General features: G+C 44.4%; 11 protein-coding genes across 19 annotated transcripts in view; 6 read left to right on the forward strand and 5 right to left on the reverse strand.

Moving 5' to 3' along the window:
• Nucleotides 1-41,476: 41,476 nt before the first annotated feature.
• Nucleotides 41,477-54,574, reverse strand: DCK (deoxycytidine kinase). Its single transcript, XM_035103091.2, has 7 exons — nucleotides 52,199-54,574; nucleotides 50,387-50,502; nucleotides 47,026-47,219; nucleotides 45,582-45,729; nucleotides 45,051-45,166; nucleotides 44,593-44,692; nucleotides 41,477-42,793 (listed from the first exon to the last, which is right to left on the reverse strand). Exons 1-7 carry the CDS (start codon nucleotides 52,266-52,268, stop codon nucleotides 42,767-42,769), a joined length of 771 nt encoding a protein of 256 aa, XP_034958982.1. The 5' UTR covers nucleotides 52,269-54,574; the 3' UTR covers nucleotides 41,477-42,766.
• Nucleotides 54,575-54,718: 144 nt separating this feature from the next.
• On the reverse strand, nucleotides 54,719-87,385 carry MOB1B (MOB kinase activator 1B). The gene is made up of 7 exons (XM_035103093.2): nucleotides 87,183-87,385; nucleotides 69,358-69,524; nucleotides 65,116-65,209; nucleotides 62,432-62,565; nucleotides 61,121-61,284; nucleotides 59,808-59,891; nucleotides 54,719-59,086 (listed from the first exon to the last, which is right to left on the reverse strand). The coding sequence occupies exons 1-6, from the start codon at nucleotides 87,194-87,196 to the stop codon at nucleotides 59,814-59,816; spliced, it is 651 nt and encodes a 216-aa protein (XP_034958984.1). The 5' UTR covers nucleotides 87,197-87,385; the 3' UTR covers nucleotides 54,719-59,086; nucleotides 59,808-59,813.
• Nucleotides 87,386-91,492: 4,107 nt separating this feature from the next.
• Nucleotides 91,493-102,970, forward strand: GRSF1 (G-rich RNA sequence binding factor 1). Its single transcript, XM_035103085.2, has 10 exons — nucleotides 91,493-91,946; nucleotides 94,841-94,997; nucleotides 96,176-96,331; nucleotides 96,431-96,574; nucleotides 97,385-97,520; nucleotides 98,315-98,490; nucleotides 98,621-98,742; nucleotides 99,558-99,693; nucleotides 100,549-100,635; nucleotides 101,707-102,970. Exons 1-9 carry the CDS (start codon nucleotides 91,635-91,637, stop codon nucleotides 100,608-100,610), a joined length of 1,401 nt encoding a protein of 466 aa, XP_034958976.1. The 5' UTR covers nucleotides 91,493-91,634; the 3' UTR covers nucleotides 100,611-100,635; nucleotides 101,707-102,970.
• Nucleotides 102,971-103,888: 918 nt separating this feature from the next.
• Nucleotides 103,889-150,907, reverse strand: RUFY3 (RUN and FYVE domain containing 3). Of its 8 annotated transcripts, none has more exons than XM_060278365.1 (19): nucleotides 143,253-144,000; nucleotides 136,018-136,071; nucleotides 128,252-128,425; nucleotides 125,202-125,319; nucleotides 124,613-124,714; nucleotides 122,437-122,560; nucleotides 120,483-120,544; nucleotides 119,199-119,264; nucleotides 119,023-119,092; nucleotides 118,102-118,194; nucleotides 117,522-117,608; nucleotides 116,986-117,153; nucleotides 115,842-115,939; nucleotides 111,325-111,444; nucleotides 109,565-109,688; nucleotides 107,568-107,647; nucleotides 106,590-106,617; nucleotides 105,616-105,690; nucleotides 103,889-105,473 (listed from the first exon to the last, which is right to left on the reverse strand). In XM_060278365.1, the coding sequence occupies exons 1-19, from the start codon at nucleotides 143,428-143,430 to the stop codon at nucleotides 105,330-105,332; spliced, it is 1,965 nt and encodes a 654-aa protein (XP_060134348.1). In that variant the 5' UTR covers nucleotides 143,431-144,000; the 3' UTR covers nucleotides 103,889-105,329. The 8 variants fall into 8 exon arrangements, 7 of the variants coding, with proteins under 7 accessions (XP_060134348.1, XP_060134351.1, XP_060134347.1 ...); XM_060278368.1 differs by lacking the exon at nucleotides 143,253-144,000 and adding an exon at nucleotides 136,792-141,338; XM_060278364.1 differs by lacking the exons at nucleotides 136,018-136,071; nucleotides 143,253-144,000 and adding an exon at nucleotides 150,431-150,906.
• A 1,554-nt stretch (nucleotides 150,908-152,461) lies between these two features.
• UTP3 (UTP3 small subunit processome component) lies at nucleotides 152,462-155,967 on the reverse strand. The gene has a single exon (XM_035103127.2). The coding sequence runs from the start codon at nucleotides 155,626-155,628 to the stop codon at nucleotides 154,153-154,155; it is 1,476 nt and encodes a 491-aa protein (XP_034959018.2). The 5' UTR covers nucleotides 155,629-155,967; the 3' UTR covers nucleotides 152,462-154,152.
• Nucleotides 155,968-163,957: 7,990 nt separating this feature from the next.
• JCHAIN (joining chain of multimeric IgA and IgM) lies at nucleotides 163,958-176,480 on the forward strand. Its single transcript, XM_060278362.1, has 4 exons — nucleotides 163,958-164,207; nucleotides 165,757-165,892; nucleotides 168,053-168,133; nucleotides 175,459-176,480. Exons 1-4 carry the CDS (start codon nucleotides 164,144-164,146, stop codon nucleotides 175,661-175,663), a joined length of 486 nt encoding a protein of 161 aa, XP_060134345.1. The 5' UTR covers nucleotides 163,958-164,143; the 3' UTR covers nucleotides 175,664-176,480.
• A 2,251-nt stretch (nucleotides 176,481-178,731) lies between these two features.
• On the reverse strand, nucleotides 178,732-191,759 carry LOC118079079 (protein FAM47E-like). 2 transcript variants are annotated; one of them, XM_035103118.2, is made up of 8 exons: nucleotides 191,604-191,759; nucleotides 190,984-191,365; nucleotides 186,628-186,791; nucleotides 184,623-184,773; nucleotides 181,917-182,114; nucleotides 181,536-181,679; nucleotides 179,918-179,995; nucleotides 178,732-178,912 (listed from the first exon to the last, which is right to left on the reverse strand). In XM_035103118.2, the coding sequence occupies exons 2-8, from the start codon at nucleotides 191,350-191,352 to the stop codon at nucleotides 178,838-178,840; spliced, it is 1,179 nt and encodes a 392-aa protein (XP_034959009.2). In that variant the 5' UTR covers nucleotides 191,353-191,365; nucleotides 191,604-191,759; the 3' UTR covers nucleotides 178,732-178,837. The 2 variants fall into 2 exon arrangements, with proteins under 2 accessions (XP_034959009.2, XP_060134346.1); XM_060278363.1 differs by lacking the exon at nucleotides 178,732-178,912 and having other exon boundaries at nucleotides 179,067-179,995.
• A 10,284-nt stretch (nucleotides 191,760-202,043) lies between these two features.
• Nucleotides 202,044-205,787, forward strand: CXCL11 (C-X-C motif chemokine ligand 11). The gene is made up of 4 exons (XM_035103102.2): nucleotides 202,044-202,142; nucleotides 203,305-203,437; nucleotides 205,194-205,266; nucleotides 205,413-205,787. Exons 1-4 carry the CDS (start codon nucleotides 202,082-202,084, stop codon nucleotides 205,434-205,436), a joined length of 291 nt encoding a protein of 96 aa, XP_034958993.1. The 5' UTR covers nucleotides 202,044-202,081; the 3' UTR covers nucleotides 205,437-205,787.
• Nucleotides 205,788-215,080: 9,293 nt separating this feature from the next.
• SDAD1 (SDA1 domain containing 1) lies at nucleotides 215,081-249,144 on the forward strand. Its single transcript, XM_035103080.2, has 22 exons — nucleotides 215,081-215,245; nucleotides 215,657-215,761; nucleotides 216,004-216,102; nucleotides 217,027-217,137; nucleotides 220,516-220,587; nucleotides 220,685-220,785; nucleotides 220,905-220,962; nucleotides 222,185-222,259; nucleotides 223,165-223,266; nucleotides 226,452-226,521; nucleotides 227,200-227,303; nucleotides 228,389-228,446; nucleotides 229,743-229,801; nucleotides 231,053-231,129; nucleotides 231,779-231,876; nucleotides 232,243-232,319; nucleotides 233,432-233,561; nucleotides 235,087-235,184; nucleotides 235,511-235,701; nucleotides 236,345-236,429; nucleotides 246,480-246,641; nucleotides 248,192-249,144. The coding sequence occupies exons 1-22, from the start codon at nucleotides 215,156-215,158 to the stop codon at nucleotides 248,240-248,242; spliced, it is 2,073 nt and encodes a 690-aa protein (XP_034958971.2). The 5' UTR covers nucleotides 215,081-215,155; the 3' UTR covers nucleotides 248,243-249,144.
• A 4,717-nt stretch (nucleotides 249,145-253,861) lies between these two features.
• On the forward strand, nucleotides 253,862-271,793 carry NAAA (N-acylethanolamine acid amidase). Its single transcript, XM_035103123.2, has 11 exons — nucleotides 253,862-254,163; nucleotides 255,229-255,393; nucleotides 256,629-256,755; nucleotides 262,364-262,454; nucleotides 262,847-262,923; nucleotides 264,638-264,810; nucleotides 267,713-267,775; nucleotides 268,322-268,388; nucleotides 269,005-269,033; nucleotides 269,486-269,567; nucleotides 270,603-271,793. The coding sequence occupies exons 1-10, from the start codon at nucleotides 253,925-253,927 to the stop codon at nucleotides 269,559-269,561; spliced, it is 1,107 nt and encodes a 368-aa protein (XP_034959014.2). The 5' UTR covers nucleotides 253,862-253,924; the 3' UTR covers nucleotides 269,562-269,567; nucleotides 270,603-271,793.
• A 2,153-nt stretch (nucleotides 271,794-273,946) lies between these two features.
• The window catches only part of LOC118079082 (N-acylethanolamine-hydrolyzing acid amidase-like), a 17,848-nt gene continuing 6,411 nt past the window's right edge, over nucleotides 273,947-285,383 (forward strand). The window contains exons 1-9 of the mRNA XM_060279121.1: nucleotides 273,947-274,176; nucleotides 276,213-276,377; nucleotides 277,847-277,973; nucleotides 278,691-278,781; nucleotides 280,400-280,476; nucleotides 281,957-282,129; nucleotides 283,020-283,082; nucleotides 283,419-283,485; nucleotides 284,975-285,003. Coding sequence (XP_060135104.1) covers nucleotides 273,947-274,176; nucleotides 276,213-276,377; nucleotides 277,847-277,973; nucleotides 278,691-278,781; nucleotides 280,400-280,476; nucleotides 281,957-282,129; nucleotides 283,020-283,082; nucleotides 283,419-283,485; nucleotides 284,975-285,003 — 1,022 coding nt within the window. The remainder of the gene's footprint in view (nucleotides 274,177-276,212; nucleotides 276,378-277,846; nucleotides 277,974-278,690; nucleotides 278,782-280,399; nucleotides 280,477-281,956; nucleotides 282,130-283,019; nucleotides 283,083-283,418; nucleotides 283,486-284,974; nucleotides 285,004-285,383) is intronic.

The raw sequence follows: 285,383 nt of genomic DNA on the forward strand, positions 1-285,383 counted from the left end.
TTGCCGCCCCGGGTGTCACTACGGCTCGCTACGCCACTGACCCCGCTGTGTGGGAATCCCTTGCAGACGACCGCAGTGCCTGGAGACAGACAGTGAGGTTGCACATCCATAGCAGTGACCAGACGAGGAATGGACCCTGGGAGGAGCACAGAGAGAAATGCCATGGTGCACCTGCAGCAGCAAAACCAGACACCTTCATCTGCCCCCGCTGCAACAAGTCTTTCCTGTTTCGGTCTCTACTCTCCCACTGGTATCCGCTATCCACTGACATGTTACCAGAAGCAAGAGGATTTCTCCCTTCCATATATACAACTACCTCCGTGGTAACCGCCACCAGGCAGGCAGGCAATGTCTGAATGTGCACGTGAATGTTTAAATGTGCAGCTTAACCCCAAATGCATCCTAGGGACCCCACATCATCAGATGCGTGACATACTATCCTTAGTTGGCAAACGATATAGATCTAAAACCAACTCAAGAATCTTTGAGCATGCAGAGTGGGGATCATAAAAATATTGTTGCAGAGATAAACAGCCCTCCCCCCATGGCTGAACTTTTCTCCTAAAATGGCTGCCCAAACTTGGACCTCTCCGCCCATGTCCTAAAGCAAAAAATTGCACAACATCTTTAAAAGACGTGCCTGAGAATTAATAATTATTACATTGCCGTAGTCCAAAATCAACTGGACTGAATACAAAACCTGGGCATCGTGCATGGAGGTCCTGGGCTGCCAAGACAACAAGACACACACACACACACCCGCGGCCTCGCTGATGTGGTCCAAAGGAACGCAGAGCAAGACATTTGGCACCAGCTTGGCTCCAGGAGTTGCCAGAAGGAGGCGGACAAGATGCCATCCAACCCTCTTAGGGACTCCACTCTGGATTTGTGTAGGGTTTACTCCTTAGCCTATTCTTCTCCTGAAGACATCCTGTAAGACAGTGGAGGTGTAGGGTCAGAGTTTCCCTTCTCCACCTTCTCCCAGGTGGATGAGCCCCATCCCTCCCTCACTTCCTTCTCCACAGCATGTGCAGAAACCGCCCTGTCGCCCGTTGGACCCACTACTGGTCTCATCCGCAGGTGCCTGTCTCTGCATGTAGGTGAAATCCCTAACTCAACAAGGCCTTGAAGCCCATCGGCTACTGTCACCTGGTTTAGCCGGCCAGTCGAAGCCTTTCCTGGGGTGTGGCTGCTGTGGCACGCTGACAGCTTCTAGGAGCTTCTAGTAATAATAATAATTTATAATGATAATTTATTATTTATATCCCGCCCATCTGGCTGGGTTTCCCCAGCCACTCTGGGCGGCTTCCAACCGAATATTAAAAACAGTACAGCATCAAACATTAAAAACTTCCCTAAACAGGGCCGCCTTCAGCTGCCTTCTGAAAGGAGAAGAGTTACTTATTGCCTTGACATCTGCTGGGAGGGCGTTCCACAGGGCGGGTGCCACTACCGAGAAGACCCTCTGTCTGGTTCCCTGTAACCTCGCTTCTCACAGTGAGGGAACCGCCAGAAGGCCCTTGGTGCTGGATCTCAGTGTCCAGGCTGAACGATGTGGGTGGAGACGCGTCCTTCAGGTATACAGGACCGAGGCCATTTAGGGCTTTAAAGGTCAGTACCAACACTTTGAATTGTGCTCGGAAACGTACTGGGAGCCAGTGTAGATCTCTCAGGACCGGTGTTATGTGGTCCCGGAGGCCACTCCCAGTCACTAGTCTAGCTGCCGCATTCTGGATTAATTGCAGGAGCCCCTTGCATTCTGGATTAATTCTAGGAGCTCCTTGTGAGAGTTGAGTGCAGGGTGGGGACCGAAGGTGGACAAATTACCCCAGAAGGAGCACAATATGTCCTCCACCAAAGGTCCTACCCCTCTTCTAACACCCCCACACCCCCACATCCCTTGTAGGACTTAGCATAGACCCCTGCCTGAAGCCCTGGAGATCAACAATACCAGGACCAGAGGTCTGACTCGGTAAAATGCATCTTCCTATGTTCGTATTTTGAACTCTGAAAGGACGCGGGTGACAATCCGTTGGCTAGTGTTGACTTTCCACACGCTTGGGCTATATGGGAGCAATCGGCATGACATGCTGACACCCAGTCAGGAGGATGGTTGCTATCAAAACATCTGCAACTCACGATACATTTCGAAAAGGGAAAAGGTTAGGGAATGCTAACACACCCTTGCGTGCTGCCACAGCGTTGGGATGACGTGCACGCAATTAATTGTGCTTGCGCCGTCCTCATTAAAATAGCTGCAAGGGTGGAACTGAAGTCACAGGAACACCGTTTGGAAGATTTCACACCACGCTTCACGCTGAGGGCTTCTGGCAGTCGGTTGACAAGGCAGCGAAAATGCCAGAGCACAGAGAACGTTCGTTCGTTGTTATCCTCTAGACTACCAGCAAACTCGGTTCCCAGAGTGCTCAGTCCTCATGTAGCCAAAATAACACCACCCCCATGCACAGGATGGAGGTGATCAGCAGCTTGGGAGAACCCCAAAATTTGCAGAAAAGCAACGACAACAACAAAAGCCTTTAGGAAAGCACCCTTCTGTTGCAGGACAGATTCTGTTCTTCATGCAACCTGTTTTGTACCACCATAACTCGGCTCCTGCACTCAGGTGAGCACTCTCCCATCCAACTGTCAATCCAGATTCAGCTGCCCATCAATTTTGGCTCCTGCACATGGAACTGCCCCTTCATGGATCACTGCCTTGTCGCGGCGAAGGGGCTTGAATAACTCCAAGAAACTATGAGCTATGCCATGCAGGGCCACCCAAGATGGACAGGTCAAGGCCAAGAGTTTAGACTAAATGTGATCCACCTGGAGAAGGAACTGGCAACTCACTCCAGTATTTTTGCCATGAAAACTCCATGGACATTAAAAAGGAGAAGCTTTGAGAAGAAATTCCCAAGGCATGCTCAGGTTCATGGGGTCACGGAGAGTCAGACACACAACTAAGATGACTAAACAACAACGACATGGAACTGAGACAGAGGTTCCCTTGTCTGTTGCCTCAGGCAGCAAAAAAAAGCCTCAGACAACCAGCCCTGGCCAACTAAGAGTAGTATCAGGAGAGTCTGGTCCATTCAGGCAAGTGGCGCACTGCCCCAACTGTTCAGTATCGTGATTTAATTTACTGAAATTGGGAGTGTTTGAATTCTGGAATGTTCCCCAGTGGCTTTCATGTGATTGGTTAACTCTGGTCACATGGGAGGTTATTGTATTACATTCTGCATTTTTGTTTTGTGTGTGAGTGACTTGACTGTAATGGCTGTGCATCTCCATGAACGCTGAAGAAGAGGTAGTATTGGATAGCTTTCTCTCTCTCTAAACGCAGTAGAGGAAAGGAGGGCTCATGTTTCTATGTGAATGTATGTGACAGAAAAAAGTGCAGAAGTTGATGTTCTCCCAAAGCTGGAAGGAGAAAGCGGAAACCTCTCAGAAGGAACTGCATGGCCAAGCTGGGTCATGTGCAAAAGGCTGAGTTCAAGTACAATCATACCTCGGGTTGCAAACGCTGCGGGTTACGCGTTTTCGGGTTGCGCTCCGCGCCAAACCCGGAAGTACCGGAATGGGTTACTTCCGGGTTTCGGCGCTTGCGCATGCGCAGAAACACAAAATGATGTCATGCACATGTGCAGAAGCACCAAATCATGTCACGCACGTGCGCAGACACAGCGCTGCAGGTCGTAAACGTGCGGGTTGCAAACGCGCATCCCGCAAGGATCACGTTCGCAACCTGAGGTATGACTGTACTGCAAAGAGAGAAACACACCGTTTGTTTAAGGAAGAAGCTGTAATCTTCAACTAAGAAAAACTAAGCCCATGCTTGGATAAGCATGTGAATGTAAATACTTTGCATATATTCTTCTTTAGATATATGTCCTGCAAGTAAAACCTTTCAAATAATGTAAAAATAGTTTTAATTTCAAGAAAAGAGTCAGTATTGCGCATAGTTTGGCTTCCTAGCTGCAACTTAGCTACTCTGCCAACACCAACAACTTCAGTGTGCCCTCAGCCAGCCCCACCTGCCTGTCCTCAGCCTCTGTGCTCCCCCTTGTAAAACTCAGGAGGCAGCAGAGTCAGAATTAGCCGCTCCTGCCTGTCAGTAACTCTAGCGCCACCTGCTGTCGGGCTCCCCTCCTTCCACCCCACCAGTCCCAATGAGCACCAGCCACCACTGGCTAGTATGGGTGGAGCAATGGGGGAACTGCTGCTTTAGGCATGTGTATGCTTGTCACTTATGCCCAGGTGCCACAAAAAAAGCTCTATGTGACTAAAGAATGACACAGGCAAATGCTTGGGCAGGGGTTTGGTGGAATTAGACTGCTTTCCTAACTGCTCCGTGAAATAGCTTTGCTACTTCTACAGCAGCAGGGGGTGCATTTAACCTGAGGTTCAAGGGTTCACATCAAAACATTGCTAAATAAAGAGTGGGGACGCTACATTGAGAGCACAGGGAGCCACAGCCCAATGAGACAAGCTGCTGTGCTGTCAGGCTTCCTGCTGGTTTTTTTGCCTCCTAAAAATAGGACCCTAAATAATGGGGAAATGGAGTTTGACTTGGGGGCTGGCAAGTCATAGAAAGGAAGGAAGACAAGCCCTATCTATTTGCAGCCAATCTGCACATCGCAGGCACGGCTGCACTGACTCTTATAGCTTCTCTAAATGCATTTGTGCCCCTTCTACCCAAAACAGAGGCCAGATTCTCCCTGAGCAATCGCTCTGCTTTTCCTCCAGGCTCCCTTGCTGGCTTAACCCTGGACATTTGAAAGGTTAATCGTGGCAGAATCAGCCAAGTCATCGCAACAGGATTACGTTTTCATGCTGCTTGTAAAAGGGAAGGGGAGAAGGAAAGGGGGGGCTACTCTCAGCACCTGGTGCGCCCAACGCTTCTCAGCCTTGCCAGTGTAGCTGCCTTTGCTCCTCCCCCCCCCAGGCCCAACCCACACCATGTCCCCCAAAAGAAAGTGCAAGGTGTCCTGAGGTAGCTCCTCTTCCCCCTCAATCTTCTCACTGTTCCCACACCCATGGAGGGAAGGTGAACAGACAGGTGGACAGAAGAGCCAGGAGGCTCTGGAGGTTGGCAGCGGGTCTCCTGCCAAGGTGTGGGCCTTGGCAGGTGCCCGATAATGTCAAACCCTGATGATAATCATGATAACATACCATGTACTCAGTGCATTATAAATGCTCGATGAGCTTCAGGTGCATTCATGGGTTGTCTCAGAACAGCTTAACATAAATCTGTAAGGTAGATCAGTCTGTAAAGTAGATTGTCTCCCTGCTTATTTAACTTATATGCAGAATCCATCATGCGAAAGGCTGGACTAGATGAATCCCAAAACGGAATTAAGATTGCTGGAAGAAATATAAACAACCTCAGATATGCTGATGACACAACCTTGATGGCAGAAAGTGAGGAGGAATTAAAGAACCTTTTAGTGAGGGTGAAAGAGGAGAGCGCAAAATATGGTCTGAAGATCAACATCAAAAAAACTAAGATCATGGCCACTGGTCCAGGGGCATAGGAAGGGAGGGGCGATGGGAGAGCTCCGCCCCAGGCAGTGCAATCCCGGGGGCTGCCCCCCCGCGCTGGGCACCACGCCCCCAGAACGCGTGCCAGCCCCACCCCCACCTGCTCTCTGCCCCTGGTGCCGGAGAATGAAGCTCCACCAGTGCACTGGTCCCATCACCTCCTGGCAAATAGAAGGGGAAGACATGGAGGCAGTGAGAGATTTTACTTTCTTGGGTTCCATGATCACTGCAGATGGTGACAGCAGTCATGAAATTAAAAGACACCTGCTTCTTGGGAGAAAAGCAATGACAAACCTAGACAGCATCTTAAAAAGTAGAGACATCACCTTGCCGACAAAGGTCCGTATAGTTAAAGCTAATGGTTTTCCCAGTAGTGATGTATGGAAGTGAGAGCTGGACCATAAAGAAGGCTGATCGCCGAAGAATGGATGCTTTTGAATTACAGTGGTACCTCTACTTACGAATTTAATGCGTTCCGAACGCACATTTGTAAGTCGAAAAAAATTGTAAGTCGAATCCCATAGGAATGCATTGGGAGAAAATTCGTAAGTAGAAAAAATCCTATCTAAACCGCATCCAAGATGGCGGATGGAGCTCCATTTGTAGGTAGAAACATTCGTAAGTAGAATTATTTGTAAGTAGAGGTACCACTGTATGGTGCTGGAGGAGACTCTTGAGAGTCCCATGGACTGCAAGAAGATCAAACCTATCCATTCTCAAGCACCAAAGCCTGAACTTCCGGAATGGCGCGCTGAAGCCGGTCGAGGCTCTGCTCTCTCTCGCTAACTTTGAAGCAGACCTGACGTCCGAGAGTGCGAAAGACGGGGAGCTTGGCGTGAGTTATCCCCGACCCCAGGGGGGAATCTTGGGGGCCGGTGCCCGCGGTGGCGTGCAGGGGTCTTCTCTAAAATCGCAGAAAGACCCTAGCGCTTGGGGCAGTCCAACCCCTCTCGGCGTCCAACGCCCGAACTCCGGTAAAGAAAGCGCTGAACTCTCCGTAAAGAACAAAGCTGCTAACAGCAAGGCGCCCCCTCCCCAAAAGCAACTAAAAAGCCGATAACATCTAACAAGCCCCCGCATAGTGAAAGTGGGGGGCAGGAGGGAAGCGCCAGAAGTTTCTTAAATTACCGCAAGGCAGAGACTTTTAATAATTGAAAAGGGGGACCGCGACAGAGCACAGAGTACAGACACAGCCTGTCAGTCTAACCGGCAAGAGAAAAATAATAATAATAATAACTTACCCCCATTGAGCGGCACAATCCGGTAAAAAATAGCTGTCTCATGCACTAGAGAAAACGGACAATACCACTTTAATTGCTCCACAGCGCCCGTCCGCCATACTAGGAAGGCTCTAAGTGGAAGAGAAGGTGAAGAGAGAGACGGCAGTAAACAAAGACGGGGCTAAGGAGTAGAGGAACCGATAGAACCAACAGCGACGCGTGTGGTCAAGCTAGACGCCACACCAATACAAATACACCACACCAATACAAATAGATCCTCGCGGATCCTTGCAGACAATCCCCACAGACTATCGCCACCTAGTGGCTAGATTCAACTTGACAGGGGAAAAGGAGAAATCCCTCGAAATTCCTCAAAAGCAATCCTCCAGTAGTAGAGACATTATCATTGGATATCATAAAGCAATCCTCCAGTAGTAGAGACATTATCATTGGATATCATAAATAAGTAAAAATGGTCATGTAAAAAAAACCACAGAGGGGATTCCCAAAATTTCTGGGTGAAACGCCAATATAAGTGGAAAGAAAAGACTTAATTTCAATTAAACTCCTGATGGGCTCTAAAAGAGGACTTGCTGCTAGCGGTGCGAACTCAGCTTTAAATCAACAACGTAGAACATCGTTACTCGAGACCGAAAGCAACATGGAAATGAAAGAACTGGTCTCAGCATTGGAGAGAATGGAAAAAAATCGGAGTGATAAAATCACAAATTTGGACGGGAATATAAAACTAATAGACAGTAAAATGGAAAACATGGGTTCAAAGATAGAAAATAACTCCAAGTTGATCGTTGATCTCTCTGAACAAATTAACCAAATAGCTGGGAAGAATAAAGAAATAGAAGCAGCGGTGCAAGAAGTTAAAACCAAAACACAGAAGCAAGAGGACCAGATGAAAAAAATCCAACAAGACCAGAAAGAAACGAAAAGGCTCCAGGAAAAAAATAAAGAGGAAATTGATAAACTTAAGAGAATCCAGGAAGAAACATACGATGCAATTGCAATTCTGGAAATGAAACAAAAAGAACTTACTCTTCGTGTGAGAGGCGTCAAGGAAGATCACGATGAAGACATATCTTCCAAATTAACGAAAGCTATCGCGAAATGGCTCGATGTGCAGGAGGAAGATTTACTGCTAGATATTGAAAAAATATTTCGAATAAAATCTAATAAAGGCAAAGGAAAAAAGGGCCCAGGGGACTGCCTACTATTTCTTAACTCGATACTATTAAGAGACAAACTGTTATCAAAAGGCAGAACAGATCCACTGCACATTGATGGAGCACCAGTCGAGATAAAGAAAGAGATGCCTACCAGAATCCTGAAAAAGAGGGAGAACTACAGATTCATAACATCGGCGTTATGGAAAAATAACATTAGGTTTAAATGGGAATTCCCGGAAGGGATAACATTTACATATAAAGATAGAAAACGAACTTATAGAACAGTTGAGGAGACTAAAATATTCTGGAGGAAATATTGGGACGAACTAGGTGGGGAGAAACTGCCGGAGGCAAAGGGAGACAGCAAGTAATTTTGTGGGGAATGAAAGTTTTTTAACATTTGTAAGTAAATTTCGTTTTTTTTCTTTTTTTGTCACAAAGGTAGTTCATTTGTTTAAATTTGCTTATATTTTTCTGTATTTGATTTTTGTTCTTTATTCTTTTCTCTTGCTCTTTTTTTTCAATTGCTACTTAGAGAGTAATTTGTCTGACATTGTTTCATTGTTTATTGAGTAATATCTTTTGGGTTTATCTTCCTTTTTATTCCTCCGTAACTATCTTGTCATTATTTGGCAGGTGGACATAGGGAGGTAATAAGAATTTATCATATATTAATAAAGGGCAACCATGTTGAATTGTATCTCTTGGAATATAAACGGTTTGAACAGTAAACATAAGAGGAACAAGACAGAATGTCTACTAAAAAAAAAGAAATGGGACGTCATCTGTATGCAGGAAACGCATATTACACAAAATCACATAAGAGTGTTAAAAAACAGTAGGCTGGGCCTTGAATTCATATCCTCAGGTACTGAAAAGAAAAGAGGGATAGTTATGTATATAAATGGAGTGTTAAAACCAAAATTGTTATTTAAGGATGAGGAGGGTAGAATTTTAGGAGTAGAAACGTATACAAGAGAAGGGAAAATAATAATAGTGGGAATCTATGCCCCTAATGATAAAAAAGATGAATTTTTTAAAAGGGTAGAGGAGGCTTTATGGGACCACATGGGAGAAAATATGATTGTAATGGGAGACCTAAATGGGGTGGTCTCAATAGAGCTGGATAGAACGCATAGAGATAAAGAAACTAAATCAGGTAAACTCCCTCAATCATTTTTTCAATTAGTGGAAAACTATGATCTGCATGATGCATGGAGGTTTAAAAATCCAAATGTTAGAGATATTACTCACTACTCGGATGCCCAGAAATCGGGTGGAAGACTTGATGCAATATGGATTTCAAGGAAATTAACACCATATCTGGAAAAGGCTGAAATACTAAATAAGTCAATCTCTGACCACAACCCCGTAATAATTCAATTAAAATTTAAGAGCAAAACAAAGGGGAGATGGAGGTTAAACGACGAGATATGGAGGGAAGAACAAAGGGTCATCAAGGCTAAGGAGACGCTTAAGGAATTTTTTGAAATAAATGAAAGCCAAGGATCAGATAGGAAAATTATATGGGAAGCAAGCAAGGCTTACATGAGGGGGTTTGGGATACAACAGATGGGCAGGATAAGGAGGGAAAAGCAGAAAAATATTCTGGAAATCAATGAACAAATAAGAGGTAAAGAAAAAGAACTGGTCAAATCCCCAAAAAAATGACGAAATAATACAACAAATCAAAATACTGCAAGCACACTTGATGGATTTGGTTAATAAAGAAGTAGAAAAGAAAATTATCTGGACAAAACAAAAATATTTCGAACAGGCAAACAAACCCGGAAGAATGTTAGCCTGGGCGATAAAAGAAAGACAGGTTAATAAAATAATAAATAATATAATAGAAGAGGGAAAGGAAATTATGGACATCGACCAAATTAAAGATAAATTCGTGAATTACTATAAGAATTTATACAAAGAGGTGGATATTGACAAAAAGGAAGCTGTAAAATATATACTTGATAATAACTTACCTGAAATTAATGATACAGAATATGCAATTTTAAATGCCAATATAGAAAAAGAAGAAATCCAAAGGGCCATCAGGAATTTAAAAGAAGGGAAATCACCGGGCCCAGATGGGATCACGGTGAAGTATTACAAAAAATTGGAAGACGTGATTATACCCAAACTCCAAATTATAATGAATGAAATATTAGATAAGGGAGAATTACCAGAATCCTGGCGGGAAGCTTTTATTACCTTAATTCCCAAAAAAGACGCGGATCCGAAGCTCATAAAAAACTACAGGCCAATCTCTTTATTAAACATAGACTACAAAATCTTTACAAGCATATTATCAAATAGATTAAAAAAAATTTTGAGCAGAATAATAGACAGAGATCAGGCAGGTTTTCTCCCCCAAAGGCAAATAAAAGACAATGTTAGAATAATTATAGATCTTCTGGAATATGCCGATATGAAACCAGGCCTTGAAATCGCGATGTTACTCGTCGATGCTGAAAAGGCATTCGATAGTGTTTCTTGGCCTTTCATGATCAATGTATGCGAAAACCTAAAATTGGGAAATAAAATATTAAACGGAATAAGAGCAATATATAAAGAACAAAAGGCAAAGATAATTATCAATAATGAAATTTCCGGAGGTTTTAATATAGAAAGAGGGACGAGACAAGGGTGTCCCCTGTCTCCTCTATTATTTATTATGGTAATAGAGACACTCCTAATAGCGTTAAGGAAGGATAAAGAGATAAAAGGCATCAACTTGGGCCCAATATGTTATAAGACGAAAGCTTTTGCTGACGACCTAATAATAGCTACAGAAACACCCCAAGAAAGCATCATGAAAGCGCTAACCAAGATGAAAGAATTCAGTAGGGTCTCGGGGTTCAAATTAAACAAAGAAAAATCTAAAATATTAACAAAAAATATGAGTGAGAAAGATAATGAAGATTTAGTAAAGAAAACAGGAATTAAAATAGAAAATAAAGTCAACTATTTGGGAATCTGGATCTCGAACAAGAATACTAATTTACTTAAAGATAATTATCTTAAAAAATGGAAAGAAATCAAAGTTAGCATGACCAAATGGAATAAATTAAGATTGTCAATCTGGGGACGAGTGTCAATGATAAAGATGGTGGTCCTACCAAAAATAATGTTCCTCTTTCAGAATATCCCAATAATTTTGGGACTCAGACACTTTAAAGACTGGCAGAAGGACCTAGCCGATTTCATCTGGCAGGGGAAGAAAGCCAGAATAAAAATGGAAGACCTAATAAAATCAAAGGATAATGGAGGATTGGCGCTCCCAGATTTGAAGAGGTATTATGAAGCAGCCTGTTGGAGCTGGCTTAAAGAATGGATGCTGCTAAAAAACACAGAAACTTTGAACATCGAGGGATGGGACAAGGTTTTCGGGTGGCATGGCTACCTATGGTATGGGAAGGCACAGATACATAAAGGATTTAAAAATCACATCTTGAGGAAAGCCTTGCTCGAGGTGTGGGATAGAACTAAAGAAAAGATTATGAATAAAATACCCGGATGGGTATCCCCAGTAGAGGCAAATGCCGTGCTGAGGTGTAACAAGAAAAAACTGTGGCCGACCTATAGAGAATTGACAGAAAAGAAGGAAGGGACTATCAACCTAAAAAAATATGAGGATCTAAAATCACTAGGGATAAGTTGGCTAGAATTTTTCCAATTGAGGGCTACATATGATAAAGATGTCAAATCACGAGGAATTAATACTCAAACAACTAAATTTGAAAAAGAAATACTATTTAATAACGATAAGATTATAGCCAAAGTTTATAAGCTGTTAGGTGATAAAGAGCAGGAAGAAGAAGAAAAAGGGAAATGGTTAACAAAATGGGAACAAGATTTAGGCTACGGAATACCATATGAGAATTGGAAAAAATTCTGGTCAAAAGATATAAATTTTACTGCTTGTTATACGTTAAGAGAGAATTACATAAAGATGCACTATAGGTGGTATATGGTCCCGGAAAAATTGGCCAAGATAAATAGATCTCTAAGTAATAAATGTTGGAGATGTAACGCAGCCCCCGGCAGCTTGTTTCACATATGGTGGACATGCCCAGTGGTTAAAAATTTTTGGGAAACAATCCATGAGGAAATCATAAAATTACTAAAAATTTCATTTGAAAAAAAAGCAGAAATGTATCTACTAGGCATTTTGAACAACAATATACCGAGCGGAAAAAAAAGTATTTTCTTGTACGCCTCAACGGCTGCAAGATTGTTAATAGCTAGAAACTGGAAGAGTACCAATATTCCATCTAAAGGACAATGGGTTGACAAAGTGTGTGAGTATCTAGAGCTGGCCAAACTAACGGACATAATCCACCAAAAACCAAAAAACAAAGTTAGAAAACAATGGGAATGTTTAAACGAGTATTTGGGGAAATATGGCAAGGGGACAAAAATTCGGTTGTGCTTAGGATGATCTTGTCGGATATGAGAACTGGAACTAGACGGCTTGTAAACTGATTATTTGTTTCAATTATGATATTTATAAAAAGACAGGCTATACATTACGAATGTAACTGTACGAAGAAGCGGTGGAAGCAGGGACTTACCTTATTGGACATTAGGTAACGTCCGTATCTTTTCCTTTTCTTTTTTCTTTCTTTTTCTTTGCTCTTTTGGATTCTGCTTTTTTTCTTTCTTCCTTTTTCTTTCTTTGACTCTTAACTTCTTTGTTAACCTTTCTGATATTAGGTTTAATTCACACAAATGTTATGTTTGTTATCTGTTATTGTTTTTAATCATGTATATCAATAAAGGTTTTTTATACCCTAAAAAAAAAAAACCTATCCATTCTGAAGGAAATCAGCCCTGAGTGCTCACTGGAAGGACGGATCCTGAAGCTGAGGCTCCAATACTTTGGCCACCTCATGAGAAGGGAAGACTCCCTAGAAAAGACCCTGATGTTGGGGAAGATGGAGGGCACAAGGAGAAGGGGACGACAGAGGACGAGATGGTTGGACAGTGTTCTCGAAGCTACCAACATGAGTCTGACCAAACTGCGGGAGGCAGTGCAAGACAGGAGTGCCTGGCGTGCTCTGGTCCATGGGGTCACGAAGAATCGGGCACGACTAAACGACTAAACAACAACAACAGATCAGTTTTGCTACCCTCATGTTTCATGTGTGGGACTGAAACAGACAGATGGTGGGTTCATACCCCTCAACTGTCCCTGGAAAACTGGGGCATTCTGTCTTTTCGCATTAGAGCATGGTGGCCATTTTGGTTTCCGCAATCACGTCTCAAAAAAGGTGCTTTTTTCAGAGATGCGCTCTTGCACAGCCCTGAAAAGATGGCATCCTGATTTTTCACCTCAGCGTGTTGGAGGGTGTGGTGGGTTTCCAGAGGTCATGTTGCTTCTTCCAGAATTTTAGGAGAGCAGGGAGCCCATCTTCCTCTGTATTTGCACTAACTGGCAGCAGCATCTCTGCATGATTTCAGAAGGAAGTTCTTGCCACCCCTTCCTGAAGATGCCAAGGATTGAACTCAGGATCTTCTGCAGTCAAAGCAGATGCTCTGCCCCTGAGCTGTGGCCCTTTTGCAAGGATCAATGTTCCAGCATGATCCCCTTGGTGACCCTCAGACAGACATGCTGCAGGTGTGCTAAGTGTAATGCAATGGGCCCAACCTCAAGGACCCCAGAAGGTCTCTGTACAGTACTCACATATATGCTGCAGCCCTATCCTCAACACAAAACGGGCACATCGGTCCATTTAGGTTTTGCTGTCTCTCGTTTTTTCCCCATTCTCCACATCTCCATGTCAGTTTGCAAATTTTCTTTCTTTCTTTTTTAATGTCTTCATAAAGTTCATCAACATTTTAGTGGTGATTTCTCCTAATATACTCATATGTATATGAAATTTTGCCTTTTCCACGCTTTGCAAAGTGATCCCCCCCTAATATGTCATATAGAGGAGGGAGAAAGGTTGTTTTCTGCTGCTCCAGAGAAGCGGACACGGAACAATGGATTCAAGCTACAAGAAAGAAGATTCCACCTCAACATTAGGAAGAACTTCCTGACAGTAAGAGCTGTTCGACAGTGGAATTTGTCTCCTTCTTTGGAGGTCTTTAAGCAGAGGCTTGACAGGCATATGTCAAGAATGCTTTGATGGTGTTTCCTGCTCGGCAGGGGGTTGGACTGGGTGGCCCTTGTGGTCTCTTCCAACTCTATGATTCTATTCTAATATAATGCATTCGTTGTATGTTATGCATTTGTAAGCACAATATGGCTGTGGCATTTGCATTTTCCATACACGTTATTTGACTGGAGAACAGCATTCCAAATTCGTAGATGTGAAAATTTCGAAGGACGGCTCTGTTCCTGCTCATGCATTGTTTCGGGAAGCGTGAATTAAGTGGGTTCCTCTTTCAATGTGAACTGAACCAAATTTCTCCCCTTTATGCCAGGGAGCCAGCAACATCTCTGCTGGGACATCCCACTGTCTAGGCTACTTTCTATGTATCTTAAGCACCCTTTGCCAACCTCCGCTACGGTTTCTGGCCTTTGGCATCCATTCAGAGGCATTTTTATCTCCCCTTCCACTGCTGTTAGTTCGGTCCCTCAGGTACCGTCTTTCCCACATTTTAAGACACCGTCTTATAACTTTTTTTCCTCAAAAAAACACTGGGTGGCTTATTTTCAGGGAATGTCTTACCGGTATTTTTATTACATCAGGAGCAGTGCCCCTCTTGCTCCCTGTCTCCCTGCGGGGCAGGACTCTTGACTGAAAGAAAATGACGGGCAACAGCCACCACCAAGCTCCATGAGAGGGAGTCTGAGGGAAGGGAGGTGTGTGCATCGCTGGCCCAGCCCTCTCTCCCCGGCCCTGGGATGTTCGTGAGGGAGGGAAGGAGCTCCTCCGAAGGGCTGCTCTCTCTCTCTCCCCTCCCAGGTGGGGACTCACTTAATAGCAATCTGCTACACTGGAGCTTCTTAAATTTAAACCAGTACAGTATAATGGAATCTATCTGTGTGATGCAGTCGTAGCAGTAGCCTATACTAAAGCAAATAAGGATCTCTACCAGCCAGCCAACTGCCCAAGACTTAAGAGCGAAAGTTCCAACAATGTAGCACTTTGTAGCACTGATAGCAAAGAGGCTACCGGCTGAGATACTGCAGAAAACAAAGAAGCCAGCTGAGCAGCAATTAAGATGGTAAATGGTAGCAATTAAGTAGCAATTGAGCCAGCAGAAAGCCGGGTGAGATAATCTGCTGGTCCTAACAACCCGTCTGTGTTTCTCTTACCCACAAAATGTTAACTTTTGTGTAGGGTGTAGGGCAGTGTTTAGCAGCTCCTAAACAGCGAGAAGGGGAAAGTCCTTAATCCCCAAGGCAAGGACTGCGCCACCGGCAGCGATCCCGGTACCGGTACAAATCCTTAAAGGGGAAGCTCTACAGACAAGCAATAGAAAGAAAAAAGAATCCTCACTTTTTAAAAGGCTATTAAAAGGGGGAAAGGTGGGGGGAAGCGAGAGGTGGGCTGTGTGTGTGTGTGTGAGAGAGAGAGAGAGAGGCGGGGGGGGGGGGGAGAGAGAGACGCGCACACAGAGTCTCTCCCTAAAGGGGAAGGCAGCGTCTTCAATCGCCCCTCTTTTTTCCCTCGTGCTTTCATCTTCTCCCCTCCGCAAATGCCACTTTTCTCCTCTTCACCAAGCAAGCAGAGCTCACACAGCCTAGCTAAAAAAAATATATTTTGGAATCCTTTTACAGGTATTTTAAAAAATGCTTACAGAAACGGGAGGGGGAATCACGAGGCTGCAGGAACGGCTCTACGGTGCATTTTTACAAGCTTTTAAAAGAAATACGTGTCTTTGGAGCGACAGTAAAATGGGGAGAGATTTTTATGGGGGGGAGTTGGCTGGCGGGAGGGGGGAAGGGTCTATCACTATGTCTTATTTTCGGGTTATGGCTTATATCGCGCAACTGCTTAGAAATCCTGCTATGTCTTATATTATGGCTACGTCTTAAAAAGGGGGAAACACGGTAATTACTTGCTTTGATCCCCTTGGTAAATTATGCAATGTTTGTTGGCCATTTGATCTCCACTGATTGTGTCGTAGAAACCCTGAGTTGTTTGCAATGGATGTCATGTGAGCCCTCTGCAGTGGACTACATTTAGGCATTGCGCTGAGATCTTGGGTAACATAGGGAGAGATACCTTCGGTTAATAATGCATGCTATCTAGCTTTCTTCATTGTTTTCTTCTTCTTCTTTAAGATTACGGCATTTGAAAGAGGATTGGGAGCAGCGACAATAACAACAGAAAACTCTTTCTGGGCTTCCCATAAGAGTTGAACTTGGTTTCACTTGGTCTGGCTTTGTTATGTGGTTGTGTGGTATATCATTTTATTTTTGGTTTTATTTAAATAGTTTTTATTTGATTTTACAAATTTTTTGACATTCAAAATCACAAATAAAAAAAATTACACAAGATTCTCCCGAATCTCTAGACTTCCCCTCCATGGGTTCTTTAGTTAATCACTCTAATTTTCTGGTTCTCCATTGTATTCAAAGTCTATGTAACATTACCACTGCCTCCTGCAGTTTGGTCAGACTCATGTTCGTAGCTTCAAGAACACTGTCCAACCACCTCGTCCTCTGTCGTCCCCTTCTCCTTGTGCCCTTCATCTTCCCCAAGATCAGGGTCTTTTCCAGGGAGTCTTTTCTTCTCATGAGGTGGCCAAAGTATTGGAGCCTCAGCTTCACGATCTGCCAGAGTTATTTAAGACCTGCTAAAGAGTTCAAATGTTTTCAGTGGTCTCCGTTCTTTGTTGAAATTTTGATCCTCCTGGTTTCTGATTTTCGTGGTCATTTCTGCCGTCTCTGCATACTCCAATAACTTTGTCTGCCATTTTTCTCTGGTATGGACCTTATCGTCTTTCCAACAAGTTGGAAAGGTGTGATTTATCATTTTAAATCATTGTGTGAACTGGCCTGATGGACCAGGCAAGGGGTGAGCCCAGGAGACCCCTTCCAGGGTACAGGAAACACAGCTAATGCCCCAGAATGCCAAATACTGGTGCCGGACCTGACCTGCCCCAGTAGCCAGGTCCCAGGTGGACATAAGCATACTAAGATTGCTATGATGTAGATGAGGGATAAATAACCGGTGAACCACCCTGAGATCTGCAGATGAAGGGTGGTATACAAATCCTATATAATAAATGCAAGTGTCTCTGCGTCCAGTCCCTGTGTCCGTGGGATTGCGCTACTGCGCATGTGCCCCACAGACAGCTGTTGGGACGTGGAGCGCAGAGACGAAGCGTGTTGGCCGGCACGTAAGGGAGCTCAGCCTCTCGGCGTTCGGAGCAGCTCTCGCGAGAGAATCCAGAGGACGCGCGAGATAGCCCCGTGCTCGTGAGCGCGCACGCTCTGTCTCCACGCAGGCGCACTCGCGAGGCCGTTTACTTCTCGCGTGGACTTACTTCTAAGCGGCAACGACCGTTACAAGTGGCGGCGGGTGAGCAATGTCAGCTCTGCGCATGTCCCCGAGGTTGCTAGAGCAACAGGTCTGTTCTAGCACCCGTTAATTTAATGGGCTTCATGATTAGTTTAATAATAATAATACTACTAATAATACTAATACTAATAATAATAATACTCTACATTTGCATGCTTCAGTTCACTTATTTACAAGCTGGCAGAAAACCACCGTTTGCCGGTTCAGACGTAACAACAAACTAAGGTTTGGGCCCTTTATATCATGTTCAGTCATATTGAAGCAATGGTTTGCTATAACATGTAAACAAGTGCTTTTATGTTAAGCAGTAGCTTGCTCTACTACAAGAAACTCATATTTGCCTAAGTCATGTGGGAATATTCCAGAGCAGCGATGAGGAACCTGTGGCTCTGCAGATGTTGAACTACAGTTTCCGCCATTCCTGACCCTTGGCCAAGCTTTCTGAGGTTGGTGGGAGCAAGATTCCAAAACATCTGGAGCATCACAGCTACCACTGATGTAGGTACCATCACCAGAATGCCACCCAACAGGAGGAACACTTCTGCTTCAAGGGCGTACCCACCACGGGGCAAGTTAGGGCAGCTGCCCTACTCTAGAAGCCAGCTGCCCCCCACACAAGGGCGTACCCACCGCAGGGCAAGTGGGCCGCAGGCTGCCCCTCCCTAGAAGCAGGGCTGGTGGGCAGAGGCGGAGCACAGCCCAGCGGAGCGCGAGTTCGCCATTCCCGCCGCGCCGCATCCTCCCTCCAGCTCCCCGGCACGCCCTCAGGCAAGGCCAAGCACGGCGGGGAACCAGGGAGCGCGGCGCAGTGGGCGGGAACGCCGAACTCGTGCTCCGCTGGGCTGGGCTCCGCCTCCGCCCACCAGCCCTGCTTCTAGGGAGGGGCACAGCCTGGCGGAGCGCGAGTTCGCCGTTCCCGCCCACTTTGTGGCCCCTCCCCTTCCGTGCCTTGGCCCCTCCCCTTGCCCCCCCCTAGTTTTGATCCTGGGTACGCCCATGTTCTGCTTCCCTAGTTGTGCATGTAGTCTGAAATAGGGAGGCCGTTTCTGGATTAAAAATTGCCAAGGAAGGCACAAAGCTATTTTAAGGAGCAATATCTACGCTTCAACAAAGTAGCACCTTTCTCTGAGTCAGTCACACATTTGAATATATTCTAATTAGCTGGATCACACCTCAGTGTGATACAGATCATTCTCACTCTCCAAGTGCGATACACCCTCCTTCAGTGTTTCCAAGGTATAGTTTTTTGAGGTGGTAAAATCATCACAGAGTAACTTCCTGCAAATGTTCGTGTATCTGAAGGAGCGCTTGCTCCCACAGAGACCTGCCCAGGTTCCCGCACCCTGCAAAGTTTGTGGAATAATGGGGCGTGAGGAGGCTTTTCTGTGGTGGCCCCCACATTGTAGAATGCCCTCTTCTCCAAGGTGCTGGTGGCCTCATCACTGTAGGCATTTAGTCGCCAACTCAAGATGTGCCTTTTTGCACAGACCTTTGTGGGTGGAGAATGAGATCAGAATATGCCTCCATTGTGTGTGTGTGTGTGTGTGTGTGTGTGTGTGTGTGTGTGTCACATGCATGTAAAGACAGGCTCCAGCACAGGGGTCCCCCAACTTACCCAGCTTTGGGCCAGATACCCGCTGCACCGATTGCGTGGTGGGCCGGAGGGTGGGGAAGCGTGCGGGGGGGGAGCACGCGGCTGTGCATGCCCATGCGCATACGCTGTTTCTGGCACACTTCCGACCTGGAAAGCGCCGGAAATAGCTTGTGCGCATGTGCGGAAGCCTCCTCCGACCCGGAAGTACACCGGAAATGACACTTGCGCATGTGCACAGGCTATTTCCGTCGCTTTTCCGGGTCGGAAGTCAGCAGCAGCAGCACCCCAGTAAGAGCGGGTGGCGGCGGTCCCCGGGGGCTGCATAAAAGAGCCTTGGGGGCCATATTTGGCCCCCGGGCCGTAGTCTGGGGACCCCTGCTCCAGCAGATTGAGCAAATAAGACCAATGGTCCAACTGTCAAGAAGGTGATTTCTGCATGGGTTGTAGAGGGAAGTGAAGGGCAGATGGGGCTTGACAATCTGGAGCCCATCTAGAAGGAAAACTCTGGTCCTAAACCTCTACTGCCTTGCGGGAGAACTTTGGGAAAAGAAAAGGCTAAGGAGTAAACCCTACACAAATCCAGAACGGAATGCCAAACATTGTTGGATGGTGCCTTATAATATTAATAATAATAATTTATTATTTATACCCCGCCCATCTGGCTGGGTTTCCCAGCTACTCTGGGCGGCTTCCAACAAAACATTAAAATACAGCAATCTATTAAACATGAGAAGCTTGCCTAAACAGGGCTGCCTTCAAATGTCTCCTAAAAGTCTGGTAGTTGTTTTTCTCTTTGTGGGAGGGCGTTCCACAGGGCGGGAGCCACTACCAAGAAGGTCCTCTGCCTGGTTGCCTGTAACTTGAGGGAACCGCCAGAAGGCCCTCGGCACTGGACCTCAGTGTCCGGGCAGAATGATGGGGGTGGAGATGCTCCTTCAGGTATACTGGACCGAGGAGGTTTAGGGCTTTAAAGGTCAGCACCAACACTTTGAACTGTGCTTGGAAACGTATCTTCCTCTGCTTTCCTTTGGACCACATCAGCGAGGCTGAGAGGGGGGGGGGTCTTGTTGTCTAAGCAGCTCAGGACCTCCATACACACTGCCTGGGCTTGTGCCCCAAGGAGGTCATTTTGGTGCTGCTAGCACAGCAGTGTGACTTCAACCCCAGAGGCACACTCCGTCGTCTCTTGAGACAAACAGATGCCAACATGCATCAAGCTGTATATACAGTATACAACCACATGGTGAATGAAGGGCAATAAATGCCAATCAATCAATGCTTCTCTTTCTGCTGAAGTTTAGAATCTACAGAAACTTCCGCTCTCAATTAGATTTCCTGATGTTTTAAATGCCAGGTCTCACCACAGGAGAATATCAGGAGAAGGGCCAGCAATGTTGCCCTTTCTACACATGGATGGAGATCCCTTTGTGTGAATAATGCATGAAAAGAGCTGTAGGTTTTTTTGGGGTTTGCTTTGTACTGAGCCTGAAATGAAGAAAAACTCACATTCTAGTAATGAAACATGAAACTAAATCAGAGCACTGGGTGATGGTTATGGCAGAAGTCCTTTTATTGATTGTGACAATAAAATTGTGGACGAAAAGTACTGGCACGCTTTCTCCTCCATGGCAAGCACTGAGTAGCTGATATAAGGACAGGCAAAACCAAACTACAATTCCCAGGAAGGAATATGTCAATGGTCACATGCAGGGGCGTTGCAAGGGGGGTGCTGGACTGCGGTCCACCTCGGGTATCATGCCTGGGGGGTGACAAAATCCCCCCAGGTGGATCAGCATGGCAGCACACCCCTCAGCGGGCCTATTTGTGCTATCAGCGGGCAGATTTTCACAACGATGATTGCGCCAATTGCGAAAATCCACAGTTTTATGTGACCGCTGGTCGGATTTGCACGATTTGCGGGTGTATCTGTTTCACTGCCAACCCTCCCTTTAAAAAGATCAGCAACTCTGGGCAACGTTCCCAAAAATTGTAATGTGGAGGGATGACCAAAAATAATAATAATTGCACCGGGTACCACCTGACCTTGCTACGCTTCTGGTCACATGCACAATACCATCAGAATCAACGTACCTTCAAGTCCAAGCTAGGAAAGTGGTTCTGGACAAGCTTTTTCTGAAAGCTCTCCAAGAAAGCTTGTAAACACTGGGCTAATTCTGAATTTCGTAGGGGGGGTGGGTTCACACATGACTAATCCTAGGTTGGCATCAACTGTTGAAGTGGTTGTATGAATTGTGACATCTCACAGACTCCAGAGTTTGAGAGCAGTTCCAGACCAGCTATTTTCAGGTGAGATTCAATCACATGCCAGCAAAGTCAGGTTGCACAATTATAGTTGATTGGGAGGTCTTGCAAAATAAACTTGCGTCCCCTCCCCCCTGACTTTTTGTGATTAGATAGGGTGGAAGGGGAAAGGCAGCATGGGTTAATATCCTCATCTTCTAACTTCCCTGCAAACAGATCAGAATGAGTGCTCATTCAATAGTCAACATTGTCTAATCTCCCCAGCAAAAAAGAAAAGAAAAGAAAATCAGGATGGATGCTCTATAAACAGGTCCTCAGGAAACAGCCTTAATTGTTGCCAAAACTAGATATTTATTAATAATTCTGGGACCTAACAGGACCAGGACATTGTGAATGGAAACCTCCTTTAAGCTAAGGTTTGGGAAAGTTTTGAGGAGGTAACCAAAGCAACAGCTTGACAAAGTGGGCTGTGTGCCAGAGGATTATATTGGATCCACCTGTTAGGCTCAGAGAAATGCCATTATTGGCATCTGCAATAAATCTCCTTTCTCCGTCCTCTAGTATCATTTCGGTGAGTCACTTTTTTATTTTCGTAAAGGACATTTCATGCTATTGGTCCTGGGAGGACCAGTTTGACACAACAGCAAACAATTAAAAGGGGGAGAAAAAGGAGCTGCGCACCTCAGGGGGAAAAATCAGAAGCCCTCAAAAGAAGAACATACAAGCAATAAAATGTCTCGGTGTCCTAAAATCAGAAGAGTTTGCAGAAGTTCAGTAATCCTGGGAGATGTTACCAAGAAGCAAGACAGCTGGTGATGAAGGAGCCAAGAAGATTTCACTGAGTTGCAAAGCTGGAAAGTGTCCTAACACAGTGTTTCTCAACCTTTTTTGGGCCATGGCACACTTGTTCCGTGAAAAAAATCACGAGGCACACCACCATTAAAAAAGTTAAAAAATTTAACTCTGTGCTGCCCTATATTGACTATAATTATGACTGTAAGAAACACTTGCCAATTGCTGTGTTGGCTGCAATCTCCTGTAATAAGGCTTCACAAGCCGTCCGGCGGCTTAGTGTTGTGTATTGGCGGCCGCCAGGCAGGTTGCACTGAGCTTTGGGAAAGAGGAGGAGAAATATTGCTTTCTGGCGGGACAGTGTTGTTTATTGGCGGCCGCCAGGCACGTGACAATGCAAATCGCCCTTCTCGTCGCCGCACATCGCGGCACACCAGCCAGCGAACAGTGGTTGAGAAACGCTGTCCTAACAGATAATCTAATTCAACACGTGTCCTTGGACGGCACAATCCTGAGTTTCTCACACTTTTTGCACTTGGCCGTCTATATTTATATATACACACATAAGTATTATTTCTTTTAACCTGCCTTCTCATATACTATACATAGAAATATTTGAGGAAATGAACATTGTTAGGCTACTTCCACATGACCTAGAGAAGAGGGGAGCGAACCTTTTCCATCCCCAAGGGCCGCATTGCTTCTTGGCCAACCTTCTCAGGGCCGCATGGCATTAGTGGGCAGGGCCAGGTCCAAAAATTGGGCGTGGCAAGTGACTAAAGGGAGTGGAGCAGCAGATGGGAGAGAACTCAGCCATGCAAGGTCCCATTGGCCCTATACAGTTGAAGCAGGATCATTCCATAGCCATGGTTTCCCCCAAAGAATCCTGGGAACTGTAGTTCATTAAGGGTGCTGAGTTCTTCCCCCCATTCCCCACAAAGAGCTACAATTCCCAGAGTGCCTACCCTCCAACGTTTGGCTGATCCAAATTGGGATGCTCATCATAGATCAATCAATCAATAGATATAGATTTTCAGTTTTATACATTTCAATAATTTTACAATCATCTTAACATTTCAAAACTTGACTTCCCCCTTTCTGCAGTTCCTTACATTTATTTTTAATATTTTCTGCATATCCAAATTAACTTAATTTGTTCATTTATTCATCTACCTTAAATATATACTCTTATAAAACTGCTGGTTATTACAATAATCCTGCCAATGTTCTCATGTGTTTAGAGTTTGTTTGAAAATATTCAACAAACCATTTCCATTCTTTCATAGAAAGTTTGTTACCTTGATTTCTTATTTTTCCAGCAAGTTTTGCCATTTCTGCACATTCCGTAAGTTTTTCTATCCATTCTTCTTTAGCTGGGACTTCTTCTTTCCATTTTTGGGCAAGTATCATTTGTGCCGGGGCGCTCATTTTTTTGGTACTGAGCTCTCACGGGAGCCAGCTAATGCCAGAGCAAAAAACGAGACATTCCGGGATCCAATCAGAAGCCAAAATGTCCTGCTTAAATGGAGATGGTTTAGCAGTATGAGAGTGCTTTAAATGTCAATTCCTTTTCCTGCAGAACTATGGGAACAGTAGCTCTGTGAGGGGAAAGGGGGCATCTGAACAATTTGTGATCTGAAAGCAACAACAGTGAATACAATTTTCTGGATTGATCTCATTTCCAGACATGGGAGGAATAAACAATCACCAGTGATTTCTGCTCCCATTTCCAGTAGAATTTCCCAACATCCCTACTTTACACCAACCAAAACTCTAAAGCAGAGTTGTGGAAACTTTGATGTCCTGAGGGTCGCATTCCCTCGGGCGCAACCTTCTGGGGGTGTGACGGATTGACACGGTTCTGAAATATTTATTCCTACCTGGCTGGGAAAGAGTTAATCCACCTCCAGCCTGACTGACATAACATTCTGGTGGGGGCGGGACTGTTCCCAGTATAAAAGGAGGGAGCAGCTGTTTTGTCAGTTGAGAGGGAGAGGGAGAGGGAGAGGGAGAGGGAAGGTAGGTAGGTAGGTAGGTAGGTAGGTAGGTAGGTAGGTGTGAAGAAGAAAGTTGAGAGGCCAGGATAGTGGGGATCTAGATGAGGTTCAGGAAGGCTCGATGTTAAATGTTTGACAGAGATTACCTACAACTGAAACGTAACTTATAAACACATGAAACGTTAAATAAACAACTATGTTCTAAGGTTAATAAAATTCTTCTCTTTTGTGCCAAGAAGTATCGTCATTATTTTTCCAGCAAGGTACCGGGACTCACAGAAGTGGTAACTCATTAGAGGACAAAACTTACCTCAGGAAAAGAGGCGAAAGTTTGTGGCTTGGAGTAACACTGAGGAGGCTTAGAAAGATAAACTGGGGTGTCAACAAGTTGCCAGCGTGGAAAGGACAAACTTTTGCAGTAGGGGGGAATCAAGCTGAGAGAGAGACCCTTTAGTGGTAGCAGGAGGTTATTCTATCAAACAGCCTAGAGTTTTTCTTTGATACCAGGCCACGTGAGCTGGAAGGAGAGTCTCTTTACTTATAAACCCACAAGAATAAAGGGGTTTATTTGGGGGGTGGGAGAAGAGTGTGTGTGTCTTCACCTCTGGATTCCTGTGTCGCATTTTAGTAATAGAGAGGGGGACATTCGTCTCATAATCTATTGGCAATGTCGGTGAGGGGGTTCATCGCAGGGGGCCACATGCCAGGGGCATGAAGCCAGGGGCAAAAGTTGGCAAGGAAACAAACACGACTCCTGCCTTCATCCAAGAAAGCTCCCTCCCGGCTGTGCAAAAGCCAGAGGTTTAAAACTCCTATCCCCACCTGCTGCCACCATTTCTTCATCCGGACATACAAGAGGCAAGGATGAGCTCCAGCCAGGAAATTCTAAAGAAATTCTCACGTTCCTTGAGAATGAGGCAGAAAAATCGCAGCCAACAACTCCTGAGGCACTGGAGGGAAGATTTTGGGACAGCACCAGGCAAGAGATCCCATTTTCCAGCTGCTGTTAATGCATGTGTCTGAAGTTTGATTAGTCATGTATCAAGTCTTATCTTTGTAGGTGTTTGGGAAGTCCCCTCATGAGGACGACGCTGGTATTTACAAGAGGGAGGAAATGATTGAGTCAGTCTACCAGGCTTGCCAACCTTTTTTCATAGAGACATCCTGCTTCACATGGAATGTGCCTCTGTTTTCCAGATGCAGGGGTACAGGACACCTATTATCCTGGTACTGTACCTGAGGAGTAAGCAAACTTGCTCAGAATCCACTTGTTTTGCATTGCAGTTCAAATTATTGTGAAAATGGTTTAGTCATGCGGGCAGAGGCATCTTTTGCACACCGCAGTTGATGCAACCAGAGTGGGAGTCGGCATGTCAGGTTCCCAGCCAGAGGGCACAGTACAGGGCTGGTGCTTGGAGGAAAGGGATGGTGAGTCAGTCTGAGGCAGAATCTGGATCCAGAAAGATGTCGCCTTCGCGGTTACTAGGCCAAAAGAGGGGCAGCCAAGAAGCAATCCATGAAGTTGTGTGGCCCAGGCCAACAGCAGGCCTACCTCTAGACCAGGCACCCCCAAACTGCGGTCCTCCAGATGTTTTGGCCTACAACTCCCATGATCCCTAGCTAACAGGACCAGTGGTCAGGGATGATGGGAATTGTAGTCCAAAACATCTGGAGGGCCAAAGTTTGGGGGTGCCTGCTCTAAACAACCATTAGGACATCATTTGGTGGGAGATAATAATAATAATAATAATAATAATAATAATAATAATAATAATAATAATAATAATAATAATATAATATTATTTATACCCCACCCATCTGGCCGGGTTCCCCCAGCCACTCTGGGTGGCTTCCAACAAAATATTAAAATACAGAAATCCATCAAACATTAAAAGCTTCCCTAAAAAGGGCTGCCTTCAGATGTCTTCTAAAAGTCTGATAGTTGTTTTTCTCTTTGACCTCTGGTGGGAGGGCATTCCACTACCACTGGTGGGAGGGTGCCACTACCGAGAAGGCCCTCTGCCTGGTTCCTGTAACTTGGCTTCTCGTAGTGAGGGAACCGCAAGAAGGCCCTCGGCGCTGGACCTCAGTGACCGGGCGGAACGATGGGGGTGGAGACGCTCCTTCAGGTATACTGGACCAAGGCCAGTAGATGTAGTTAGATGGAAAAAGTGGCCTCCTTAGGCTGACTTTTCCAATGTGCAGTCTTATCTGACCAGGTGTGCAGACCGGCGCTCACATGTGGTAGAGCCAGGAGGAACAGAAATAAATATGCTGCACATTTAAACTGCTTTGCCTGACCATTGCTTTTCCCAGAGGAACCCTAGAACAGTAAAGATAGGAACAGGAACAGCACAGTGGTAGAGCTTTCCATGCAGGAGTTTCAATACCTGGCATCTCCAGGTGGGTCTTGCAGGGGTGTAGGACCCTGGTGCGGGGGTGCGGTCCGCCCCGTGTGTCATCCCTGAGGCGGTGACAAAATGGCACACCACAGGGGGCAGCACTTACCCCGAGGCCAGGCCTAGCCTGCAGCACACCCGAGCCACGTGTCTCTCCTGGGAGTGACGTGGTGGCTTGGGTCCCTGTGCTGCCCAAAACAGTAGCATGCAGCATGCGTCCACCAGGTGGACTCTGTGCACGGATCACCCGGTCCCCACTGCTCTGGGTGCTGGAGCAGCTAGCTACACCCCTGAGGTCTGGGTGAGACCCCTGTCTGAAATCCTAGAACCATAGAATTGTAGGAGTTGGAAGCTACCCTTAGGATCATCTAGTCTGACCCCCTGTAATGCAGGAATACACAGCTGTCCCACGCAGAGATCGAACCTGCAACCTTGGCTTTATCAGCACCATGCTCTAATCAACTGAGCTACCCAGGCGAGAGCTACTGCCAGTCAGTGCAACCAATGGTCTGAGCCAGTTTAATTTGGCTTCCTGTATTCTTGCCATGAATGTTTGTTATGTCCTGGAGAGCAGCTGCCAGTCAGTGTAGAGGATACCAAGGTAAATGGACCCAAGGGTCTGACTCAGTATAAGGCGTCCTCGTGTGCTCATGGGAAAGGGCCATAGCTCAGTGGCAGAACATCTGGTTGGAGTAAACCTGGAACGAATGAGGAAACCACCTGCCAACATGTGTTCTACAGACCAGCCCCACTTCTTCAATTGGAAGGAAGAGACAATCCAGGTTTGGCAGCCTCTCCTTGCAAACAGAACTCCAACGCTTCAGCTGCTCCGCTTCAGGAATGTTTAATTAAACTGGAAAACCCACAGCTATCAGGAGATGAAAACAATTAATTCTGATCTCCCTCTCTCTGCTAAGTGGGATAAGAAAGAGGCTTCCCAACTGTCTCAACAGCTTGGGTTTTTTTAAAAAAAAAACATTTTAGTCAGTGCAATGCACCTGGAGTCAACAAGCCTAAAGGGTCACACCTGTGTGTGTCTTTGAGCAACAACAGGGCCTGGAAGAAGGAGGCTTTGGGCTTGCATATCTCACCTGGGTATCTGACCTCATCCTATGCTCAAGGAGGCTTATAATAGCCGTGGTTGCATACAGTTTCTGAGCCATCTTCAAAGGCAGCCCCGTGCATAATTCATTGCAGCAACCTAACTTAGGTTAACAGAGCATAGACAACAGAAGTTAGGCTGCCCCTACCCAAAACAAAATAAAAAATTTCCTACCAGTAGCACCTTAGAGACCAACTAAGTTTGTCATTGGTATGAGCTTTCGTGTGCATGCACACTTCTTCAGATACACTGAAAGCTCATACCAATGACAAACTTAGTTAGTCTCTAAGGTGCTACTGGAAGAAATGTTTTTATTTTGTTTCGACTACAGCAGACCAACACGGCTACCTACCTGTAACTGTCCCTACCCAGATATAGGTGTAGCCGGGTCACCCTCCGAAGCTAATATAACCTCCCCACAAACTTTATGCTAACAAAACAGAAAGAACGCCCAGCAAACAGGCCTTCTGGATCCGACCTTTCTTCACTCATCCACAAGCCCCCAAACCTCAGTTGTATCCCCTCCTTGCAAAATCTGCAGTTCAGATTGTAAAAGCTCCTGGAGAGCAAGGACATACCACTCTTTTTCTTTTCTTTTTTTGCCTGTTCTTCTAAAATGCCGTGTTTACTGATGGATGGAACGACAGACAGATAAGTGTAACATGCAAACCAACTCTCAGTCTAACTTGCCTGTCTTTAAAACTAAGGGTACTGGTGACCTACCTCACAGGGTTGTTTTTCATGGATGAGCAAGATTGTTGGTTGCAAAATATCTTGTACATCAAAAGTGAAATGTGACCAGTGAACAGCCATCCCTTCTCTGCCTCTGGAGCACCTGACCACGTGATTTGTACTTCCCAAGAATGGCTCTTTCTTTCCCCAAGATCTGGGCCACCATCCAATGCTGCCGTCTTCCTTTCCTTGTTCTCATGAGGAAGCAACTTCAAACGGCTTCCCATGCAACACCCATAAGCCAGCAAGCCAGAAATCACCGGCGCCACAAGCCAAATTTCCAGCTGTGCCTGAGCACTCCTGCCTAGCTTGTTGCCAAATTACCAGAGTTCACACTCCAGGTGGCTAGAAAAGTAGGCCAACCCAGTAGCACCAACTGACATAAATATTCTTCGTTCTCTGTCTTCATTCATCCACCTAACTTCCCACATTTCTCCCCCTCCATTCACTCCTCTGTGCCCCCGAAAACACAAAGTCACAAGCTCCATTTTCCACCTGTCCCTGCCATTGTAGCACTTTACCTTCTGTTGATATTGTATTTAAACATGCACAAACATTCATGTCGCGCACATCAGGGCTTTCTGTGGTTGTTTTTTCCCTGCCACATGTATCTTCCTCATAGCTGCCAAGTTTTCACTTTTCTCGCGAGGAAGCCTATTCAGCATAAGGGAAAATCCCTGTAAAAAAGGGATAACTTGGCAGCTATGATCTTCCTCTCTCCAGGCTCCGGGAGAAAAAACAACAGCACTGATTGGCTAGCACTGGTCACATCGTTAAAGGCATTCATTTATTCTCTCTCTCTCTCTAACACACACAGAGACACTTTAGAGTACTTTTGCAAGAGTTTCTAAAATGTCTCCTTTTTTAAAGGCTAAATATGCAGGTGACAATCTTTTTTTTTTAAGTGAGTAGCTGGCATGATACATGCACTTTTTTTTTAATCTAAGCAGAGTCGTTCGAAGAATTGTTTATTTATATTCCCACCTTGCAACTTTGTGCCTTGCTAATGTGCTTACAATCTCTCTTGTCTTTGTGCTTTCTCTCACCTGCCTGTTCTTTCCATTTGACTATATTGATTATTTGGGCCTGTTCACAAGTATCACAGAAGCGCAGCAGGCGACGTAGCCCAAGGCGGAGCCACAAAGACGGGCGGCTGTCACGCTTTTAAAGAGAAGCGGCAGGTACTTCCTTCTGATATCCAAGATCCCAATGCAGACTAGAGGAGGGAAGTTCAGGGCTTTCCGCCTTCTGAGCCAGAATGGAAGGCCCATAGCTATCTCAACCATTATGCTCACCCTAAATCTAAAGCATAGGGCTTCCCCCAACAGGGCTGTCTTTATCTGGGGGTGCAAGGGGTGTGGGGCACCCTGTCGCCAAATTCTGGGGGGGAAGCAAATGTATTCTGGGAGGCACAAAATGTATACCTACTGTATACTGGTCCATCTAGATCGGCAGCAGTCAAAAGCAACGGAGCTAAAGTCCCCACCGCCCTCCTCTGTGACTCCGTAGCATCAAATATTCCCGATGAGTCAGGAAACAAAAGCAGTTATTGTTACAGGTGAGCAAATTTTCCTCCCCCCAAGAAGGTCAGCAACTTTGGCTTCCCCCTCCCCAAAAAAGCTCAACAACTTTGAGTTCGCCCCCTAAACATTTGGGGGTGGCTAAACTAAATTGTGGGGCGCTGGGTGGATCTTTGCACCCCGGCAGCGCATATGCTAAAGACGGCCCTGTCCTCCAAAGAACCCCGTGGTCACATAGAATAACAGAATCCTGCAGAGTTGGGAAGGATCTCCAGAGTCACCTAGTCCAATCCCCTGCAATGCAGGAATCACAGATAAAGAATCCCCGGCAGATATTTCTGCCCTGCAGGGGGTTAGACTAGAGGACCCTCGGGGTCCCTTCCAACTCTGCAATTCTATGACCACCCAACCTCTGCTTAAAAAACTCAAACAGAAGTGGGGAAATGGAAATATTTTTTCCTCTCGCACATTATGAAAACTTCAGTTTGTTCCGTGAAATTGATTGGCAGTAGGCAGAGCGTATAAAAGAGGGTTTAAGTGTTTTGAAACCAAACAAGCTGTTCTTTACACATTCTGTATTTCACCCTCTGCTATATGCAATGACCTCTGTTAATAACGGATGTGAGGGACAGGGGATATCGCGAAGTCCCTCCCCTCCTGAGTTCAAGCCCGTCCCCGAGCAAAGGGGAAAGCAGGGAGAGTTCCGATTCCAGTGGGGAAGCAGGAAGTCGTGTCCGAGGCTCAGGCAGGGTAGAGGAGCCAGGGTCCCAGGTGGGACAGGAAGGGGCAAGTAAGGGGGGAAGACCCATCCCCCCAACTCCAGAATTACGCAGGAAGAGGAGGGGCAAGAGGATGGGTCTGCCAAAGCTTTTGTGTTGGAGAAAGACGCGCCAAAAGCCATTAGGAGGTTCTGAAACCGACTGACAACATCGCTCCGTGTAAATAGCAATGACTTGAGCACTGTAAATACGCAGCACCAATAAAAGAATAAAATGCAGAGCTGCGTAGCGTCGTTACTCTGAAGTAGTCCACTCCGGCCACTGTGACAGCAACCTCCTAATCATTTTTGGGCTACTTCGGAGTTGCCGGGATGAGCGTGTCCGAGGCGGAGAAGTGGCGGCAGATCGCTGAGCAAGCCCAGCTAGAACTGCAACAGCTGTCGCTGCAGGCGCAGGGAGAATTGAAGGCAGCTAAAGAGGAGACTAAGAAGGTCCAGGACGACCGGCTACAACTTGCGGAACAGGTGAGAGAGCTCCAGGAAAAAGAGCAGCATTTAAGGGCGGTGGCGGTAGACCTCCAAAACAAGCTGGATGCAGAGAAAAACAAGGCGGGAGGGGCTCCCCAAGTCCAAGTGCTGCCAGGAAGGAGAGCAGGGACCCTTGTAAGCAAGTTCAATGGAGACCCGAAGGAGTTTCAGGGCTTTGAGACTGAGATCGTGTATGCTCTTGAGCTGCACCAGAATGAGTTCCCCGATGATGAGCACAGAGTAGCGTTTATTGTGGAACATCTCACCGGAGCAGCCAGGGAGTGGCTAAGACCATTAATCGCAACCAAGAATCCTTGCATGAAAAATGTCCAACAATTTCTAGAAGGTTTGAGGACGATGTATTCGTCTGATAGTCATTTGGACCAGACTAAGGAGGAACTGCATAATTTACGCCAAGGAAATATGACAGTTCGCGCATATTGGGCGAAATTCACCATGCTGGTGCACAGACTGGGGTGGGTTTTGGATTCGCCTCCCATGCAAGCTGCGTTTTACTTGGGTTTGAGCGAGGAGGTGAAGGATGAACTCTCGAGAGGTCCAAAGCCCAGTACTATGGATCAGCTGAGCAAAGCAGCTCTGGCGGTGGGGGTGAGGCAGGAATCCCGGTGGAACGACAAGCAAGCGACGCGCGCAAAGCGGGCTTGGTTCCCACGGTCGCAGGAGAAGCCACTCCCTCAACAACCCTTTCAAGCCACGCCTGGAGCCAGCCAGGACCAGGAGCCCATGCAGATTGATAGAGCGCGCGCGCGGGCTTTTCAAACCCCAGCGGCGCCAAGACGCAAGGAGGGAAGGGGCGGGAATTGCTTTCTCTGCAACTCACCCCAGCATCTCGTCAGAGACTGCCCACATCGCAGGGAGTGGCAAGGAAAGGCGGGAACGGTGGTGCCCTCCCCCACTGACGCAGCACCACAGCAGGGAAACGGGAAAGCCTGGCTGCAGGAGACAAGGGGCAGCAGCCAGGCACAGTCAGCAGACAACAGCCCCAGCCCGCCCACCCGCACAGAGAGATGCAGAGCCAGCCCACCCCTCCCAGAGCAGGAGTGGTTCTAGAAGTGACGCTAACGCTCCCAAATGGCTATCCCCTGACGGTCCTCGCCTTAATTGACAGTGGGGCGTCCGCCAACTTCTTCTCGAGAAGCTTTGCAGAAGAGCACCAAATCCAGCTTTTGCAGTTGGATTTTCCTCTGCACGTGGCAACCATTGACGGCAGGGAGCTGCTGGGAGGGGCCATCACACATCAAACCCCCCCCATGAGAATGACGGTGGGAAGGCACTCAGAGACACTGGCGTTCAACGTCACCACCATCTCAGACCCCCCCATCGTCTTGGGCATGAGCTGGCTGGCGCGCCACGACCCCTCCATCAGTTGGCACCAGAGGTGCATCACGTTTGGGTCGGACTTTTGTCTGGAACATTGCATGCAGCACCAACCAGGGGAGGGGCCTCCGATAGCCACGGTGGCCACCATGCATATCAAAGGGGGTGAGGCAATACCCAAGCAGTACTGGGACCTGCAGGAGGTCTTCAGCGAAGCGGAGTCCGACCACCTACCCCCGCACAGGCCTTTTGACTGCCAGATCAACCTGGTGCCAGGGGCGACGATACCCCCAGCCAAGCTGTACGCCATGTCAGACCAGGAGCTGGAGGATCTGCGCGCTTTCATCGACAAGAACCTCAAGCGGGGGTTCATAAGGGAAAGCAAGGCAGCAGGGGGCAGCCCGGTCTTCTGGGTGGACAAGAAAGACACGCAACAGCGCCGTCTTGTGGTGGACTTTAGACGGCTGAATTCGGTGACAGAGCCAGTGGCTTTCCCCATGCCCAGAGTGGATGATCTCCTGACAGCGGCACGCAGGGGCAAGATTTTCACCAAGCTGGACCTAAGGGGGGCGTACAACTTGATCAGGATCCGGGAAGGAGATGAATGGAAAACCACGATGTTCACGCCTCTGGGCTCTTTTGAATATCTGGTGATGCCCTTCGGTTTGCAAGGGGGCTCAGCATGCTTCCAGGCCTTCATGCACCACGTCCTGGGGTCCCTCCTCTTCAGGAAATGCTTGGTCTTCCTAGATGACATCCTTATCTACTCGAATGACCCAGTGCAGCACGTGAAAGATGTCAGAGAGGTGTTGCAACGCCTGAAGGAGAACCACCTGTATGTGAAGCTGGAGAAGTGCAAGTTTCACACCAAAGAGGTGGACTTCCTGGGCTACAAGCTGTCAGACAAGGGGCTGGCGATGGACAAGGACAAGGTGCAGGCCATCCTGGACTGGCACAGCCCCAGGACGCGCAAAGATGCCCAACGCCTACTAGGCTTCGCTAACTTCTACAGGAAGTTCATCAAGAACTTCTCTCGCGTTACGGCTCCCATCACGGACTGCCTGAGAGGCAAGCAGAAGTTCAAGTGGACACCAGAGGCGCAAGCAGCGTTCGAAAGCCTCAAGAGAGTGTTCGCCTCAGACCAAAACCTGTTCCATGTGGTGCAGGACGCGCCCCTACGCATTGAGACAGATGCTTCTGAGAAAGCTGTGGGCGCAATTTTGTTGCAACTGGACGCCAACAGGGAGTGGAGACCCTGTGCCTTCTTCTCCAGGAAGCTGACACAGCCTGAACGCAACTACACAGTGTTTGATAGGGAACTTCTTGCGATCTACGCTGCGTTCCAGCACTGGCGACACTTCCTGGTGGGCGCAAAGCACCCCATCCAGGTGTGCACAGACCACAAGAACCTGGAGTTCTGGAGAACTGCCAGGGTGCTCAACCAGCGGCAGATACGGTGGGCAGAGTTCTTCTCGAACTTCAACTTCTCCATCCACTACATCCCGGGGGAGCAGAATGTCAGGGCGGATGCCCTCTCCCGCAAGCCAGAGTACATGGAGGAGGAGGCGCCACCAGCCCCAAGGCACATTTTCCCCCCGTCGGCATGGTCCTGCGGAGCAGCTGTGGTGAGCGAGGCTGAACTCACAGCACTGACGGCAGCGGATGAATTTGCCAACCGCATCTTCAGAGAACTGAGAGGGGGGAGGGAGCAGGCAAAAGACTTTGCAGAACGCAGAGGGCTGCTTTTCTACAAGGGTGCGCTGTACCTACCCACCACCCAGCTTCGACGTACGGTCCTCAAGCAGATGCACGACAACCCTACAGCGGGGCATTTTGGAAGGGACAAAACCGCTCACCTAGTCATGAGACACTTCTGGTGGCCAGGGGTGCGGGAAGATGTTCGAGACTATGTAAGGGGCTGTACCACCTGCCAGCGGGCGAAGGTGGTCAGAGCAGCGCCACCAGGGTTGCTGGAGCCCTTAGCCACACCACACAGGCCGTGGGAAGTGGTGTCCATGGACTTCATCACAGATCTGCCTTCGTCCAGGGGTAAGACTGCAGTGTTGGTGGTGGTGGACCTCATGTCCAAAATGTGTCACTTTATACCGTGTGCCAGGGCAGTCTCGGCAGAAGAGACAGCCAAACTGTTTGTTGATCACATTTTCAGACTGCATGGATTACCTTTAAGGGTTATTTCGGATCGTGGCCGCCAATTTGTTTCCAGGTTCTGGCGGCGGCTCATGAACCTCCTGCAGGTGGAGGTCAGCTTGTCGACGGCTAGACACCCGCAGACCAACGGACAAGCGGAGAGGGTCAACGCCATTCTGCAGCAGTACCTGAGATGCTACGTCAGCCAGCGGCAAACGGACTGGGTGGATCGCTTGCCACTAGCAGAATTTGCCTACAACAATGCAGTGCACGTCTCCACAGGGGTGTCGCCCTTTAAGGCCAATTACGGGCGCGACCTCAGATCTTTCCCAGAGAGGGAGAGGGAGGAGGAGGAGGAGGAGGGCCCACAGGCTGAGGATTGGGCAGAGGAACTGGAGACGGTGCACCAGCAGCTCAGAGAACACTTGGAGAGGGCCAAGGAAGCGTACAAAAAGGGGGCAGATCGCCACAGGCGACAAGGGGAGGTCATCAGGGTGGGGGACAAGGTGTGGTTGTCCTCGGAGGGCCTTCCCACCAGAGGGAGGTGCAAGAAGCTGGCACCCAAATGGCTGGGCCCCTTCACGGTCACGCAACAGGTCAACCCGGTGGCATACAGGCTGGCACTGCCAGAGGACATGAGGGTGCATCCAGTGTTTCATAGATCGCTGCTGTCGCCGTACAGGGAAAGCAGCAGGCTCAGGGACAGCGAACAAACCCCCGAGGGAGGGGGGGAGAGGGAAAACAGGGAGCAACTCAATGAGGCCACGGCCATCCTGGATTCAAGGTGGGGGGTGGGGGGCCTGGAGTACCTCATGGCATGGGAGGATGCTCCACCGTCCCAGAATGAATGGGTTCCCGCCACTCAGATACAGGAGGAATTCTTGGTGGAAGAATTTCACGCCCTCTTTCCCCACAGACCCAAGCCCTGGCACATGGAAAGGGAGGGGGAGGAGGAGGAGGCACGGGAGAACAGCTCACCATGGCGCTGGGAAGCGGAGTTTGAGGAACCAGAGGATGAGGTATGGGTGTCGCCAAGATCCACCCAGTCAGAGGAAGGAGCAGATTGGCAAAACATTTTTACCCCCACCAGCTCAGACGCCACGGACTTTTTGGGATTCCCGTCCTCCCAGGCGGAAGGGGGGGGCTCGCAGGACTGGGGGGAGGTGTTCACACCAACGGGATCGGAGAGCACCGAGTTTTTAGGCTTCCAGTCGTCACCGACACATGGGGGGGGCCTGGGGAGGGGTGAAGGAGAGCTTGGGAGGGGGGTGGATGTGAGGGACAGGGGATATCGCGAAGTCCCTCCCCTCCTGAGTTCAAGCCCGTCCCCGAGCAAAGGGGAAAGCAGGGAGAGTTCCGATTCCAGTGGGGAAGCAGGAAGTCGTGTCCGAGGCTCAGGCAGGGTAGAGGAGCCAGGGTCCCAGGTGGGACAGGAAGGGGCAAGTAAGGGGGGAAGACCCATCCCCCCAACTCCAGAATTACGCAGGAAGAGGAGGGGCAAGAGGATGGGTCTGCCAAAGCTTTTGTGTTGGAGAAAGACGCGCCAAAAGCCATTAGGAGGTTCTGAAACCGACTGACAACATCGCTCCGTGTAAATAGCAATGACTTGAGCACTGTAAATACGCAGCACCAATAAAAGAATAAAATGCAGAGCTGCGTAGCGTCGTTACTCTGAAGTAGTCCACTCCGGCCACTGTGACAACGTGTCTAATTGCTAGGGTGTTGGGGGTTTTTTTTTGTTGCAGTTGTTGCTACCCTGCCGGTATTAGAACCTCAAGCTGTCTTGTTCCGAGCGCAATAGATTCTGCCCTGGAAGACGGTTCTCATGCAGCGATGCCAGGATTTGTATTATCTGTGCATTAATATCTCACCGCAGAGCTGAAACAGCTGGGAGCTAAAGAGAAAACCTTCTGGTGTCAAAAATAGTTCCCAGCCTTTAGAGAACCCTTTGCTTAAGCTGTCGGGGCTTACTTTTCAGTTCATAAAATAATAGTTGCCCATTCAGAAGACAATCAGTTAATGCCTTGGGCTTTGGGGCACAGAGATGGAGCGACCTCTCTTGCCACTTTGTCCAAAGCCATTCAATGGCGCTTCTTCGCTCATGTGAGCATACAGTGACCCCGTGTGGCACAACTGAGCACAATCACAATTGTGCGTCTGAAGCATCTCACGCCTTTCTCATCTCAAGTAGAAGCATGAAAACCGTAGCCAATATCTTAGGGAACTCCACACAGAAGAGCTTTTTCTTGCCAGAGGCCTCAGTGAAAGGAGCATCATTCCAAGGTCAATTATATTCAATGAATCAACCTGCATGGAAATGAGATTTTCAAGGGAGGATTTTTATAATCTGATTTAAACCCAAATAAGTAATCTCTCCTGGCCATGACTTTGAAAGGACTGTCGTTTCTCTGCTGGCAACCAGAAATATAGACACACACAAAATATCTAATTACTACTTTTTTTATGAAACCCTTAGAGATTAGACCCTTAAAAGTCATAGCTGCGTAGGAGGCAAGGCATTATTCTCAAAGGTCCAGGAACATATGTAATATTAATATTGATTTTAAAAAAACTTTTTCTGTTGTCATGACAGCAGAGAAAGGGCAATATCCAACTAACTTGATCCATCAGCGCAAGGGTTTTAACCTGCACAACAGAACTGCCTTCCTCTCCTTTCCGAAATCTGCTCTGGGTTGTTGCTGAAAACCCCAGAACAGGTTTAGCAGGTAGCACAGGGGAGGAAGTTCTCTTATAGTACAAATGGAAATCCTTATGCTGATGGAATGACTTAGATTCTGCCCAAAAACTAATTATGAGCAGCACTACCAAAGTCTCAGGTTTGTATCCAACAGCGACATTGCACCAGCAGAAGCCCTACAATTTGGTTTTCGACAATCCATTCTACCCAATGTAGCCCAAAAACGTTTCTCCTGAGCATTGGGGAAATGGAATACAGTACAGCAAAGAAGGCTACAATTAGTAGGGAAAATTATTGAAACTGGAGGACTCCCAAGAAGAGGGGAGAGGAAAGCAGGCTGAGGGAGCACTCCACAAGGGAGGGTGTTCGAAAAGAGGGGAGGAGCTGCCAGCTCTGCAGGCAAGGGGTGACATAACTGGGCTCCTGAGCCCCCTGCAGAAAGCAAGAAAGCAAGCAAGCAAGCAAGCAAGCAAGCAAGCAAGCAAGCAAGAAAGAAAGAAAGAAAGAAAGAAAGAAAGAAAGGGAGCCATGGACTCAAAAAGGTTGAAAAGCTCTGGATTACAGCATCCATCTGGATCATCATCATCTGGGTGGCTTCCAACCAAATATTAAAAACACAATAAAACATCAGACATTAAAAACTTCCCTAAACAGCCAGTGGGAGATGTAGTCCAAAACATATGGAAGGTACCAGTTGGGCAAGACTGCTGTCGATATATGTAGCGACATCATGATACTGGTTTCTTATCAGCTTGTTCATTCCAAGCACTGAAAAGTACAATCTATTACAACCTCCAAGAACAGGGTAGTTAGATGAAGTTAGGCCAGGCATCCCCAAACTTCAGCCCTCCAGATGTTTTGGACTACAATTCCCATCATCCCTGACCACTGGTCCTCTTAGCTGGGGATCATGGGAGTTGTAGGCAAAAACATCTGGAGGGCCGCAGTTTGGGGATGCCTGAGTTAGGCTATGTTTTTCTCCCAGTATGGATCACTTTGAACTTAGGTTAGATCTCATCTGATACCCACTAACTCACTTGGGACACATTTTCTTCTTTAGCGCTCTTTAAGAACCTGGTTCGCATTTTGCCATCCTAGTTTTTATATCACAATCACGCTTGATAATCTCTTCCCTTGTCTCCAATGATGATATAATGCTGGAACACAAATCTTGAATTCCCTGCTATATAAACATATATTCCCAGCCTTTGCTTCTACTGAGCCAGCTCCTAAACTTCCAGCCTGACCTTTTAGCTTATGACTGCTCTGAAATATTGTGCAAAATGTGCAAGAGACTTGTTTTCTGTCGTGTTTTTGGAAAGAAAAAGAAAAATCCTAGTATCCAGGGACCATTAGATCACCTCTTTATTAAAAAACAACAACAACAACCCTGAAGCTGAAATATAAAATGTGTTACTCGTACTAGATGTATTTTTAGACTCTGTTGATATTTCCAAAATTAAATGAATCAACGTCTCCACTTTCTCTGCTTTGGCACCATCTCTTAAGCAAACTCTTAATAGAAAAGGCGAGGGTGTGAGAAAGCACTCTGCGAACCATTAAGGAATTGCAAGGCTTCGTTTCAGCTATGTTTCGGAAAGAGAAACTGCAACAGAAGCAAGGAAACCATTAAATGACCTTGTACTGTGCATTGGCCAGGTCAAGATCCCATTATGAAGAAGGGGAAGAGAAGCATGAGTCTAACAAAATTCGAGACAACTGTGTGTTTTATTCTTGCCTGTAAGCAGCAAGGAAATACAGGGTTCAATCTTCAATTGCAAGCAGATGGCATCTCGTTTTTCCGTGTTGCCCTTACCTTGGGAAATAGAAGTACAGTGTATTCATAGAATCATAGAGTTGAAAGGGACCCCAACATCTAGTTCAACAACCTACAATGCAAGAATCTCAACTAAAGCATCCATAACAGATGGCCATGTGATCAAATCCCCTATGATTTAGCAAGGGCTGGGGGATCTATCACCCTCCAGATGTTGCCCATCATTATCCCTGAGCGTTGACCATGCTGGATGCAGCTGGTGGGAGCTGAGGAGAGGCCAGCAACATCTGGAAGACCACCCGATTTAATCTCAAGGAGTGCTTTTTTGAGCCTTGACTATAAGACTTCTGTCCACTGTTAGCAGAGGTGCATAAATCTTAGCATTTGGTTTGTAACACCCTGACACAGAACAGTTGCTGCGTTAATTTTGTATATGCAATATTCTCCAGGACAGGCCCAATGTGGTGCCCTCCAGGTGTTTCTTTTTTAATTGAATCTGTAAACCGCCCTTCATCCGGAGATCATAGGGCAGTTCACAACATACAAAACGAGGACATGAAATGCATAATAAAACAAAAAGCAATAAACCCCGCCCCGCAAAAAAACACATTTCAAAGGCCATAGAATGTTAACCAAAGGCTATGTTATAGAGAGACATTTCTGCTTTGCACCTAAAGATGTCATGAAGGTGCCAGGTGGGCCTTCCTGGGGAGAGCATTCCACAAACGGGGAGCCACTGTAGAAAAGGCCTCTGGACCTCTCATGGAAGAGACCCATAAGGAGGGCCTCAGAAGATGATCTCAGGGTCCGAGTAGGTTCATATGGGGAGAGGCGGTCCTTGAGGTTTTGTGGTCCTAAGCTGCTTAAGGCTTTATAGGTCAAAACCAGAACTTTGAATTGTGACCGGAAACTAATTGGCAGCCAGGTCAGTTTGGCCAAGATCAGTGTAAGATGCTCAAGCTGTCTTGGCCCCAGTGAGCAACCTGGCCACCCAATTCTGCACCAGCTGAAGTTTCCGAACCATCTTCAGAGGCAGCTCTGCTTATGATGTGTTGCAGTAATTTAACCTAGAGGTTACCAGAGCATAGACAACAGTAGTAAGGCTATTCCTGTCCAGGTAGGGTCACAGCTGGGCCACCAAAGTTGATCGGAAGCCACCTGAGCAGAGGATCCAGAAGTACCCTCCAAGCCACGTACCTGCTCCTGTAACCCCATCAAGAGCAGGCAACTTTCCAGGCAGTTGCCGACTACTACTCCTGTCATCTGTGACCACTGGTCATGCTGGCTGTGGCTGATGGGAGCTGGAATTCACCAGCCTCTGGAGCATGGGTAGGCAAACTAAGGCCAGGGGGCCAGATCCGTCACATTCACCTTCTAAATCTGGCCCGTGGACAGTCCGGGAATCAGCGTATTTTTACATGAATAGAATGTGTCCTTTTATTTAAAATGAATCTCTGGGTTATGGGGCCTGCCTGGTGTTTTTACATGAGTAGAATGTGTGCTTTAATTTAAAATGCATCTGTGAGTTATTTGTGGGGCACAGGAATTCGTTCATTTCCCCCCTTCAAAATATAGGTCTGAGGGACAGTGGACCTGCCCCCTACTGAAAGAGTTTGCCAATCCCGGAGCATCACTGGTACTCCATAGCGGCTCTAGGAGGAAATGATTTTGCAAAAAGCAGGAAGGCACACAAGAGAATTTGGGGCTGTAAAATTTCAGATTCCATTTTAAAACGCTAAGAGCAATGGTTGCAGATCTATGCTTCTAGCCAATGCCTAGTGAACTCTCAGAAATCAGAGGAGCTCTGAAAGGAAATGACCACCACTGCCCCCCAAGTTCAATTTCTGAATCCGAGGGAGCCCTAGTGGATCTATGGGGGGGGGCTGTAGCCTCTTCTTTGAGCAGCTCCAAGTTTCTGGCTTCGCAAATCACTGAAGCACAAACTGACCAGCTCTCAAAAGCTATTTGGTTGACAATTCTTGCCCCAGGTCTAGCTAAGTAATCCTTATGCAACGGATAGGCTGTGCTTTTAAAGAGGATAAAGTCTGCTGCTTGTAAAGTCGGTTTTAAACTGCTGCCGTGAATGCAAAGAATGTTTATGGGGCATGGGAGTAGGAGGAAGAGAGACTGTTGCTGGAGACCTCTGGCTATTTATGCAGAGAGCAGCTGCAATGCATGTATAAGCAGAGAGACGGACAGAAACGAAAACTGCTGATCTGGTCCCAGCCCCCCTCACTCTACACTGGACTGTGCCAAAACAGAGCGTGCTGAGGTCTAAACACAGAATGTATGGGGTGCGAAGAATGTAGGTTATCCCGGTTATTTCAGATATTTGGGGGTGGGGGTGGGGGTAAGGCTTGCAGTTTAGAGATAAAGGGGAAATGAGCATCAAATCCAGGCTGGAAACATGCGAAGAATTGTGACAAATGACTTAAGTGGCGCAGAACTGAAGGCGCTTCTATATTTATTTCAGCCAAAAGTTTCCAACATTCATCACACAGATCACAGAGCGAACACTGTAGAATCTTCAGATGCTAAAATGACCTTGAGGCCAACTACATCCAGACAGTAATACATTGCATTAAAAATAAATATATATTTCAAGAGGGCTACACAATTGGTTTGATCCTTTGTAACTTTTAATATTTTAAAAAATTCAGTTTTAAGAATAAAAATTCAAGCCATGGTTATTCCAGAGGTTCCCTTCCTGTCGATCCAAAGGGATGCAAAATTCATAAAACATCACACTCCCATTATTAGTGCGTACGAGATTTGTATGTATACATGCCCACTCATTCTCCCCTTCCCTCAAACAGCCCCGATGGGAAAGGGAATGTTTAAAACAAACCACTTTTCGGGGCAATTCAGGAACACAGCAAGGAGTCATTAAATGGCCCCATCCCACCACTACCCCCATAGGAAATAATTCATTTAAAACATTTGAGGAGGGGAGGAATCCTACTGGGCATGTTCTTGCCTCTAGTTTTCTGTATGTAGCGCCTTGGCTTTAAGTAAAGAAGAGGCTGCAGGATTCGGCCATGTTTTCAGTTCAGTGATTCTCTCCCCATCCCTGACCTGGTAGGATTGCTGTGTCTCTCTACAGAAGCAGGCAAAAGCAGTATCTTGGAAAACAGCAGCGGGGCCCAGGGATTGCCTTTAAGAACTGCCTTAATTTCTAGACAAACACACACCTGACTACAACGCTGTTGCTTTTTGCTGGTTTGCATATGGCTTTAAAAAAAAAAAAAGCATCACCTTTTACACACACAAACCGCTTTGGACAAAATGCAGGCCCTATGCCCCCCTTCCTAACCACACATGCATACTAGGTGAGCAGAAACAGTATCCCTTTAGTATAATCCCACTGCTCTTGGAACTTTCCCAATCAACTTGTGGGTGTGCACAAAGAGGTCCCACGTTCACACACAGGTTTCCACGAATTCAGTTCCAGAGAAGTAAATGATTCCGCCTATTTCGTTTATGTCGCAAGCAGAATGTATCTTGCAGGAGTCCCTGAACTCTGATTTGTAATATTAGGTATGGGTCTTCCCAAACACTTCACCTAAGAAAGCCAAATGCAATATAAATCTATAAAAACCAGTCCACTGCAAAGGTTCAACAATGCAACGAAAGCTGGACTCTGCCCTAGGACACCTGAAGCAAAAACCGAATTGGCAACGCAAACTAAGCAATATGAATGCCAGGAATGCTCAAGTTCGGAGTGGTTTCGGGAATGGCTACAAAGTGCTCAGAAATTCTTTGACCTGCAAAGACAAAAGCACAGTATTATTGAAAATTAGTGACCAAGATTTTAAAAAAAGCACTGGTTGCTAGGTTCTGGGAAACGTGGCTTTCATATTACAGAATAACTAACTTGCCACAAGAGTAACACATTTTTTAATTTAAAAAGCTCCTAAAGCAGGCATCCCCAAACTGCGGCCCTCCAGATGTTTTGGCCTACAACTCCCATGATCCCTAGCTAAGAGGACCAGTGGTCAGGGATGATGGGAATTGTAGTCCAAAACATCTGGAGGGTCGAAGTTTGGGGATGCCTGTCCTAAAGGGATTCAGGGTTTGGTTTGATTTTTACCTCAAATAATCACCCCTACCCATCTCTTAGGGGCTGCCAGTAGCTTCTCACTTAAGGGACTGAACGGATTCATGCTGGTTTAGCTTCAGAAGCCCTGAAGCACCGAGTTCTCCCAGGCGACTGAAAACAATGTGAACAGTGGCCAGAAGTACTACAGAAAGCAAACATTAATAAATACCGCAACCATCTCAGATTAAAAACAAGCACTGCATGGCAGCATACAAAGTAACATTAGTGAAGTTTCTGATCACTTTCCCAAATATGGCACACAAAGTCCACACTAACATAGACCATAGCAACGCTCCAAAAAGTGACCAAGAGAGAGGGAAGGGCCTTGTGATTGCACCCGTAAACTTATGAAGAGAGCTGAGCGTTTGCAGCTGCTGTGGATTTATTATATAAAATATTTACATACTGCCTACTCATATAAAATATCAATGCAGCGTGTATGTAACAACATATACAATAAAACATAGAACTCCATAAAAAGAATGCAAAATCATCACTAAAACGACTGGCTAATTAAGAAAGTTTAAACTTTCTTCAATCACCAAAACGAAGTCTGGTCTCTCTTAATTCTTGAGCACTCTTTGGAGAAAAATACAACATTCTGTAAGGCAGAGCAGAACCGTTCAAGTCCTTACTGCAGACCTGTGTTCCTTGGATAGCAAATCTGGAGGTGGAGCAGTTGGGGGTGGAGAGAAAGGAATTGCTCTTTTGATCTATTCTGCATCATTATGACGATGAGAGCAGGGTTATTCAAGTCTTCCTAAATAAACCACCTTAAAGGACTTAAACAAACCACGGTTTAGCTCATGTGAACGTGGCCAAAAACTTTGCACAACAGTGACCAGGGAAGTAACAGAACTTCCTTCAGGCTTTCAGAAACGTGGAAGCAGATTGTGCACTTATATGACTATGAAAATGCAACAATATCTCAAGAGCAGAGCTTTGCAAATTGTGTTAGTCAGCATGTTAGTGTGTCGGCTGCAGTGTGTAGGTGTGTCGCGCGAATGCTCCCTGTACTCCTCTCGTGGCTGGAAAGGGATTAGTTTAACCTCCCGCTTGTTAGTAAAACTGAATTACTGTGTCACGAAATGAAGCATATCTAAATAGTGTGTCACCAACATGAAAAGTTTGGAAAGCTCTGTCTCAGAGAGCTAACCAAAATTAAAAGGTCAACTACTACTTGTAGTGCAAAGGAGAAAAAAGAGAGGAATACACGGAAAACATATCTGAAAACTATTTGCTACAGGCTGGGCATGAAGACTCCAGTGAACCGAGAAAATTCCAGTATTTGCAAGGGCTTCTACATTTACTCTGATGGGTAGGGACCACTCCACATATGCCCCCCTTTGTATGTGTGGACTTTCATCCTCCACCATCAACATATTAAACCACCAGGGCTTTTTAAAATAGTTAGGTGTGGTCGTCCAAGAAGGCAAATGTTAAATACTTTCTGGCGGCTTTTACCTTTTCAATCATATCTTCATGCCTGTCTTTCTTGCCTTTGAAGTCTTCATTTACGTCCAGTGTCAGAACAGGGACATCTTGCAGGTATTCAAAATCCGTTCTGTAAAGAAAACTGAACATCTGAATTGGGAAACTGAAGACATGAAGAGGGCAAAGGGAGTTAATTGCAAAAATACGTTTGTTTCTTGAAGTTTGCAGCACAACCCTACGCGTGTTTCTCCGAAGTAAGTCCTGGCAAAGGATCTTACTTCTGGGAAAGTGTGCACAGGATTGCAGCCTTTGCTGTTGCATTTCCAATCGTGGGAGCTGCCCAGGCTGAGAATTCTTCAGTGTCTTATAAATTAGGGCCTCAAATATGCACAGCAAAGTTTCTAAAGTTAGGTAAGATATCTATAGTTTTCAGCAATGGCAACTATCTTATCCACCGGTTTAAATTAATAAATCTATTTAATATTTACCGCAATGTTCTGTGCTGGAGCCAGCTTTCATGTTTATAATGAAGTTTTTCCAGATATTCCATAGGAATGCCTTGTTCTTCATCCCTCCCACGCACATAAATCCTATTCAAGCATTTCTAAAAATAAAGAAGTCACAACTGGAATGAAGCAGTAATAATAATCATCTTAAAGGGGAAAAGGCATAATTACACTAACCTTAAAGGGAAAACATGTTAAGGCTGATGATTTTTTTATAAACTGCTTAGAGACTTTAATGTATGAAATGGTATATAAAATACATATGTGTTGCAGAAAATATCAGCCTGGCACCTTAAAGACTCCTCATTTACTGTATGTATTTTTCAGCATGCATTTTTGCAAAGCGAAACAAAATAGCACACCAGCTAACACAGACAGACCTACAGAAACTTGTGCTGCTGGAAGTCTTTATGGAGCCACAAACACCGCCTTTTCAATAAGATTAGCTTGATTGACAGAGGTGAGGGCCCACAGGCTCTGCTGTCGGACAGGCCCACAAACTTCATTTCTTACCTCAGGGGTAGCGCGGAGATAAATAATGCCATCCAGCCGGAGACTTGAGCCAAACTGCTGGTTCATCCAGTTATGCCAGTCTTGGTAAATAGTCCACTCGGTTTCATTCATGCAGTCCGTCTCATATAAATTAGATGCAAAAATGTACCTACACAAAAGGAGGCAATCAAGCTCAATGTCATTCTCTAACCTTTCTAAAAAAGGCTGAAGGGAAGGCGAGTAGCGATATGTAACTAATGACTAGGGATGAAACTGTAAACCATTGAATGCTGTTTATGTAGAAGAGTGGATTCAATGAATAATAGAAGGGAGTGAGCAATGATGTGTTTTGGTGGATGCCCCACCAGTACGGAATGCCCTTTCTCTGAGCACTTGCCACAGTCTGAGTCCCTTCTAGGCAACCTGTACATCTTTGGGTTAACACAGATCCCCAATGGGAGGAGAGCTTACAAAGGAAGAAGCAACGTGGCTCTCTCCAAGCCTTGTTTATCGACTTGCAAACACTCCATTCCCCTGACAACATCTTGAATGTTCTGTGTATGGATTCTCCTTGAGCAAACTGTGGGGAGGAGGGGCAACGATGTGCCCCATGATGATGGGGCAGCTTGCTCAATGCCAAGATGGTGGCCATCTCTTCGGGAAGGCCTTCTGTTTTTAAAGGCAAATGACCTATTTATCTTGCATTACATTTTACACAGGAGCATGATAATACAGTTTCTCTTATAAGCTCCCAAACCCCTCTAGATTCAGTTTGAACACAAGTGTTTTTTTCTAGGGGTCTGCGGTTTCAAGAACTAGGTACTCAGGGACTGTGAACACTGCAACTGTAATTTCTGGGAAAAGCAATCACACCTCCAAAATTTAGCCAATTGCTCAACCATTTGTTGCTTTTTGGCCACATAAAGCCAGCCTCCCAGCAGCTGCTTGGAAGTTCCAGAGGAGCAGCTTAAGGTATCCTCATATACTGCTTTCTGCAAAGTGAAAGAACAGCATGGCAGAAACCAATACAGAGATTGCAATCAACGTAACAGCTAAAAACATCTGCTTCTCTCCCTCCATGACACTTTCATATACAGTCGTACCTTGGCTCCCGAACGCCACAAACCCGGAAGTGACTGTTCCGGTTTTTGAACATTCTTTTGGAAGCCAAACATCCAACGTGGCTTCTCTGGCTTCCAATTAGCTGCAGGCGCTTCCTGCAGCCAATCAGAAGCTGTGCTTTGGTTTCCGAAGTTTTTGGAAGCCAAACGGATTTCCGGAATGGATTCCGTTCGACTTCCAAGGTACGATTCTATACATGTTTCCTCTGTTCCATTCCAGCGCCAAGAACATGGTTCTAACAATCCAGAGGAGGAAAGCTTTTGTCTTACAAACTGAAACGACCATTAGGAGCAACAACGTAAAAGAAAAGAACTACAAGAATTAGCAAGAAACACATACAAACCTGTCACTGTAAACAGATCTCTCAAAGAAGACGACGGGATTCTCAGCTTCTTTGAGTTTCCCATCAAAAGATTTGAGTTGAGCCCGGATTCTGCTCAGGCAAGCATAAGTCTGGAAAGTGAAGGACCATCTCTCTGGCTTCTCATACATCATCTCAAGCAAGTTGCCACCACTCTTTTGAGAGGAAGTAAGCTCCTGTTTAAAATACAAATAACATGACTTTTTTAAAAGGTAGCTAATTTTTTAAATAAAAAAGCTGCTATTAAAATATTCCAAGGCCACCAAGTTCTAACAGGATGTCCTAACTTCAAGCAGCTTTACCTCCTCAGCTGCATTTTAAATTCGCCAGATAACTGAAACTAACTGATATGTATTAGTGGAAGAACTTCTGCCAGAAAGGCAGCCATGTCACTGTCGGTCTCTTCTGTGAACGAAAACCAGCAATGTCAGGTATAGACTAAAGATTTGTGGCCAAACAGTGATTTCTAGAACCTTCATAACTCTGGATTCAATCACCTGAAACACCAAACCAGAATATGGTGTTACATGAATAAACCTTGGGCTCCTATTCTCTCTTCTTTTGCGTGCCCCACTTCACCTACTGATTTCCTAGTTTGCAAGCAAACTAGCCGTCTCCCCATCCTGGCACCTGAGCATTCTCCCACAGGCTACACCTCCCACCTGACAGCGGCCAAGCTACCTGGCGCAGGTGGGTATTGGGAGTCCAACATTATCTGAAGCCAAAGCAAGAACACTCTGACAGTTTGCATTTCTTAGTGCAGGAAGTATTGATCTGATGTGTAGAGTTCTTTCCTATTCTACTTAATTCAAGAGGGTTCTGGGAGCTTCTCTGTGTGAAAGAAACAAGAAGGTTCATGATGTTTGGGCTATTCCTTCAGAGAAGCGGAGTACAGCTGGCTTAAACTGGTTCTCTTATCTCTTCTGTCAAGGTCATGCTGGCTATAAAATAAGACCAGAAGGAGCCTGGGTTTCACTTTCTCTTTCTATCTCTTTTCCTTCTGTTGTGGTGTTCTGTACACAGTATGCTTAGTGTTAAGGTTTAGACTTATTATAAGTTATTGTAAATTTAAGTTAAGTCTGCTGCAACTGGATTTCTTATGGACAGTACCAATTCTGAAGTTACTGGATTTGTGACCATTATGCTCATTTGCCTTCAGTAGCAGTAAAGCTCTGCTGGATGAAATACAGTTGCCTCTGGTCTATTTTGGGGCAATTCTGCAGCATGTTTAAGTTTTTACTCTCCTAACTATACATTGGACTTCTGCTCTGGATCACTACTGAGTAGATTTCCATGACACACTCTCCCCACTCATTGGGTGCAAACAACTACAGTACTACAGAAAGTCTCTTCCTAGGAACGAAGTTGTTCTTTCTTTTATTTATTCAACAAAATTTATATACAGCCTGGTAGGAGTAAAACGTCTAAGTCAGGCATAGGAAACCTTCGGCCCTCCAAATGTTTTGGACTACAATTCTCATCATCCCTGAACACTGGTCCTGTTAGCTAGGGATCGTGGGAGTTGTAGGACACAACATCTGGATGGCCAAAGGTTGCCTATGCCTGGTCTAAGTGGTTAACAAGAAATATCTAAAAATGATCAACAAAAACAGAGTGACAGAATTCAATCAGGCTGACTGGGAGTTGACGGCACAAGCTCCCTGGCCTGTTCTCCCTCAGTTGTCAAACAGAGCTCCAGTGAAGGTTGGGAAGAGGCTGCAACAACAGTTCTCTCAGGCCATTGTTGGTTCTGTCAAGAGCCATTGGCATGTGTGCTTCCCTTGGCTTGAGCTCCAGCACTTATTGCCCTCCGTCAGGGGACACTAGTCTTTCTTAAGCAGCTGCAGGGAAGATGGAAGAGGGCCTGCCCCAAAATTAAACTCACAAACAGTAGGAAGAGAAGTAGAACTGAGATACACTGGCTAAAAATCAAGCATCTGGTAATAAATGTTGACAAGTTGACAAGGGATTTGGCTCAAAGAAAGCACTTTCTGCCTCAGGAGTTAGAAAGAAGGATTGGCCTCCAAGAGTTTTCATGAGAAAAATCTAAGTGGAAGAGAATATCAAACTCTTGATTTAATTTGTTTTTGACCTGTTTTTAGGAGGTAATTTAATTATTGTTTGATTTTATACTAATGTTATATATCTGATATTAGCCGCCCTGACCGTCTGACTTTGGCCAGGGAGGGCGGGATATAAATAAAAGTTTTGGGTTTTTAATTGAGGACACTTTTTGTTCCTGCCATGAGACAGTTACATTAAAAATCAAGCTGGCTATGCTCAGACCATCTGTTGAGGGAGACAATTCAGTAACAGCTGCTACTGATGTCCAAAAGCAGTTGGCAGCATGCTCCTATAACATACAAAAGCATACAACCCAATCTTGATATTTAGAAATAGTATTCTTCCTACCCGCATATGAAGGTAATGTTCTAGCTTGTTATGTCATGACATTTTCCACTAGAAACAAAAATGCTCTAACTTGGATAAGATGAGGACTGTATGCTTGGTAACCTTCATAAAACCAAATGTTACATGCAGAAGATAGTTACCAAAAAATTCATTTCATGCATTTAATACTTAAAATTACCTTTTCTAGGTAGTTACTTTTTTGACCATGCACTGTGAATTCCAGTACAGGGGAAAAAAGATTCTGAACCTTGTAAGAGACATTTAAAGGCCCCAAGCAATGAGAAAGTCTGTCTTCATTTATTTCAGATGAGGAAACTAAATGGATACTTATCACAACCCACATCTTAAGAATCCCAAACAAAAATACATTTATACCTCAAAAACCCTTCCAATAGTTCATTTATAGTTTGCTGGAAACAAAGCTATACATTGGCATTCATGACTCTGACCACTAGAGAGCAGATCTGGTGCATGCACTAGCATTAAAAACAGAGAAGTTTATTTAACAGAGATCTTAATTTCTTTTTTTTTCAACTGCTGAAGCAATATATATATATATATATATATATTAAACAACAACCCACATGGTGATTGTAGGAACATTTTGGTGAAGAAATTCTGTCTACAGTCAGAAATAAAAAAAATCTAATGGGTGTAGTTATGAAAATAAAGCAACCTCACATAAAGAACCTTCATTTCCATATTTATTTTTGCAGTTCTACTTCTGCAATTATTATTATTTTGTTGTCATGGGCGAATGAAAGCAGAGTTCCTCTTTTTCAATCTAGAACTGTGCAAAGATTTGTATGCATCACTTGTCTAAAATATAGATCATAGACTACATCCACTGATCTAGACTGAAATTTGGTGATTTATTTATTTATTTTACTCCATTTACACTTTGCATTCCAGAAATCATATTTCCTCATACCTCACTGTCATCAGGACAATTCTGAACATTGCACCACCTTGCTACTGGTTCTGGAACAACTTCCCAATCTTCTCTGGCTTGTTTGAGAATATTCACAAAAGTAGACTTCCCAGCAGCTGTGGACATAAAATCTATTCTGATCAAACTGGCATTCGTGTGGTTGGGACCAATTTGAAAAGAGGAAATGTTTGACAGAACAAATGTAACTGAAACATTTTATTTGTTGAATGTAAACAAGGAAACTATTTTCATTTTTTAATATCTGGCAAAGTGTAGGGGTAATAATAGCATGCCCCACAAAAGTTTTCTCCACTGCTTCACTCCCACCCGTGCAAATTGCATCTATACATATTTGCATAAATGAAATAAACATTATTCATCACATCATACCAGATATAGGAAACACTGTTTGCTGTAGCACTGCTTTACAAACCGTAACATTTCATCATTTGGGCACAGATTTTGTGTTTTATTTCAGTGACAGGATAACATTTATTTTCTGGATTGAAGAATGAGCCTACACATGTTTACCAAGACGTAAGGCCATAAGAGCTTAATGGGACATACCCAAGGTCTGTATTACTGCAACCATGTAGCCTAGTCCTATCCATGTTTACTCTTGCATGTGAACCCAAAATAAAGGAAGGGACAAACAGGAAGGGTCCATCAAAAATCAAAGTAATTATCTCATTTCTGGTTTCCTTCTTTCTCCACTCCATCTTACTATGATATATTCAAATGATACCCTGCTTTCCCAACATAGGCAGCATGGCAAATATAGTAGACACAGTTTGTCTATTGTTCTCAACTACGCTGTTCATTTGGGTTCTGCTACTCAATTTTCTTGTTTGTTGTACACTTTTCACCGGTTACCGTACTGATTTTTGCTTAATTCTATCTCCTTTCTATATCCTTCTCCTTGCCCGATAGCTTTGGATTTTTAGGTTGTAACATCTATGGACAGGGTTTTTCTTTTTAAATTAAATACTGTGAAGCACCTCAAGTCTTCAAGTTTCTTCCCAACTCACCACTTCACATTTAAAATTGGAAGTTTTAAGGACATGCCTGAAGACTACTTCACTCGCATTGAGAGCCCAATGCCATGGAAGAGAGTGTAATTCAACTGGTCCCAAGGTTTCCCCACTTCCCATGTTTTACAGAAACCTCCCTCAACTGTCATCCAGGGGGAGGAGAAGCAGCAGCAGCCATTCCTCATTCCATCCAGCTATAAAAATGAGACCACTTTTTCCTCAATGTTGGCATCTGTCCGTCTCAGGAGACAATGAAGGAGTGGGCCTTTGGGGGTGAGGTCAAGCTGTTGGAAGGTTGCAGCACCTGCAGCATCTTGGCATTCCAACTTGCTGGGTGCAAAGGGTTTTCTTTTCTTTTTTTGTCTGGTGCTCAGTCCACTTGTGGAGTGCTATTCTAAGCTCCAAGCTAGACTGTGGCGGGTCGGCACTTTATGGACCAGGGCTGTGCAGCTAAGGCAAGTGGGTGGGTGGGTGTGTACACGTACATACGTACACCTACACAAACACACACACACGTTTTGTTTTATCTCTGCTGCCTAGGCCAGTTCTTTATTACAATAACTTTCGCAACCAAGTCGAACTGACACCTGAGCCTGCGTTTTTACCCCTCCTCCCTCCCAGCCCGCTTTTCCTTTTATGCTGTGCTTCTTGAGAAGGCAGCTATGGCCGTATCCTCTTCTCTGTGTAAACCGCCATTGGAAGCCCCACCCGCAACCAACACTGCTGAAAAGCGGGGGGAGGAGGGGAATAAATAAAAGCGCGCAAATAAAAGACAATTCACCTATGTTGCCTTCTATGGCGATCTTCTTGATGCCGCTCTCGGCCCGGCTCCGCTTAGGTGGGGTTGCCATGGAAGCTGCCTACCGGCTACGGTGCGACGCTACCGGGGAAGACGGTGCTACTGAAAGGACAAACCTAGACGGGAGCGCTCCGGTCTTCCCGCACGCCTATTCTACGTAAGCCCGCGCGCGCGCGCCAGCCGGCCGGCCAATCTCGTTTGTCCCGCCAGCCGCCGTTCGAATTTGGCGCGGCGTCGCTCGGGGTTGGCTATGCCGGGCAGTGACGTCACCCGCGGGAGTCCAGTCAGTTTCTTCCTTCCGGCCTCGTTTTCACCTCAATAACGGCCTTATGATAATAATAATAGCAGCCACAGCTGCCGTCGTTCCCTCCCCTCCTCAGCCGCTTGAGGAGTCCCTACAGGTGCCCGAGAGAGTCATAAAGCGTACGGAGAAGCGCGCGCGAGCGACCGCTGCTTGCGCGCACAATGCGACGGCAGAGCAAAAACCAACCGCGCTCGCTCGCCTCCGAAGGGCCGGCTTTCCATGGGAAGGGAAGCTCAATCACACACCGAGCAATGGATGCAGCCGGAGGGAGCGCTGTCGAGCAGTGAATGCGTCGATCGGCTTGGGTCGTAGAATCCTGGAGTTGGAAGGGGCACCCTGAGGGTCATCTAGTCCAACCCCCTGTTGCAGTCACGTCGTTGCCATGGCAGCTTGCCAGCCGTCTGGAGCGAGATCGCACTCCGCCTTCCAGGAGGAGATTTTAAAGCTTTCTTAGAAATAACGTTGAAATTGCCGCGTGTTGTGGTCTTTTTCTGCTGTGCATATAGCCTAGGAGGCTTTGAGGCCTGGAATTATGGGAGAAGCCACGCATATTGTGGATCAGGGATGGTGGATCTGAGGCCCACTGGTTATGGTGTGAGAAATGTGGCTTTTCCCGTGTTTGATCTCACTGCGACAGCGAGCATGTCGTCACATATATACCGGTAGCATCATACACTTCATAGTGAACACCAGCAGGGGGCAGTTCTGCCAACTCCTAGGAACACCTCTGCCTAGCATCCAAGTGAGGGTAGGGACCTGTTCTTTTATTCCTTAGAAAATGCTTTGTGTAGTGATCTACAAATATAAACAAACAATTCAAAATGTACGATTCCTGTGCCTTTCACATGGTTTGCATATGCATTTGGACATAGAAACTTAAGTTTCCAGGTTTTTTGTTTTTGTTTTTTGTTTTGGTCTTCAAAAAATTCTGAAGAATAGGAACCAGGTAACCTTACGTTCAGCAATAACATCAGAGAGATTAAGGATTGAATTGTAAAAGGCAAATGCTAATGAATACGCCATCCCCACGCAGCTCATTTTGTGCAGAAAACACAGCAAACGCCAAACAAATACTGGAAGAAAGGCTAGAGGAACAAAATGAGACATCCATAGAAACCTGTTGCCCAGGTTATGGTCAAAACAACCAAGCCATCCAAGATTTAGAAGTGGCATGCAGTAAAGGCTTCACACAGGAGATGTAAACTATTGTAGAAATTCTGTAGAAATTCTCACACGCATTACTGGATGTAGACCACTTCTAGGGGCAAATCTGACTTTAAATTTCTTGCCCAAATGTGTTGCTCAAACTTGTTTTGCTGCAACCAGGGGCACAAATTTTGCAGCTGATGGAGATGCCCCTTCCTCTACAGTGCAGTTGGCACAGATCTCATTTACCTGTCATTGCCAACTAAAAGCATCTCTGCTCAGACCCTTATGGAAGTTTGATAGTGTCTAACTGTTAAATGATGGGAGCAATAGTTTTAAGACAATTTAGTTAACAATGGTTTTGTAAGATTTTACTGATTGTTGTTTTATGTTAATATCTTGTAACCCACCCTGCCATCCTAAATAAAGAGCAAGCTACACATTTAAACAAACACACACAGGGGATATTCAATGTTAAAGCAGACCCACTGAAATCAGTGAACTCAAGTAATGAGTCCATTTTCAATGGGTCTGCTTCAAGTATGATTGTTATTTCCCAGGTTCCTAAGCAGTCTTCAAGAAGCACCAAACGAAACTTGCTTAATTTCAGCTTTGTTTCATGTATCTTCAGACCAAAAGTGAAACCAAACTAATGCATTCCAGCACTCCTTCCTAACAGCCACATATTACCTTCCAGGTTTGTGCTGGAAGTGGCACCATTTTGATGGGGAAACAGCCCATGTCTTGAGTACAGCTGAGGAAGGACTTCCATTTTGCAAAACTGACTATAATTTCTGAGTAGGCTTGCCTCCCAGTTTGAAAACTTCAGTTGTACACTAAAACTTCAGGGCTATAAGAGTTAAGGAAAATGGAAGGACATCAGGTTTGTTTTATTGCACTTAGATTTTCCTGCAATACAAATAGCTCACAAATTTATGTATGTGAAATTTGTATGTGGAATGCTCAGGTGTGTACAATGTACAGATACATAATGGATGTAGATCCATTTAAAAACTGCAAGTTAGGATGAGGAGGGAAAGAAAAGACAATCATGGTCAAACATAGCTATTTATTTTTCTTCTTATAAACAGCATTCAGTTCCTTACTGAAAAAGCCTAGAATTTATATATATTTTTCATCCCATCACTTACAACAATCTGTATACATTATTTACATCTTTCCAATACATGTGTTGCAGAATTTCAGACATTCAACTTTTTTAAAAAATCAAAAAGCTGTTTTCATTTAAAACAAGTATTGATCAATAATGACTACAAACTGAAGTAATATTGGCACAGTCTGCGTACAGTACAGGTCTCTGTGTTGCATTTTATATTTTAAGCCTATTTTGTCCAGCTGCTTTTGAAGTATTTAAAAGAAGCAGACATCATAGTGTTACATCTGCAATACCTTCTTGCTTCCAAAAAGCAGGCCCAACACCAGGTTTAGAGAAGGGGTCACTGAGTGAGCTCACACATGAAGGCAAGACTGATACAGCATAAAATCAAGTATAGGGGGAACCAATTTATGCACTCAGAACAATTAAATTGTAAGGCTTTTCCTGTACTGCTTCTGGCTGCCAAGGGGAGAGAGAGAGCTGCATGCGTGAATACTCCTGCCACAGCTTAAACTTTTTACAGATGGAAAGCACCTTTAGGAGATGGTTTGCAGTTTAAGCATTCTACCCAAAATGCTGCTTTTTCTTTTGCAAGGAAATCCCTCACCTCACTGCCCAACCCCACAATGATGCAACTCCTTCCCCTTCTTACCATCACCTGAGGTTGTGCAGTCCAGCAAGCTAGACTGCTTGATTATGCTGGTTGGACAGACCTAGCCTGATTCAGGCAGGAATCTGTGGCCATAGCAGAAGTGCTCTGCAGTGCACATCAGGAAACCTCCATGCTCCTGGATGTTCCCTGTTAGGAGAGCACAAGCAAGTGGTCCTATATTTTATCTAGTCTCCTGTCGTCATCGTCCCCACTGCACTTAAGGCTTTGCCAGTTAGTAAGAGTTAGGCAGGTCTGTCTGCATGTACCAGGTTTACCAATGAGTAATATTTACTCAAGCCTTTTAATTTTCACAATACAAGTTAAAAAGTATTGATTTTTATGGCAATATTTAGCAAACACAACATCTGTGAATAAATGTCTTCAAAAATGGAACCAAATGGCCTTCCAAAAGATTTGTGTTCCCAGAATGACCTAGTTATACATGTACAAAAATAATGAGTACAGTTTAGTGGCTATAAAAATTAATTTCCCCTAAAAATACAGTTATCTATGAAAAAAACTATTGAAAGGACAGTGTTCTTGGAGAAGAAAAAAACCAAGCAAACAGAGTTTCAAAAGTTGAATTACTTTGCCATTTTAGGAGGGAACTGTACTTCAAAAATGAAACTATGTGTACAACTGGCAGAAATAAGATGCCAACTAAACTTTTACGTAAATTTAAGTATCTCACTCCTAAGGTGGCTAGTGGTTCTATTGATGCAGTCTAGAAAACCCTTAATAGTTACCTATTAAAAGAAATGCAATGGAAAGAAATGAACATATTAACATAGGAATGTTGCAGCTGAAAAATTGGCAGGTCCACCTTTTTGTTTTGATTTAATATGAAAGAAGAAATTTCACCTATAATATAGTATTCCAGGGGAAAGAATACATGTCAGCTGGTTTAAGACACTCCCAAGCTGATTGTTTTTTAAAAACTTTGTATGGCAATTCAAGGCAAGAGCTCAAGGAAAAGAAAGCAAAAATCTGAAAAGGTAAGAAGAGTCAATAGCAGCAAATTGGCCTTTTGCCTGTAAAGGGAACTTTAGGGGGAGATTTCAGGTCTAAAAGATTAAAGAGTCTCTGGTTTTCTACCTTAAAAGTAACTGCAAATATTCAGAGTTCTAGATTGCATAGTAAGCAGTAAAAGAAAACTTGACATGAACTTACAGAAGACCTATTTATCCTTTTGAAAGCTTTCTTGCTAAAACTGAGTTACCACTAAAATATTGTGGGAGATTTTTATATTTACGCAATGAACATGGATCCCTGACACGAATATGCAAAGCAGACATACAATTTCTATGATCAGAATTAAAAAATCTGTCTTAACAATGTAAATTCTTGTTTACTGGCCTAAGAAAACACAACACAATGGCTTTGATGGACTTGCATCAACTTCCATGACCATTAATTTTACCTGTCTCATTAGATTGAGGAAGGTTACCTCTTGAAATTATTAACCCCATCACCAAAACAAAGAAACACATTGAAAGCTGAAATTAAGAATAAAACTGGTTCAGACTTTTGAAGCTCCTTCGCTCTTCCTCAACAATGTAAAAGAGTGTTAAAATACAATGGCTGGCTGTGACTATATTCCTAGGCCTGAATATCCAATGTTTAATATATATAAAAAAGCAACCTGGCATTTAGCAGAGTACCCCTTCAAGATTGAAACCCAGATCCAGACTATAATTTGGTGGATTTAAAAATACTCAGTTTTCAAGATCCTTGGTCAGATGAAAAAAATAAAGGAGACCTGGATTTACATTTGAATGCACTGGTAAAAATAGTATATATTTTTGTGTTTCAAGGCCATCACCCAAAAATTTAAAAGTTCCCAATGCAATACAAAGAGATACTCTGTGTTCAATACAAAGAGATATCTTCAGTGTTTTCATTTTCAAGTCGAATGAAATCAGCAGAGTTTAACTAAAAGCACTCTCAGACAGTGATCTCCAGCCTTTTATTATCCAACCAAGAAGTCAGCAAACGAAAGCAAACCAAATTATCGCCCCTACGAGCATTTGAAACTTAATACACTCTTATTATACCTTTATAGAACAGACTTACCTTATAGAAAGTTCACAACAGTCCCTAAAAACTGTGTATGTGTGTTTTAAAGTAATATTTCAAGGGACTGAAATTGCTCATCAGTGGGAAACATTTAAATAGTAACTTCCTTCTTTATAAACTGCTGTCTGTAAATTCCAATTTTTAAAAAAGGTCCTCAAACATCTATTTGAATATTTGATCTCAGAATGGTAAGCCTGACTTCTATAAAATCAAGCCTGGACATAGATTAGCATGTGTAATACCATAAAAGATTAGCATATGTAATACCGAGTGTGCATATTAAGTAGTACCCAAACTGCTGATCATTTATTTTGCTAAATCTATATGCAGAATTATGGTGCTCCATGCAAAATGTACATTGGGTACAATAAGCAAGGGCTACCTAATTATCAAGGTGAAGTAAGCCTAGATGAGTTCATGGCATTTCTTGTTTTTTCTTTTATGACTGAGTTACAAATAATTCAAGACTCAAGAGCGTGTTGAATACTTGATAATGCAGTGCTTAAAACACACATTGTGCATATGTAGCTTACATATACTGCAAAAAAACATGCTATGGGAAGGTGTTGTGCACACAAGATTTTAAAAAGGGGCATGCATGGGCACACAGCTTATGTCTGAAATGCATACTCAATAAGATATCACTTTGTGAATTTGCAGATTCAGATCAATTTCACCCAAGGAAGACTATCTCTATACTACACAAAACTCTGTTTTAAATCATTCTGTGCAAATTGGTTTAAGAACATCTGAAGAGTATGTTGCATCAGCAAAAAAATAATAATTTAGATTTAACACTATATAATCAGAGAAGTGGCAAGTTGCAAATGTGCAAGAAAGATCTGATTGTATATAGAACTCTGAATAAAACCTGACAATTATATGAACATGTGGGAATCAGAGACAGCTCATGTTCTGAACTTCTAAGAATGAAAAGTCTTGGGTTTCCCAACGTGCTATCAAAAACATCCACAAACCCACAGGTAATGGTTATCTAGGTGCTTGGTTATAAGGTACTGAAAGGAGGGGAAGAAACAAAGAGTGACAAAAATACGAAATTTGTGTGAGTAAAAGTAAACCGAGAAATCTAAAAACATGAAAAAGTGGTACTGTGTGCCATATATGAAAACTGCTGCATTTGGGTGTACAGTTAAGGATTGCAGTGGGACCATGCGCTCAGGATGAATGGAATGGCAAGTGTTCCATACGATAAATGGATTGAGGCAGTTTGCAACTAAGGAGCCCACACTTGTACATCAAGTGAGATTTCTGCCACTCGCAATAAAATGACTATGGTGGATTTAAAAGTATTTTTAAAATCCTTGTTAACACCACCGTTGTTCTCCGTAAACAACTTCCCCTTGTTTCCTCTTGATGCTCTGGCAAGAGGAATACTGATTTATATGGGTAAGAAAGCTTACAGTACAGTTTGACCTCCCTTGATCATCAAAATCAGGCTGGCTAATCTAAAGGAAAGTTGAATGTTTGAAGAACAAATGCAAGCAACAAAGAAGAAAGTGGTCAACCCCCATGCTGTCCTTAGTCCTCCACAGATGCAAGATGTTGGGTGGGTTTCTGAGGACATAAAAAAAGAAAGAAAAATGAGCCCCCCACTCTCCCCACCTCCTGTAGCCCACATTCATCTCTAAAGGCAATGTTTTGCATTAAAAGCTGGAGATCACTTACAGAAGTTATGGCTTTTTTAAAAAAGGTTTACACATATTTATTTATTTATTTATTTATATCTAACAAGAAGTGTAAGTCCTGGGTAGCAATTTGTGTTTTCTGGTTCCAGCAATGTTCTTTGTATGTGCTTTGTACCTCAGAAGAGAGTCTGCCAAGGCACTTAGAGAATGTTAAGTCTCTTAAACTTAAAGGACTTTCTGAGAATGGGCTGCAACTGGCAACGCAGAACCCATACAACCCAGCAGTGTCACATTTCCCAACAAGCATGTATTTCCCCCACTCCTTTATAAACACTTGACATCTGCTAAAAGAAGATTACACAACAAACAATAACAGAAAGCCATTTACTGTGTGTGTCTCACTAAAGACAAACAAGTTCCTCTAATAAAAGCACAGAGAATGGATCTAGGTTGCCCAAATAAAAAAACAAGAACAGGTTTCCTTTTCTTTCTAAAAACATAAACAAAAATTTAAAAGGCTGCAAGCCTCTCCACACGCTTGCTCAGGAGTAAGTTCCATGAATCTTAATCAGTGTGCAGAGGATTGCAGCTCAAATCCCTAAAACACCACATGCCTGCTTAAACCAAACAAGTGATTTGCACAAATTCACTTCTGCTTATCTGTCCTTTGAAGTGAGTTTTTCAATCAATTCTTGAAGTGGAGCAAGTTCTCTTCTGTCTATAAGGTTAAATTCCTGTGGGAGGCAGAAACAGACCAACAATTCAGTTCAATATTTAGCAGGATATCCATTTAGTTATCAACAGCATTGTTTTACCCTACCGGTATGTAACTGAAAGCACAATTACCTTACGCTGGAAGTAAAAGCAGTCAACACAGCTTTTAGGAAGAACATAGGTGAGGGCAAGGCACACCTAAACTAAGACTAAAAGAAAGATCCCCATCTGAGAAAGACAGATATTAAAGTTCATTGCGGGGAGATTCCACAGAAAGCATTGCCCTAGCTGCTGCTATTGCAGAGATCAGAAGAGAACCAAGAGAGGTTCTCATTTCACTTCTCTAGGCATATTCACTTGCCTCTTGTTGATATGTGAGAGGATCATCAGTTTCCCAGTTAGAACTCTAGAATATTTTTGAACCTACACTACTTAGGTGCAGAATCTATATGTGGGACTGCGCATGACACATGAAGAAATCCAGCAATATTTTTAATTCTAGGTGGGTGGCCAAATGCTACCAAACACCTCTAACAATAGAAGTCTGCCATGCAATCTGTGACAGGACTAATTTCCATTCCACACAGAAGGATTTCAGCATTTTCAAATGGGATATATAATCCTAAAGGAACTTAATCAGATAATCACTTTTGCATATTTTCCAATATCCAGTTAAAGTGCACAAAGGTTTCTGGTTATGCATATTCACCATTCATGTCACATTAAGGAGATCACAAAAGAAAATATTTGGCAGGTGGCTTTACTGTACAGTTTTTGGAACCTGCTAAAACCTTTTTCATTAGGCAACCCTACCCAAACATGTAATTTTACTAGGTATATTTGTTTTAAAACTATTAATTTTATTTACCTATTTTTTAAAAAATTATGTCAGCTATTTAAAAAATGTTCAATTCTGTTGGTATTTTTAAATTAATGCTTTATATTTTATAGAACCTCCTTTGATTTTTCTGGTTGAGTAAGAGAGAGAGTATATAAGTCTTTCAAATAAATAAATAAATAGCTCCAAAGCTTTTCTCCCAGTAATACTTCACGGCATGACATAGAACTTAACTGGGAATAGGGCACAGCTGACAACCTTAGAATCATGTTAAAGAGAAACTTCAAATGTGCTTACAAATACAAGGGTCCCTAGTTACCGCAATAAGCAACAGAAAACTCAAGAGAGAATGCGAGCCTATGCTCCATCTTGCAGGGAAATATTAAGTCATAGTACCCCATGCCTAGTTACCTGAACAAAAAAGATAAAGTGCTTGAAGGATGTGTTGAGATGTGCCTCTTCTTGCAGCTGAATGACTGGATCAAAGTGCTGGTGGTAGATGTGAGCATAAACTCTGAAGAGACGCTTTAGGATCGTTTTAGCTACCGACATGAAGTTCTTTGGGAAAGGAACACCTAGAAATCAACAAACCAAACATCCAAGTGTTTACATTCAAGTCCTACAAAGAACGCAGGGTTGTATCCAACAAAACCATCCTGTTCACACAACAATGTCCACTTGCAAAACAGAACTTCCCCTCTCTTCTCCCTCAGATTTGTTCTGGGGTTTCCCCTAAGCATCCAGAGCAGGTTGGGGGGGAGGGGGAGAGAGAGAAGAGGAAGGGGAAGTTCTGTTGCACAAGCAGAAGCAGCCTTTGTGCTGATGAGACAGGTTCATTAGATACAATCCCCAGCTGCTCAAGACTCATCTAGATAGTGGCTTCTTGCTTCAGTGCATAAGATGTGGCACAATGCATGACCCATGCAGCAAGCATAAGAAGCCACTCACAAGGAATACAGAGTTCTTGTCATCCCATGAATGGGCAGGGAGCAGCACAGGTTTAAACAGCCCACGTATCAGGACTCAGAACCACAAATATCGGAAAAGTACCATCTATGCAAAAGTTTTTCCAGCAATAATCAAAAACACAACCAGAACTATTCAGCAAACATGTTTTTAAAGACATAAGGTAACTGTATCTTGCACGGATTTAAAATTTTAAGTTTAAAACTGTAATTTTTATAAACCAACAAATGCATCGTGCAGAAGTGAACAAAAATGCAATACTACACCAGCACAGAAATCACCCTAAGGGAAGCGTCCTGTTTGAAATACTGAGTATTTAGCAAAAATAGCAAACCAGTCCTCAAACAAACTCGTACTTGTGTTTTCCCTCATTACAGCTTTTTCTCTAGAGGGGAAAATAAATACCCGGTACCATAAGCAGAGAAACATTTAATTGCTTATTTTCAAAGATCACTTTTCCTTTTAATTAAGGGCTGCTAGAAATTAGGTATGTTCTGGTCTACATAAAGGTAAAGGCACCCCTGACCGTTGGTCCAGTCGCGGAGTCTTTAAATTAAATCTTGCAAAAAATTAATTGATATTGAACAACTGCTGCTTAAGATGGTTACATACATTTTCAAAATCTTATGTTAAGCTTCCCTCAAGTTAAAAGCTTTTGTTTTCTCCTATTCCTTTTGAAACAGCATAGATGTTCACAGTTTGCAAATTAAACCATCCAGCTTTTATATAGCAGCAATATACTAATTTTAAAATTACCTATTTTGGATGGGAAGAGTGTCTCGTCATCCAGCTGGTCCTGAACCCATGTCATAAGGTAATCAATGTACTTTGGTGCTGAGCACTTGATTGGCTTCTTTATGTTTGTCCCATCTGCCCAGTGGTACTCATATCTGGAATGAAAGTGTTAAAAGACATCCCTTTAAATAAATCTAGGACTGTACACACCAAACAAATGAATTATAATTATTGTTTTCATAACATTGGGATATAAAGGCCTGCTTCAGGTGTGTTCAAGGACCTAGATATGCTCAAGAGAATTCTTCTCTCTTTTAACCCCTTCCTCATACACAAGTCTCCTCGGTTTCAAAAGTGATTAGCACAGGAAGAAATTCCCCCCGGGCATTGAGAACCAGTTGGCTGACATCCAAATATATACACATGAGAATTAGTGTGATTATGGTATCACTATATAAAACATGACATAATCAGCATTTTGCAAAGCTATCCCTACAACCAGCAGGCACTGTGGCTCAAGGAGAATTGTTGTCCTAACCATGTTCCAATGCCCCAAACCTCATAGTACCTCAAGCCAGAGGCAGGTTCTTCCCCGATACAGCCGTGTCCTTAGCTCATGAAATGCTTTTTTAATTCCAGAACTTCTGGTGCTAAGTAACACAGGCATTAAACACACTCATTCATGTTTTACTCCTTTTTAACCTAAAGCTGACTTTAATAGCATTGGATTTAAAATTATGGTATTGCATATAGATGAACTGATGCAAAATGACACATTAAGTGGAACAGTAAAACAGAAAACATACAGCCATGAACCTTAATTATTCTAGAACCCGGTCTCTTGATTCCTTCCACCAGCTGTACAGCCTCCTTAAATAGCCTTCCTTTTGATAATCATAATATTATGCACAGCTCCCTCAAATTTTCTCTTTCTCTTGTTTGGTGTGAAACTACTGTACAGTACAGTATTTCAGCTCAGCACACATTTCCTGGATAGCAAGCAACAGTGTAACAAATCAAACACAAGACACCCAGGGAGAGAGCTTCAATGTATCTATGAACCAGAACATTGTAATTAAGCAATGTTTTCAGAACTCTTAGATTTTACGGTAGGAAACTATGAATTGGCTTCTTTAGAGCCAATGCAATAACAATAAGCAAGCAAAAAAATTTAAAAAATCCCGCTAAAACAGTTATGTATTTCAGAAGAACCGAGTAAAACAATAAATGCTAAAGCAACTTTCTTCTGTATTACATCGATATTCAGCATGGAGGGCCACTTTGGAAACTATATTCACCCATTTAAAGTTTTCAAAAATCTATCAGCTGAACAAAATAGGAAGATCTGAATGAATGCCAAAAACTGGCTTCTGAACATGTGGAACATTTTGGGCTGGAGACAGACAACAGTTGTCAGGGGAGCTGAAATGGTTAGGAGGAGCCATCAAGTCCCATAGCGTACCTGAGGGTTGTCAAACTCACAAAGGTTAGACAACCAAATTGTATGTAAAGAGAGACCAGTAAAGCCTGTTTTGCACCTTGTAAGTTCAAGTGCAGTTTACTTCCACGTTATGTGTGCATAAGATTACAGTATTAACCAAGGTCTGCACACCCACTTCAAACCAGTTACATATCCTGGCTTGTGGCCATTCTTTTCTCTAAACAGTGGCTTTCAGACACAATAATTAAGGAAAGCAACTGATAGTGAAATGTTATGCTTGCACATGGTGTCCGAATAGCTAACCCAAGAAAAAACAGCTGCTTAATTGTAGTGAATAAGAGGCAACCATTGCCTCTTATTGCAAATGGTGCCAATGTAATAACATGTCTGTGAGTAAAAGATTTACATATCCGCCTTCATTTTTAACCTTGTTCAGCTTTTGCCAGCTAATAAATTTGGAAGAGATCAGAAAAGTCCTTTAATCAAGGTTTCTGTACTGAAAATAAAACCCTGCATCCAAACAACTCTGATTCAACCAGTTGTCAAGATATATTAAGAAACAGAGAAACAGAGACAGATCATGCTATTTCCAGATGCATCAATAGAACTAAAAGGACAAGGCAACTATATATGTATTACATACATATGTATGTAAAGGGGAAACAAAACCCGGAGGGGGGGGGGACACACCTATACAGACACATATATTTAATGGTCCTCTCCTGTCTTAACACTGCTTAGGGTAGGAGACAGCAAATAGAGGACCCTGAGCCAATCCACCCCACTAGATGGTATTGCTTAATCCCAGTTACCAAGCTTCAGGCAAGTGTGCTGTTGTAGTTGTGCAAAAGGGATTATCTAGTGGGCTACCTTGGGTAGCTGGGAATCAGAGTTAATCACTATCATTTTTAAAATAAAAAAGGGTTTCCAGTTCTCAGTGTTGTAGAGATGAAAAGCATGCAGACAGTATTTGCAATTCAGCAGTTCAAGGTCAGATCATGGCCTTCAGGACTATTAAATTCCTCCTGCTCTGCTCTCACTCACACTTTCATTGACCCCCCACAACCAAACAAATCTGTAAAGAATTTGATCAGGCTAAAAGCAAAAACATGAGACACAGAACTTCAGTTTCTTTGTAAACAAAATTTCAGGTTCTTAACTTACTAAGAGTAGCAATTACCATTCTTTAAAACCCAGTTAAAAATTAAAAACAGCAAGTATTTTATGTCTCATAGTTTCAAAGTCACATAACTAGCATTCTTACTTTGGACCTGCAGACATCACTGGGCAGCTCTCTTCTGTGCAGAAGTCTGTAATTGTCCCATAAAGCATGTTGATCTGGTTGAAGAAGTCCACAGCTATATATATATAAATAGGAATGATTTCAATTTAGCAGATAACTGTGTAAAACGTTTGTGCATTCAATTGCAAGCGAGACCATCCACACAGCTTCTCAGCAAAAATATTCTGCTGTGCTTGATACCGGTATGTTACTATACAAAGGAAATGCTGGTCAGAAAACAGACTAAGGCCTCCAGAAAGACTCACATAACAAGGTAAGTGTACTAAAATGGCTTTGAAACTATATAATCTATGTTTGTTAAAAGTGGTGAAAGTACAAATATGCAATCCCCTGGCTTTCCATTCCTTCCAGTGAAATAGGATCCTTAGAGCCAAACCATCTACAACTGCCAAGCCCACATCTGTCAATGGCCCAGGGTCTACCTCATCTCTTAACATGCTTTGCTACCTTTACATCCCTTGCTTGGCCGTTCCTTGTCTATAGTATCAGGATTTCTGTCTGGAGTTTATCCCCTGGTGTTAATGAGCAGCGTATCTACCAAAGCAATGCTAAGAAGGCAAAGTTCCTTCTGTTCACTGCTTTATCATTTATTTAAAACATTTCTATACCTTCATCAGTAATACCAGGGAGACTCACAACAATACAAATGTATTTCTCATAAAAGGTAAAGGACCCCTGGAGAGTTAAGTCCAGTCGAATACAACTATGGGGTGTGGCATTCATCTCGCTTTCAGGCCAAGGGAGACAGTGTTTGTCTGCAGACAGCTCTTCCGAGTCATGTGGCCAATATGACTAAACCACTTCTGGCATACAAAACATCATGAGTGCCAGAGCGCACGGAAACACTGTTTACCTTCCTGCCGCAGCAGTACCTATTTATCTATTCACACTGTTATGCTTTTGAACTGCCAGGTTGGCATAAAATATTACAGTGGTACCTCGACAACCAAACGACTCGACTTCCGAAGGTTTCGACTTCCGAAGTCAACAACCCTGAAGTTTTTCCGCCGCGTGCGCGTTCTGCGCCTGTGGTCGGCGCATGCAAAGCGCGAAATTGCGCTTCATGCATGCACAGAACAGGCGCTTCGAGAACCGAAGACTTCGACTTACAAAGACGGCCGCGGAACGGATAGTCTTCGTAAGTCGAGGTACCACTGTATATTAAAATACAGCAGAATACAAAAATCACAACAAAACCAGCCAAATTATACTAAAAGGGTGGCATTGAGAACCAGCAAATGTCTGGATGCATCAGAAACTTAATGAAGTTGTGCAAAAACTTAATAAAGGGGGTACGATTCCATAAACTGTGTGCCATGACAAAAACAGTCCATTGTCACTAAGTTGACCAGGTAGACTTCATCCAAATATCTCAGTGTATGGGCAGATTTATGTGGGAGAATGCATTTCTTCATGTACCCAGGTCCTGATTTTTTTAGGGCCTTAAACTCGGCTTGGCAGCAAACTGGCAGCTGGTGCAGTTCTTTCAAAATTGATGTTATATACTCATGTTTGGTCTCCCTTTTCTGCAGCTGAGCTGCTGCATTCTGCAGCTTCCAAATCAACCTTAAGGGCAGTTCTTCATACACCACGCTATGGTAGTGAAATATTAAGGCTATCAAAACATGGCATGCTTGCACCATGCTATCCTGTCCTGGAATGTGTGCAGCTGACACACTAGCTGAAGCTGGTAAAAGGTGATACTAGCTACCCACGGTCACTTGAACCTATCAGGATTCAGTTACAACTTGAAGAAGAAGAAGAAGAAGAAGAAGAAGAAGAAGAAGAAGAAGAAGAAGAAGAAGAAGAAGAAGAAGAAGAAGAAGAAGAGTTTGGATTTGATATCCCGAAGGAGTCTCAAAGCGGCTAACAATCTCCTTTCCCTTCCTCCCCCACAACAAACACCCTGTGAGGTGAGTGGGGCTGAGAGACTTCAGAGAAGTGTGACTAGCCCAAGGTCACCCAGCAGCTGCATGTGGAGGAGCGGAGACACAAACCCAGTTCTCCAGATTACGAGTCTACCGCTCTTAACCACTATACCACACTGGCCCTCACCCATCCCACCAGATCCATTCACTGATCCAGGACTTGCACGTCCACACCTGACTCAGATGTAATAGAGAAGCAGAGCAGGATGGCCACTGCCAATGGCTTCACATAGATGTTAAACAACATTGGGGACAAAACTGAACCCTGTTGCATCCCAAAGCATAACTGCTAAGGGGCTGAGGTACAGTCACCCAATACTATTCTGAATCTAGCCCAATAAATAAGACTGGAACAACCAAAGCACAGGACCTCCTACTCCCAACCAAGAGAGTTGGCACACTAGGATACCATGGTGTCAAAAGCTACTAAGCTATCAAAAGGCAACAGGGTTGCACTCCCCTGCCCGCTTAATACCAAATCCATTACTAGATAGATTCCCCTACTCCAGATCCTGAAAAAAGCAGAGCACCCTTCTTTCAAGATGCCATTTACAGACTTGTATTTGAAGATTGGCCTTGTAACCACAAACAGCTGTGCAATTTGTCTTGTTTTAGTTTGGCTGCAGACACAGCAGCAGCACAAAAGGATTTGCGGCCTTCCACAATCTAATTGGCTGATGTCTGGGAAGTCAAATTATGACAATTTCAATGTCACTGTCATTAAACTGCTATTGAAATCATGGCCTCCTCCGTTCAGCAACTGACAGATCCTTACATGCCCTTCAATTCCAGTCAAGGAACATAGGAATTAAAAATTCCTTTGTTCTGAATTATTTATTTTCACACAGCTGCGCTCGCATAAGGGCATTTTATTCTGTGTTGTGTGTTAACTGGACCATAATTTTGCAGTCCTTATAAACAACACTTTAAGAGAGGTTGGTATTATTATTACCTCCAAATTGCAGCTAGAGGAGCAGGCAGTTGAGGTTGAGAGCAGAACATGAGAGAAGAGCTTGCCTAAGACCAACTATTGAGTTTATGGCAGAGGCAAGGTTCAAACCAGGATCTTCCCAAATCATAGCTCAATCCTTAAACCCAAGATGCAGTTATTCATTCAAAGTTTTCCATCTAGATTTTTTGACACAATATTTTCCACAAAAACAAAAGACTGTAGAATGCTCTCCCCAGGGAAGTTTGCCTGGCGCCTTCATTATATACCTTTAGGCGCCAGGCAAAAATGTTCCTTTTTAACCAGGCCTTTAGTTGATTTGATTGACATCCTTTTAAAATGTGGGTGGTTTCTTTTGGGGGGTATTGGGTTGTAGTTTTTATTTTGATTATGTATTTTGTGGTTTTATATTTTGATTGTATTCTGTGAACCACCTTGAGACCTCCGGGTATAGGGCGGTATATAAATTCAATAAATAATAATACTGTAGTTTAACAATGGGTGTCTTAATTCAGCTGTGGGAGGGCATGTCTGTACAGAAAAACAGCTGTAGATGGAATCTGAGGGAGTCAAACTTACTAGGCTTTTATCAGCTTTCAATGTTTGCTAAAAACAGTGGTGACATTTCTCTCAAGAACAGCTGGAATTTAAAGAAATTACTATGGAAAATCCCCAGGAAACATGGCAAGCCTTCGAGCCCCAGACACTTCTGTAGCCATGTGTGATAAACAACACTGTAAAACCCGTAGTTCTGCTCAACCCGTAGTTCTGCTCAAAGAACACAGACAGACCACAGACCTAGAGTATTTGTGATCCATCAAGCTGGACAGAGACAATTAGCCATTTGCTGCAGCTTGCAAGGGCCTCCAATTGCTTCTGCTTTGTGCAGTTCCAGACAAGGGGAAAACCCAGAAAGTTTATCCCACCTTTTTTTCCTCCAAGGAGCTCAAGGTGGCATATAAAGTTCTCCTGCTTGCTCTTTAACAACCCAACAACAACCCTGTGAGGTATATTAGGCTGAGAGACAGTAACTGGCCCAAGGTCAGCCAGGGAGCTCAGAGGGGATTTGAACCCTTACCTCCCAGGCTCTATTCTAACATTCAAACCACTACATCATATTGGCTCCAGTTACATCACGGCACATTCAACTATTTCTAACAAGAGTGATTTCCAGAGGTAAGTTTGCAGAAATAAATTTAACCATTACCCTCCCATGGGAAATGAATGTCAAATCTCTCATGCCTCCCCAACCCACCCACCCACTGGTTTTATCAGTCAATTTTAATGCTCAAAAACCATACAGGGGAGAAAGGTCATGCTACTTACTGTTCACTGCAACCCATTCATTTAGATCTTCACCCTCAGGCAGCATAACAGCCATCCGTAGGTTGCCACTTCCAAGAGTGGCCTCTGCATGTTTCAGCAGCTCATACTGGTGAGAGCCTTCTGGAATATTCTTCTTTGGTTTAAAAGTTTTAGAAGAGCGGCTACCACTGCAAAAGGAGGGAAATATTTTGGTTTCAGAAAATCTTGTGTACTGGGGAAAGAGACAGACAGGTTCACAGAATGATCCCCTAATCTTACACTAACATTCTTATGAGTTAGAATGTCTTCTCCCCTCCCCACAAAGTATAAGATGGCTATGTGACTAATCTGTTGCATGCTTGGAAGCATGAGGTACACCCTTATTACATACCACAAAAGGGGGGGGGAATCCATGGGTGGTGAGATTATCAAAAATACAGATGACATAAACTTCCGTCACACAGTCAAATAGCCAGTAGGTGCTACTTCTCCATGTTGCAATTCCATCAAGAATACTGATCAGATGGAAAGGTCTACACAAATCCTGCCATTCACATGCAGCCCTTAAATTGACAAAGGAAGAAAGACCACACAGGATCTCTCAATAGTGAAGCCGTAATTAATCTAGGTTAAGTTTTCTTGAATCTGTCCTCTTGCTTAAAAAATATAAGAAGTTTGTTAGTTCAAATTAAAGTTTACATGAAGGTCAATATTCTTTTTTACAAATCTCAGCAACCAGCAAGTGTACAGAGGTCCACTGGAAATTGGCTAGTTGTCCATCAGTACTGTCTGTCTACCTTCTGCTTTAAGCTACCCATATAACATTTCCAACCAAATATCTGTCCCTTCTATTCCAGTTCTCTTTGGACCCATTTTTTCAAAGATGTAGAGGAATACATCTAGTACTCAAGAAACAGTAACATTCAAGCTGCCCTGTGTTCACCACAGTGTAATCACAGAACAGCAACATACTGAAAGGCATACAAGAACAACTAAACTTTGAACAATTGTTTTGAGAAAGGTTCAAATGCAAAAAGGTTAATTTTTTAAAAAATCTATTCTGAACATGTGGATTCCAATATGGCGGGAAGGCAGCGATAAAAATAGTAAAAGTCTTTCTTTTTGGTCAAGGAGTACAATTTACTCAGAAATCTTTAGGTGGTAGAATAGGAAGTCCAATACAGTGGTACCTCGGTTTATGAACACAATTGGTTCCAGAAGTGTGTTCATAAACTGAAGCGTTCATAAACTGAAGCGAACTTTCCCATTGAAAGTAATGGAAAGTGGATTAATCCATTCTAGACGGGTCCGCGGAGTACTCCACCTGAAGCGTACTTAACCCAAAGCATGGGTGTAATTGGTTCCGGAAGTGTGTTCATAAACTGAAGCGTTCATAAACTGAAGCGAACTTTCCCATTGAAAGTAATGGAAAGTGAATTAATCCGTTCCAGATGGGTCCGCGGCATTCCGAAAACTGAAAATTCGTAAACCGAGGTGTTCATAAACCGAGGTTCCACTGTATGTTGTCAACTAAATCAGAGGAACCCTAAAGTCTACTGAACCTACTAACACTTTCAGGGGATCAGGTAAATTAATTAACTAAGAAGTAAATTCTAATGAAGATATTTTTCCAACATTCCCTTCTGATCCTCCTGAACAACCATATAACATACAGTGGTACCTCAGGTTAGGTACCTCTTTAGCTAATGGGGCCTCCCGCTGCCGCTGCGCCGTCACCACACGATTTTGTACATGCAAGTTATGCAACTTTGAAAGAAGTACAGTAATTAGTTTGTGTCACCAAAAAATATAGAGGCACAAGCTTTAATGAGTTTGTTTTTGGGACTTCAGCATAGGTTACCCGAGCAGTGAAATTTGATACAACTAATCCCCTTAGCAAAGCAAACACAATAAGCAAACACATAGCATTGGACAGACAGAAAGGAACAAGTAAACTGCTTTGACGGAGTTTGGTTTGTCTTGTTCCAAAATCTTTAATCAGGCTGTATGTTTTTTGTATCTTCGGAGACACTTTTCTAACACTAAGGTTTACTGCTCTAGAGAATGCACGATTTAGTTAATGAATTTGTGTAATAAATTAGTATACTGCCCTTCAGTAAATATTTCCATGGTGATTTAGTTAAAACTAGATATGCATAATAAAAACAGACAAAAATCAATAAAAGAGCACAAAAAATGCATTAAAATTATCATGCTGGGAGACAATTAACGGAATGACAACCCAGCACTCTGGATTTGTGCAGGATTTGCTCCTTAGCCTTTCCTTCTCCCAGAGATGTCCCACAAGGCAGTGGGGACGGATTTTTCATCAGGGTTTACTCCCAAAGCCTTTCTCATTAATGAGGATAGCCGCAAGGCAGTGGAGGTTTAGGATTGAAATTAATCCTAATTAATTTAAATTAATGAGGAGGTGGCCCTGTCGGCAACAGGGAAGGCCTGTGCTGGTGGTGTTTGTGATACCCCAAATACCTTCCACACATAATGCCTTTTACACTTTTTGATCCGCTAATCTTAAAGTAGGAGAAGGAAGGAAGGAAATGTGTCATTGTGGTTTGCTTATAACACACACACACACACACACAGCGTTATGTGCACACTCCTCTGTAAACATACAATATTGACTGTCTTCAGAAATGGGAGGGGATTCAGAGTTTTAGGGGCTAGCCCTATGCAGATCTGGAAAATATTTCAAAATCCTATGAGTTCATCCTTCTTTTAAAAAGGAATTTGAACACCTGATGTTGTAGCTAGGTTTAATCATTAGTGTAATGAACCCAAAGGTGCCTTGGGGTAAATGGTTTATTTCCATTTCTACCCCACTTCCTCTCAAGTTTCATAAAAGAAAAAAATTGTATATTCATTTTTAGCAAGGGCTGTGTGTGAAGACAGGCTCCGGTGGATTGAGTAGACAAGACCAATAGTGGGTCCAATGGTCAAGAAGGTGTTTTCTGTATGTACTGTACAGGGAAGTGATGGGGAGATGGGCTCATCAACTTGGGAAGAGAGCCCATCTAGAAGAAAAGCTCTGATCCTAAACCCCTGCTGCCATGTGGGATATCTTTGGGAGAAGAAAAGGCTAAGGAGTGAACCCTACACAAATCTGGAGTGGAGTCCCAAGACAGTTGGATGGGGCCTTGTACGTCATCCATGAATTAGTCAGGCCATCTAAGTCAGTGCTATCATTACATCTTGTAGCAGAAAATCCCATAGGCTATTACAAATTTTGGAAGTGTTTTACTATGCCCTGAATCTAGGCAACCCTAGAAAAACAATCTATTCACTTTCTACATACCATTCATACATTTGTAAATCATTCATCTCCCCTTACCCCAACCTAGTCATTTTTTCTTTAACCTTTCCCTTATAGGAAAGGTGTGCAACACCTTCACCATTCTGACTAATCTTTTCTGAACTTTATTAGGCAGATTCAACAAAACAGATGCAGTAAAGTACCGTATTTAAAAATTTCCTTTAAATGCCATAGCAACCTACAATCCCCTTGTTAATTTTTCTTGAGGGACTAATATTAATCAGTGAGTAGGTAACAAAAAATTAAAGTACTGTTCTATCTTTGAAACCTGCCATGATTACCAGTTCCTAATTTGTTACTGTATAATCAGCTTAATCAATGCAGTGATCTTGTACTCTGCGTTATTCTGCAAACCATAGTTAATCTACCACTATTACTACTACTACTAACACTCCTACAATTTAGTGCTTTACTTCAGTTTGCTACTAGTTTTCCCTTATATTAATACAGTGGTACCTCAACTTACAAATTTAATCCGTTCTGAACGGACCTTCGTAAGTCGAAAAATTTGCAAGTCGAAGCCAATGTGGGAATAAATTTTAAAAAAATGTAAGTCGAAAAAATCCTATCTAAACCGCATTCAAAATGGTGGACGGAACTCTGTAACTTGAAACATTCGTAGGTCGAGTCATTCGTAAGTCGAGGTACCACTGTATAGGATTCAATATATAAGCAAACTTTCCTTTCACATTCAATTCCCCATCTCAATTATTTTTTATTCATATTTTTAGTCATGCTGAAGTCTCATTTCTTATTTTATTACTAGCATTTAGGAGTATTTATACCTCAACCACTACCCAAAGTTTTGAGGCTGCTTACAATATATTAAAAACATAATAAAATAGGCAAGGATACAATAGTCACTACAGTAGGGCAAAGGGCTACTCTGAAATAAATACCTTAGTGTTGCTTCTGTTTATTATATGCAAGTCGTTTTCTTGAAGTGAAGTAAGAAGCTAGCTGAACACCATGCACCTCCTTGACAACGTGGAAATATTAATTTATTCCTAACAATGTCTCTCCCTCTCATGTTGATGAGTCTTCACACACCAGAGGACTTATCACCGAAAATCAGCAGAACATGCAAATGCTGCAGAAGTTGCTGGGAACTATTCAGCAATGTTTGAATAAACTAAACAAACCAGACAAAGAAAGCCTAAGCTCTAAATCTTTCTTTGCTTTTGTGAAGGGTCTCTTTTGCTAAGCACAATCCGGTCTTAGGAATCCAACCGAATACTCTAATATTTTTCTGTATGCATATTTTTAGCACATTCTCTCTCACCACAGCACAACACAGCTATAAATATCACACCATCAAACATGAAGCAAAGGAGGGTAGCTTTGTTCACTGTGACTTCATGCAGCAAGAGTAGCTTGCTCCTCAAAAAAACCCCAAAAATAATGATATAGCTGAAAATAAACAAGAACTAGTGCATTGAAGAATGTTATATAAATTATCATGACAAAACACCAAGAGTCTTAAGGAACATAAGATACCTTCCCTATTCAATAGAATAAGCTGTCCTAAAGTCACATCCATACCGTATGTTTAAAGCACATTGTTTCCTCCAAACAAATCTTGAAGTATAGTTTGTTCACGGTGTTGGGAATTGTAGTGCTTTAAATGTGTTTTTCTGATGGCAGAAAGTGAGGAGGAATTAAAGAACCTTTTGATGAGGGTGAAAGAGGAGAGCGCAAAATATGGTCTGAAGCTCAACATCAAAAAAAAAAAAACAAGATCATGGCCACTGGTCCCATCACCTCCTGGCAAATAGAAGGGGAAGAAATGGAGGCAGTGAGAGATTTTACTTTCCTGGGCTCCTTGATCACTGCAGATGGTGACAGCAGTCACGAAATTAAAAGACGCCTGCTTTTGGGGAGAAAAGCAATGACAAACCTAGACATCATCTTAAAAAGCAGAGACATCACCTTGCCGACAAAGGTCCGTATAGTTAAAGCTATGGTTTTCCCAGTAGTGATGTATGGAAGTGAGAGCTGGACTATAAAGAAGGCTGATCACCGAAGAATTGATGCTTTTGAATTTTGGTGCTGAAGGAGACTCTTGACTGCAAGATCAAACCTATCCATTCTGAAGGAAATCAGCCCCGAGTGCTCACTGGAAGGACAGATCCTGAAGCTGAGGCTACAATACTTTGGCCACCTCATGAGAAGAGAAGACTCCCTGGAAAAGACCCTGATGTTGGGAAAGATGGAGGGCACAAGGAAAAGGGGACGACAGAGGACGAGATGGCTGGACAGTGTTCTTGAAGCTACCAACATGAGACTGACCAAAGTGCGGGAGGCAGTGCAAGACAGGAGTGCCTGGCGTGCTATGGTCCATGGGGTCACGAAAAGTCGGACACGACTAAATGACTAAACAACAACAACAAAATGTGTTTTAAAGCATGGTGTGAATGTGACCTGAATAGTTCATAATTCATTTGCTGCATTGACACAGAGCATAAACACTGAATGATCTTGAAGGAAGGAACATAAGACTATTTAAACACAAGGGCAGCACCCTATAAAAAGGGGATGCAAAGAGGAAAGAGACAAAACAAACAGCCAGGAAGAAGGAAATAACTGCAAAGATAAGGAAAGGGTAGAGTGGCCAGAAGATGAAGTTGACATTCAGACACAGTACAACAGGATATTATCTCAAAGCAGAAGCAATACAAATAATTAAGGAAGTAGGGCAGACTCTTCATTACACTTTAAAATATCAATGCATTTTTACAAGAAGATGCTAACAGCGCAATCTTATGCTTGCTTATTCAGAAACAAGTCCTACGGTGTTCAAAGGCACTTACTTCCTTGTAATGTGTTTAGGACTGCAATTTAAGTACGGTAGCTTAATCAGGAACTTACGTTAAATTTCTGCAAAAGGATGTTGCTATTGCCACTGGGAGTCCTCGGTTATTAAATATTATTTGTTATTGTGCTTGTAAATAGAACAGAATTATTAAAGACAGGGTTATCTAGAAATCATGATCCACCTCTGAAACTAACCCACCTTAGAATCGCAGGGTTGTTGTTTAGGAAAAAAATAGGAGGGAACAGTAGAGAACCATGTACTGTATGCCACTTTGAGCTCTTTGGAGGAAAGGTGGAATATACACAATTCCTGGTTTAAAGAGCAAGAGCAGACAGCTGAAATGTAATAACAAACTACCGTTTACATTAAAGGGGAAGTCGTGGGGTTTTGAGCCCAAGGAAAAAAAAGGGACTACATAAGCATATGGCTCCACTTGCACATATATTTTAAGTAATACCAACCTATAATTTGGTATTACATCTGAAACATCTTAATGTTTCATGGTACCTTGCCAGAACTAGAGAACTGTATTTGCTGTTAAGATAAAGATTTTTCAAAGGAACTCAGATGCAGTGATTAATGCAAAATTGGACCTTACAACCTATTTATGTACTCCCACTAAAATGATTTTTATATTGAAGAACAAATGTGCCACTACTTTCCAGCCATCTGCTGAGAGCTCAGTTTCTTAGCCCACACATTCACTTTCCCTCCTACCAGAAGATGACAATTCTCTGAACAGATGCAAACTCATTATTTTATACGGACCCTTCTTCCATTGTCTTAGCTACAGCATCAAAAATATGCTAATGAAACGCCAGCCAGCTTCACTGTAGTGCTGCAAAAAGCACAGGTGCACAGTAAACCGAGCTAATTGATAATTCCACTGGGTTTCCCAGGTATTATATACACTGTTGACTTTGACAAGAATTATATGCCCTTAGGCTTTAACGGCTGGACAAGTAGCCAAAATTCTGATGCATGGAAAACTGAATGTGGACAAAGTAGTAAAAAGTAGAAGCTAGATTTATGCAAGCTCTTCTAATGCATGTTTGTACTCTAAATTCAGTGTCAGCTGGCATCAAGTGATAAACTAACAACCCAAAGTTAGTTAGATTATCTCAAAAATTCAATGAAAATTCATTAAGAACCTCTTCACTAGAAAAACACCCTTTAAGCAAAGGCTTGTTGAGTGTTGGTTAATTTGTTGTCTTCATAGCATCTCAGTACTTCTTGCTTTGTAGTGCTTAAGAGTAAAGATAGCCTACATTAAGACAGCCTTAGTAATCTGATTTTCTAATAACTACCTACCCACAGCTTCCAGCCAGGCAGCAAGGTTGGTCCACATATGCAAATATCATAAGAAAGTGTTGCTCTATCAATCCCAGCACTCTTGTCTCCAGCCATAGTTAGCAATATGTCTCTAGCAGTCATTCTGCCTCTGAATATGGATGGGGGGGGGCGCTCTCATGGGTAATGTTGGTTGTTGTTTAGTCGTTTCAGACTCTTCGTGACCCCATGGACCAGAGCACGCCAGGCACTCCTGTCTTCCACTGCCGCCCGCAGTTTGGTCAAACTCATGTTCGTAGCTTCGAGAACATGGGTAATAACAATTTATAAAACCAGGTAAGTGGTGTGCGTAAAGGCCATGGGGATAGGAGGGGAGGATTGGTGACAGGTTGCCAGAGCCCAAAGGAGTGACACTGGGCAAGTACTGTACATAACCACACATAATTCAGTGGTGAAGCATTCGCCAGCCTTCCGTGCAGAAAATCCAAGATTCAAACCACGAGGGGAAGTTTATAATGCTGATGTATGTCTTACTGTGTTTTTATATTTTGTTGGAAATTGCTCAGAATGGCTGGGACAACCGAGATGGGTGGGGCATCATCATCAATATTAGTAGTAGTAGTAGTACAGTAGTAGTAGCAGCAGCAGCAGTAGTAGTAGTATTTCTCCAGGTAGGGCTGGTTAAAACTCCCAGTCAGACCATGCAATAGTGTGCTAGATGAAGCAATAGCCTGACTCTGTAAACCAGCTTTCTATATAGCAATGAATTTCATAATTCTTAAGTTGCAGCAGAGAAAGGGTTTAAATAAGGATGGCATGAAATTGTTGAATTGGCCATCTAACACAAACCTGACCGGCCCCAAACTCAGATATTCCAGAGTAACACCAAGTGCTGCCAAGACTAACCAAGAACCCTGTTTAACCAGATCACCTTTTTACAGCTGGTTTCAGATCAGTATTGCAGGGAAAGCATAGTTAATGTTAGGGAACAGGAGAGTATTCCTTCCTGAGAAGGGAACATGCATTCTCAGGAACGGCTCCTGATTTCTTAATTGCAATTAAGAGGGAGTCAACATTATGTCTGCACAAGCTGCGTACGTGATTTAGGAATTATACAACAAAATGTGAATCATTTGAAAGGGAATGCAAAAGAATTTATACATTGTGACAATACAGTATTAACTTCTAGAGAAGTTAATGCACTCAGGGTAAATGGAGAATTTCTATTTAAGTTTTCATGCTTTATTAGTCTCTATGGTTTCTGACAGCTTTCAAAAAGAGGAACACACAGAAAGCGAATCTGCCAGCCTGGGGCAAATCCCTAAACTTCTAAAGCTAAACACAAGATGAAAATGTTAGAACAGAAAAACAGATGTTAGAGCAGACCTCAAGTAAAACTGCACTTGTGAATTATGATGTTCTTAAAAGCTACTGCAAAGAAATAAGATAAAACCTGCCAATTATTAGGGAAGACAGAGTGACAAAACTAATTTTTCAAAAATTTCCTCTTCATCATGGACATCCCAGATTGCTGTTCCAAGGACTGGAAAATATCTACCTTTCCCAGATGTTCAGGAAAACATAGTTAGGTTTGTTCTGCAAAATCCAATCTAACTAGAAACAGTATTTCTAGCTCTTACACAAGGATGAAAGGAAGAACCGGGTCCTTTTTGAGGCAAAAGTAGCATGATCTATGCAGCTTTCCTTTTTATGTCCAATAAGAAGAATCCAGAGCAACTAATTTACAGGAGATCAAATGCTGGCTAAAAACGTTCAAGAGGGAAGAGAAATTCTTCCAATGACAAAAATAATTCACATTTAGTGTTTTAACCAACTTATTATTTTCTTCATTTCTGCAGCTCTTTCACTGTGCAAAGTATTGCTTTATTTTAATCTCACTAACTCTTTCGGCTTTCAGGTGAGCAGGGAATTATTATTCTACTTTTATAGCTGGAATGGTAGAGAATTAATTATCAAAGCTCAATCAAAACTAGAATTTGGACACACATCTATGCCTATTAATGGACTACCATGGTAGCCTGGACTACCATATTCTTCTTCAAGAAGATGCCTGGAAGTATGATTTCCAAAATGATCAAATTGTTATATTTAAGCAGACAATCCTGGAATAATTTCCAATGCCCTTTACTTCTCCCATCAGCTTGGAAGAAACCTCTGGCTATCACTAGAAACAAGGCTACCACTATAAAAAGCTGGTGCATAATGTTCTTTAAAATCTGAATGTTACCAGCAGCCACCAATTGGCAATGACTTCTCTATAGCAGGGGTAAGTAAAATCAAGCGAGGGGATTTAACTTGGTCCATAATGACAATTCCCTCAATCTCTGCTCACCTACCTACCAGTTGCCATCCCTCATCACTTCAAAAAGAAGTGGGAGGAGGTTGCCCCTACCCACTTTAAGATTGGAGTGAAAAGGTTTGTGGGCGGCCCACCTGCCCAATTTTACCCATGAGGCAGATCCTAAGGATCTGGCCCATGTAGCCAAAAGGATTCTGCACCCCCAGCCTATAACCTTTCATCACAGACTTCACTGTTTGCCAAAGATAAGTCAACTTCTGATTTGTAAGAATCTTTCTGCCTACAGAAATTCTGCGCACTCAACAGCCTTTTGTTGAAAACATGAAAAAAAGCAAATAAATCAATGCACCGCTCTCCAAAGTCGATAAAACAGAAATGTTTGCTGGGAATGGGTGCTGGCGTGGCAGGAGAGCTCTGCAAGCTAAGACGTCTATAGGACCAAGGAGGTGAGGAGACATGGGAAGTTTCACATACTGATTCAAAATAACTGGTGACAACTCTCTAGTGAGAAATATTTCCCCAGGGAGAAAAGTAAACAAATCCCCAGGCAGAAAACTTGACCTCTGTTCACTCAGGGTTAACAATTCACTAAAATCTAAGACTAGCAGTATTTGTTCTCCGTGACAGACTGAGATGGGGCTGATAGCTGGGTGGGTTGGTCTAAGACCAATATTCAGATACAGTGAGAGAAAAGGAATAATTACAACAATATTTTTTTGTAAATATTTTGTAAATATTAGGTGTCTCCCCACCCACCCACCCAGTAGTAACATAATGTAGAAAGCGGTGCTTACTCTGAACCATTAGGAAAGACAACAGTTCAGCTTGTCAACGTGGCCTATACATTACCATTGCTGACTAAGTGCATATATTTGGCATGCTAAATGCCATGAAGGCACAGAGAAAGATGAAAACAGCCTCCATCCTGTGGCTTCTCTGTCCTTGCTGCCCTGGGGTGGATATTATTCTACTGATGTAGACATGTAGCTTTGACACTTCATATCCTTCCACATTCTATGGCAGCTTTGCAGAATAATTACATGATGCCCAATGCGACGACTTTGCAACAACATGGACAACTTTGCAACAACATGGATGAGTCATCACATAGAGGCCATTTACAGCTTCTTCCATGTATATAATTTTAAAAGTGATTGACAAGTCTCCCATGGGATAGTTTTATAAAAAGGAGGCAAGTAGGCTAGCTATTATCTTTTACATAAAAGGCACACCATGGGGTACCCAAAGGGCTTAAAGCCCATTTTATTCTAGATTTTTTAAAAAGCCTTCAAATTAATATTGTACAAAAGGAGATCAGAAGGGTGTGTGTGTGATGTAGCACAGGATAAAAAGGTAAAGGTAAAGGTATCCCTGACCATTAGGTCCAGTCGCAGACGACTCTGGGGTTGCGGTGCTCATCTCGCTTTACTGGCCGAGGGAGCCGGTGTGCAGCTTCCGGGTCATGTGGCCAGCATGACTAAGCCACTTCTGGCGAACCAGAGCAGCGCACGGAAATGCTGTTTACCTTCCCGACCTATTTATCTACTTGCACTTTGATGTGCTTTCGAACTGCTAGGTTGGCAGGAGCAGGAACCAAGCAACCCCATCACAGGGATTCGAACCACCAACCTTCTGATCAGTAAGCTGGGCCCTAGGCTCTGTGGTTTAGACCACAGCGCCACCATATCCCATATCACAGGATACACAGTTCTAAAGGCTTGGAGCAATTAACAGATTCAAAAGCAAGCATAAAATATCCAGTTAACTAGCTTGCACAGAAGCATGAGTTCCTGCATGTAAGAGCATGTGCTTCCACGCAGCACCAAAGGGAGTCTGAAAAGGTATATAAATGGCATAACATGTATCCACATACTGTACAAGGCAAAATGAGAGCAGAATCTGACAAGAGAGTTTCCCCATAACATCTCACACTTGTGTGGTCTGAACAGTGTGTGATGTGCATTTGAACTCTCTGTTCAGTGAGCAAATGTCTTAATAAAGAATCTTAATCCATCTTAATGTTCTTATCGTACAAATTTGTTTAATGCGAAGACCTAAGCCTTAAGAGAAAATAGGGGCCGTAGAGTTTGATTTTTTAAAATGTACATTTAAACAATCTATAATCTTGGAGGCTTCCTAAAGATATGATGCAGAAGTAAAAAAAATAAAAAAATCAGTGTCACTTCTATAGGTACATTTTATCTACCGTAGATATCTTAAACATGTTTTGGGCAAATAAGCTTAGTGCTTTTCACTGAGGCTTACATAGTTGAAAGGTTATCTTGCTCTTAGAAGATAGGCTACCAATTAGCTTCCGGGATAAGTTCAAGGTGCTGATTAGTGTTTATTAAGCCCTATATACCTTGGGACCAAGATACATGAAAGATTACCTCGCCCCTTGTACACCCAGTCAATCACTGAACTCTTCAGGTGAGGGTCTCCTGCAGATGCCATCTTAAACAGAAGGTACAGTTCCGCATAGTGGAGGAAGCAGGCCTTTAGTGTTGTGGCACCTACCTACTCTTTTGGAATTCTCTCCCCATGAATATTAGACAGGAGCAGTCTCTGTTGTCTTTTCATCATCTACTGAAGGCTTCCTCTTTCAACAAGACTTTTGAGATCTTTCCCTGTCTGCATCTAGGTCGGAATTGTTTTTAAGATGTTTTATCACTTTTTGTTTGCAGCCTTGGGGTCCTTTGAGAGGAAGGGTCGGACATATATTATTTAATAAACAAATAAATTAGATACCCAATGCAAGAACAAAAAACAATAGGCTACTGAAATATGATGAGCTTAAGCAAGGTGTGGGGTTTTTTTATTCACAAGGGTTTCTTTTGCAGGCAATTTAAGCAATTCTAAAAAGCAGTGGTACATTGCCATATGGTACGCCTACCAAAGCTATCTTTAACATCTTCCTGGGAATTGCAGGCTATGGTTTCTGCAACTCTGCAGTGATTTGTTCTTGAAGTAACACTGCCAAATTGACCTATCTGAAAGTCTACATTTCCAACTGAATACTACTGTCCACAGCACAAACACAGCAACTCATAGCATCAATGCTGGCTGCCCCACAACACACCAGTGTTCAAAATTTTGCGCATTTTGCACCTGGCTATCAGCCACTTGTGATCAAGTGAATATGCCTGGGCCCCAGGGTGGCGCCTGAAGTCTCCAACATCCGGAGGTGCATGGATTGGGATCCTTGGATCTTGACTGTTTTCACACACTAACAACACATTCTGAAGAATACTATTTGTTGTATTTTATCTGCACAATCAGAATGAATTTCAGGAACCCAAATATTGAAAAATATGACTTTTTTTGCTGTCTGGCCCAAAAATGACAACTGGGCATTTCATTTGGCGACTACAACCCTGGTTTAAGGAGCCATTTGGGGCTTAGCTTATATATCTAAGTTTTTAACACTGCTACAGACATGCTACCCATGCCTTGCCATGCGGAAGAGAAATGATGTACTTGGGCCACTATCTCTGTTGAACACTTGCGTTCATGCAAAAAAAGGGAAACACAACAGGAACCAACATCTATTTTCTTAGAACTGTGAAAGCTCAAAAAGAACAGGCAGATCAGAAAACCAGCTTTCCTCCCCATTTCCAAATATTTTATGTTTTCTTCTGTGTTTGCTAACCAAGGCAGGTATGAATATAAAACCCCAAACCAAAGACAAGAAAATGGAAGATCTATTGTCCTCTTCTTCTACAAGGGTGGGTGGATGGGCCCAACTCACAGATATATCTGCACAGCAAGTATTGCTAGACAGTCTCAAACTTCAGGAAGAGTTCTTTTAAAAATGCAGCTGTCAGTTTGGCTTTCACAAGCAGAATGAAGATAACATGAGCTTACAGAATCAGAAATTACTATGGACCTTAATTATATAGAAAGAAGCATCAAACCACAACAGATCATTACTCCAGGAGACCAAATGAGAGCACCTCTTTTTTTGCCTTTTTGAAGAAAACACACTTCATTCGTTTTAAATAAATTTGTTTTTAGGTTCCTTTTCAAAATACAGTCCTTCCAAACTATCTACACGGCGCCACATGCACACAAAGAAAGTTATGTGGCTCTGGAAGTTTGCTTCAGTTTTTTTTTGTGTTTTTGTTGTTGTTTTGCATAGACACAAATCCATTCCAGATATTTTAAAGAGTAAGACGATTGAGTCTCTATATGGCATAACATTTTGAGTCACTGTGGCTAAAGCATATGCACAGGACTAGGCCATCCCAATATTAATCAAAAATCTATTTTGCAGATGTTTGTGGAAGCATGTATAAGCACAACTACATTTTACAGGAACATGACAAATTAAGTCTTCTACAACAATGTGATTATTTTGTTTAAGTCCCCAACATTCCCTTTCCCAGGAGTACACTGTTTTATTTTGTAAGTCACTTAACCGGTTTATGTTGATTGTCATAATTAGATTGCCTCCACTCCAACCAGCAAGGACTGGAGATTACTTGGTTGTACTTTTGAACTAGGAAACCAAATAACAGAACGGGCCCTACACATTTTGTATGTGTCAGTTAGCTAACAACTACTGCTATCTAGAGCTGTTTTCATGTTGCAAGTGTCTGCACCCATCTGTCCTTTCCAGTACCTGCTTGCTATAATGCAAGACAAGTTGTAACACAACTAGCTTCGAGTTTTTCAGAACATGTGCCAATCCTTCAAAAGTCCAAAAGCTTTGTAGTAGCTTTTAACTGCATTTTATACTAGCTTTTATACTGAAAGGCTTAAGAACCAAGCAAAGTACCGTGTTTCCCCCTTTTTAAGACGTAGCCATAATATAAGACATAGCAGGATTTCTAAGCAGTTGCGCGATATAAGCCATAACCCGAAAATAAGACATAGTGATAGACCCTTCCCCCCTCCCGCCAGCCAACTCCCCCCCATAAAAATCTCTCCCCATTTTACTGTCGCTCCAAAGACACGTATTTCTTTTAAAAGCTTGTAAAAATGCACCGTAGAGCCGTTCCTGCAGCCTCGTGATTCCCCCTCCCGTTTCTGTAAGCATTTTTTAAAATACCTGTAAAAGGATTCCAAAATATATTTTTTTTAGCTAGGCTGTGTGAGCTCTGCTTGCTTGGTGAAGAGGAGAAAAGTGGCATTTGCGGAGGGGAGAAGATGAAAGCACGAGGGAAAAAAGAGGGGCGATTGAAGACGCTGCCTTCCCCTTTAGGGAGAGACTCTGTGTGCGCGTCTCTCTCTCCCCCCCCCCCCGCCTCTCTCTCTCTCTCTCACACACACACACACAGCCCACCTCTCGCTTCCCCCCACCTTTCCCCCTTTTAATAGCCTTTTAAAAAGTGAGGATTCTTTTTTCTTTCTATTGCTTGTCTGTAGAGCTTCCCCTTTAAGGATTTGTACCGGTACCGGGATCGCTGCCGGTGGCGCAGTCCTTGCCTTGGGGATTAAGGACTTTCCCCTTCTCGCTGTTTAGGAGCTGCTAAACACTGCCCTACACCCTACACAAAAGTTAACATTTTGTGGGTAAGAGAAACACAGACGGGTTGTTAGGACCAGCAGATTATCTCACCCGGCTTTCTGCTGGCTCAATTGCTACTTAATTGCTACCATTTACCATCTTAATTGCTGCTCAGCTGGCTTCTTTGTTTTCTGCAGTATCTCAGCCGGTAGCCTCTTTGCTATCAGTGCTACAAAGTGCTACATTGTTGGAACTTTCGCTCTTAAGTCTTGGGCAGTTGGCTGGCTGGTAGAGATCCTTATTTGCTTTAGTATAGGCTACTGCTACGACTGCATCACACAGATAGATTCCATTATACTGTACTGGTTTAAATTTAAGAAGCTCCAGTGTAGCAGATTGCTATTAAGTGAGTCCCCACCTGGGAGGGGAGAGAGAGAGAGCAGCCCTTCGGAGGAGCTCCTTCCCTCCCTCACGAACATCCCAGGGCCGGGGAGAGAGGGCTGGGCCAGCGATGCACACACCTCCCTTCCCTCAGACTCCCTCTCATGGAGCTTGGTGGTGGCTGTTGCCCGTCATTTTCTTTCAGTCAAGAGTCCTGCCCCGCAGGGAGACAGGGAGCAAGAGGGGCACTGCTCCTGATGTAATAAAAATACCGGTAAGACATTCCCTGAAAATAAGCCACCCAGTGTTTTTTTGAGGAAAAAAAGTTATAAGACGGTGTCTTAAAATGTGGGAAAGACGGTAGTTTTCATGTGGTTTTCTTTAAGCCATCCTATGTGGGTTACTCAGGTGTTAAAAGTCAGGATGTTCTGTGGTGCTTACTGTTGTGTATAAGACTGTAGCCTTTGCCTATAAAATTCAATAAACTTCTTCAAATTGCTTCTTCAAGTTTAGTATTAGGGAAATGGAAGATGTATATTCTCCAAATTCTGTGCTGAACCTCAAAACCTCAAAGCAAATAGACCCTTCACAAAAGAAGCCCCTCCTGCAATTTTGAAGGCCAAAATGTTAAATTTAGTTTCTACTATAAATATGTGTCCTGTGTTCCCTAGAGGGACTTAAAAGACTATCAAGTACCATGCAATCTACTTCTAAATTTAGATATGCATTTAAAAAAAAAAGATTTTAAGCAAACCAAAAGTTTGCTTTTCACTCTAGCAGATACTTAAAAAACAAAAAATTAAAAGCAGCCAGACCACAACGCATTTGCAATCAATGGCCAGAGTACAAAAGGAGGAAGGGGATCCCTCAGGGTTATTGTCCAAGATGTCTAGCCCCCTACGTAACAGAGCCAGCTGCGTTCCCTGTCAGTCTCAGCAAAACAAAAAAACAACCCCCCACCAAAAAAACCCTTCTCTACACGTTGGATACCCCATATAACCATTATCTTAATCACAAGAACCACTCAAGAGGAAAAACTGCTGCCTTTTCAAACACAGAAAAGGCCGGTGGGGAGAAGGGGTGATTAATTACAGACTCCTGTACTGTATTCCCTGAGACGGGGTGGAAGGGAGGAGACAAACTAGGGGATGCAATTTCATTTTATGGTTACAGACAGAAACCACTAGGGAGTCTCTCCAAGCTGCTGTCCAAGAGGGGACAGTGGGGGAGGGAAGAACAGGCAGGCACATGGGGCACCTGATATTACAAACACCCCCACCATCATTCTCACTCCGCAATTAACAGGAATCACCTTATTTTCTATAATACAGAACTCCTCCACTTGACTACAGCTGGCAATTCAGACAACAGCAGTGATATCCTCCAAAATGCTAACACCCCCATTTTAGCTCAATAGGCACCCAGAGGTCCAGGAACGAAACAGAAACTTAGGGTAGGAAGCAGTTTAGGCGCAACAAATCAGCCTCCCATTTCAGCATAAGCGAACCAGTTAAATCTCCCCTCCCCCACTGAGGTACAGAAGGGGTTTCCCAAAGCCCCCATCCCACCAATCGGTCCCTTTTTAAATCAAAGGGTCAAGCAAGCAAAGAGATAACCTCCTTTAAAAAAAAATAACGCTTTCTTTTTAATATGCATTTTGTATTTTTCTGTTACAAACCGCCCTGGGATCTTTGGATGAAGGGCAGTAGGTGGTGGTGGTGATGATGATGATAAATATGGGGGAACTATTTAAGGGGAACCAGCAACGTTAACACCAGAAAATATAAATATTGTAAAAGCACTTCCCCTTTTTTTCCTGCGGTCGGTGGGGGTGGTGGTGATTTGTTTTTTTTTTTTAAGGAAGCATCAGCACATAAGGAAGAAACGTGCTGGAAAGCAAAGGGGCGAGGGCACAATTGGGGAGAGCCCGAGGGCGAGGAGGAGAAAATGGGGAGCCGCAGGAGGAGGCCAGCCATGGTGGGGGTGGCAAGGCATACACACGAACACAAAGGATGTGAGGAAAGAGGCTTAAGCAACAGAGCAAGTAAACACCCAGAAGTAAAATAGCCCCAGCGGTGGAGGAGGCAGCGGTTGGAGAGCCAAGGCCCCCGGGCAGAGCCATGGGGCGCTGCGGGGAGGCGAGGCGGAAAGGGCTTCCGTCCACTTCCCCCGGGGGGCTCGGGCGCCAGGAAAGGAGCCCGAGTTGGGCCCTGCTGCCGGCGAAGCGGGGAAAGGGGCTCCCTCGACGGCCCGCACTTACAACAAGAAGCTCATGGCGGCGGCGGCGGCGGAGGAGGAGGAGGAGGAGGAGGAAGACGAGCGGGACTCGGCTCGGCTCCCAGCGGCAGGCGGCCCCAGCGGACGAAGGGGAGGAAGGACGGGCGGGCGGGCGGCGAGAGGGAGCGCGAGCGCCGCGGGGCGGGGACTGACGAGGCCGGCGGCGGCTGCGGCGGGCGGGCGCCTCCTTCTTCCTCCTCCTCGGCGTCGCCCTTTCCCGCCTCCTTGCTGCCTTCGCCTCAGAGGGCGCGAGGTGCGGCGGCGGCGGCGGCGGCGGCGCTCTCCTGCCTCCTCCGGCCGAGGCCGGCCATAACGTCCTCCTCCCTCACAGACACACGGGCATCCCGCCGGGTTTCTGTGAGGAGCGAAAATGGTTCCCCCACCCAGCCGCCGCCCCTGACTAAAATCACAAGCCGGCCTTCCGCTTGGGCCTTGTGAAATAGTAGAGCTGGACAGGGGACCCCCGAAGGTCATCCAGCCCAACCCCCTGCAATGCAGAGATCTCAGCCCTGCTTAGTTGCATGGCAGACGTTCAACAGGTGTTGCTTCCTCCCTCCACCTGGCCTGCAGCTGAGGGGAAATGGGAGCTTGTGTTCCTGGCAGGGCGATTTCCTGTACGTAGTAATAAAATGTGTGAGTGGTGCTACAGCTCCCAAAACAAACACACACACACCTGTTGTTGTTACTGTATTCTATGCCACTCATCTGACTGGGTTTCCCAGCTGCTCTGGGTGGCTCCCAACAGTTAAATCCAGACCACAACTTTATACGGTAGTTGTGTATCTTCACAATATACGCAGTCATCGTGCCCCTTCTTCCAAATTTCATCTGCCCAACCTGTGATAAGCCCGAGTTGGTGCAACATGATTAATATTGCTCTTCATTGCTCAAGATACCATTTGGAGGAAGCCAGCACAACTTACCGTAGAAACAGCTGGCCTTACCTAGACTTATGTCAGCCTATTGCACTTCCTTTGTGTCATCGTGACTGCCGTATGTGTGTCCGAAAAAGGGGTGCAATGCCTGGGTTACTTGCATTCCGGTTCCTTTTGCTCCATGTGTCTCTGCTGCTTCCTGCTTTGCTCAGGGAAGCAAAGTACTCCTGAAAGTACAGCTGAAGGGAACCTGCAGTGTGGGTTTACTGATTCTTTTATGTGGATTCCCCCTTGCTTTTTCTACCTTTGCCATGAACCCATTCCCATAGCTGGGGATCTAGGCAAGGTGAAGAGGTCTACTGAAACTGCTACACACACACTGGCAGCACATTTGCATGTTCTATCTGCCAACTAGGCAACATGGTCAGGCTCTCTCACCTTTTTTATTTATAACACTTATATTCTGCTTTATAGCCCCAATTTCAGAAGTAAATCCCAGTGTATTCAACTGCTTACCCTCAACTGGGTATTCATAGCTCTGCAGCACTGTATGTGTATACAGTATAGAAAAATATTTACTGATGTAGAGGTGGGGCTCTGTGTTTGGCATCTGTTGTACTGACTTTTTGTATGCTAAATATATCTTGCCTAGTACCTGAAGGGATGTGGTGGGTAGTACCTCTGGTGATTGAAAAGACCCACATTGCTCCTTGAATGCATGTACACACCATCTTCAGTCAACACATCAAAGCAGCAAAATTTTATTATGTCAAAAAAAATTGCCCCATGTCTCCCATCTTTGGCTAGGAAAGCCAAATGTATTTTGATTATTTCACTTATAAATGTAGACTATTAAGATGGATTGTGCTGAATCTTATTGGCAGGAATGATTACTGTATGTTAAATTGACAGGAGAATGAGTCAATCAATGGGGTTTGCAAATTGGAAATCTGACAAACTTCCATCTATGCAAGACTGGATCCAAAAATTGACTGAATATGCAGTTAGATAACTTGTCTGAAAAAATAAATAAACCAAAACAGGTCTTTGTTTTAAAATGGGAAGATTTTAAAATATATTTGAAAAATAATTACATAAGTTTAAACTCTGTTGCAGCATTTGACTAATTTCAGTCGTAGTATCAAGAATGATGCAAGATCAAAGAAAAACCAAGAATCAGTTAAACCATGATAATAGTTTTTACCAGCAATAAGTTATATGTACTGTAATTCAATTAAGGAGTAGACGGGAGGTCAGGTCTGTAGTCAAAAGACCTCTTTTCTTTTTGTTATAATGCTTTGTTTTTTTTACTTTTTTATTATTATTTCTACTTGTTTTTTGTTCAGTTTTGATGTATGGCTTTTTTATTGTGCATTAATAATAACAGAAAAATAATTTAAAAAAATTTAAAAAAGAATCAATCAATGGGGAAGCCACTTGTTATTTCTTTACCTTCAGAAATATGAGGAAATTCAAATGCTAGTCATACATATCTTTCATAAATAATTTTTTTTAAATACTCTATTTTCTGAACCAGATTATCAGATATGTTTTTGAATTAATCCGAGAGATGTTCTTTGGTGTGTCTTTTTGTAAAGTAGCAGTAGTTGATTGTTTTAGATATTAACATGTAATAAAAGTCAAGGAACCTCCCTGGTAGCAGAAAAAAAAACCTGTACCTTTGTAGCATGAAGCCAATGTTCTTTGCCTGTTAATAATTGGTTCTACCAGTATTAAGCATCTCACTTTTTTCTTGGGCCTTTGGTTTAATTTCCAGCATTTGCCTCTTTATTTCAGGTAAAACTTTCCCACCTGGGAACAAACTATGAAGCAAATTAATGTTCATTATCTTGAACCTTTATTACACATGTGAATAATGTATATCGAAGCAGATCAGATACCTAACCAAGCCTTGAAGAAGTGAAATGTCCTGATCTGGGAATCCACTTGACGAGTTCTATGGAAACACTGATTTTTGTTTGGGTGGGTATGCCCCTTTACTGCAAACATAAACACATTTTCTTAAAGCTGTTCCACTGATATCAATAAGCCTGGCCTCCAAATAAGTGTGATTAGGACTGGAATGTAAAATTATATAAATACAATAAATACAGAGAACCACAGTGAAGCATAATAAAAAACAGTCTAAAAATTCAGACCTATTCACTTAAAATATTTTGCATATCAGTATATATTAAATTCCAATTGTTACTGCAGCAAACCAACAGTACTATTTTGGCTCAGTAACTGCCATGTGAGATAATTGTATAACCTGAATTCTGTTTCTACCGTATGGTTACTGTCATACTGAAAAGGGTTACGGGTCAGTTGAGATGCTTACTCTAGTATGGGAAGCTCTGGTAGTCTACTGCAGTGTTACATAACCACAAACTGTTAAGACACGCTAAATCAGATCTGTCATTTGAGGTTATCCAGTCTACCAAATGGGCATAACGAAGTACTCTGGAATGGCCATAAGAGCTGAACATTCACAAAACCCTTTGGCTGCGATATGTCCTATTCAGGCTTTGTGAACCAATAAAAAGTTGATTATTAGACAGTCACACATGGTAGCATAAAAATTGTAAAAACATGCAATTACAGATTTGGTATGTACTCTATTAAGTTCTATTTTGAGAAGGGGGGGGGAGATGACTTGTTAAGAGAATATATAGCTCATTTCATCATGTTTTTGGAATTGTATATCCAAGACTCGAGGTTGTCATTTGCTTCTCACTGATCTTCTTGTTGGCAGTTTAAACTTTTCGAACGACTACCCAAATCGGAGGCGTCCTCAAACAGAAATGCACCTTCTAGTCCATCATCAGTCAAGCAAAGGCCCTTCAGCGCCCTACATACAAACCTGCATTATCTTGGGTTTTTTTTGGCTAAGTGACCCTAAGGTCCTTTCCAACCAGGGGTGCCAACTTGAGTAAAATATTAAGGGGGGGGCAGGTAGGCCCCACACCACATAATCCATCACAATACACACATACCCTTTGAATGGCAATGCCCATCAACCATGGGGTGGGGGCCCGGCTCCCTCAACTATTTTATTGAGGGGGGAGGACGCGAAGGGACCTTGGCCCCTAAGAGTTGGCTCCCCTACTTCCAACTATACAATTGCACGATTCCCTCAAGTGGTGGGGCCCGACAGGGCCTTCTACTGGCCGACCCCCTTTCCCAAAGCTGCGGGGGGAGTTCTCTCCTGAGCCCACCCCCACCCCCAAATAAATCCGCTCTGAGGAGAACAGAGTCCCCCCTCCCTTCACAGCGCTAGGCCTCGCTTAGGCCGCCGCCGCGCTGCGCCTGTCAGGAGCGAGGCTCTCCCGCCTCCCAAGTTCCCTCACGCGAGGCCCAGGCCTCGGCGTGAGGGGCGGGCCGAGCGAGCGAGCGAGGGGCCTCTTAGGATGCCACCTCCTGACGCAGATCCGCCGTGGCTCCGCTGCAGGCCGCTTGCCGCCTCCGCGCATGTGCCTCAGGCTTTCGTAGCGGCGGCGACGACAGCGGTAGCTGCGGAGACCACGACGACGACGACGCCGGGGCTTTCGCCTCCTCCCATGGCCGGGACGCGCTGGGTGCTGGGCGCGCTGCTCCGGGGCTGCGGCTGTAGCTGCAGCAGTTGCCGCCAGACCGGCGCGGCCTGCCTGCCGCTGCGCCACGCCGCCTCAGTCTCCTCCTCAGCCGCCGCCTCCGCCTCCGCCTCCTCCTCCGGTTCCCTCGGCCTCTCCGGCCGCCGCCGCCTCCTGTTCTTGCTCGGGGCAGCCACGCAGAGCCGCGAGTTCGCCGGCTCCGCCGGGCCTTTGCCCGGCTTCGGCGCCCTGAGGAGCTCGCTGCTGCCTCCGGCCCTCGCGGGGACATGCTACAGCCAGGTAAGGGCTCTCCAGAGGGGAGGGGAAACGGGGAACACCCCCCCCCCCGATACTTCGGGGTGCCTTTGGGAAATGGTTCTCCACACACAGCCTCCCAAAAGTGTGCGCGTGAGAGGAATGCTATTTATTTCGTTTCTATACCACTTTGTAGTGTTTCACTCCCCCCGCACTCCGCCTTCGACAGTTCGTGCATTTGATCCCAAGGAGTGCAGGGGGGGGGTCTCTTTTTATCCTTTTGAGGTGGACTGGGAGGGGTGGATTGAGGGAGACAGACTCTGCCTTATGGCTGAGTGGGAATTGGGACTCTTCCTGGACGGCGTGGCTTCGGCTTCCTTTTGCTCACTCACACACACGTGCACACACAAACACACATCAAAAAAACTAAGATCATGGCCACTGGTCCCATCACCTCCTGGCAAATAGAAGGGAAAGAAATGGAGGCAGTGAGATATTTTACATACATACATACATACATACATACATACATACAAACATACATATCTTCATACACACAAAGCCAAAATACTGCTCCCCCAAACTGATGTTATTGGTTGGATCATTTCCTGAGATTTATATGCCACTTGGCTGTAGGACAGAAAAACCCTCAAAAGCTGTTTGCGCAAGCTCTTGCATATCTTGCAAGATGAAAAGCGGATATCATCACTAAAAGGGAAAAAAGAACACAGACTTTGAAGTTAAAAGCACAGGAACACAAATAAAGACTCACGTTGGTGTAGAGGCCTTATAACAGGGTTTTTTTGGGGGGGTAGCGTTTGAATCCAAGTTATGGGAGAAGCTTTTTTTTTTATCTCTCCAGAGTGATCCTGTCTTTTGAGACCTCTGGGAGCTGCTGCTTTCAGCTATTGCTTGCTCTTCCCAACAGTCTCTAGAGAAGCTCCCCACCCCCTATTTCCCAGGGCGAAGCTGTATTCTGAAGGACTGGGAAGAAACCGCTTCCCTTCCTAAACTGCAGCTGAAGGGGCGACCAGATTATGTAGCCAGAGGGGATTTGGAAATTCTCCCCCCAACCAAGCTGCTTGAGGGGGGTCCTTCTGACCATGATATTCTGTGTTCTTTCTCTCCTGGAGCTGACCAGCTGGGAAGGATACCTGGGTGCTGTTTGCTGGGTTTTCTTCTCAGGTCGCCCCATTGCCCTTTCTAGTGCAATGAGAATACACCAGTTTCTGTGATATTACAGAAGCTTCTTGAGCATTCTTGCATTGGGGGTAAGGTTGGGAGAGGAGATCTTCTGGATGGGAAAGGGACCTTTTGTACTGGAAGATAGCAAGTGAGGTCCTACTTCTGACCTAGCATGGAAGGAGAAGGAGAAGCCTCGGGGCTGGACACCTGGAAGTATGGTGTTGGCCATGCAAAAAACAGCACTGCTAGCTGCCCAGCTGTGACCCCCCTAATGTGAGGGTGCTACCCTAAACACCTTTGGAAGGCAGACTGGGACATAAATTAATAACTAAATAAGTAATAGATCCCAAATCCCTACATGCATCACTTAACTAATACAGTATTTCTAATTCTGGAGAAACCCGTGCAGCCGCCTTCTTTCTTCATCCACCAATTTTGTTAGGAGCCTTTATCTCTAACATACCCAGTTCATGAATTGATGAAAATATGCTTTGCTGACACTGGAGGTACTTCCAGACAACCTATTTCTTGGATAGGTTTGTTGGATGTGTTTGCAGAGACATTAGACGACATGATCATTCAATGGGCATTCATTCTGACTTGTTTGTGGGGAGGTTAGATAGCAGTTGCAGCAAAGCAAGTGTTATCCAGCCCTTTCCAGGGCATTTTTCCAGTTTTTTGCTTATCACCAAAAATCCAATCTTTTGGAGAAGTGGGTTTGTTGCACAAGACCTCCCAATCAGCTATAATGGCACAGCCTAGATTTGCCAGTATGTGAGTGAGGTAGAATCTGCGCACCTAAAAAACCGTTCTGAAAATGTTTGGTTTTTAAAAAGCGTTTTTAGAAATACATTGAATTTTCCATAAGGCTCACCATCTAGTGTCACATTGCATATTGCACTTCAAACACACTTAAAACATTTTATTTGCAGCTGTATAGCCGAGTCGTCAATCTCACCTAATTGTTGACTAACCCTGGCCCTCAGGTGTTTGAGGGGAAACATCCAAATTCAGCTAGGTACCCATTGCTTCACCACGTGGTCCTAGTAACTGAGGAAAGTTTATTTTCCCCCACTCTTTGTGCATATTTAAGATTAAAGCAGCAATTGTAATCCACACTCTTGATTGAGAGTCATTTAAAGTAATCAAGGACGCCACCCTTGTTCCTTCAATTCTGCTTTCCTTTCAAATTATATTAATAATAATAATTTATTATTTATTATTATATGCTCTCAGAAAATATGTAACATAACATAAACTCTTTTCATCAACCAGATCATAATGTGTTTTCACCTTGGTGCTGAGAAAATTTCCCATCCCATTGGAGAGACACACTTGTGACATTGAGGACATGCCTCAGAGCCTTGTTAGAGTATCACATGTGCCTTTTAAGCAATCTGGTCCCTGCATGGGACATGCTTCAGTCCAATCATCACATTGCAGTGATGTCAGGTGACCAATTTTGCCCATGTGATTTGAAAACAGGCTGATTTCAAGTGTGGAAGAAGCCCTGCAAGTAGTGCTCCTTCAGTGTATGACGTCAGGTGTAGGAAAGGCGGGCATGGCTTGGCTGAAATGGCCTCACAGGCCTAAATAGGTCCATGGGTCCCACCCCGGTCTAGATAATACTGAATTAAATGGACCAATAGTTTGACTCTGCATGAGGCAGATACCTATATTCCTGACTGATAAATTGTGCCCTGATTATATGTTTAGTTACAAATATAATGTTGAAACAACAACTCTCTTTGAAGGAGCACAGCCCTCCATTTCATGATGAATATCCGCCTCTCTCAGAGTATGACCCATCTCCAACTAAGTCACATGGCGAGGAAGATGATGTGTATCTTATTCGGGCCCAGGGTCTGCCTTACTCCTGCACCGAGGAAGATGTTCTCAACTTTTTTTCAGGTAATTTCTTTTTCCCCCTGACCACCACATGGTGACATGGCTAAGGGTCTGGACTACAAATCACATAAAATGCATGTTTTAATGTTGCATGTTGGGTTTTTTTTATTGGGGGGCAGGGAGGCTGGTCAGAATTGAGGTTGCCAGGAGGGAGAGGCATGGGGAGCTTCCCTGCCAATGCACTTAAAGCAGCTTCTCTCTTTCAGCTAGAGGGCACATGGGCACAGCCAGGATTTATGTGGGGGGGGGCAGGACACTCAAGTGCTCAGAAAAATCTAAAATCTTTCTACAGTTTCTAGTTTTAGTTAAGTATTTTTATTTATTTACTTGATTTAGGAGGAGACAGCTTCCCCCACGCCCATGAGAGGGCAGGGAACATCTTTATTTGTATTGATCGCTAAGCAGCTCCGAGAGCCTTTTCAGCTGTAGAGCAGGATAAAAATGTTTCCAGTAAATAAGGCAACGTACACTAATGTGAGGCACATATGCTGAATTGAACTATCTAGGAGTTCTGGCTAACCAATTAATTAAGTTTAGATTTCCATGCTGGTACAATATGTCTGGAACTGTGTACTTCTGTTGAATCTGTTCAGAACTGTATTGATCGCCTACATTTCTGTAGAGCTGCTTCTGGTTGTGGAGCCTGTAAAAAGGCTATTTTCAGAAGCTCACAATTCCCTAGGCGTACTCATTGGCTAAAGCAATTAATCATTGTTATATGTTTTAATAAGCGCAGAGCGTTTATAAATAACTTGGCACACCATGGAAGAGCATCTTTAAAAGTAGCAGTAGATGTGCCAACATACTGAATTCCCAGTTCTGTAGCTGAGTGAGATGTTGAATCCTTGGAGCTTTTAATACAGGCATAGGCAACCTTGGCTCTTCAGATGTTTTAGAACTACAACTCCCATGATCCCTACCTAACAGGGCCAGTGGTCGGGGATCATGGGAGTTGTAGTTCCATATCATCTGGAGAGCCAAGGTTGCCTATGCCTGTTTTAATACAACCCTGGAGATACTGGAAAGTCCTCCAAATGGGGCTACCTCATTCAGGCCTTGATCCTTGGGTGGAGGGGAATTTAGTGGCATTCTGGTATGAAACATCAAAATGTCCCATTGCATCTGAATCAGAAAAGAAGGCACCTGAAGTTCCTTCATCTGCCTACTTAATAACCTTGTAGGTAGCAAGATTCGAAATGGTGTGAATGGCATCCACTTCCTCTTAAACCGAGATGGCAAACGCAGAGGAGATGCTTTGGTTGAACTGGAGTCAGAACAGGATGTGCAAAACGCCTTGGACAAGCACAGAAGATATCTGGGTCAGCGTTATGTGGAAGGTAGGCTTCCTTTTTTTGCTTGGCATTAAGTATGATTCAAGAACTCATTCCACTATTCGAACGCTGCCTCTTGTGGGTATTTTTTTTTTCCTACTGCAGTTTTTGAAATACATAATGAGGATGTTGATGCCATCATGAAGAGCTTGCACTCCAGTTCAACATCTGTGACAAACGATGGAGTGGTGAGACTGAGAGGCCTTCCCTACAGCTGCAATGAAATGGATATTTCTGAGTTCTTCTCAGGTGATTCTGCGTGGAGTAGTGATTATGTGAGCAAGTGATTGTGAGCCTGGGCTGTCTAATGAAATGGGGATTCTTGTTTGTTGTGCACCTGGTATGGAGGTGTCAAATGGGGTTTCTAGGGTGAGCAGGAAAAGTTAACTCAAAGGGGGGGGGATGCAGAAGCAGGTTTAGATATGACTGGAAACTCCTTGTTTTCAGATCAGGAAGAATTATGAGTAAATTCTTTTTCAGATCAGGAAGAATTCTGATAAAGAGGATACTGTACAAGGATGATCTGATAGCATTAGTGGAATTGTTCTTTCCCAGAAGAGTCAAGTAACAGAATAATTCAGAATTTTTTTTTGGTGGTGGTGATATTTTGTCACACAGGGTAGAATTAAATGGATGCATTGTTTCACATTTAGGTTTAGTTTGACACCTGGCAGTGAAGCAAAGCTGGACATTCCATCATAGTGAATCTGCTTTATCTAATTTTGTGCTGTATGAGCAAGTGCCCTAGGGGGCTTCCTGCATATCTTGTGTGTGTGTGTATTTAAATTGAATGGGAGCAGGTCAAAAGGGATGCAGGTAGAGACAGGAGAGTCTTTTGTTTCATGTATGTTTAGCTTCAGGCTCTTGAGACTCATCCATAACATTTTTGCATCAGTTTGTAAATTGTACAAGAAGCAAGTGCTAAAGTGTTAGTGCCACTATATTTAAGGCAGCCTTTGACGTGCAATTTTATCATGGAGCGTGAGTTCATGTTTTGCTCCTCTTAGGAAGAACAGAGCAAAATATGCCCTGCTGCTACTGAATTGCCTTCTCTTGCAGGTTTGACTATAGTCGACATAACATTTGTCATGGACCAGAGGGGAAGAAGGAAAACGGGAGAAGCATTTGTGGTGTTTGCTACCCCTGAGATGGCTAATCAAGCCTTGTTGAAGCATAAGGAGGAAATTGGGAACCGGTATGTTGCTATTGGAAGATAACATCCACGAGAGGAGCGGTGGATATATATTTTTAAAAGAGACTTTTTCAAAAAAAAGCAGGTGGAAGTTGGATGTATGCTGTCTCCCCCAATCAAAACATTATGCTGGATTGGTTGTTGTGAGGAGGGATGGGACTTGAGAGAGGGTTATTGTATGTACCTACATATATACATTCCAGTATTATGTGTTGAAGTAGCTGGCAGTGGATATTGGACTAGAGAAACCTGGGTTTGAATTCTAGTGTCAGTCATGGATTTCACATGGTAGATGTCAACAGGGCCTTATCTTCCGCTCCAGTTGTGGTTTTAAATGAGAATAATATTGACTTGCTTTATAAGCTTGTCAAGAAAATAAATGAGAGAAAATACTCTGAATTAGTTCACATGTAATAAATAATGGTTTTGCATTACATGAATGAACCTTGAGCTTGTATACTTACTCCCTCATCCCCTCGTACACTCCAGTTTTCTCTGCATTTGCATTTAACTGTTTGCTCTTACATCTGAGCTGGCAAACAAAAGGCTTGAACTTTCCCTGTAAGCCATAATTTCAACACAAAAGTTAATTGTAGTTTGGATGTGACAGACCTGGGTTTACATTCTGGTTTAGTTCTTACATAGATTTGAATACGTTCCCCTGTCTGTCTGTTTCTGGTTTTTGGAAAAGAGTAGTAGTGCAGGAGCTTGTTGTCTGAACTGAGCCTTTGTGTATTTGGGAAATATTAATCCTGATCTAACTCTTCTCACTTTTTTTTTAAAAAAACCCATTATAGATACATAGAAATATTCCCAAGCCAAAAGAGTGAAATTCGAACACACAATGGCTTTTTCCGGGGCAAGATGATGGGCTATCCCACTCTGAAACAAGATTCCGAATCTGTTTTTGACGAAAGTGAGTTGAATGAGGCCTTAAGACCGACTGCTACGTATGAAAGTGATAAAGAAAATGGTAAGTCCATACAATACTTATCATTTGAGACATCTTTGACTTGACTCTTTATGTCCTCCACGTTGGAGAGAGGCAGACAGGACACAGATGTAATTTGCACACATTCATTCTGGCCTTGTTCACTTTACAGAAGTTTTTAAGCAAGCATTTGAAAAGCCTCGGGATGTGTCGGAGTCTGGGAGTTTCTCCTCGCTTCACTTTGTTCATTTGAGGGGTCTGCCATTTCAAGCAACTGCACAAGATATTATAAATGTACGTAGGGGTAATATCATTTAAAATATCCTGAACAATTTTATTAGGAACTGCTGTATTTATTCTTCAAAATGGGAATTTTAGCTTTTGTCAGTCACTGAAACTTACAAGTCCTGATTAGCCTGAAGCAGTTCTGCAAACAATGTTCTAAAACTCATTCATCCCTGCACTTCTCTCCTGAATGCCACTACTCGTGACCTGTTCCCAATAAGCTTGTGCCACCAGGAAAATCAAGAGCACATTAGAGTATTATTTCAACTTTTAAGTCGGAGAGGATTGAGACAGTGGATGCTAACACTGCAATACTCACATTCAACAAACCTGAGGATTGGGCTTATTGGCCTGCAACTCATTCAGTACTAATTAGGCTCCCCCTCTTGATTGTGACTGATTCCTGGCCTTTAGGAAAATACTAAGAACCACTTAGTTGCACATGAAAAGAGTGGTGATTATGTTTCTTTAACATCAATCTCACATGATGAACAGCTTCTGAACTGAGGACCTTTTCAAAAGCAGTTTGGGGTATAGCATGGTCTTCACTTTTAAAGAAAAAAAAGTCAAAAATTCAGCAGGACATGTCCAAAGTAGCTTTTTGATGACAATGCAAAGTGTGTAAGCTTCAGTTGTGGAACAAGCCCAGCTTTGTGCGACAAGCAATTTGGCTTATTATGTCTGGACAGCAGCTAAGACCTTTTAACACATTACTGCTAGTCGCAAATATAGAACAGTAATTCCACTGCTTCTGCTTGGTCTTGGTTTTCAGATTCTGATAATTAAATCTTGACTTTCACCCCACATGCCTTTCTTCTTTAAAGTTCTTTGCTCCCCTGAAACCGGTGAGGATCACTATGGAATATAATTCAAGCGGGAAAGCAACGGGAGAAGCGGATGTTCACTTTGAGACACATGAAGATGCGATTGCAGCCATGGCCAAGAACAGGTCGAACGTGCGTAAGTGGAACTTCTGTATTTCCCTTGGGGACACAGGATTAGAATGATGAGGAATGATGAGGTACAGCAGTGTCAAACCAGAAGAAGGAGGAGTATGTAGCAAGAGCCCTTTGAGAAGGTATATATTTTTTCCTTACTTTAAAAATTCCTTGCGAAGATGTCCTCCTCTGATGTAGACTGCCTGGAACAGAAAGATGACAGGTTCTCTATTTTGCCCTTCCCACACCTGCCTTGAGAGTCAGTATAAGAAAATATTCCAGAAGCATTCAGATGATCCTGTTGTGCAAATAGTTAGAGGGAGCAAGAGGTCTTCCAGTGGGGCGAATGAGAAAAAACCTTTTGGTAAGTTGGGGTCCAAAATTGCGCTTTTGATCATCCCAGTTGCAAGCTGCTTTGCTGGGGTGAGTGGATTACTGCAGCACAATGCCTGAACCTGTTGTTTTTAAAACCTAATACTGCATTTTGAAGTATTAAACCATTGTGATGCATTGCGTGTGCCTTATGAGCCTTGTAAAATCATGGTTCATATTTAGTTGCAAGGCTACTGATGACAAGTGAGGAATCCTTACATGATGACACTGCACATCAGTATATGTCTAGCAGTTTCCAAAAGGCATTGCAGGCAGGTCTTGTTTGTTTGCAGTTCCAGAAGTCACTACACAGCTGTGGAGGACCACATTAAGCAGCTGTGTCTGCCATAAACTGGCTTTCTGGGAAAACTGAGGTCAGTGATGTAGGTATCAGGTAAATGGTGGCATTTAGTGCTTGATAAGTGATGTGCATTGCTGCATACTTTTCCTGCACAAACATTTCAAAGCATGAATGGAAAAGTAAAGCTGTTTCTTTCTCCTACAGAGCATAGATACATTGAATTATTCCTGAATTCATCACCAAGCAGAAAAAATGGTTGCCAGTGACGATGGCATAATTCCCAAAGTATAGGTGAGTGTTAAGGCAAACTTGAATTTCTCTAGGAAATCAGACTGTCAAGTAAGCATCTGTAGAGATAATCCAATCTGTAGTTGCAGTGAATTAAAACTTCCCAGATTCAAATCATAGCCAATATATACAGCCCAAGGCCTTGAATTTGGAGATCATAGGCAAAATGTGAATGCAAGAAGAGCCCTGGTAGAGCAGACCAAAGACCTATCTAGTCTGGCATCTTGTTTCCCAGAGCAGCCAATCAGATGCTTCTGGAGGTCATGAGGGTATCCAGCTCCCCAGTAACAGGCATTCAGAGGCTTGTAGTCTCTGATCCCGGAGGCAGGATGCAGCCATGATGATGTGTAGCCACTGCTAAGTCTTTCTCCATGAATGTGGGCTATACAGTGGGAAATTTCAGGCTTAAACCTTTTGGTTACTCCATTTAATTCAAGGCTTTTAAATGCAAACAGCAAATAATGGCACAATATTAGAGAAGTAAGGTAGTGGGGAACTGGTGGTTTTGGGGATTTTCATGAGGTAACCATGTGAAATGGCCTTGAGAAGCCTATACTGGAAAAAGTGGTTGTAAGCTCTTCTCTGCTTGTGCTCATGCATTCAGGATGAAACTTGAAAGGGTATTTTCTAGTGGAAGCAGTAATTCTTTTTCTGTTTTTCTTTTGTAATCTCTTCTCATGTAAATTGTGATTTTCTTTTGGAACATTTTCTCCATTTAAATACCTTGTGGTAGAGTTGGCTATAATAAAAAAGCAGTCAACCAAATTTAGAGCAGCACTAATAAGAGATCTCGTATTCAGGACTTAAGTCTGCTGTGCTAATCCTAGAAAAGAAGAAGGAGCTTTGCTCTTTCACAACTGGAAACCTCCCTGGGCTAATATTGCTGCTAATTATTGCTCTCATAGTCTTTTAAGCCTATATTTGCAGGCATAAGGAATGTTGAGATTCTCCAAATGCTAAAGACACCCAGCATGTTACTGTTGTGTTACATTTGAAAGCTAAAGAAAGAGGAGGGTATTGGGCCAGGATGACTTGTATTCATATTTGTTAATTCAACACCCTCTTTCCCAACAGGATAAATCAAGATGCATTTCATTTGCACATTTTCCTAGAGCTGGAATATAGGTGTTCCCGTAACCGGCAAGGAAAAATTCTAAAGGACTCTTTTTCTCCTGAATTGCCTTTCAAAGTAAATCTAGCAGCTGCAGCTGCAACCCCACAAATCGTTTGTGCAGGATCTGTTTAAAACCAAAATTAAAGTTGAACTGTCCTTAAGCTTCTTGTTACATGTCCTGGTAGACTGGGGCCCAAGCTGTGATCACAGGGTTACATAAATGTCAGTTTCTAAAGCACGGATGCTTCAGATGCGTTGCTGATTGTTTCACTCTGGTTAAGCAAGATAGAAGTGGGCTGTGATTTCAATGCCAACTCAACATTTAAAGTTAGGGGGAGAAGTGTGAGATTCTGTAGCCTGCTGCAAATTGCTTATCTCTGGTAGGTAGAACAGTGTTACATCTGCACCAGTCTGTTACATGGAACTTAATGACAGAAATGCTCTGATGCAGTAATTCATGGTAGGAGTTCTGTGGGTCACCACAAAGAAAGTTCCTTAATATTGACTAGGATAGGGAAGCTGAATTGCAGCATATGCTCAGCAGAGCATGCATGGGGCTTTTGGGTCAGATCTTAGATAGGGTGCTGAATACTGACTATAAAGAAACTGCTGTTTCTCCATAAGTAGCTTCAGCTGTATTAACATTTAACTCGGAAGTTAGCAGATTGTCATATGTATGGTAAAGACTTAATGCTTTCAGTCTTCATCCTAGTAAGATGGTTAGGTTGATGCAACAGCCCTTGGATCCAACTAATTCCTTACATGAAAACTGATTTTTACCATGTGAACGGTTTGAATTTACCATTACCTTGCTTGGTTCTGCCAGGACATGCGCGAGGACTGATAACGTTGCCAGCATATACTTGTGCGCCCAAATCCCAGATGAATATGAAGTATATGGTTGCTAACATACGCAGAAAGTTTTAAAATGCTAGTGCCCATACTTCAGCTTTTCAGCTAAACTAGCTAGGCAATTAAAGGATTTTCAGATGGGTGATTAAAGATTGCCAGGTGCTTTTGGCCCCTATGTACAAATCTGTTCTTTTCATAGTAGAGACCAGCAAGTTTGATAGGTGAAGCTGAGCCCAACTGCTGCTGCTACCACTAAGTATAGTGACAAGTAGGTGTTAGACAAGTAGGTGTTAAACATTGCTTATTAGTTTTGCCTGTCTGATCAAGTCAATGTATTATTCTTAATAAATGAAAGCTTTTTTTCTTAATGCAGACACTGTGCTTCAGGGTTCTTTATCTGGTTTTGACACATTTCAACACAGCTTTCAAAGGCAATACCAGTCCATTGACCATAAGACCTCTAAGAACCACACCTTTCTTCTGACTATACATAGAAGCTACTTTTAAAAGTAAATGTGCTGGTCAGTTTTGTGTACGATCAGTAGAACCCTAGTGCAGCTAGGGTTTATAGAAAACTAGACGATACAAAAAGTTCCATAAAAATAGTTTCATCTACAAAGGCAAGTTTGCCACAATATAAGGTAGTGTCTGCTATTGAGCTGTTAAGCACAAGAACCTTCCATCAAAAGTGGTTCACCAATTCCCTGTTTCTCTTAATCTTGGTATCAGTTGAAATACAGAAGCAGCCAAGGACCATGCACTTTAAAATGCATAGTGAAATGCTCCCTTGTTAAATCAGACTTTTAAAATAAAGCAGAACAGGCAATTGTTGTGTACATCAACATGTTGACTGTGTTACATGCTTTAGTTTCAGTCATATGAGAATTAATGGACCTAACAGCCATCTTCATTTATTTCAATGGGTTTACACTAAGTAAAATTTAGTAAGCAGACATACTCTACAGTTCCTCTTGCTTGCAGCTGTATTTTCTTCTCTACAGCTGCAAGGATGTAATTGTGCTACTGGTTAACCATGTCTTCCCTGAGAATGAAGTCTAGAGCCAGGACTACAGCAGCTTTGTTCAACCTTTGATGCTCCAGTTGTTTTGGGCCGGTGGTTCGGGTTACCTGGAAGGCCACAGCTTGGGAAGGGTAAACTATTACATTTCAGTGGCTCTACTCTGAGTAAAGAATAACTAATTGTAGTGTTATAGCTGGAACTTCAGATCAGTCATGACTTAAAGCCACGTACCCTTCTAGTCCATATACCATATCATAAAATAAGCCATGTAAAACTTCAGTATGTTTATAGTAACGATTGTCTGCACAGAACAAAACATAGCAAACAAAACATACAGCAATTTTGTACAGATTCAAATACATTGTGCAGTTTTGATTTAATTTCCAGTACATGTAGTGGGCTTCACACAACACACTTTGGGGTCTACAGTTCAAGAAAGAGCAGCCACCACTGTAAGGGTTAACCTCTGCTGCTGAGTAATCTTTTAATATCAAGGTATATTCTATATCACACTGACAGGTTTTCAGCAATCCATCGTTTTATGGGTAAACAGCAGTATTGTGATATACGCCTTCTTAAATTTACATTTACATAAATAGGGAGTACTGCCCACATAGTCCTATTGTGTCAAATCACATCTACAGCTTGAATAAGCAGCTTTGCAAAAATTTCGTCAAGTCATTTACAATCTGTTGCTGTCCTTGTGGGTATTCTGCAAAAAATATAGACTCCCAAGTTGAGAGGCCACCAGAGATCTGTGAGTTTTTGTGCAGAGTCAAAAAATTTGTGCACAGTACATGCTCTTTCAAATATTTTGGTTACATATAATGCATTATTTTAAGCAGCAGCATGTATAAAGCACAACCCTAAAGAAAACAAGCTCAGGCAAAAGATAAACTTATTTGTGGTATTTTCATCTTTGGCCAGACAATCAGTTGTAGTTTGTTTTTACACAACACCTAATTTAGTGCCAAAGATTTGTGGAGCAAATTCAACTGCTACATTTTTGCACACGTATGTGCAATTCTGTAGGCTATAAAACATGGGGTAGAATGCATCACCAAGTCCTCTAGAGGGTTTTGTAATTCAGAGTGAGGGCTCAGATTGCACAGGTCTGCTGGCAAGGCAGAGTACGTTCGCATAGCTCGCTCTTAGGAAATCAGACTGAGAGTGGCTCAGTGTCCCTGCCCTAGGCTGAAAATAAAGGATGAAGTGGCTTAGGCAAGACACATGCCTAGTTTGCATAGCTGACGGGGGCCCTGCAAGCACTAAAGAAGTAAAAAGTGTCATGGTAGGAAGAGTCCTGTTTATTCTTACAGGCACCCATTCCCAGGTTTTACTGCTATCCCCCAGGGAGCAGTGTCTAGGTATACCTCCACCAATATCTTCTGTGCCTTCAAAAACTAAACATCTCAAGATTTATAGAACCTGCTTCTAATGCTTGTTCATCTCTTAAGCATCTGTAACACTAGTGCATGTCAGAATCTGGGTAGAACTCGGCAGTGGTTCACCCAGGTCTTTTAAAAGTTTAAAATGTAGGGCTGGTTGGTCAATTCACAGCCCCCACCCCAACACGTACTCTCGATTCTGCAAAAGCAGACAAAGGTGTTCTTCTGAATAATTCTCCAAGATGTTGCAGCATTCAGAAGCTTTCATCTGGTCGAAATAAGCTGCCTTTGACAGGGCCGCTGCCTATCGCCGTTGGGAGTCCTACGAAGGGCTTGCTGAATATTGCTGCATCAAATGCTTGTGGCACAGGTTACAGACTCGCTCTGGGTAAATGCTGGAAGGAAGGGGCAGTTCATTTGCTGAACAGTCTTCACAGAACACTCCACCACAGTTCTTGCAGGTGTTCTGAAGAGGGGAGAAACACAAATGGAAGTTAAAACCAGCATTACATTTCCTCCTCAAGGGAGCAGGAGGCTGTCGAGTACACTACCAGGGCAGAATATGGTTTCCCCAAGTTAAGCAGGTGAGCCACTCTGTTTAATTTTACCTTTCTTTTGCTCCGCGTACTTTCTTCTTGACATAGCTGGCACAACTCTAATTTGCCAGGTCCAAGGGGCTGCTCCTAAATAATTGAAAAGTGTGTTATCATTTAAACCTACAATTAGGCTTTTTTGCTAGCCTTTTGATGTCTCATGTGAATGTTTTGCTTACAATTTGCTGAAGCCCTCCCACTCAGACTTAAATCTCAGATGAACTGAGTAGGCTGCAAACTCACTACTTCCCCTTCTGAGTTTGTGCGCTTTGAACATTGAAGCAGAACTCATTTGAATTTACCATTTTATAGTACTGTAATATTTGTATAGTACTCTGAAGTGCTCAGAGCACTTCATACGCATTGTTGTGTAATCCTTATCAACAATCCTATAAAGGTAAGTCAGTATTATCCCCCATGTTAAAATACATAGAATTCAGACTCAGTCCCTTTAAGCTGGCAATTCCCAGACTACTTACTACAAAACTAAATTCAGTACTACTCTGGGTGGCTGGGGCAACCCAGTCCGATGGGTGGGCTACAAATAATACAAATACAAGCTTTGACACCAAGGCCAAAAGTTCTAACAACAGGAATTTTGCATGGACTGGAGTTCATTAATTTGATGGTTTATCAAAATAATTTTCTAACACCGCTTCTGTTCTCATTGGAGAGTGCATGCTTACAGCAGGCAGGGGTCCAAAATACCACATTTTAACATTTCACTTAATGCTCAAAATATATATACACAAATATTTGGAAATTTACAAAAACAGACGAAAGCCTTCAAATCTATAAGCCAACATTCTAAAAACCAACTTCATGATTTTTGACAAATATGTCAAAGACAAAATTACATGTCAGCATCCCAGAACCATCTGCACAACTCAAGCTACTCAGCCTCTTTAGCAATTCATCATTTTAAATATTTTCCCGCATATTAAAGGCTCTTGGGTACTATTCTAAAATAAGCAACATAGATGACTTACATGCTCCTCTTGCAAGTTAGGAGGTGCCCTGGAAGAGAAATAAGACACTAACTTTGAATGTTATTTCATCCATATCTTAACTAATGCAAGCTGGCTATTAAGTTTGTTCTGATTTGTCATAATGGTAATGTGGTCACACATTCATAATACTTAGATACTCCAAGCATAAATTAGGTTTGGTTGTCCCTGCCCCATACGAAGCTTTTGTCAAAGGCATAATACAATCCATAAAGTTATGAACCCCCAGGTTTTTACCAGTCCACCATGCAATGAAAACAAAATCCAAACAGAGCCCTCAAGCTACTTAGTAAGTATCTGATTAGATTTACAAGAGAGCTGCTTGTCCACATCTTGGACCCAGAAACTTAAGATGTGCTTTCTACAATTGTCGAAACTAAGAAAATAAACCACGTTGATGAGCACATCTACATGAAAGTTGCTTGTTTCACACTTCAGCACTAGCGAAAAGTTCAAATAACCCCTAGGAAGAGCCACCACAATGTGTGGAGTTTTGTATTATATGCCTCTAAGACATCTATGCTACCTGAACAGACTTCAAAATTTTCCCAAGCTTCTGTTTGGCCACTAAAAGCCACTGCAATGGCCAAGCAATTTGGAGGGAATCTGGCATCTGGGCATCCAATGCCCTGCAAAATGTCTGTGCAAATATTTCATTTGAAAGCAACTGTAAGCTCACAGCAAAGCTCTCTCTCCAGATGTGCCACCTTCAACATAGCTTATCATGGGATGTTAACTATCCTACCTAGAGTACTTCCCATAGCTGGAACACATGCTAAAAATGGTGTGCAAATATGGTATAATTGAAAAATGTCTGGATCACAATAGTCTAAATTCAGCCATTTTTTGCAAGGATGTTCCACACAAACATCAGATAAAATTTCATGTGTGTGAGTACAGAAATCATACGAGAAACCATCTTATTTGCTGCAAAACTGGATATGAATATATGGTCCATACTTGCTTGGAAGAACTGTCTGCCCCTCTTTTATTGGTGTTCTCCACTGAGACTCTTCTTCCAGGAGTTTGCTTCCTGCATCCTGTCAGAACAAACAGATGCTGAAGGATCAAAGAAGAACACAGAAGAAATAACATCTGCAGTGTCCATTTCCCCTCCACTCAGCAATAGTTGTTAGTTTCCTGCACAGCCAGAATCCACAAACTTTTGGCCACCATGAAGCTACCTACCACTACTAGAAGAACTAGATATCACTTAAGAGAACATAAAAAGAATTGCGGTAACAGAAATTGCCATGTGCGTCTGTTACTCTGGGGGCATTTGAAGAAGCGTGTGGTTATCCTTCATTTCCTGGCTTGGCTTAATGTGCTGGTAAAGGTAAAGGGACCCCTGACCATTAGGTCCAGTTGCGGACAACTCTGGGGTTGCGGTGCTCATCTCGCTTTACTGGCCGAGGGAGCCAGTGTACAGCTTCCGGGTCATGTGGCCAGCATGACTAAGCCACTTCTGGCGAACCAGAGCAGCACACGGAAACGCCATTTACCTTCCCGCTGGAAGGTATCTACTTGCACTTTGAAGTGCTTTCAAACTGCTAGGTTGGCAGGAGCTGGGACCGAGCAACCGGAGCTCACCCCATCGCGGGGATTCGAACCGCCAGCCTTCTGATCAGCAAGCCCTAGGCTCTGTGGTTTAACCCACAACGGCACCCGCCTTTAAAGCCCTGAATGATTTCAGACCAGTTTATTTGAAGGATCACTTGCACACTTACTTAAAATGGGCAACTTCCAACATCCCTCTCCTCTTTGCTGTGACTCCCCCAAATCAGTTTCAGGGGGTCCCCCAACCATCTTGGCAGATTAGTGTCCATTTTTTAAGTAAACTGTAGTGTTTTTAAATATGATTCAGGCAGGACACCCCACCCTCCCTCCACAGCATATCAAATAAAACTACATCAATTAAAAGGAGGGAGTTTCACAGAATACAAGCCATTAATGAGTAGGCTCTGTCCTCTAGTTCTCATGAATTGAACTGATCTTGATTTATTTAAAAAAAAATTAAATTCACAGAACAACTTATATTAAAATTTCTGTAAGCAGTGCAGAGTCTTAAAAGCCAGCCAGGAGGCAGGGGCATGCACACAACAATTGTACACCCACATATACCTCTCTCCCCCCCCTTTTTTTTTTTGCTGTAAGCGCAAATGCAGAAAAGCAGCAGCTACTCATATGCATGCAACAAAACAGGCACATGCAATCATCACACATGAGGATCGATGGACGATTTGCAGGTTGCTTTTACCTACATGCAATTTCCACGTGCACAGGGGAATTTTATTGACAGCAGTTCAGGGGACCAAGCTCCAGGTCACCTGCCCCTTTCCCCCGTCTGTTTTTTTAACTTAAGAAAACCACATTACTTGCCACGGTGCTAGTGAGACCCTAGCCACTCACCATCTTGATCAACCAGAACTCAGGCATTAAACGTTGCAGGTCCCATGCTGTGGGACACTTTTCCGGCACCCTCACTTTTGACTTAAAGACATCTCTCGATGTAGTTGTTTAAAATAATCTTGAGCAGCCAGTAATGGCAATTATTTTTCTTTACTGCTTTTAATATTCCTTTAATGTTTCTATATTGCTGTACACCCTGATTTTTTTAATTTTTAAGGGTGGTATATAAAGAGCTTATAAACAAATAAGTATACTCAAAGACCTAAATTTACTTTTAGGCCTACAAATTCTCTAATGCACATTAGTGCTCTGGGTCTGTGCCCTTTTAAATAACCTAGCAATGTCCATGCAGGAAATTCACCAGCTTTGAATCACCTCAAGGTGTTACAGTATACTTTAGCTTCCCTGTGACCAACAGGAAACACAAACCTCAACAACAGCAACAGTTAAATATCGGTAAGAAGAATCCTAACAGCCTGGGTTAAAAAGAGTACAGTAACTGTATTAAAGCTACAGTTAAGCACCAAGAAGCAAAAGAAGAACATTACTGTTTTAAATCCGGCCTTCTGGAATCCTTTGCTTTGGCTGTGAAAGCTTCTGTTCTCTTGAATTGCAGGGTGGAAATGTGACCATCGCTCTCGCTCCCGTTTCAATTCCAGTTCCAGCTGGCCCCTGAAGTAGCAGCATGGAGAGAAAGTGTGTTAAGGACAAGCTGTAGTTTACTGACCCAATAAAAAAGGCCACTGAAAGAAGGAAAGGATTCCTATCTTTTACCGTATGCTCCAGATTGAGAATTTCAAAAATGACCCCTCTGAAGAAAACAGCATCGCATCCGAGTCACATCCTTGGCCCATTTGTAATCCCTCCCCTCCCTCAGGCGTGTAAGTGCCTTGCCCTCCTCTGACTGCTAGCCTCGCTGGGTACAGCTAAGCAGTGTGGCATCAGGTTTGCATGCAAAAGGTCCCAGATTCAATCCCCAGCATCTCCAGGTGGGGCTGGAAATGGCTCTTGCCTGAAGCCCTAGACAGCCACTGGAGACAATGCTAAGTCAGGTGGCCCAATGGTCTGACTCAGTATAAGATAAGATGTTCCTGCACTGACCAATTTCATTTCATTTTTAAATTGCCAGAGCATATAGAATCATAGAATTGTAGAGCTAGAAAGTATCCGGGGGTCATCTTCTCCAACTCCCTGCAATTCAGGAATCTCAACTAACGCATCCATGACAGAATAAATCACTACATACTCAATGTGAACACAGAAAGACATGGGTAAACCCAGAGGCACGTGAGCCATGATTCACCACTGCACACAGGAATAGTGTGCATCAACGCACTTCCCCTGCGTGGAGACTTGCAGGTTCTATGCACAGCTTACGATTTCTCATGTCTCCTGCATGAGCAGGGAGAGGATCAATATTAGCTGTGCACAAGTATCACGAAGGCCAAGAACATAAGGCATGGTGAATGAGTATGCCCGTTTGTGTGAGCATCGTTTAATACATTCACTTGTGGTTCTTCTAAAGTGGCCCACAGATTTGCACACATGGGTGACAATCAAAGCAGATCTCTAGGCACACAACACACAGGCCGCTGCTGAAGATGGAGGAGACAACTCTTAAAAGCCATAGGTGCTGCTTTTTAGAGTTGTCCACTTACAGTCATACCTCAGCTCCCGAATGCCCTGGGAGTCAAACATTCCGGCTCCCAAACAATCGAAAACCGGAAGTGTTCCAGTTTTCAAATTTATTCTTTTTGGAAGCTGAACATCTGGCGTGGCTTTTGCTATTGTTTCCAGCATGCCTGCGCAATTGAGAACCAATTGGAAGCTGTTCCTTGGTTTCCGAACTTTTTGGAAGTAGAAGGGACTTCCAGTACAGATTCCATTCAACTTCCGAGGTACATCTGTACTGACTTACATTGGCTGGCTACACTAATGGGAAGAAGCTCTTCTTCAGCTTTGAGATAGCTCAGTTGGTAGAGCATGAGACTCTTAATCTCAGGGTTGTGGGTTTGAGCCCCATGTTGGGCAAAAGATTCCTGCATTGCAGGGGTGGGACGAGATGATCCTAGTGGTCCCTTCCAACTCTACAGCTCTATGATTCTACTAAAAGATGTATATGGACTTACACAAACAAGAATTTAAGAGTCTGGAAATTTCAAAATGTCACCCTTGTTTTGGAGAAGCTTGGAGAGGTATGAAAACCTGTGAGGAACCCTGCAAAATACGCAGCACATGCAAAATGTTCCAACCGAGCTGGAAAAAGGCTGCTCAATAAAACACACACAAATAAATCAGTTCTGTTCACCGCTGCTTGGTGAGCTGTTCCACCTCCATCTGAAGGCTGTTGATCTTATCCCCAAACTCCTGCTTGAAGAGCCGATTGTCTTCCTCCAGGGACTGACGCTCCCTCTCTGCCTGTTGCAATCTGGATTTGAGCCACATGAACTTGTGATAAAAAACAAAAGCCATGGTGGGGAGGAAGACTGAGGTTAAACAATAAATTAAAGAAAAAACTGAGCCCAATGAAAGATGAGGAGAAACATATGGGAAAAAGGAAGTGAGTGGGGGAACCAAAAGAAATCTGAAGAAAAATCAAAATGGAGGTGAACCAGGCAGAAGAAACTTCTATTTTCATGTTTTTTTATTCTATAACTACAGTTTACAGTCATTAGATGATGAACATAAAACATCACTTTTATCCATAGTCAAAGCAAATCTCAATTACACAGTATTTGTAAGTCATTTCTTTTAAATTTACGTTACATTGCAGCTTTATACAAGTAATTGGAACTTGCATCATGGGTTACCTACTATATTAAGAAATTAGTGCATTTGTCTGGTCTCTTCCACAACTGTTACATCAGGTTAAACACACACGGATCCAGAGTGGATACAAAGTCGTGGGCAAGTATTTAGGCTTCCCAACCTACTTGAGGCATCACTGCAATTGGAGGGGGGGGAGCAGGGAGAGAAATGCACTTTCACAACAGAGAGGCTGATTTCAGACTGCATGTTTTCACCAGCTATGTGGCATATACTCAGCACAGTGGCCTAACTGTAGGGTGGACAAATAGAGGCAGTCACAGCAAAAAGTCTGGAGCTATCACATACGCCAGTCCACCTCTGAAATACCATCTTGAAACAGACTCAAACGCGATTTAATCAGGCATATGACACAGTCCTCCATTTACCAGCTCAGGATGCTGACGGGGCATCACTTCCTTGAAAGCATCCCACTCTCACAACCTCTCAACTTATGGAAAGTATGAAGAACTGTATCATGTGCCCAGCTGGACATCCTGGCCCTTTCTTGATGAGTGGCTGGCAGAAGCACAGCAATTCAAGCCAACAGTGTGGAGAAGAGAGGGACAGAGGGGACTGGCTCATTAGCAAACCACCGTCAAGATCAATCCGCAAAATAACATTTTCTCTTCCTTAACCAGAACAAAGTCCACCAGACCATTCTCTGAAGGGCTAAGATGGTGACAGCTTCTGCTTCCAACAATTATTCTAAGGGACCATCCTCTGTTCTCACTCAAACTAAGGCATCCTACGGCCAACTAGCAGGAACCAGGTATGACTCTGAAGCATGACTTCAAAGGACATTTTAAACAGAAGGAATTATGAGCTAGAATTCGGAAGCTGTGTATTTGTTCCCTGGTCCTCTCTAAGCATGATAATCATAGCACAGCCTATATTAAGCCAGCCAAGTGTCTTTTGCTCATGTGAAAGCTAAATCCTAACTACAAGAGGAGTGTGGCATTGTAATAATCCTAGCCACCAAATTGGATATTTTAATTAAACATGTTTACTTCAGGATGGAATTTAAATTGGTGCCTAAATAGACATTGCTCCAAATTGACTGGGTACAATTACAAACATGCCACACCAAAGTGTAATTCTTAAGGGTTCTTACTTTAAAGGAAAAGAGCAAAACATCTGCTGCTCTGCCAGTTTTACAAGGAATACAAGAGTAAGATTCAGCCCCCTAGATTCTAAAATCAGCCAAGTATTACCCTCCCCCATCTTTTAAAAAGTCAATTTTCCCCATTTTGCTTGAACACAAAACAGGAGATTTCCATGGGAGGGAACTGAAAAAAGAACAACAGACTATTTAAAACTAAAAAACTAATTTGGACAGCTGGACAAGTATTGATAACGACTCTACACACTAAAGGCTGTTTAGGGACTAGCACAGTGAACTGCAGTCACGAGAAAGACCCCTAATTTAATCCCAAAACAAAAAAAAATGTTATTTTGAGTTCCAGCAAGGTGTTTTCCTATGCTTTCTAGGTTTAAGTCGGTCTTTCGGTAAGTCCCCTGTTTGAACCAAACACTTAGAATCAAAAGTTAACAAGATCAAAAGGCAACTTTAAGCAATAACAATCTAGTTATCGTATGCTGTAGCTACTCTGAGTCAATGACTGACCAGCAGTAAAACACTACCAGTTCCATTCATCCTCTTAAACAAGGTAAGAACCATAATGAACTGTTCTGCAAAATACATTATTCCATCTTTCCTAAAAGAGGAAGAGAAGAGAACACACACCTAATATGAGAGTCCTTCTAGAAAAGAGAACCACTGTTTATTTTTTAGGGAAATGAAGGCAGAGGTAGAAGGCAATGCAGAAACAAAAAGGGCTTTCCATTTTAAAATATAGCTAGTGACTAGGCTTTGCATCCATGTCACTTAATTGGGTGTGTGTGTGTGAATGAATATGTCTTTCTCTAATGCAAAAGGGTTGGCATTCGCGCAGTGTCTTAGTGCGTCCTCGCACTGCAAAATATTCTGGTTACAGTTTTGGTTTACATTATTTGTTTTGTATTATTACTGCCATCCTCTGGATATTTCCTTGCGTCCATGTACAGTGGATTATATCAAAATAATGGGGTTGTGGGATCATCGGAATGGGCAGGTGGGGAAAGACACTGGACAAGACAATTGTATCTAAATGCAATTGAGAGAGGGTGAAAAGAGCAAATCCAAGCAGAAACACATTTTGTTCTGCTATAAAGCAAAACAGCGTAATCTCGCCCCATTTCAGCTAGGGTGGTTGGACGCACAATCTCTGGGAACTGGTGCATCCCTTGAGTTGTGCGCTGAGCACACTGTGCATATCAGACCCACTTTCCGTCTACATAAATTTGTGATAAATGCACAGATGGGAGGGGGGAATGTGCAGTGCAGACAAGCCTTTGGTAAACAAGGACTAGGCCCTTATAATGGAAAGTTCTTCTGACGTGAGCTTGTCCTGGTCTTGAGATCAAATGGGACAGAAAAGCTAAATGTTCATGGCTTGCAGCAGGCACCCAACTGCTTTAGCTTCCATGTGTGTATTTTCTTCATACACTTCACAACATGGTAACAGAGAGAACTACCTCAGCTTCCCGCGAATCTGAGAATTTTCAGAATTTTCAGGGGGAAAGCTTCACACTTTTCCAATATCCTGTCAAGAGTAAAAAGCTTGTGCTGTATACACTTGGTATCAATTGTATCTACAGACCCACAAATCTGTTTTTACTTATGATTTTATGGAGTAGGTTCTGGTCAAATCATTTGTAGTTTAGTAAAGTTTAAGCAACAAATAACTAAGGGAAGGAAGATTATAGGCTACCTTTTCTATTTCCAAACAAAACAGATGCTTAAAAAAGAAAGAAAAAGAAATCCACCAAATTCCAAGTCAACTTTAGGTGACAACATTTAAGTCTGACATCTAAATTCTCAATCTCTTTTTGCTTTCCCCTCATAACTGAGATGAGATGTCAAGAGTTGTGAGGTGACCAGCTGCAAAAAAATGCCTAATGGGGCTTCTGAATCAGTTTGTTTGCTGCACTATTTAAGGTTTTTGCCTGTTTCACCAAATCCTTTTCACTATATAATAATAAGGAGATGATAAGGGGAAAATGGAGGGAGAGAAGAGGAGGAAATTGACAGCAGAAGAAAACACCAGTTAATTTAACAGGTATCTGACAATATATTTCAATGTCAATGCTTTTCTTGAAAATACAAACAACAACTATGTATGTGTTAAGAAACCAGTCTTGATTTCCATTCAGTAACAGCAGTGGATATAGCAATAGATATTTCAGTACAGCTAAATCTGGTGTATTTGCAAGGTTCAGCGTTCAAACAGGGGCAGCTATACCCTGGTTCCAAACAAGTTCTCTGGTCTCATCAAGAACTCAATTTTGGCAGCAGCGGTTAAAAAAAAGGGGGGGGAATGAAAGTAGGCATAGTTTAAACCTATCTGCCAAGTCCAGCAGCCTGATGGGAATGTGAATCACCCCTCCCCAGTCATCAGATTGATCATTTGAAGAGGAGGAGCTTTGTATATTGTGTATGTGTGTGAGAGAGAAACTGTGCAGGTTTGTGTGATGCGGCCATACCCATGACTGCCATACAGTCCTCACTAGGCCAAATTCATTTTTCCAGGTTACGTATTGGATAATCAGCCCACTTTACCTAACTTCTCACTATATGCAAAGGAGACAGAGGAAATTACTTGTTCAGAATTGGGGGGGGGGGTTAAGCCAGCTCTCATGAGGCATGTAGAGGAGAGGAGAGGGAAAGACAGAGCGGGAGAATTCACCATTTTCTGGCTTGCTGGAAGGGTAAACACAGACCTCAGCAGAGATCTGAACTGAGTGACTCTGATGAATGATCATTATGTGCTAATGACCAGTTGTAAATACTGTAAATAAAGGCTATAAAAAACGTCAGGAGACTCTCAGGTGATTGTGTGAAGAGAGGAAGCCCGCCAGCCCTGACACCAACTGAAGGCCAACTTTGTGTTTTGCTTACTAAGCAAGTTTCAATCTTACCTTTGTTCAAGCTGTTTAATGGTAGCAGCCATCTGATTTGTCTTCTCCTCCAAGCGGCTGTTTAGTTCACTCTTTTGTTTCACTCCCAGGTCAGAACTCTAGGAAGGCAAAAAAAGTCACAACACCATCCTTATTTATTTATGCAGCAGTCACCTGCATCTTGCTGTTGACTGAAACTGAATATTGTTGATTATTGCTGAAGTACCAAACTGAGAGAAAAATGCATAAAAGCTGAATAGTTGCAGTGATTTTAAAACGAAGACCTGGAAAGCCCAGATGACAAAAAAAGGGAGACATGAGTTCAAGTCCTATTTCAAGCATAGGCTGAGTGCATGCTCTTTGCCAAATCACACTCCTGGCCACAGTGCCTCACTACAGAATTGGAATTGCAATGACCAGCTTCACAAAGCTGTGCTGAAGTGGCCTACATTAGAAGTATCATATACGGCTGAAATACAGTAAGCAAAATTTGAAGGCTTTAAGATTCTCATCACAAGGTTTACTTCGAGGCTTTTGATCTTATATATGTAAAGCTTGTTGAAGACTAAATGGTATCACTGTAACTATGATGAACCAAATAGGGAGAATCAGCAGGCCCTGAATTCAAATGCTGAGTTATAACCACTCCATGTGCAACACTGAACCATGGCAGGGAAAAATTAGCAAGAGAGATGGGGAAGCGGGGTGGGGTGAGAAACAGACAGACAGACAGACAGACAGAGGAAAGAGCACAAATCCCCCAGCCCTTTCCCAACTTCTTACTCAGAGGTAAGGTGTAGCTGTTGTGGTATCTGCTCCAGCCCAGATAGTTCCATGTGGAGAAATTGTAAAAAGAGCACAGTGCTCCTTTCATGGAGAAACACACTTAAACACACTTAAACAGGGCACAAGATGACTACTGTCCTTCACTACAGCACTATGTTTCTTTCTTATGCCTACAATGCCACAAGAGTTCAGGGGAGGCAATAACATTTAACCATGCATGCCAGGTGAGGTTGAGAATGCCGAGGGTCCTCTTCTTCAACTTCAGGCTGACCAAGCATTTGAACCTTGGTGTCTCATATCCAAACCCTGCATATTTTCCACCATAAAGCTAAGAGGAGTGAGTCATTACCTAACAGCCAACCTGGTTTTGCTTGCTTACCTGCAGCTTGAAGGAAAGTTCGAGTTTTAGGGCCCTGAGATCATCAAGCTGCTGCCTGAGTGCCACCAGTGCATCTTGCTTCTCGCAGACATCTTTTTCCAGCATCTTCATGGCCAGTTCCATCTCTTGTCTCATTCCAATCTGCACCTCAAGCTCTTTTTCCACATCCTAAATCACACACACAAACACACACACACACACACACACACATATATATATATATGGAATCTGGAATGTGAAAAATCTCCCACATTAGCCATTCCTCCAGCACAGAAAATGAAAAGTGAATTTTCTATACAAATCCAGAAGAGCAGCAGTGCTAGTTTAGCACATTGAATGCTACTGAATATATTGTGAGATGAGCCTTTGTAGGCTCCACCCTACTTTATCAAAATGATGTTTCTCACATCTGATTAAGTAGAATCCAGCTTACAATGAATGCTACTTCTCCATTAATATGGGGAAATGTCAGTACAGCAAGAGATCCAGGGCTTGTAATAGTCTCCTAGACCTGAGCATTGAACTGTGCCACTTACCAGCCGCAGCTGTGTTTCTTCCTTTAAGTGTTTCCGTGCTTCACTAAGGGCATGTCCATCTGCAGTTCTGTCTTGCTTGGGTACCTGCTGTTCAATCAGAAATGCAATGGGGTTTTGTTGTTGCGTTTTTGGTACTCAACAAATATCACAGTGATTAAATGATGTCACTTCTGATTTTCTCTTTTGGCTAAGTTCATGCAAAAACATCACCTTTGTTAATTTATCTGTGCAGCTACTAGGATATCTAAGGCCACACTAATTATTTAAACATCAGTGTGTGTTTGCAATGGATAGCTTACATTCAGATCTTAATGCATGCAACCAAATGACAGCACGAGGATCCTTCTGCAACCCAAGTTCTCCAAGGGGAGCTCTATAATTTGGCACGTCAATACACATACAGGACAGAACACAGTATAACGAAGGCAGAGAGCAGGAGAAATAAGGTACTTTGCAGTAAAATGCCTTCAGGTCCTAGAAAAAATAAGTTGCACTACAGGCAACTCCATGGCAGCAGCGCGGGGGGACGTGATCTACCTGCAGTTGCTAGACACACACAAACACACTCTCACACACTGACCTTTCTGTTGGATTCCAAAATATATGAACTTTCTTCTTTGACTCGCTCCATGTCTTCCTGCAGTGTTATTATTCTGTTGTTTGCAACAGCAAGCTGTGTGTGTCAATGAGAACAATGCAAAGAGTAAACAAAAACACACACACACACACACTTTTTGTGACTTCTATAGATGCTTTCTTGGTCAAGAGTTAAAATGAACTTGGACTAGGGCAACTGCAGAACTCCTATTGCTGCATGCCAAGACAAATCATGAGAAATCTTAATATACAAAAGTTGGCCAGTAGAAGATAGCTTTGATGGGTTGCTCAAGAAAGGTGTAGCAACCTCTGGTCCTGACAGTTCTTAATGGCCTCAAACCAAGACCCAAGAAGAATCCAAGCTACCCAGGCTTTCATGCTCCCTAAACCTGTGCTGGACTCCCTGAACAGGCCTTTTGGACCACTCTGCGCACAACTTTGTATTCCTGCTTCCTCTAATCTACCCTTCCATGTTTATGACTCCTGTCCTTACCAACATATGCCTTCCTTGGGATAGGTATCTGCCAAGTCTTGTACCAAAATAGTCCTTTACCTGACATCTCCAGGCCATAATGTTATTTGTGTGGTTTGAATCACTTACGAGTAAAATGTTTGAGAATTACATCTGAGTAAATACAAATAGGATTGGGCTTTTAGCTGGTCAGCCATCCTGCATTAACATGCTAAAATATGCATACCATTTGCACACACAGAGTTCTGAAGGAAAATGCCTGTTTTTGTTTTTACAGGGTTCCATATCTGCCTCATCATGCTCCACTACAAAAGAGGTATTCCCTCCATGTGAGAAAAATTACCAAACATTAAGCCTTAATTAACTTAATGCCTGAAACATATTCCCCTCCCAAACATGTATAAAAAGCACATTTCTTTGATTTCTACCTACCTCCTCAGTAAGTTTAGTATTGGATTTTTCTAAAGCATCAACTTTCGCCTGCAGATTATTGACTGTGGCACTGTGAAATTAAGAGACCTGCAGTAATTATACTGAAATGAAAGAACTCAACATTAACAAACCAAGTCTTTTACTGGTCATAATTATATAGGAAAACTACACATTACCTTAAATGTCTGTTCAGCTCTTCCACATAATTTTTCTGGTCCAGAATTGCAGTAATTTGACCATCTCTGGAATTGGGACGCAATTAATATTAAGCAATTGCAGCTCAACATTATGGATCAAATACATATGAACCAGTTGGGGAGATGGGGGACTTGTTCTATTGTTGTACTAATGAAAAGAAAAAAGACTGAAAGCAATTGTAGTTTAACAAACATTATAACCCCATTCTATTACAATCAGACCACATGGACTTAATTTCAACATTTTCCCAAACTATGATTGGAGAAGCTTAAGTATAGTTTGGTGTGACGTCTGAAGGGACAAACAATGGCTTATAACCAGGTGGCAAACCAGAATTTAAAAACATGGTTTGAAATGTGTTTGCAAACCAAAGTTTCTGTTAGCTATTGTTTGGTATGATGTCTCAATTAACAAGCCTATGATCATCATTCATCATCCAGCATTCAAAATCCAGAGAGTGCTGTACCACAAGGACAGAAGTGAATGCGTCAAGCTGAGTGCTGAGAAAACTCAGAAGCTGACAAGTAGCTCCAAACCATGGTTTGCATGTTGTAAGTTTAGAAGCTCAAACAAGACTTGAGTTGAATCACTGAAAGCAAAACCTTGATTTCCAAGTACTGTATGTATGAGTGAGAATGATGAAAACATGACAAAAGCAAAAGATAATTTATTTAAAAAACTAAACAATAAAGTAACAGGAGTGGTAACCAATGGGGACATTAATTTAATAATTGTGCTAGTATTTCTGTCAACACCTTCTCATACAGTATCTTGCATCTGTGTAAGTTAAGTCACAGCTGCTGTATTAAATTTCTTTAACAGAAAAGAATATAGGCACACATGTTTTCAGGCTCCATTTCTGTACTTCAGAGCTAAATATTTTGGCATTCAGATCACTTTAGTACAGCCTATTTCAGGAAAGCAGTAAACCCTCAAGGCTTCAATATTAACACTAATATTAGCAGATCCCACCCCAGAACAGTTTTGAATTTATATACTGGTTACAATAGGCAGTGCAAGACAGGAGTGCCTGGCGTGCTATGGTCCATGGGGTCACGAAGAGTCGGACACGACTAAACGACTAAACAACAACAACTGGTTACAATGCCTCCCAAAAGGCTAATGAGATTGTGTTGACCTGTAATTGAATGCTGGGGCTATTATTAGGAGGGAAAGTACAAAGCAGCATAATTCTTAAGTTCAAACTAATATATAGTTTCACAGAACATTCTGAAGCACTAGTCCAGAGAAAGATTACCTACCCCTCACTTCCCTTGCTGCTGTTCCCATCCTTTAAGTACATCGAAAAATCGATAACTCCAACCTACAAGAGAAGTCAGTAATGCTTCAGGTCAAAACACAACTATATTTCTTCTTGCATGAAAAACTGAGTGCCTTATTATTATTACATGGGCAATAATCAGGCAGATGAGCCAGATTTGTGTGCTCAGATCTTTCTATTTTCTACTTTTTCAGCAGCAGCTCTCACACCACCAATGGTCTTTTAAACAGCTGTTTGAAATGAAAACATATGGGGGAAACCCCAGTGAAAGCACACTACTGCATGCAAGTGAGTAATTCATCTCACTGGATCATGGCCGCAGTATGCCATCAGTGCATTTCTTCCTACTAAGAATGAAACCCAGCTACCCAGAGAAGATGGGAACTATATTTAAATTAATATCAGTCCAGTTCTTCTGCAGACAGCATCTTAGAAGTAGGGTAAGACAACAGATCATGGCCAACACATTTTCTCCTACGCCACATCCAAATATATATGAACAGAAAATGCAAATGAGATCTACTTCTGTTCAAAAACAGACACGGTTATCAATTCTCTACAACAGAGGTCGCCAGCGTAACACCTGCAGGTGCACATATTGCTTTCCTTACACCCACAGGGAATGCTTACCCTTCTGAAATTAGACTTGAAAAAAAGCATTCTTTTGTAGCTAACAGAATAGCCTGTGATGTGTACTTGGGTGCCGTGCCTTTGTGGTGCCCACAACACTTTCTCTAATTTGCAATAGTACTGTGGGTTAAACCACAGAGCCTAGGGCTTGCCGATCAGAAGGTCGGCGGTTTGAATCCCCGCGACAGGGTAAGCTCCCATTGCTCGGTCCCAGCTCCTGCCAACCTAGCAGTTCGAAAGCACATCAAAGTGCAAGTAGATAAATAGGTTTACAGCGGAAAGGTAAACGGCATTTCCGTGTGCTGCTCTAGTTCGCCAGAAGCAGCGTACTCATGCTGGCCACATGACCTGGAAGCTGTACGCCGGCTCCCTCGGCCAATAACACAAGATGAGCGCCGCAACCCCAGATTTGGTCACGACTGGACCTAATGGTCAGGGGTCCCTTTACCTTTACCTTTACCCACAGGCTTTAAAATGTTGGTGACTCCTGATCTACAATTCTATGTCCATAAATCTAGAAGCCAGCAAAGATTATGGATCCCATAAACTTTCTTAAACATGCAGGTTTCTAGTCCCCATGGTATGAAAGAACTTGCACACTGCTTGAGGAGGGCAACTTAGCTTGGCATCTTCACAATCAGCTGTCCGTACAGATAGACGTTTTGAATGCCCCTCACTTACCCTCACTTCTCCCCTTCCTATCGTACTTTGACTTTCTCAGAAGTCCAAGAATAAATCATGAACACTGAGCAAGTTAATATTTTAAAATACAAATTTTCAAGAATTGTAATTCTGTACAGAAAAATGTGTGTTTGCTCAACACATTTTTTTAAAGCACAAAGTACAGATTTCCCCTTGAGAATGCTTTCTCCTGGTTCTGAGACCACTTCCTTTTTCAGCTTTCACTTCAAATCAGAACAAAGGAAAAGAAACTAACAGGCTATTTTAGTAGTTTAAAGTAACTAGTAACAAGAATGAAAAAAAACAGCTGCTTAGAGATGTGCAGAGAACAGCTATATGTGTCTGTTTCAAATGGAAACAGACATACAGTAAAACCTAAAAAAAACCCTCTTCACCGATAAATGCCAAGAAAATACAAAACCATACCACAAAGTAGCTTAGTTCCATAAGCTGAAAAACTCAACCAGTAGGGAAATCCTTTATTTAGAGCTCCTTGAATCTTGATTTGTTTAGCAGCCACTGACTAGCCAAACTGCATCCCAGTTATGCTTTTTTTTTAACTTTTTCAAGAGCCAAATGGACACAACCGAAGAGTGTATATAGGAGAACAAAATATCCATCACCTGTGAATCCAAGTCTTCACCCTTCATGCAAAAGTTTGCATCAATTACATTCAGACCTACTAAAAGACCAGCAATTATGGCACCTTCTTCTTCCATCATGAGTGCATTAGGTTCATAAAACTCACTGCAAAACAAGTTGAGATAAAGCTTGTCAAATCACTATATTCCAGACTTCAACAAATCTACTCATGGTTATGGCTACAGGCCTTTTACTGCTCAGACTAGTGGATGAGGTGATAAGAAAGCTTTTAAGTTTTATTATAGTTTGTGATGATTAGCCAGGAGGCAGTGGGAGCCAAGCCAGTCACTCTGCAAGAGAATCCTTCTTCAGTTATCTATATTTTTCAATCACAGGAAGCAGGGATTCCAACTTTCAAATAAGGCTAGGAGAATGGGGCAGAGGATTATTGGGGTAGATACAGGTCTTGCATACAGAGAGATTTGTGGGGCAATTTTGATAACTTCAGAGGGGCATGAATATACCTTGCTTTTGGAGGCGGTATTCTATTGCAAACAATTACCCAAGGTGGCCAGGAATTCCTTCTTTCCTTCTAAAAACATTTTTAATTCACTAAGTGGCTTAGTTACACTCTCCTGGCTACTCTGCACTTTGAGAGTGGTTGAACGAAAATGCCTCTCCCTGGGAATGATGCTATGTATGGAAAAAATAATGTCTGCCCCATCTTTTGTCCATTGAGAACTTGCAAAAGGGAAGATAACTGATTATTTTGCAATGAAAGTGGACAGAAAAATAAAACTTTAAAGTGAATTTTATAAATATATCATTTATAGTCCTTCAGAATTAAAAAACCAATTCAAAATGACAACCAATCTAAACTTTACAACACTGGCTCAGAGATGGCGCAATGGGTCAGTGTGTCTGTCTGTAAGCCAGAAGGTTGGTGGTTGGCGCCCACCCTGGGACAGCTGTAGACAGAATTCCTTCCTTGCAGGGGTTGGACTAGATGACCCTCAGGGTCCCTTTCAACTCTATAGTTCCATGATTCTATGAAAGTACTCAGCAAACTTTGTAGGGCTCTTCTTCAGCCTGGATGTTATATTAGAATAAAATAGCAGCAAGTGCGGGAAGTACTTGGGGTCATGGTAGAAAAGCTCCAGTACTTGCTATGGTGTCATTTCAGGATTAAAACTGAAACATTTATTTCATGGCTCATGAGACCGCATGTTCAGGATGGGATCATGACACATGTGCAAGAGGAGGCCCACGTTAGAAGTCTGAGCGGCTTGCTTGTATCAAGGTCATTGTGAATAACCAACAGGCATACAAAATTAGAGAAAACATCAAAATTCCGAAAACATTAAGAGCAAGGAAATGGTTTTCCATAACTATATTCTTTTGAAAGAAAACAAAGGCAATCACCGCATGCATTATTTACATTGACTCTGTCTATCTATAGTCCACGCTCTATAGCTCAGTTGGTAAAGCATGAGACTCTTAATCTCATGGTCACGGGTTCAAGCCCCATGTTGGGTGAAAGATTTCTTTTCTTTTCTTTTCTTTTTTGGTTGAAAGATTTCTGCATTGCAGGGTGTTGGACTAGATGATCCTCGTGGTCCCTTCCAACTCTATGATTCTATATGTGTATTTCTGACCTATAGTGGCTCAAGAGCAAACAGAGAGAATGTGTATGTGTGCATGCACAAACACACTCACAGAGTTTAGAACTGGCAGCTGCTGTGCATTCCCACTCTCCTGAACTGCAATCCATTTACTGCCAGCAAGATTAATTCTCACTTCATTTCATATGCAAAGTTAGCCTGCAGACAGGAACCTATTTATCTTATTTTTTTTACAGTAAAATGTCTAGTAAAATTTTAAGTGCTTTCATAAATTTGTGACAGTGCACACATTTTTTTCTCGGTGTAGGGTAAAGTCATCTCAACGGGAAACCTTTGAGTTCCTTTCTAGAGCCCTCAATGCTGGCAGGCAGGTATTCAAAGACATTATGAAAATTTAGCAAGTCTCCAAACAAGATTATACATTCCACCCATGCTGCTTTCAAAACAACCTCTGGAAGTGCCAGAACAACAATGAGTCCAATTATGAATACAGAGGCGCACAGAGAAGATACCCATAGAGAAAAATTTGTTTATGTAATAAATCCCCTTTTATTGAAAGCAAGGCTTCTCGGTCAAGAAACAGCAAACTACTAACCTGAGAATTTCCCTTCTGTTTATCAAGGCTTTCATGTACTCGGAAAGCTTCTTCTGCATGAGAGCTAGGCGAAGCCATGCCCTTCCTCTACCCACAGGCGTCCTATCAATCCCAGAAAAAAAAGATATATGCTGTTATATAATCTACATCCCAACTTCCACACCCAATATAAATAATAAAATTGAGACAATATTTTATTTTAGTGGTGTAGACTGTAGCTCACTGAGATGATATTTTCTTGCTCCATGCAAGAAAATTAGTTTTTAGTTGGGGGAATCAGAACCATAATATTCTAAATATGGCCCAACAGATTTCTAAAATTTGCTATTTCTTTCAAATCTCTTCATTTGCAAAGCTGAATCTGTCTGTTTCGTTGTTGTCGTACACAGAGCTGACATTTTAGTCCGGTTCAGACATGACAGGAAACAGGCAGCTAAACTGAAGGCAGAGAAGCTGTGGAAAGGTGGGCAAGTTGCTAACTATTTGTGTGCTGAATAGACTTCTGGTTGATCGTTACTGCCCTACACAGCATCCCTGGCAAATGCCTGACCAGCTTCTTGTTGAAAGGGTAGACAAAGTCTTCACTTACTTCAACCCTGGCAGATCTTTAACACTTGCTGTGATTTCTCCAGCTTCAGGGACAAACTTCTCTACCAACTCCAGAGGTCCCCAAAATGACTTGTTTTGGCCCAGGAAAGTCTTCTTGGCTAGATAAAAGCATTGTTACTCCTTATATCTGAATCAACATCTTAAAATTACAATGGGATCGTGTGAATTGCCTTAGAAATACAAATCATATACAACAGCCCACCCAAAACATGAATCCGTTTACACTGTTTCTTCACCTTTATCCTATGTTCTGTTGTGCTCTACATTCCTTCTGCAAACAGTGTACTGTAATTATTTCAGACAAGGGGTCATGCAGATGGCAGCAAGTATGCAATTACGGGAAGAAAGAAGCAGTTCGTTTTTTCTTCCCCTTTTTCTCATTTCCTGTTTTCAGATTTGAGTGTCTCTCCAGTGCAGTTTTTCAGCAAATAGTGTTATGCAGTGCTTTCCCCCCAAAAAAACCACAACAGGTGCTGGTACTCACCACTAAGTTGTTACAGTAAGTGCCACACTTTTTAACAACAACAAAAGAGGTTGTTGGTACTGCATACCCTTGAGTACCCCCTGAAAAAAGCACTGCAGCTATGTATTAATACTCATTATAAAATAAAAGTTTGCTTAAGCCTTCAAAACAAATTGTTCCACAAAGACAGATTAATGGGAAAATACTGCTCTACAGCAACCAGTACAGAAGTCTCTGCTACAGTTTGCATGATGGGACAGCAACTATTTTTCCACCTGTGAGAAGTGAGGGAGGGGGTGTGGGTCAACACTTGCACACTCACCCCCTAAAGTGGCTTTCTAGCAAGTTCTGTTGCCAAAGATGCCTCTTCCTGCACAACTCTTACACTTTTAGGCTGCAACTGCTGGGCCAACTGGCATCCCTTCAGAGGCAGGTTTTGACTCCAGAACCTCAATTATCTGAAGAACCTGATTATCAGCAGGCAGGAGGGCAATTCTCTTTCTCTCCTCTTGTGATTGGCACTTAAGTGCCATCAAGTCAGTTGCCTATAGGGAGAATTGTGTGCCAGGAATGGCTGTGACCAGGACACTTATCTGTTTTGCTCCCATATTGTTCTGGGGTGGCACACTTCACAGAGACGTCTTTCTTTGTCCTGCTTTGTTGTTGTTGTTGTTTAGTCGTTTAGTCGTGTCCGACTCTTCGTGACCCCATGGACCAGAGCACGCCAGGCACTCCTGTCTTGCACTGCCTCCCGCAGTTTGGTCAAACTCATGTTCGTAGCTTCGAGAACACTGTCCAACCATCTTGTCCTCTGTCGTCCCCTTCTCCTAGTGCCCTCAATCTTTCCCAACATCAGGGTCTTTTCCAAGGATTCTTCTCTTCTCATGAGGTGGCCAAAGTATTGGAGCCTCAGCTTCACGATCTGTCCTTCCAGGGAGCACTCAGGGCTGATTTCCTTAAGAATGGATAGGTTTGATCTTCTTGCAGTCCATGGGACTCTCAAGAGTCTCCTCCAGCACCATAATTCAAAAGCATCAATTCTTCGGCGATCAGCCTTCTTTATGGTCCAACTCTCACTTCCATACATCACTACTGGGAAAACCATAGCTTTAACTATACGGACCTTTGTCGGCAAGGTGATGTCTCTGCTTTTTAAGATGCTGTCTAGGTTTGTCATTGCTTTTCTCCCAAGAAGCAGGCGTCTTTTAATTTCGTGACTGCTGTCACCATCTGCAGTGATCAAGGAGCCCAAGAAAGTAAAATCTCTCACTGCCTCCATTTCGTCCCCTTCTATTTGCCAGGAGGTGATGGGACCAGTGGCCATGATCTTGGTTTTTTTGATGTTGAGCTTCAGACCATATTTTGCGCTCTCCTCTTTCACCCTCATTAAAAGGTTCTTTAATTCCTCCTCGCTTTCTGCCATCAAGGTTGTGTCATCTGCATATCTGAGGTTGTTAATATTTCTTCCAGCAATCTTAATTCCGGCTTGGGATTCATCTAGTCCAGCCTTTCGCATGATGAATTCTGCATATAAGTTAAATAAGCAGGGAGACAATATACAACCTTGTCGTACTCCTTTCCCAATTTTGAACCAATCAGTTGTTCCATATCCAGTTCTAACTGTAGCTTCTTGTCCCACATAGAGATTTCTCAGGAGACAGATGAGGTGATCAGGCACTCCCATTTCTTTAAGAACTTGCCATAGTTTGCTGTGGTCGACACAGTCAAAGGCTTTTGCATAGTCAATGAAGCAGAAGTAGACGTTTTTCTGGAACTCTCTAGCTTTCTCCATAATCCAGCGCATGTTTGCTATTTGGTCTCTGGTTCCTCTGCCCTTTCGAAATCCAGCTTGCACTTCTGGGAGTTCTCGGTCCACATACTGCCTAAGCCTGCCTTGTAGAATTTTAAGCATAACCTTGCTAGCGTGTGAAATGAGCGCAATTGTGCGGTAGTTGCAGCATTCTTTGGCACTGCGCTTCTTTGGAATTGGGATGTAGACTGATCTTCTCCAATCCTCTGGCCATTGCTGAGTTTTCCAAACTTGCTGGCATATTGGGTGTAGCACCTTAACAGCATCATCTTTTAAAATTTTAAACAGTTCAGCTGGAATATCATCACTTCCACTGGCCTTGTTATTAGCAATGCTTTCTAAGGCCCATTTGACTTCACTCTCCAAGATGTCTGGCTCAAGGTCAGCAACCACACTACCTGAGGTGTGTGTCCTCCTTGTCCTGCTACTGCCACTGTATTAGCACACTGTACTGGACCTCCAGAACAGACAGTGAGAAAGTCTGCTGATTTCTTCTAGGCCCTAAGAGAATTAAGGGGGGGGGAAACACCTTCACATAGAAACCTGCCCCTGCCTAATTTGACTGAAAACAACTTTATTCTAACATTTTTGTAAGCTGCCTTGAAGACCTAAATAGTAGAAGGGCAGAATAAAAATCTGCTAAATAAAATCACACCCACATAAGTATTATTTCTGTGGGCACATGAAGTGGTGGAATAGCAATTTAAAATTGTGGACATAATCCCTCAAGTAGGTTTGCCATCACAATCACACCCACCTTTTAAGCCATGTTTGAGGCAATGTTCCATCACTACAAAAAACTGCTGGAGGGGTGCATAGTCAGAGTCCAAAGTTCTCCCAAGATTAAGAGCAGATTCAATCAAGCCCTTTATGCTCAGCTTAGCCATGTTCATCAGGTTCATGCGTTCATTAGCCATGAGATAGTTGGGATCTGCAACAAAACACATAGACAAGGTATGGTTGGAAAATGCCTTGATGGAAAATCATTTTCAATGTGGCAACTGTTAGTTTTAACATAAGGGACACTATGGATACTGAAAGGCAGAGTATTTGTAGAAACCAAAGCTTTAGGTCTTGTTTTTAAAACTACGGCAATAGCAGCACATCAGACAGAGCCAAAAGTGATTCAGTTACCTGAATATTTAAACTAGTAAACAAAGAAAAACTGAGTGTCTCTGGGGGGAAGGTTTTAATAGACTTGTGGCAGGGATTTTCTAGAGAAATTAGCCATAAGGAAAACAGCAGGATGGGCGGAGGGAGGAGGATACAGCTCTTTGATGACTGACAGATCTAGCTTTTAATCAGAGGGAATGATTTTTCCAGAGCTCTCCATTCACAGTGTTTTGGGAAAGGGATGCTGCAATTATCACCTTGTATCTTGCATAATCTTGTTCTTATCTGTGCTCTTTGCTAGTCCTGCTAGTAGCTCTAGCTGGGGGGAAAACGTGGGATACTACTACTACTACTACTACTAATAATAATAATAATAATAATAATAATACCATTATTGTCAATGTACAACCTGTGTACAATGAAATTAACCAAGCTTTCCCCCCCAACACTCAATCTCATTGCACTCTGTGTGCTTGTCGCACAACACACCAACCCTGAAAGTCTGTTGCACTATATTATTTTCCATTCAGCAGCCTAACAGTCCACAGACAGAAACTGTTTTTTAGCCTGTTAGTACAACTGAAAGGAAGGACAGATCGTGAAGCTGAGGCTCCAATACTTTGGCCACCTCATGAGAAGAGAAGAATCCTTGGAAAAGACCCTGATGTTGGGAAAGATTGAGGGCACTAGGAGAAGGGGACGACAGAGGACGAGATGGTTGGACAGTGTTCTTGAAGCTACGAACATGAGTTTGACCAAACTGCGGGAGGCAGTGCAAGACAGGAGTGCCTGGCGTGCTCTGGTCCATGGGGTCACGAAGAGTCGGACACGACTAAACGACTAAACAACAACAACAACTGATTATACTTCTATATCTCCTGCCTGAGGGTAGAAGATTAAAGAGGTGCTGGCCGGGGTGTGAATCGTCCCTGAGAATTTTTCTTGCTCTCCTAAGGCAACAATCCCTTGCGATGTCATCTAGCGGGCTCAGGGGACAGCCCATGATATCACACTGTGATACAGTATGAGAGGACACTTTCTATTGTGGACCGGTAGAAGGAGGTCCTTTTGCATCACAGTCACATACTCATACATCCACTCCTGTCAAATCAGTTTTGCTTCAGTTCCTATGACTTTTAGTGCCAACGGAGCAGAATAGAAGGCTAAGGCTTCCCCTCAACCCTATTCATCAAAACTTCATAGCCCTTATACCCATTCTTCTGAAAAGCTGCAGACTGCTTTCTTAGGGATACCACTACAATGTATATCATTTTCATGATAACATTTTTGCCTGTAAAACAGCAAGGGAGGGAAGCGAATCCTCACCCCACAAAAAAACCCCACCCAACTTTAAAGATACCTAGCAAATAAAAACACACACACAAACCCTCCCAGATACAGTATAAAGGTAAAGGGACCCCTGACTATTAGGTCCAGTCGTGACTGACTCTGAGGTTGCGGCACTTATCTCGCGTTATTGGCCGAGGGAGCCGGCGTACAGCTTCCAGGTCATGTGGCCAGCATGACAAAGCCACTTCTGGCGAACCAGAGCAGCACACGGAAACGCCGTTTACCTTCCCGCTTGGAGCAGTACCTATTTTTCTACTTGCGCTTTGACATGCTTTCGAACTGCTAGGTTGGCAGGAGCTGGGACCGAGCAACGGGACCTCACCCCGTCACAGGGATTCGAACCGCCGACCTTCTGATCAGCAAACCCTAGGCTCTGTGGTTTAACCCACAGCGCCACCTGCGTCTTCAGATACAGTATATTCATCTGTAATTTGGCAGGTTTCTTATCTAGGAGCACCTCTCTGGTGGGTGCTATTTTCCTACAAAACTGCCCACAAAACAATAGGAGAGATCAAGTCATTTTCCTTATCCAACTCAAAATTCTAAATCTTGCCCTAGTTGGAAAGCAACTGTAGGTATCCTTTTGAAATTTGGCAGAATTCATCCCCTCAGAAGGGGTAAGAAGCCTGAAACTGTCATCCATGTCTATAAAAATGATAGACAGTCCTTTAAAAAAAAATATCCCAAACAGATACTGCTGTACCTCTTTGTCTCCAAACTTAGTCCAGCAGCTTCATTTTTTTTCATATAAGGATTCAGACTCGGACCCAAACCAAGCTAGACAGTCTTCAAAGCACTTCAAATTAGGCTATTTTAGATATTTTCTTGAGCATCCTTTTTAAAATCCCTAACATATGTTTTACATTTTTTAAAGCAAATTTTTAAAAATCTGTATTTATGTTCTAAATTAAGCCTGTTTTACACCAGAAAATGCCTTTGCATGTAATGCTAACTCACACATTCACAATTAGGTTATAAATGTCTCAGGAAATGGCCAGTCAAGCCATTACATAAGCAATTAAATTTGGAGAAAGTATATGTACAAACACAGTATATCTACAAATTATATATGCGAGCATATTTAAGAAATTAAACCAAAAAAAGTTATCAACAGCATTTCTGCTCAAAATTCTGTTTCGTGAGCGATTAAAAGCAATATGTGTGAGCTCCAACATTAACCAAGGATTCGTCCACACGAGTTTAATATACATTTGAAGCAATTAGCAGTCCTTTTTATGTAAGGCCGTCCACATGGCACCCCACCCAAATAGTCCTGATAGCTTTCCATTGGAATTTTGGCTTTCTTCAATCTAGAGATAATCCATTGAGTTTTGGAAAACACAACTCCAAACCACACTATTTGAAACAGCAGGCAGTTTTTTTTTCCTGGAAGTAGCTCAAGCATCCATTTTTGCTGCTCCCCTTTCTATGCCCTCTAGATCCATGGTTCCCAACATGGGGCACACACCCCACGGGGGGCAATCTGATTTTTAAGGGCGGCAATTCGAGAATGAAATAAAAAAATTCCTTCAGTAGCACCTTAAAGACCAACTAAGTTTTTATCTGATGAAGTGTGCATGCACACGAAAGCTCATACCAAAATAAAAACTTAGTTGGTCTTTAAGGTGCTACTGAAGGAATTTTTTTATTTTGTTTCGACTCAGATCAACACGGCTACCTATCTGCAATTCGAGAATGAGTTATTAACTATGGCCTTTTCGGCTTCCTCCATGTGAATAGGAATTCGTTTTTTGAATAATAAGAATTATATGTCATGGGTGGGGCATCAGGATTTCAGAGATGCTTAGGTGGATCATGGCCAAAAAATAGGTTGGGAACCACTGCTCTAGATCCTCCCAAAACCAGTACTGCTCAGACAGCAGTAGTGCCTATTTCTGGTGAGCTCCCATAGCCCTGTTGGTTTGGGTATCTTTTTACAAGAAAGGGGGGGGGGAACAGATTTGTGAAATATTGACAATTGAAAAACGGAAAAACAATTATTTCTCCAAATCTCCCAGCTTTTTAAAATTTGATCTCAGTGTATATTACTGTTTTGTTTCGATTTCTTCCACAATGATCTACATCACTCTAATTCCGGTTCTGTAGTGCCTATTTCCACCGAGCTCCAGAAATCACAACTGCAGCCATGTTTATATATATATATATATATATATATAATAAAATAAAAATGTTTCTGCAATACTGGAAAACTGAAGAACAATTATTTTTTTGCAGATCTCCCTGCTTCATTCCCCCTTCATTCATTCATTCATTCACTCACTCACTCACTCATTCAGCCTTTATTGGCATAATCATTTCCCCCTGCTGATTTCTCTGTATGCCACTGTATTGATTTCTCCCACAACCATCTTCCTATTTTTGAGTGGGGAAAGCCTGTCACTTTAGGATTGAACATAAAGTAAAGTATGCACACACAAGCCTTGTTGTGAATAGAGAATTCTTGAATGTTTGCTATTATGCAATTCCTAGGTGGACACAATAAAAAAAAAAAAGGCACACGCCGCTCAGCTGACTCCTGCATGCATGGCCTGTTCGTGCAAAATTAAAATGTATGAATCAATACAAGGTGGGAACAAGGACAAAAGGGTATAGATGGAAAGCAGATATGGTCTTGGACTACAAATGCATATGTGCATGCGCTGAAGTCAAATTTGAATGGCAAGATGAAGCTCAAATGTGTGCATGCCTATAATCAGAACCACAACAGTTTATCATTTGATTAGCTCAATATACAAAATACTGAGAGCAGCAATGACAGATTAATGCCTGACATGTGCTCCCAAAATGAAGCCAAGCTGGTTGTTGACCAATGAGACATTGCAACGTATTTTTCCGTGTATAAGACTAGGTTTTTTTCCTAATAAATTATGTCCAAAATTAGGGGGCGTCTTACACACGGATAGTGCCGTGACCATTTTCTTAAATCTGAGTCCCCAAAAATAGGGGGCGTCTTATACACAGGAGCGTCTTATACACGGGAAAAATATGGTAGCTATTTTTGGAGGAATGAGAGCTGCAGAAGTGTACTAGATCTCATTTATTAAATATATGATATATGTACATCCCAATGAATCATCTCCTCTGCCTCCATAGACAAGACAAACTAATCACATATAATTTGAATTTCCCTATTTACTGACATTCCCATATTGACATTCTCTCTACTTTTATTGTACAATACAATTTTATTGTAGCAATATAGGCCTTGGGATTTGTAAAACAGCTTATCTGTCTTGAAAGAGTGATGTCAGCCACTATGAAACTGTATTCCAACAGAGGATTTCCCTGACACATTTTTCAAAGGAGGAAGTCCAGATACAAAGCAGACATTGTGTTCCTAACCAACTCCAAAGATCATATCAACATATAAATGCATACTGTACCTCTGTTTTTTTGTGGGGGGGGGGAGAGGGAGAGTCAAAACTGCAACAGTAACAAGTTTCTCAGCTAACTAACAAGGCTGATGAATGAAGCAGGCTAACTACTCTGTAAATATAAACCCACTTGAAAGTACACCGTGTTGCAGTCATTACAAGGACAGACAGTGAGGACTCTGGAATGGAAAAGCAACATAATCTAATACACTGACATGAATGCAATTTGTTTAAATGAGTCAACACAGAAAGCAGATTTAAAATGGATTATTTTCACTGCAAAGCATGTACAAACTTTAATCAAATTGCAAATGCTTCCTTTAAGTTTTGAGCAGGCAACACAGGGCATTGTCCCCATGAACATTGTCCCCATGTCCTCTGTCGATTAGGATGTTTTGACTATCTTAGTCAGGCTTCCTCAAACTCAGCCCTCCAGATGTTTTGAGACTACAGTTACCATCATCCCTGACCACTGGCCCTGCTAACTAGAGATCGTGGGAGTTGTAGGCCAAAAACATATGGAGGGCCGAGTTTGAGGAAGCCTGATCTTACAGTGAGGCACACAGGAACAGATAAAAACATCTGCCTGGCTAAAACAACTATTGCAACTGATTCTAAAAAGCTCAGAATCTGAACCCAAAGCTCTTTGAACTGCTATCTCACCCTGTTTAGACAATGTCCTCTGATAGCAGAGTGGATTCATAAACTTGGCAATAGATTCTCCCCAATTTCCACAGGAAAAACCTAAAACTCGCATGACAAAATCTATGGCAAAGGTTTGGGCCAGGGCAAATTACAGATGGGAAAATCTGTCAATTTTGGTTTCTCATTTTCCAGTCTAAAGTTCAGCTCCTCATATTTCCATATCAGTTTGCAATTTTTAAAAAGTCTGCATAACAATTCATCAGCTTTTCTGCGCTAGACTGTACCATTATTCTTTGCTTCCTTCAGCAGCTTCAGCATTGAATGTTATTGCTTTCAAATGTGTAATACATAGATCAGGCATCCCCAAACTTCGGCCCTCCAGATTTTTTGGACTACAATTCCCATCATGCCTGACCACTGGTCCTGTTAGCTAGGGATCATGGAAGTTGTAGGCCAAAACATCTGGAGGGCCGCAATTTGGGGATGCCTGACATAGATGAACATTTTTTCAATCTTCTTAACAGCGCAATCCTATTCTGAAGAAAGCCCCATAGAAGTTAATGGAGTTCACTCCAGGGTATGCATGTGCAGGATTACAACCTAAGATTTTCTCACTTCAAGGTGACCCAACTCAAACAATGTTTTTACAATGCCATGGAATGTGTGTTTTGCTGCTCTACAGAACATATATTGTGAGAAGGGACTGAAGGTCATGTTTGCCATCCTTCCTCTTTCTGGGATTTTGCTTCCTCTGCACACCCCCATTCTTCCTGTCAACCAAAGCAAGTGTAGCTCTAAATGCTAAACAAAACATGAGTAACTACACCATATGTACAACAAGAAGGTTAGGTGAAAACTGAACTCATAAGACAGCGATAAAGTACACCTTAGGGCACAACTCGACACAAGGTGGGAGACTCATGGTTGTGGTAGAATCTCCCACATTAAAAACAACAACAACACAAGGGGAGGAAATCCGATCAGGATCTCAACACAAGGACCAGATCCCCTTCCCCTGGTGGCATTTCCCCATTTAATCCCCACCTTCTATAAAGGATTAGAGTCAAACCTCGGTTCTCGAGCGTCTCCATTGACGAACAATTCGGAACCCGAACGGCAACAGCCCAGAAGTAATTGCTTCCGTTTTCGAACGTGCCTTGGAAGTCAAACAGCTTCCAATGCACGTTTCTCCATTTTTTCAATGGATTTTGCCAACCGCCCTTTGATATTCAGTTTTCGAACGTTTCGGAAGTCGAACGGTCTTCTGGAATGGATTATGTTCAAAAACTGAGGTTCCACTGTATTTGTCTTGCAGGCACACATATGGGTGTCATTAATACCACAGTATTTTGTTCTACAGCGATAATGAATTTGCACAATCCCACACATGCACTCTGTGCATCCATTTACACTACAATAATTCTGAGGCAGTGTGCCAGGAAAAACGAAACAGGAACCTTGACATGGGATCATAAAGCACCACACTTTGCTTCTGCTGCATAAAATTATCAGAAGAAACCAGCAAGATATCTATGCTGAACAGGTACGAAGACTCAAATTCTTCACAAGTTATAGAAGTCGGCAATAAGGAAGGAAGTGGTGCAGAACAATGACTGGGAAGTAAGAGAGTGAAGGAGTGGTCTTCCAACCACATGTAGGAAATTGTATGGTCCTTTATGAGATCTTTTGTGCCCATGTATAAAGACAACCCAAAATTTCAGAAGTAGACTGCTATACAGTGAATAAGCCATGGAACTTGATGTGGGCTGTGCCACCTCTCACTCCCCAAAATAAATACCCGTATGGGTGCATTCTGAGAAGATAATACATGCAACTGGTTTTTCAAAAGGAAAAACAAACATTTTAACAAAGGAAAGGTCAGCACAATATAGTTACAAACATGTATGATCCAGTTGCTATCACTGGAGTGTACCTGGTGATCCAGCTCAAAGACAGACAAGAAAAGCCAGTTGAAAATGAAATGGAAATAATAGCTGAAAGATGTTGGTGTGGCACGCACCTTCTGTATCATCGCGCAATTGCTCCACCAAATCTGTCAAATCCTCCCAAGAGTCTTTGCAAACAGCGAAAAAGGAAAAGAAAGAAAAATGTCATGCAAGCCATGATTCAAAGAAAAGACTGAAAAATCAAGATAAGAAAAGGAACACAAAGGGGGGGGTTGGTATACAAGATACGTACCAAAGGGGTTAAATGTTTTAAAATTCATAAATTAGTATAGTCTGCATAAAGCAACAGAGTGAATTTATTAAATACAATAAGAGGATCATTTTTTAAAGCTTTCAAAGTCATACAAACACATTAATTTTAAATCAACTGGCATGGATCTGCTTAAACTGGATTTATAACCTGCCTGACTAGGTATTAAAATCTACCCAAGAAGTTGTATGGTATTTTTCAGAACCACCTCAGAAATAAATCCCTCCAAATAAAAGCAATAAATCTGTTCCCTTGTTTTAAACCAAGTAGGGAAAAGGCACCAGGTTAAAACAAATGTTAAGATATTGCTTGCACTTAAATACAGCCAAATTTATTGGTAGTACCACGTTCAGCACTCTAGCAATGCACAAATAGCACCCCTTCCATTAAAAATAAATAAATTTAACCACTGCGCGCTGGACTTCAGCAGAGTTGTTAGGTAAGTGGGGGCAGGGAGAGAAATGTTCTGAGAAAACAAAGGACGCAGCTTGCCTCACACGCACAATCATTTCAGTACCGTATCTTGTCAAACAGGAACCAATTCTAAAATCAATTATTATTCTAGGTCCATACTTACATTTTCTTTCCCTACGTAAAGGCCTAAAGGCAGAGCCGTAAACCTGAGTGAAAGCATTGCTTCCTAGTACAGGCAGAGAGCTTCAGTAAAACACTGGAGCAAGCAAATGACACACCCATTGTGGCTTCCTTCCCACAAGAGAGCTACCGGTATAATCATGTGCTCTCCTGTATTAACTTGTGAGTAGCAGAGAAACTCGAGTATGAAAACAGCAAACATTTTAAAGTGATCCTAATAAGTCAACACACAAAACACCCCCATATGTCAGAATTGATGTCCTACTTTGTTTTTTTATATTCTGCAAGCCCATTAAACATAGTAACACGAACTACAAAGGTGGTCATAATTCTGGAGGTATGCTTAACCATTTGTATCTTAATATATATTTAGTTGTATTCTTTTAAAACCCTTTGTATGTTGCATATTATTAGTAGCAGTAGTATTTTTGTATTTTAATGTAAATACATATATTAATAGACACTGTTCCTCAACATTTTATTTGTGTGTGTGTGTGTATTATCTTGTGCTCACATACACTAGAACTCAGAAGAAACCTGCTCTTATCTTTCATTTTTTGCACTGGAAAGACTTGTTTCACAACAGCATCTGCTACAACAACATCTGTATGTGGATCCTAAGGTGGCTTAATTTAGGGAAATTGACAGAAGAAAAGTTTGCCATCCCCTGTAGCCACTGGCAACCCCCCAAAAAGCATCTCCAGAGGGTTAGGGTGCCCTATTGAGCAATGTGGAATGGGTTAGGATGGCTGCCTGGGGAAAAGAAGGAAGGAAGGGGCCCCGCTCCCCTAGAGACCTCCTGCACACCACACCACATTGCACAGCCACCCCAGCTCTCCAAATAAGCTTTTAGAGGATGCAGTGTTTGCCGGAAACTATCCTTCCATGGGACGCAGGTGGCGCTGTGGGCGCTTAGGGCTTGCTGATCAGAAGGTCGGCGGTTCGAATCCCTGTGACGAGGTGAGCTGCCGTTGCTCGGTCCCAGCTCCTGCCAACCTAGCAGTTCAAAAGGGAGCTGTACGCCGGCTCCCTCGGCCAATAACGCAAGATGAGCGCCGCAACCCCAGAGTCGGTCACGACTAGACCTAAGGATCAGGGTTCCCTTTACCTTTACCCTTCCATGAACTCCCTTAAGTTCACTTATCCTGGGATGCAACAAAATGTATTTGCACAGCACTTTGAGAAATTAAGGAAAGTGCTGCCTCCATCCTACAAATGAGGGAGGATATTGAGACTCAGAGGCAGCAAGTTGCCCAGGGCTAGATGTATACTGTGTAAAAAATTAAATACAAATAAATCTGAACAAGGTCACTTAAATTATGCAATCAAAACTAAATTCAGCAAGTCATAAACGTTCTTTATTTCTTACCCCTTAACTTGCATTTCTTACTCTTGTTTTTGCTAGCTATGTAGCGGGACTAGGAACTACATGAGACTTTGCCATTTGAACACTAAAAATATTATTCATTAACTCCTCTTGTTGTTGTTGTTTAGTCGTTTAGTCGTGTCCGACTCTTCGTGACCCCACGTAACTCCTCTGGCTTTCAAAATTCACCAGGCACTGTCCACACACTTCCAAGAATATTTCTGCAGCCATAAAAGGTTGAACTCCTTGTCGAATATCTGATAGAAAAGTACTCCGCAGCATTGGACCAGGGACACTAAGTGCCCAACTTCTAGTTTAAGTCAGTCAGACCTCTATAATGCAAGGGTCAATTAACAGTGCTCCTGCGGATGATCTCAGTGATCAAAGCTGGATATAAGAGCTAAGGTGAACCTTCAGCTATTCTGGACCCAAATTGTTCAGGCTTTGTATATTAGCACAAGAGACTTGAACTGACAGTATACTGGCAGCCAGTGCAGATGTTTTAGCAGAGGTGTTACATGCTGTTGACTGTCTGCCCCCATCAGCAGTATAATTCTTGAATTCTGCACCAGCTAGACCTGGCAGACCAGGCCCATGGGCAACCCCACATAGAGTGCCTTGCAGTAATCCTGTCTCAAGGTTACCAATACATGGACTACATTGTTAGGCAATCCCGATCCAGATAAAAACATAGCTGGCATACCAAATAAAGCTGATAAAAGGCATCCCTAACAAAAGAAGTTATTGGGAACTAAAATGATAAAGGTGAATCCAGGAGTACACCTTTAGAGGGACTCCAAGCCCATTCTGAACAGGAAAGTGCCCAGCCTTCCAGAAACATGAATGACCTATCCACAAAGCCTCCATCTTCCCAGGATTCAAACAGAGTTTATTGGCCCTCATCCACTCCACCATTGTATTTAGGTGGTCCAGGGCTTGCACAGCCACTTCAGATGCTATGGAGAGAAAGAACTGTCTCTCATCAGTGTACTGATGGCACTATACTCCAAAACAGAGATTCACAGGTTCACACTCCTCTGTACCTCTCTTGATAATGGGGCAGGGTAACCAAGGCTGATTCAGTCCCAAAACCAGGCCTGAGCTCAGGTTGAGGTGGACCCAAATAATCAGTGTTTCGCCCATCAAATAGCCCTGGGTTTACTTAGTCACCTAGTGAACTCCTGGCTGAAGTAAGATCTGCACATAGCTTTTCGAGCTCATAACTCATTCTTTTAACGTCACTATTCCACAAAAGGTCCTTCAGCTCAGGGTGTCGGTATTAGGCAAAGTGCTGCCACCAGAGCCCTATACTTTCACCCTCCTACAATAAACTACTTGCAGGATTCAGCACCAAATAGCATTGGATGGTTTTGTAGGTTTTCATCATGCAAAGGGAGGCAAACCATTTACTGTGCTTTTTATTGTTCCATGAAAACATAACTGCTTGGTTCTTTACATTCATACAAATACATGTCGCTTTTTAGGCACATGTTGGTATGCTGGTATGGTGACAAGGTAGTATGTGCTCCATTGTGCTTGCCCTCACTTAACCACATTGCACCCTGCTCAGTGGGAATCTGTGGAAAGCATGAAATGGTGATGGCTACAACATCAGAACCAAACAGTCCTTATCAGATTTCTTGTTTAGCCTCAGCAGCAGGAGCAGCAACTCACATGCAGATGATTTCCCCTCAAGTCCATTTCTTCATGGCTACGTGCAGCCACACTGCCCATGTCAAAATGGCTGGTATTTTATATCGAACATTATCATCAGAAAACTTGTCGCAGCTATATCTTGAGATGACCTCTGCTAGAACGTTGAACAGTTTCATCTTACTTTCATCAGTCCATAGGAAGCGATGCTGAGAGAGGAACTTTGATCCTCAAACCTGCACCCCTTGTCTCTTGCACACTTTTCTTCCGGCTGCCTTTGTGTGACACATCTCAAATGATACCAGTGTTAACTGTTGGACCCTAGTTTGGAAATATGGCAAGAAAATCACAGGAAGAGCCCTTCTGGATCAGACCATATGCCCGTCTAGTCCAGCATCCTGTTTTCAACCAGGGAAGCCCTCAAGCAAGTCCTGAAGGCAAGAGCTCTCCCTCCCTGATTCTAACAATATATTTCTTGTCTTTAAAGCAGTTTCACATAATCTCTTAAGAGAATTCTAGCGCTGTTCAGAGGCTATTCCAGAGAAGGTCTTTCTGCGTTAAATGCTATGAAAATTCCTCTCTGCTTGAGGTATGAATAGGGAAAATCCAAAGTGGCTCCAGGTTTCTCTTTAGACCAGGCATCACCAAACTTCAGCCCTCCAGATGTTTTGCACTACAATTCCCATTTTCCCCGACCACTGGTCCTGTTAGCTAGGGATCATGGGAGTTGTAGGCCAAAACATCTGGAGGGCCGCAGTTTGGGGATGCCTGCTTTAGACAGTTGCATCTTACAAATTTGCACCATCATTTGAGAGTACTTCTAAAATAGACACCACTATGCTTTAAAATCTTGAAACTCTTAATAATTATGGTAAAGTAGGAAGCTGCCTTAAACTGAGTCAGACCATCTAGCTCAGTATTGTCTACACTGACAGAAGCTATTCAGGTTTCAGGCAGGATTCTCTCCCAACCCTTCCTGGACTTGCTGGGGATTGAACCTGGGACCTTCTGCATTCAAGGCAGATGCTCTACCAATGAGCTACAGCCTCATGCAGTCCCAAAAACATTATCAAAATGCAATGATTTGAGGCAGCCTTGCCCAACCTGGTGCCCTCCAGGAGGTTTTGACTACAATTCCTATCAATCCTTACCATTAGCCACGCTGGCTGGAATTGATAGTCCAAAACATCTGGAGAGCACCAAGCTGGGGCAAGCTGTAAAAATCTGAAGAGTATTTTTGATACACTTCTTGCACTTATTTTAGATTACCGGTAGTTTTGGACTAACTAGTCAGTACCAAAACTGCTATCATGAGCAGAAATTTTAACTACTGTGCTGTATGGGAAATAATGTCAATGAACAAAGGTGCTCACATAAAACTGGAATGCAAACAATTACAACTAATACTGGCCATAATTCCATTAAAGAAATAGTTTGATTATCAGTAGTGGTAATCTTAGATGGAACAAGATTTTGTAACTAATGGGGGAAATGCCACTGATGGTATGTGTGTGTGTGTGTGTGTGTACGTGTGTGTGTGTGTGTGTGTGTGTGTACGTGTGTGTGTACGTGTGTCTGTGTGTGTGTGTGTTCCCTAAGGTCAAGACACCTACATCACAATAAATCATATTAAGTCTGTAAGTATTTTATCAGAGACTTGGACTTACTATTGATCTACTTAGATGAGGAAATAGGGTGAGAAAATTGCAAAAAAAGGTCGGTATTTTTTTTCCAAGTGATGGTGTAAAATCTCATTTGCCATACTTGGATAGCTTGCCCTACATTTGTAGCAGAGTCTATCACAGCATAAGTAGTAATATCAAAAGAAAGTAGGAAAACCCTCAGAGAATGAAGACATGTTCTACCCAATCAACACCAAGACTCTCCTGTAGTAAGCACAGCAAGACAAGAAGTATGTGGACACTTCTAATTCATGCTAAGCCTGTTTACATAATCCAGCAATGCTAAAGTTGTTATTTCCAAGTAATTTCCTCAAATGTAAGCACCTCATTATTTGCTCATTTCACAGACTACAAACCATAGGAGTCTGTGGTTGCATCCTTTTAATCAGGACTTTGAAGTCATTTGATGCTTGCCATATCAACTGCTTGTTTTATTCCACATGATGTACTGACAATAGTACTGTCCATATACCAAGATATGATAAAAAGGATGCTTGTTTTGATTCTGAATTGCTGCCACTTTAAACCTGCTACTTATTGCTACCAATTCCCACAGGGTGGGCTAGAACCAGCTGATGAGTAATAGAAGCCTTTAAATATTTCCACAAGCTGCTGGCGGTGGGTTATGAAGACAATGCAGCACAAAGAAGCTCTGTTTTATTTCCGGGTCAGAGATGGGAACCAGCATGTGAACAAAGGGGGGAAATATGCACTGGCAAGTCTCCCAGCTAAAATGCTTGGGAGCCAGCCTTGGTTAGTTTTGTACACTTCAAAATGAAAAACAACTCTCGCATTGAAACAAACTCAGTGTGGTAGAAGGCTGTTGACAGTGACAATGCCAAGCGGTACAGGTTTTGCAGACATGACTAAACTGGGGCATGATGCTACAAAACGGGCTGTGCTCTCTTAGTTCACAGCAACCATCAAAGCAGGATTCCAATGAGCAACCAACTGGGTTTTAAGAGACATAGCTATATCTGCCAGCTCCAGCTGCCTGACTGTTTCAAATGAAGAGAAGTTCTTGAAGTAGGGGAGTTGAAGGACAAACCTTTACATTATTCAATTTCCTAATTCCACTAGCATCTCCTACCATCTAAATTGCCCTTCTTACAAAATAGACTGCCATGAGGTATCATTTTTAATTCCCAAATAAACTGTATTTTCTGCCTATGTCATCCTGACTTTAGAACACTATAAATCACAGTAAGTCCATGTAAATATACTTTGTGATTTTTGAAAGAGTCACCTGCTACAATATCTAGCTTTGAAAGTACATGGGAGTTTCCCAACCTCATAAATATAATATTCTAATCTACATTCAGCTCCACTTATAAAACAAAAGCTTTTTCAAAAGCAAGATTTAAAGAAGACAACACAGATCAAAATGCTACTATTGAAACATCAAGGTTTCTTTATTTGAAGTGTTGCACATAAATACACAACTTCATCTCACAGAGATATATCTTGGTTGCTAGGGGTGGGGTCTAAGAAAAGCAAAGAAATTCAAATAAGCACAGGAGTTGTTTAGGATGCAGGTGAGTCATCTTAAAAACAGAAGTCCAGCAGCTGTTTTGGAAATCTGTATCAAATTAGGTTATACTGCAATGAAGCGATTAAAATATGTTAAGTTTCCCATATTCCTGCATAAAGTTACGGGGTGGTGAAGACCAGCACCCTCCTTCCCAGCCTCTTTAACCCAAAACAAGTCCTGCAGGCCTCCCTACATAGAAAACGCAACCATACCTTCATGGGTAGGTTCAGGGTCGGGCGTAAGAGAGATGTCATCCAGCTCTCGCAAACAGAGCCATTCTCCATCCATGGACACTCGGAATTTGCAAAGATAGATGGTCTCCATGGCAGCTTGTGTGATCTTGTCTGTGGTGGGGGTTGGCATATCACTTTGAGGCGTCAGAGCAGACATGATGACTCAGCTGGTACAACAATAAAATAAAATATATAGCCAAAAAAAGGGGGGGAGGATTTCTGATGATGGGGGGGGTACCTTGCTAAGTCAAAAAAGAGCTGCTGAAAAATCACGCATCTGCACAAGTCTGAGAAAGGCAAGGCACAGTGCAAAGGGAAGAAAAGATGCCTTTTCTCCGCTGTGGTCTCTTCCTCTGTTTTCTTCCGCAAGACACACTCTTTTCTTCAGTTTGACTATGAGCAACGTACTGGTAAATGACCACAGCAAATTTGGCCTTCAGAGGGTAGGAGAAGCTCTGTTTACTATTTCCTAAAGATGCTTTAAAAAAAAATCCAAAATGGTAAAATGCATTGGAAAAAACACATCCAGAATTGCAGAAATCGAAGAGGCTCTCTTGCTCTCTCACCCCTCCAGGCAAGCCAAGATACAGAGTGATAATAGGATTGGTTGTGCGCAGTAAGCAGGGTGTTGACCAAAATGGCTGACTAATGAACTGAACTGAAAATTCAGACTCATGTGACCAGCTTGCACTGAACGTAGAGCAGGCAATTCCCAGGATGCTTTATAGATGCTGCTGCTGCTGCAGGAAGAGCAATGAAGTTGATCTTGCTCTCAGCATCCACAGCCTCCTTTCAGACTGTGCTAGTCAATCTGTGATCACAGACATAACACAATGCATGCTTTTCTCCTCAGCCTGTCTCACGGTACAAAGAGACGTAAAACATGCCCATTAGCAGTCAGAAGTAAGAATCGCATAGTTGGGGTCATGGGACTGCAACAAAAATTAAGCACAAGCTGATTCTTAGCAAATACGTTAAACGCTATAACTTCTTGGAAAGTGTGTCGGTTTCCAATAAGAACATTAATGCTGGAAGAACAAAGATGACAATATATTTTATTAGCTTTGGATTTAACCACTCTCCTGCTAGCCATAGGCAACAAAGAACTGCATGTCGGGGGCAGGGGGGAGGACTGGTGGAAAAGTACAGAGCACTGCATCCCTCTTCTGCATGAAGCATAGAGATCAAGCAGGCTGCCAGGGGACAGAAGTTCCCTTTTCCACAGCCAGCATCAAAATGCAGATGGCTGCTGGAGCACTGCTTATTTACAAAGCTGTATTCTATTGATAAGGTCTGGTAAATACACCAGAAGAATTGCAAGGTCAATGCATGCCCAAAATCTCTATAGAAGATCATAGTCACCCTTCAGCGAAGCTATCTTTCCAATCTGTAACCCAATATGTACAGGTTTCTAATTTATTCATTAACCTCACAATTTCTCACCAGACTGATAAGTGAAGAGGGACACTTTTTCAGTTCTTGGACACAAGCCCCATCTGTTTTACTTATGGCTATCATGTGATGCCTAGACTTGAGTGTATCTTTAAACCTAGTGCTATTGAGAAAGCTTGAGACACGAGTCCAAGAGGGAATTACTATTGGGTGTGTATCTAATGACCAAAACGTACTCCATACTGAGAAGAATATGAAGTTACATCCATATATTACAGGAAAGCAGTACTGTATCAATCATGTCTCAGTCCTGGCTCTTGTTTAAAATCTTCAGTAAGAATTTGCTGTAAAGAGTGAATAAATGAACCATATACTTATGTATGTTTCCGAGCACAATTCAAAGTGTTGGTGCTGACCTTTAAAGCCCTAAACGGCCTCGGTCCAGTATACCTGAAGGAGCGTCTCCACCCCCATTGTTCAGCCCGGACACTGAGATCCAGAGCCGAGGGCCTTCTGGCGGTTCCCTCACTGCGAGAAGCAAAGCTACAGGGAACCAGGCAGAGGGCTTTCTCGGTAGTGGCGCCCGCCCTGTGGAACGCCCTTCCATTGGAGGTCAGGGAGATGAACAACTACCTGACATTTAGAAAACACCTAAAGGCAGCCCTGTTTAGGGAAGTTTTTAATCTGTGATATTTTAATGTATTTTTATATTTGTTGGAAGCCGCCCAGAGTGGCCGGGGAAACCCAGCCAGATGGGCGGAGTATGAATAAAAAATAAATAAATAAATAAATAAATAAATAATAATAATAATAATAATAATAATAATAATGTATGCCGGCTCCCTCGGCCAGTAAAGCGAGATGAGCGCCGCAACCCCAGAGTCATCCGCGACTGGACCTAATGGTCAGGGGTCCCTTTACCTTTCTACTTATCAGATTAAAAAAAACTGGGGAGAATTGTGAACATTTTACATAAATGAACTTTCAGATGGCTCTAAATGTAAGAATTGCTCTGCCAAAAAACAAAATGCACAAAGAACAAATATTTAAGACTGTGCATAAAATTCTATACACAAGCAACAGATAAAGGATATGAGACAGTAGAAAGTCTAAGACCCATAAACCAAGTTTGAATAAGGCAATACCATTCAAGTTTGCATTAAAACAATTATTACAGTAAAACTGTCCCGCTCCTATTGCAGGAGAAATGTTATACAGTATTCACAGAACTGTGCCAAAATACCATACTGCATAGATTGAAATTGCCACATTAAGAGTAGTGTGAATGCAAACTCTCAGATGGATACAAATTCAAAGGCCATAGCACTACCATGAGGTTGCTGACCAAATTATGGCTAACATATCATAGAAAGTACATACAGAAACACAGTGGCCACCTGTGCATGCTTTGCTACTGTCACAGTCTGAAAGCTTACTCCAATTTCAGCAGTACAGTACCTACAATGCTATAGAAAGTGCCAATCAGCTCCTTGGGAAATTGTAAGCCACAGGAAATTAGAAGTCCAGAAGGTTATTCCCTACATCAAGAGAGAAGCAACTGAGAATAGGAGACATTTATAGAAAACAAAATTAAATCAAACAGGTAAGAATCTCTTTTATTTTAGGAATAGCGTATACACAAAATCACTGGTTAACCCAGCAAGAGCTACTTGAACTGGAAGATCAAATGAAAACAGTCCTCGTGGATACATTACAAGAATAGGAACTGATCGGGAGGTAAGCCTTGAGATAAGCAGAATCTTAGAGACATACTACTAGAAAAGAAAATTATCTCCCACACTGCTCAGAGCCATGAGGGTCACAACTAGACAAAAAACTCACAAAGAAGTGTCATTTGTGATAACAAGTGCCTTTATGTGAGGGAAACACACCCAACAGCTACCACTTGTACAACCATAACAGCTCTTTTTGGAATCAAAATAAACACACACTTCCCAGCACCTACATGTACAGCCCCAACACAGGGATGCCAGGTCTCACCTCCGCCTGAGCACTGCCTAGCTGCAACCATAGCAGGGGCTCTCGTGTACTACCAAGGTGTCTGCAAGGAGGCTGTCTAATAATAAAAGTAGCCTGAAATGTCTTCACTAAAAAGAAAAAAAAACTGCCAGCAATGATGGAAGTTTCCTTATAAAAGAGCCTTGTAATACCACACACTGCTATAAGTTGATATGGGTGCTTGAACTTTCCTGTGTGTTCGACCCATGCTAAACCCAAGTCAAAAATATAACTTTTTACTGCATTGCTAAATGTCAACTTCAAGACAAGTGCAGCACCCGTCACCAGCCACACAGTTACAACATAGCAACTGATGACACTGAATAAGCCAAGGGAAGAGAAGGGTAAACTTTGAGCTGAAAACTCAACCATACCACGCATTCAATGATTTTATGATTCCAGAAACACCAACAGGGAAAAATAAGCTACATTGACAGTATGGTCTTGTAGGCAAATTATAAGGCTGTGTACACATTCCTGTTTACTCTGCATCAAGTGCACTCTCACTGCTGGTTTGGGAAGTGGTATATGTACACACATTAGCCATACCTAATCTGCTGTTCCTTATGAAATATTGAGTTTTGATTCAACCCCCCCCCCCGCCAAATCTGCTTCAATTTGAACTGACAAAAAAACTTTTAAGTCTGTAGTGCATATGCAGAGATTTGCATTGTACTCCTAAACAAACTATTTGAAAGTTGTTGGATCTTGCTTCAAAGTATATGTGTGTAGGACTGGGCTGTGGACCTAATATATACAGGTTTGGGAATACAGAGAAAACCTGAACCTCTCCTCCCTCTCTCTTTTAATTCTACTCTTCTGTTGGATGTATATTCCCCCTAGTGCTAGGGGCACTTTATAAAGGTGTTTTATGCAGTGCAACATTGCCCCCTTATTATCCAACACAGATGCTAAGTTCAATTTTGTGACAGATTTTTAAAAAGTATTTAAAAGCACAAGATGGTAGGTGATCATGGAACGATAGGCTATCATCAAAGGGTGATAAAAGGACCTTAAAAGAACCCCAATTCACATTATCCCAATGCTATTCCTAGCAGAAAGGGAAATCACCTAAGTGCTACTAGGGTCTAGGTCACTACTGCCTCTCTCTATAGCCTCAGCCAGAGAAAATAAGCTCTCTGCCAAAGTTTCCTCCTCTGCTTAAAAAAAACACAAATGCCTAACTCACAAAGGTTTGGTTCATTAGATTGACACATCACTAACTCTTCAGTAATTTCTAAACAATCCAGTGTATATCACACCAGGCAGGTTAAACTGGTACCTCGGCATCACAGTCAAACATTCTTCTTCAACACTGGGATCACTGATTATTCGGTCTGCTTTCAGGCTCAATTAAAAAAGCAGATGTTCACATTTAAAGGTTTGCATGGCTTAGGGCCTATATATCTGCTGGACAATCTTTTCTTGTATCTATTAAAAATGTGGTATTAACAATGTGTCACTGATGTGAACTGTGTATTAGTTCATGCGTTTCAAAAAAAAAGTAAGTGCCTGCCTGCCCTTTTGGTGTTGGTATCCAACCTGTGAAATGCCCTCCCAACATTTCATGGACACATGGCAAAGAACTTCCTATTTCCCCAGGTGAATATTGCAAACTTTTTAACATTTAAGCCACTATGAGGTTTTTTTAAATTGGAGCTTACATCACGTGCTGTGCTATTATTTGTTTTGTATTTTTTGTTTGTATTTTTACACAAGTAAGCAATTATGAGGATGATAGACCACAAGGGGGCAGGGTATACATTTTTTTGGGGGGGGGGGAACAATCTTCCCAGTTCTGTCAATCCATTTTTACACACATTCTAATAGTGCCCCACACTTCCATGCTTTATTCTTATAAACAGCTTTAAAACTGCAAGAGTACAATTCAGAAACCTGAAACATTTCACCTAGGAGACATACCCAAATATCCCTTTCTTACATTAGGGAGCCACCAGCACCACAGTGTTGGAAGCCTCCATGTGCAGGAAACACATCCAACTTCCACATTTGAGCAATGCTCTTCTTGCTATATTATTATTACTTAACAGGAGAACAGAATGTTATGCCAGGACTGGCTGCAAATTCCTTGGGGGCAACAATCTTTCTTTCTTTTTTGCTTGCAAAATTCTAAAGCATCAAGTGCGATATAAATCATTATTACAGTAGTGATAATGATGATCAGTTTAATAGACAAAACTCTTGAACACCCAAGGCTGCTAGAATCTTAACACAATGCAGTTACTAACACTTAAAACAATTAGCTTGACTCTTTCATTCGCTCAAAATCTTCTCACCCCAATGCTGCTATACCTATTGAAAAGAGAAATGGCACTATGGAAGGAGAAAGAAATCCCCCCTTATCATTTCATCAGAAGTTCCAGAGTTAAGGCAGAAGAAAATCTAATAAAGTCCTCAATTCCAAAGCAAGACTCATTCAAAACTCAGCATTTCTTCTAATTCATCCTCATGATTCAAATCACCACATATCAAAATGTTAAAGCAATCACCAGTTTGTTGTTCTTTAAATAAATTAATAAAGACACAGAGAATGAAGTTCCCAGCCAATTTGTGTTTAAGTACAAAGCTGATGTTTTCAAATATTGTAGGGTGGGGGTGGGGTGGTGTAAAGCAGTGATATCCTGAACCTATAAAGGACCCAAAACTTGGGTCACTAAGGCTGCAGCCCTAACTGCACCTACCTGAGAGTAAGCCCTGCTGAATCAAATAGGACCTTACTTCTGAGTAGACAGTAGGACTGCAGCAAGAAACACAGCTGGGAATGAGGGCTTTCTGTTTTAACGTCTCAGCCAGGAAAAAAAATGTAATATTGGAGATTAGGGAGAAAGGAATATGAATTGATGGGGGGTGGGCTGGGGAGAGACTGAGAAACCACAGCTAGCAAGACAAGGCACACTTTCTGGGGAGCAAGTCTCACACAGAGTTGCTTGGGGCGAGGACTGCAGAGGGATCATAGCTGGGTCTTGTCGTGTGTATTTTCAGGGGGGGAAACGTAGAATTGGGACCCTTAGGGTCATCTAGCTCAACCCCCTGCAATGTTTTTTAGCTTGCTTCGATCTCAATAACCTCCAGTGCTTTATTTTGTTAGTCGGATAGGCGATTAACAGACTTGTTTCATAAATAAGGGAGAGGGAGGGTTGCTGGCTTGGTTTGGTTTGCCTTTGTTCTAGTTTTTAGCATGCGCTTAGTAGTTTCATGCTGTCAGCCGCCCTGATATCTATGGGTGGAGGGCAGTAATAATAATGATGGTGATGATGATGTTTTTCGCAGAACTTGGAGTGAGTGGCATAGTTGCCAAGTTTTCCCTTTTCTCACGAGGAAGCCTATTCAGCATAAGGGAATTTCCCTTAAAAAAAGGGATAACTTGGCAGCTATGGTGAGTGGGTGATGGTCAGCTGCTGGAATGAATGGGGTCGGTGCTAAATGGTCTGGCTTGCTTTACAACCCCTAGGACCTTATTGGTGGGGTGGGGTGGGGTGTCGGAGAAGGAGCCCACCCCTCTAAATAAATAAAAAAAGAAGGAAAGCGAAGGGAGGAGGCTTCCCCTCCCTCCCTGGGACAAGAGTTGCCCGTAACATTACACAACGTTGGGGGGCGGATGACAGCCGAGCACAACATGTGCGGATACACAGGGCGCGGTTCGGGGAGAGAGAAGAGAAACCAGGGAAGCAGCAGCAGCTTCTGCCGGGAGACAGGAAGGGAGGAGCGGCGTGCCTACTACTCACGGGCGCCGCCGGCTCGGTGCTGCTGCCCGGTCTCGGGCCCAATGTAGCTGAGCAGGACGGGCAAGGGGACCCCGCAAGGGCCCGGCGGGGCGGCTCTCCAGGCGCTCTGGGGCTGCAAACCCGGCGCGGCGGCGCCTCCACGGCCCGGGTAGAGGAGGAAGAAAGGGGGCGAGTCGGGGGGCGCCTCTTCTTCTTCCTCCGTGGCGGCGCCTTTGCCTTCTTCTCCTTCCTCCTCCTCCCGCTCCGCTTCCCCCTCGCCGTCGCCCGCCTCTCTCTTCCCCGCTCCCTCCATACTCCCGAGAGGCTGAGGGTGGTGGCGGCGGCGGCTCCCTCTTTTTTCTCTCGCTTCTTCTTCCTCCTGGACGGCGGCGAGAGTGAGCGGGCAACTTTTTTCCACAGGGCGGGCGAAAGAAAGCGGCGGCGGCGGCGCCTCCTTCTCCTGCGTAGACCAGCCCCCTTCCTAAGCCCTGACTGGGCCCAGGCCGACCGGAGGTTGAGAGATGGGCCGTCCCGGCCTCGCGCGGAGCTCCGCCCCCGCTTTGCCTCGCTCTTCTCCCCTCACGGCCGCTGTGGGCTCCGCTCTTGCGATTCCCCGCCGCTTTGTGGTGGTGGGGGAGGGGACGGTTCGGTTCTTGCCCCCACCTTTCTCCCTCAGAGGAGGGGCCACTTCGGTAGGGGTCAATTCTGACCCCTTTGGGGGGTGGGGTGGGTCCGTTTCGACCCTTTCTGCCTCAGGAGTGGACACAGTTCTTGCCCCCTGGGAAGGGCGACCCCTTTGGGGTCAGTTCGTGCCCTTCCCGCCTCTGAAATACTATGGCACGTGTGTCCTTTGGCTGGCTGTGTGGGAAGAGACCACTTTGCTGATCAGTTTTTGCCACTGTGAGGTATATATAAATTCAATTTGACATTCTACATTTGAATTCAAACATCAATCAGCATCATCCCCATTTAGGACTCCCTGAATCCTTAAGACTTCCCAACACCCCTCCATGGTTTCCATTATCAAAACTTTTCCAGCTGCCATCATGTAATTTATTTTTCTTTCAATAGTCCATTTTTACCTTCCTTTTTATTACAAGCGCTACTCAAATCCTGCCAAAGTTTTCAGTTGTTTACAGTGTTCTCCTAAGTAAATTATAAAGTTTTTTCATTCCTTCTTAAAGTTCACTGTGGGCTTCATTCTTGCCTGCTTCCTGCCAGGGAATGGACACTTGAGAGTAGTTCCCATCCCGAATCCACCAGTAGTTAGTTCCTTAAACTAAATGAACTACTGTACAGTATTTCCCCTCACCCATTTCCCCACCACACAAAAAAAGTACCGGTAATTTACATGTTACCATTACCATTTAGGGTTTAAAACCCTTGAGGAGAATGCACTATGTCAGTTTATACTCTAGCTGAGCCTTTTTTCATACCAGATGCAATTAGAAAGGAAATTTGTACAGATGTCACACCTTGCAGGTTTAATTTGCTTTTGTGTGCTTAGTAAAGGCTGGGTGACACATTAACCTTACTTGATTTCTCTCTCCTCTCTTAAAAATACTGCATTTGATGTGGTAAGTAGTAGATACCATGCTTTGCTTGCAGGTCTCGGGTTTATTATTAATACTGTATTTCTTCTATATCCCACCTTTCCTCCAAGGAGCTGAAGGTGGCACAGTACATGGTTTTCTTCCTCCTCATTTTATCCTCACAACAACCCTGATAGGTAGGTTAGGCTGAGAGTCGAGTGGCCCAAGATCGCTCTGTGAGGGTCAATCCTTGGCATTTCCAGGCAGAGCTCAGAAAGGTTCCTGCTTGAACCTCTTAACCAGCCATTGTCAGTCAGTGTAGATACACCAAGCAAGAGAGGCTAAAATGTCTGATTTTGAAAGGAGCATCATACATTATTTTGATATAAAAAATCGGTAACGGTGTTTGTGGTAGCCTATTCACAAGGCCAAATAATCACTTGATATTGCAGTTATTATTACTCCCAAAAGATCAAAGTATTGTTCCCTTTCCCCACTCCACCCCTTGACTGCCCCCCATCACCCATTTAAGGCTAGGCAGAAATACAAACCTAGGGTTCCTTAATCAAACACACTTGCTTGGCTTTTACTGCAAGCATATTGAGAAACCATCGTGAAGCATGGCCTCTCCCCATATATGCACACAGAATGTCTATATTTGCTTACCTCAAATGATCGAAACATGGTCTGTTTGCTAATTTCTGCACAGGGGCACTTTTCCTGTAGAAGATAAAAACTCATAACTGCAGCCCGTTTAAAAAGCTAACCCTCACCTTCCACTTCACCACTTTATTCCCTTTACAAAGTGATCTCTCAAACATTACAGAGGATTTACAAACTTTTCAAATAAACACCATGGTTCACTCTTATTTCTGTTGCCCTAGCATGAGCATCAAACCAAAGACACCGTCCAATAGGGTTGGGGGAATGCTAATTCAAAAGTGCAATACTGTATTATTGGGGGGGGGACTAAAGGGGCGTGCAAAAACAGCCTACTGAGGACCAACCATGATTACTGACTACTGTGCTGTTTGGGGGCACAGGATGTAGAGAGGAAGGTAGACGGAATATCATGAAGTTTTGTGAAAAGAGCATGGCTGTGACTACAGCAGCAAAAAAGCACTCTACATTGCAAGAGTTCGTCCCACTTGTCAGTCCTTAAAACCACATCTCAAAATCATGGCTTGCTCTACAAAAAAAGTGACCTCTCCCCACCTGCAACAAATATCAGCTTTTCTGCAAAGTAACTTCCAATCACTATTTTCTGTGGCCTTAAACTCCCCCCCCCAAAAAAAACCCTCACAATTTTAATTCCAATGTTGGTACCCACCACTAAAAACAGCATGTGCCTCTATGCTGCAGGGTTAATATCCCTTTAAAAAAATTAACTTATAGGCATCCCCTACCAGTTCATTTCTGAATGGTTTCTAGTCATTATGTTAAACATACCTGCTAACATTTTAAAATCAAAAAGTGGTTGGTTTTGGTTTCACTCAGCCCAGCTACCAATAAACCATATGCTAAGCTGTGGCTTCAAATATTTATACTGTATTAATGTAGCACATAGGTAACTTAGAAGGTATATATAAAGTTTTTGTGAGTCTGAATGAAGCAAATTAAATAAAACTTCTGCATTAGAAGCTTTACCTGCCAAAGCTCTTATCTTCCATAACATACAGGACCGTCTCCACTTTCGCATTGGATCTGATCAGCGTCATCAGCCTAGCGGCCCTAGCCCTAAGTGGATGCTCAAGATAACTTAATGTAAATGAAATATTCCTCAGATCCCTTAAGAACTAAGGAGAGCCCTATTGGGTCAGGCCAAAGTATTTGGCACTCAATCCTGGGCATATTAACTGAGAATTCCCACTGAGCTCAATGTAGTTACTGAAAGTCAAATTTGCACAGAAATGCAACCTAGCAGGTGAAAAAGTGGTGGAAGGTGAGAGGATTGTTGAGCTATGTTCTCAATGCAGTGATTGGGATTAACATTTAAACATAGTGCCTGGTTACTGAGGATGACCACAAAGATGAGCCGCTGGACAAGTGAAACAACTGGGAAAGGCAGTTGCCCTCAACTTTGCATACTATGAACAATGCTGCTTTATTTTAAAATAAATACATACTGCATTTATTTACCCCAAAAATGAACATTTATTGAGCTCACATTCACTGCCTTCAGCCAGTAAAAAAAGAATTATACAAAGATAATCACTTAAGCTTAATACTTTTCTTAACTCCAGCACGAATGCCAGACAGTTCGCCTCCGTATCTTTGTTCTTCTCTTCGGACCTCACGAACCTGCCCCTTCCTACGAATCTTGGCTCTCCTGAATTTCTCTCGGTGCTTGACTCTTGGGTTACGATCAATCTTTTTCCTTCTGGGTGTGAGGCCTTTATTCTTGACAATCTGGTATGTTGCACCTCTCTTTTGATCTCCTGCTTCCTCTTCCATAATCAGGTCTTCCACACATTCTGTTTCTCCCCGTTTCCTCTTTTTCTTAAGCTTTATCTTTTCTTCCATCTCCTTATAATAATTAAGGGCAGCCTCCTCATCCAAATCTGAATCATCTGTAGGTTCTTCAGGATCATTACCATTAGAAAGCTTACTAACAGGTTTAGGTTTGTTTTTATTAACAGGCTTTCCAGCAAGCACCATAAGCTTCTTCCTACCTTCCACATCACCAGTGTCACTACTATGGAATTCATTAAGCAGCAGATGAATCTCTGGTGACAGTTTTTGGTCCACAGTAGCCAAGTCATTTATTAAATTTCTGTAACTTACAAGTCTTTCAATGACGGGGTGACCATGGACTGGAATCCTTTTTGCTTTCAGCACCAAGTAAAAACTAATGTTGCAGCAATAGTTCAAATAAAGATGGTATTTGGTCTGTAAATACTGGCTGCCCTTTCCCTCTAAGATGACCCCATCTTTTACCATTTGCATGAGCGGCTCCAGTTCATCTCTGAGCTCAGTTAACTTGGCTTCAAAGTCCTGAATCAGCTCCAGCAACTCCGGGGATTCCTTTTTCAATAGCTTCAACTTCTCTTTTTTAGAAAGAGACTGCAAGTCCTTGGCAATTTTCGACCCGGACTCTTTTTGACCTGGCTCTTCGGCTGCCGCAGCGTAGGCCTCTATCAGGTCCAGGCCATAGTCATCCTCCCCCAGATTCTGCACCAGCCTTTTTTGAATGGCTTGGGCCTCCTCCTCTTCCTCCAGCTCCTCAGCTTCGGCTTCCTCCTGGCTCTGCTTGGCTGCTTTGGAACGAGCCGCAGCCTTGCCGTAGTCAGTGCCGTAATAGAGCTGTTTCCGTTGGCCCCAGGCGAACTCATGGGGGAGGCCAGGGTCTCCGCTGCCGCCCCGCTGCTCCTCCAGGTCACTGTCCATATCCAGGGGCTCGCCTTCGCCTCCATCCTCGTCGTCGTCCACGCCCTCATCTCCTCCATCCTCCTCCGTCTCACTCTCCTCAGAGAGCTCTAGTCCCAGGACCTCCTCCTCGCCATCTTTCTCCTCCTCCTCCTCCTCGCTGCCCAGCGCCGCCAGCACTGCCTCCTCCAGACGCCGCTGGTGGAAATCGTCTGCCTCCTCCGTGACGATCGGGGCTCCCGGCTCCGGCTCCTCCATCTTTTCCTCCCGCGACTGCGAGGCCCTCAGGCCCGCGGGTATTCTCCGCCGTGGCTTCCCCATGCTGCCGGCGGCGCGGACGGATCGGCGGTCGGCAAACCAGCGTGCGGTATTGCTGCTGCGCGGCCGCCAACGCACGATACTACTTCCGTGTCGAGGGTCGGTGCGCCTCGGAAACAGGCTTTCACTTCCGGCTTACAAGAAACGGGGAAGCCGTCGCCATCTAACTAACTCCCAATAACCGGACGGCCGTAAACCTGCCGCTTGCCGTCCTTAATCTATGCGTCTCCAGTAGATTGCGAACTGTACAGCGGCCTTGCTTTCGAGGCCTTTACTTCCGGCCTGGAAGCGAGTAAATTCTACATCCGGTCGGTTGATGTGCCATGCTTTATACCTTCCGCCTCACTTGTGGGCGCTCTGGTTTCGGTAAGAATCAGAGAGAGGTGATGGGGGATGAGCGCCGTAGCCGATGAAGTGCGCATGCGAGAACCTTAGGGGACCACGTGGTCGACGTAAAGCGTGCGGCTTAATGGACTGCCAAGCGGGTGTATTTCAGCCTCTCCAGCTGCTTCCATTTAATAGAACGAGCATCCACACAAGTTCAAAATAAAGATTAATCGATGTCAGTTCATAGCAGTGCACTGTTCACTCAGCTCGATAGACAGATAGATGTCTATTTCTCCTTAGGAATCTGCTTTATGCTGAGTCAGACTTTTGGTCCATCTGGGTTAGTGTTGTCTGCACTGACTGGCAGCGGCTTTCTAGGCAGCAGTCTCGCAACTCAACCTGGAGATGCCTGCAGGGATTGAACCTGGGACCAGCTGCATCAGGGGTGGAGTTTGGTAATATGGCTCCCTGAACAAGACCAAGATTGGGCGCCCCTTCCCCCTAAATATTTATTTTCCCCCCACAATATTTCATTTTGGTAGAGTTGCTTTTTAAATGGTTGTATTTAAATAGTATTGTTGTTATTCTCCCTGTCTGCTCCACACCACCCTATATCTGATGCTGTCTGCTTACAAGGAAGGCACTGAGCTATAGTGGCCCTTCCCTTAAAGAAAGAAAGAACAAACCTCCTGGATTTTTTCCTGAGGCCTTTCACACAGTCACCCAGCTTTAGCAACAGAAGGAGTGGTGGAAAGTGTGAAATGACAGTATTGTTCTTCTCTCCCTGCTCACACTGCTAGGACTTGGGTTCTCTGGATGAAACCTGATTCAGAATAAGCAATGGTGTTTCTGCTCATGTTGTGAGATCATTTTTGTTGCCACAAGATGGAGACAGATGCCAGCGTTTAGCTTTTCCAAAGGATAGAGTGTATGTTAGGGTGGAACCAGTTAACATGATGCCCTCCAAATGTTGGACTCCATCTCCCATCAGCCTCAGGCAGAATGGCTAATGGTCAGGGATTGTGGGAGTTTGAGTCCAACAACATCTGGAGGGTACCGCACATTAGCAGCTCCTGCCATAGAAGGTAGGTTTATTGATGGATGTTGGCCACTGTACATCCAATTACTGAAGCGTACATTGGAATATCAATAGATGGACCACCACATGTGAATTTCCCCAGAATAATCTGGCTAGTTGCCATCAGAAACAAAATCTTGGGCTTCGTGGGTCTTTGATTAATCCAGAAAGGCAAGTCTTGACATTTTTACATCTTCAGGACTGCCATTGTATTAACAGAATCAATAAATATATCAGTTTAAGCAAAGTAAGTCTGCAACCCTATACAAGTCTATACATGGAATATACTTCTGAGTAGGCCTACACAGGTTTGTGCTGCTGGTAATATATTAAATCCGAATTAATTTGCATATTAATAAAAACAATTGGCTTGTATGAAAATGAACTTTTTTGTTGTTTCTAGATAATTCATGTATCTGCCTCAGCAGGGACGGCCTTAGGAGTTAAAGTAGAAGGCAGGGTGCCTTTTCTAACAGTCTAACAGGACACCTTCCACCTACAGTTCTCGTAAGTTCAGTAAGCACTTCCATGAGTTTTGCAAGCATGTTTTCGGGCAATTAAAAGGCTTCTGATCACTGGTTAACTGAGTAAACACCACAGCCCCAAATGACATAGGAGGGTGTTAAATAGGCAAGAATTGGTGCAGAGTCCGTGGCACCATTCACATAACAAAAACCACCATAGAGATGTCAAGTTGTTCAAAAGTAGTGAGTCTATGGCTTGGCTTTTGAAAAACAATTTGCAGTTAAGCTGAGGTGCGTGCACTCGAGACAACTGTTGCATATGCCCAGATGACGGTTTTGTGAACAGGAGTTGGAAAGGTTGCAGGTGTGGAAAAAGCAATCATGTGCATTGGGTGAAGGAAACTGGGAAGAGGCGGCCTTGCTGTGGTTTAAGGTGCTGAAGCAGGGCTTTCGAAACTTTTCATGCTGGTGACACACTTTTTAGACATGCATCATTTCGCAACACAATCATTCAGTTTTACTACCAAACCAGAGGTTAAACTAATCCCTTTCAGCGACACAACTACACACTGCAGCCAACACACTAACGTGTCATGAGACACAGTTTGGAAAGCTCTGTCCCGAAGTTTATTTGACCTAAGTGTCAGCCTTTCAGGGATTTGAAGAGTGCTGTCATGTCCCTCCTCTGTCTTCTCTTCTCCAAGTTAAATACAACCAATTCCTCCCACCTTTCCAGTTGCATTTCCAGTACAATTCCCTTATTGATCTACTTGTGGAGGCTTTCAAGCTGCTTTTCAAGCCACCTTAAGTTACCACAGTCAATATGTTCTGTCGGGCTGGACTGCTGTTTCTTAATGTCCTCTGTACATCAGCAAAGATGTACAGTACAGCAAGGCACTGTAATCACTCAGAGTGAAGTAATGGGGCTGGAAAGAACTCTTGCCTCTGAAACAACAAGCAGGCTGACCGATACCAAACCCAAGAGCCGTTCTATGCAAAATAAGTGCAGGTGCCAGTTTCTTCTTAAGAAAACCACAGAGCAGGTGCAGCAGGGCCAGTTAAACTGGAATTGAGAATTACAGCTCTCTAAAGGAAAGGAAATGCAACTATTAGGGCACTTAACCAAGTAAAGATGCTTAACCAAGTAAAGATGGAAACGATGCCTTATGAGGAACGGCTTAGGGAGCTGGCTATGTTTAGCCTGGAGAAGAGAAGGTTAAGGGGTGATATGATAGCCATGTTCAAATATATTAAAGCATGTCATATAGAGGAGGGAGAAAGGTTGTTTTCTGCTGCTCCAGAGAAGCGGACACAGAGCAATGGATTCAAACTTCAAGAAAGAAGATTCCACCTAAACATTAGGAAGAACTTCCTGACAGCAAGAGCTGTTCGGCAGTGGAATTTGTTGCCAAGGAGTGTGGTGGAGTCTCCTTCTTTGGAGGTCTTTAAGCAGAGGCTTGACAAGCATATGTCAAGAATGCTTTGATGGTGTTTCCTGCTTGGCAGGGGGTTGGACTGGATGGCCCTTGTGGTCTCTTCCAATTCTATGATTCTATGAAATCTTCAGATACCATGTATATAATTCAATAGCTTCATTAAAATATGTATTTGCATATATTTTTATTCAAAGGAGCTCAAGGTGGCATACGTGATTCTCCCTCCTCCTTGCTTAATCCCCACAACAGCCCTGCGGGGCAGGTTACACTGAGAGGCAGTGACTAGCCCAAAGTCACCCAGGGAGCTTCATGGCTGAGCAGAGATTTGAACCCTCGTCTCCCACGCCCTGGTCTGAAACACTAACCCAGGGTCAGGAAGGTTTATCTGGCCTGGGCCGGATCGGTCCCGCGGAGATCCCTCCGCGGGGCTGGATCGCGCGCATGAGGCGCACGTGCAATTTTCGGCATCTGCATGTGTGCAGACACAATTTACACTGCCGCTGAAGCGAGTCCCTGTGCCGCGCTGCACCGGTTTAGCTCAGCGTGCAAGCGGGCAGCTCAGTTCGGGGGCGGTTCGTGGACCGGTCGAACACCTCCGCGGGCCGCTTCCGGCCCATAGTCCTTAGGTTGTTGACCCCTGCTCTAACCATTACACCTGACATAGGACTCCTGCCAACCCCATAATGCAAGATGCTTTGGGGCAGGCTGTGGTTACTCACTGGTGATCAATGGGCACTCTGCACATGCTTCAAGCCCGAGGCATTGTCCTCCGCATGAAATAAGTTACAGGTAATCCTATTGACATTAGGTGTGAGTCCTGACACACACAAAAAACCCTTGGATAAATTAAGTCCAGAAAGTGAATCAACTACCTTTGTAACTTTTTTTCCTGTTATTGATTTCCCCCTAGTGGTTTTCGTCAAACATGTACTTGGTGACTGAAAAAGTAACTGAAACTCTTCCTGTGGTCATAAGGTGTGTATTTTTAACCATGTGCACAGAGGCTGATATAAAGAGCTCTGCAGCTGGATCGTGGAAAGCAAAGAGCCTTAAGATCTAGAGGCAAGTGACTTTAGTAAAATAACTTTACTCTTTCAGGCACATGGGTTTGCTGGTTTAAAGGCATGGATCTTGAGTTTGGGGCAAAATTAAACTGAAGTTAGGACCCGCATAATGTAAAACATACTGTATATAGAATCACAGAATCTTGGATTTGGAAGGGACCCCAAGGGTCATCTATTCCAACCCCCTGCAATGCAGGAATCTCAGCTAAAGCATCCATGACAAATGGCCATCCAATCTCTGTTTAAAAACCTCAAAGGAAGGAGGGTCCACAGCCTCTCATGGGAGACTTCCACTGCTGAACAGCTCTTGCTGTCAGAAAGCTTTTCCTAATGCTTAGTTGGAATCTCCTTTCTTGCAACTTGAAGCCATTAGTTCAAGTCCTACCCTCCAGAGCAGGAGAAAACAAGCATGCTCTCTCCTCCATGTGATAGCCCTTAAGGTATTTGAAGATGGTTACCGTATCATATCTCCTCTCAGTCTCCTCTTTTCCAGGCTAAACATACCCAGCTCCTTCAAGCGTTCCTCATAAGGCTTAGTTTCCAACCCTTGATCATCTTGGTTGCCCTCCTCTGCATAAGTTCCTGCTTGTCAACATCCTTCTTAAATTGTGGTGCCCAGAATTGGGCACAGTATTCCAAGTGTGGTCTGACCAAGTCAGAATAGAGTGGTACTATTGCTTTCCTTGATCTGGACACTATACTGTACTTCTGTTGATGCAGTCTAGAATAGCATTAGCTTTTTTGCTGCTGCACCACACTGCTGACTCGTGTTAAGCTTGTGGTCCACCAAGACCCCTAGATCCTTTTCACATGTACTGCTAGTAAGCCAGGTGTCCCACATCTTATATTTGTGCATCTGGTTCTTTCTGCCTAAATGCAGAACCTTACATATGTACCTATTGAAAATCATTTTGTTAGCTTCTCCAATCAGTTATGGTCATTTTGAATTCTGATTCTGTCTTCTGTGGCATTAGCAACCCCTCCCAATTTGGTGTCATCTGCAAATTTGATGACCACCCCCTCAATTCCTTCATCCAAGTCATTTATAAAGACGTTGAACAACAACGGGCCCAGGACAGAACCCTGCAGCACCCCACTTGTCACTTTTTTCCAGGATGACGAGAAACCATTAATGAGTATTCTTTGGGTTCAGTCAGTCAACTAGCTACAAATCTACCTAACAGTTACCTCGTTCAACCCACATTTTACCAGCTTCCTCGTGAGAATATCGTGGGGAACTTTGTCAGAAGCCTTACTGAAATCAAGCTACACTATGTCCACAGCATTTCCTTGATCCACCAAGTTTGTAATTCCATTTAAAAAAAGAAATAAATCAGATTGATCAAAAACAGAAATCAGATTGGTCTGGCATGATTTATTTTTGAGAAACCAATGCTGAGTCCTAGTAATCACAGCATCCTTTTCTAAAGGCTCACAGACTGACTGTTGAATTATCTCAGGCATCCCCAACCTGTGGTCCTCCAGATGTTTTGGCCTACAACTCCCATCATCCCTAGATAACAGGACCAGTGGTCAGGGATGATGGGAATTGTAGTCCAAAACATCTGGAGGGCCGAAGGTTGGGGGTGCCTGAATTATCTGTTCTAGGACCTTCCCTGGTATCGATGTCAAGCTCACCGGTCGCCGGTCGGTAGTTACCTGGGTCTTCCTCCCCCCCCCTCTTTTTGTAGATAAGGACAACACTTATCTGTGTTGAATGAATGCAGTCTGAAGCAGAAATGTCTGTCGTTGTGACGGGTTATGTTCATATGCCTAAAAATTGGGGTTTTTTGGCCAGCTCTAGACAAATTCTGACTGTCATGGAGCTCTGGACATCTCCTCTGCTGGTCCAGGCCCCCTAGCAAAACAAAACAAAACAAAATCCTGCTCTCCACCATTCAGATTCTCTTGCACAGCTCCATGGAGCCGCCTAGGTTCGCTGTTTGGGGAAAGATGATCTATAATCCAGCCTTCATTATTCTCTCAACTGGTTTGAAATACCCCAGAGATTGGACTATAGATGAGAGGAACATCCTTAAGTTTCCAGGCTACTCGACCAAGACTTAGGGTCATTAATATGTAGGCATTTGAATTTGGTTTAAAGTTTAAAAGAAACTTCAAAGTAATGATTGGAAACCCCTTATTGGTTGCTGAACTCTGAAAATGCCTCTCGCTGGCCTGGCTACAGAATTGGAAGTTGTGAATACTTTTGTATGTCTGGAATGTAGCATCCTATACCAAAGGAAAGAGTCTCTTTTATTATTAATACAAAAAATGATTTATACTTCCCAAGTTTATGCATTTCACTAATTTTACAATCATTTTGACATTTCAAAGCTTGACTTCCTTCCCCCTCTTTCTGTGGTTCCTTAAATTTACCTTTAATATCTTCTGTATATCCAAATTAACTTAATTTGCCCATTTATTCATCTTCTTCAAATAAATACTCTTATGAAGCTGCAGGTTAATACAATAATCCTGCCAATGTTATTATCTGTTTACAATTTATCTGTAAATAGTCAATAAACCATTTCCATTCTTTTATACAGTGCTACCTTGGTTTACGAACCTAATCCATTCCGGAAGTCCGTTCTTAAACCAAATCATTCTTAAACCAAGGCGTGCTTTCCCATAGCAGCGGGGGTCTCAATTTACAAATGGAACACACTCAACAGGAAGCGGAACATGTTCCTAAGGCAAAGTTTACAAACCAAAACACATACTTCCTGGTTTGCAGCGTTCTTAATCCAAGTTGTTCATAAGGTAAGCTGTTCTTAAACCAAGGTACCACTGTATGTATATGTGGAGAGAGAGAGAGAGAGAGAGAGAGAGAGAGAGAGAGAGAGATCTTGATTTCTCATTCTTCCGGTAAGTTTCGCCATTTCTGCATATTCCATAAGTTTTTGTATCCATTCTTCGTTTGCTGAGATTTCTGCCTCTTTCCACAAAGGTTAGAGTCTTGCCTGTTCCTAGTTTTGCCTTTGGCCAAACAAAGGAATGTTTGGCTCTGAAAGAATGTGAACTTTGGGGTGTAAAACATCCCCACTCTTTAGGTTCCCTACACATGAGCAGCCCCCCCCCCCGTACATTTCCTATTTTGTTTCCCCATGTCTGCAACACACACACCCTGAACACCTATCCATGAAGCTATCGTCTGCTCACATGTGGCATGCCTCAGCTTAACTGCGAAGTGAATGTGGCTTAGGTTGATAAATCAGATGGGAGCTGGTTTGAGGGGGAAAGCATCAGGCAGGAGTATTTCTCAAGAAACGTCAGGAAAGATGTGGATTGTGCCTAAAGTGGTGTGAGGTGCACAGGATCCAGAGTTAACAGTACCACAAATGTAAAGGCCTGTTCCAATAGCTTGCTGCTGGGATAAGATGCCAAGCATTGCTGACTCTGCCAGCAGGAAAAGAGTCCCACTCAGGTGGGGGGAATCCTAAATTAGCGGCCTGACTCTGGTTACAAAACTTTAAATGCCCGGGCGAATAAATAATCCAAAAATGCTCAAGAAGGATGAAAAGAGAGGCTGGTAAAGGGTGCGGCTGGGGAGAGGGTGTGGCCTGGAAAGATTCTCGGGCTGGACAAAGTGTCCTGAGGGGCCAGACATTTGGCCCTCAGGCCTGAGATTCCCTAACCCTGATATAAAATAATAAGTTTGCCAGGAGTTGATTGAAGCCAAATTCATTCTGTGCCACACAGCATCACCTTCTCAGAAGCATTTGTGACATCAGATCACCGCCAGACAACAATATTTTATTGATAGTTTCTTAACCCGAAGGCAAACAACCTAAGCATCACACCTCTTAGAATACTCTTGCACTCTAATCTGTTTTAGTTCTCTAATCTCCCTGCATAAGTGTGTTTTATGTGTATTGCAAACCCAAGTTCAGAAAGAGAGAGAGAAAAAATATGTTGTAATCCTGCCCACCAGTAGAGTTTTCGAAGAACGGGGTTTTCCTCCCTGATTAGTAAACCACCGTTAGTTTGTGGTTTCATTATGTCCGGATGTGCTTTGCACCAGCGTTCGCACAACTTGATTGCAATCTAGGCAGGTGTTTTTTAGGAAACGCAGGGTGCTGCCGCCACACAGGCTGCTTTTTGGCAGAGAGGCACAACTCTGAGAGTGTTTGAAGGCAGGCGGAGAGAATGAAGAATTACTGGATGCTCTGTGGAACCCTGGCTGTCTTTTGGGGAGCTGTCCTTGGAACAGGTATGCCACATTTGCCCATTGAAAGCAACTCAGATGTACAATGTTTTAAGCAAAGAAAGTGCTTTTGTGCCGGGAAGAATTGTCACTATTTTAATTGGCTCTAAAATTCTTACCTAGAAGGTGGTATCTAGATTGAAAAATTTAAAAGTTAAGGGGAAGCTTATTTTATCCTACTGGGCTGCTCTGAAATCAGGGTTATGGTAATCTATAATGTGCATTAGATGTGCTTACAATGTCAGGGCTGTGTTTTGAAATGGTGATCACCAGGCGTTCAGTAATGCTAAAGTATTCATTTTTTTTTTCCTGTTTTTGGGTTGGCTTGAGTGATCCATGTGAACCAGAAGTGCATTGCTTTCTATAATATGAATCTTAATATGACTTGGCGTTTACATGCATTCCTGCTAATGTCCCTACTGACTGCTCTAACGTTTGTAGGTGTTGTTATTGTTCAGAATAATAATACTTCTAGGGGATTTTTCATGGTACAAACCACTTATTAAATTCAGAAAGTAAGGTGGAATTAAGGGGTTTGGATATGGGAAAGGGAAGGAATCCAGACTGGCAGAGAAAAGAAAAAGAATCATAGAATCATAGAGTTGGAAGAGACCACAAGGGCCATCCAGTCCAACCCCCTGCCAAGCAGGAAACACCATCAAAGCATTCTTGACATATGCCTGTCAAGCCTCTGCTTAAAGACCTCCAAAGAAGGAGACTCCACCACACTCCTTGGTAGCAAATTCCACTGCCAAACAGCTCTTACTGTCCTGAATCCTGAATGGCCCCAAGAGTGACCCATGGTAATGTAGGAAGAAGAGGAATTGTAGTGGAGAGGATTATGGCCAGAGCAGGGTTGCTGCTTTTTGCTGGATGACACCAGTGGAGGGAGGCTTGTGCCCATTGCGACCGGGTAGGGCAAAAGGTAGGGACCCCAAGCACTGGGTGGCAAAAGTAGTGTAGTGGCAAATTCAAAAGTGCAGGTTCTCTTCATGACAGTCGCAGCCATGCCCCCTCACAGCAGTCCCCCTTTTATTATAATACCACAACTATATAATTATGCAATAATAAAAGTTGGGGATGCATTGCAGCAATTAATGCCCCGATGCCCAGGGGAGCTGTGTCACCAGTTGGAATAAAAAAATATTGGACCAGTGTTCTGACCCAGTGTAAAGCAGCTTCATAAATTCATATACGATTGGATAGTCCAGGCTTTCCCAACCTGGTGCCCTCCAGAAGCCCAAACCAGCCCAGCCCTGTAACCCAGTGATGAACCTGAGATACGTGGACCTCCGAGTCTGAAAATGCCACGTCGAAGCCTTGGGTTTCAGCTTCCTCCCTAGCAACCTAAATTTGGCTTCCAGGATCTTTTCAGCTGCAAATCTCAGTATGACTCAGTAGCCCACCCTTTGCATCTCATTATTACCTTGGCATCGTTTTTTTTTCGGGATGTGCACGTGATAAAATAGATGCGCCCTAAACATCTGGCAGATCGGCACCAGAGAATGTTCTCGTTTTTCTTCCTCAGTCTAAAAAACTTGTGTTTTATGGGCAGCTTATTATGGGCTGGATCAAGATGAAGAGAAGGTCCTGGTTGATAATAAATGCCGGTGTGTGAAGGTGACATCGAAATTCGTCCCTTCCAAAGACAACCCACAAGAGGAAGTACTGGAGAGAAACATTCGCATCATGTAAGTGGGACTTCATATAAAGTTTCTCCTTTTCCCGAGGCATATACACAACTGTCAAAGCCATAACCACCGAATGGGACAGAATAAATGCTGCATAGTAAAGGTAAAGGGACCCCTGACTATTAGGTCCAGTTGTGACCGACTCTGGGGTTGCGCGCTCATCTCGCATTATTGGCCGAGGGAGCCGGCGTATAGCTTCCAGGTCATGTGGCCAGCATGACAAAGCCGCTTCTGGCAGACCAGAGCAGCACATGGAAACGCCGTTTACCTTCCCGCTGTAGCGGTTCCTATTTATCTACTTGCACTTTGACGTGCTTTCGAACTGCTAGCCTTTCTATAATTTGGGGAGCGGGATTATCTCACTCTTCCTCTTTGTGCAGCTTCTGTGGTGAAGATGGAAGAGCAAGCAGGACACCAATACAGCCCTCCAGGATCTCCGTCTTCCCCCACCTCTATCACTTTGTCAATTTCACAGGTGTAGCCCAGTTAAGTCTTTTTGCAATGAAAACCATGAAAAGTCTTGTGGCACCAACAGATTTGTGGTGGCTGCCACAAGATGACACAAGACTCTCTGGTGGTTCCTCACATCCAATTCTCCTTCGACTCTTAGAACATCCTGGAAGACCCTCTCACTACACATTCAATTACAGGCACCTCCCCATTTACATGGGGGTTATGTTCCCCCATGTATACATGAAATTGTGTATAGTGGGGAACACAATCTTTAAAGCCTGTGAACACCCTCCTTTCTCAAGCTCCAACTCTCCACAGGCCTCAGAGGTCAGTGCAAAGGCTCCTGGAATTGCTAGCCATTTGCCAACTCCTTCCCCACCATTTTTGCAGTTTTCCTGCTTTTTCCGCACCCCTTTTGCCATTTAAACAGATTTATTTATTTCCCGGCACCACACTGTAACGCATGAGCGGGGAAATGCCTGCACTGCATTTCACCTCTGCTATCGGCAGCCATAAAACGCTTCCAATGGCTTGACAACACCATACAGATGACCAAGCTGCTGCAGAGTGAGAGAGCTCAGCTATCTGCATTGGCTCACTTGCCAAACCAAAATTGTGGTTTCCTCCCTCAACACAGCAGAGCTTACGCTGGTGCAGTGGCAATCTCACAAAGCTGCCACAGCCGACGAGGTGTGAGGACTAGCCTGAAGGAAATGGTTCATCTTGTTTCCCTCACACACACACACACTGCAGGCTGCATTTGACAGACGTGTGGGGTTGCCCACCTGTCAATCACCTGTTGCCCCATTTTCAGTAGCACAGTTTTAAAGTAAACTATGCAGGCAAGAATCCTGCGTGCGGTGCTTTGCAGCCCCAACAATCAGGTAATTGTCGGGACTTCAAAGCACCGCATGCAGCCATATGCAGAGAGCCATACGTGGCACTGTGCATTGGGCTTTGCCGGTCCACTGATCAGCTGTGCCTACTAATCCATTTTGTCCCAGCTATGCCTGTACCTGCCTCACAGCTGATGTTATATATGGTGTCAGGTGTACAGCAGGTGGACATGGCTTTGCCAAAATGAACTTGCAGGTCAAACAGGGAGGCCTTGTGGGTCATATTAGGCCCACAACCTAGAAGTTCCCCACCGCTGATCTAGGGAATGGCCTGGAGGAATCAGTTCATCCAGGATTTGGTCCAGAGGAAACTGGTTTGGCAGGGAGCTTGGGCACTAGTGACTATTAAAGCAGCAAAATTCTATGCATCAGCATGTATTTCTAAGAACCAGATGGTTAAATCTAACTGACCACACCAGTAGTCAACAATCCATTCTAGAGTGAATGTGCCACAATGTGGGCAGACACTTCCTAGCCCTTTGCTGCTCTGTCAATTCCAAAAATCTATCTGCTGGCTTGCAAACTTTAACATTGTTTGATTGCAACGTAGTGGCAGATCTGCAATCGTAATAATAAAGAATGATTGATAGTGACCCTGGTGCTGATCAGACTCATGTCCACTACTTGGCTTGGATAGGCGTCACTCCTCTGCCAACCAGTTTGTTTTCACAGGGGTTGGCATGCTGGCGCTGCGACCCTTGCTAATGGCAACAAGGGGGGAGAACTTGTCGGTCCAGAGCAATGACGGTTGTGCTTCCATTCCTGCATTTCATTTGGCTTGTAACTTCCTCTTCCTCTTTGCCTTCTCCAGAGTTCCCCTGATGACCAGAGAAAACATCTCTGACCCCACCTCACCAGTGAGAACCAGATTTGTCTACAACTTCTCCAAGCTGTAAGGGCTTCCCTTGATTGCACTTATCCCAATAAGCTCAGTTGGCGGTAAAAGAGTTGAGGCTGCTGTAGAGTGTGCTATGGTTGCAATGAAGCATATAACTGAGATGGCACCAACGGTGCCTTGTGCCAACTCAGCTATATTGGCTTTGGGTCATATCCAGAAGGTAGCGCTAAGTAGCTCTTTCCATCAGCCCTGGACATAGCTCCCACACTTGCCTGGGCAGTATGCAACAATGCAGGGATTCCCCAAACTTGGGTCTCCAGCTGTTTTCAGACTACAATTCCCATCACCCCTGACCACTGGTCCTGCTAGCTAGGGATGATGGGAGTTGTAGTCCAAAAACTCACAGCTGACTGCACTGGCTACCAGTTAGTTTCTGGGTCCAATTCAAAGTGCTGGTTTTGACCTATAAAGCCTTAAATGGCTCAGGACCACAATACCTCAAGGACCGTGTCAGAGGGCCTGGTATGGCTACTCTAGAGTGACGACTCCAGCATGGTCTTTTAAGGCTTTTATTAAGTGCTGATTATTTACAGTGTTCAGAGCAGTAAAAATGCATCCTTAAGGTGAGGTGTCAGAACTCCCGAATGGCGATTGGCGCGTTTTCTTCCAGCACCACAGCTTTGGCAGACCCAACCTCTTCCCCCTACGTTTGCGTCGCAATTCGGGAGTTGGGGGGATTGGCCTCCCCCCCCCCCGTGCGTCCAACTTCCTGTCCCACCTGCGGCCTGGGCTCCACAACCTTGCCTGAGCCTCGGACACCACTTCCTGACTCTCCGCTGGAGGCAGAGCTCTCCTTACTCTCTCCAGCGCTTGGGGATGGGCTGGAACTTAAGATGGGAGGGACTTCCCTGTATCCCTTGTCCCTCACATCCACCCCCCTCCCAGGCTCCTCTCCCCCCCTTCCTAGTGGCTCTCTGCTTGCTGGGGACGAGTGAAACCCCAAGAAGTCTGTGGCATCCGACCCTGTGGGTGTAAAAATTTTCCCCCAATCCTGCGATCTTTCTCCTTCCCCCTGAGAAGACGGGAATCCCAAGAAGTCAGTGGCGTCAGAGCTGGTGGGAGTAAAAATGTTTTGCCAGTCCTCTCCTGCCTCTGACGTCGTCGACCTCGGTGAAACCCACACCTCTTCTTCCGTGTCCTCAAATTCCGCTTCCCATCTCCATGGAGAGCTGCTGCCTGCTATCCCTTCCTCCTGCCCCTCCCCCTCTCCCTCCCTTTCCATGTGCCAGGGCTTGGACCTGTGGGGGAACAGGGCGTGGAACTCTTCCACTAAAAATTCCTCAGGTACTTCCGTGGCCGGTATCCACTCATTGTGGGACGGCGGAGTGTCCTCCCATGCTATCAGGTACTCCAGCCCTCTCACCCCTCTCCTTGAGTCTAAAATCTCAGTTGCCTCATTGAGCTGTCGGGCGTCTCCCGTCTCCCCCCCTCCCTCTGGAGGCTGATCGCTGTCCCTGAACCTGGTACATTCCCTGTACGGCGACAGCAGCGATCTATGAAACACTGGGTGCACTCTCATGTCCTCCGGCAGTGCTAGTCTGAAGGCTACCGGGTTGACCTGTTGCGTGACCGTGAAGGGGCCCAGCCTCCTGGGTGCTAACTTTTTGCATCGCCCCCTGGTGGGAAGACCTTCCGAGGATAACCAAACCTTGTCCCCCACCCTGATGACCTCTCCCGGTCACCTGTGGCGATCTGCCCCCTTCTTGTACGCTTCCTTGGCCCTCTCCAAGTGTTCTCTGAGCTGCTGGTGCACCGTCTCCAGGTCCTCTGCCCAATCCTCTGCCTGTGGGCCCTCTTCCTCCTCCTCCCCCTCCCTATCCGGGAAAGATCTGAGGTACTGCCCGTAGTTGGCCTTAAAGGGCGACACCCCTGTGGAGACGTGCACCGCATTGTTGTAGGCAAATTCTGCCAGTGGCAGGCGATCCACCCAGTCCGTTTGCCTCTGGCTGACGTAACATCTCAGGTACTGCTGCAGAATGGCGTTGACCCGCTCCGCCTGTCCATTGGTCTGCGGGTGCCGAGCCGTAGACAAACTGACCTCCACCTGCAGGAGGTTCATTAGCCGCCACCAGAAACTGGAAACAAATTGGCGGCCACGATCCGAAATAACTCTTAAAGGCAATCCATGCAGTCTGAATACGTGGTCAACAAACAGTTTGGCCGTCTCTTCTGCCGAGACCGCCCTGGCACACGGTATAAAGTGGCACATTTTGGACATGAGGTCCACCACCACCAACACTGTGGTCTTGCCCCTGGACGACGGCAGGTCTGTGATGAAGTCCATGGACACTACTTCCCACGGCCTGTGCAGTGTGGCTAATGGCTCCAGCAAACCTGCTGGTGGCGCTCTGACCACCTTTGCTCGCTGGCAGGTGTCACATCCCCTTACATAATCCCGAACATCCTCCCGCACCCCTGGCCACCAGAAGTGTCTCATGACTAGGTGAGTGGTTTTGTCCCTTCCGAAATGACCCGCCGTTGGGTTGTCGTGCATCTGCTTGAGGGCCTTACCTCTCAGCTGTTTGGTTGGCAGGTACAGGGCTCCCCTGTAAAAAAGCAAACCCCTCCTTTCCTCAAAGTCTTTGGCCTGCTCCCTCCCCCCTCTCAGTTCTCTGAAGATGCGGGTGGCAAATTCATCAGCTGCTGTCAGTGCTGTGAGTTCTGCCTCGCTCACCACTGCTGCTCCGCATGACCATGCTGATGGGGGGAAAATGTGCCTGGGTGCTGGTGGCAACTCCTCCTCCATGTACTCTGGCTTGCGGGAGAGGGCATCCGCCCTGACATTCTGCTCCCCCGGGATGTAGTGGATGGAGAAGTTGAAGTTCGAGAAGAACTCTGCCCACCGTATCTGCCGCTGGTTGAGCACCCTGGCAGTTCTCCAGAACTCCAGGTTCTTGTGGTCTGTGCACACCTGGATGGGGTGCTTGGCGCCCACCAGGAAGTGTCGCCAGTGCTGGAACGCAGCGTGGATCGTGAGAAGTTCCCTATCAAACACTGTGTAGTTGCGTTCTGGCTGGGTCAGCTTCCTGGAGAAGAAGGCACAGGGTCTCCACTCTCTGTTGGCGTCCAGTTGCAACAGAATCGCTCCCAGAGCCTTGTCCGAAGCATCTGTCTCCAGGCGTAGGGGCGCATCCTGCACCACATGGAACAGGTGCTGGTCTGAAGCGAATACCCTCTTGAGGCTTTCGAACGCTGCTTGCGCCTCTGGTGTCCACCGGAACTTCTGCTTGCCTCTCAGGCAGTCGGTGATAGGAGCCGTGACACGAGAGAAGTTCTTGATGAACTTCCTGTAGAAGTTAGCGAAGCCTAGTAGGCGTTGGGCATCTTTGCGCGTCCTGGGGCTGTGCCAGTCCAGGATGGCCTGCACCTTGTCCTTGTCCATCGCCAGCCCCTTGTCTGACAGCTTGTAGCCCAGGAAGTCCACCTCTTTGGTGTGAAACTTGCACTTCTCCAGCTTCACATACAGGTGGTTGTCCTTCAGGCGCTGCAACACCTCCCTGACATCCTTCACATGTTGCACTGGGTCATTGGAATAGATAAGGATGTCATCTAGGAAGACCAAGCAGTTCTTGAAGAGGAGGGACCCCAGGACGTGGTGCATGAAGGCCTGGAAGCATGCTGAGCCCCCTTGCAACCCGAAGGGCATCACCAGATATTCAAAAGAGCCCAGAGGCGTGAACATCGTGGTTTTCCATTCATCGCCCTCCCGGATCCTGATCAAGTTGTACGCCCCTCTTAGGTCTAGCTTGGTGAAAATCTTGCCCCTGCGTGCCGCTGTCAGGAGATCATCCACTCTGGGCATGGGGAAAGCCACTGGCTCTGTCACTGAATTCAGTCGTCTAAAATCCACCACAAGACGGCGCTGTTGCGTGTCTTTCTTGTCCACCCAGAAGACCGGGCTGCCCCCTGCTGCCTTGCTTTCTCTGATGAACCCCCGCTTGAGGTTCTTGTCGATGAAAGCGCGCAGATCCTCCAGTTCCTGATCTGACATGGCGTACAGCTTGGCTGGGGGTATCGTTGCCCCTGGCACCAGGTTGATCTGGCAGTCAAAAGGCCTGTGTGGGGGTAGGTGGTCGGACTCCGCTTCGCTGAAGACCTCCTGCAGGTCCCAGTACGGCTTGGGTATCGCCTCACCCCCTTTGACATGCATGGTGGCCACCGTGGCTATCGGAGGCCCCTCCCCTGGTTGGTGCTGCATGCAATGTTCCAGACAAAAGTCCGACCCAAACGTGATGCATCTCTGGTGCCAACTTATGGAGGGGTCGTGGCGCGCCAGCCAGCTCATTCCCAAAACGATGGGGGGGTCTGAGATGGTTGTGACGTTGAAAGCCAGTGTCTCTGAGTGCCTTCCCACCGTCATTCTCATGGGGGGGGGTTTGATGAGTGATGGCCCCTCCCAGCAACTCTCTGCCGTCAATGGTGGCCACGTGCAGGGGAAAATCCAGCTGCAGAAGTTGGATCTGGTGCTCTTCTGCAAAGTTTCTCGAGAAGAAGTTGGCTGAGGCACCACTGTCAATTAAGGCGAGGACTGTCAGGGGATAGCCATTTGGGAGCGTTAGCGTGACTTCTAGAACCACTCCTGCTCTGGGAGGGGTGGGCTGGCTCTGCTCCTCTCTGTGCGGGTGGGCGGGCTGGGGCTGTTGTCTGCTGACTGTGCCTGGCTGCTGCCCCTTGTCTCCTGCAGCCAGGCTGTCTCGTTTCCCTGCTGTGGTGCTGCGTCAGCGGGGGAAGGTACAACCGTTCCCGCCTTTCCTTGCCACTCTCTGCGATGAGGGCAGTCTCTGACGCGATGCCGGGGGGAGTTGCAGAGAAAGCAATTCCCGCCTCTTCCCTCCTTGCGTCTTGGCGCCGCCGGGGTTTGAAAAGCCCCCGCGCGCGCTCCCCCGATCTCCATCGGTTCCGGCTCTGGGCTTGGTCTGGGCGGGTCTGGGGGCGGTCCCTGGGGTGGGGTTTGGTGATGTGGTCTGTCCTGGGAGCGTGGGAACCAAGGTTTTGCTGCGCGCGTCGCTTGTTTGTCATACCATCTGGATTCCTGTCTCACCCCCACCGCTAGCGCCGCTTTGCTTAACTGATCCATAGTCTGCGGTCTAGGACCTCTTGCCAGCTCATCCTTAACGTCTGCGTGCAAACCCAGGTAGAAGGCTGATTTCACTGGCTCACTTTGCAGATCCCACCCCAGTTTGTGCACCAGCATGGTGAATCTCGCCCAGTAGTCCCTAACTGTCGATTTTCCTTGTGTTAAGTTATGAAGCTCCTGTTTAGTGGCCTCCATTTCACTGTCGCTAGCGTACATTATTTTTAAGGCTTCTAGAAATAATTTTGCGTTCTTCATGCAAGGATTTTTTTGCGCGATGAGCGGTCTTACCCATTCCCGGGCGGCCCCCGTCAAATGCTCTATGATAAAGGAGACTCTGTGCGCGTCATCTGGGAATTCTGCTGCATGCAATTCCAGCGCATAATTTATTTCTGTCTCGAATCCTAGGTACTCCCTCGGGTCGCCGCTGAACTTGGTGACTAGACTCTGTCCCCTTCTCACTTGGACTAGCTGCGGCTGGGGCGCCCCCCCACCTCTAGCGGCTTTCTCCTCTTCCAACTTTTTCTGCAGGTCCAATACCATCACCCTTAGCTGTTTCTCAGTCTCCTCTTTTGTCCTCACCTGGTCCACCAGCTTGTTCAGCTCCTCCTGCGCCCCTCGCGCTTCCTCCTGAGCGGCATGCAATTGCTGCTGTGCGTGCGCCGTGAGGTTCTGCAGCTCCTGCTTCGCTGCTTCGGCCTCCAGCCTCCAATGCTCAGCCTCTTGAGCGCTCATCGCTGCCCTCCAAAGTAGCCAAAAAAAGATTCGGGAGTTGCTGTCAGAGGGCCTGGTATGGCTACTCTAGAGTGACGACTCCAGCATGGTCTTTTAAGGCTTTTATTAAGTGCTGATTATTTACAGTGTTCAGAGCAGTAAAAATGCATCCTTAAGGTGAGGTGTCAGAACTCCCGAATGGCGATTGGCGCGTTTTCTTCCAGCACCACAGCTTTGGCAGACCCAACCTCTTCCCCCTACGTTTGCGTCGCAATTCGGGAGTTGGGGGGATTGGCCTCCCCCCCCCGTGCGTCCAACTTCCTGTCCCACCTGCGGCCTGGGCTCCACAACCTTGCCTGAGCCTCGGACACCACTTCCTGACTCTCCGCTGGAGGCAGAGCTCTCCTTACTCTCTCCAGCGCTTGGGGATGGGCTGGAACTTAAGATGGGAGGGACTTCCCTGTATCCCTTGTCCCTCACAGACCGCCTCTTTCCATATGAACCTACCCATACCGTGAGATCACCTTCTGAGGCCCTCCTTTACGTGCCGCCTCCTCAAGAGGTCAGGAGAGTGGCAACACGAGGACGGGCCTTTTCTGCAGCGGCTCCCCGTCTGTGGCATGCTCTCCCCAGGTAGGTTCACCTGGCGCCTTCATTATACATCTTTAGGCACCGAGGGAAAATGTTCCCTTTTAACCAGGCCTTTGGCTGATCTGTTTTACATCCTATGCCCTTTTAAAATGGTTTTTTTTTGGGGGGGGAGAGGGGAGGCTATTGGGTTGTTGTTTTTGTTTTTATTATGTATTTTGTGGTTTTATATCTTGATTTTATTCTGTGAACTGCCCTGAAACCCCTGGGTATAGGGCAGTATATAAATCTAATCAATCTATCAATCAAAAACAGCTGGAGAGCCAAGGTTGGGGAACCCCTGAGCTAATGCATCATAGCTGCCAAGTCTCCCGTTTTCCCCGGGAAATCCCCGTTTTCCCAGCTGTTCCTAGCTGAAAAAACGGATTTTTTTGTTTTTCCCCGGTTTATTATGGCGCGGCGGCCATTTTGGAACTGGGCAGAGCATGCTCAGAAGCGACTTTTGATGCTGCTCTGCCCAGTTCCAAAATGGCAGCAGTGCGACTTCTGGCACGGCGGCCATTTTGGAACTGGGCAAAGCAGCATCAAAAGTCACTTCTGAGCATGCTCCGCCCAGTTCCAAAATGGCGGCAGCGCTACTTCCGGTCTGCTATTTCCGGCCCAGTCCCTTATTTCTCTGACAGCAACTTGGCAGGTATGTACTGCGTCTCATGGGCAGAAGGATGTATACTTGCACAACAGAACTTCCCCCACCTCCTAAGCATGTTCTAGAGAGGGTCCCTGGGCATGTGTGGTGAGGTTGGCTACTCTGGCAGGGGTTGATGGGAGTTGTAATCCAACTACATCTGAAAGGCAGTGCATTGGCTATACTCCTTCTGTGGCTCCTCCTCTTTGCACGGATCTGTTGGCTAACTTTTCTCCTCCTCTGCCACCTGTCTTCTAGCTGTAATAAATGTGCTGCAACAGATGACGAAGCCACAAACGACCACCCTGCGCCTGGGGAGAGCAGTATGTGCAACGACCCCGACCAACCCTGCTACACCTACGACAGGAATAAGTGCTACACGGCCTCGTGCCTGTTCTCGAACGGTGGGAAGACCGAGGTCATCCAGACAGCCTTGACTCCTGAATCCTGCTATGCCGATTAGATCATAGAGCTGAATCATCATGCAGGGCATGGTGGGGCAGATCTATGCCACCACAGAAACTTATGTCGGCTTCATAGTACCAGTTACAGCTTCCCTCAAGGGATCCTGGGAACTGTAGTTCGGTGAGGGTTCACTGTTAGGGATCCTTTGGGGTGGAGAAATTCGATAGGGTTCTCACCTAAAGGCAACCCCCCCCCAATTCACATTTTCCATAATGTGAACCGAAAAAAGCTCCCCTTCAAAATTTGCACGCCTCCAAATCACGCAGTGCAGTTCACCAGCCAAATGACGCGTACAAAAACACACGTCCTGTGCTAAAATCTACATATAAATGTACGTTTTAGTGAAAATAGCATTATGTTTGGGAAATTGCTTTTGAGAAACTGGATTCAAGAGTAACTGGATTAAAAGAAAACATATGCGGCAGGAGGACTTCACTCAAAAATTCCAATGAGCTTTCATGAGGATTCTTTTTTAAAATTGCAAACTGATGCGGAATTGTGCAGAAATGAATTTCAGATTAGAAAAAGGAGAATTGGAGAAGACAAAAATGGACACATTTGTCCACCCCTAGGGATTCCGAATGCCCCTCACAGAAGTACAGGCCTCTTGGTTGAGGGAAATAACCGTATGAAGTCTGTGGTGTAGAGACATACCCACATTGCCCTGCATGCTTGAAATTTAAAATATGTCTCTCTGTATCAGCAGAAGGATCTCTTCCTATTTCCTCTCCATAATTTCTTGCAGTTTATAGAAGTCTTTCCCCCCTATCTGCAGCCCCTGCATGTTGTCACAATAAATATTGCCTTTCATTGTCTCCACAGTCGTTTTATTGGGACTAACCGCTACCAGTTCCACATTCTGCGTTCGACATCTTTGACAGGCATAAAACTGGCATAATTCCTTGGAAGTACTGGAGCTACATCAAATTACTTCTGGGGCACAGCCGGGAGGGAGTGTGGTATAGTAGTTAGGGTGCTGGACTAGTGGAATTACTAGGTTCCCTTATTGGAGGTCAATAGGTAAAGGTAAAGGGACCCCTGACCATTAGGTCCAGTCGTGACCGATTCTGGGGTTGCAGCACTCATCTCACGTTATTGGCCGAGGGAGCCGGCATACAGCTTCCAGGTCATGTGGCCAGCATGACAAAGCCACTTCTGGCGAACCAGAGCAGCACACGGAAACACCGTTTACCTTCCCGCCGGAGCAGTACCTATTTATCTACTTGCACTTTGACGTGCTTTCAAACTGCTAGGTTGGCAGGAGCTGGGACCGAGCAACGGGAGCTCACCCTGTCACAGGGATTCGAACCACCGACCTTCTGATTGGCAAGCCCTAGGCTCTGGGGTTTAACCCACAGCGCCACCCGCATTCCTGGAGGTCAATAATAACAAGGTAATAAACCAATAAGCATTTATTTTGCATGTGCAAGGTGGCAACCCTAGTGGAGAGGTCACTACAAAGGATTCAAATGCAATGCAGGCATTTTAATGTAAATTAATCAAAAGCATTACAGCCTTAAAGCATTTTGGGGACACTAAGCAACTAGCAGTTTACACCTTTTGACATGCACAATTAGCATAGCTGCCAAGTTATCCCTTTTTTTAAGGGAAATTCTCTTATGCTGAATAGGCTTCCTCGTGAGAAAAGGGAAAACTTGGCAGCTATGACAATTAGTCCTCTTTGTTGCTACCTTGTTTTGCACCATAAACTTAATCTGCCATTCTGTTTGAAGCTGGGAGGCCAGGATTCAAATCCCCACTTGGCCATGAAGCTCACTGGGTGACTTTGGAGCTTAGCCTAACCTACCTCACAGGTTCTAGTTACAGGTAGGTAGCCGTGTTGGTCTGAGTCGAAGCAAAATAAAAAAATTCCTTCAGTAGCACCTTAAAGACCAACTAAGTTTATATTTTGGTATGAGCTTTCGTGTGCATGCACACTTCTTCAGATACACTTCTTCGTGTGCATGCACACTTCTTCTTCTGTTTCTAGTGTATCTGAAGAAGTGTGCATGCACACGAAAGCTCATACCAAAATATAAACTTAGTTGGTCTTTAAGGTGCTACTGAAGGAATTTTTTTATTTTGCTACCTCACAGGGTTATTGTGAGGATGAAATGAAGAAAGGGAATACTGTGTACTCCACCTTGAGCTCCTTGGCAGTAGTAGACCTTAGCAGTAGTTTCCTGTGGTTACCTAATCACTGTCGTTTCTACTTTAAACTGCAAAGCGGAATTGCAACTGGTTTTCAACACTATAGCAGGACTACTGCATTTCGCCTGCATGTACGGCCTGCTGCATTTCGCCCAAACAAGCGGGCTTGATGCAGCCACATAAGTTGGGAAGGGTCCGTTCACCTAAAATCCACCATTTCTGGGGTCATTTCCCCAACTCTCAGTCCTTTTCATCACCATGAAATGGTTTTGTTATTTAAGCACAATTGTGCAATTATCTCAGTAATGCTATCTATCTATCATCTGTCTGTCTATCTATTCTAAAGTGTTCAGAAAGGTTTTGCTGGAAGTTTTGGGGGAGGAGGATAATTAAAATTATTAGTAAAATGGTAGTACAGTGGTACCTCGGGCTACGTACTCAATTCGTTCTGGGGTGCCGTTCACACCCCGAAAAGTATGCAACCCGAGCATCCATTTTGCGCATGTGCAAAAGCACGATATCGCACTTCTGCGCATGTGCGACTTGCGCAGAACACTTCTGTGCATGCACAGACCCCAAGCGCGGCGAAAAATACTTCCGGGTTTGCAGAGTACGCAACCCGAAGCATACGTAACCCAAGGTATGACTGTAACCTGCCCAATAGGAGGATTCCTTAAATAAAAAAAGATTAATTAGTACAAAACACTTTCAATTTAAGTGCTGTTGTGAAAACCCTCAAAACGACACCCCACCTTCCAGAACTAATCTTCTGCCCGGTTCCTTCTTCCCTCCCCAACTCCACTGCCCCCCCCTGCACCTCCGGCTCCCTGCTATTGAACCTCAATTCCAGTTGCCCCCCCCCAACCAGCATGCTCACCCCCACACCTCCCTCAACCCAGCCAAGCAATCGCTTACAGTAAACCCACGCTCACTTAGGCCTCCTCTTGATAAGTTCAAGCTTTTATATTAATTCCTCATTGTCGATGCAAAATCTTCTATGGGCTCTTCACACCTCTGAAGTTCATTCCTGAAGCGTCTCGGGGGCTCCCACTCTTGGTCCAGCTGCTTCTTCTACAGCCAACATCTGCTGCAAGAACTGGATCAAAACACACACACTTTGGTTTGTTTTTTTTAAAAGGAGCTCTTCACTATTCTTTGTAGTGTGTCTTTCACACCTCTTCACTACAACTCCCATCTGGAAGGGGCTGGTGGGGCTACAATCTAATGCTGTGTTTCTCTAACTTGAGTCTGCAGCTGTTGTTGGACTACAACTCCCATCACCCTTGGCCGAACCAGTGGTCGGGGTGATGGGAGTTGTAGTCGAACACCAGCTGGGGACCCAAGTTTGAGAAACACCTGCTCTAATCCAATGTGGTATCTCCTCCGCCCTTTGAAAACCCTAAGAGCCATAGGTTCCGACTCCCTGGGGCTCTGGGTGCCCGAGCACCCACAAAATTCCCCATGAAGGATCCGGGCACCCACAAATTTCAGTGCCTGGGCCATGCATGCTGCATAGCACCCATGGTCATGGGGCCACGTTGGCACTTCTGCTAAGTATAGACCAGCAAGTGCCAACATGTTGCACCCCAGAATACAATTCCCAGCAGAGCCAGCCAGCATGGCTAATGGTCAGGGATGGTGGGAACTGGAGTTCATCAACATCTGGAGGCTGCCCTGATGTCAACAATACTGAGTTAGATGGACCAAAGGTCCGACTCATGATGAGGCCCTCTTCCTCATAAGGAAGAGCTCTGCTGGACCCAAATCTCATCCGTTCCAACATCCTGTTCTCCCAGTATGGAACCAGATGCTTATGAGAAGCCCTCAGGCAGGAGATGAGCACAATTTTTGAAATTATTACGTATTTTGCGTTTTTCAGATTGTAGTTTTATGTTGTGAACCGCCCTGAGATCTATGGATGAAGGGCGGTATACGAATTTAATGAACACAATATAAATACTGCTGTCCTGACTTGGGATTCCCAGGGACTGGTTTCCAGAAGCATTTTTCTGGCCTCCAAAACAATGCCTCGATATATAGAAAGCGAGCAACCGAACTTGCTATTGATCACTGATAATAAACGTGTGTGTTCAAGCCTTACATCTGGGATCCGGTAGCCTTTTCCTTCAAGGAATTCCTTAAAAGCATACGTTCCATGAAGCTGCAGGATATCCATATCCTGGAAAGTCATTCAAAACCAAAGCATGTCAAGATGCACATTGAGAGACCATTTCCTCCCTCCCTTCCCTCACCCCAACTCTCTTCTTCTTATTCACCCCCTCTGCGTCTCCCGCACCCCTCGACTGAGCGCAAACACACACAAATGTATTACCTGCGTTTCCAGGGTCCCAAGAAGTAGAACTCTGGCCTAATGAGACGAAGCATTATGAGCAGGGCTATGCAGTCAGAGTAGGCATGATTCACAACAGCCCCCATTAAGTCCATTGGTATGATACATGCAACACATGGGTGATACGCAATAATCTCTAAATTAATTCTGCATTATTCATCATACATTGTTTATCAAAACTTCTGAGAAAAATATAACACCTTATGCGGAAGCCACAGAGACTTACAAACTACCAAATCTGGAAAAAAACACCTGTTGATATCAGATTCCAATTAGTTTTTCAAATATTTGATCAACAGTTTTTTTCAGATTTGGTAGTTTGTAAGTCTCTGTGGCTTCCGCATAAGGTGTTATATTTTTCTCAGAAGTTTTGATAAACAATGTATGATGAATAATGCAGAATTAATTTAGAGATGATTGTGTATCGCCCAAGTGTTGCATGTATAATACCAGTACCTGTACCAGCAACACAGGTACATTTTCCCAGTATTCTTGGATTTCCCATTAAGTTCATTGGCATTAAGTGCCTCGGATGCCAATATAAGCTACCAAACCAGGCGCAAGGATTTTATCTTGACCTACAAAGCCCCAAACAACTTGGACCTACAGGGCACTACATAGCCATTAATCTGTTGAGGTCCTCCTGGAGTGGCTGCAGCCAACAAAGGTGCAAATTATGTCCACTAGGGGGAGAGCTTTATCTGCAATTGTTAGGGATTCTTTAGGAGGGGGCAATAGATCAAACCAAGATTTATTATCAAGGTGGCTGAGATGCTGCCGCTGCCTTTGCATTTACTTTTCTGGTCCCATTTTGCACATCATCATCATTTTTACCCACCTTTCATCCTAAGGTCCCAGTATTCATACATTTTGTGACAGCTAACTGTAAGTCCCTGGTTTGACCATGCATGCCTACATACGACTACGTGATATATATCACTCAGCCTGGACACAGAAGTCCTCCTCCAAGGGCCTTTTGGTGGTTCCCTCCCTGTGAGAAGCCAAGTTACAAGGAACCAGGCAGAGGGCCTTCTCGGTAGTGGCACCCGCCCCGTGGAACGCCCTCCCATCAGATGTCAAAGGAAAAAAACAACTATCTGACTATCTGCCCTGTTTAGGGAAGTTTTTAATGTTTGATGTTTAATTGTGCTTTTAAATCTGTTGGGAGCAGCTGGGGTAACCCGGCCAGATGGGCAGGGTATAAATATTATTATTATTATTATTATTATTATTATTATTATTATTATTATACATCCCAATGTTACTCTCTCATTGACTGCATGACTGATGCGGAGTCTTTCACTCAGAAGAAGACACACACACACACACACACACACACACACACACACACACACACATTTGGCAATACCTTTTCACCCAATGCTCTCTTTGAATTCCTGGAGCTTCTGTCTTTTGCTTTTGGATCTTCTAAAGGTTTCTGTTTCTTCCAACTCTTTGGGTCCAGGTACCAGGCACCATACCTGGTCTTCTCAGACTTGGATTGACAAGATCCCTGAATGATAATAATATTATAATAACATCATCTCTAATTGCATTTTTTTAAAGCTGCATCTCAAACACTGGGTGCCTCCAGAGTCCAGACTGTCACCCTTTTGCAAGAGGGATTAGAGCGCAGTTCTATGCAACTGAAGTAGATTAAAGCACTCCTTTGCCCGAGCTCTTTGCTTTATCCCAAGAACACTATGGCAATTGCAAGATGGCTAAACATGAGAACCCGAGGGTTGCTTACCTTGGAATGGCTACCTTGCTGAGCATCGCTTTTCAGGGTAGCCTGGGGAGATGGCATCCCTACATACTTCCGCAACTCAGCGGGTAAATAGTTCAGCTCCTCAACGTATATCGGACCAGACAACGGGGGCTTGGTCTTGAAATTTGTATCAAAGAGGCTTATAATGGTGGCTTCATCAATGTCATATTTCTCTCCACCCTGGGATGGTAATTCAAATAAAACAGGTATATATTTATATTATTCATATCAATATTTATATTCCAACAAAAGGGATATTTATTAACTCGAGTATATTTCCGCCATTCACAATGGCAGATTAGCCTTGGTAAATATTGCTTGATAAAAAAAATCATTTAATTGTTATCTTTATTTTAGGAATCTTAAGAATCAGTTTTAGGTCTTAACTGTTAGGGCTTTAAACCTAAGACGCTGGCAAATTGGCAAAGTCATGTGATTTAAGTTGTTAAGTCATTAAGTTGTTAAGATGCTCAGTATATATAAAGCATTTGTTTTGTTTGCCTGTGGGGTGTGGAGCAGTCATGTCTGAAAGCTCTGGGGATGTTTCTGTTATCTGTCTGCAGTAAACCTGTCTGTAGAAAGTTGGGCTTCCGTGAGTCGTTTCTGCTGCAAAGCTACAAGGATTTTACCACAACAAGAATCCAGCCGCTGTGCTTAATGCTCTGCAAAGAGAACTGTTTCTGGTCTGCGCAGCACAATCGTTTTACTGGACCAGTGCAGAAAAACTCTTATTAACAACATGAAATCTTGTGAGGGGGGCAACTTACAAAAAGCTCGGGCTTCTAGTGATTCAGAACTCAACCAGTCAAGGATCAGCTGCAGCTAAGGATTTCCCCACTGATCAGCTGATTGGGACAAATGGCGAGCCCCACACTGGCAGCTTGCAGGCCCAGTTTGGATTCAGATTTATGGGGAATTCCTTAGTGAAGACAATCCCTGCAAAGCTTGCTGTCAGTGCTGGTCAAGGGGTCAGTCCCTAGTACCCTGAACATGCCCAACCTCATCTGATCTTAGAAGCTAAGCAGGATCAGGCCTGGTTAGTACTTGGATGGGAGTTTTTATGAAGAGCAGTTTAAAAAATGAATGAATGAATGAATGAAAATAAACAAAAGTGGATTCCCTTTTCCCTTTAACGCTAGAGAAATTCTCCGGTAAAGCCCAGGTATGCTTTGAGAAGGTTTAAATTCCTTACATGATATTAGATAATTTATTTAATTTATACATTGCTTAATGTGTTTAAAATATCTCTAAGTGGTCTACAAAAAACTAAAGTAACAGCAGACTACAAATGTTGCATTAATACCAAGGTACTGAATATAAAAATCGGTATCAATTCATTTTCCTTCTGACACAGCCTCTCAGCCTCTAGGTTCTTGCCAAGGTCCAAACAAACTCTGAGCTCATCCACAAAAGTCTCACGACAAGAAGAGCTGCTGGAAAAGGTGGACACCACCCTAATTTGAAACTATTGACTTGTTTTCTATGGGCAGGCCCAAGGTGGATGTTGCTTCCTCAGCTGCCCCAGTGGCGTAGCAAGGTCAGGTGGTACCCGGTGCAGAAAATTTCTTATTACACACAAGCACACACCCCACATTGAAATCTAGTTGGACTCCCAAGAGACTGCGATCTACTCACAGTATAAAAACATTGGCTGTGATCTACCCATTGTCATTGCCAGGAGTTGAGCTTTTTTTAGGGCAGGGTTGGCCAAAGTTGTTGAGCTTTTTGGGGAGTTACAGGGTTTGGGTCATGACCTGAGGAAGCTTCTGCCGCTCTCCTTCCCTCCACCCTCTGCTTGTTTGCTCACCAGCCTCCTTCCTGCCCCTCCTCCAACAGCCCGGGAGTGTGGGGCTGTCAAAACGAAGGGGGAGGGGCAAAAGGCCGCTGACAAAGTGGCTCAACTCCCCGCTCCCCCCAACAGCTCAGGGTAGGCAGAAGTCGCGCTCAGGCAGCACGCTGAATGTCACCCCCCTCAGTGATGACACCCAGGGCGGTCCTTGCTCTGCCCCTGAGCTGCCCACAATTGTGTCCCATTCAGAGCCCCTCTCCACACCCAGGTCCAGTTACAACAGATTTGTTGAGCTTCCCAGGGGCTCCAAAGGGTGGGAAGAGGGGTGCCCTCCACTCACAGCTCTTTCCTCACTCCCGTCCTCTCTTCCTCCTCCAACTGATAAGCGACACCCCTCAGACTGGAGCTTAAACTTTTTTCTGGATTTTGCTAAAGTTGAAATGCATCGATTTTGGCAGGAAAACATTGCATACGCTGAGAGGAAATACAAATTTGAGAGTAATTTTAAAACCCACAGATTAATGTGAAAATGGAATGAAAAGGTCTGAAAACAATGCGGAACAGGAATTGTCAGATTCACCTTTCCCCAGTACAGAATCACAACAGGAAAGACTGAGTCAGACCATTGGTCCATCTAGCTCAATACTGTCCGCACTGACCGGCAGTAGCTCTCCAGGGTTTCAGAGAGGGAGGTATTTCTCAATGTTACCTGGAGATGCTGGGAATTGAATTTTGGACCTTCTGCAATGCATGCAAAACAGTTGCTCTGCCACAGAGTTACAGACAAGTCAGTCCTTGCTTTTGCGGTCCCCCACATGCAGCATAGGGACATTAGTCTGTAGCATAAAACCTACTTCTGGCATTTCAGCAAGATTGCCTGCAGGGATTGTTTTGCTCACCAGAGAATCAAACCACCTGCAGAACTCCTTCGCAGCTTGTTTCACATTCTCACCGAGGGAAGGAACATAATTCATCCTGGCCTCCCTCTCTCTTGCTGCTATTTCCGTTTTAGTGAACCACTTGTAAGGGTCCTTGCCTTTGGGATCCTTGCTGTTGGAAGCAATTGCAGAACGAAACCATTAGCGGTGCAACCCATTCCCCTGTTTGTTTGTTTGTTTGTTTGTTTGCTTGCTTGCTTGCTTGCTTGCTTGCTAAATTTTCATTCTCCTCTTCCTCTCAAGGAGGAAGGGCAAGGCAGCAAACGCCAAAGTGGTGAAACAATACAATTTAAAATAGAATGCAAAACATCTGAAAAATATTTTTAAAAGCATAAAAACAGTCACATGTTCTCACAGCGTTTTGATTTAGAGAAAAGACAAGTAAGAAGCGAGATGATAGAAATTTATATTTTTTTAAAAATGCATCGCATGGAGAAAATGGATAGAGAAAAGTTTTTCTCCCTGTCTCTTAACACTAGAACTTGGAGGAGGAGGAGGAGGAGGAGGAGGAGGAGGAGGAGGAGGAGGAGGAAGTGGTAAAGGACCCTGGAGGGTTAAGCCAAGTCAAAGGTGATTATGGGGTGCGGCGCTCAACTCGCTTTCAGGCTGAGGGAGCCGGCGTTTGTCCACAGACAGCTTTCCGGGTCATGTGGCCAGCATGACTAAACCGGTTCTGGCGCAACGGAACTCTGTGATGGAAACCAGAGCGCACGGAAACACCGTTTGCCTTCCTGCTACAGTGGTACCTATTTATCTACTTGCACCGACGTGCTTTCGAACTGCTAGGTTGGCAAGAGCTGAGACAGAGCAATGGGAGCTCACCCCGTCACAGGGATTCAAACCGCCAACCTTCCGATCGGCAAGCCCAAGAGGCTCAGTGGTTTAGACCACAGCGCCACCCACGTCCCTAGAACTAGAACTTTTTACTAGAACTTGTAAACATCCAACGAAGCTGAATGTTGGAAGATTCAAAACAGATAAAAGAAAGGACTTCTCCACACAGCGTATGGTTAAAACTATGATACTGTAGATAGATGGTAGATGGTAGGTAGGTAGGTAGGTAGATTAGATAGATAGATAGATAGATAGATAGATAGATAGATAGATAGATAGATAGATAGATGATAGATAGATAGATAGATGATTGATAGATAGATAGAAAGTGAAATAATATATGACTGCCCTAATAGCATCTCGAGCACAAATCACCATGATATTTAGAGGAGTCCATAATCTTTCAAGTATCACAGGAGTCGGACCCTTGTTTTTTTGCTCTCCACATTATCAGGTGCTGCAGCTATGGGATAACCAACCTCATTTAAACAACAAGCTTAAGTCTAATTAATGCTTGAAGGAGTTAATACCATAGAGTATGCTGTCCTGCCAGGCTTTACTCACCTTAGGAGGGACTAGGCAATCAAGCCTTTGCTCCCCTTCAGTCTGCCTGAAATGCTCAGCATGTGAAGAGGCTAAACTGGTTGCTCCAGCTTAGCCACATGGCTCTCACAAGCCACTCTTGAGTTCCAATCCTATCCAATTAGGAACTTTCAGCACTGTAACTAAGCCAGGTTTTACTGCCTGGGCAGCTTTTCTTGACTGTTGTAAGGAAAAGCATATGAAACTAATATTGGAAGAAGTTGTAAGTAAACAATTTTAACTTACCTAACATGTGGGTTTTTTCTATGCTAGGGGAAGAGGGAAGTTTCGGAACTCACAAGGACATATTTTAAAGGACTAACAGCCTATATTTCCCCACTTTACTTTGCCACTTATTTCATGATTTTAATTCTCTGCTGGGGTTCTCCTTTGGCGAGAGAACCTGCCCCAAACATGGATCTTGGCATTCAGGGAATTCTGGTTTATATACCTATGTTTCCCTTACCTTACCACCATCATTATTTCAGTACCTTCATCCTTTCAGAGGTGACCCATCACGCTCTTTTGCTGTGTGATCCCTGACACTCACCAGCCAATGAGCTTGGCCCGCGATTGCTTCTTTCTTTTGTCCTCCAACCGAGACGGAACTGCAGAGGGAACTGGGTGCTCCTGTGTAATGTCAGCATCAGCAACAACGTCTTCATTCATCGGAAGCATCTCTGGGTCCAGGATGCTTAGAACTTCCTTGAAAAGCTAAGAATAAAATCAGCCAGCAATAATTTCTCAGTGTAAATGGAACAAGAGTGTGACTTCCTTGGGCAACATTTGAGCCAGCCCTCGTTGAGCCATTCATATACCCCTTAAATTTTTTTTTGGGGGGGATATTATATTTTTGTCTGTGATGCATTACATTCATCTTGGCTTATTTGCACAAAATTTGCACACAGGTTGTAGGACGTTGCTGCTTATTGAGCACTGCCATTCATCATTTTGTGAGATGGGATATACCTGGCCAACCCAATATTTTTTCAAGTTGGCATCCCTGGGGGACAACTCTCTTTAAAAATTAAGGATGAATTGATTGCACTATGCACAATCGTAGGGAATGTGGGAATCACCATAGGAAATATTTTATAGAAGTTCACCACCAATGCAGGGTTGGATGAGGAAGGCAGTGTGAACCTTACCAGAGTAAGTGGTCCAAGCATGACACTGTATTATGATGAGTCATGGGAATGAGTCATCAATGCTAGATCACCCTCTCCTGGGACAGATGAGAACAGAAAGCCTGGAGTGTGACCTCCTACATGCGTTGGACCAAGGACATGTGGGGACAGTCCCGGGGCTGCTGATAGACCTGGGAACCACGATATGGAAATTAAGTGGCACTTCTAATGCATAGCAATGTTTTCTGCTTGATGAACAGGATGTTTCAGTTTTGTACCTAGTAGGACAATTTCAATGCATTTATCAGTTATTTGACATTGAAAAGAGTTCACAGATCAGTTTCATTCAATTCTGGGGAATAGATGTCAACATATAGTTCGCCATTAAGAAATTGTGAATTAAAAACTTGTTTAAAATAAACCTTCCCACTTACCAGCCATAATATGTATGTCAACCTCATCTTTCCATAGCATAGATTTTTATGCTACTAAGGCCCAGAATTTAACTGTATCGCTCCCAACTGCAGCTTGTTCCAGTTTTTGGCAAAGTTGTTCGCAACGAAGCACTCATTTTACTTTTAGCAATTGTTTGTGCAGCATTTCCTTCCTTGTTGCACCATTTCTATTACCCATGTTTCATTTCCCAATTGTCTGCCTTGCTAATCTATTTAGCTCTTGTTTCTTTTTCCTACATTCCTCATCATACCACGGTTTACTGGCTTTATATTTATGTCTGACACTGCAAGTTTTAGTTATCACTGGCTTCAATTTCTGAATACTGTACTGTATGTTGTTCATATATCTCCTTCTCCTTCAAGAACTACATTCAATCACCTCATGGCTGAGGACTTACGTTTTCTATTCTTTCTTGTAAATTAACATCCCATTTCAGCCTGCACTGGCCAATTTTGGATATATGCTGTGGCTTGTTTTATAGGGTGGCAATGACCAGGGCCAGAATAATCCTGGTCAGGCCCTAAGAGCAAGAGGAACTCCATTTTGTATATTCAATTCTAAATCTCTCTGCCTCTGATAGAAAGCAAACAGGCACAGCATGTATGCACATCTAATGCAAAGATCTAACCACACACAGCACTTCTAAGAAATTCTAGCATAAACCACAAGAGCAAGAGGATGCAGCCCACCTGATGTACTAACATGGCTTGATGATCACTTCTGGTTCTTCACCCAGCCTGCACATAGGGCCGGCCCTGCCCATCCCTGTCTAATGTAAGATCCAGCCACCAGCATGGTGTATGAATTTTGGTTGGTTGTCTTTAAAGAAATAGAATCAATTTGTAGTATAAAAATCATACAATTCCTTCTCTTAGTTTTGCTGGGGAATATAGATGAATCAAATCAGCAATTGTGTAACAAGGGATGCCTAATCTTTATTCTAGTCACTGTGGGCCTAGTAATTGCCAAACATTGATATTCTGCCACGGGACTGTCATTAGACTCTTGGTACTGTATATGCAAGGGTCATTTGGATATCGTGAGTATGATGTTCTTTTTAAAAAAGTAACTTAAGGGATTTTCCAAGGAAAGGGTAAACCTTGATTAGATGAGGGTTGGAATACAGGCTGGCATCTTGATGCCAACAACATTTTGCAGTTGCTGCAAAAAGAAAAAGAAAAGACTTGCCTATGTGAGCAGGACCACAAGAAAATCCCATTTGGAAGCAGCCAAAACGTCTTTCTACAAACAAGCGTAGATGTATAGAAACTTCTCAGAAAGGCATCAGAAATAACAGAGCTCATTGTGAGCTGGGCCTTTGATGCTTATAAACACAAATCAGAAAAATGCATGGGAATAATGAAGGCCTTTCAGTTTGGACCACAAACTGCGCCCAGGGAGTGATGGCTTCAGTTTCTGGTTGACATTGGTCTGTTATGCCCCTTGCAACATCAGTAAAAGTCCCCTGCAGTAAGAACCCTGTTCCCCCACCGCATTTGTGAGGTGTGAGAGCCAGAAAAGGGAAGTTCCTCCCATTTTTATTTTACAGAGAATCCCCCATTGGTATCGGGTGAGAGATATAGCAAATGATGTCAGTGGTGCACAGCAAATTATTCTTTTCACTAACTCCTCTTCAGTGGTGAAATCTCAGTGGTAGAGCATCTGCTTTGCATGCAAAAGGTCCCGGGTTCAATCCCTGTCTTGAAATTGTGATTAGGTGTTTTATCATTCAGCTGCCCTGTGCCCCTTTGGGTGGAAGGAAGGAACATAACTTATATCATCGTCCAAATCAAATACCAGCAAATTTAAGCTGTGCAGTTCAATGTGATCTGTAGCTCTTGCAAACAATCCCACTTCCCCAAAGGACTAGACTGTTTGCAAGAAAGAAAGTGATAGAAAAAGGCAATGGGAAGTGTGGATAGCGCCTGCTTTGACACAATGTCATTTAAGTTGCCCACAAACTGATCAGGATGCATGCTCAATAAACAAGTGAGCTGGAAATATCCTGTGTCACAATTAGGGATAGGCATATCTGTCAAGATTATTTTCTCTCTGTTTCTTATTTTTCCAATCTTCTCCACATTTCCACATCTGTTTGCAATTTTTTTTAAAAAAAGAGTCCTCATTAATATTTGTCAGCAGCTTGCTTTAAATTTCTCCTAATGTATACAATTTTCTATGTGATTTTGCCTAATGTAATGCATTTTTGCATGCTGCTTTCATTAATATGCCCACTTTTATTCATGCATTACCTAGTACATGCATTTTTCTACACATTGCTTGTCCAGAAAACTGGTTTTCAAAATTCAGGGAATGGTAGTTTAACCATGTGTTGTGTGAATGTCAAAGGATGAGTGGGTTTCATTTCATGTGTTGCTGAAGAAAATGTGCATTAGGTAGATTTGCCTTTCTATGTGACTTGAATCAAAATCCTCCCCATTCTTCCTAATGTTTAGTGGGAATCTCCTTTCTTGTGACTTGAAGCCATTGGTTCGAGTCCTAACCAGGAGAAAAGAAGCTTGCTCCATCTTCCATGTGACAGCCCTTAAGATATGTGAAGATGGCTATCATCAGGAACTTGCTGCCAAGGAGTGTGGTGGAGTCTCCTTCTTTGGAGGTCTTTAAGCGGAGGCTTGACAGCCATCTGTCAGGAATGCTTTGATGGTGTTTCCTGCTTGGCAGGGGGTTGGACTGGATGGCCCTTGTGGTCTCTTCCAACTCTATGATTCTACCAGGCCCGTCTTACCCATAGAGGCTAGTGGCGCAGGGTGCCACAGCGCCAGGTTCTGGAGGATGCCAGGCGAGAGTCCGGGGAACACTGAAAAAGTGCGCTGAGTGAGAGAGGGTGCGTGCGCCGCTCCTGCCAAGGTTCGGCTCGGTTTTTTCCCTTTTAGCCTGCAGGCGCCGAATTCTGCAGGACGGCAGAAGACTAAAAGGGGGGAAAACGAGCCAACGCTCAGTGGGAGCAGCACATGCGCCCTCGCTCGCTCGGCGCAGACCCGCTCACTCGGTGTGTTGCCTGCCATGGCCACCACAGCACAAAGTGGCCAGCTAAGCTGGGAGGCACTGCGTCCAGCCTCTGCCTATTCCCCGCCAGAGGAGCTGCCCTCCAGCCGCTGCCCATCTCCTCCATCCCTTTAAGAAAGGTTGGAAACTCTGGGAAGGGGGGGGGCGCCAGAGGGATCTTTGCACCACGGCGCTGGATATGCTTAAGACGGCCCTGGCTATCATATCTTCATATGACAACCCTTTAGATTTGTTTCAGCCTTAGCTGACTTGTTTTATTAAAAAAAAATACTTTTTGCACAAATGCTGAACCTTACCTCTGGGGGGATGCTTTCTTCCAGGTGAGGGTAGAGTGCTAAGGGGTGCTGGCTAAGGCAATACTCAATCTGAGCAATGTAGTCCCTTCTGGCTTGCAGATTTGGGCTGATTTTGGAGGTCTTCGTCTGGGGCTTGGTTAGCATCCTTTTGGCCCTCTGTTGCATTTTGCCCGGGTCCTCAGGTTTACTAGGGAGAATAATAGGGGTGAGCTCCTTTGGGCGTTGGATGACAATGTTGTCACAAGGAGGAGGGAAGCCGCTCCTGAAATCGTCCAAGCCATTTTTCAGGAAACGCCAGCGCTGGCCATTTAAGGAATCCGAAAGCCCGGATTTGTTAAGGGAACGCTTTTGAAAACATTTAAAGGGCATTTTCTTCTTGCATCTGGAAAACAACGATGGCACTATGTTAATAATAATAATAATAATAATAATTTTAAAAACCATGTTCCAACCACCAAACTTGCAGGATCAAACTGAAGTTTGCAGCTTATCTTTACACTGTAAAAAGATGGAATTTACCACACAACCCCAGGCTATATTCCTACGGGGCTTACACCCGGGTATGTTTTCTTAGAACTACAACTATTCTTAGCTAAAATTGCAATTAGAAGAATACATACCAGCAGGTGAAAGTAGCAAAATTCCACACAAAATCCGGCATCCAAGACGTGTGCAAATATTGCATCAAACGTTGGCTGGCTGGCTGGCTTCACAGTTTTCACAAAGCAGCAAATCTTTGCCTCCCGGTAGAAAGGAGACAACTGAGCAGCGCTAAGCATGTGCTCTCAGTGTGTTTGGGCCTGGTTGTTGTGGCAACCGAATTCTGCCAAGCTGGTTCGTTCACGGAAGCAAATTTTCTACAGGCACGGACAAAGAGGATTTACCCGCCTTTTATGCTGCAAGGAAGTAACCTGAAAACACCTTGAAGGTCTCGATCCAGAGAACGGTGGCATGAGCTCCACTCCCAGGATGCTAGGGCAGGTTGGGAAACTTTCCTCAGAATGAGGGCCACATTCTCTCGCAGGCTGCGGGCATTGCGGGGTTCTGCAAACTATTGGTGTGTGTGTGGCAAGCATAGATGTGGGGGGCCAGACAGGCACTGCTCTCCATCCTAGCAAGCAAGGCATTACTGTATCAGAGTTCAAGGGTGCATTTCAGCCACATAAAATTAGGAGAGGAGGACCCAGAGCAGAGAGAGACAGAGGCCTCACGTTCTCCATTTCTGCAAGGAACGTGCAACTTGGAGGGTGTGTTACTATAATTCTAAGGTCTCAAATATAGAATAAAGGTCCATAAATGTACAAAGCAAACACACACACACACATGAGTATATAAACCACGTGTCTGAAATAGTACAGGAGAGCAATCCTGAAGCCATTTTGACTCTCCCAAATTGACCTCAAATATTTCTCTGCAAGGAGGAAGGAAATGCAAAAAAAAAAGCTTTCCCATTGTCTTTGGACTGTAGGGGCCTACATCTCCCTGCAAATAACAGTCTGGCAAGGATCTGTTAAGCTGAGCAAACTATCAATAGGTGTAAGAGATTCAGGAACTAAGTATTTACCATCTCATGTCCAGGCTACCCCGAAAATGCAATCAAGTAAGGCATTATCAGGTATCCTGGCAGACAGGAGAGAAGCAACCCTCTCAAGTTTCTGCTGGAGACAGCCTCCTTCTGTGATGTATGTATGATGTTGGGGGGGGCGGTCTTGGGGTACAAGGTGGGCAATTCCAAAAGTCTTTATAGGGGCTTGTGCACCATCATTCTGGGTCTCTCCTACCTCCTTGCAAGGAGGGGAGGGAACTCTGTTGCAACAGGAAAAATAAAGACCCGCCTTGCTTTCTATGGATCTTGCCTCCATCCATTTATCTCTTGCCAGTTCTTATGCTTCCAGTTGCTTCAAACTGCGCAATATTTAATATCTGCAATAGAGGTTGGTTCCACACGATAGCAGGATCGGGCCACCTTTCCTGTGGAACTCCCTCCCACCATATATCAGAGGGGCACATTCCCTATTGTCTTTCCAGCACTTGCTACAGGCATTCTCCTTTCAACAAGCTTTCTAAACGGAGATCTTTATCCCAGCAGGCATCTGTCTTGGATTTGAATTGCTTTTATGTCTAAGCCATGGTTGGTTTAAACATAGGCAGATAGCTACAGGTAGTATTTGAGAGTTTTTAAAAATTGCTTTCATGTACAGTATGCAGTTAACTGTTTTTATATACTTAACTGCTTTATATATGGCTTTAATTCTATTGTAAACCACTTTGGGGGGCCTCGTGGGAAGAGATTCATAAATGAAAATAACCTATAATTTGAGATGGGGAAAGCCGACTACAGAGGCTACCGAAAGTGGTAACGAATTAACGTGATGAAAAATTGGGTTTTGAATAGCATCATCTGGAAAGGCCCTCCCGGCGCTGGCTTCTAATAACACCACTGTTTAGCAGAACACACAGGCTGTTGGGAAAGTCCCGGCCCACCACGCCAGCGATCCCAGAGGCCAGCCGATACTGAAATTCACAGCTAACCGCAAGGGTCACTGCCTGCCACACAACTGCACTTCAATATGCAACACCAGCTCATAGAAATAGCCAGATAAGGAAGTGGAAGTGTTTGCTGACCCTGGAGGAAAAACAATATGTGATGTATCAGTCGGTCCTGACAAGGATTTATGCTGCTCAGTTACATAATATCTCTGTTTTCCCCATTGTATGCGGAGGTCAGTGAGCCAGCAGTGGAACTTACCCAAAGCAGCTGCAGGAAGTTCTAATTTGGAAAATAAAACAGCTTGTGAGAGGGGCTATTTTGACTAGGAGCTTGTTGTTGTTGTTGTTGTTGTTTAGTCGTTTAGGCGTGTCCGACTCTTCGTGACCCCATGGACCATAGCACGCCAGGCACTCCTGTCTTGCACTGCCTCCCGCAGTTTGGTCAAACTCATGTTCGGAGCTTCGAGAACATTGTCCAACCATCTTGTCCTCTGTCGTCCCCTTCTCCTAGTGCCCTCCATCTTTCCCAACATCAGGGTCTTTTCCAAGGATTCTTCTCTTCTCATGAGGTGGCCAAAGTATTGGAGCCTCAGCTTCAGCATCTGTCCTTCCAGTGAGCACTCAGGGCTGATTTCCTTCAGAATGGATAGGTTTGATCTTCTTGCAGTCCATGGGACTCTCAAGAGTCTCCTCCAGCACCATAATTCAAAAGCATCAATTCTTCGGCAATCAGCCTTCTTTATGGTCCAGCTCTCACTTCCATACATCACTACTGGGAAAATGACTAGGAGCTATCTGCACCAGAGAGAGAGAGAGAGAGAGAGAGAGAGAGAGAGAGAAGAATCCCTTCCTGCCCACCCAAATGTCTACTTGTTTTTCTCTTTGTTTATTCACATCCCACCTTTCATCAGGTTTCCGGTACAGCTCGCAAAAGGGAAAGTTTAAAAATTCAATAAAGCAAATTAAAGCAATAGATGTTTTTTATTACATGGGCACAGACCTGACACAAGTAAATAAAACACTGAAACCTTGAAATCTCTAACACACACTCAGACTCTCCAAGTGTCCCTATTTTCCAGGGACAGCCCAGGACTTACAGAAGCCACCCCGGTTTCTGCATTGATCCCAGAATGCCCTGCTTTTCCTTTGTTGTTTTTTAGTCGTTCAGTCGTATCCGACTCTTCGTGACCCCATGGACCAGAGCACGCCAGGCACTCCTGTCTTCCACTGCCTCCCGCAGTTTGGTCAGACTCATGTTGGTAGCTTCGAGAACACTATCCAACCATCTCATCCTCTGTCGTCTCCTTCTCCTTGTGCCCTCAATCTTTCCCAACATCAGGGTCTTTTCCTTAGGACGTCCCTATTTTCCTTAGGACATCCCTATTTTCATTGGAGAAATTTTGGCGGGAATTGGAGTTATGCGACCCCAGCGCCAAGAAGATAAGTAACTACACAGCCTTTAGAAGACATCTGAAGGCAGCCCTGTATAGAGAAGCTTTTAAAAAAAAGTTTAATGTTTTATTATGTTTTTATATGTGTTATATATGCTGTCAAGAGTGGCTGGGGCAACTCAGTCAGATGGGCGGGGTATAAAAGATTAAATTATTCTAGTTATGGAATAGGATGTCCCTATTTTCACCGGAGAAATGTTGGAGGGTATCCACACGTACAGCCTGAGGTGAAACATGGTGCCCCCATCTAAAGAAAACATGTGCTGCTTACATAAACTAAGGACAGGAACAAGCCAAGATACAATTAAAATTTGCAAAATTGCTTTACAGGTCCTTGCAGCAGAAAAGAAAAAAATAGCATCAGTTTCTCTTAATGTTTGGTCTGTGTCAGCCAATGAGGCAGATGACCATACAGAATGGGGAAAAAAGTATTTAAACACTGCAGCATATAAAAGTGTCGTGCAATAGCAGTACAAAATTAAGATTTAGCACCAAGAAGCGTAAAAGCAATGTATAGAGGATTTAGGACCGGGGGAGGTGGGGTTAGTGTTTTCCTGACACTGATACCTCACCAGGCAAAGCTCAGTGGAAGGAGGATCCCATAGATGTGGTGCCAGCACTGAGCAGACCCTCAGCAGACTGAGCAGTCCAGTAAACCTGAAGGAGCGTCTCCACCTCCATCGTTCTGCCCAGACACTGAGGTCCAGCACCGAGGGCCTTCTGGCGGTTCCCTCATTGCGAGAAGCCAAGTTGCAGGGAACCAGGCAGAGGGCCTTCTCGGTAGTGGTGCCCACCCTGTGGAACGCCCTCCCATCAGATGTCAATGAAAAAAACAGCTACCAGATTTTTAGAAGATATCTGAAGGCAGCCCTTTTTAGGGAGGCTTTTAATGTTTAATAGATTATTTTATTTCATTTTTCTGTTGGAAGCCGCCCAGAGTGGCTGGGGAAACCCAGCCAGATGGGTGGGGTATAAATAAATAAATAAATAAATAAATAAATAAATAAATAAATAATAAATAATATGTTGTTGTTGTTATTTCTCTGTAGCATAGCAGGAAGTTTGCACTGAAGTGTTTAAGAGTACAGTGGTACCTTGGTTCTTGAACGGCTGAGTTGTCGAACAAATCGGCTCCCAAACGCCACAAACCCGGATGTAAGTGTTCTGGTTTGCGAACATTTTTGGGAAGCCGAATGTCCAACGCGGCTTCCGCTTGAGTGCAGGAAGCTCCTGCAGCCAATCGGAAGTCACACCTTGGTTTTCGAACTACTTCATGAGTCAAATGGACTCCCAGAATGAATTAAGTTCGAGAACCAAGGTACCACTGTACAGACCTGCAGAGGCAGCCATTTTATCCAAGACTGTAGCTTCCCACAAACACTCGCAGACCCTCCAAGTGTCCCTATTTTCCAGGGATGTCCCTGATTTAGAGAAGCCGTCCCAGTTTCTGATTTGATCCTGGAATGTCCCACTTTTCCTTAGGATGTCCCTATTTTCATTGGAGAAATGTTGGAGGGTGTGGAGTTATCTGACACCCGAGCTATCTGCAGGCAATCCTGTACAGGGAAGTTGTTTTAATGTTTAATGTTTCATTATGCTTTTATATATGTTGGAAGCTGCCCAGAGTGGCTGGGGCGACCCAGTAAGATGTATTGGGTATAAATATTATCATTATGGAATGGGACATCCCCATTTTCATCAGGGAAATGTTGGAGGGTATGCACTTGGGCATTAAAATCCCTACCTTGGGGGGGGGGGATTCAAGACTTAGCTCATGTGTGAATTGACTCTAAGACTGCAATCCTATCCCAGGATTTGTTTCCCCCCCAAAATATTAAATTCTTTATTCAATTTTTTTAAAACATTTGTTTTTAAAAGGAAAGGATTTGTTTGTGGGGTAATTCCTTCCCCGTTTGAAGATGGAAAAAGTCCTACATTCAAAATCTGCACCTGTTATGTTTTCCTGGGTGCTGAAACAAATGTGCAAGAAATTGCGCAAGACACAGACTGCAAATCTAAGAACAGGAAGATGCAATTCCTGTGGGTGTGTTTTGTTCTTATTAATGCCTTTTCTGGCCAAATTTGAAAATGAGGTTGCTGGAAAGAGGAATCAGCCCTCGCGTTTTTGTGTGTAGGCGGACCCCGGCATTCCTACGCCTCCTTCCTACCCCCAGCTTCTTTTAATCCAGCTTCCGCCTCTGCTGCAACGACAACCTGCTTTCGCAAGGACTCGGAATTCCTCGTTCCAAAAACAGTTGTTCCATGGAAGCAATGATGTAATCTGGCAAATCTGGATTACCCAGATTTGCAAAGAAGAACAGAAGTTATGGGCTGCGTACATTACTAAGCTAATACTAATAACTATCTGATAACTAATCTGATTAATATCTAATAACTATTTCTGGATACCCATATTGGGTTGACTTTGCAAATGGGCCAGTGGAATCGGTGGAAGCTGATCTGTCAGGGAAAGTGGGGCACTGGCCCCCCCCACTGTCTCGATTCCTTTGTTCTCCAGGCACTCAGGGGAAATGATGGGGGGGAGTATGATTTGTTGCCCCCGACTGCCATCAGATCTGGCGCCACTGAAACTGATAAACCCACATTCGCCACATGAGTATTTATTTATGGCATTTATATTCCATCTTTTTCATTCAAGGACCTCAAGGTGGCATACATGGTTCTCCCCCTCCTCATTAAATCCCCACAACGACCCTGTGAGCTAGGGACCCAGGTGGCGCTGTGGGTTAAACCACTGAGCCTAGGGCTTGCTGATCAGAAGGTCGGCGGTTCGAATCCCTGTGACAGGGTGTGAAGGAAGTAGCCTTCGGCTATAGATAAGATCATCACATACCTACCCCGCAAAAACAGCTGCCAAACAGGTCTGGCAGCGACAGTGGGCAAGGCACACATCTTTGCAGGGACAACATTCCTTACAAAGTAAAGTGCACGTGTGTGTTAAGTTTATCTTTGAGCAAGAACTGAATCTGATTTCTCCCCACTTCATTAAGTTCAAATTATTGGCAAAATATTCTCTCACATTAGAAAGGAGTTGAGTTGGAGGAGGCCATGGAGAGGGGGCCATCCAATCCAACCTGCCAGGCAGGAAACACCATCAGAGTATTCCTGACGTGGCTATCAAGCCTCTGCATGGAAACCTCCAGGGAAGGAGAGTCCACCACATTACCTGCAGGCAAATTCCACTGCCGAACAGCTCTCGCTGCCGGGAGGTTCTTCCTGACGTATGGGTGGAATACTCTTGTAGTTTGAATCCATGGTTTGTGTCTACTTTTCTGGGGTAGCAGAAAGCAACCCTTCACCCCCTCAACCTTCTCTTCTCCAGGCTAAACATACCCAGCCCCCTAAGCTGTTCCTCAAAAAGGCACTCCTTAAAGATAGGAAAGAAATGCTAGTCAGGCTACATTTCTGGGGGCCCCAAGCCATGACTCTCCCATGGACAATATATGAGCTTGTAAAATAATATAATAAGGAAATACTTTGCCCCATCATCTTGCTTAATGGGAATTTACAAGACCCCTGCTGTGGGGGGGCCTCCGGCTTGCCCAACGCAAGGCTGGAATGTACCAACGTGGCACTCCAGAACGGAGGGGTAGGACTGCCCCACCCCACAGGAACAAGGGTATATAATGTAGCTACAAACTCAACACAGTGTGTTGCTTTGAACGCATCACCTTTTTGCCCTGCTTGCATGGCAGAAATAAAAAGCTCTTTTCTCTAAAGCACCCGGTGTCGTTTGACTCCTTTCTTCCTCCACGGTGGCCATGTTGCACTAGGCTCTGGCTGGCAGCCTACAGGTGAGCTCCCGTTGCTCGGTCCCAGCTCCTGCCAACCTAGCAGTTCGAAAGCACATCAAAAATGCAAGTAGATAAATAGGAACCGCTACAGCAGGAAGGTAAACGGCGTTTCCGTGCGCTGCTCTGGTTCGCCAGAAGCGGCTTTGTCATGCTGGCTACATGACCTGGAAGCTATACGGCGGCTCCCTCGGCCAATAATGCGAGATGAGCACGCAACCCCAGAGTCGGTCACAACTGGACCTAATGGTCAGGGGTCCCTTTACCTTTAAGAGGCAGTGACAGCCTCTAAATCACCAATACCAAAAGCCACTATTGCCACCATTCATTCCCATCTGGTAAGGGCTTCTCCTCCTCCTCCTCCTCCTCCTCCTCCTCCTCCTCCTCCTCCTCCTCCTCCTCCTCCTTCTTCTTCTTCTTCTTCGGTTTTCAGAAGTTTAGAGGGTGCCTACAGGCTTCTTAAGACAGTGTTCTCCACTATTCACAACTTCACGTATTCGCAGGGTACCTGGGAACAAAACCCACTTATGTGGGGAGATGCCTCTATTAGGGTAAAGCCTGCATTTAAAATGCACATAACAGTGAAAATAACAGTACATGACATGAAATTTACTTTGCCAAAAATGTGTATATCGGGCAAAAGTAAATCAAAATGTGCACAGTAAGCAAAATTTGAACCACAATGCTAACAAATCTTCGCGGGGACTTTTTTTTTACTGCTCCCCTCACCAAAAAAAAACCCCTCCAAGATTGCAGACTTGATGTGGAAATGTGTAAAACTGAACTCTTGACTAGAAAAATGGGAAATAGAAACTGAAACTGACAGATTTGCCCATCCCTAGCAGGCAACAGGCAAGACTTGGCAGAGCAACAAGGGGGGGGGGAATGCCTTGTTTCACGCAGTCTTATCTGTCCTCCCTTCAGGCAAGCAAGAAGCATGAGCCAGAGTTTAAGGACACGTTCAGCCAGGAATTCCCCTATTTAACTGTCCCGTTTCCTTTCAGATTAGGAAGTGCATTTATTGTAAAAGAGGGGGGGAAATTTCTCTCCAGGCAATTGCTTGATAACAATAAATATATTGAGAGGGGCTGATAAGGGCCTCACGTGCTGTTCCCACCCAACCTCTGCACATTCAGTGCTCGTGTTTGCATAAAGACACACCTTTGCATCCACACCTAAATTGTGCATAGGCTTCTGTACATGCAAACAGTGGGCCTCTGTTTTCCAGGGTAACCAGATTCGATGTGCGGGGGTCTATGTGCTTAGAGTCTGTCTTCATTTAAAGTGCATTTCTACCACTTTAATCTGGGAAACTGTGCTTTAACCTCCACTGAGCTGAAATTCCCACCACCCTTAACAAACTACAGTTCCTAAGATTCTTCGGGAGAAGCGACATGCCTTGAAAGTGCTTTAAATGCTTGCGGTGGCTGTGACTCGTATTAACTGAATGTGTGGCTGGGGAAAGTGAGGTCAGGCTTCACGGGGGTTGGCCCTGGCCGGAACAGGTTCAGCAGAAGCTGTGGATGTTCCTCAGTCATGTATACATATCTATGTGCATATAACCTTTGTACTTGCAATTTAAGATCCTGATTCTACAGGGTTTCTTGTCACGTAGAAGGGTCTGTACAAGCAGATCTGTGTCATTACAGATTTGGGGTAACAGAGTTTAGGGGTGCAAGGGCACCCGCAACTGCTAGAGAGAATGTTAGAAATTAGTAAAATGGTACAATTTAGATAACATTTGGGATACTGAAGGGAAAATACAGGTTGCAGCAGTTCTCTGACTCCTGCATCATCACCATCATCATCATCATCATCTATTTATTATTTATACTTGGCCCATCTGGCTGGGCTTCCCAAGCCACTCTGGGCAGCTCCCAACAGAATATTAAAAACACGACAAAACATCAAACAGTAAAAACTTCTCTAAACAGCGCTTCTTGCAGATGTCTTCTAAGTCAGATAGTTGTTTATTTCCTTGACATCTGATGGGAGGGCGTTCCACAGGGCGGGCGCCACTACCGAGAAGGCCCTCTGCCTGGTTCCCTGTAACCTCTCTTCTCGCAGTGAGGGAACTACCAGAAGGCCCTCGGAGCTGGACCTCAGTGTCCTGGCAGAATGTTGGGGGTGGAGATGCTCCTTCAGGTATACTGGGCGAGGCCATTTAGGGCCTTAAAGGTCAGCACCAACACTTTGAATTGTGCTTGGAAATGTACTGGGAGCCAATGTAGGTCTTTCAGGACTGGTGTTATGTGGTCTTGGCGGCCACTCCCAGTCAAACATGCACTATGTCAAACGTTCAAGAACTAAGCTGTTCGAAAAGCAAAGTACGACTGTATGGTGGATTATTATTTTCTGGGACTGAAAAATTATGGAGAAAGACTCTTTACATGATTGGATTCAAGTTGCCCTTCCTTGATCCTCTGATAAGAATACATATCTATTAAAAATGGAAATCCTGGTTGCAAAGGCAATACAGTAAACTCCTCTCTTTTTACATGAATAAACAGAAAGCTGAAATGTTGAAACACTGTTTATTTATCAAATGGTAAACAGCACTCAAGACCTTTTATTGATGACACGAAGACTAGTTGTAATAATGAGTTTTTATTTGATGTAATTATTCTCCCTCTTTGAAATTACATTATTAGGTATTTTGCAGATTCCTGTGTTCATTTATATTTTTTACATACTTGCTATAGAATTATAATACTGTAATAAAAACTTCCTGGGAAAAAGCTCTATGAAGTAGCTAAAATAATATTGCTTCTCTGGTCAGAATATTTATAGAACACCCTTCAAAAAATTTCTCAGCCCACTTTACAGTTAAAATTCTAACCAAGTATTAGAAATGCAGTAGTGATATATGCACAAGAAGCAGGAAGAGAAAACGGATGAATAAAGGAGAGGCAACACAAAAAAAGGCAAATTAACAAGTACATTAGTATTTAGAGGATAAAAAGTGGGAAAGGTATAGAGCTAAGTGCTCATTTTACTTCAGCAAGTAAATTGCTATTTAAAAAATGAAGAGCAAAAAGTAAACATGGGAAGAAGTATAGAGCTAAGAGAAAAGTGATGGCTTTCAAAGAAAATCTGTCTGGAATGGTAAAACACACACACACATAACATTCCATTATACTGGCACCTTTCTGGCAGTTAGGAAATGGAAAATGGTTTATTTGAAATTATAGTGGTGTGGGATATGAAAGTGAAAGGAGCAGGAATTTCCCCAGGCGATGTCAGAAGTGGGTGAAGTTAGCCAATAAATACTGGCCCCAAAGCTCTCTGACTCCACCACACAGCACATTTCCTCCTCTCACAGCAGCCGCGGCAAGAGCAGCAAAGATGACCCAGAAGTCCTCCCTCGTAATCCTGATGCTTGTCCTTTGCACAGCTCTCATACAAGGTAATATTATTTTGCCTTCTTTTCTTCCGTATGATATTACATTAACTTTGCCTTATTTTATTCCATGTAACATTGCATTAATTGCATCTTCTCTGCCTCCCCATTTTGCAATGCAATCACAACGTGGTAATAATGTTGACTAACGAGGGAAGCTCCTAGAATAACAGTAATGCTAATGGGTAACTTAGTACTGTAGAGTTTATTGTTTACAATGGGTCAGTCTGGAGGAAAACTTAGGCGAATATCACACAATGCTGTCAAGCAGGGAAATTTGATAGTACAATGTAATTATTATCACAATAGCATTGTCAAACTGGGGAAAGGTCCAGCTGCATTGGGGAGCCTTAGGACAGCCTGTCCCTCAGCCTAACCTGCGAATCAAAGAATTGTAGAGATGGAAGGGACCCCGAGGGTCATCTAGTCCAACCCCATGCAGTGCAGGATTCCATAACAGATGGACATCCAACCTTTGCTTTAAAAAAACCTCTAAGGAAGGAGAGTCCACAACCTCCTGAGGGAGTCCATTCCACAGTAGAACAGCTCTTACCGTCAAAAAAGGTCTTCCTCATGTTTAGTCAGAATCTCCTTTCTGCTAACTCGAAGCGATTGGTTTGAGTCCTACCCTGCAGAGCAGCAGAAAACAGGCTTCCATGTGACAGCCCTTGAGATATCTCCACTTAGTCTCCTTTTCCCCCAGGATGAACATACCCAACTCCCTCAATCGTTCCTCATAAGGCTTGGTTTCCAAACCCTTGGTCGCCCTCCTTTGCACACATTCCAACATGTCATTAGCTTTTTAAAATTGTGCTGCAGGGTTGATGTGAGAGTCAAATGGGGGCAAGGAGAACCATATATGCTGCCTTGAGTGCCTTGGAAGAAAGGTGTGATATAAATATAACTAAATCAATAGAAAACAAAGGGTTTGGGGGGGGGAAGGGGGGAGCAATGTCATCTCCCCCCACCCCCCAAATAAAATCTCCAAGCGTTAAAAAGATTGTAGCTTACCATTTTCCCATTCGTTGCTCTGTCTGAAACACCCCACTGGGGAGAAGATTTCGAAGGAACCCCTCCCCTCCCACACCATACCCACAAGCCTGTAAAGTTATATTACGACTGAGCGTACCTGAATATGTAACTCAAGGGAGACGGTCTTCTGTTGCAGGAATGCCAACTACCAGCAGAGGGCGTTGTCTTTGTCGAACAAAAGGAATGATGTTGAACTCTGTCCCTATTCACCGCGTTGCTGGAGTTGAATTTCACCGGCCCAGCAGCAGCTGCGATCACGAGGAACTGGTGTAAGTAGTGGGTGCTGGTTCTGCTCCAGAAGCCTTTACTTCCTACACAACCATGCCTTGTCTATTATTTCTGTTGCTAACAGTTGACCCGGTTTTGCCTTGCCCAGCTTGATGAGCAAGCATCAAGTTCTACGGATGCTGCTAGACCACAACTCCCACAATCCCTTGCCATTTTCTGTGCTTGCTGAGGCTGCTGGGAGTTGGAGTCCAGGAACATCTGTAGTGTTCTCCACGCTCTTATTAACTCATTTTTTCCTCCTTTCATCCTTGTGCATAGCTGCCAAGTTTTCCCTTTTCTCGCGAGGAAGCCTATTCAGCATAAGGGAAAATCCCTTAAAAAAAGGGATAACTTGGCAGCTATGCTTGTGGGGTGGGTGGGTGGGTGAAGAGTTGTTCACCTGCATTCCTGGTTTATTTGGCCTCTCCTACAAAAATAACCATGGGGTCACAAAGAGTCAGACACGACTAAACAACAACAACAAACAAACAACAACAAAAATAAGAATAATAAATTTTATTTGTATCCCACCCTCCCCGGCCAAAGCCAGGCTCAGGGCGCCTAACATCATATAAATAAGACGACATGCATAATACAAGCGATCAATCAATTAAGATACACCCCACAATTAATTCAAACAATTAAAATTGAAACTGGACAAGCGGCAATCTTCAGTTTAAAATTGGAAGCGGTTAATACTCGCCAAGACCAACTGTTTCCACTGATATTATAAGGACCAATGAGCAGGCTTGGAACCTCCTTCGTGCTTGTTCTTATACAAAGAGAAAATGAGTCAGGCTGAACCCTGACCAAAGGCCAGGCGGAACAGCTCCGTCTTGCAGGCCCTGCAGAAAGATGTCAAATCTTGCAGGGCCCTAGTCTCTTGGGAGAGAGCGTTCCACCAATAAAAAAATAAATAAAAGAAAGCAGAAGTGAGAGGTTTCCATAGAAAATTATGGAGAAACCCAGGATTGTACAGTGCAATCTGGGAAATAAAATTCTATACATGCAAATGAGTTAAATAGGGCTTGTTTCCAGTTTACGCAGGATAGCATTGCAGCAAAAAGACATACTGGTATATACGTGCCCACTTGACCACTGGATTGGTGGAATTGGCACTCTTGCATGTGCCACATAAGACACATTTGTAATAACTCTGTCTTCTAGTGTGGCAGCACTTAAACTTTGGAACTCCCTGCCTGTTGATGTTTAGAAAGTTGATGTCACTTTCAAAATGTATTGAACTGTTGTCAATTTTCCTTAGGGATAATGTTATAGTTTTATATTTTTTGTAAACCACTTTGAGGTGGTTGTTCTTCTTTTAACAATCCAGCGGTGTAGGAAATTTATGAAATAAAAATAAATAAACACACTCCCGACATGAAGGACAAAGAAGGACGACAACACCAGAATTTCATTCATAGAGCAAGCGCAAGATACTGTAAATGATAAATCAGTAGATTGGTTTGACATGTCAGACATAGTTAGATCAGCCCTGTTCAGGAACCTGCTCACCCAGGCTTTTCCCCAAGGTGTGAGCTGGAAACCATCATTTGTATTAAGTTTCCTACCCGGGGTCAATGTTATTTTGGTACTCAATACAATGCAATACAAGTAAATATATAAAACTCCAAGGAAGTTGTGTTGATCTAGAAGGGCAGGGGAAATGCCTTTATTTTGGAGCAGTCGAATTGCCATGAAAGGATAATAATGCTACGTAGTCCTGTTTCTAATGTGCCCTAAATTGCTTCTTTGCAGAGTCACTTTCAAGAGGAATGAGCGCAAGAGGTGCCTGGACATTAATATGGAGCAAGGCCGCCGTATAAAGGAAGTGAGTGAGACCAAAATAAGTACAGAGGGTTGGGATGAGACAAGATAATGGGGTGGTTGTGTTGGTGGGCTCCCGATACCTCATCCACTCTAGCCGCAGATAAGCATCTTCCACTCACCAGGTATTTTTATTTGCTTCCCTTACAGGCAATTATGAAGAAGAGAAAATGAAGATTGTTAGAGACTGAGAGAGGAAAAGGCAGAGAAAATAGAAGTGGGCATCCGGTTACAGAGGAAGACAAGTAATGAGGTTCAAGCTTCTTTTGGAGAAGGAAACCAACCATTTCTCCTTCAACAGGACCTCCTGACAAACTTCTGAAAGACTGACGTTCTGTGGACTCTCCGACCTAAGTGTTTAATTGGCAGGATTCGGTCTAGTATAAAGCTGCTGGAATTTGAAAATGAGCTTTTCCAATTTAGTTTTGTTCCCTCAACTTTCAGGTCCATAATTATGTGTTACCAAAGGAAGAAACAAAAAAAAAAACTGAGAAAGCTAGAGGAGAAATAATTTCGTATTATAAAGCCCTCAATAGCCCAGTGACTAAAAAAATCTATGTGAGTGGAAGACATTTGGTACTCATTGTTTCGTTGTTAAACTTAAAAGAATAATGATTTCTTGCTATCTTGTTCTTGTATTCTGCTCCTTGCCGGGTCTTGAATACAGGCTTAGCACCTGTACATTTGTAAATAAAAATATTTTTGTTTTGTAGCAAATCCCCAGTGTGTGTTCGTCCATTCGTTCTCTCTCTCTCCTCGAAAGTAAACCTACAGGACCTGTCAGTGAAGAGCTTCATTCAGCTCCCAAATAAATCTTCGGCCACACAAGTAACATTCACGCCATGCATTTAAAACACATGGATTCTGTTGTGACGTGGGGTTTGTGATTTCAGCTCTCTTGACAAAACATGCTGGAGACAGTTCTCTAGTAACAGCTCTTTATTAAAGTGAACAAGACTGACTGTGAGGGCAGGAAGGCTACATTTATAGGGACAGGGAACTAGCTAGAAGGGGATACATTTTGGAGGGAACAATATCAGGCAATCACAGTGCTGCCTTTTGGAGGGAACCAATAAGACAGAGGATCCAAATACAGCAGCTTAAATGAACCAATAGTAGCTGTACCCTCTGGAACCAAAAGGCAGTTACTTTATCCTAATGCAAATACAGACAATAATAATACAGAGATAAAATCCTTTGACTCAATACACAACACCCCTCCCCCCCTAGTGAGCACAGCAGACATAATCCCTCAGGTACTGTGGGGTCCTACAACTTCTACTTGATCTCCTGACAACAGGTGTTGCAGGTTCTGGATTGGGTGTTACCTGTGGTGGAGGGGCTGCTATAGGGGTTTCGTCAGGAACAGATGGAGTCCCAGACATCTCAGGGTCCCCTACTTGTACCTCGTCATCCTGAGGACTAGCAGACCCTGGTTCATTTGCGGAAGCCCCTGGTGACTGCACCTCTGGGCCATCTTCACTCTGGTCTCGCAGCTGTGCGTCATTAGCCAGGGATGAATTATCTGACTCCTCCCTGCTGAGCGCCCGGCGCCTCAGCTGATCTATATGTCTCTTCCAAACTTGCCCATTTTCCAAGGTCACATAATAGGACACAGGTCCACTAGCCCGGGTGATCACACCGGCCACCCACCGCGGACCTCGTGAATAGTTCCTCACCCAGACCAGATCTTCAGGGGCGAGATACCTTGTTGTGTCAGTCTCAGCCTGGGGGGTTGCTCTTGAATTACGGTTTGGCATTTTATCTGGGTGGACATAATCCAGCACCGTTACCAGTCTTCTACCTAAGAGCAGCTCAGCTGGCGACTTGCCCGTCGCAGTACACGGCGTCGCATGCTGCAAAAATAACATTCGCGCAATGCGAGCCGACCAGTTACCCTCCATTAAGCGCGCAATGGATTCTTTGGCTGTTCTTACCATGCGCTCAGCCTGCCCATTGGAAGATGGGTGAAAGGGCGCGGATGTGACCCCTCTTATGAAGTTATCAGCCAAGAATGCCCTGAATTCTTGGGATAAAAAAGCTGCCCCATTATCTGATGCAATGGTCTCAGGTAACCCATGGGTTGCAAACAGCTGCCTCAACACCTTGATTACGGCAGCTGATGCCATGCTAGGGACCATCGCCACTTCTAACCATTTGGAATATGCATCAACGATAACCAAAAAGACCTTCCCTTGGAATGGCCCAGCAAAATCTATGTGCAGCCGGCTCCAGGGAGTCCTGGACTGCTCCCAACAGTGGACTGGTGCTCTGGCCACTTCTGGCCGCACCTCTTGGCATGCCTTGCATGTTCGTACCCATTGTTCTATGTTCTGGTCCATTCCAGGCCACCACACATAACATCGGGCTAGCGACTTCATCCTGACCATTCCCGGGTGTCCCATGTGAAGCGTCTCAAGAACCCTGTTTCTCAGTGGTGCTGGGATGATCACCCTATCTCCCCATAGGAGACAACCCTTATGCATGGACAATTCGTGCTGCCTTGTCGCATAAGGCCTGAATTTTTCTTCATACGGACCACCTGGCCACCCCCTCCCCACCCAAGTGAGCACACAGGAGAGAACAGCATCTTTCCTCGTTTTCTCAGCTATATCAGTAGCTGTTACAGGAGCCCCCGGAAGTGTTTCTAGCATCATAATGTGCTCCGCCGGAGCAGGATCCTCATTGCTCCCGCCAGGAAGGGGCAATCGACTCAGTACATCAGCGTGGCACAACTGTTTCCCCGGCACATGGGTCAAGGTGTACTGGAACCCATTCATGAATATTGACCAACGCAACATTCTGGGGAAGAGAATTTGTGGTGTTTGTTTGTTTGGGTTGAACAACCCTAACAGTGGTTTGTGGTCCGTTTCAATGGAGAAATGGCGACCGTACAAATAATCATAGAACCTTTTGATTCCTGACACAATTGCTAGTGCCTCTTTATCAATTTGAGCATAGTTGCGCTCCGTGGGTGACAACGTACGGGAATAGAAAGAGATGGGCTTTTCCGACCCATCCGGTTCCCTATGACTCAGCACAGCCCCCAGGCCGTATTGAGAGGCATCACATGCCAAGACCAGTGGCTTCGACTCATCATAATGAGCAAGGACGCTCCTGCTACTCAGCATTTCTCGCAAGGAGTCAAAAGCCTTCTGCTGCTCCCGCCCCCATCGCCAGTGCAAATGGCACTCGCCTTGGTTTGAGTCGGATTGGGGCCACCCCGGGGTCCAACTCGAAGTCAACTGGGGGCCCTTTATAACAACCCAGTTTTCCATTAAAGAGACCCAGCAAATTCCTTGCATAATGCCTCGCTCATCTCAGGGCAGGTTTGGATTGAATTAAGCCCTGAGATACTCAGTCCCAGGGCGGGGAACCAGTCAGTGCCCAGGAGACTGGGGCGACTGCCCTTCGCAATCACCAGTTTGAGTACAGCCTGTTTGTCCCGGAACTGTACTCTCACAGCACACATTCCCATAACATGGATGCGGCCTGCTGAGTACGACTGCAAGGTTGCCGGGAAGGGCTCCAGAGGGGGCAACTTACCCCTGGGGAAGAATGTCTTCGCGGTCTGGTCCGACACGATGGTGAATGCAGATCCAGAGTCCACCTCCATGTCGCACTGCTGACCCTCAATCTTCACCTTGACGTGTGCCTTGCCTTGCGCTGGAAACTGCACGGCCCTCCCGTTGATCTCCGTTATGTAGTGGCAGTCCTTTCGAAAATGAGTTGCTGTGGGCGGTCTGCGATGCTCCAGTCTAGGTGCTCCTGTTGCTCCTGACGCCGCCGATCTACAGACCCTGGCGATGTGACCTGTCTTCCCGCACATCCGGCACATAGCATCCCTGAAACGACAACTCTTCCGCCCATGGTTTCCGCCACAACCTGGGCAACTGCCTCGGTGATCTTTGTGCACTGTGCAGGCCTGACGCACCAACTCGACCCCACGGACTGGGCTCTGGCTCGGAGTAGCCTCTAGCTCGTCCATGGCATGTGCAACTTCTATCTGTGGCTTAGTGGCCTTGCGACTGGCATCAAGCTCCTCTCTTTCATAATTCTCCGTGGCGGTGGCCTCCTTCAAGGCTGAAGCAAGGGTAACCTCTTCTTTAGCCACGATGCGTCTTCTGGCTTTCTTGCTGCTCAGACCACCAATAAACCGATCCAGGAGAGTCTCTTCCAGATTTTGGAAGCCGCAGTGCTGAGCGAGCTTCCGGAGTTCAGCCAGAAATGCGGATACAGACTCCCCAGCATGCTGCTGCCTCTTATGGAACTCCATCCGCCGGGCCATCTTGGTCTCAGTAGGCGCCAAGTGGCTTGTTAGGCAGGCAAGAATATCTTTGAGAGATGTCTCACTCAGCTTCGCTGGAGCAAGTAATGCCTTGGCTAGCTTGAAGGTCTCGGGCCCACAGTAGCTCAGGAATGTGGCCCTTCTTTTGCTGGCATCGGTGATCCCTTGAGCCACTGCGAAGAACTCGAAGCGTTCGACGTAGTCTTCCCAGGTGTGGGGCTCTGATGGCTGGAAGGGCTCCAATACCCTTGGACTCTCCATTGTCCTAGCGGGCAGGGTCGTCTTCTCAGCTGGCCAGTGAGTCTTGTTCTCAGCTGCAATACGGACTCTGAGGCAGGGTTGTGTTTAACCGCTCCTCAGCATTCCGGATCCCACCTTCGTCGCCAGTTGTTGTGACGTGGGGTTTGTGATTTCAGCTCTCTTGACAAAACATGCTGGAGACAGTTCTCTAGTAACAGCTCTTTATTAAAGTGAACAAGACTGACTGTGAGGGCAGGAAGGCTACATTTATAGGGACAGGGAACTAGCTAGAAGGGGATACATTTTGGAGGGAACAATATCAGGCAATCACAGTGCTGCCTTTTGGAGGGAACCAATAAGACAGAGGATCCAAATACAGCAGCTTAAATGAACCAATAGTAGCTGTACCCTCTGGAACCAAAAGGCAGTTACTTTATCCTAATGCAAATACAGACAATAATAATACAGAGATAAAATCCTTTGACTCAATACACAACAGATTCCCCCAAAGAATGCTGGGAGTTGTGGTTTGCTAAAGGTCTTGGGAACTGTAACTTTGTGCAGGTAAACTACAGTTCTCAGGATACTTTGTGCTTTAAATGGTGTGGATTTATGACCTCAAATTCCCTACAAACACAGGAATGGGGATATTGTGGGGGGGGGCACACATTCCCTCCATGTTTCAGCCAAAATGCAGTTTATGTCCCAGAAACCCACATGCCTCTAATTCCCAATTCCATGCATACTTGGCTGGAAATCCCATCTACTAAGATGATACGCTTTGAACTGCAAGGCACATGTCTTTAATTGCAATTATTAAGCAATAAAGTAGGCCCTGGTATTCAGGAAGGTTAGCACCATATAACCTGACTGATATATATACATATAGGGCCATCGTGGTGTTATGGCTGGACTTATGGTACAGATACCCAGATGCAAACCTTCAAACCAGGAAGCTCACTTAAGCATCTTTCTCTCTCAGCCATATTTGAGCTTCTTAGAGGAATGTAAGAAATAGCCCTTTTGGATCAAAGCAGCATCCTGCTTTGCCAGAGAGATGCCCCCCAGAAAGCCCACAAGCTTTCCCTGCCCCAATATTCAAGGCCAGGCTGCCTCTGGAAATGGCGCTTCTGCTTTGCAATTATAGCCAATAGCCATTTACAGAACTAGAACCACATTGGGACCTGTGGCCCTTTGGGTGCGGCTGGATTCTGGACTACAACTCCCATCATCCCCGACCCTTGTCCATGCTGGTTGTGCCTGATGGGAGATGCAGTCCCATGATGTCAGGCATGCCGCAGATTTCCTCACCTGTGATCGGAATCATCCATTCATTTGTCAAGGATGTGAGCCTAGGCAGAGGAGCAACATAACTGGACTTTGCATGCCCTGTTGGTGGGCAAAATACACTTAAATTCTCCCTATCTTAGGGGACGGGCTGTAGCTCAGTTGGAGAACATCTGAATTGCATGCAAAAGGTCCCTGTTTAAACCTCCAAAATCTATAATAATAATACTAATTTTATTATTTATACTCTGCCCGTCTGGCTGGGTTTCCCCAGCCACTCTGGGCAGCTCCCAACCGAATATTAAAAACATAATACAGCATTCAACATTAAAAACTTCCCTAAACAGGGCCGCCTTCAGATGTCTTTTAACAGTAAAATAGTTGCTCTAGGTCAGGCTTCCTCAACCTCAGCTCTCCAGATGTTTTGAGGCTACAATTCCCATCATCCCTGACCACTGGTCCTGCTAGCTAGGGATCATGGGAGTTGTAGGGCAAAAACATCTGGAGGGCCGAGGTTGAGGGAGCCTACTCTAGGTAGTGTTTGCCTGAAACCATGAAGAGTTGCTGCCCACCAGTGTAGACAGTACCGAGGTAAATGGACCAATGCTCAGCTCAGTGTAAGGCAGTTTTCTGTGTTCCAATATTCCTACTTCTTCCCTCCTTCCCCACACAATTTTATCATCCAGCTCTTTCCCGACCCGGCAAGGTGAGCAAGACTCCTCAGCACAGCAGCTGAGGGAAGGGAGTGGATATCAGAGTGATGTTTGAGACTATAATGGACTGGTTGGGTGCAGAGGAGTGAGCTGGGGAACCTCCTCCCCAGAAGAAGACTCGGTGAGTGGTCAGAGGGCAAAGAAGGACCAGACTGGGAGGAGGAGGCATTGGAAGCTGAAGAGGCAACAGGCTTTAGTGAGTAGGAGGAGGCTGGGACAGGGAGCAGTTCAGACTCTGAGGCTGGAGAGGAGGCTGGAGAGGAATGGGGGCCGGAATAAGCCAGGGAATCTCCCCCTCCCATCTCCCCTGGTCTCCCAGAACACGCAGAGAAATGAAGAGGGCAGAGGAAGGAGAGAGAAGGCTTATTATTATTATTATTATTATTATTATTATTATTATTATTTATTTATACCCCGCCCATCTGGCTGGGTTTTCCCAGCCACTCTGGGCGGCTTCCAACAGAAAAATGAAATAAAATAATCTATTATTTTTTAATAAAATGTTTTTTATTTATTTCAATCATTAAAAACCATACACATAAATCGCCTATATTCATTTTACAAAAAAATATAACAGAAGAAAAAAAATATTTCATTGTTATATATACAAAAAAAAATTCACATTCAAAGAAAAGGTGTAAAAGTAAGAAAGAAAAAACAAACATTAAACAAAAAAGGAAAAAGGAAAAAAGAAAAAGGTCTTCCAATCATATCCTATGTAATTTATATTTATCCGTCTTATAAAATTATCTATTATTAAAAGCCTCCCTAAACAGGGCTGCCTTCAGATGTCCTCTAAAAATCTGGTAGCTGTTTTTCTCTTTGACATCTGATGGGAGGGTGTTTCACAGGGCAGGCGCCACCACCGAGAAGGCCCTCTGCCTGGTTCCCTGCAACTTGGCTTCTCGCAATGAGGGAACCGCCAGAAGGCCCTCGGAGCTGGACCTCAGTGTCCGGGCAGAACGATGGGGGTGGAGACGCTCCTTCAGGTATACTGGACCAAGGCCATTCAGGGCTTTAAAGGTCAGCACCAACACTTTGAACTGTGCTCGGAAACGTACTGGGAGCCAATGTAGATCTTTCAAGACCGGTGTTATGTGGTCTCGGCGGCCGCTCCCAGTCACCAATCTAGCTGCCGCATTCTTGTTTAATTGTAGTTTCTGGGTCACCTTCAAAGGTAGCCCCACGTAGAGCGCATTGCAGTAGTCCAAGCAGGAGATAACTAGAGCATGCACTACTCTGGCGCGAGACAGTTTGCGGGCAGGTAGGGCTCACCAAAACTCAGTGGAAAGGGGTGTTCCAGTAGGGGGGGAAGCATTGGAGTGGGCTGAGTGGCACCTTGTGTGCTTCTGCTGCTAGAGGCAGCTGCTTCACCCAAGCCTCAGCTGTGGGCCAGCTCCACAATCAATGCGAAGGCTGGGAAGGCTTGTTTTCATACATTGAACCAATCTGGTGAATGAAGGCCAGTCCCATCACATGCACAGTTTTATCACGGCAAGAGTCATCCTCTTTTCTCTTGTCATTCTGCTTTACTGCAGATGAGCTGGATTTCATAAGTGCAATGGATGGGTTCTTGGTGCTGGGATAGTTCCCAGAAATTGAGTCACTTCCAGCTGCAGGACAAAAGTTGGCCTCTTGCACTATACATCTGCCAGGGTACTTGTTTCCTTTTCCTCCAAAAACTGATTTCTCCAACAAAGCCAAGTTTCACTTTCAGTGTCTCTATCACGATGAGTCATGAAAGTGCAGGCAAAGAATCTTTCTTTCACCGCTTCCTGAGTTTGAAAAGGGGAAGAAGAACAGAAAAGCATGGAATTAGCTCAACTTCTGCCTGGGGCAGAATCACTTTTACCATGACGTTGACACGCATTGCAATTTTGGGGTTGATTTCTCTACAACACCCTTCTCCAACGTGGTGCCCTCTAGCTGTTGACTCAGTGTGTGCAGCAGCTGTGGAAAATATATATGCTGTGCTAAGGACCGTTAGGAAATTGTCAATACTGTATCATAATGCCATTAATAGAAATTTATGGCATTAAAATTAAAAGACGCCTGCTTCTTGGGAGAAAAGCAATGACAAGCCTAGACAGCATCTTAAAAAGCAGAGACATCACCTTGCCGAAAAAGGTCCGTATAGTTAAAGCTATGATTTTCCCAGTAGTGATGTATGGAAGTGAGAGCTGGACCATAAAGAAGGCTGATCGTCGAAGAATTGATGCTTTTGAATTATGGTGCTGGAGGAGACTCTTGAGAGTCCCATGGACTGCAAGAAGATCAAACCTATCCATTCTGAAGGAAATCAGCCCTGAGTGCTCACTGGAAGGACAGATCGTGAAGCTGAGGCTCCAATACTTTGGCCACCTCATGAGAAGAGAAGACTCCCTGGAAAAGACCCTGATGTTGGGAAAGATGGAGGGCACAAGGAGAAGGGGACGACAGAGGACGAGGTGGCTGGACAGTGTTCTCGAAGCTACGAACACGAGTCTGACCAAACTGCGGGAGGCAGTGCAAGACAGGAGTGCCTGGCGTGCTATGGTCCATGGGGTCACGAAGAGTCGGACACGACTAAACGACTAAACAACAACAACAACATAAATGTAAAAATAAACAAATAAACCAGACCAGTACTTCCCACACTTCCCCCTGTATTTTTCCATTTTATTTTATTTCATTTGCTTTGTTTTTTTAAGAAAGTGGCAAATTCCAGGGGGAGCCTGTTGTAGCCCTTAAAGCGTCAGCAACAGGCACACACTCTCCCTCAGCATTTATTTAATCGCGCTTTAAATGTGAAGAGTGTTCCAGAACTTCTTCTTTAAAAAAAACAACTTTATTAAATTGTAAAACAAGACAGGAAAAATGTCCACAGGTGTCAAAACAATATTCTAAGTGGAATGGTCTCCTTCTGGAGGTGGTGGGCTCTCTCCTCGCTGGAGGTTTTAAAGCAGAGGTTGGATGGACACCTGTCATGGGTGCTTCAGTCGAGATTCCTGCATTGCAAGGGGCTGGACTAGATGGTTTCTGGGGTTCCCTCCCAATTCTACGAAACCGACACAGCAATAAGATTAGCAGCCAGCAACGTACGAAAGAAAGCAGTAAAGAGCCGTAAACTAAACAAAAGGAGGCAATGATTGAAAGCAAACGACCACCACCGCCGCCAATAGACCAAAAGAGTTCTGCAGCACAGAACGTCTGCCGCCGCCTCCATCCTCGCTTCTCCAATAAGCGGTCGAGCTCGGAGGTTTTTTGAGCCTCCGCAGCAGCCGTAGCCGCGTGATCAAAGATGGCGGCGCCCAGTGGCCGTCGCACGCGGCTCTTCCGGTAAGGTTGGAGGTAGCAGCCGGCAGAGTCCGCGTCGCTCCGCAGCCATGGCCGGCCGCAACAACAACAAACTGCCCGTCAACCTGCCTCAGCTGCAGAACTTGATCAAGCGGGACCCGCCTTCGTACACCGAGGAGGTGAGGCCTGTTTCCTGCACCTTTGGAACTCCCTGCCTCTTGAGATCAGGCAGGCGCCTTCGCTGTGCTCTTTGGGGCGCTGGCTAAAAAAAAAGCATAATTGTTTAGACGAGCCCACCCAGGTGCTTAGAAAGCTGCGGCGATTTTAAAATGTTTCAGGAGTTTAACTTTTGCTTGCTTTTAAAGTAAGGGTTGAGAGCTTTTCTCGATTTTATTGACTTCATCCCTATGGAGGCGCACTCCATAGGCTCCCTAGACAGATGAATGCCAATACCAAATTGTTTTTACCTTTTTAGGTACGCGCTTTGAGCCCTTAAAAAAAACAAAACATCTCAAATGCAGATGCTTGAAGCATCTACGTGAAATAAGCTGCGAGGGAAGTAACGCTTTTTTGTCTGTGTTTCGTTTCAGTTTCTTCAGCAGTATCGCCATTACCAGTCCAATGTGGAGATATTCAAACTGCAGCCAGCGAAGCCCAGTAAAGATTTGGCTGAACTAGTGATGTTCTTGGCACAGGTAAAATGGCAGAATCTGTGTGTGGCATGGGAAGTTCTGATGGGATTAGTTTAGGTCGCTCTCAGTTCCCTTGCAGCATCGCTGGCTGCGGAGAGGAGGGGGAAGTGGAGCCGCTCCAATGCGGAAGTGTAGCATCATATGTGAGGGAAACATGCCCCCCCCCCTTGTTGGAGTCCAACAGTATCTGGAGGGACACTTACAGGCTCTCCACTTTATGTCAAGTTTCTCTTCTTTCTATGCAGGTTGGCCACTGCTATCCTGAGTACCTGGCAGACTTTCCACAGCAGCTGAAGGAACTGCTCTCCTACAATCACACAGTCTTGGATGCAGATCTTCGATTGGTGAATCTGATGTTGAAATACTAATACTTCCTCATCTGGGGCAGGGAAATCTGTAGGGCATGACACCTGCAATTTGGGAAGGAGTTCTTCTTTTCCAGTACCGAGAGGTTGCAGTGGTACAATGCATTTCACTCTTTCTCCACGTTTTTTCTCTGCATCTGCGTGACAAAATGTACCGTACATTTTGCTCCAAACTCAGCCAGTGCACATGGGGGGTTGTTCAACTGAACATCATGTATATATGGGTTCAGTTGATACAGACTTGATACATTGGGGTTTAGAAGCTAGAAGAAATGGCAATGTTGGTACGTTTTATTATTGTTATTACTATGTTGTAGCTTCCCTTAAGGAAATTAAGGGAATCTCTGCAAATAAATCACTGAATCAGAAATCTCAGCACATTTGTCAATATAACAGTTTTCGTTAAAATCGGGTCAAGGATTGCCAGTTGTTGTTCTCCACTACGTGAAAGCTCAGCTGCCAGAAATGTCCAATTTTGCAAGTTGATCAGAATATACGAATTTCATTTGCAATACATGTATATTTTGCATAATATTGCAATTCCTAGCAGACAAGCAAAGACATATGGAGTGTGTCCAAGTTCTGCTCAATGATCACTAGAAGTCCTGTTGAGCAGGCATGAAAGAACTTGTCACACACACATTTTTAAGCTTATCACTATGAACATAAGGACTAGAAACTTCCTTTAAAAATAAATTGAAAGATGAGAAACTGAGACATCTGAATTGTTTGTCGAGCACCAAACTCCATGTTTGTATATTATAGGAGCAATTTTGTGGCATGTGTATCTTCTCTCTCTCTCTCTCTCTCTCTCTCTCCTCTCTCTCTCTCTCTCTCTCTCTCTCTATGTATATATATATATCCCTGATCACAGACTGTGGTAACTTCTTTCATTATTTGCAGACGTTTTGCAAAGCTCTAATTCTGCTGAGAAACAAGAACCTTATCAACCCCACGAGCTTGCTGGAACTTTTCTTTGAGCTGCTCCGTTGCCATGATAAATTTTTACGAAAAGTGAGTAGCAAAGTTACTGTTACTGTCCATGTCCTTTCTTGTTTGTTCACAATATACAGTTTTAAAATAATGGACCGTAGGCGAGCTTGCACCTTGCTTACATGACTTGGGACCCCTTCTTAAGAGGTTGAGTTCCTTGCTGTGAATTGTCATTCCTCCCATTAGCCAGGGGCATGTTTGTTGCATTTACCCTTATATGTGGGATTGGAGGTGGGGGGTAACTGCAGTTTGCAGAACATCCCTGTTCCCCTCTCCCCCATCACTGGGCCTCCAGGAGGGTTTGATGGAAGTGTTCTAACACATACAAATCACAAAGGCAGACGAGGTCCACTGCCAGTCCTTGCTAAGAGAATTACTCTAGAAGGGGAAACAGGAACCATAGCTGGAGAGACAGGAAGGATGGACAGAAGAGCTAGAGTAGAGGAGGGAAACCTGGGGGCCAAATGAGAACCTCCAAATCTCTCTACCAGATTTTTTTTTTTTAAATGATATTTTATTGATTTTTGCATAGTAAAACACACACACACACTCAAAATACACAAACAAACATAACATATTTTCCACCTACTTCTGTCCACCCTCCAAGAGCCCTCTCCTCCCACAAGAGGATCCCCTGGAAAACGGGCATTCGCAGTGGTTCATTTTATGATTGGATTTCTCCCCACTCCTCCCTCCCACCCCAGGAAACCCCCCCCTGCCACAAAGAGGCTCCAGGTTTGCAGGAGGGACGCAAGTGGGTATCCATCCAACCATCTATTCAATCTTAATACACACTCAAAAAAGAAAAACAAAAGAAAAAAGAAAGAAAAAAAAAAGGAAGAAGAAAAAATAAGAAAAAGAAAAAGATAAAAGAAAAATATTATTAACTAATCATTTTTCCATAAACATTGTTTTTATGTGGGCTTCCCCGATCTCCCCTCTATCTGATTTTCATTTTTGAATCATATTTTACAGTTTTCTTATCATAGTCCTCATTCTATTTTTAATCTTTCCAATCTTATATTACTATACTATCCATATTCTTTAATAATTTCTCTTTTATTCCCAATTCTCACCTCCTCCCTCTCCCGTCCCCCAGAACCCCTCCTGCCACGAAGAGTCCCAGAGGACGGAAAGAGGCAGGGAAGTGATTCTTTTTCCAATTGGATCCCTCCCCCCTCCCCGTCCCCCCCACCCCAGAAGCCCCCTCTGCCACCAGGAGCCCCCAGCCCGGGGACGACCGACAAGTGGGGGAAAGCACCCAACCGTTACAAATCATCTTGCCTAAACCATCTTTCTGATGCTACCAATTACTATTACATCCTAATTCTAACAAACATACAATTTTGTTCCCTCCCTTGCCACAATTTTCTTCCAAGGACATCCTTATATTTTAAATCCTTTTTACCTTCCCAATCTTTAATTTATCGATTTATTCTCAATTTTCCCTCCTCCTCCCCCGATCACGGCTATTCCCTTCCATTCCAACAAGTTCCAAAGTCAGCAATCCAGTTTTCAATCCCTTTTTATCCATCCTAGTAAACAATATATATTCCATCCTCCTTCATCCCTCCCCTTTCTTAACATATTTTACAACCCAAATGTCTCTGGCCTCCCCCCAATGTTCCCATCTTGTTTGCACATTGTTTTCCTTGTGCGTTTTCTTCTCCTCAAACAGCTCTTGTTCCACCCCCTCAAAAGGGGGGGTATTCCAAATCCCAATTTGATCTTTCTCCTCTTGCATATCTGCACCATCCTCGTCTTCTTTGATTGAATTATGGTTCGATTCATGTGTCCTATCATCCTCTTTTACTGTTGATTCACTTATATCCTGTTTCTGTACATCCTGATTTATTATTTCCATTTGCTGTTGAGTCTTATCCATGCTGATTTTTATTTCCCACAAGAGTCTCATGACTTTTCTCTGGAAACCAGGTGCATAGTCCATTGTTGACATTTTCACCAACTCTTCAAGGACAGAGCAGAACTTGAATAACAGGAAGTGGTCACCAATTGTGACTATACCGATTTCTGCCAACTGGATGCATTAAGTCCATTCCTCTAAAAGTCCATTCCACTATTTCTTTTATGTCCTCCCCGTCCGCTTGCTGTTATGTCCGGGTTGCCGCTTTCGGAATGGAGGGGGAGGGGCTTGTCTCTTTAGATTCCACTGTTTGCAGGGGTTTTCCAGCCTTAATACAGTTCTCCCCCTTTGCCCTGCCTCTGGGGGAGAATTTTTTTTTTTTAAATCCTTGGAATTGCTTAGGCAGCAAGCTTCCTTTCCCTGGCATCGGGTAATTCTCCTTTTACTGCTTCTTCTTTACATCAGCGGGGGAAGATCGGCTTCCGTTTTTAAGTCTCACCCCCGTTCCAAATTAAAAGTCAATTAAAAAATTTTTAGGTCCTTTTACTCACGGTTCCCAATCTTTTCAGTCCTTCTTTAAAAAGTATCCAGCGCTCTCCACCTCCGGTTCGGAGCTTCTCTCCGCGAGGGCAACGATCATGCTCAAGATGGCCCCCACGACTACAACCTTTCCTGCACCGGCGCTCTTATTAGAGCATACCGGCGAGCTAGGGAGTCGGAATTGGGGCTCCGCTGAGCATTTGCCCCAGTGACGCTCGACACTGGGTTCTATGGGGTGCAGCGTCGCTCCCGCTGCTTCCCCCCCCTCGCAAAGACGGGCTGCCTCGGAGCTCGAAGCAAACCCCACCGGACGGCGCTGGCGCTAGACCGGAAGCCTGCTATCCTGAGTACCTGGCAGACTCTACCAGGCCCTTGGAACTTTCCCCAGGCCACATCCCTAACTCAAGTGTGCATGCACATGAAACCTCATACCAATGACAAATTTAGTTGGTCTCTAAGGTGCTACTGGAAGGATTTTTTTAAATATTTTGTTTCACCCTGCTCTGTGTCCTTCTTGGGTACTTTGACTTGACTGAAATGGGACCTTGAACAGTGAAGATCCCTCTTGCTTCCTTGTGGGTGTCAGTATGCAAACCTCTCCTTTTTGTGTGGCTGGAATATAGCCTATGCTACGCAGATAAGTCTTATCCATTGCTCTTCTCACTTGTGCTCACTCACTGCTGGCATGCAGCCCCCAGAACGTTGCCAACGAAGGAATGCGGCCCTCCGAGTGAAAAGGGTTCCCTATCATGGGCTAGAGGCTGCTACTGGGCAGGTCTTTGCAAGAGCAATCTGTGTCCAGCAGTGGCCAGAGTCCTGGGCAAAGCCCTGGGTTAAAATCACAGCTCTGCCATGAAGGTCAGTGGCGCCTAGTCAACCTGCCACACATATTTGCCCATTTCTCTCTCTCTGCTCTGGTTTATTTTCTTTGAAGGAGCTCTGAGTATTTCCAGCACTTTGTTCCCGCTGTCGCTGAACATTCTTGTTTTTCGCAGACGCTGTACACCCACATTGTGACGGATATCAAGAACATCAACGCAAAACACAAAAACAACAAGCTGAACACGGTAGGTTGTGGTTTTTGCTTCGAATTCCGGTATGTGCGGGACAGAATTCTTTCTTGTGAAACCTTTCCCTCTTCTTTCCCCACCCCTCTCTCCCCAGACCCTTCAGAACTTTATGTACACCATGTTGCAAGACAGCAATCCAACGGCAGCCAAGATCTCGCTGGATGTGATGATAGAGCTATACAGGAGGAACATCTGGTAGGTGGCTGACATGGGAAAGAATCCCGTGAGGAACTGCAAGAGAAGATAAAATGTGATGCTTTCAAGTTGCCATTGTTCCTTATTCCAGGGTGTGAACACTTTATTTATTTCTCCAGGAATGATGCCAAGACCGTGAATGTCATCACCACAGCTTGCTTTTCCAAAGTCACAAAGGTAAGAAACTACTTTACCTTTATTTTGTTAGCGTTTTGTACAAATTCTAGCAGGGTAGCCACACTGTGTTTTAATGGGATTGTTTTATCATGCGTTTTAGTTACAGTGCATTTTAATTTACAGTTTGTTTCAAAACTGATACAGTGGAACCTCGGTTTTCTAATGTAATCCGTTGCGGAAGTCAGTTCGACTTCTGAAAAAACCGAGGAGCAAAGGTCTGTCAGCAAGTTCAATGGGGAAAATTGAGAAACGCACCTCGGAAGCCGTTCGACTTCCGAGGCGTGTTCGAAAACTGAAGCATTCACTTCCGGGTTTTTGGCATTCGGCTTCCGAAACTTTCAGCAGCCGAGACGTTCGAAAATCTAGGGTTGACTGTAACCAATTCCACAACATGGTTAAACCTCTTAGTGTTTATTCTGGCTTTAAGTGGCGTATAAGAAATCAGTTACAGTAAATAATTATTAGTCCATTGCAGCAAAACCAGCAGCAGATTTTTGTGGCACCTTTAGAGGCGGAGGGTTGTATAAACTGAGGGCAGGGAACCTTCTTCAGCCCACGGACCACGTTTCCTTCTGGGCAGCTACCTGGGACCCACATGCCAGTTGTAGCCAGACCAGAGGGAAAAGCAAACAGAGCAATGAATACTAAATTTACCTTCATACAGGAGGCTGGTTTCTATAAAAGGAGCAAGAGGCATTATCAGAATTCAAGTACACATCCCATCCAGGCAATGACATTCAATGACAGTGTGAAACAGGGAGAGTAAAGGCATGGCCTGAGTTGTATCCCAAGTTCAGCTAGAGAGACTTGGAGAATTGTATTTTGTCCCCAGACCCAAGGCTGGTTTAGTGCTCCAAGAATGAGCCTAGTAATAATAATATAATAATAATTTATTATTTATACCCCAACCATCTGGCCGGGTTTCCTCAGCCACTCTGGGCGGCTTCCAACAAAATATTGTAGTCTATTAAACATTAAAAGTTTCCCTAAACAGGGCTGCCTCCAGATGTCTTCTAAAAGTCTGGTAGTTGGTTTTTCTCTTTGACATCTGGTGGGAGGGCGTTCCACAGGGCGGGTGCCACTACCGAGAAGGCCCTCTGCCTGGTTCCCTGTAACCTGGCTTCTCGCAGTGAGGGAACCGTCAGAAATTGGCTGTAAAAATAACCATTTTCTCCTTCTTGTGTGCTTCTCTCCCCGATCCCCGCATCTCGTGGCTGTTCAGATACTAGTTGCTGGCTTGAAATTTTTCCTTGGAAAGGATGAAGATGAGAAAAGAGACAGTGATTCGGAATCAGAGGTTAGTGCATCCGGGGCGATGACTTTGTGCTAGTTCCTCATGGAGTGATGCGAGGGATGTGCCACAGGTATATATGCCTGGACAGTACTCTTTTAGGTTGCAGTTGCTTCTCTATTTAAGAAACAAAATAACTCTTGGGGCGGGGGACCCAGGAATTAAGGAGAAGGTTTTTCATTCTGACATTATATGGAGGGGGCTAGGATTTATTTTTTTTAATCCGGACTTTTATTCCAGATTGAAACCCTCCAATATTATATTAATCTTGCAACTATTAAAGGAGTTTTTATAAAAAAATTCTGCTGATGTTAACAATAAAAATATTCCAGTGATCCTAACTTAAATGTGTAGGTATGTCTAAAAGATATGGATGCTTATAATCTATATGTTCAGGGCAATGAATTATGATTATGAATGATCATGGGTGTTTTGTATAATTTAAATTCCATTGACTTTGATGATGCACTGCTATGCAAATTAAGGGCCCCATGATGGAAGAAAGGTGCACAAAATAATTTTATTTGTACCCTGTGCTGAAAAGGCCCCTAGAGCGGCTTGCATTGAATTAAAAGCAAGACAGTTAAATGCAAGACCAGAAACACAGCATGCAAGGGCAAAGGGACAGAGAGGGAAGGGGGGAAGCAAACAAAGGCAACAATTCTTAATTCTTAAAATGATGAGCTGGTATAAACAGCTCTGGGGCAGGAAGTGCCTGATGGAGCTGCTTTTTCAGCAGAGCCTGATGGAGTGAGCCTTGTTGCCCATCTCTCCCACTGAGGCAGCCTGATGGAATGATGACAGACAGAATTACTTTACGGTTCAGCAGGATATGACTACATGCTTTCCCCAGTGCAAGGCTTTGTGTTGAGAGTTAAACCACTCTTCCGTCTCCGGTATTCCTTCCCAAGGACGATGGCCCCACAGCAAGGGACTTAATGGTGCGATACTCCACGGGAAGGAAGACCAGCAAGAACAAGAAGAAGCTGGAGAAAGCGATGCAAGTCTTAAAGGTGAGCAGCGAGAGGCAGTGCGGTCCAGCAGGTCGATGCTTGGAAGAATGTGAGAGTGACCTGGGCTCAAATCCCCACTCCGTTTTGAAGCTCATTAGATACATAATGATTAAAATTTTATTATTTATAACCTGCCCATCTGACCGGGTTGCTCCAGCCACTCTGGGTGGATTCCCAAAAATATAAAATCATAACGAAACATCGAACATTAAAACTTCCCTATACAGGGCTGCCTTCAGATGTCTTCTGAAAGCTGTGTAGTTATTTGTGGTCAGAAGGTCGGCAGTTCGAATCCCTGCGATGCGGTGAGCTCCCATTGCTCTGTCCCAGCTCCTGCCAACCTAGCAGTTCGGAAGCACACCTGTGCAAGTAGATAAATAGGTATCGCTGACCCCTGGTATAACCAAATCAGTAATTTTTGATATAACTGTAAAAACTACTCTGAAAATTTATTATTCCAAAAATGAAACCTTCATCTGGTTGTAAATATTAAGATTATACCAGCAAGGGTGAGTCTTTCTGTAAAAAGATGTTTTGAATCAAGTCTTACTTGATTTGTTCTAAATCAAATCCACCCTGGTTTGAAGACATATTCCAGCTCAGTAATAATAATAATAATTTACAGTCATACCTCGGTTTAAGTATGCCTCTGTTTGAGTATTTTCAGTTTAAGTACTCCGCGGAACCGTCTGGAACATATTAATCCACTTTCCATTACTTTCAATGGGAAAGTTCGCTTCAGGTTAAGTACGCTTCAGTTAAGTACAGACTTCCGGAACCAATTGTGTTTGTAAACCGAGGTACCACTGTATTTATATCCTGCCCAAACACTCAAGGAGGGGACAGAGTAAGGCTGGGGATGTTGTGTATCTCTGGGGAGGAAAAGTAACCTAGAGAGAGTCCTGAGGGCCAGTTAGAAAGGTCTGGAGGGCCACATATGACCTCAGGGCCAGAGGTTCACCACCCCTGGTGCACAGGACAGAGAAGGCCCCTCCTGTCCTGCAGTTGTGCCTTCTGAGTCTCTCCACATGCATGCAACATTCAGAGATAGCCTTGTGCATCCAGTCCCAGGCATCCTGATTACATTCAGGAGGACAATCTGGTAAATGGCCACATTACTCAAGCCCAGGCTAGTTGGACCTTGTAGGCCCCATGCTAATGTTATGCCTTGGCACTGACAGCCAGCAGACCTGGAAGCTTAACAGGCTCTTCCACGACTCGTATCCTCGGCCCAGCAAGAAGTTTATTCCGAGATACAGGAAGAAACATCCCTGACAGAATAATTGCCACACACAGGAAGAATAAGGCTATAGCTTGAGTGCCTCACTTGAAGTTTCATAAATCATTTAATGTGTCAATACGAATGGACGTTAATATTTCAGGTTACAGGTAGGTAGCCGTGTTGGTCTGGATCGAAGTAAAATAAAAAAATTCCTTCAGTAGCACCTTAAAGACCAACTAAGTTTTTATTTTGGTATGAGCTTTCGTGTGCATGCACACTTCTTCAGATACAGTGAAATGGAAGTTTCCAGGCACTTATGTAGAGAAGGGGTGGGGAGGGGTGGGGATGGGGAGGGGGGATCACTCAGAAGGGTGGTGGAAATGGGTGATTGACTGACTGATAGCTGTTGATGACCGCAAACGACTGCAAATGGTTTTGCATGAAAAAGCAAGGGTTGAGATGGCTGAAGATCGCTTATCATGTATAATGAGATAAGAACCCGATATCTCTGTTCAAACCAGGTCCCTCCATGGTTTTGAGCTTGGTGATAAGTTGCAATTCAGCAACTTCTCTTTCCAGTCTATTTCTGAAATTCTTTTGTAGTAAGACAGCTACTTTGAGATCTTGTATAGAATGTCCTGGGAGATTGAAGTGTTCTCCTACTGGTTTTTCTGTCTTCTGGTTCCTGATGTCAGATTTATGTCCATTTATCCTTTGGCGTAGGGTTTGGCCTGTTTGTCCAATATAGAGAGCTGAAGGGCACTGTTGGCATTTGATGGCATACACAATGTTAGAGGATGAGCAATTAAATAGTCCTGAGATGGTATGTTGGATGTTGTTGGGGCCAGTAATGGTGTTGTCTGGGTGTATGTGGCAGCAAAGTTGGCATCTGGGTTTATTGCAGGCTCTGGTACCAGTGTCCATGTTAAGTCTGGTGGTTGTATTATTGTGGGTGAGGAGTTGTTTAAGATTGGGTGGCTGTCTGTAGGCAATGAAAGGTCTTCCTCCCAGAGCTTGAGAAAGGGAGCGGTCATTGTCCAGGAGAGGCTGTAGATCTCTGATGATGCGTTGTACTGTTTTAGCTTGGGAGCTGTATGTGATGACTAGTGGTGTTCTGTTATTTTCTTTTTTGGGTCTGTCTTGCAGCAGGTTCTCTCTAGGTATCTGTCTGGCTCTGTTGATCTGTTGTTTAACTTCATCAGGTGGATATTTTAGTTCTAAAAAGGTTTGCTGTAGATCTCTTAGGTGAGATTCTCTGTCTGTAGAGTTGGAACAGATGCGGTTGTAACGTAAGGCCTGGCTGTATACGATGGATTGTTTGGTATGTTTGGGATGGTAGCTAGAAGCATGTAGATATGTTTGTCGGTCAGTTGGTTTTCTGTATAAGGTGGTGTCTATACGTCCATCCTGTATTTTTATAGTAGTGTCCAAAAAATGTATTTCTTGCATAGATTGGTTCATTGTTAGGTTGATGGTGGGGTGAAAGTCATTGAATGTCTGGTGGAAGGTTTCCAGGGTCTGTTGTCCATGTGTCCAGATAATAAAAATATCGTCAATGTATCGCAGGTACAGGAGAGGTTTGAGTGGGTAGGAGTTAAGGAAACGTTGTTCTAAATCTGCCATGAAGATGTTGGCATACTGTGGGGCCATGCGGGTTAATATTTCAGTTGTTGTATAAGGGATTGTTATCCTGACTGGAGGGTAATTGAAATGAATTAAGATTTTGGAATGCAGAAATGAAACCATCCATTCTAGCACGTGGCGGGCCACCTAAAACATATGAATAATTGGTATTAGTAATTGTATTATAATTTGGCATTGTTATAATGAGGCAATTATTGGACTGTAGTTTGAAAATTAATAAAAATTGCTATAAAAAAATTCTGAGGTCTATGAAATGAAAGGAGTAAGTTCTCATTTCCCGCTGAACGTGTCTCTCTTCTGTTTCTCCCCCGTCACACAGAAACACAAGAAGAAGCGGAAGCCGGAGGTGTTCAACTTCTCAGCGATTCATTTGATCCACGACCCACAAGGCAAGTTCTTGACAGATGTGCTCTTTGCGGAGGACGATATTGGAGCAGAATAAGAAAAGTGGAGGACGTGAAGAGTTTTAGGTGCTGGGTATGGCGAAATACGGCTCTACCATTGGGTCAGTGAGACACTTGACCTGGAAGACATTGTTATTCCAGCTAAAACCAATGGGAACCATGACAAAGCTGCACCCAAGGCGGAACAGAATTTCCCTGTAGCTCAGGCTTCCTCAAACTTGGCTCTCCAGGTGTTTTGATACTACAATTCCCATCATCCCTGACCACTGGTCCTGCTAGCTAGGGATCATGGGAGTTGTAGGCCAAAAACATCTGGAGGGCCGAGTTTGAGGAAGCCTGCTGTAGCTCCTCAGCAAAAAATGCCCCTATTGGACAGGGTTTTTTTCATTCTCAGAGAAGTATGGATGGAAGCTGTGTGGGGAGGAGGAGCCACTGAATGGCAAAAGGTCCTGTTGATTTTGTGGTCCCTCCTCACAGCCAGCGGCCGTACATTTTTAGATTAGCAGAGGGTGGAGCCCTGAGACAGTCACTTACTTTAAAAGCCCTGCAATGATAACCGCAGGATGCTTTGTGACTTAAGGGTTTCTATTCTGAGTTTTCTTCTCCTCCTCTAAGTCTTCCCCCCTTCCCCTCTCCCTTGGTTCCCTTTTTGCTTTTTTTTAGACTTCTCCGAGAAACTTTTGAAGCAGCTGGAAACTTCAAAGGAGAGGTTTGAAGTGAAAATGATGCTTATGGATCTGATTTCTCGACTTGTTGGAATCCATGAGGTAGGAAGAAATCTGTAGGCTTAATACAGTTTTCAGCTCATGTAGAAAAGCTGTCTGGTATTTGGGACGGGTACACACTTCTTCAAGATAAGGGAGCTGTTAAGAATGTTGTATTTAAGAGTACTAAAATGATTTTAATCTTCTACATTTAATACCTTTATAAAAATATTTTTTACTGCTAGTTTTCATGTTCTGAACAGCTTTGATGTTGTTCTAAAAGCTTAAAGCTTTTAGGTAGAGTCAAATGGTGTATAATTTTTTTTAGGTGAATCCATAAAATATCAGGCATTCTCTGTATATGCAGCCACATTTCTTAAAAGTGTGTGCATGTTTTCATTTATGAATATTCACACATGAAAATGTTATGAATGCTTTCATGTTGTGATTATGAATAGTGCTTTTTGAACATTGATAACCCCATTCTTTAGCTAAAAAGGATGACATTGAAGGCATGGCACGTGAGGAAAAAAGGAATGGGAGGGGGGAGGAAAACAGCAGGCTCACAGACAAGCTCTTAAAGTTACAACTGATGTCAGTGGCCCTGCTGGCTGTCTTGCCTTTGATAAAGAGCAGTTCTTCCTTAGAAAAGCCAGATTCAGTCCCTCTCCCCGCCACCCCCACCCCCGAGCTGCAGCTGGGAATTGGAACTCTTTGAGGGGGGAATAGGTGGTCTCCTAACAACTCTCAGCACCCTTCAGAAACTACAACTCCCAGAATTCTTTGGGGGAAGCCATGGCTGCTTAAAGTGGCATCAAAGTGCTTTAACTGTATGGCATGATTGTGACCTAAGGACACCATTACACTGTGTTGAGCAACCAAAGATTGCTTTTTGCTCCATTTATCTTCCCTTTGCCCCTGTTGGGAGCAGTCCTGCATGTGGGCTGGGCTGGTTCTATAGCTCCAACATTCTTGGAATCAGGGTTTCTACCTGCTACTGATGTCATTGTAGCTGCTGGCTTTGCCCCAAGTCCTCCTTCCAATGGCACACGCTCCGTTCCCCAGGGATCTGGAGATTTAGTATTTCACCCGGGCCGAGAAATGAAGGTGCCCATTTGACATCTTGTGGGTGCTCTGTGTCTCCCCAGCTTTTCCTCTTCAACTACTACCCTTTCCTGCAACGATTCCTGCAGCCACACCAGAGAGGTAAGTGGTCACGCGAGTGGCGCTGTGGTCTAAACCACTGAACCTCTTGGGCTTGCCGATCAGAAGGTCGGCGGTTCCAATCCCCACAACGGAGTGAGCTCCCATTGCTCTGCCCCAGCTCCTGCCCACCTAGCAGTTCGAAAGCACGCCAGTGCAAGTAGATAAATAGGTACCACTGCAGTGGGAAGGTAAACAGTGTTTCCGTGTGCCCTGGTTTCCGTCACAGTGTTCCGTTGCGCCAGAAGCGGTTTAGGTCACAACTACCAGACTAGAGGACATCTGAAGGCAGCCCTGTTCAGGGAATCTTTTATTCTGCTCTGGTCAGACCTCACCTGGAGTACTGTGTCCAGTTCTGGGCATCACAGTTCAAGGAGGATACTGACAAGCTGGAACGTGTCCAGAAGAGGGCAACCAAAATGGTCAAGGGCCTGAAACCAAGCTTTATGAGGAACGGCTTAGGGAGCTGGGTATGTTTAGCCTGGAGAAGAGAAGGTTAAGGGGTGATATGATAGCCATGTTCAAATATATAAAAGGATGTCATATGGAGGAGGGAGAAAGATTGTATTCTGCTGCTCCAGAGAAGCGGACACGGAGCAATGGATTCAAACAACAAGAAAGAAGATTCCACCTAAACATTAGGAAGAACTTCCTGACAGTAAGAGCTGTTCGGCAGTGGAATTTGCTACCAAGGAGTGTGGTGGAGTCTCCTTCTTTGGAGGTCTTTAAGCAGAGGCTTGGCAGGCATATGTCAAGAATGCTTTGATGGTGTTTCCTGCTTGGCAGGGGGTTGGACTGGATGGCCCTTGTGGTCTCTTCCAACTCTTAAGATTCTATGATTCTAATGTTTAATAAATTATTGTATTTTAATGCTTCTGTTGGAAGCTGCCCAGAGTGACTGGAGAAACCCTGCCAGATGGGCGGGGTATAAATAATAAATTATTTATTTATTTATTTATTTATTTATTTAGTTCTGCTGGCCACATGACCCGGAAAGTTGTCTGTGGACAAATGCCTGCTCCCTCAGTCTGAAAGCAAGATGAGTGCCGCAACCCCATAATCGCCTTTGACTGGATTTAACCCTCCAGGGGTCCTTTACCTTTACCATTTGCAGCAATGGCAAGATTCTGTCTTGCACCACGGCAGTACTGAGATGGGCATAATAACCTTGGCTTTGTGTAGGCAGCTTCCTTTGCTCATAATATCCCTTCTGTTTTGGAGGCTACCCCAATTTGAAAACGTGTCTGTATTTCCCCCATCTCTACAACAGCCTTTTTCTCTCTGGCTTTCCCCTTCTAGAAGTGACCAAGATTCTCCTCTTTGCTGCACAGTCCTCCCATCAACTTGTCCCGCCTGAGGTGTGTAATTCATTTATTCAATCATTTGTTACATTTCGCCCCTCCAAGAAGCTCAAGGGAGTGTATGTGGTTCTCTCCCCCCCCACACACACATTCTCCTCACAACAAGCCTGTGGGGAAGGTCATCCTGAGAGACACAGTAACTAGCGCAAGTCGAGCTTCAGGTCCGAGTTAGCATTTGAACTGGGGTCTCCCAGGTCTTCGTCAGACACTTTCCAAATCACATGGATCTTTCCAAGGGCCGGGAAATGGCAAAGGGAAGCAACTCCTGAGCCTTTGGGCTTTCAGTGGCCATGTTGGGATGGGTATCATGCCAAGCCACAGTTTAGTGTGGCAAGATCCAGCCACAACAAGCCTTGCAAGCTTTTGCTTGTACAGCTAGCCATTTTCATCTGTTGTTAATTGTCTTTGTCTTTCTTTCTGTACAATAATTTTTATTGGTTTTCAGTTACAATAAACCAATCATAACCTCATTATACCTATGCCAAATTTTATACCAATCATTGAGATGCCAAATTATACAATTTAGGTGCCCCCCTGGATGCTAGAATTGATGGTTTAATGATTTACTTTATTTCTGCGTTTCAACTTCCAATTACGCTCCAGTCAAAATAATCCCTTATATCGCAACTGCACATTATTGACACATTAATTGATGTTAATTGGCTTTGTCTGAAACCTGCCAACTTCAAAGCAGCTCGTTCTCATTATCCTTTGATTTGACCTTGCATCCCCAACCAGCCCTATCTGGAAGATGCCTTCGACACAGTAAAGAACTGGGTACTCCAAGTGCAAATGGCCTTGTGTTGCAATTGACCAAGGATGTACCTATTTACTTTGATATTGTGTAAACACCTGCAACGCTGCTACTGACCCTAACTTCTCACACAATGTGTATGTTAACATTCATTTTTCAAAGTGTTCTGGGTGTGTCCTATACATTTCTTGCAAACTTGCAGGCAAGGACGGTGGTTGCCTTTGTCCTGTTTCTGTCTCCTACGTGGAAGTAACTTTTCTAGTGTGAAGTGGCCCAGAGCTAAAGGGAAGATGCTTCAGGATCAGAGCAAGAGCCATGATTCAAAAGTCTGTGTTACAGTGCTCTGAAAAGCACCTTTATCTGCCATTTAAGCTTTTAAAGTGCATTTGAACGCTTGTATGTATGTTCATGGGTGGTGATGAATGAATGCACTTTGAAACAGCAGCGTTGGCAAATCTGGATCTGTCTTACCTCTTGGCTTCCTTTATCACCAGATTGTCCAGTCAGTGCTGATGACAATAGCCAACAACTTCGTCACGGAAAAAAACTCCGCAGAAGTGATGACTGTTGGGTAGGTAAAACTTTAAAGCTCAGGGACATCTGAGCTTGGATATGCGTGACTATGGGTGGGAAGTGGCCAGAACAGGGTCTCCCAAACTTGGGTCTCCAGCTGGTTTTGGACTACAACTCCCATCATCCCTTGCTAGCAGGACCAGTGGTCAGGGATGATGGGAATTGTAGTCCCCAAATATCTGGAGACCCGAGTTGGGGAAACCCTGGGTTAGACTGAGCGGAAGTGCTTCCTATTTCCTCTTAGGAACGTGCATTTTGATTCTTAGTTTCCATCTTGTAGTACCACATCACAATACAAGAGGAAGGACGTAGCTCAGTAGTTTTGCATGAAGAAAGCCCCCAGTTAAATCTGTGGCACCTCCAGGTGGGGATGACAAAGAGACCCCCGGTATGAAACCCTGGAGAGCTGTTGGCAGTCAGCGTAGGCATTGCTGAGCTGGGCAGCCTGACTGCGTAAGACAACTTCCACTGAATAGCAATTTGCCATTACTCATGAAGCAGATTAAACAATGAAAAATAAGTGGATTTGCCTATGCAAGTGGCAGAATCCAGCTTTTTCTAGAGCTGAATTTTGGTTGCTTCCACACTTTTCAAGTGTACCGTAATTTTACCATGGTTTAATATTTTTAAATGTCTTAATTTTCCAGGATTAATGCTATAAAAGAGATATCTGCTAGATGCCCTCTGGCCATGGCAGAAGACTTGCTGCAAGACCTGGCGCAGTACAGATCCCATAAAAACAAGAGTAAGTTTGCTACTTTACACGGGCACGTATTTGACTTAAGGACATATTTAGGTTTCTCGCCCTGTTGGTTCATGAGGATTAGGAGCCTATTAAGTCTACATTGTGTTCTCTCCCAGGTGCCAGGTGCTTATTCAAATTATTGCTGGGTTTCTTTGATGCCATTTACTCCATGAATATTTTATTTGGCTATGATATTTTAGTTCATTTTTATTTTATTGAGAGTTTGGGTGCCCTTTTCATTTGTTTCCGTGAAAAATGGAAAGCGACTTCCAAGAGAAAATCTAGTTTAATTGAGAAATGTGCTTTATAGTCAGTCTGAACCCTGCTCTCAGAACATCTTTGATTCACTCCCATTTTTCTCTGCAGATGTAATGATGTCGGCAAGAACGTTGATACAGTTGTTCCGGTCGCTCAATCCAAAGATGCTGCAGAAAAAATTCCGGGTAAAGCACGCCTTGAGTTTTCAGTGCTAGTGCGATAACTGGTTTGTTAAACCCTTGATAGTGCGTCTTTGGAATATTAACTTCCTCGTGGCTGAATGAAATAGTAGGATGTGGTTGTATGTTGTTTTGGACATTTTAGGGAAGGGGATTGTTCTGCAACCTGCAGATTCTGTCTGCTTTCATGGAATGCAAGGCAGAGAGCTTTCCCTGGAAAACAGGAGCTGTTAGAGTTAGTCTAAAAATAGACTTGAAATGATCCTTGCATAGTTTTGCCCCTAGCAACACGTTTTCTCCCAACAACAGGTCTTCCCTAGCAACAGAGTTTCCTTAGTGACCAACTTCTTTATTAGACATGCTCTGAAGGAGAGAAGTGTGGCTGTTACTCTGCCCAGGTGACTGAAGAACAGAGAGGAGGAATGATTGTCCATACATAATTTTACTTAATTTTTCCTTAGACCAGTACTGTACAGTCATACCTTGGAAGTCAAACGGAATCCGTTCCAGAAGCCTGTTCGACTTCCAAAATGTTCGAAAACAAAATCGCTGCTTCGGATTGGCTGCAGGAAGTTCCTGCAGCCAATCAGAAGCCCCGTCGGACGTTCAGGTTCCTAAAGAACGTTCACAAACTGGAACAATCACTTCTGGGTTTGTGGTGTTCGGGAGCCAAAAAATCCAAGTCCCAGGGCGTTCAGGATCCGAGGTACGGCTGTAGTTGTTTAAGTTGTAGTGTTAATTCTTCAACAAATACATTAAGCAGAGCTGGAATGGGTGAGGTGTTTATTCCCACATGCGAATTCACCGACAGATGACATGAGAGACGTTCTGGGTGACTCGGCTGACTTAAAAAAGGAAACCCTGTACTGACAGGAGCCTCACTCTGAAGAAGTATGCATGCACATGAAAGCTCATACCAATGACAAACTTAGTTGGTCTCTAAGGTGCTACTGGAAGGATTATTTTTATTTTGTTAGAACACACAAAGCAATCCAAGTTTGTGACCATCACTACGCCTTGTGGATTAGAATATTTTGTCTCAAATAAATGATTCCTGTGCAGTTCATAGCCAGAATGTGTTGCTCCTCTTAAAACATGAACGCTTGGATTGCTCTTAGGGTAAACCAACAGAAGCCACGTCGGAGGCCAAAATCCACGAATACGGGGCGTTGGATGCCAAAGACTACATCCCAGGAGCTGAAGTCCTAGAACTTGAGAATAAGGGAGGAGATGGGGATCTGGAAGGAGGTTAGTTTTGCTTTTGCGTTTCTGGAGGCTGCCCGCTGCTCTGGGCCTGTGGGCACATTTGCAAACTGGTGCAGGCGTCACACGCACCATGCGGCCTATTCTGGTTGGCTTCTTTCAAGTCAAACTTCAGCAGGGGGAAGAGAGACCCTGTGGGTGCCAGGAGAGGTCTCTGCAGGTGCCATGCTGGTGTTAGAGAGAGAGAGAGAGCAAGCCAGCTTGATTCATTTCAGGATAGATTTCCTGAACTTCTGCAAGTACATTCGCAAACAGGCAATGCTTAGTTGTCTATGTCTGATGTTTACATCTGCTGCCTGTGCTGATAGGTAACTGAGGCTGTCTTGTTCAGTGCATTCTGTGTTTGGGAGTGTCTGGATGGGTGGAAGCAGTTTTATACCTGCCTTTCCACCCTCAATGAGAGCCTCTCTGGGATATAACTGGGTCCTCGCAGGTGAGAGATGAGAGAGGGATTGGTTGCAATATCACCAAGTAAATGATGTGTTTATGAATGATAAAAAAATGGGTTTTGAAGACAAAAGGTCCAAATTTCAAATAGATTCGTTGGAAGGCAGAACTAAATTGTTGTCAAAAATGTATGATTTGTTGTTAGAATGGTATACGAAAGATGAATTGACAAAAGATGTGATGATAAAATGGGCAAAAGATTTTGGGTATAATATTGAATATGACGTGTGGTTGAAATTGTGGAATCAAACATTGAAATTTACTGCATGTACTGCCCTGAAGGAGAATGTTTTGAAGATGATGTATAGATGGTATTTAACACCAGTAAAATTGGCTAAGATGTTTAGGATGAGTAGCAAAACATGCTGGAAATGTAAAGAGAAAGACGGTGAATTTTATCATATGTGGTGGACATGCGATAAAATTAAAAGATTTTGGGAAATGATATATAATGAAATGAAAAAGATTTTTAAATATACTTTCCCCCCCAAAAAAGAAGCTTTTCTATTAGGAATTATAGGACAAGAGATAATGAAAGGAGATCAAGTATTATTTATGTACGTGACAACTGCGGCTAGGACTTTGTTAGCCCAAAAATGGAAAACTCAGGAGTTACCGACGATTGAAGAGTAGCAGACGAAAATGATGGACTATGCAGAATTAGCAAGACTGACTAGCGAGATAGGAGTGAATAAGAAAACTGAATGGGGGGAAGGAGGGAAGTCAAAGCTTGGCAGAGCAAAGAAAATCATAAGGATTGATAAGATGTTAAGAAGAGAAATTTTGTGTTTATTATGTTTATTATGTATTGTTGTGTTTGTGATTGTATGTGTGGTTTGTTTTTGTTTAAATGTGTTTAATTGGAAAATCTTTAAAATGCTTTAAAAAAGAGAGAGAGAGATGAGAGAGGGATATTACATAGTCAAGTGAAGCTCCTTAGCATTTCAGAGATGCGGAGGGTGCCTTACATGTGTGTACGCTTGGCTGTGATCATCTGTGTGTGACTCTTACAATTAGGGCTGGGTGATATCTAGCTTCCAGCATCTTTTCCCCTCCATTGCAGATGGCTGGGAGACTGCCAGTTCTGCTGAGGAGGAAGATGACGAGGATGGAGAATGGATTGACGTGCATCATTCCTCCGACGAGGAACAGCAAAAGCTAGTAAGTTGCTGCTGCTGCTGCTGCATTTTAGCAAAAACATATTTAAAATTTACGTACAGAGTCGCTTGCTGGGCGCATTGGTACAGCAGCATTTCATCAAGAAGCTGGGAAGTGTTGGCGGTGAAACTGACTTAAATCCATATGCCTGTGTTGCTGAGGCTAGTGTGCTAGACCTGAACCCTGGAAACACCAACACGGCGGGGCCTCTGTGGTCCAAATTCTGAGTCCTGGCAGAGCCTGGTGTACAAATGCATAACTGCCACAGGGTGGAGTCACATAGCAATAAAACACCATACTCGGATGTCATGTGTACTTTTGCTTTAAAGGCAGAAAAAATCGAAGGCATGCCTGTGGAAGAGCGGAAGGCCAAGGCGACAGCCGTCAGCAGCAGCAGATTCCTCACCCAGGAGGAATTCCAGAAAATCCGCCTCGCCCAACTTAGCAAGGAACTGAAGTCTGCACCTGGCAAGGCAGCAAAGAGGAAAAACATTGAAATAGAAAATGAGGAGGAGTCAAGGTAAATTATTATTATTATTGTTATTATTAATTTATTTATTAAATTTATATACCGCCCTATACCCGGGGGTCTCAGGGTGGTTCACAGAATAAAATCAAGATATAAAACCACAAAATACATAACAACAACAACCCAATAGCCCCCCACCCACAAAAAAGAGCCACATTTTAAAAGGGCATAGATATCAATCAGATCAACCAAAGGCCTGGTTAAAAAGGAACGTTTTTGCCTGGCACCTAAAGGTGTGTAATGAAGGTGCCAGGTGAAGTTCCCTGAAGAGAGCATTCCACAGACGGGGGAGCCACTGCAGAGAAGGCCCTGTTCACGTGTTGCAACCTTCTGGATCTCTAAAGGAGAAGGCACACGAAGGAGGGCCTCAGAAGATGATCTCAGAGTCCGGGTAGGTTCATATGGGAAGAGGTGGTCCTTGAGGTATTGCAGTCCTGAGCCGTTTAGCTTTTATAGGTCAAAACCAGCACTTTGAATTGGGCCCGGAAATTAATCGGTAGCCAGTGCATGGAACTTGTGCACGAAGTTCCTATGATTTGCTCCAGCCCCTAAAGTTTGTGCAGTTTCAGTGAGGCAGTCATCGTTCTTCTAAAGTTGACGCATGAGGTCATATTATTGCATTTGCTCTTTTCAGGGGAGAGCTGCTTTCGCTCAGGGACATTGAGCATCTTCACAAGAAACCCAAGTCGGATAAAGAGACGCGACTGGCCACAGCAATGGTGAGGCGTTCTGTCCAAACAGTTTCGTTTATACTAGAATAGATGCCCAGTCAACGTAGCTGAATGTTGGGAGATTTCAAGCACAAGAAAGCACTTCGCACGGCCTATAGTTGAACTCTGGAGCTCACTCCCAACAGATTGGGGGGGGGGGGGTTTGGCCACCAATTTGGGTGGCTTCAAAAGAGGTCTGTAACAAATTCACGGGGGAATAAGTAGCTACTAGAGAAAAATGGCTGTTTGAAAACCAGTTGCTGGGAATCACAGATGAGGAGATAGATGGTTGTTCCTCTCACGCCATCCTTAAGGGCTTCACACGTGGTTGGCCACACTGAGAACAGGATCTCGCAGAATCAACTATGAGAGCTGGACTAAGATCCAGCAAGACTCTTCTTTTGGTCAGGAAGATGAGATTTTTAGATGCCGGGAGAATATTTTTTTTTTATTTATTTATTTATTTATTTATTTATTTATTTATTTATTTATTTATTTATTTATACTCTGCCCATCTGGCTGGGTTTCCCCCGCCGCTTTGGGCGGCTTCCAACAAATACCAAAATACATTAAAATATCACAGATTAAAAACTTCCCTAAACAGGGCTGCCTTTAGGTCTTTTCTTTTCTTTTTTTTTTTTTTAAAAAAAAAAAAATTTTATTGAAGGTTTTCTCAGTTTACAAAGACGTGTACAGTGTCTCTCATAACATTTTTACAGATCAGTTTCAATTGTTGAGACATTGGGGAGGAAAAGGGGGGAGAATGGTAGATAAGGGAAGGGGGTGGGGGTGTGTGGCAATGTTTCTGTTTTACTTAATGTGTGTGTGGGGGGGGGGAGTTGTCAGCAATGCTTGCATAGGTTCCTTGTTGTGCATTTGTTTTCCTTTGGTGGTGAGAGTTGTTGGGGTTGGCCTAGGATATAGTTTTATTTTGTGGTTGGCTGTGGTGGTCTGTTTTATGTGAGTGGGGTGGGTGGGTGTTCTGGGTCAGGTTAGCCAAATTGATTTGTATGCTGTTGGTGGATTTTTGTCGTTGTCTTGTTGGACTGTGTATGTGATGAAGGGGAGCCATGTTGGGGTGAAGCCGTCTTCTTCTATTTGTCCCCGTGTCAGTTTCAACTTATTGGTTAGTTTTTCTAGTAGGGCTGTTTCCCATACCGTCTGGTACCATTGGTCTATGCTTACTCCTGACAGGTCTTTCCAGTGTCTGGTTATGATGCTTCTGGTTGCTGAGAGTAAGTGGGTTATGAGTTCTTTGTGTTGTAGATGGGCATTATTGTCCTGGAAGATGTTTAGCAAGGCCAGTTCTGGGGTAAGTTCTAATGTTTGTTGGGTTATTTTACCTATTTCTCTTACGGTTGTTCTCCAGAATTGTTGGGTTTTGGGGCATTCCCACCACATGTGGAAATACGTGCCTGTTGAGGTGCATCCTCTCCAGCATTTTGATGAGGTTCCTGGGTGTATTAGTGCTAGTTTTCGTGGTGTGAGGTACCACCTGTAGATGGTTTTCAGAGTGAGTTCTTTCCTTTTTGCTGATATGGATTTAAAGGGGGGTTTAGCCCACATTCTGGTCCATTGAGTGGGGTTAATCTCGTAGCCTATGTCGTCTTCCCATTGTTTTTTTATTGTGTCTGGGGGGTTTGTGGGATTTTGGAGCAGTATTTTATATATTGCAGATACCATCCCTTTGCCGTGACCCTTTGTCGTTAGGAGGAGATTTTCAAAGGGTGTCAGGGGTCTTGTTGCTGCTAGTTTTATTGCTGGCTTGTTCAGAAGGGCATGTAATTGGTGTTGTGCTAACCAGGGTATTTGGGTGTCTTCTAGTTTATCTTGTATTTCTTGTGTTGTCAGAGGTGTGTTATTTTTATAAAAGTCTAGTAGGCGATATAGGCCTTTGGTTTGCCAAGTTTTTGTTTGGATGTTTTGTGCTGCATGGTGGAATAGTGGATGATAGACTAGGGGGAGTAGTGGGGATGTGGTTGGGGATAGTTTGTCCGTTTCTGTTTTCCATGCTTTGAACATGGTTTGTGTGTACCTATTAAGTGTTGTGGGGATCTTTCTTAGTTTGTGTGGGAGGAGTGGGTATGCTGTGGTGCAGATACTTTCAATTGTCTCTCTCTCTAGGTGTATCCATTGTTTTGTCTCGTCTTCCAGTATATATGGGATTATATGTCGAATTTGGTTGGCCCTGTAATATGTTTCTATGTTAGGGATTCCCCATCCTCCTTGTGAGGTGGGGAGGTGCAGGTATTTGGTGCTTATTCTTGGTTTCTTGTGTGAGAAGATGAAGGAGTGTAGTTTTCTCTGCCATCTGCGAAGTTGGGTTGGGGGGATCCAGACTGGGAGGGTTTGGAATAAGTAGGTTAATTTTGGGAGAGTGATCATTTTGATCATTGCCATTTTATCTGAAAGGGTGAAATTCATGTTGTTCCATCTCTTTAGGTCCTTGTTTATTTGTCGCCACAAGGGTTTATAGTTGTGGAGGTATAATTTGTTGAGATTTTTGGTTATTTGTACCCCTAGGTATCTGAACTTGGTGTGACAGAGTTTTATTTTGGTGATGTTAGCGAGTTCTTTCTGGGTGTGGGGAGGAGTATTGAAGCACATGGCTTCTGATTTTGCAAAGTTTACTCGCAGGCCTGACACCGTTGCAAATGTGTTGAGCTCTCTGGTTAGGGAGATTGCTGTGTTTAAGGGGTCTGATGTTGTGACCATTAGGTCATCTGCAAAGAGCCCTAATTTATATGTTCTGCCTTTTATTTCCACTCCTTTGATGTCTGTGGCTGCACGGATTCGGATAGCTAGCGGTTCTAGGGCTAGTATAAATAGGAAGGGGGATAATGGGCATCCTTGTTTTGTGCCTCTTTGGATTTCTATGTTATTCGAGTCTATGTTGTTGATTCTGCATTTTGCTGAGGCTTGGGAGTATATTTGTTTGAGGATTTGTATAAAGTTTGGGCCAAATTTCATGCTAGTTAGTACTGCTAACAGGTATTTCCATTCTAGGCAATCAAAGGCTTTGAGGATGTCTAGAGATATAATTGTCAGTGGGATTTTGGTTGCCTTGCTGTGTTCGATTAGGTTCAGCAGTTTCCTGATGGGGTCTGTGATATTACGACCGGGGACGAAGCCGGTCTGATCTGGGGCTACTAGGTTGCGTAAGAAGTTTTTCAGGCGGTTGGCCAGGATTGATGTGAATATCTTGTAGTCTTGGTTTATTAATGAGATTGGGCGATATGATTCAACTTTGAGATTGTCCTTCAGTGGTTTTGGGATGGAGACTATTTTGGAGTGGGTCCAGGTTTTGGGGATGGGCCCCCCTTTCATGATGTCATTAAATAGGCGGGTCATGTGTGGCATTAGGGGTTCTTTGAATTTCTTATAGAATTCTGCTGTGAAGCCGTCTGGGCCTGGGGCTTTGTGTGGTTGCAGGTTTTTGAGGACCTCGTCTATTTCCTCTGTGGTGATGGGCCTGTCCATGTATTCCTGTTCTTCATTTGTTAAGGTGGGCATGGTCAGTCCTGCTAAGAATTCTTTTATTTCCTTCTCAGGTGGGTTGCGGGAGGTGTACAGATTGGAGTAAAATTCTGCAAATTCTGAGGTTATTTCTTTGGGGGAGAATGTTGTGTTGCCGTCTTTTTTGGTGATGCAGTGTATTCTTGTTTTGAGTGTTCTTTTCCTACATCTATTTGCTAATAGTCTGGAGTTTTTCCCTCCATATTCATAGAAGCGTTGTTTAGAATATAGAATGCTGGTCATTGTTTTGGTGATTTCTAGGGAGTCTATTTCCCTTCTCTTTTGTTCTATGAGTTTAAGAAGTTTTTTGGATCCTGTTTGTTTGTAGCGTGATGAGAGGGTTGTAATGTCCTGTTCCATTTTACTAATCTTTGTGGAGGTTTGTTTTTTAAGGAGCGTTTTCTCTTTTATGCAAGCTCCTCTGGTGACTGCTTTCATTGCGTCCCATAGGAGGGGGGTTGTTATGTTGTTCACATCATTTTCTTTGAAGTAATTTTGAAGGGTTATTGTGAGACTTTCTCTAATTTGTTTGTTTGTGGTTAGGATGGGGCTAAAGGACCATGATGGGGTACTGTGTGTTCTCTCTCCTATTTTAATGGTGACTTCTACCGGGGCATGGTCTGTGATTTTAATGTTGCCTATGTTTGATGATTCCACCCAAGGGATTAGACTCTGTGTGAGCAGAATGCTGTCCAATCTGGACGTTGTGCCATGTCGTCCAGATTGGAATGTGTGGGTGGTGTCTCCCGGGTTTTGTTCACTCCAAATGTCGTATAGACCCTTGTCTTTTAGCAGTTTTATTAACTTGTAAGATTCCCTAGTTATTGGGGGTTTTCCGCGAAGAAAAGTTGCCCATGGGGTTGTAGATTGGATGTTTTTTAGGGATATGCCTTTCATGTTTAGGTTGAGGTCGCCTCCTAGGATGGCTTCCCCTTCCATGAAGGAGAGGAGTTTGTTTAGTGTCTTCTGGAAGAATTCTAGTTGTTTTGAATTTGGGGCATATATAGAGCCGATTGTCAGTTTAATTTTGCCATCTAGTGTTCCTTTGATGAAAATGAATCTGCCCTTTTTGTCTTTCAGGACTGTTGTGGCTTTGAAGTTTAGGTCTTTATTAAGTATTACAGCTACTCCGCGAGCCTTTCCTGAGCCTTGTGCCACCCATTGTTGACTGAAGCGGGGGTCGCTCAGAAGTTTGTTCCCTTTGGGGGGGTTGTGTACTTCTTGTAGGAAGGTGATGTGTGGTTTCATGGTGTTTATGTATGAGGTAATGCGTTTTCTTTTAATGGGGTTTCCCAACCCCCTCACATTTAACGTAATCGCTTTTAAGTTAGCCATCATGTCTGTCTGTTGTGTAAGGTGAATCCTTGCCAACCCGTCCAGGTTGTCCTGTGTCTCTCACTATGTGTTGTTTGCTGAACCATTGGGGTTTCGCTGACCTAGGGTGTGGTGGGTAGGGGGCTAATGGGGTTAGAGTTAGATTTGGGTTAGGGAGTAGGGGGTAAGTTGTATAGAGTTTCCTATGTGTAGGCTCATAGGTGTTCGTTTGGGGTATTCTGGGCCATCCGGCCCTGGGTCTCAGCTGATGTGGAGGGCCATGTTCAGAGACAGGCCTTCCCCCTTGTCGTTTACGACGTGGGGTGATCAGCGAGACGATGTAAAGCATCCATGTGACATGGGTGTCGGGTATAGGGTTTGGGAACAATGTTGCCAGTATTAATAGCAACATCATTTTTGTGTTAGGGTGTAGGTGTGAGTGTTGGTGCGCTCTCTGGTGCCACCATTGTGCTGATTGGGTTTTAACTTTTAGCCTGATCGTAGGTTGGGTAGTGTAGGTTGCATTTGTTATTTTTCCTTGGAATGGATTGGGTGTGTGTGTTGAGGGTGTGTGTTGTGAGTTGTTGGGTGATGGGGGATGTGGTTGAGGTTGTTTGGGCTGGTGTTGGAGTGGCGGTTTCTGTGGGGGTGTGGGGCTGGGGGGGGAGTGTTGTTGGTGTCAGTGTTGTTCATAGCCTAGGGGGGGAGGGGGGAGGGAGGGGAGAGTCACCAGTCCTGCAGCTTGAGATGTTTTCCAGCTGTTTCATCTTGCTGCGGTTGTTGTTGCAGTGAGGTTGTTCCTCTTTGCTGTGCTGAGTTAGTCGTTCTTGGTCAGGCTTCTCGTGTCGTATGGTCGGCCGGATGGTTTCGCGCATGCTGGTGTTGTTTGGTTGTAATGGCGGGCTTTGTGTTGCTCTTGATTCTTTGCCTTTTTCTTCTTGTTGTTCTGGACTTTCGTCCAGCCATTTGCTGTTGTTTCGTTGTCTTGGTCTTGGCTGTCGCTTGGTGGGTCCTCTTGAAGCCATTCCGGTGGGATGTTGAGTCCGAGGTCCTTCAGTAGTTGCCTGGCTTCCGTTTTGTTGGTAGCTGTGTATTGTTTTGTATTTTTTGTTGCAATGAGGCGGAAGGGGAAGCCCCATCGGTATTTGATCCCTGCTTCTTGGAGACTTCGGGTGCATGGACGTAAGGTTTTCCTCCGATTTAGGGTATCTTGGGACAGATCTTGTAAGGCCAGTATGTGGTTGTTTTTGTATTGAAGGTTGGTCGAATTTCTAAGGTAGTTCCAGATTTCTTCTTTCTTTTTGTAGCGTGCGAAGCACACGATGATGTCCCTTGGGGGGTCGTCGGGTTTTGGCATGGGTCTTAGAGCTCTGTGCGCCCTCTCCAGGTCATCTATCTCGATTTTCAGGTTTGGCACTGTCTCTCTTAGCCAGCTTACTATTAGGTTCGCTGGGCTTTTCCCTTCCGCTTTTTCCGGAAAGTTGCGAAAGCGGATGTTGCAGCGTCTATTCCGATCTTCAAGGTCCGCTTGTTTGATTTTCAGTTCTTCCTTTTCTGTTTCCAGTTCGTTCAGTTTCTTTTTTATATGTGTGTTTTCCTCCTGGTGTTGCTCTATTGTCCTTTTTTGTGTTTGGTTCTCGTTCTCCAGAGCTACCAGTTTGGATGTTAGTTCGTTGATTTGTGCCTGTAGGGGGGCCACTGTGTCCTCCAGTTGTTTTGTGAACTGTTTTGTTAATTCTTTCGTTATTCTCTCTATTAGTCTTGTTTCCAGATCCCTCTGATCTTTTTTAGTCATCGGGTGGTCGTCTTCCTGGAGAGGCGTTGCGTTCTCAGCACTGTTTGCCATTTTCCTGGCTGGTGTTATCGTGGTTTCCCTGTGGTTTTCGGTTTGAGGTCTGCTTGGTGACTTCTTGGAGTAGGGTTTGATGTGATTGGGAGTCGTGGTGTTACGTAGATTATTGGTTTGATCAGGCGTTGATTGGTGGCAATTCAGAGCGTTTGAATTAGGCGGTCATTTGTGTGTCACCTGGGTTGTGTTTTGTAGGCTTCTCCGGAGTTCTCGTGTTCTCCTCAGTGGTGCACCCTCGTGTGTTCAGGGTGGGGGGGTGTTGGGGTCCAGTTGGGGGTGGAAGGTGGGGTTGTGGAACACAACAGGTAGTTAAAGGATTTGAGCTTGGCAGGGTTGTTATCAGGTAGATTTAAGCAGAACTGTATAGTGTCAGAGGGTGGGAAAGAGGATGGAGAAGGGATTTAGGAGGAGGGGGAAAAAAGGGGGAGAGGGGGAGGGATGGGAGATTGGAAAGTAAATGGGGGTTGGAGGGAAGTGGGGGGTGGGGGGAAGGAAGAAGTGAAAGGGCAATAGAGAGAGGGGGGGAGAGGGAGGAAGGAAGGAAGGAGGGAAAGTCGTAGCAGTGATGGTATATTGTATTGGTGCTTTTAGGTTCGGTGTGGGGTAAGGGTTTGCTGGGAGGTTGTTGATGAAAGTGGGTGGGGGGTGTAGGTATGTAGTTGTTGGGGATCAGGGGGGAAGGAGCGGGGAACAGGCACACTTAGAGTGAGGTATAAAGTGGGGGCTGGGGCTGGGGTGGAGAACAGTGTATTTGAAAGTGTGAGGGATGGGGGTATTAGCAATAAATCAAGGTTGGGACGACTGCGGTAGCAGAGGTCCCCTTCTAAACAGACAGGTGTTGGGGTTAGGTATGGGGTGGATTTAAGAAATAAAATAAAATAAAGTGGTCAAACAAGCGTGGGGGGAGCAGGAAGTGGGGTGGGTAGGGTGGTGAGGGGGAGATGCGTAAAGGGAGATGCGTAAAGAGGGGGGATTGGGTATTAGTAACTAAGGGGGGGGTTCTGTTTGTTGAGGGTGGGAGTGGGATGTTATAGGTGGTGTAAAGATGCTGGTGTGGGGGGGGGAGAAGAGTGAGGTGGGTTTAAAAAGTAAAATGGAGATAAAAATATAAGTGATACACGCACACACACACACACACACACACACACACACGAGACAGAGCCAAAAAGGAGGTATAAAAAGCAAAATTATTTGGAGGAGGTGGCTGCAATGGCAGCGCCTCCCTTAAAAAGGGGGGTGTTCAAAAAAAAAAAAAAACGGGGCAAAGAAGAGAAAAGGAAGGGGGGAAATGGGGGGAGGCCTTTGAGGGTAATATAAAAATTGAAAATATAAAAAAGATAGTTGGTAAAAATGGGAGAAGCAATACAAAACAAAAGCAAAGACAAACAATAAGCAGAGATCTCCTTAGGTGATCTCGAGCAGTATTTTTGCTCCCTCTGGGAGTCCTATCTCACGCTGCCTCTCTCTGGGTCTCGCCCGTTAAGAGCAGCAATTAATATATGTATATATGTGAAACAGCTACAGCAACAAAAATAAGGTTTTTTTAAAAAAAAAGAATTTTTTTTTAAAGAAAAAATAGGGGGAGAATAATAGTAATAATAGTAAAAATTGGAAGAAAAATATTTATTTATTTATTTTTTAAAAAAAGGAAAAATGGAAAGATGGAAAAAAAAGATTCAGAAATTGCAAAAGCGATGCCTTTTCCAACAGGCCTCGTTGGTGGGGTGAGAGCTGGGCTTGGGCCTGGTTTTTGCCACGTGTCTCCCCCGCGGCCTTTGTCCTCCTACCTCGCCTCTTCTCCCTTGTTAGTGGCGGTGGTTCTTTGGCAGGGCTGCTAGTCCAGGGTGCGACGGTGTGACCGGCAGGACCGAGGAACCTCGCCTCAGTGGGGCCTTTCTCCTTCTTCTCCCTACGTCCCGGTGGGGGAGAGGACGGCTGCAGCCGCGGCAGCGGCGGTGCACGTGGGGACTCTCCTTCCCCTCCGGTATGTTCTTTCTCTCTCTCCTCCCTGTGTCCCGGGGGGGGGGAGAGAGTGGTGGCGGCAGCGACAGCGCGCTCAGGGGCTTTCCTTCTTCACCGGAGCGTCGGCGCTCCGGGATGCAGGCTTCAGCGCGCTTGGGGGCTCTCCTTTGCCGACGGAGCGTCGGCGCTCCGCGGTGTAGCTTTCCCTAAGCCCCTTTAGGTCTTTTCTAAATGTCAGGTAGTTGTTTATCTCTTTGACCTCCGATGGAAGGGTGTTCCACAGGGTGGGCGCCACTACCAAGAAGGCCCTCTGCCTGGTTCCCTGTAGCTTTGCTTCTTGCAGTGAGGGAACCACCAGAAGGCCCTCGGCGCTGAACGATGGGGGTGGAGACGCTCCTTCAGGTATATAGGACCGAGGCCGTTTAGGGCTTTAAAGGTCAGCACCAACACTTTGAATTGTGCTCAGAAACTTACTAGGAGCCAATGTAGGTCTCTTAGGACCAGTGTTATGTGGTCTCGGCGGCCGCTCCCAGTCACCAGTCTAGCTGCCGCATTCTGGATTAATTGCAGTTTCTGGGTCACCTTCAAAGGTAGCCCCACGTAGAGCGCATTGCAGTAGTCCAAGCGGGAGATAACTAGAGCATGCACCACTCTGGTGAGACAGTCTGCGGGCAGGTAGGGTCTCAGCCTGCGTACCAGATGGAGCTGATAGACAGCTGCCCTGGACACAGAATTGACCTGTGCCTCCATGGTCAGCTGTGAGTCCAAAATGACTCCCAGGCTGTGCACCTGGTCCTTCAGGGGCACAGTTATCCCATTCAGGATCAGGGAGTCCCCCACACCAGCCCACCCCCTGTCCCCCAGAAACCGTACTTCTGTCTTGTCAGTAAGGCTTCAGGGTCCCATGCCAGTCCCATGATCAGCAAGACCAGTATTATGCAAAGCAGCAGAATTGGGGGAAAGAGGAAGTGTTATGCAACTCTAAACAAGTGGCATAACTGTGTGTTGATTGCTAAATTTAACATCTCTTTCTCACAAGCTCTGAACAGCCTGGCTGCAAAAAAATATTTTTTCTTTTTCTTTTTAGCCCTAAGCACACAGAAATCAACAGGTGTGTTAAACAGTCTGTCTTTCCAGTGTTCATGTCTAGCTTCTCAGTCCCATTTCTAAAAGATTTCTATTTCCACTTTGCAGTGGGACGAAGCTATCGAGTTCTCCCATTGAAGTCACATAACGGTGGCCTTGCCAGACATTAACCCTCACCTAAAGCCCCGTCTATTCTAGCAACCTTGAATTGTTTTTATGATGGTGCATTGGCTACAAAGTGTTATTTTACATAGATTTTAAAACAAGTAAGAGAACAGTTTGCGTGTGAGTTTTAGCATTTCCCCCCCTTTTCCTCCCCCTTTCGCTTTTAGGCTGGCAAGACGGGCAGGAAAGAATTTGTGAGAAAGAAATCTAAGCTGAACCCTTTTGCCAGCTCCACGAACAAAGAGAAGAAGAAGCAAAAGAATTTCATGATGATGCGATACAGCAATAATATCCGGTCAAAAAACAAGCGCTCATTCAGGGAGAAGCAGGCAAGTTCTTCGTAGCTTTGCTCCCTTTGAAAGCTTCAAAGACCCAAAGGGAGGGATTTCCCCAGTTAGGAGTGGCAATTCACATTGGTGGAATTGCTTTCCTTGCTATATGGTTAAGTTATTCAACTTCATACTTCAACAGAGGGCCTCTTTGGGCACTACTCACTTAAAATCAAAGAATTGCAGAGTTGGAAGGGACCATGAGGGTCATCTAGTCCAACCCCCTGCAATGCAGGGATCTTTTACCCAACGTGGTGCTTGAACCCACGACCCTGAGATTAAGAGTCTTGTGCTCCACCGACTGAGCTACCGAGTGTGTGGAAGGGAACAGCAGGGCTATCCCACCACCTCTACCCCTAACAATATGTGGCTGTTCCCAACCCTGCCCCTTCCTCTCCGTCTTAAACTTCCCCAGACCTTGGAGTCATGCACAGTCAGGGCTCCAGAACCCAGGGAGAAACCTCCATGTGAAAAGATAGATGCTTAACTACTTCCCTCCCTCTGATGGGTCCAAGAGGGGGCAACACGTCAGAATAGGGTGCAGTTCTTCAGTTCCCTTCTGTACCTGCTTCACACAATGTCTTCTGTTCAGGGGGCGGAAGTCAGGTTTCCAAATGGCATGTCTGGAAGATGAGGATGCCCCCCTTTTTTTCTTTAATTTTGTGGTACCGCCTTTTGCAAAAAAGCTAAGGGATTTACGCAATGGCTATGTAAGAGGAGTACCTTGTCCAGAAGAGAAGGCTGGAAACGGTTTCTAGTTAATTGCAACGGCAGTGATGCTTTCTCAAATCTTCTGCCATGAAACAGGAAAACTGTGTCTTATCAACAGGCTGCAAGGAGCACAGATGCAGCAGGGGGGGGGCTGTTTTCATGGTGAGGGTGGTATGGTCTGTGCAGCGATAAATGGGTTAGCCTCCCTAGTTCTCAGCACACCTAGAACCTGTGCTTACCGCCAACTTCATTTCCCACCTTTTTCACATTTCTAAATGCGAGCCTCTGTCCCTCGTGTCTGGATAGAGATAACCGAGAAAAGGAAGTGACTGTTGAAATGACAGAAGCTGGGATTTCCAGGGCATCAGGCAGAAACTTCCCTTTTGGGGAAGTCATGTTTTGGGGAAGCCCCTTTCAGAAGCAGAATGTCAGCACGGGGGAATCCCCTGCAGTCAGCAAGCAGGGAATCTTAAAGGAGAAACACTGTCTGGAGCATCCACCTCCCTTTTCCTTTAAATGAAGAACATCTGATGGTGCAAAGTGTGCTTTTGAGAAGTCCTTTAAGGCAGGCCCTTGTGCTGCTCCCATTTCGGGCTGAAACAGGAGTGTGGGGCTGTCTTAAAGCCTTGTGAAGTCTCCCTGCATTCCCCATATAAGCTTTGGAGACTTGCAAAGCCACCACACTTAATAGGTGGGCGGGCCACACTCGTTAATCATGTGACATTATGGGAAAGGTGTGCCGCATGGAGCCAAAAAGGTTCCCCGTGGCTGGCTTAGGTGATGGAGTTTAACTGTTACCCAAGTATCGCATGCTGATGTGTATCTTTCTGATTTTGCAGCTGGCATTACGAGAGGCACTCTTGAAGCAGAGGAAAAGGCTGGTGAAATAACTGACATGATCCCAGGACCCGGAAATAAAACCTCCTGAAGACTGATGACTGGAGAGTGTTAACTAATCAAACTAAATGAACCAACTCCGACAAAGACATATCGTACCTGCAGTTAACTTCATTTTGCCTGAACTGTTCAATTATGTTTACCACCTTTGGAGCAAGCCAGTATATCAAACCGACTTCAAACTGTGCATCAACATCCTGACTTGTTCAGAACCGCAATTCCCTAGTTTAGACAAAACAGAGAAATGTAGCTAATTATAGTTAACTCCTGGCTTCCTGGCTTGGTTGTTCCTTCCACGAAGGATGGGGCAAAGGGGCTGTTCATTCATAGCTTTGTAAGCAAAGAGGTGATCATCCAAACCTGGCCATTGGTTGTGGTGGTGAGAGCCAGGTATAATACCTGAAAGGTGTTTCGACCTCGGATGCAAAAATGAAAATGTACACTTTTCCTTAACATAAATTAAAATATATTTCCAACTGGTGGCAGATTAAAGATTATATATGGCTGCTTCCAGATGACTTGTGTGTTGAGCATTCATTCTGCCTTGTTTGCAGAGAGATTGCACTAGATTGAGTCGAGCAATTGTCACTTTTGCTCAACAGACTTTTGCGGTATGGAAAAAAGATCGTTTTAGGGGTGGGCTTGTAGCAAGGGTGCCTAATCCACTTTAACTGCACAACCTAAAACCGCCGGTATGCTGTTCAATCCCACCTGCAAAATAGTGAGTCTAGAAGCACTGCTTTTTCATGAAAGAACAATTACTTGGGTCTTAGACCTACATGCTCAGAGGAGCAAACCCTGTGGGCAACAATGGGATTGATTTAGGAATAAATCTGTGTCTGACCACAAATTTGTAAATGTTTTACATAGATGGAAGGATGTTAGTTCTGTATTCCTGTAGAACAGGGGTCAGCAAACTTTTTCAGCAGGGGGCCGGTCCACTATCCCTTAGACCAGGGGTGTCAAACTCAAATTCATCGGGGGCCGCATCAGCAGTTTGGTCACCCTCAAAGGGCCGGTTGTATCTGTAGGACTATGTGTCCACTCTTTATTATCATAAATTATTGTCACTGCATTCAATTATTACTGTTTTTTGTAATAATGTAAGTAATAACTAGCTCTGAAAGCAGAAACATAGTCAGAATAATGGCAAGTAGATATTCAAATGTACAATTATTGTACAATTTATTGAAAAATGATTTTTGGTAACTGCACTGGGTGGTGGAGGCTCGCTAGGGTTTCATGCAGGACCTTTGCAGAGCTACTAGTACCTGGAGATGCTGGGGTCCTTCTGCATGCAGGACAGATGTTCTGCCAGTGAGCCACCACCCTTCACCAAAGGGACTGGCTGAGGTTGACTCACTGAAGCTGCTCTCCTGGTTCCAGGGTTTAAGGGCCAGAAGTATAAAGCAGCATCCTATGTTTCTGAGGAGAGGGAGAGGAAGGAAGGAAGGAAGGAAGGAAGGAAGGAAGGAAGGAAGGAAGGAAAGAGGGAGTGGGAGGGAGAGCGGAAGGAAGGAAACAGGGGAGAGAAAGAAGAGTAGGAAATAAGGAAGGGAATAAAGAAGAAAAGAAAAAGAAAGAGGGAGAGAAGACGGAAAGGGAGAAAGAAGGAAGGAAGGAAGGAAGGAAGGAAGGAAGAAAGAAAAGAGGGAGCAGGAGGGAGAGAGGAAGGAAAGAGGTGAGAGAAAGAAGAGTAGGAAAGAAGGAATAAAGAAGGAAAGAAAAAGAAAGAGGGAGAGAAGACAGAGATAAAGAAGGAAGGAAGGAGAGGGAAAGAAAGAATAAGAACGAGAGAGAGGAAGGAAGAAAGGGAGGGGGGTTGCCGCCTTGATTCAGCGCCAGAAAAGAGCGCGAAAGGACCCAGGGGCAAAAATCATTTCCCGTGCAGCGTGAGGCAGCGGGTGTCCGTTTTAGGAGAAGTGCGTAAAGCCTCAGAGTTGCACATTTGTGAGGCTGAGCCGCTGCTGAGCACACGTTCATGAGGCTGAGCCGCGGCAGGAGGAGGAGGAGGTGAGGCAAGAGGAGGTGCCCGGCAGCGCCGTGCGGAGAGTCCTGAGCCTCTGGGACGCAGCAGTGCTCTGTAGCACTTTGAATCCTCCTCCTCCTCCACACGGCGCTGCTGGGTGCTTTGTCTGTGCTTCAGCAGCAGCAGCAGCAGCAGCAGCAGCAGCAGCAGCAGCAGCAGCAGCCGTTTCCAGGCGCCGAGCCGTGGCAGGAGGAGGAGGATTCAAAGTGCTACAGAGCACTGCTGCGTCGCAGTGGCTCGGGACTCTCTGTGCGGCGCTGCCGGGCGCTGACCCGGCAAGCTGCCTCCTCCTTCTCCTGCTGTGGCTCGGGGCGCTCCACGCAGCGCTGCTCTGGCCGCCTTTCTACCCCCCCTCCCCGGCCCCAGCTGTTTGTCAGCGCTTTGTCGGCGCGGCGCTTCAGCAGCAAGGTCCCGCTGCTGGGTCCCGCTGGCTGGGGCGCTCGGCGGGCCACATGACGAGGTCTGGCGGGCCGGATTTGGCCCCCGGGCCTTGTGTTTGACACCCGTGCCTTAGACCTTGTGGGGGGCCGGACTATATTTTGAAAAAATATATATATGAATGAATTCCTATGCCCCACAAATAACCCAGAGATGCATTTTAAATAAAAGGACACATTCTACTCATGTAAAAACATGATTCCCGGACCGTCCGTGGGCCGGATTGAGAAGGCGATTGGGCCGCATCTGGCCCCCGGGCCTTAGTTTGGGGACCCCTGCTGTAGAATATATTTTAGATCTTTCCCATGGGTACTTGTTAAGAATTTTATTCTGAGTACAGTGGTACCTTGGTTCTCAAACTTAATCCGTTCCAGAAGTTTGTTCCAAAACCAAAGCATTCCAAAACCAAGGCGTGCTTTCCCATAGAAAGTAATGCAAAATGGATTAATCTGTTCCAGACTTCTAAAAACAATCCTTAAAACAGCAATTTAACATGAATTTTACTGTCTTAACGAGACTTTTGATCCATAAAGTGAAAGCAATAAACAATGTACTGCAGCCACACAATCAGTCTGTAGCTGAAGTGGGTTCCACACAGTCACAAAAACAAAAAAACAAAAGCCACAAAAACACAAAATAATAGCAATAATAGCAAAAACAGACAGACCTCAGCATAACACTCAAAACCAAAGCGTGGCACTCAAAATGGAAGCGTAACACTCAAATTGTCAGCGTAAAACTCAAAACGGAGCACAATTGGCTTTCAAAAAAATTCGCAAACCAGAACACTTACTTCCGGGTTTGCAGTGTTTGGGTTCTTTCAGTACCAAGGCGTTTGAGAACCAAGGTACCACTGTATTGTAAAATTAAGGCGACTAACTTGGCTGAGTCTCATTGGAAAACGTTTGATGTTTGTGTGTGTGTGTGTGTTATGACACTACTGCCCTTCCTAGGGTAGGGAGCAGGGATTGATAACCCATTTTCAGGCCGAGGGCCACACTGCCTTATGGGAAACTGCAACCTGGGGGCCGCATTATGCTGATGGGCGGGGCCAGCGACAGAGGGAGGTGGAGCAACAGGTGCAACAATTGTCTTGGTAGGATGACCAACCACACAAAAGTCCAAGGTTTCTACACCCAGCTCTCCCCATCCATCCAGGCAATGCAAGAGACAATATCATAGCTCAAGGACACATTCCAGTTAGGCGAGAGCTCTCAGTGCAGAGCCGGTAAGCAGTGTTGCCTAAGGGGAGGCTGAGAAGCTGCATTTGACCCCTACAGTATTGAAGTCAAACCACTGGAGCAGGGGTTCCCAACAAAATTTTCTCGAGGACCCCTCATCGAGCTGCTATTGTGACAAGGACCCCCATTAATTCCTAATCCTAAAATTAAAAAGTGAGAGCCAAATTAAGAGTCTTTTTATATTTTATATTTATACGTTTTTTACAGTTACAACAGAGTACTCCATCAGTATACAGTTAGTTTAATTTTCAGTTCTTAATGTGATGAACCACTTTTTAACCAACAGTCCATTTTTAACTACGCAAACTGTAGCTTCCGCGAAAAACAACGCTTTGTTTACAAACACTACTGTTTTGCAAAGAGGCAGCGTGCGCCAGGGAGGAGGGAAGGGAATGGAGAAGACAGGGTACCTGTGCAGTAGCGCACAAATGAAGCCGACGCGCGCAAAGCATCTTGGGGAGGTGAGCATTAGTAGAATGCGCGCGCGGCCTCTTTGCAAAACAGTAGTGTTTGTAAAGCGCCACCTAACGGCATACAGCAGAACTACTGCCTCTATCTAATTCTAGTTTTGCGCTAGACTGCTCATGCAGGAAGCGGCCAAGACAAAAAATCTGTTATCATACGAAATATATTTAATATATTTTTTATTCTAATAGCATCTTGCGGACCCCTCTGGCATAGCTCGCGGACCCCTGGGGGTCCGCGGACCACTTGTTGGGAACCACTGCACTGGAGAATCACGGTGCCTGCTGTGGCTTCAGAGACTGGTAGCACTTAATGGCTGCCGCTCCTGTTGTTTTTGCCTTGTTAGCAGCACCAAAGTGACCTTCCTGGGACACAAGCCTGGGCTGTATGTATGGAGGTCGTGAGCTGCCCAGATGACAACCCCCCCTTCCCCATGGCCCTGCTGATGTCCAAAGGAAAGCAGAGCAATACATTGGTCACCAGCTTGGCTGCAGGAGTTGCCTGAGGTAATCTGGTCCAACCCTCATCTCAACCCGCGGGCCCCTCCATCCCATTTGAACCCATACCGAACTCTGCTTAGCTTTGCAAATCTGCTAGCAGTTTTATCGTTGCACCACCTGCCGGGTTACTGTCAGCTCTGCAGCTATTAAATCATCATCTTTGGCGATGACTCGTAGCCAAGTAAGATTGTCTTCCATAAACACTGTCTTAACAGTGGATCCGTGACTGTGGAGGCCAATTCTGGATCCACACGTCCTTCCACAAGTGGGGACATAGGTTTCTGGGTGGGAGTTGATCATGGTGAGGGTTTGCCAAGCGTGCCTTCCTCTTAGCACGGTTTCTCCCTTAGCCCATGAAACCTTTGATAAAGGCTGTACTCCAACAACTGCAGCGCTCGCAGGACAGTGTTTCCCAATTGTCAGTATTTCTACTTCATTTTTAAAGATTTGCCTTGAGAGAGTCTATGAACCTCTCTTGGTTTTTTGTTTTGGTTTTTTAATTACATTTTTATTCAATTTTCAATTATTACAAATATCACATTCCCATCACATTCATATTACCTCCCCTCTTCCCACCCTTCCTGGGCTTCCCCCAACCTCCACTTCCGATTCTGATTTATTTTTCCCCTATTACACACTGCTATCTCTAATTATTATTTCCTTGTTTTCTACATATTTTCTTACTGCAAGTGTGAGTGCTTATTTAGATCTCTTTTGTTGACCATCAGCATTACGCTTTCCATTTTTAAGTTCGGAATAGAAGAGTTGCTTTGGAAGAAGACGATCATCGGGCATCCGCACAACATGACCAGTCACTGGGGGAGGTGAAAGGAAAGGAAATTGGGGGGGGGGGCGTGTTTCTATTTTTGGCCCTGCAATAAGCCCCGATGCGCGCACAGCGGCGCTCCACCTTTCGTTTGCATTCCCTCCCTCCGCGCCGCGTTCCCTCCCCATATCCGGGCTCCTAGCTTCAGCTTCTCTGTTTGCTTTTCGGTCGCAGCCATGGAGCGGCGGCGGCGGCGGCCACTGCTGCCCGGGCTTGCCTGGAGCTCCTTCTGCCTCCTGCTGTTGCTGAGGCTGCTGTGCAGGGGCGCCGCTGCCCCCCACAACTCCGGGGCTGTTGCTGCTGCGCCCTTGCTCTGCAATGTCAGCTTGGACAGCGCGCCCGAGGACCGATGGAAGCCTGTCCTGCGCCACTTCGACCCGGAGTTCCTGCGAGCTGCTTTCTTCCAGCTCATCGAGTGAGTCCGGCACTTTCTCCCCTGGAGATGCTGCTGTGGGGCTTTTGAGAAAAGGGATTGGTGGCCACATCAGCGCTTCGAAATTATAATTACTGCTATTTTGTTATTTTTAAACAAACGTATATGGATATCTTTCCCGTCATCATCTCCAGACAACTTTCTGCAAGCGCGATACTTCAGAAGACCAAGCCTATTTGAGTAGCTGTTTCATATTTTGTTTGGCTGTTAATTATTCCTCTTATTATAAACTTATTTCTCTACTCCTCCTGCAGATAAAAACAAGTGCCGATAAAAGCATAGGAAACGTAGTCATTTAAAAAAAACAATAAAATCTTAATTCATACGTGAGTTCACGCTTTCATTAAACAAGAAAAGGAAGCTTTTAACATCTGCTTTTTTTTTTTTGCGGGGGTGTGTGTGTGTCTCCCTCCTGTTCTCCGCCTTTTTCGCCTTAATTGAGTTAAAGGTGCAGCCCGTTATATAAAGCGAGAGTTTCTGCCGAGTCGACTTTGCCAATAGAATCTTTGTATAAAAGCTTTGTATATGCAACTTGACATTTAATAAGTAGGTTGACAACTAAAAGAGGAGGAGGAGGAGGAGGAGGAGGAGGAGGAGGAGGAGGAGGAGGAGGAGGAGGAGGAGGAGGAAGAAGAAGAAGAAGAAGAAGAAGAAGAAGAAGAAGAAGAAGAAGAAGAAGAAGAGGAGGAGGAGGAGGAGGAGGAGGAGGAGGAGGAGGAGGAGGAGGAGGAGGAGGAGGAGGAGGAGGAAGCCTTCGTTTTGCTAGTCAGGTGGCAATTTGAACCCTGGTCCTAGTCTGCAACACTTTGAACTCACTTGCTCTCTCAGAAGCACCTTGCTTCTCAATCTGAGCTGCTATTCTTTCCTTGCGTTCCCCTGGGTTTGGGTCTCAGCGGTTCTGTCTGAAAGCAAAGCAAGTATTCTTGCTCACAATCGTCTCAAATCCTGACTGCCATCGTTCTGCATTCAGTTTTTGTTGTTTAGCTGCAGCCCCTCCAAAGCCAATGACTGACCCGGGTTTACTGCTGTGTTTTCTTTGTTTCTCAGCGAAGTGGTTCCCAAGTGGGTTCATGCTATTATCCGTCCTCTGGCAGAAGAAATAGAATCCTTTGCTCCTCAGCCCTTTGCAGGCGAGATCCGAGGACTTTGCCAAGCCCTGGGGCTGAATGTTGGGGATGGGCTGCTCCTCAATTTGGCCTACGAATCTACTGCGTAAGTGTCCTTGATGTTGGTAAGGAAGAGCTCATTGGTGCGAATCTGGTCTGGGACCGTAATGAATGTCATTTCATTTCAGCTCATTGGCGCAAGGGATTTCTTGTATTTTTTTTAAAAAAATACTGTCTCTACAACGTACATTTATAGAACACCCCTCTCCAAGAATCCTGGGAACCGTAGTTTGCCCCTTACAGAGCTACTGTTCCCAGCGCCTTTAACAAATTGCAGTTCCCAAGATGCTTTGCTGGAGGCTGTGTGATTTAAATGAAGTGTGCACATGAAAGCTCATACCAATGACAAACCTAGTTGGTCTCTAAGGGGCTACTGGAACGATTTTTATTTTTTTATTTTGCTTTAAATGCATCTTCCTTTGACCTTCAACTTTCACCTTTTGGCAGCCATGCCCTCAGGCTGCCTGATCTATTCCACCCCAGCTGCTTGTTATAAGAACAATAACTGGTACCCAGGTTTGCTTTCCCCCCTCCTCCCTCCTCATACTTTTTCCTTATGTGTCATGTATTTTAGGAAGCAAGCCTGCAGGCAGGGACTCACTTTTTTTTTTTAACTGTTCTCTGCAAGCTGCTCTGAAAGCTTTTCTGGCTAAAAGAGCAGAGCAAAAATGCAGAGACAAACCAACCCAGCTATACTAGGGGCAATGTTGTGCTTGTCTACTCAGAAGTAAGGGAGCTTACTTCCAGGTGACTGCACAACATTGCGTCTTAAATAATTAGCATTTTTATCTTTTATCATAACTGTTCCGATATAGGTCTACGCAGTTCTTGTGTAAAACAGACTTTGCCATTCATTCCAGCGGAGGGGGAGTGTTACGCATGCACCCTTTTAGGTGTGTCTTAAACTGCTCCGTCCATTTAAGTGAATGGGGGGGAGACGGTTCAAGGCGTGGGGTTCAAGCGCTCACAAGAGCTGTTGCTGTGACAGCAATCTGTGCCCCTCAAAAGGGAAGGTGGTCCATTTGATTAGTGTTGCTTATTTTCTAGATGAAATATCAGGGGAAACACATAATTTTTGTGTGGATATAGAACCATAGAATTGTAGGAACTGGAAGGGACTTCCAGAGTCATCTAGTCTCGCCCCCTGCAAGGCAGGAATCTTTTGCCCAACGTGGGGCTCGAACCCATGACCCTGAGATTGAGATTCTCATGCTCTACCGACTGAGCTATCCCAGATGTGGAGTGTCCTTTTTTACCCCACGATTTTTTATTGTCCCACAGATTCTGCACCAGTATCATCGCTCAGGATAACAATGGGAACATATACCATGGCCGGAATATGGATTATGCTTTTGGAGATATTTTACGCAAGACAACCATTGATGTGGAGTTCATAAAGAATGGACAGGTACAAAGAGCTTTTGGTGGTGATTATGAATGTCCGAGAGAAGCATAGAAAACCTGCAGGACGAGTGTGCATTTTGCAGGACATGTTGCATTTCAGAATCTGTGCTATCCAGGATTCTGAAACGGCGTCCATCATATTTTACAGGGGTGGGGGCAGGAGTTAGGCACCTGGCTGCCTATAACAGGGACCGGGGGGGGGTGTCTTCCCGTGCTGTGTACACCCAGCACAATTAAATCACATGACTACTTCCAAAGAATTATGGGAATTGTAATTTGTAAAGGGCGCCGAGAACTATAGCTGTGGGGGGAGGGTAAACTACAGTACTCAGGATTCGGGGATGTGTGCTTTAAACATGTATTGTGTACACAACTGTTGTGCCATTAGTCTGCAATTCACATAAGCCCCAGTCGCTGTGGCCAAAGGCCAGAGTGTTAGCTTAAAAGTCTAGAGAGAAAACATTTGTTGAACATTTCCTCATTCTCTTTGTGTTAGTAAATCAGAGGCCTTGAATTTTAAGCTTTTCCCTTAATCCTATTCAAGCATTTTATGAATTAGGCCTGTTGTGTATTGAGTCAAAGGATTTTATATCTGTATTATTATTGTCTGTATTTGCATTAGGATAAAGTAACTGCCTTTTGGTCCCAGAGGGTACAGCTACTATTGGTTCATTTAAGCTGCTGTATTTGGATCCTCTGTCTTATTGGTTTCCTCCAAAAGGCAGCACTGTGATTGCGTGATATTGTTCCCTCCAAAATGTATCCCTTCCTAGCTAGTCCCCTGTCCCTATAAATGTAGCTTTCCTCTCCTCAGTCTTCAGTCTTGTTCACTTTAATAAAGAGCTGTTACTAGAGAACTGTCTCCAGCATGTTTTGTCAAGAGAGCTGAAATCACAAACCCCACGTCACAACAACTGGCGACGAAGGTGGGATCCGGAATGCTGAGGAGCGGTTAAACACAACCCTGCCTCAGAGACCGGATTGCAGCTGAGAACAAGACTCACTGGCCAGCTGAGAAGACGACCCTGCCCGCTAGGACAATGGAGAGTCCAAGGGTATTGGAGCCCTTCCAGCCATCAGAGCCCCACACCTGGGAAGACTACGTCGAACGCTTTGAGTTCTTCGCAGTGGCTCAAGGGATCACCGATGCCAGCAAAAGAAGGGCCACATTCCTGAGCTACTGTGGGCCCGAGACCTTCAAGCTAGCCAAGGCATTACTTGCTCCAGCTAAGCTGAGTGAGACATCTCTCCAAGATATTCTTGCCTGCCTAACAAGCCACTTGGCGCCTACTGAGACCAAGATGGCCCGGCGGATGGAGTTCCATAAGAGGCAGCAGTGTGCTGGGGAGTCTGTATCCACATTTCTGGCTGAACTCCGGAAGCTCGCTCAGCACTGCGGCTTCCAAAATCTGGAAGAGACTCTCCTGGATCGGTTTATTGGGGGTCTGAGCAGCAAGAAAGCCAGAAGACGCATCGTGGCTAAAGAAGAGGTTACCCTTGCTTCAGCCTTGAAGGAGGCCACCGCCACGGAGAATTATGAAAGAGAGGAGCTTGATGCCAGTCGCAAGGCCACTAAGCCACAGATAGAAGTTGCGCATGCCATGGACGAGCTAGAGGCTACTCCAAGCCAGAGCCCAGTCCGTGGGGTTGAGTCGGTGCGTCAGGCCTGCACAGTGCACAGAGATCGCCGAGGTAGTTGCCCAGGTTGTGGCGGAAACCATGAAAGGAAGAGTTGTCGTTTCAGGGATGCTATCTGCCGGACGTGCGGAAAGACGGGTCACATCGCCAGGGTCTGTAGATCGGCGGCGTCGGGAGCGACAGGAGCACCTAGACTGGAGCATCGCAGACCGCCCACAGCAACTCGTTTTCTAAAGGACTGCCACTACGTAACGGAGATCAATGGGAGGGCCGTGCAGTTTCCAGCGCAAGGCAAGGCACACGTCAAGGTGAAGATTGAGGGTCAGCAGTGCGACATGGAGGTGGACTCCGGATCTGCATTCACCATCGTGTCAGACCAGACCGCGAAGACATTCTTCCCCAGGGGTAAGTTGCCCCCTCTGGAGCCCTTTCCGGCAACCTTGCAGTCGTACTCAGCAGGCCGCATCCATGTTATGGGAATGTGTGCCGTGAGAGTACAGTTCCGGGACAAACAGGCTGTACTCAAACTGGTGATTGCGAAGGGCAGTCGCCCCAGTCTCCTGGGCACTGACTGGTTCCCTGCCCTGGGACTGAGTATCTCAGGGCTTAATTCAATCCAAACCTGCCCTGAGATGAGCGAGGTATTATGCAAGGAATTTGCTGGTCTCTTTAATGGAAAACTGGGTTGTTATAAAGGGCCCCCAGTTGACTTCGAGTTGGACCCCGGGGTGGCTCCAATCCGACTCAAACCAAGGCGAGTGCCATTTGCACTGCAACCCAAGATCGAGGCAGAGCTGGATAAATTGGTCAAGCAGGGAGTTCTCTCACCCGTGGACTCTGCTAAGTGGGAGACTCCAATCGTCACGCCCCTTAAAGCAAATGGGGAAGTCAGGATATGTGCAGATTACAAATGTACTATCAATAAGGCACTCAGGGGAAACTCATACCCCATTCCAGTTGTATCACATCTGTTGGCTAAACTGGCTGGGGGCAAGGTGTTCGCCAAAATTGACCTGGCACAAGCTTACCAACAGCTGCCAGTAACCCCACAATCAGCGGAAGCACAGACTATTGTCACACATAAAGGGGCGTTCAGAGTTAACAGATTACAGTTCGGAGTTTGTGTGGCCCCAGGGATTTTTCAAGGGCTCATGGAACGCCTGTTAAGAGGTCTGCCGGGGGTCTTGCCATTTTTTGATGACGTTTTGATTGCTGGAAAAGACCCACAGGAACTGGTTGCGCGTGTCCGTGCAGTGTTGCTCAAGTTCAAGGAGGTGGGGTTGCAACTGAAAAAGGAAAAATGCAGTTTTGGGGTGCCAACGGTGGATTTCTTGGGGTTTAAAATTGATGCATCAGGCATCCACCCCACAGATGCTAAGATTAAGGCCATCATCGAGGCACCACGACCACAGAACAAGACGGAGTTGCAGTCATTCCTGGGACTTATTAACTTTTATCATTCGTTCTTACCCCAGAAAGCTTCGGTAGCTGAACCATTACATAGACTATTGCAGAAAAAGAATGTGTGGCGATGGGGGCGGGAGCAGCAGAAGGCTTTTGACTCCTTGCGAGGAATGCTGAGTAGCAGGAGCGTCCTTGCTCATTATGATGAGTCAAAGCCGCTGGTCCTGGCATGTGATGCCTCTCAATACGGTCTGGGGGCTGTGCTGAGTCATAGGGAACCGGATGGGTCGGAAAAGCCCATCTCTTTCTATTCCCGTACGTTGTCGCCCACGGAGCGCAACTATGCTCAAATTGATAAAGAGGCACTGGCTATTGTGTCCGGAATCAAAAGGTTCTATGATTATTTGTACGGTCGCCAATTCTCCATTGAAACGGACCACAAACCACTGTTAGGGTTGTTCAACCCAAACAAACAAACGCCACAAATTCTCTCCCCCAGAATGTTGCGTTGGTCAATATTCCTGAATGGGTTCCAGTACACCTTGACCCATGTGCCAGGGAAACAATTGTGCCATGCTGATGCGCTGAGTCGCTTGCCCCTTCCTGGCGGGAGCAATGAGGATCCTGCTCCGGCGGAGCACATTATGATGCTAGAAACACTTCCGGGGGCTCCTGTAACAGCTACGGATATAGCTGAGAAAACGAGGAAAGATGCTGTTCTCTCCCGTGTGCTCACTTGGGTGGGGAGGGGGTGGCCAGGTGGTCCGCATGAAGAAAAATTCAGGCCTTATGCGACAAGGCAGCACGAATTGTCCATGCATAAGGGTTGTCTCCTATGGGGAGATAGGGTGATCATCCCAGCACCACTGAGAAACAGGGTTCTTGAGACGCTTCACATGGGACACCCGGGAATGGTCAGGATGAAGTCGCTAGCCCGATGTTATGTGTGGTGGCCTGGAATGGACCAGAACATAGAACAATGGGTACGAACATGCAAGGCATGCCAAGAGGTGCGGCCAGAAGTGGCCAGAGCACCAGTCCACTGGTGGGAGCAGTCCAGGACTCCCTGGAGCCGGCTGCACATAGATTTTGCAGGGCCATTCCAAGGGAAGGTCTTTTTGGTTATCGTTGATGCATATTCAAAATGGTTAGAAGTGGCGATGGTCCCTAGCATGGCATCAGCTGCCGTAATCAAGGTGTTGAGGCAGCTGTTTGCTACCCACGGGTTACCTGAGACCATTGTATCAGATAATGGGGCAGCTTTTGTATCCCAAGAATTCAGGGCATTCTTGGCTGATAACTTCATAAGAGGGGTCACATCCGCGCCCTTTCACCCATCCTCCAATGGGCAGGCTGAGCGCATGGTAAGAACAGCCAAAGAATCCATTGCACGCTTAATGGAGGGTAACTGGTCGGCTCGCATTGCGCGAATGTTATTTTTGCAGCATGCGACGCCGTGTACTGCGACGGGCAAGTCGCCAGCCGAGCTGCTCTTAGGTAGAAGACTGGTAACGGTGCTGGATTATGTCCACCCAGATAAAATGCCAAACCGTAATTCAAGAGCAACCCCCCAGGCTGAGACTGACACAACAAGGTATCTCGCCCCTGAAGATCTGGTCTGGGTGAGGAACTATTCACGAGGTCCGCGGTGGGTGGCTGGTGTGATCACCCGGGCTAGTGGACCTGTGTCCTATTATGTGACCTTGGAAAATGGGCAAGTTTGGAAGAGACATATAGATCAGCTGAGGCGCCGGGCGCTCAGCAGGGAGGAGTCAGATAATTCATCCCTGGCTAATGACGCACAGCTGCAAGACCAGAGTGAAAATGGTCCAGAGGTGCAGTCCCCAGGGGCTTCAGCAAATGAACCAGGGTCTGCTAGTCCTCATGATGACGAGGTACAGGTCGGGGACCCTGAGATGTCTGGGACTCCATCTGTTCCTGATGAAACCCCTATAGCAGCCCCTCCACCACAGGTAACACCCAATCCAGAACCTGCAACACCTGTTGTCAGGAGATCAGGTAGAAGTTGTAGGACCCCACAGTACCTGAGGGATTACGTCTGCTGTGCTCACTAGGGGGGGAGGGGTGTTGTGTATTGAGTCAAAGGATTTTATATCTGTATTATTATTGTCTGTATTTGCATTAGGATAAAGTAACTGCCTTTTGGTCCCAGAGGGTACAGCTACTATTGGTTCATTTAAGCTGCTGTATTTGGATCCTCTGTCTTATTGGTTTCCTCCAAAAGGCAGCACTGTGATTGCGTGATATTGTTCCCTCCAAAATGTATCCCTTCCTAGCTAGTCCCCTGTCCCTATAAATGTAGCTTTCCTCTCCTCAGTCTTCAGTCTTGTTCACTTTAATAAAGAGCTGTTACTAGAGAACTGTCTCCAGCATGTTTTGTCAAGAGAGCTGAAATCACAAACCCCACGTCACAACAAGGCCTTTATTTAAATGTGAGACCCTGTGTTTTAAATTAACAACATCTCTGACTTGACCATGTTTTGCAATGTGCTAAGCATTAAAAGCAGTTGTGGCTAACTGCAGGCTGTTCTCCATCTTCGGATTTTCAGGTAAAGTTCAGAGGTACGACGTTTCTTGGTTACGTAGGCTTATGGACAGGACAAAGTCCACACCGGTTTACAGTTTCTGGAGATGAGAGAGGTAAGCAAAACTCAATCTTCCTCAACAGACAGGGTATAATCTACGGTCAGAATGAATTACAAAAATATGGGCAGTTGCCAATGTCTTGTTCAGTTCGTATCATGTGTCTTATTGTAATTTTGTTGGCTTTTTGTGTTTTAGATCTATTTTGCTACCCCCTGCTCCGTTCTGGAGCACAGTGGTTAAAACTGTAGGATCAAGAATGCACTCATTCAAAAGAGAAAAACATAATTGAAATCACAAAACTGCATTTTAAAAATTGCTTTTGTTCATCCCGGCCTTTTGGGGTGGGAGCGATCAAACACTAAAACACAAGAGGAAATCACTCATGTTTGTGAATGTTGATTCTTATGGAGTGTGTCGTCCCCCACCCCCCTCTTTCCTTTTTATAGATTCTGGCGAGTGGTGGGAGAATGCCATTGCTGCTTTCATAAATCGAAATACTCCAGTCAGCTGGCTGGTCAGGACTGTAAGTAGCCACAGTTTTGTCCTTTGTAGACTGAGTGCTCACTTTCTGAAAATCAGAAGTTTTGAATTAGTCCATGCTTTTCTTACAAAATTGCACTGGCAAATTGTTATAGAAAGTAGTTCTAGAGGTGGAACATGTACAGAAATTTTATGCGTTCAGTTTATCACTCTTATTTGTTAAGAGATTTTCTGTGCTTTGTGTGACAGATTGCCTTTTCTGTGACTCAAATTGACAGGTATCTGCATTGCCTTGTTTCGTATTCTTTCGTGGAGCAATAGCAGCCAAGGTGGTGCTCTCTAAATGTTTTATGACTGTTCTTTTATTTTGATTCATTACCTGCACTTCACCCTAAGATCCCAGGGCAGGTCACAACAATTTGAAATACAACATTAAAAAGCGTTTAAAACAGATTACCATCACAAGAATAGTGTGGGTCCTTAAAAAATAGACATCTCAAGTGTCAAATGCGCAGGCATGAGTCTTCAACGTACAACAAAAACTGTATAATTAAGGTGCCAGATTCCTCTTAAGGCAGTGTTGCTTAAATTTTGGTCTCCACCTGCTGTTGGACTACAACTCCCATCATCCCTACGTAGCTAGCAGGATCCACAGATGATGGGATCCTAGCTAGCAGGATCCATCAGGGATGATGGGAGTTGTAGTCCTACAACGGCTGGGGACCTAAGTTTGAAAAATACTGCCCTAGGGGCTTTCGCAGAGAATGCCCTCTCCTGGTCCACTACCACCCTGAGCTTCTGAAATGCCCGCTTTGTAGGGAAGGAGGCAGTCTTTAAGATATTTGTTGGACTACAACTCCCATCATGCCTTGCAGCTGATGGGAATTGGAAAGTGACAACATCTGGAGGGCAGCCCCACATTGGCTACCTTGCCCTAGAGCAGTGGTTGCCAAACCTGGCCCTCCAGCTGTTTTGGGACTACAATTTCCACCATCCCTGACCACTGGTCCTGTTAGCTAGGGATGATGGGAGTTGTAGTCCAAAAACAACTGGAGGGCAAGTTTGGCCAACACTTCCCTAGAGCATCCTTGCATATTTTGTCAGCCATAGGCTAATCTGGCACATCTCAACATGTGGATCTTGTTGGCTTGATGTAGGATGAGTTTAAGCAGAGGGTGTAAAAGGGAGAGAATATTCGGACTTTGACAATACTCAGGTTTTTGTGATAAAACTCAAACCTGGTGTAGCAATAATAAAATTGTTTCAGATGTCACGACGTTCAGAAGTCCGTTTTCCCCAGCACAGATGACGGCAAACATTGTATGTTCTGTTGAATTAATTTATTGCAAGTTGGTAGGTGTTCCAATAAAAAAAAAAACATGGTTCAATCTGAGGCCTGAGGTGAGCAAGGGTCAGTTTGCTTGACAGCTCTTTCGGGCACTCTGCACTTTTCAGGTTATCTCTGCAAATATGAGGACTAGCAGCTTGCTTCCTTAAAATGAGAATTCAGATTTTCAGGACACGGATAAGCAGCAACTCAGTTACTTCTGGAGCCTTGGGGTAATGCACAATGTGATAAATGTTTGCAGGTTTGCCGGCTCCAGACCCAAAGTGGGGATTCTGTGACTTCTCCCAACTCTAGAGCCATGCGATGGGAAAAGCTGTGCTTTCCATGCAACCCTTAAAGGAACAGGAGCCCCCTCAGGGTGTCGACCTCCCAGTCCCAGATGCCCACTCTTGTTTCTGCTTTGCTGTAGGTTTTGAGCGACGCTGAAGACTTTGAGGCTGCTGCTCTCATGCTGTCCAAGACACCGATTATAGCTGACGTCTACTACATCATTGGGGGCACCAGACCCAGAGAGGGGGCAGTCATTACGAGAAGGAGAAGCGGTCCAGTAGATATTTGGCCCTTGGATCCTCTGACCGGAGGGTAAGCGTGAAATTTTTGTAACCCTGGGTTTTGCAGGAGGGGGACGGGGGAAAAACAAGCTGTGAATTTGTAGGTTATTTATTTATTTATTTGCAATGTACATATTCCATACATACAAAAGAAATTATAATTATACAAATAAAAGGGGGGGGGAAGAATTATGCATTACCTTTAACAACATATACCTTACAATGAATTATGAAACAGAAATACAAAAATACAAAACTATAAATAGGAAAAAAATAAAGAAAAAGAATATAGTAAAGAGAGGGGGGAAAGAAAATGAATTTTTTAAAAAAGGTATCTTTTGAGCATGGCAGAGGATGCATCTGTTTGCAGTAGCTGGAAGGGTTGTTGTTTTTTGCCTGGGAGGGGGGATAGAGAGGGTGTAGAAACTAGGATTCTGCACAGAAACGAAATGTACATTCATTGCTCCGCCATGTTTGCCTCTAGCTCCGCCCAACAGCACCATGCGGCCCTCCAAAAGTTGCCCGGGAGGGACTGTGGCCTTGGGCTGAACAAGGTCCCTATACTTAAGATAAGATAGGATACCTTTATTGTCATTGTCCCCTTGCGGGAACAACGAAATTACTCGGTTGCTACATCCACTCAGATAAAGCATTCCGCATAATCCAAAATCACAAAACCTAATTAAAAACAGTAAATATAATACAAAATAACAAGTAAAATAAGATGACTTCAAAGTCCAGGCTTTCCATTTAAGGCCAAAATCGCTCTAGAGAAGAAACTGTTCCTGAGATGGCTCATTCTTGCCTGCATTGTTCTGTATCTCCGTCCCGATGGCAGAAGCTCAAAGAAATGGTGTCAGGGTGCGTTGGATCTCTTGATATGTCTAGTGCTTTTCTATGGCACCTGGTGGTGTAGATTTGTTCTAAGGTGGAGAGTGAGCAGCCAATAATGCTCTCTGCTGTTTTAATAATTCTACACAGCCCTGCTCTATCCTGAGAAGTACAGCTTCCGTACCACACACATAAACCATACGTGAGCACGCTCTGTATGGCACAGTGATAGAAGGCAAGCAGCAGCTTTTGTGGAAGATGGTTTTTCCTTAAAATTCTCAAAAAATACAGTCTCTGCTGCGCCTTCTTCACAAGCCCCCTTGTATTAACACTCCAGGACAGATCCTCCTGTAACTCAATGCCTAGAAATCTAAACATTGTTACCCTCTCCACACAAATTCCGTCAATCAAAAGTGGCTGGACCTTGTTCTTCTGTCTCCTAAAGTCCACCACAAGCTCCTTTGTTTTCTTTGTATTTATGAGCAAGTTGTTAACTCTGCACCACTCTGTCAGCCGCTCCACCTCATCTCTATAGTCCGTTTCACCCTCCTTATCAGAGATGAGCCCGATCACGGTTGTGTCATCTGCAAATTTGACAACCCTATTTCTAGGGTGGGCAGCGACACAATCATACGTATAAAGAGTATAAAGGAGCGGACTAAGCACACATCCTTGTGGTGTTCCTGTGTTAGTCCTAAGCATGTTAGACATATAAGGGCCCAACCGGACCCTCTGGGAGCAATCTGAAAGAAAGTCCAGTATCCACCCACAGAGTGATGAAAGCCCCAGATTTCCCAATTTAGTTATCAGACATCGCGGTAGAATGGTATTGAATGCCGAGCTGAAATCTACAAAAAGCAGTCTGGCGTAGCTCCCCCGCTGCTCCAAATGTGCAAGAACAGCTTGGAGGGCAATCGCCACGGCATCCTCTGTTGATCTTTTCTTTTTGTAGGCAAATTGGAATGTGTCCAATCCCTCTGGTTACTTGGGCTAGCTTGGCGTGATATGAGCAGAACATTCATGCACTTCCTCAATTTGTGCATAAAAATCAGGGTGGGTCTAATTTTTCCTATCCAGTGTGATGTGTAGGTGAGCAGCGGCCTTTCTGAACCTCTCTGTCTGTGGTCCATCGCAGCCTGGCTATAATTCAAGCTAAGGGATTGGTGGCTATAAGTTATAGGGAGTTGAGACAGCACAGCGCATCTGTAAACAAAAGCGGCAAGTTCCTATTGCGTCCAACTCCTAAAGGGACCTGATGTGTGTGGCGAGCCAAAAATTTTTTATATGTAATATTTTTAGTAAATTTTCAACAACAACAAACACAAACAAATAAAAATACACATAAAACCAATGTCAAATCCATAAATTGGGATTCTCCCCTCCCCCGGTGCCTTAAATTTCTTTTTCAGCTGCATATCATTTCTACTCCAAATTATTTTTTCTACCTCAAATTTCCCACACGATTTCTAAAATTACAAGTGTTCTTAAAATCCTGCCAGTATACTTTTGTAAGTGGCGATCCAAGTTAAGCCAGTCCTTTTCTATAGTTGCCCATTTGTTGAGGGGAATTTTAACACTTAATTATTTTGGTTATATTGGTATTTGTATCCTTCCCCTTCTGTGCCAAATTTCGTCAAATTTTGAGGTGGTGTACAGAATAAAAAGGCTTTAGTCAGCTATGGTTTACTCAGTTCTCCTATGGAAATCAACAGGCCTTGTTCATTACTATCAACGAGTCCGCTCTAAGGAAAATTTATTTGAGTATCATCCGAAGTGCAGTAACAAACAGAATTTGAAAAATGACAACAAAAAATAAATACATAAAATAGTAATAATAAAACACAGCAAACATTGAGGTTAGTGTACAAAACAAAAGGGTGGTATTCAACGATGTTTTGCTCAGAGAAGCCCCGTTGAACTTAATGGACCTGACTTAATCTTGTTGATTAACTTCAGTAGCTTGAACCAAGGAATGTTACAGATCTGAAAATATTTCGGAAGAAACTACTCCCCCCCCCCAATTTAAAAAATAAGTACTTTATTTGTATATTCTGTGCAAAAATAATGGAATGATAAATGTTTTAACCATGCGTTTTATGTAGGTGGTACCGGGTGGAGACAAACTACGATCACTGGACAACCCCTCCTCCTTTTGATGATCGAAGGTTTGTTTGACTGTGTGAAGATGATCTTCTCCTAAAGAAAAAAAGAAAAGAAAAAGTACATGCATGCTTTCTTATACCTCCACTGTTGGAGGCAGTGTACAGTTCCTTTCAGTTGGAGCTTCTCTCCTTCATCAATCAGTGCAGAAATCAGGCCTGGAGCCAGACCGAAATGGGTCAAGATCAGGGATGAAGAACCTCTGGCCCTCCATGTGTTGATGAACTGCAACTCCCATCAGCCCCAGCAAGCACGGCTAGGGATTATGGGAGTTGAAGTTCAGCAACATCTGGGGGGCCCAAGTCCCCCATACTCAGTTTCATCCAGGCACAATTGAAGGTGGTTGGCCACCACTATCTCGGTCGCCTTGCCCAAGAATGAGACATCTGCCACCAAGTTTTGGTTCTCCAATACCTCAAGGTTCAGGGTGTATGTCTTGAAATTCAGTGTCAACTCCAACACACCTCCAACCTGCAGTACGAAATAGTCTTCTCCACTGTGATTCTTCCCAGTTTTGATTCATCCACTAACATTTAATTTTTACTCTGCAGAACCCATGCTATGAAGGCAATGAATGCAACCGGACAGAAAAATATTAATCTCGAGTCTCTCTACAAAGTAAGTTTTCAGTTTTACATCATGCCCATTTAAAAAACAAAACAAAACAATAAAGCCTTTTTCCCGGTATCTTTATGCTAGAATAGTTTTCTGGTGGGATTTCTCGAGGGTTGCCAAATTTCCAAACGAGCAAACCTGTTGTGGGTAACGCACACACAACTAAGCGCACACTGCAACAGATTGTATTGGCGACAAAATTGTGGTGCTTTCAAGCCTAATTTCAATGTGGGGGAGAGTCTGAGGATGCCAGTGATGGCCTCTGTGGGCACCTGTACATAAAGCCTCAATTTATGCACTCCAGAATGCACTTTCCTCTGCCCTGAGTCTTGTCAGGGAGAAAGGCAGGGTATAAATAAATAAATTTAATAATAATAATAATACATGAAGCATCATCCAACAGTTGCTTCAGACATCTTATTATGGCTTTCCCTGTCCCAGAAGATTGGACCCTATTATTACTAGAATTAAGTTTCTGTCTGTTTCTATAGTACTGTTTTTGATCATACTGTGTTTTTCCCCTTTTTACGTTGTATCTTTGTGTACTGGCGCTTAGGCATTTCAGCCATTTAGAAATGCTTTTTATTAAATTGACCCCTTCTATTTTGTTGTTTTCCAGGTGCTATCCGTACAGCCAGTCTTAAACAAGTAAGTTGGCATTTCATAGAATTATAGAATTGGAAGGGACCTCGAGAGCCATCTAGTCCAATCCCCACAATACAGAAATATTCTGCCCAATGTGGGACTCGAACCCACGAGTCTCATGCTCTACCAGCTGAGCTTTTCAGATTTCCAAGAATTTTAAAGAAATCATGCCTGGGTTTCCTCCTCCCTCTCCTCCACCCCCATCCTTTTTCCTCGTGTGTCGTGTCTTATAGATTGTAACTTAGCTGGTCTTATCACTGACATTTGTAAGTCTTTTTGTGCTGAGAAGGGAGCCTGTTTTGGACGGAAAAGCGGGATAAAGATGCTTCTAATAAATCTAGAACCCAGTGCAATAAAAGGAGCCCTCTAAATCTGACCTCTGTTTTATTCAAGTTAATGTTTGAGTTAGAATCTTAGGTATACCATGCCTCATTTTCTTTCATATCCTTTGCCAGGCTCACAATTTATACCACTGTAATGAGTGCTGCAGCCCCCAGCAAGTATACGACATGGATCAGAAACTTGGAATGAAAATGAGTAAGTTACAATATTTAATGCAAATTGTCATTGGTATGGCCATCCAAATACCCAGTAGCTCTGGCTTGTAATTAGGGATGCAAGGAGGCATAATTTATTGTCCTAACGTGTAACCCTAATCCTCACGTGCAGTGCTGTTTTCATTCTGCTGCAGATCGCCTTCTGCAAAAACCTATGCTATTTATCTTGCTGTCCATGGTGAAATTAGATATGTCACGTAGTTTTACATTGTTGTTGTTGTTTAGTCGTTTAGTTGTGTCCGACTCTTCGTGACCCCATGGACCATAGCACGCCAGGCACTCCTGTCTTCCACTGCCTCCTGCAGTTTGGTCAAACTCATGTTCGTAGCTTCAAGAACACTGTCCAGCCATCTCATCCTCTGTCATCCCCTTCTCCTTGTGCCCTCAATCTTTCCCAGCATCAGGGTCTTTTCCAGGGAGTCTTCTCTTCTCATGAGGTGGCCGAAGTATTGGAGCCTCAGCTTCAGGATCTGTCCTTCCAGTGAGCACTCAGGGCTGATTTCCTGAAGAATGGATAGGTTTGATCTCCTCGCAGTCCATGGGACTCTCAAGAGTCTCCTCCAGCACCATAATTCAAAAGCATCAATTCTTCGGCGATCAGCCTTCTTTATGGTCCAGCTCTGACTTCCATACATCACTACTGGGAAAACCATAGCTTTAACTATACGGACCTTTGTCGGCAAGGTGATGTCTCTGCTTTTTAAGATGCTGTCTAGGTTTGTCATTACTTTTCTCCCAAGAAGCAGGCGTCTTTTAATTTCGTGACTGCTGTCATCATCTGCAGTGATCAAGGAGCACAGGAAAGTAAAATCTCTCACTGCCTCCATTTATTCCCCTTCTATTTGTCACGAAGAGTCGGAAACGACTAAACAACAACAACAATTTATTTATTTATTAATTATTATTATTATTATTATTATTATTATTATTATTATTATTATTATTACAGTGTGTTGCAGTGCATATCAGCATTACAGCACACTAATTTTAGTTTCCTTTTATTGTCTCCATGCAGATCATGGAAGGATTTGGAGAAATGGGCTTCCCCCAGAACCCACATCGAGATTTCTGCTCCCCTGGACAAGCAGTTCAGTACATTAATGGGGAAAATTACCATTCTGTTCTTTTACAAAGAACAACAGACTACAGTGGAAATTCACTAAATGTGGCTGACTGCATAGAACTTGAAATAATCCTTCCCACCTATACAGGAATGCAACTAAGTGTGAAGCATAATCATCTGAATATGATTTCCAACAGATGATGCTTTGAAGGCACATCATGATGCAGGAACCTTGAGGAAATGAAGCAGGTCTGAGTCTGGTGGGTGCCTGGGATGACAGAGTACCTGGTAACCCTATTGATGATGCCTTGATTTCTACAGAAGAACAGCAAGATGGAAGCGCATCAAATTGTGCCAAGAGTATGCGCAGCTGTGGCCAGTTCCAGAGAATGATGGTCTAGAGCATTCGCTGGGCTCACTGCGTAGCCAAAAGACCCAGCGCCCCCAAAACCCTGCCACTTTGCACATGGCACTTGAGAAAGTTAGGGACTGCACAATGTTGTTGTTGTTTAGTCGTTTAGTCGTGTCCAACTCTTCGTGACCCCATGGACCATAGCACGCCAGGCACTCCTGTCTTCCACTGCCTCCCCCAGTTTGGTCAAACTAATGTTCGTAGCTTCAAGAACACTGTCCAACCATCTTGTCCTCTGACGTCCCCTTCTCCTAGTGCCCTCAATCTTTCCCAACATCAGGGTCTTTTCCAAGGATTCTTCTCTTCTCATGAGGTGGCCAAAGTATTGGAGCCTCAGCTTCACGATCTGTCCTTCCAGGGAGCACTCAGGGCTGATTTCCTTAAGAATGGATAGGTTTGATCTTCTTGCAGTCCATGGGACTCTCAAGAGTCTCCTCCAGCAGCACAATATAATTCTCATTTTGCACCCCCCTCCTTCTCTTTGTAGGCTAAAGGCATCTGTTGAAGGTGCTCTGCATTTTAGATGTATATATATATGTACATATAGTAATGCCCTGGTTCTGGTAAACAGAAGATGAAGTTTAAATATTTTAATGTTTGAAATCTTAAGTCTTCAGACAGGACTGAAAAGTTAATGGGTTGTTTTTTTAATTGTCGCTCTTTGGAATAAAATGATTGTTCTGCTGTTGATCTTTGATGATAGGACTGTAAATAAATTGATTTATAAAGCAGTGGTGGTTGGTTGATTTCCCCCCTGCGTTATATCTTCTACTTCCCATACCGCAGCAAAAATACACCTGTGAATTTGAGCCAGAGAAACGTCGTCCAGAGGTATGAAAAGCTAGTACAGCCTCTTCTTCATTTCTGGGAACAACAATTCAAGGAGGTTCTTGACAAAATGTCCCTTTTACACTTGTGTTGCAGCAGCTCTTGAAAAGCAAGTTGTGTTTCTGTGGTCAGGGGAGAGTCCCAGTCCCCTTAGTCATCTAAACACTATTGGGTGGTTGGGCTTGATATGGGAACGTTAGGTTGTTGGGCGAACTCTTCCAGGTTACTCTGGCTTGCATATAGAATCATAGAATTGTAGAGTAGGAAGGGAACCCTGGCAGTCATCTAGTCCAACCCCCTGGAATCCAAGGAAGGAGAGTCCGCCACCTCCCAAGGGAGACCGTTCCACTGTTGAACAGCTCTTAACTGTCGGAAAATTATTGATTTCTAGTTGGAATCTCCTTTCTTGTAACTTGAAGCCATTGTATGCACATTTCAGACCTTAGATCTGTTAGAAGGTGTAGAAGGGAACATTTATTTCAGTTTTATTTTATAAGATTTCTTTCCCTTCACCAGAAGGTCAGAGGTGGGTTTGCCACAACCATAGAATATATGCAATTACAAGAACAGATAAAGGTGTTGAAATGATAGTGAAAGGTAAAAAGATTCCCAATGGACCAGAACAGCTTAAGTTCAGCAGAAGAGCCACACAAAACAAAATGCATCAATAATTTTTTATTATTGTTATTATTATTATTATGAATACTTTCATTTCCCTTTTAATTTGTATTCTGCCTTTCTATATTACTATGCACAAGGCACTTTACAAGCTGGAGAAACATCAAAATAGGCAGAAAAGTTAACGCAACTAATAACAATCCGACCCAATACAAAAAAAGTCGTAAGAACTTTAAAATAAATGACTTAAATAAAGCAATATTCAATAATCCATTAGAATATAATAGTAAACGGTAAAATTAGATAGCAAATAATAATTAAAGAGTTGCACTTAACAATTACAACAAAGAATTACTAAACTATAATCAATAAGAAATAACGGCAAATCACAATGTACAAAATCATAGAAATGCCACAAAAATATCTGCCATTTTCAGATATTGCCCCAATGTTGGAATTTCCCCCATGTGCCAATATTGCCACTTATACCTTTAACTCCCTGACTGAATAGCAGGGGGGCAAACTTGAACAAAATATTGGGAAGGTAAGCACCACCCCACATAATCGATCACATGACACGGTGCACACATATCATTTGAATGGTAATGCCCACCCACTGGGGGTGGGGCAGCCCCATCAAATATTTGGGGTGTGTGTGAATAGCATAGCTGCCAAGTTTTCCCTTTTCTCGCGAGGAAGCCTATTCAGCATAAGGGAAAATCCCTTAAAATAAGGGATAACTTGGCAGCTATGGTGAATAGTTGGGTCCTACGTTGAATAGTAACAGATAACAGATAGACCTTGCCCCCTCACTCCTCTGCTTTCCTGTTTTTCACTGCGAGGTCGTCCTTCTGCCTTTGAGCCGCTGATACGCTCACCAACCATGCCGTGGAAAGCTTTACCTGTTGAATTACTGCCTGCCCCGCAGCTGTTAAAGCGGGTGGGAGTGCAAAAAACTCAAAAGCGGTTTAAAATGTGCCGACTACAAAGAGGTGTGGGATAGGGCTATTAATGATGAATTAACTAACATGTGCCATTAAGGAATAGGCAGGAGAAATGATTTTGAGGAGATATGCATAGCTGCCAAGTTCTCCCTTTTTTTTAAGGGAAATTCCCTTATGCTGAATAGGCTTCCTCGCGATAAAAGGGAAAACTTGGCAGCTATGGAGATATGGAAGGTGTTTGTAGAATTCGTACTGTTAAAACTTAAAACGAAAAGGGGGGTCAAACCATTGCAACACTGCTAGCCAAGCCGTGCTTTCTCGTTACACCCCGAGGTCCGAAAACACTTATGCAATTAAACATTGCAAAGCGTCGTCCCTCGTTGCGGTTTCTTCCTCTCCTCGAGCTCCGCCCCCCGTTGCCTCCCCTAATTTTAAGCTCGCCTCCCACGCGCAGCCCGGGCTTCTTAGAAGAACCGCTTTTGCTCGCGCGCATCATGGAGCGAGGGTTGCGCCCGCGGGGGGCTGCGCGGCTCCCCTTCGCTCTTCCGCTCCTGCTGCTGTGCAGTGGGGCTGCTGCCCCCCAGGGGACGGCGGGGGCCGAGGTGCCCGCGCCCTTGCTTTGCAATGTCAGCTTGGACAGCCCGCCCGAGGAGCGCTGGCTGCCGGTCCTGCGGCTCCACTTCGACCCAGCGCTCCTCCGAGAGGCTTTCGTGCAGCTCATCGAGTGAGTGCAAACCGGGATGGGGATTTTGGGAAGGGAGCAGCTGCAGGCGGCCATCTCTCTGCTGCTTTTTCCTTCCTTGTCATCCTGGTTCATATTAACTTCTGAAAGAGGGTGGCGGGATCCAGTTCTGTGCTTGACCGTTGGATACACTTTTGGTCTCCACTTAATTCCCTAGAGGCCCGTCTTCTTCGGATACCCTCACCTGCAGGACAGGATTAAGGTTTGATGAGTCCCTAAACCAGTGGTGTCCAAACTTTTTTCAAAGAGGGCCAGATTTGATGAAGTGAAGGGCTGTGAGGGCCGACCAAAGTTGTTGTGCTTTTTTTGGATTGAAATTGTTGAGCTTTTTTTCAGATTGAGTTGTTGAGGTTTTTTTAAAGGATTTTACCCCAGGAAATAAACTGCCACAGGGGCCAGATTAAACTGGATTAGGCCCCCGAAATGGACTTTGGACATCCCTGCCCTAAGCTACTGAAGGTAATGGGGCGCTTTCTATGTCCAGCTGTCCTTTGTCAAAAACAAATTGTTGGTGTTTTTTTGTGTTGAATAAATACTATATGGTAATTTATGGACCTAATAGGTATCTAAAGCCATTTGCACATGCAGAATGTAGGCACACTATATATAAAAGGTAAAGGGACCCCTGACCATTAGGTCCAGTCGTGACCGACTCTGGGGTTGCGCGCTCATCTCACATTATTGGCCGAGGGAGCCGGCGTATAGCTTCCGGGTCATGTCAAAGCCGCTTCTGGCAAACCACAGCAGCGCACGGAAACGCCGTTTACCTTCCCGCTGTAGCGGTTCCTATTTATCTACTTGCATTTTGACGTGCTTTCGAACTGCTAGGTTGGCAGGAGCTGGGACCAAGCAACGGGAGCTCACCCCGTCACAGGGATTCGAACCGCTGACCTGATCAGCAAGCCCTAGGCTCAGTGGTTTAACCACAGCACCACCTGGGTCCCTACATATAGAAATGAGTAAACCAGTGATATTTTAGGGAGCAGGCTAGCAGGCGGGGCGCATTACTTACATCATAGGAGCCTACACAAAACAAAACACTGTTGCTGTATGGTTTTATTTTATTTGCTTTTTATCTTATTTTTTGGAAATGTACTTCCAGGGTTTTTTTTTTCTTTAACTTTTTTGGGAGCCCCCAAGAGAGTGGGGCCCTAAGCTATAGCTTGTTTAGTTTATACGTAAATCAGGTGCTGCTTCCACCAACTGTTCAACACCTTGCTGAATTTCTTGCTTAGATGCTATCAGAACAGCAAGAATGGAAAACAATTGTGCAACATCACTGTGTACACAGTACTTCCTCTTTAAATTGGCTCCGAGTGCATCTAATAGAGGAATAAAGGATTTTATCCTAAACTTACCTCTTGAAGAAAGTGCATCTAAGGCCCTAGGCTTCAGCCTGCTTAGCCTATACATAAATCTGGCACTGCTCACCTGGTTAGTCAAATTTCCCAGGTGTGGCTGCTGTTGCATGCTGACGGCTTCTAGGAGGCACACAGGTGAGAGCAGAGTGCAGGGGGGGGACAAAGGGGGGGACAAACTACCCTCCACCGACTCCTAGGGGCCAAGGGGTCTTGGGTCCCCCAATAAAATATTTGAGGCAGCCGAGCTCCCTCAAAGCTGATGGGCATTCAGATGGTGTGTGTGCACAGCATCATGTGATTGTGTGAGGTGGGGCTTACTTGCCTCCCCCCACCAATATTTTATTTGTTGGCACCCCTTCTGCCCCTTCCCTAACACCCCACCAATAGTGGGTCCAACAGTCAGGAAGGCGGTTTCTGCACAATGGGGCTCGTCAACCTGGGGAGGTAGCCCATATAGGAGAAGCTGGCGCACCACCTATGGAGGGGGGCGAAGGGGCTGAGCCCCCCCCCCAATTTTCAATAATAATATTCCGCAGCCAGGTAGCCCCCGTTGGGTTCTACCATCCTGAGTAGGAGAAAACAAGCTTGTTCCATCTTCCATGCGGCACGGCAGCCCTTTAGATATTTAATGTACTGCTTTCTTGTCTTGCATTCCAGCAAAGTGGTTCCCAAGTGGGTTCATGTGATTATCCGGCCTCTGGCGGAAGAAATAGAATCCTTTGTCCCGCAGCCGTTTGCAGGCGAGATCCGGGGACTCTGCCAAGCGCTGGGGCTGAACGTTGGGGATGGCTTGCTCCTCAACTTGGCCTACGAAATTACCACGTAAGTGTTCTTGATGTTGGTGAAGAAGAGCCCGCTGGTGCAAGGAATCTTTGCTTGTTTGTTTTATCTATCAATGAAAGATGAATGAAAACATTAGTACAATGATCAGTTGTGTGGCCAGAGGGAAGTGGGATTCCCCCCCCCCATCTGTGCAAACTTAAAAACACACTTGCTCATATTTCTTTTTAATTTAAAAACGCTTTACAACCTCTTCAGCCACTGTTCTCAGAACGCCTTTCAAGTGAGGAAATAAGATTTTTTTAAAAAATAATAATAATGCACAATACATAAAAGAATATCACAGCAGAGCAGAAAAAAATACAGTGGTACCTCGCAAGACAAAATTAAGTCGTTCCACAAGTGTTGCGATAATTTCGTTTTGCGAAGTGTGGTTTCCCATAGAAATGCATTGAAATTTAATTTTAAAAAGAAGCGCAAAAAAAAGCGCTGACTCACCCGCCATGGCCGGAAGTCTTTAAGGCTCTGGGGAGGGGGAAGCAGGAGGAGGGCCAGGGGTCTCCTCCCACTGCAGCCTCTGCTCCTTCAGGCGTCGCCACTGTTCCCGCCAAGGGCCACCTGGCGAGCCCCGCTGCTGCTCCTGCCGGATCCTGCCAGCCCTCCGGGGAGGAGCCACGGAGGCCGCCATGGCCGCCGAGGAGGGCAAGGCCAGATGGCAGAGTCCTAAAGGTAAGCGGTGGTGGCTTCTTCCCTTCCCGTCACGAAGCACGGCCATAGACGACTTTGTTTTGCGAGTCTTAAAAAATAATAATCGCAAAACGCTTTCGTTTTGTGATTTTTTTGTTTGTTCTGCGAGGCGTTCATCTTGCGGGGTACCACTGTTCTTTTGCATCAGTGGTTGGATGCTGGCCACCATTTTGAATCAATATGGCAGACGGAAAAATCACATTAGTGTGGCTTTCTCTGTTTTTTTTAGCATTGCTTCAGCTGCTTCTCAAGATATTGGCACCAGTCTCTGCATGAGACTTCACCTGTTTTTTTGGCGTGGTGGATCTAAACTCATAAAATTGCATTATCCATTTAAAAGTCACAATATTTTTTTGGCTTCTAAAAATATTTGGGAAGAATTAAACACGCCCAGCTACTTGTGTGCACATAGGTAGGTAGGTATATACTGTACTTTGGCAAACCTTCAAGTTCTAATGACAGTGCTAATACAACCCTTTGGTTTTGGCCCCATTTCTGTTGGCACTCACCATTTAAGTCTGCTATTAGGGGGAGTGATCTTCCTAGAAGTCCATAGCCAAAGAATTGGCTGGCTACACCAAATCAATGTGTGAAATTGAGCTTCCCCCTCTTGGGAAACCCCTCCTTGGTTCAGTCTCTCACCATTGTTTGCCCTCCATTGTGCTTGTTTTCTAGATGAAGTGTCAGGGTAAACATGTTCTTTTTGTGAATGTTTGTGAGTGCCCTCTCTTTCTACGCCACTGTCTTGTTTTCTTATCCCACAGATACTGTACCAGTATCATCGCTCAGGACACTAATGGGAGCATTTATCATGGCCGGAATCTGGATGCGCCGTTTCTAGACATTTTCCAGAAGACAACCATAAATGTGGACTTTTTAAAGAATGGGCAGGTATAAAAAGCTCTTGGTAGTGGTTAAGTATTATTACGAGAAGCACATGAAGCATGCATTTTGCCAGGTCCTTTCAGTAGACAGATTACTTTTTAGATTCTCTATTATCCAGGATTCTGCAATAGTGTCCATCATATTCTCCAGGGAGGGAGGTGACGTGTGTGATTTAGACACCTGACTGCCTAGGGCAGAGATGGGGGACCTTCCACTTCTGCATATGCTTGGCACATTTAAAGTGCATTACATCCCCCAAAGGATTCTGGGAACTGTAGTTTGCTAAGGGTGCTGGGAATTGTAGTTGTGTGAGGGGCTATACTGCAGTTCAAAGGGATCTTGGGGTGTGTTCTGAATGTGGAGCATGTTTTCAGCCCAGGTATAGTTGAGCTGCAATTCCCATAAGCCACAAACACTGTGGCCCAATGGTCAAGGTTTTAGCAAAGTCAAATAATGCAGGCAACGCCTAGAGAGATAATATTGTTTTTGGAGCTCTTCCCTCATTGTTTTTTACATTAGTAAATGAGAGAGATTGAATTTTAACCTTTTCTTGCTAAATCCTGAGCTAAAGCATTTTAAGTATCAGAGCCTCACTTTACATTCAAATAAAGGTCTATGTTTTCTTGAAGTTAAATTTCTTACCTGATTATGTTTGGGGGTGTGCTTTGCATTAAAAGCTGTTGTGGTTAACTACAGTCTATTCTGTGTCCTCCTTATTTTCAGGTAAAATTCAGAGGTACTACATTTTTCGGTTACGTAGGTTTATGGACAGGACTAAGTCCATATAAGTTTACATTTTCTGGAGACGCAAGAGGTAAGCAAATTTCATTCTTCCTGAACAGAAGAATCACATTTCTGCCACATCCTACAGGGAAAAAAACCCCACATGTGCAGGATCCATTATATTTTTCAGTTCATATTGTGTATCTTGCTGCCATTTTGTTGGATTTTTACATGTCAGCTCTGCTTTGATTCCCTCCTCACCTCCATTCTTGAGCATAATGTAGATTTTTTAAAAAAAAGATTTAAAAGAACATTAAAGAGAGAAAAACATAATTAAAACCACAAAATTACAGTAAAGCACAGCGCAACAGCCGTGATACATATCGATTTGGCCACATTTTGAAAATAGTACATACACAACGCGGGTGGTGCTGTGGGTTAAACCACTGAGCCTAGGGCTTGTCAATCAAAAGGTCAGCAGTTCGAATCCCCGCGACGGGGTGAGCTCCCATTGTTCGGTCCCAGCTCCTGCCAACCTAGCAGTTTGAAAGCATGTCAAAGTGCAAGTAGATAAATAGGTACTGCTCCAGTAGGAAGGTAAATGGCATTTCCGTACGCTGCTCTGGTTGCCAGAAGCGGCTTAGTCATGCTTGCCACATGACCCGGAAGCTGTACGCCGGCTCCCTCAGCCAATAAAGTGAGATGAGCGCCGCAAACCCAGAGTCGTTCGCGACTGGACTTAATTGTCAGGGGTCCCTTTACCTTTACCTTTTTACACTTCATAAGCCAAAACACCTGGACAGATAGGAACCTCTTCAGCTTTCTTTTTTGGAAATATTAACTGTGGGGAAAGACCAGGCATTGCCTGGGAGTTCCATAAATGGGGAGCCACCGCTAAGGAGGCCCTGGTGGGTAGCTCCCACCCCCCCCCAGGAATGAAGATCAAGGTTTGCAGACAAGAAATGGGCAGTTCTGTTGCAGTCTGAACAACATGGGCAATGCATGTTGTACCTCGGCTTCCGAACGTCTTGGGAGGCGAATGTTCCAGCTCCCGAACGATCGAAAACCGGAAGAGAGTGTCCCAGTTTTCAAACATTCTTTTGGAAGCTGAATGTCCAACGGGGCTTCTGCGGCTTCCAATTGGCTGCAGGAGCTTCCTGCAGCCAATCAGAAGCTGCGCTTTGGAAGTCGAACGTTTCGGAAGTTGAACAGACTTCCAGAACGGATTCCGTTTGACTTCCGAGATACAACTGTACTTGGGTAATGTATATAGTACATTGCTATAACAAAGATAATGGGCCTGATCCAGCTGCAGCGGGCAGGTTGACGGAGCTTACCTGACCTCCTGTCACTGTCTTTGCTATGATGTACCAGGAGGAGGGGGGGCAAAGCCCGCAACTTGCGCAGTGACAGGAGCACCAGGTGGGCTCTGCTGGCAAGTTTGCACTACGCTGACCTTGCCACTTCCTTACTCTTCCTCCCTATCAATACGCCCCCATAACACAGGTGGAGGGAGGCCAGGTAAGCACTGCCACTCTGTCTATGGTCTGTTCTGTGATTTTATTTCGCTTTGAAGAAATGCTTTTTATATTCATTCTGGCCATTTGGGACGGGAGCTCTTAAGCATTTAAGCCAAAGGAGGAAACGGCCTATGTTTGTGACGGCTGATTCTCACGAGGTGTTTCTCTTCCCCTTGCATGCTCTTATAGATCGTAGCGCATGGTGGGAGACTGCAGTCGCCGCTTTCCTGAATCGAAATTCTCCGGCCAGCTGGCTGGCCAGGACTGTAAGTAGCCAAAGTTTTGCTCTTTTCAGATTCATTGCTCACTAACCACCAAGTTGCTGAAAATCCAAATATTATTTGTCTTTTCTCTTTTTATGATTGCACAGATAACATTGTTTTGTAAAATAGTTCTAGGGGCTGTGAAGGTTCAGAAATGTTGTAATTTGTGTTGTGCAGTAAGAGTGGTTCCTGACCAATAGATCTAAGAATTTACAAGGGTGGGGTTTTTTTGGTGGAGGGGGCTATTACAAATGGGAGAAATGTGCATTTAGTTTATTTCTCTTATTTATTAAGAGATTTTCCGTGCTTCCTGTGACAGATTGTATCGTTTTGGGGTTTTTCCTAGAGCAGGAGAAGCCAGTATGATGTCCTCCAAATCTATTATTATTATTAGTTTATTATGATATAATCTTATCTTTTTATACCCCACCTTTTTCCTTGACAGGGACTTAAGGCAGCTTTATTTATTACCTGTCATTCACCCTGAGGTCCAGGGGAGGTCACAACACTTTAAAATGCAACGTTTAAAACAGTTTAAAAGAAACCACAATCGCAAGAATAGGGTGGGTCCTTTAAAATATGCATTTCAAGTACAGTGGTATACCTCAGGTTAAGAACTTAATTCGTTCCGGAGGTCTGTTCTTAACCTGAAACTGTTCTTAAACTGAAGCACCACTTTAGCTAATGGGGCCTCCTGCTGCCGCTGCACCGCCGGAGCACAATTTCTGTTCTCATCCTGAAGCAAAGTTCTTAATCTGAGGTACTATTTCTGGGTAAGCGGAGTCTGTAACCTGAAGCGTCTGTAACCCGAGATACCACTGTACCAACAACACTCGGTTTTTATGATAGAACTCAAACCGTTGGAGCAAAAGTAAATTTCTTTCAGATGTCATGACATTCAGCTCTGAAGTCATAAAAATCAGCACAGATCTTAAACTACAATCTTTGCAACCTCTGATGAAGCTTGTTTCAGCTTGCTAAATGTGCTTGAAGTGAGCAAGGGTCATTTGTTGTTTGTGCTTTGCTTGCCAGCTGTTTCAGGCATTCTGCCCTTTAGTGCTTTTCAGCTTAGCTCTGCAAACTCTCCTTCCTTGGAGGCTTTTAAGCCGATGTTGGATGCCGCCCCCCCTGGTCAGGGATGCTTTAGTTGAGATTCCTGCATTACAGGGAGGTCTCTTCTATGTTTCTGTGAAATATGAGGACTAGAACCTTGCTTCCTTAAAATGGGAATTCAGGTTTTCAGGATTCTGATAAGCAGCAACGCCTTGGGGTAATGCACAGTGTGATAAATGTTTGCAGGTTTGCCAGCTCCAGCCCCAAAGTGGGGATCCTGTGACTTCTCCCAACTCTACAGCAACACAATGGGAAAAGCTGTGTCTGTTGAGAAGCTTGCTTCTACGCATCTCTTAAAAGAACAGGAGGCCTCTCAGGGTGTGGACCCCCCAGTCCAAAATGCCCACTCTTTGTTTCTGCTTTGCTGCAGGTTTTGAGTGAAGCTGAGAACTTTGAGGCTGCTGCTCTCATGCTGTCCAAGACACCGATTATGGCAAACGTCTACTTCATCATTGGGGGCACAAAGCCTGGGGAGGGGGCAGTCATTACGAGAAGGAGAAGTGGTCCAGTAGATATTTGGCCCTTGGACCCTCTGACCGGAGAGTAAGCGTGAAATTTTGTAACCCTGGGTTTTGCAGGAAACAAGTTATGAATTTGTAGATGAAGGGGTATAATTGCCCCTTGGAGTCTTAGGAGCAGGGCAGAGTGTTGGGAAATAACTGGGGAGCGCCAGTAATTGTGAAGCCCCACCCCCCACATGTGGGGAATCACAAAGAAAAAACAGTTGACTGCCTGAATTCAAAAAGTGTTTGGGGGTCTGATTCACTCTTTAGCTGAAACAGCCCCCTACAGAGTTTAAAACACAAATCTATGCAGTATTTGCAAAGCACAGGGAATATAGATCGCTACACCTTTAAATTTCCCAGTATTAAGCGCTTACAATTCTTCCCCCTCTATCCCTCTCGGAGTGAAAAGACTACAACCTTTAGTGAGTTAAAATGTTTTACAGTACTTACAGTAACCACAGCTCTCATTCCTGCATCATGAATACGGCAGAAACAACACAGGAAAGGTATTCTGGCTAACAAAATACAAAAAGCACCCTCAAGTATTGTGGTAATCAACTTAGGTTTTGCTCAGAGAACACCCGCTGAAACTAATGGACCTAACTTAATCTTGGTCCTTAATTTTAGTGGCTTGAACCAATGAATGTTAATCTAGACCATGCATAGGCAAACCCGGCCCTCCAGATGTTTTGAGACTACAATTCCCATCCCTGACCACCGGTCCTGTTAGCTAGGGATGATGGGAGTTGTAGTCCGAAAAAAATCTGGAGAGCTGAGTTTGCCTATGCCTGTTCTAGACCTTACAGATAGTAGGTCTGAAAAGTTTTTTGAGGGGACTAACCCCCCTCTTTTTTAAAAAATTAAGTACCCTATACCCATATGGCAAAAGGATACAGTGATAAAGTTTTTAATGTTCATTGTATGTAGGTGGTACCGGATAGAGACAAACTACGATCACTGGACAACGCCCCCTCCTCTAGATCATCGAAGGTATGTTTTGCTGGGAGGTAAACTGTGTCAAGATGATCTTCTTTTAAAGAAAGAAGAAAAGGAACTATACATGCATACTTTGTTATACTACCACAGTTGAAATAACTCCCTTTTGTGCATAGGTAGGGTTGTCAGGCTGCGACAACCACAACTGATCTCACAAAGCAAGACTGCACATTGCTCAGCCTGCTGTTTCTTTTATTATTTTATTTTTGCATGGACAAGGAGAATCCCAAAACACTCGGACGCCTCTTACCTACGGTATGATATGGTTTTCTGCGCCACGAGATTTGCCAGCTGCGACTTATCCGCTAACATTTTATTTTTACTCTGCAGAACCCAAGCCATGAAAGCGCTGAATGCCACCGGACAGAAAAATATTAATCTCGAGTCTCTCTACAAAGTAAGTCTTCTGTTTTACATCATGCCCATTTAAAAAAAAAAACAAAACTCGCTTTTATTGAGGTCTTTATGCTAAGATAGGTCTCTGTTGAGATTTTTCTGGGGTTGCCACATTTGCCAACGAGAAACTTTTGGGGGTAACACACACACACACAAACAAACAAACAAACAAACAAGCATACACCACAGCATATTGTATTGGCTGCAACACAGTGCTTCTTTCATGCCTAATTTCAGTTAGGGGCTCAAGCAATAACTTCTTGGGGTGCCTTTGCAAATGTCAGGCTTCAGGGAACCGGCTTTGTCCCCCGTGGCAGTAGATAAGCAGAACAAAGGAAAAGGAGTCTTACCAGTTAGAAGCTTAAATAATCACAGCAAGAGAACAAAGAACCCATCTCCCAGAATGGCAGTGCTCCCAGTTAAGGGCTCCACCCCCTTCCGTCCCTATTAAACTACGCCACTCCTACGTCTTGTAATCTGAACTTGTACCCTCTGTGCTTTCTGTTTGGCCACTTTCTGAGCTCTCAATGACTTTGGAGATAGGTGTGTGTGTGAATGAATGAATGAATGAATGAATGAATGAATGCTGCCCAGAGACTGTGAATCTGTTAACTCTCTTCTAGTGTTTCTTCTGCTAGCTTTTCCCCATCCAGCATTTCCCAGCTTCTGCCTTCTGAACCATGTCCCTCTGCAAACCACTGTTCCAAATCTATACTGTCCTCTGGCTACTGGGAAGGTTCAGGATGCGGATCAGGAGCAGGGGGAGGGGGAGGGGCAGGTTCCCACCATTCCTCCTCAGTGCACCCCTCCTCAGCACGGTCCCTGACACATACAGGTGCCATTGCCCCTGCACTCAGGAAGGCCCTTCCTTTTGGCATGCATGAACTACCAGTTGCTTCGTGTGTCTTGTAAAGGCCTTTCTTTCTGCCCAGGCTTTCCATGGCCCAGAAGATTGGACCCTGTTATTACAGGGAAACCCTTAATTTATGAGCTACTGTGTATAAGCACATCACCCTGAACCCAGAAGTGACCCAAAAGCTTTTTAAAAAGAGGCTGGATGGGACAGGGTGCTTGCAGGCTTTTCCACTTGTGTTTCAAATACAGTGGTACCTCGGGTTGCGGACCCAATCCGTTCTGGGGTGCCGTTCGCACCCCAAAAAGTCCGCAACCTAAGCGGTGCTTTTGCACATGCCTGAAAGCGTGATAGAGTGCTTCTGCACATGCACGAAGCGCGCAGAACGCTTCTGTGGATACGCGCACGGCGAAACCCGGAAGTAAACACTTCCGGGTCTGCCGCGTTCGCCAACCTGGAAAAACACAACCCGCAGCGGACGCAACATGAGGTATGACTGTTTACATAATTCCACTGGTGCACGTGGAGCCTCGAAACGCAACCCCCTTCAGCATTTTAAAAGGTTAAGCTATTTAGAAATGCTTTTAAATACATAAACAAATGGACTCCTTTCATTTCATTTTGGTTTTTTTTTCAGGTATTATCAGTCTATCCAGTCTTAAATGAGTAAGTTTTGTTTGTGTTCTTTCTATAGTAAGTTTGGATTCCACCCTGCCTTTAGGTCTCGAATGGGGAACCACTGCCCACCCCACCCCAAAAATGTTCTTGGACTGCAAATCCCATCAGCCCTTGCAAGCATGGCTAATGGCTAGGGATCATGAGAGTTGTAGTTCAGCAACATCTGGAGGCTGGCCTATCAATATCTCTGTGGCAGGACTAGCTGACCTGGCGCCCTCCAGATGTTGCTGGACTACAACTCACATGAGCCCCCCAGCCAGCATGGTGATGGGAGCTGCAATCCAGCAGCATTTCAAGGGCACCAAGCCAGATGAGGTTGTATATAACAGTGTCCCTTTTAATTCCTGGATCCAGCAAGGACTCAACTG

This window comes from Zootoca vivipara, chromosome 9 (assembly GCF_963506605.1).
Source record: "Zootoca vivipara chromosome 9, rZooViv1.1, whole genome shotgun sequence".
Classification (NCBI taxonomy): Eukaryota; Metazoa; Chordata; class Lepidosauria; order Squamata; family Lacertidae; genus Zootoca; species Zootoca vivipara.

What these genes read in the sequence shown, in the direction of transcription:
- DCK (XM_035103091.2), bottom strand. Translation starts at nt 52,268, where the DNA reads ATGGCAACCCCACCTAAGCGGAGCCGGGCCGAGAGCGGCATCAAGAAG. An exon ending in CGCCATAGAAGGCAACATAG is followed by an intron (nt 50,503 to 52,198) that starts GTGAATTGTCTT and finishes TTATGTCCACAG; the next exon opens with CTGCTGGGAAGTCTACTTTT. An exon ending in ATCTCCGCGCTACCCCTGAG is followed by an intron (nt 45,167 to 45,581) that starts GTAAGAAATGAA and finishes CTTTATTTTTAG; the next exon opens with AAATGCTTGAATAGGATTTA.
- MOB1B (XM_035103093.2), bottom strand. An exon ending in TGAATGGGTTGCAGTGAACA is followed by an intron (nt 65,210 to 69,357) that starts GTAAGTAGCATG and finishes ATATATATATAG; the next exon opens with CTGTGGACTTCTTCAACCAG. An exon ending in GTGATGTCTGCAGGTCCAAA is followed by an intron (nt 62,566 to 65,115) that starts GTAAGAATGCTA and finishes CTTTCATTCCAG; the next exon opens with ATATGAGTACCACTGGGCAG.
- GRSF1 (XM_035103085.2), top strand. Translation starts at nt 91,635, where the DNA reads ATGGCCGGGACGCGCTGGGTGCTGGGCGCGCTGCTCCGGGGCTGCGGC. An exon ending in GGGTCAGCGTTATGTGGAAG is followed by an intron (nt 96,332 to 96,430) that starts GTAGGCTTCCTT and finishes TTCCTACTGCAG; the next exon opens with TTTTTGAAATACATAATGAG. An exon ending in TATTTCTGAGTTCTTCTCAG is followed by an intron (nt 96,575 to 97,384) that starts GTGATTCTGCGT and finishes CTTCTCTTGCAG; the next exon opens with GTTTGACTATAGTCGACATA.
- RUFY3 (XM_060278364.1), bottom strand. Translation starts at nt 150,722, where the DNA reads ATGGAGGGAGCGGGGAAGAGAGAGGCGGGCGACGGCGAGGGGGAAGCG. An exon ending in GCACCGAGCCGGCGGCGCCC is followed by an intron (nt 128,426 to 150,430) that starts GTGAGTAGTAGG and finishes GTTTTGTTGCAG; the next exon opens with ATCCCAACTATCTCATGGCT. An exon ending in AAGAAACACAGCTGCGGCTG is followed by an intron (nt 117,154 to 117,521) that starts GTAAGTGGCACA and finishes TGTGTGATTTAG; the next exon opens with GATGTGGAAAAAGAGCTTGA.
- UTP3 (XM_035103127.2), bottom strand. Translation starts at nt 155,628, where the DNA reads ATGGGGAAGCCACGGCGGAGAATACCCGCGGGCCTGAGGGCCTCGCAG.
- JCHAIN (XM_060278362.1), top strand. Translation starts at nt 164,144, where the DNA reads ATGAAGAATTACTGGATGCTCTGTGGAACCCTGGCTGTCTTTTGGGGA. An exon ending in GAGAGAAACATTCGCATCAT is followed by an intron (nt 165,893 to 168,052) that starts GTAAGTGGGACT and finishes TGCCTTCTCCAG; the next exon opens with AGTTCCCCTGATGACCAGAG. An exon ending in GTCTACAACTTCTCCAAGCT is followed by an intron (nt 168,134 to 175,458) that starts GTAAGGGCTTCC and finishes CCTGTCTTCTAG; the next exon opens with CTGTAATAAATGTGCTGCAA.
- LOC118079079 (XM_060278363.1), bottom strand. Translation starts at nt 191,352, where the DNA reads ATGCCCTTTAAATGTTTTCAAAAGCGTTCCCTTAACAAATCCGGGCTT. An exon ending in AAGAAAGCATCCCCCCAGAG is followed by an intron (nt 186,792 to 190,983) that starts GTAAGGTTCAGC and finishes TTTTATTCTTAG; the next exon opens with CTTTTCAAGGAAGTTCTAAG. An exon ending in CGGGCCAAGCTCATTGGCTG is followed by an intron (nt 184,774 to 186,627) that starts GTGAGTGTCAGG and finishes TGCTTCCAACAG; the next exon opens with CAAGGATCCCAAAGGCAAGG.
- CXCL11 (XM_035103102.2), top strand. Translation starts at nt 202,082, where the DNA reads ATGACCCAGAAGTCCTCCCTCGTAATCCTGATGCTTGTCCTTTGCACA. An exon ending in TTGCACAGCTCTCATACAAG is followed by an intron (nt 202,143 to 203,304) that starts GTAATATTATTT and finishes CTTCTGTTGCAG; the next exon opens with GAATGCCAACTACCAGCAGA. An exon ending in AAGGCCGCCGTATAAAGGAA is followed by an intron (nt 205,267 to 205,412) that starts GTGAGTGAGACC and finishes CTTCCCTTACAG; the next exon opens with GCAATTATGAAGAAGAGAAA.
- SDAD1 (XM_035103080.2), top strand. Translation starts at nt 215,156, where the DNA reads ATGGCCGGCCGCAACAACAACAAACTGCCCGTCAACCTGCCTCAGCTG. An exon ending in TGGATGCAGATCTTCGATTG is followed by an intron (nt 216,103 to 217,026) that starts GTGAATCTGATG and finishes CATTATTTGCAG; the next exon opens with ACGTTTTGCAAAGCTCTAAT. An exon ending in AAAACAACAAGCTGAACACG is followed by an intron (nt 220,588 to 220,684) that starts GTAGGTTGTGGT and finishes CTCTCTCCCCAG; the next exon opens with ACCCTTCAGAACTTTATGTA.
- NAAA (XM_035103123.2), top strand. Translation starts at nt 253,925, where the DNA reads ATGGAGCGGCGGCGGCGGCGGCCACTGCTGCCCGGGCTTGCCTGGAGC. An exon ending in TTGGATCCTCTGACCGGAGG is followed by an intron (nt 264,811 to 267,712) that starts GTAAGCGTGAAA and finishes CGTTTTATGTAG; the next exon opens with GTGGTACCGGGTGGAGACAA. An exon ending in GTACAGCCAGTCTTAAACAA is followed by an intron (nt 269,034 to 269,485) that starts GTAAGTTGGCAT and finishes ATCCTTTGCCAG; the next exon opens with GCTCACAATTTATACCACTG.